Source organism: Atractosteus spatula, chromosome 9 (genome assembly GCF_055471065.1).
Source record: "Atractosteus spatula isolate fAtrSpa1 chromosome 9, fAtrSpa1.hap1, whole genome shotgun sequence".
NCBI classification, from domain to species: Eukaryota; Metazoa; Chordata; class Actinopteri; order Semionotiformes; family Lepisosteidae; genus Atractosteus; species Atractosteus spatula.
The window spans coordinates 13413828-13702185 of NC_142714.1; the positions used below are offsets into that span (position 1 = coordinate 13413828).

General features: G+C 39.5%; 8 protein-coding genes across 17 annotated transcripts; 3 read left to right on the forward strand and 5 right to left on the reverse strand.

The window, feature by feature from the left end:
* Positions 1-526: 526 nt before the first annotated feature.
* On the reverse strand, positions 527-60071 carry map4k5 (mitogen-activated protein kinase kinase kinase kinase 5). 2 transcript variants are annotated; one of them, XM_088924525.1, is made up of 33 exons: positions 59891-60071; positions 58976-59264; positions 47850-47907; positions 37682-37772; positions 34782-34846; positions 34253-34308; positions 33871-33918; positions 31636-31678; positions 30811-30883; positions 29954-30085; positions 29563-29625; positions 27681-27762; positions 26839-26961; positions 24369-24447; positions 20778-20836; positions 20523-20590; positions 17384-17428; positions 17246-17288; positions 16157-16367; positions 15578-15666; positions 15145-15186; positions 14060-14144; positions 13444-13523; positions 13140-13200; positions 11282-11396; positions 10133-10191; positions 9426-9529; positions 8889-9066; positions 8056-8124; positions 7287-7379; positions 7057-7127; positions 5089-5144; positions 527-2025 (listed from the first exon to the last, which is right to left on the reverse strand). In XM_088924525.1, the coding sequence occupies exons 2-33, from the start codon at positions 59081-59083 to the stop codon at positions 1938-1940; spliced, it is 2637 nt and encodes an 878-aa protein (XP_088780651.1). In that variant the 5' UTR covers positions 59084-59264; positions 59891-60071; the 3' UTR covers positions 527-1937. The 2 variants fall into 2 exon arrangements, with proteins under 2 accessions (XP_088780651.1, XP_088780652.1); XM_088924526.1 differs by having other exon boundaries at positions 58976-59261; positions 59891-60052.
* Positions 60072-60127: 56 nt separating this feature from the next.
* Positions 60128-77756, forward strand: atl1 (atlastin GTPase 1). 4 transcript variants are annotated; one of them, XM_088924530.1, is made up of 15 exons: positions 60232-60369; positions 61927-61995; positions 66284-66537; positions 66710-66844; positions 67563-67667; positions 68047-68097; positions 68813-68869; positions 69022-69114; positions 69688-69826; positions 70376-70503; positions 71409-71465; positions 71744-71815; positions 73178-73609; positions 74914-74928; positions 75464-77756. In XM_088924530.1, exons 2-15 carry the CDS (start codon positions 61962-61964, stop codon positions 75572-75574), a joined length of 1683 nt encoding a protein of 560 aa, XP_088780656.1. In that variant the 5' UTR covers positions 60232-60369; positions 61927-61961; the 3' UTR covers positions 75575-77756. The 4 variants fall into 4 exon arrangements, with proteins under 4 accessions (XP_088780657.1, XP_088780656.1, XP_088780654.1 ...); XM_088924531.1 differs by lacking the exon at positions 74914-74928 and having other exon boundaries at positions 60128-60369; XM_088924528.1 differs by lacking the exon at positions 60232-60369 and having other exon boundaries at positions 61782-61995.
* Positions 77757-78544: 788 nt separating this feature from the next.
* On the reverse strand, positions 78545-94462 carry sav1 (salvador family WW domain containing protein 1). The gene is made up of 5 exons (XM_088924532.1): positions 93959-94462; positions 91336-91800; positions 83055-83325; positions 82467-82622; positions 78545-81194 (listed from the first exon to the last, which is right to left on the reverse strand). Exons 1-5 carry the CDS (start codon positions 94050-94052, stop codon positions 80981-80983), a joined length of 1200 nt encoding a protein of 399 aa, XP_088780658.1. The 5' UTR covers positions 94053-94462; the 3' UTR covers positions 78545-80980.
* An 8762-nt stretch (positions 94463-103224) lies between these two features.
* nin (ninein (GSK3B interacting protein)) lies at positions 103225-148519 on the reverse strand. The gene is made up of 30 exons (XM_088925690.1): positions 148296-148519; positions 141398-141617; positions 137867-137960; positions 135109-135278; positions 130155-130200; positions 129274-129449; positions 128759-128905; positions 128088-128255; positions 127591-127727; positions 126851-126991; positions 126410-126584; positions 126009-126119; positions 125573-125662; positions 124965-125103; positions 124578-124699; positions 123633-124243; positions 121304-123112; positions 120097-120222; positions 119677-119746; positions 119163-119387; positions 118498-118614; positions 117541-117654; positions 116557-116670; positions 115926-116072; positions 115437-115616; positions 114994-115143; positions 114502-114603; positions 114233-114364; positions 105853-105966; positions 103225-105314 (listed from the first exon to the last, which is right to left on the reverse strand). Exons 2-30 carry the CDS (start codon positions 141584-141586, stop codon positions 105099-105101), a joined length of 6132 nt encoding a protein of 2043 aa, XP_088781816.1. The 5' UTR covers positions 141587-141617; positions 148296-148519; the 3' UTR covers positions 103225-105098.
* A 1228-nt stretch (positions 148520-149747) lies between these two features.
* Positions 149748-159252, forward strand: LOC148828236 (lysophosphatidylserine lipase ABHD12-like). 3 transcript variants are annotated; one of them, XM_088924613.1, is made up of 13 exons: positions 149748-149941; positions 150735-150862; positions 151812-151917; positions 152550-152672; positions 153061-153091; positions 153186-153231; positions 153722-153851; positions 154507-154544; positions 155499-155578; positions 156327-156409; positions 157823-157901; positions 158338-158462; positions 158894-159252. In XM_088924613.1, exons 1-13 carry the CDS (start codon positions 149820-149822, stop codon positions 158928-158930), a joined length of 1128 nt encoding a protein of 375 aa, XP_088780739.1. In that variant the 5' UTR covers positions 149748-149819; the 3' UTR covers positions 158931-159252. The 3 variants fall into 3 exon arrangements, with proteins under 3 accessions (XP_088780739.1, XP_088780741.1, XP_088780740.1); XM_088924615.1 differs by having other exon boundaries at positions 153740-153851; XM_088924614.1 differs by having other exon boundaries at positions 152550-152669.
* A 7-nt stretch (positions 159253-159259) lies between these two features.
* On the reverse strand, positions 159260-168845 carry pygl (phosphorylase, glycogen, liver). Its single transcript, XM_088924612.1, has 20 exons — positions 168476-168845; positions 166989-167090; positions 166393-166471; positions 165987-166090; positions 165276-165407; positions 165086-165197; positions 164156-164238; positions 163847-163987; positions 163676-163768; positions 163449-163595; positions 162199-162362; positions 161977-162091; positions 161691-161792; positions 161371-161518; positions 161066-161124; positions 160842-160983; positions 160526-160733; positions 160263-160397; positions 160100-160166; positions 159260-159970 (listed from the first exon to the last, which is right to left on the reverse strand). Exons 1-20 carry the CDS (start codon positions 168716-168718, stop codon positions 159776-159778), a joined length of 2571 nt encoding a protein of 856 aa, XP_088780738.1. The 5' UTR covers positions 168719-168845; the 3' UTR covers positions 159260-159775.
* An 876-nt stretch (positions 168846-169721) lies between these two features.
* On the reverse strand, positions 169722-215268 carry trim9 (tripartite motif containing 9). 3 transcript variants are annotated; one of them, XM_088925540.1, is made up of 12 exons: positions 214289-215268; positions 199608-199703; positions 197821-197874; positions 196502-196624; positions 184045-184155; positions 183349-183502; positions 182819-182976; positions 180132-180270; positions 178465-178503; positions 176193-176496; positions 175526-175688; positions 169722-174544 (listed from the first exon to the last, which is right to left on the reverse strand). In XM_088925540.1, the coding sequence occupies exons 1-12, from the start codon at positions 215123-215125 to the stop codon at positions 174467-174469; spliced, it is 2256 nt and encodes a 751-aa protein (XP_088781666.1). In that variant the 5' UTR covers positions 215126-215268; the 3' UTR covers positions 169722-174466. The 3 variants fall into 3 exon arrangements, with proteins under 3 accessions (XP_088781666.1, XP_088781665.1, XP_088781667.1); XM_088925539.1 differs by lacking the exons at positions 178465-178503; positions 197821-197874 and having other exon boundaries at positions 176193-176556; positions 182819-182964; XM_088925541.1 differs by lacking the exons at positions 178465-178503; positions 197821-197874 and having other exon boundaries at positions 169725-174544; positions 176247-176496; positions 182819-182964.
* Positions 215269-254028: 38760 nt separating this feature from the next.
* On the forward strand, positions 254029-262982 carry tmx1 (thioredoxin-related transmembrane protein 1). 2 transcript variants are annotated; one of them, XM_088924944.1, is made up of 8 exons: positions 254029-254343; positions 255388-255503; positions 256015-256060; positions 258350-258478; positions 259279-259324; positions 259894-259995; positions 260478-260544; positions 261117-262982. In XM_088924944.1, the coding sequence occupies exons 1-8, from the start codon at positions 254153-254155 to the stop codon at positions 261389-261391; spliced, it is 972 nt and encodes a 323-aa protein (XP_088781070.1). In that variant the 5' UTR covers positions 254029-254152; the 3' UTR covers positions 261392-262982. The 2 variants fall into 2 exon arrangements, with proteins under 2 accessions (XP_088781070.1, XP_088781071.1); XM_088924945.1 differs by lacking the exon at positions 259894-259995 and having other exon boundaries at positions 254051-254343; positions 261117-262719.
* Positions 262983-288358: the final 25376 nt, after the last annotated feature.

Sequence of the window (288358 nt, forward strand, 5' to 3'; positions counted from 1 at the left end):
TTCCACAGTAGACATTTTTTTTTTGCACTACTGAAAGGCACTAAAGGAGCAAAGGTCACACACAACAAAAACGAGTCCTTGATTAAAGTTTCCATGGTCACATTCGCTGTTATTATCTTACACCTCAGTCCAACACACCTCTGAGCCCATGCCCATGAAAGCTTATTATCCTCCATGCATTATCCAATAGGAATGAAGGAACATAGCTGGTATGCTTGTTCAGTGCCATGCAGTAGCAGAACGTGCCTCAACCCATAGATCTGTGACAGTTCATTTTTTAGCTGAGCATGCAGGCCACAGAAAAGGAAGCAGCAAAAAGGAAGAGCAGGCTAAGGAACTGAATTGTGAGCTTTATACACTGGCAAGTAGGGAGGCTGAGTGAAACACGTGGAGAAGTACTAGGGTTTAGCAGAGTAGTTACTCCCTACATTAAAAACAATAAGAGAGTTAGCAAGAATAAGACAGTCTATACTGTAGTTCTTACACAGTAATATTTTGGTGACCAGAATAATCACAATGGACAAACTGAGTAGCAAAAAAGCCACTGGGCATTTATTTAAAATCAGAACTGCAAATCTGTATTTTCTGGGAGGCTTGGTAAGTGATAAAAGTCTCATTTTTAAAAACACTATTCTCAGCAGCTCTGGGCAGTGCCATGTTGTATCTTATCTTGTGTTTAAATTGTTTTGGATGCTGACAGTGAAATTTAAGACAGAACTCCTGATAATATGCACTTTACATAAAAAGTACCTTACAGGACATCATTTCAGTGCCCTTGAGAAATGCAAGATTAGCTGGAAAAATACATTATCATAATTTTATTAACAGAATACCATTTTTATACAAAAAAAACTACCTCTAAATTTTGAAAGGGAATACCAATGTTATGAAAATCCAAGCTTAATTTCTTTTTAAATACAAAACACAACAAATGGATGTACAAAAGTGCTTACATGGTGCAAATAAGGAGTAAAAGTAACAGTTAAAAAAGTTAAATGTTTTACATAGAATACTCAAAAAACTAAAAAAAGCAGAAAGAAGCATTTCTATTTTATACAGCTGTAAAATAATCCCAAGATGCTCAGCAACCTTTTCTTCGTTAACACAAGGGCTTAAGGCCCTGCAAATCAGCAGGACTGGACCCGCCAATGGTTACAACTACTACTACTGGCAGATTAATAAATAAGATTTAAATATGCCATTTTACAAAACCCTATGGTATTTATCTTTTATATTCAACTTCAGTCTGGTAATCTAAACTACACAATGAAATTCCCTCCAACGTAGCCATTTGCATTATGTTCTGCTACAGAAATGTTTGTCTGCTAAAATTTTACAATGGCATTTTACAATGTATGGAGGAAACAGTCAAACATAGTTAATTTTTATGGCACTCAATCAAGAACATGAATGCACATATGCGTTTACAGCAACACAAAGATGTTTTTATTGCCACTGTGACTTTCAATGATCTCTAACTGCTACATCTTATCAGCTCTGTGTGATAAAGTTGGCCAACTACATGCCGACACAGGGCTGGTGTATTTAACCACAGCGATCTCCTGGATCCAAAGACTTCGCCAGTGTGAGCCTCCTGGCTGAGGGCTTCCCTTAGCTCCAGAATGCTCCGAGCTGTGACATCAAGCTGATGCTGTGGAGCACTATTTTTAGAGGCTTTGCTGGGGTGCAGGAGACTGAACGCTTCAGCAAAACCGCTTTGTTCTGTGACATCTTTTGTGAGTTCTTCAGTTCATGTTATCTCTGATGCCATCCTCTTTGCATTCTCAGTAAGCGAACACTTAAATAAAAAAGCAACAGGAATTAGCTGGCTGCCTCCTCATGCCATTTCCTCCTGCAATAGAGTACGTCAGAGCTGGAAGTCTGATCAGCATTTTTCCGCGGCTACAGCCATCTTGTTACGTGACGCCAGTGCAATTCTAGTAACTGTTCTCATGGCCGGCCAAGATGTAGAGGTTGCTCAGGGCTGTGGGGTTATCTGTTGGCCGGCTCTCCAGCACCACCACCCTGTAATTGAAATAGGGAAAAGATTAATTGAAGTGAAACCAAGAATTGCATGAATACCATAATTCAATCTTATGGTAGAAAATCAAGTACAATATCTAGACCAATACACTGTTATACAGGAAGGAATATTTTTGTGCAAATCACAAACACAACCTCTTAAAACAATTTAATTTCTTGGCCAATAATGTACTTCTTGACTTGAGTGCCAACCTTCTCTGTTCTACACTGCATGACAAAGACATGAACATTTTTGTAACCTTACTGGTAGAGATGTTACATTTTACAAACACAAAAGGGAAGAGTACATTAACAGGTATTTAAGTATGATTTTACGCCATGCCTAGTTATTAAAAGATGTGAAAAACATCTGACAAAAAATGTGCTTTCCTTCACAATTCAAAATTGTCCCCTAACATAACCTTAAATTCCACACCTGACGAACCAACTCCAAAAAACATCCTGTCCAGTTAAGGTGAATTCAATTTCAAAGCATCAAGGGGTGGCAGGAACAGGCAGGTGAGAAATGGTGCAGTCTATTGTTCTTGAGCATCTGTGAGATGTAATTTCAGAAGCACACACACAGATACCTAAGCCAGACTGGCACTGCCAAAAATGCCCATAAATAAAACATGGGAACAGGCAGAATTTGCGTCTTTCGAGGTGTTTCGGCCATGATGGGCTTGTCCAAATCAGAGGCTTGTTGCCTGTGAGAACTTTTGCAAACAACACTGTTAAGGTATTTTGAGGCCGAGATGTATAATGTATAAGGACTGAGTCAAGAAGTCTTCAGGGTCATTAAAGATGTTCTGCCTAGCAGCTTGACAACCACAGCTAATACAGCAGCACTAATTACAGCCCAAAGCTGCTGATGAGCTTGACAAGCATTTCAATGTTTATACTACCAAATGAGAAATATGAACAATTTCCATAACAGGAGTCGGTCACAAAAAGCATCTCTGTAATGAAGATACGCACTAGAATATGAAATTGTATTCCAGAGTATGAATTATTACACTAGTATGAACTAGTATAAATTGTATTAAACAATATCAGCCACCTTTTCTTTCTGGGAACAAAAACTTCTATTTAGGTGTGAATATTTGTTTTCAAAGCACATCAAGTAAATGTAACTGAAGAATGGATATGTTTTTTGTAAACTGTAATCACAATAGGATTGTGCAAGACTTTTAATAAATGCGTTCATAACTCACAAAACAGGTCAGTTTTTTTAAAGCAATGCTACAAATGAATTGATGATACAAATCAAAATGCAAGATACTTTGGAGAATTCAAACTTGTTTGCTACTTTTATCAGCAAAGTCAGTTTGTAATGAGAGTTCTAATGACTTTAAAGAAGTTAATGTGTAAAGTTTTGACTTATGAGAGCAGCTATGGAAAGCTTTTGAGATGATGATGATAACACAGAAGCACATGACTGAGAAGAGGTACAGTACATTAACAAATGGATTGTCTACAGTCTGAAAAGAAGTCCGTAATGTTGTTACAATAACATTGTCAGTAATGAAGGAGTTTCACAAGCTTAAGGAACTGACCCATTTAGGAATTTGATCGTAGAAATCTATTCTGTCAATAAGATATGGTATAATAACAGGGGCTTCTAGTAATGATAGTGACCAAAATATGCCACATTGTTGTCATAATTTAGTAGTGATGCTGGTCTATAGCATATAGTACTTCTGATTAAATAAGGATAAAAATTTATAGCTACCATACTCTTGAGTAATTACTCAATTGAGTAATACTGTTTTCCATGTTAGAGTATTGTAGTGGTGATTCAGACACTGTATTGTAGATGTATTTTACCAATAAAAAAGAAGGCAAAGGTATAATTGAAAAGTTTTGAAAGATGTAACCAGAATATGCATGTTAAAGATCTTTAGTAAAGGCATTAAAAATCAAAAAAGTTTACAATGATTGGTGTGGTTATTATATGGCGTATATTTCATAAACCATAGTTTAATGTAGTTTTAGAACAAGGTACTAACTGCCAATTAAGTTGATTTCAAGCAGTAAATACTTTAGATAATAACATGCACTGCATTTTTGTTTATGGGTTAACTCATACACATCTTAACAGAGCTTTGATGACATCAATGCCCAGGGGACACAGCTGCATTACTGACTGACTTATAGCACAGTGTATTTCCCCCGTGCCTTCATTAAGATTGCTGCTGCATGGAAAACACTCCTAATTTACCTGGCATAATCAAACTTCAAAATACACATATGAAATCACAGTTGGTCAATATGCAATCCAAAATCAGTAGCATTTTTTAAGAAAAAAAAAGAAAAAAATATCTGGCACATACTATTTAGCAGGGTCATAACTATGAATTCTACTATATTTCAGTAGTTCTATCAAAAATCAATAAAACACAAAAATAACTGTGCTACTGATGGCTTTCTGCGTTTGTTTTTCAGTTACATATTGGGGTCATTTTGCGAAAGAGTAAGAAAACACTCTAGAAATAAATCAGAAACACATAAAAGAATTAGCATCTATAAACTGCTCCTTCTTATTTTCTCTGTTAATTTCCATTGAAGGTTATTATTTCTACTATGACCGAACACAGTTCACAGTTCAAAGAATTGAATTTAAAATCTTTTGCCATGGAAAACACTATTATACAGAATACAGGCTAATTTAATAACTTGCGTAACTCAGGCTTGGACCTGACTTCCTTCTCTCATGATCTTTATGGAAACATTGGTCCAGAGGGAGCACATGTCTGATGCAACTGTTGCCAAGCAATGTGTTAAGCAAGAGATAAATGCTGTCACGTGGAAACACACTCCAAAATAATTAAAAAATACATATGCAGGCAGTGTTTATAGGAAACATGGAAGGTCTCCAGATACCGATGATTATAATCTCCTGGATGAAAAGATTCAATCCATTTAAATTAATGAATGCTGAAATGTCTATGATTTTACGACAGTACGTCATTCATACTTGATGGTGATTCACTTGATTCACACTTAATGAATTTCCCAGGCTCAAAACCATGAGTCCTAACAGAAATAATCCTTTTCATTGCCTACCTGTCAGATCCGAGCAAACGGAAGACCCGGCTTTGATCTGAAATCTCCTGGGTAACCTGTCAATGAAAAAAGCTGCTTAGTGAGCTGTCATTAGCAAGTGCAATAGAATGACTTGTTGCTAGAGTGAACAGAAAGGCTTGAAATAAAGAATCAAATGAGGTAATTAAGACATAGGCAAAGCCATGTGGTTGGTGATCTGTCGTGAAATAAAACCACTCCTGCACAGCAAGCAACACATTCCTGACACTTGTGCTGGAAAGAATGACTGAATGACATTTCATCCTTACAGTTGCTGTCTTGGTTTTGTGTAGGACTAAATGACTCAGCACTAGTGAAGAATTGCATGGTGACCCAACGCAAACACTCTCCCAATGTTCCTGTGACAACAGATGGTAAATGTGGAGACCATTAGAGATGAGCTCAGCCAACGCAATCTGTCACTTTAGCATCTCAATGTGCAATGCATCACGAACTATAAGACAGTTTGAATAAAAAATGAAAAATGAAGGATTTAGTTGTGTTTTCAGGAAGTGCAAATAAAACAAAAGCTGAGTGTTGATGGTTCTGGGCAAAAGCCGACTTCTGCGACTCAGCCTTGCAAGAGAGCCACATTCACTCTCTAAAATTAAGCTTGTATGGGCTAAAACAACATAATTTCATTCACATGAAGGTAAAGCTTTTGTTATTTCAGAGCTTTAAATTGAGAAATTGTTTTTCTCTATTCTTTTAAAACCTTCTGTGATAAATCAAGCACTGTGTCATTTGCTGTTTACAGTATCCAAGGCACTCCCACAGCGCTGTGTGATCGGTCATCCTAATTGATCACATTCTTTTCCCACACAAGATAACGCTCTCGGCTCAATCAACAAGACCTTAGCCTTGGCACATTTGTGACTTTTTATCTTGTGCTCAACAAATGCCATTTGCATTGCAAGTAAACAAATGGCAAAGGCACTTTGTTTCGAGCAGGGTTGGATACTTTCAAAGCAAAGCAAGACATCAGGCCTCCGATTGAGCAGACACATGTGAATGAGTTTCCTCATCAAGCAGCAGCCTTCAAAAGAATCATATAAAAAAATCAATGAATAATTTACAAGCAGGCCCTCTGTGCAGCTGTTTTATTTTCGATTGGACATGAATTTTGCATGGAGGTTGACATTTGTGGATCAGGAGCACATCCCCATTTTATCTTTCATACTGAGCCAGCCAAGAACCGGAGCCAAACGACTTTTCTTTCACATCTCTCTGGGGCTTTATTTGATGTCTTCATTTGTTACTGTAATAACTTTAAAATGCAGCAAGCATAATGGACCATTGTACATTGATCTCAACAGTGCCAAGCCCCACTACACACAACGAAGAAGGTTTACAAATAACTGGAAAGCCATTGTACATCAGTGTCAAAAAAGAAAGGTTTCAATTGTTTATGCTGATTAGGTTATCATTACATTAAGGTCAAATACACAGGCAGCTCTCCCTAGGTTTGATATGGCCTGGGGCACTTTCTGTATAGTCTGAATGTTCTCCTGCTGCACCTCCCAAAGACAAGGCGGTTAAGTTAGTGTCTCTCAAGTGAGTGTGTCCGTCTCTTGCAATTAAGTTACATTCCAACCAGGGCATAGTCCTGACTTTTTCCCTACACTACCTGGACTCTGGGCTGCCATGATCCTTACCAGGAATTAGTAGCTAATTCTGCTAAATCATGAATGTGATGAGGGGATAGATAAAATATATCTAAGGCACAAAAACAGATATGCGATTACTTGCATCATCTGTTTGTCTGCTGTTTGTTGTGTCAGAGAGAAGGATGGGAAATAGTAAGCACTGAGCTGGAGATAAAGCAACTGATGGGAGTTTCAAAACCAACAAAGAAAGCTATTGCATGGAGCCCAGTTGGTCGATGGACAGGGGGCCAGCCTATCAGTATGGCGACAGAAAGCAAAGCACCCACAGGTTTTCATACTGTACCTCATTTGACTTGAAGCTCTTGCCCTGCATACCATGTTTCCAGAAAGCCAACACACTGTCCTGAAGGCACACTAACAGAGAAGATACCTGCATTAGATGTGAATATCATTCACCACAAAAGACACACTAAAGACTTATCATACATTCATCCTTAGAAACAATCTAATTTTGGGATTTACATACGTCAAACACCACTTTTGATTTTTTTGTCCATTCAGGTGTTAACTTACCAACAGACTCGATGCAGAAGTCAAAGCTGAGTTCAGACGCCAGCTTTTTGTTGGACTTTAACCTGCCTTGGAGATTGACAATTTTCAAATTTTCTGCAAAAAAAAGAAAAATAACTAGCAAAAGTGCAAAAACATTTTAAAACTAAAACAGCTATCCGACCAGTGTTACAGTGAATCCAGGCAATATAGAAAACACTAACAAAATCTATAAATTAAAAGATTATGGTTACAGAAAATTCATACTAGATAACCCCAATCTCTCAATGCTCAAACTGGGTTATATAAATAACCAGAACGTTTATCACCATAGAATCACCTACTGTAAATGCACACAAGTAACAACACAATTTTTGTTTCTTTTCTGAATACAGACCCAGCTTTGATAAGCCTAGCAGCTAAATGGACAAATGAGCTATTCAAGATATCAGTGTCTCATTTATTTGAGTGTTTACCTCTTTTATCAGTCAATGCTACTGGTAGAAAAATAAAAGCTCTTTCATTCTGAGAAACATCCAGCTGACTGTTCCTTCATGAAAGTCAGGTCCTTAACCTCTTTAGTTAGATTACACATAGCCTTCAAAGAGTGTTTTCAGAACCAAGATATTACCGTGCACGTCCTTTTCTGAACAGGAAAACACAACTGGGTTTGTGGGTGATTGTTATGTAAAAGTGAAATCTGTAATCTGTTCTGCCAGTATGATGTGGCAGGTCTGCTCTGTGTTCTGCTTTATTAAAGACAGAAGGCTGAATGTGAACTGCTCATACTCACTGTCCAGACACACCAGAACCGTGTCCCTCTCCAACTGGGTCACATGGATGGCATCAACCTGGTGACCTCCTATGGGACACAAGTTCAGAATGAATTCAGAACATCTCACTATACTTTCCAAATAACTCATCTACAGTCCCTCTGATTTTCACAATAGAAATACATTTCATATTATTTAGCTTGTCACTGAAAAACACCTATTTTTTGACAGGACTATTGCTTGGGTTGTTAAACAAATACATTCTATTCAGTGTAACCCTAATGCCTTCCTCTTTATAATCCCACATTATTTACATAACAGGCGAATGCACACACACTGTACAGAAGTTTCGATTGGATTTAAAAGTTTCTGTGTGTGGACACAGTAGAGTACATCAAATCTGTTAATTATATAAAGCTTCATACAAGGTATTTCTACAATAATAGCCAAATAAGAAAACTTAATACTCAATATATTCATGTATTTGTTATATGATGAGGACCAGGCCACCCGTTTTTGAAGTCAGTGAGTTGAGTCACTCAGTGATAACATGCTGTTCTCTAAAAGCGAGTCAGTGTGAAGCTGTAATCACAAAGACTTGTGGAGATACAGATATTTTCCACTCAAACCAATTCGAGTGATGCCAATTTGTATGCCCCCCAGCCTTTTCCAAAGCTCTACCAGCAATTATAGTCTATTTTCTGGGTTTCAAAGCTGGCTCACAAAAGCACAATGTCCGAAACACCCAACACAGGACACAACCGTTGTCAAATCTGCACTAATGAACTGTCCAGTGCTTGGCTTTGTTGTCAATCGAGAATGTGGTGGCCGGCACTGGGCTCTGGGTTCTCACCAGAGCCGATTTCGGTGAACCAGGAGGAGGAGGAGTTGAGGTTGATGGTCTCGAAGCGCACCACCTGGCTGGGTTCGCTGCCCTGGCTGATGGCCACACACACCATGGGGTACTCCTGCTCAGGCACCACCAGCATCTCAAACACCTTCAGAGGGCTGGGCAGGGGGAAGTCGAAGTGCTGCAGGGAACACAATGTCAACCAAAGCCTCGCTGCCGCCGCGACACTGTGGCGCTGTGTAAATGTGCTCATTTCCCGATGCCTGTGCCACTATGACATGTGCACGAGTTCACAAACATCCCCTGCCAAAGGATGCCGCACTCTTGTGTCTATATACAGCGTGGTTGCAAAATAATTCACAAATACAATTAAGCTGAAATTCCCAACACCATCAAGTCAAATCTCCATGGGCCACAACTCCAAATGCTAGGATTAATCACATTTTGCTTTGAGGTTTCAGGACTAAATGGGCTGAGAGAATCTGGGACTTGTGTCATGATTCTTTCCTTCTTCATATTTTAAGGGAAGTGGATACTGACCTTTATCAGCATGAACTTCTGCATTGGCTCGTACCACTGGAGTAGGACTATCCCAGACTGCAGTGCTCCACAGAGGTACTTGTGCCCGGTGTACGGATTTCTCACTAGGATTAGAACATTGTTAACTATCCCTTCACAAAACTCAAACCACTCGAAATATTCAACACAGCAGTAGCACAACAACAGTTCGTAGAGACACAACAAAAACAAGTAGTTTGTCAATTAATGCACCTCCGGTCTTAGTTTTAACACTTACAGTGTAATATATTACATTTTTACATTGTGGTTCAAATTACTAAAACTGTTTATCAATAGAAATATTTTCTCAGTTAGTATACAATTAAGAAACTGTATTGGAATAATAGGAATACTGTATTGCTCTTTGCAGATTTTTTTTTCGAGCCAATAGGTTCATACATAAGATAGTGTTATGGCTCTTCCTATGTTGATATAGATCTTCTTGCTTTGATAGTCTTGGAGTATATACACTCATTAACTGAACATGATTTTACAACACCATTCAGTCTTACAATGTCAAATGATAAAATAGGAAAGGGTGTTTTTGGTAAGCAGCAAATACTCTTAGTGCCCAGGCCACCCTGAAGTTCTACATCCCGAGTCCTGAGTTATATCATGAATCACCAGACAAACGTAGGGATGAAATGACTAATTCGATTGCCTACAATGGAAAGACCGTCAGTACTCACCAATACAGCACTTGTGGCAGCCTTTTGTATCGGGGATCTTTGTTGTTAAGGCAAATCTCCTGTAACAAAACATGCCGTCATTTCTTAACTCTTCCACCTCATTTTGCTTTCTCGCATGAGTACAAATACATATTTTAACGGGAATCTGACCCACACAAGAAGATATGCTAGAATAGGAAAAAGAAAGTCTATGACACCTTGTTTTTTGTACTATGCCTGGTTACAGAAGTTTTAAGGTGTTACTCTGAACTTTAATCACAATTGATGAGGAGCAGACTATAGCATATCACTAAAAATGTATTACAATTCATACTTGTGAAAGGCTCCTTCTTATTAAAGCTCTCTGTGAGGAAAGGTATGAAATGAGATCAAATGAATTTGTCTTTGTTGGAGAAGTTTTCTGAGCCCTTCGTGCTGTGTATGACTTGTGTCAAAGCTCTGATCTGGCACCTCGGTGTCAGACTGTCCATGTGCCGGGCCTGCATGACGCTTTTCCCCCTCCTGGGACTTGATCCTGCTCACCCCCTGGGGCTTTGCCTTCTACCGCTGCAGAGCTCTCCAGGTTTCGAGCGGGTGACGTCACCTCAGTGACGCATTCACAGGGTCGTCTCAATGGGAGACCATACACTCAGGTTCAGAACCCCAACACACCTCACTACAGCTCCATCAGAGTGGAAACGTTTCAAGAAACGTGTCGGCCTAACAGGGTATGATTATGGGATCAATTTGAAATTCAAGATATTTTTTTAAGTTACCGTGTTAGCACGTCCTTGACAGTGGAAAGTGTGTTATGATGTTATGAGTAATTCACATGTCTGAGTGAAGCGCACTGTACTCTCTATTGCCCTGTTCTTACTCCCCTCCTCACATCGAGCTCTGACAGCTCTCGATTTACAAATCAAGCTCTGCCTTTATCTATTGTGACTCCTAGGCTGAAGAGTTCAGCTATAATCACCATCAGTACTGTGCACCTCATTACAGAATATTTAACACCCCATCAGGTTTATCACAGCATGGAGCCTGGGACAGGCCTGCTGCAGAGCTGGGGTATGTTATTATCAAAGTAATAGGAGAGATTCTGAGGACAGGTGGTGAGGAGTGACTTGTCAATCCTGGCAGTAGCAGTATGATAAAAATGTTGTCACCCACCTGGGTAATATCTTATCAGGAAACCTGTGGGTCTGAAACTGAGCTGCCAGTCCTGGCTTCTTAAGCTGCTCGAAAAGTCCAATGAGGTTGTGAGAATACAACTGGAAGGATTTTCCTGAAATAACAATGAAACAAGGGATTTAGTGCCTGTCTGTCAAACAACACCGCCACAGGCAGACTTTCCAGTTGAAAAAGCTGGAAACATAAGGTAAAACAGCGGAAATATAAGGCACCTCTAAATATGTTTTTAAAAAGTGTAGCTATTAAACCATATATCATTAATATGCTGTTACCAACCTGTCTCCATCTTATGGGAGATAGCACTAATACATAGGAAACAAATGAAGTTGGAATATGGGTGGCCAGTTTCACTGACTAGATTATTTTTCAGTAGCCATTCAATTCAAATGTAATACCCTTTCAGACACTGTGGAGGCTGAACTTCTTCACCTGGCCCACTGTGAGAATCTCTTTTCAGAGTACTGTATTCTTGAGTGTTTGTGTGCAGACAATGTGTGACAGAAGGTAATATCTCTAGATTTTTGTTCCACAGTTCTGTCTACAATGCTCCTGACCAGTGCACAGAGTTTAAGTTCCCAACCTCTACCACATTTAAAGAAGCCACACTAAAAAAGGGTAAAACCTGAAACATGATAGCACAACCCCTTAAGGTCTTCAGAGAATTACACTAAAATAAGTAAAAGCTTGCAACCGAATGCAAATGGAGGAAAGTTATTACTCTTCTCAGGATGATTTTGAATGGTGAAGAACACATGAACCAATCAACAATAGCAGTGGCAAGAGATTCTGATGTAGTGCTAACAATCACAGAGATACACAAGGGCAAAAATGAAGCACTTTTACCTTCTAGACAAGGCGTAGACAAGGTTACCAGGACATTAAGCCAAGCCAGATTGGGGAAGGAGTGAAAAAAGCCGCAAGAAAAAACACGAAAGAAAAACAGACATTAAATTACTTTACACCACAACACAAGCTGTGTTACAATGAAGAGCTGTGAAAGTGCGATTTCATAATGTTAGTTTCCAGAGGGGAAAATGGCAGCAAAAGGAAACTGTCAGGCTTCAGTAATGGAGAGCAACAAAAAGTACCCTGGGGATAAATTCATCTTTGACACTTAATAATGCTTAGTGAGAATTATGATCTTCTGCTATGTGAACTAAAGGTAGTTTTAGCAACAAAACAATGTATAAACCTCTAAATTTAGAATGTAGTGGAAACATGTCAAACATATCTCAAAATCCTTCATTTCTGTTTTTCTGCACTTGCCCTTTCATTTAGAAATCAAATGAAAAATGTTGTCCTTTGAAGCAACTTCAACAAAGAGTACTCTGTACTGAGCATAGTACAGGGTTTAACTGGAATCTTCTGTCACGAATAGCCACCAAGTCTCAGGACATTGCCACCTAGTGACTACCAATCTTCACTACATCCACACATAATGTTCTTAACAACTGTACGATTTTTAAGAGTTGAATTTCAATTTTGATTTTTTAAAACAGAGAATATATTACATGTTTTAAATGTGTTTTTAAGGATAGTGGTCTTTCACAGCAAAGGCATCTGTTCTAAATGGACAGAAATCAGTTCTTCATATTGCTACTGCATTTGTCTTTCTACAAACATTAAGTCAGAATTTCTAATGGCACCTTACAAATAGTGATAATACCCCTTATATATTGCTAACCATATAAGACAGCAAATTCTTCTTCTTCATTTTTATGAAGTTTGTCGAAGCTTTCCTCTTTGCCAAAATTAGGACCACGATCTTACTCACTGGTGCTGTGGGTGAACATTACAATAAACAAGAAAAACTCCTCAGAAGAAGCTTCCTACATACCTGATAAAGACATTAAGTTATTGTTGATAACGTACAGCCATGTGCATCTCCTTGGAAACAGCTACAAAAAAAGATAACTTAGAGTGTGAAACTCAAACTCAATAGAGATATTTTGCTCTAAAACACCTAATTTTTCTTTGACAAAGCTCAAAACTGAGAATTTACTGTATGTGACTGCAAAGGCTTATTTACTATATTTCCCCTTAAGCATAATAAGCTACCATTTGCAGCTTATTATCTTTTAAGATACAGTACTATCCGTCCAGTTTTCTAATACATAAGTCACAAGAAGATAATCCCTCACCTGCTCCATAGTGGCTTCATGTAACTCATTCAAATTCAAAGTATAAATCCCATCTTCTGTCCCAAAGATTAGATACTGGTCTGAAAGTGGAAATATGATTTTTACTCCTTGAGAACTGTGACTAACTGATACCAGGCGGCTCACAAATTAAGCATTCATAAAAAAACAATATTCTGTATATATTACAACTAAGAATACATAATGATGGCTTGTTTTTGTATGGAAATTGTTTCTATAAGAGTTCTTTGGAAGACTGACAAACCTATATTTGATGGTACAGCAGTTATAAAAAAACATTACAACAAATCATTTCTTCAAAGAGACAATATTAAACAATATATTATATAAACTATCATATATACATAGCTTGCTGTACTCTGTTAAACCACTGAAATATGATTACAACATATAATGCCATTTACTGTATATTTAGTATGATGCTTTTTTCTATTCTAAATAAGTTTTACATTTCAAAGCAACTTGTTTGGCTCAGCTTATTGTTCAGCTTATTCTTAATGTCAACATCACTGATTTTCAACAACTAAAACATCTTTGCATTATATTCCATTACTGCTTTACGAAAAACTGCGATTGTACATCTGTCTTAGGATGTTACCTTTGGTATCAGGGTGAATCCATGACGTGGCACAATTAATCTTCAATGGACAGCCATCAAACACTTTGGAAAAACAGGCGCCCATCTACACCACATACACAGCACATTGTCAGCACTTTCATGAACAGCAACAATTTGAAATAACACACTAGGATTTTGACATTTGCAAGGGTTTGGTGCAGAGAACTGTCACAAATAGCCAATTTCTTATATAACCAAGTCCACATCTTATACCGTCGCTTAATGTACTAAAGTATGTACAGTAGTACATATGTGGTTAAAACACATAAGCAACTTTTCCTTACATGATAATTAAAGCATTAATGCACTGGCTTTACGTTAATTTAAATAACATTGATCGAGTAAAGAAAACAGTAATCACAAACTTATAGTACACCTGTACCTGTTTTCCCAGAAGCCCTTTCATTTAGCAAAAATGTATAAAAAGAAAAACCTAGTTTGAATTAAGCACAAAATCGTGAACTTTGGGAAAGTATGTCACCATGTTGTTGAAAACCGCTGGTCTCGCCACGGGCGAGAGCGAGTTTGCATGAATTGTGACATAAAACCAGCCCTTCCTGCTCACTAGTCACCATAATGACTAATGTAATGTGATGTATGAGTAAAGAAGTACAGATTTTGCAGCAGATATTTGCAACGTGATCTGCATGCAGAGTTAACAAGTACTATTTGTCAGCAAAACTGTCTCGAAGTCAAGAGCAATATTGCTATTGGGATAAAAGAGATGTATTCACAAGCCTGCTTGTTTACAATGTAATAAGGCCACTTCACATCACCGGACATTTTGTTGCCTCATTCTGAATTGCAGAATACGACACTGCACAGACCTGAAGATTTAGTCTATTTTGGAGATTGAAATTTGAGATTTTACAAGTTACAGTTTACCGTTTACTAGTATTGTGGTTTGAAATGAACTCATCAATGCCAATTCTTTCTACCCTGAAATATTTAAATAGATTTGTATTTGTGATTTGTGTCACAGGTGAAAAGTGATAGCAGACCAACTTTAATTGTCTTAAAAGGAAAAGAAAAAAAAGGGATAAGAGAACAACATCAACACTTACTAAAACCTTTGGTGTGGGGGGAAGCCCGTTGATTGCTGGTTTCTATGGAGAGAAACAGGTTATTTACTACTTTAGTCCCAATGTCAAACCCCAGTCAGGGAAAAATAGTAATATTTGCAATTGTAAAATTGTCTGACTAAGACAAATTACATCAGAAAGATGTAAAGTCTGTTCGGGAGTTTGGATTAATGCCCCCATGTTAATTATTTTGAGAGCACATTTACATGTATAGCTGGATGTTTTTAAATGCTTTCTTTCTGATTAAGACATTCTTAAATAAAAGTAAATACCTTATCGTACGGGTACAGTATATTTCCTTCCTATTGCTTTCTCTGCCACAAATGACGCCTTTTTTAATTCAGAACCCAAATCAAATCACTCCTATGGGCTTATGCCTCGGCTCTAAGAGATGAAGGAAAAAAATGAAACTCACAGGAAACTCCTTCTTCTCCCTTCTCTGAGGTGGAGCTGGGGGCTGCCTACAACTGTCCCCATTAACATCTGTGTTGGGCCCCTCGTTGTCTAGGAGAAGAAGAACAATTTCTCAATTCAATGAATCATATTAAATAGCCTTTTCCAATATAAAATGCACCACCTGGCATCAGAAACTGAGGTAGTGCTCTCCTTTGCTCCAAGAACAAATGACAACAGCTCAGCCTTTTCATACTAGTGGTAAATACTATGGAACACCAGGAAACAGCAGAGTATCTAAAAAATTCATTCGCTCATACATTCTGTTACTTTCACATTTTTTCTGTTAAACACAAAATTCTCACTTCACTAAATACAAACATCTTGCTCTCATTTTCTACAAATATTCTGGCACCTCAAGAAACACACACTTGCTATTGGTAGCAGAATGAATGAATTTCTCATTCAGTATGTGATGGCTGCGTCTGTCTGAATGAGTAAGTGTGAAGTAAATGCTGAAGCTGTTTTTACGGTTGGTACTGGCAGAAGACACTCCAGGAGACGAGGGGAGGATGTGCTCTGTGTCTGTGCATTGCCTTACGCAGCTCAGAAGAGTGAGCCAGCAGGCCCGGGCTGCTCACGCTGGCCGACAGGAAGCCCGGGGGAGAGTGCTCGGGGTGACTGCCGCGCACTGGGGTGCTCTGGCGGCGCAGGCCCGGCTCCGCCCCGTTCTCGGAGCTGGGAAAACGCCGCACCGTCAGGCCGTTGTCTTCATCCAGACCGCCTTCTTCCGAGCTGCTGTTTAAGCGCGGCTGGGAGACAAACAACAACACTGCGGAAGTGGTCCCAAGGTCTCTTCGTTCCTTGACTCAAGTCGATGAATCGACGTGATACTATTGAGTTGACTGAGAAAACTACGTTAATATTTTGACATTCCTCCTTAAGAGATAGCACACCTACTCTCATGCACTCCAGAAATACTGCTTGTCCAAGAGGAAAACAATAGAAAAAATAAAGCATACTATATACTGTTTTGAACACTAGAGAGACCTCTAACATTGCTGTTATAATACCATATAAAATATAGTAAGCTTTCTGCAATAAACTTGATCAACAACTCTAGTCACCAAAAGTCTTAATCATTTACAGACTGTAACACAAACGAAGGAGACAACAGTGACATCTCAATTTCTTTTTTCTGCTTTACTTAAGTTTTTTTGCTAAAAAAAACAATTAAACTGTCCCATTCTGTGCATTCATGTTTTTTTCTCTAGAAATGTAACTGACACTGAAATGCTGAAACTACGGCCTACAGCAGAAGACTTTGCTGTGCTTGTTTGTTCCAGTTGAACAGCAGTCAACCAACACAAAAAGTAAAAAACAGGATCTGAATGCTTAGTACACTAGAATTGGGATCTCAGTAGTTTTAAATCTAACATTTTAACTTATGAATGTAGTGTCCAGCAACTTTTATAATCTTCTGGAAAGTCTGAATAATTGTTCCATCACCCCACCCAAATGGAGACATAAAAATAATGTCTGCGCTCCCTCAATACAGCATGCAGAACAATTCAGAAAGGATCAGAGTTCAGGGAGATGTAAAAAACCCAGTTTGTTCATAGGAATTGATTCAAGTCTGGAGTAAGAAGAGAGCTGAACACAGTGGAAGGAAAGATGATAGATCTGCTACCTTTGGTGGCAGAGGGGGAGGAACTCCTTGCTTCAAGGTTGACCTGTAAAAGTTAAGATACAGAATAAGTTACATAAGAACAAAGAAACATGGAACTGTTCAAAGGAGTTCTGAGTTTCACAATTAATGCACACTTACAATTCTACATCTTCAAAGGAGTCATCTAGATGTGTCATGTGTCCCCTGTTGAGCAGAACACAGTTTTTAATGGCCTGCAGGGCTGTGGGTTAATGAAAGCAGAGTGCAAGCCGAGCTCACATGCACAAGAGAAGCCAGCTCCCCGTGAGAGTGAAATGAAAGTGTGAAAAAGGGATTTTAATGTTTAACCAAAAATGACATGTGACCCAAGTGATGCACCTTCACAGCCACACCTTCACATCAGAAAAAAGGAACCAACCCAGAGTGCAGCTGTGTTCATTTTTAAAATTAATCTTTTTGAATCCTTGCTCACAAATGCAAAAAGGTTTAGAAACCCTGTGCCGCTCACTAGATAGGAATTCTCCACAGAAAGCACAAACCCCTTTGCAAGCCAAATATGATCTGAATATTATACTTGCTGAATATTTCTGACAGGAATTAAGAAAAGAATTCATGAACTGAAATAAAAAAAATCAATCAATTCAATTTTTCAGTCTATATTTTCAGTTTTTTTCCTGTTAAAACACGAAGAAATCTTAATTGATAAATGCACTAAGCTGTACTTCAGCTATAAATAATATAACACACTTCATCTTATTCAATATTTCATAAAGTACATTTACACAGGTAAAAAATCAATGTGCCACCTAATCGATCCCACAAGGGGATCAGGAATTTACAGTGCAGCCCATTCACAGAGCTTGTCAAACTAGGAGTTGGAGTTGTCCAGACATTCTTTGGTGTAAGGGAGTGGTATCCCACAAACCAGAAATGCATCACCAGCTAACTGTCCTGTACAGGCAGTGTCCATTATAAGAAGAATGCAACACTGTTCTGTAAGTTTCATGTTACAACCGTTCCCCATTCCTCCCTACCAAACTACATCCAAGGTCAGAATTCAGAACTCTTCCAAAGAATTTTGAAAATGCCTCACGCTCTGAAATCGCGCCTAAAACAACATCCTGTTACATATGGTCTGATTCAATACTTTCTTTCATAGTACTCCTAAATATGCACAACCTAAACATGCCTCTAAAATCCATTTTCAGGCATTTCTGAAGCATATGCTTGGTCTAGGTGTTGTAAAATGGTGCTTGGATATATTTGGGGATATCAATACATATCTGATGCTGTGCTGAACTGCGGAGAACAAAATAAAAAATCCCCAAATAGGCAGTGATGCAAGAAAATTAATTCTGTTTGATCATGCGCTTACAGACAACTAGGGAACACAAATTTACAAACTGGTGAAAAAAATGTGAATATTCAAAAACATTAATGCGAATCTGAACACAGAGCTGACAATACAAGAACTCAAGCTACTTTCCATACCTCTTAAACACTAACATTTTCAGAATGATAATTAGGAACTTCAATCCAAACATGAAAAAGTAATATTTTTCACTTAATCAACTATCTATGGAGTGACCAATTTCTTGATGGCTTGCGACAGAAAAACTAAAGACACTACAATGCCTTTTTGAGCAACACAGGTTAAAGTTCTTATCAGACAATTAAATTAGAAGCAGCACAAGTATTTGGCTTTTCCCCTTCTTATTACTTTTGACTTCATGGCGATAATGCAATCTTGAACACAGGAGTATTCAAGATACAGCAGCTGTTTCCATTAATTGAGCCAGTCGCATGGGAGGGATATGAAGCTGCACTATAACAGGCACATCACATGTTACTCCACAAGCACTGGGACCACGACCACCACAGAACCATTAGTGGGAATGAGGTGAATGGGAGTCACAGGAAAAACCACAGTGTTACCGTTGAAACAACTCCTCCTCAACGCTTTTGAGAAGGCTCCTTGGGGAGGGGGAGAAAGAAGAGGGAAAGACTGTGAAAGTACAGGGACACCGCTTTCCGAGCTCTGACGTGATGACATCCAGCATTCCGAACTGCAAACAGGGGGAAGTGGACATGCCCATAGACTCGGTCACCAAGAAAAAACAACAACAGCAATCGACAGCCGCAGGTTGAGAAAGGTCACTCCAGAAATGTTAAACGCATAGCTGCCATTTTGAACTATCAAGTTGCTTTCTTACGATTAAGTGAGTACTAATACACTCATATAGAATTCTGCTCACATCTACCCTTTCGCAGTTCACATATAACCCCTTCTGCATGAACCTTCTACCCACAGGGTGTGTAGACTTCATAACTCTCATCAGCTGTTTATGCATGAAATCACAGGTTAATACAGGGAACCTCTGGCCACAACACGCCACAAACTCAGTAACCAAAACATTACAATAAGTTATTGATTTACTTCTTTTTTATATCCTCTCCCACCGGTGTGGAGTCACTGTCCTCCCAGTTGTGGACTTGTGAGAACCACCCGCTATTTTTCATGCTGCAAGTCCAACTGTGCTTAAACAGCAGATAACATCAGACGGAGGAATGGTGTAACGGTCACTGCCGACACTGCAGGGGCAGTGAACATAACATGGCTGAAGCCGCAGATAGTTTAGCCGAATCAACCCAAGAGGCACTCAGCTAACTGTGCTTTGGGGAACTTAAGATGCAGAGAATCCAACTGGAAATGTTTAGACTATAGAGTGGAAGTCTACAATCCTGGTTTTGGAGAACAATGATCTAGGCCACCTGTTTCTGAAGATTAGCAACACTTGTTATTGAGTAAAAAGCAATTTTTTACTGATCCTTCCTTGAGGACTAATGGGTGTTCATATTTTTACTCCAAATTAACTGACATATCACCTGCTTAATTGGTCATTAATAACTGTTCCTAGTCCTTAGGAACAGGCGATTTTGTAATGACCTGTGAAACCTCCTGATTGGGGCTCTACAGGAGCAGGGTTGGAGATCCCTGTTAGAGAGCTGCAGCTAAACAATTTCTCATCTCCGGAGAATAATTTAGATTATTTGCTACTGTGAAGGCTGCAGATAGCAGAGATGATGAAATAGGATGCAAAATAAAAATGGAAGACATACTGGCAGGCTTTGCCAGTTGCTCCTTGTCCTTAGCAGTGATGAAATCTCAAACATCACAGCTGATGAGCCTTCCAGGCTCCAGAATTTGCAATGGAGAGGGGTGTGTGTGTGTGTGTGTGTGTGTGGAGTGGTGGTCTCATCAGCAGAATGTGGACGGATTTTTGCCAACAGAACATACTTGCTACTGATTCCTCCCTCTGAAAAAGGACTCCATGGTGATGGAAAGTCGTTCTCTTTCGTCAAGTCCTGCAGAAGTCAGATAGCAGTGTGACAAATAATAGGAAGGAACATTAGAACCTTCCTTGTAAATCCCACTTGTTCTTTTACAGATACCATATTAGCTTGTGTGATCTAAGAGGAAGAGAAAGAGGCGCAAACAACTTATAGTACATGACTAAACTTCAGAGCAGCTTTAAAAAAATCTCTACATTACCAGTTCTGTGTGAGCTTCCGTTTCTTTCCGCAGAGGAGGTTCAAACTGCACCTTGTCAACTGATAAAAGCAGAAAGTGAAAGTACAGTAAGAACGCGTTCTCATTCGAATACTAGAGCTTATGTCATAGCATACTCTAAACACTAGATGGCCGCAAAACACCACATGAATCGCGACAGACTTTTATTTACTCTTCAGGCCAAAAGCTACAGTTGCTATAGAAAAGCTGTGAAAACTAAAGACCACAATGTAATTGTTGATTTTTGTAGTGAAAGCTATATACATATTTTTCTACAATATTTTATGCACTCCTATTTCTTGAGAAATAGCCTGTGGTGACAAAGGTAGCAGTTTGAAAATCTAAAGGCTGATTTTGTATTAATCGGTCACTTTCTCATGGAAATGTTTAAGTAGGTTAAGCGTCAGAAAATGACGCAGTAAAACATGTTAATTGGAATGCATTAAGATTAAGTAGCTGTTTGCCATAGGGGCCTCTTGCCTCTCCTTGTACAAATTTACTGGAACAAGAGATGGTGTGCATAGACCAACAAAACTCTACCCCTTCTGACTGAAGGATTGATCTAGCATTCATCTATAAAAAGGGTACAAAACAGAATCAAGTAACTGCAGAACAATTAGTTGTACTTCCATTATGTATGAAGGAAATGTCATATTGAATTAGATGATAATCTGTAAGGCAACAGGATCCTTGAGGATTTATGAACCACAGGTCTTGCTTAAACGCCTTAGTAGAGTTCTTTGAACAAGCAACAACTGTAATGCATATAAAACAAGGCATATCCAAATTCTTCAGATAACATTAATTTTTTAATTGTAGGAAGTAAGCATTTTTAGGGAATGCACATAATTACATTGAGATCTAGTTACTACATTGAAAAAAAGTGTACAAGCACAGGGTGAATGCTCAAACTGGAGTGATGTAACTAATGGAGTACCAGAGGGATCTGTATTAGGATGACTGTTCTTTCTAATTTACATCAATAGTTTGGATTTTGATACAGTTCGTAAACTAGTCACGTGCACAGATAATACCAGAATAGGTGAATTGGCAAACACCACAGTAGCAGAACATGAAATCTTGAAACTCTAGCCACGTTTATTCTAAAAATGTTATTTTAAAAATTGAACAATGCACTAATACTCAGACCTTATGATATTGCGGTTCTGTCATTAATTCAGAGAAGAGAGACCCGATACATTCCCAGGCTACATGGAATATTCTATAGTGCCATGCTAAAAGAACTGAAAGTTTTCAGTGAACAGAAAAGACTAGGCGATTCAAGTATGCAGAATATCTTAAGAACAAAGTAAGCCCAGTGTACTTCTTCAGAATCAAATGTGGAAACATGAAGCCATGGATACAAGGAGAAACTAGGAGAAGCACCTTTAAATTTGGAAACAAGAGGCATTTCCTCAGGTTTGTGGGAATCCAGCCTGCTTTTCAACGGTGAAATAGTACATTCTTTCAAGATACAGCTGGATAAGATCCTGCAATCAATTAGCTGAGAGCAACAGCAAGTTAGCCAGGCAAAATGGCCTCCTCTTGACTCTAATTTTTATGTTCTTATGTTTAAGACAAGCCCTCGAATATATTGACGTTGAAAAACAGTACTGCAAAAAGTTGACATAACCCAATATGTTAAAAAAAAAACAAAAAGAGGCAGTTAAAAAGGGAGTTTCTAACTGGCACAACCAGTAAAGTCTCAAATTTAAAGCACAGCTTGACCCTTGTTGTTCTGACATTCCTGGTTAAACTCTGGGCAATTAGGACAGCAGTTACATTTACACAAATGCACATTGTTTTCTTAAAAACATTTTTCTCAAGTGAACAGAGATAGCTTATTTCCAAAGGCTTAGTGTCCATTTCGGAACCTAAACATGGCATATCAGTCACTGTACACCAGAAAACATACTAGAATACGTAGTGAAAAGCAATAATTCTCAATCACTTTCATTCAGTCTATTATACAAGGAAAAAAAGGAGCCAGAAGGCAATTTTTCACACCACTGTTCTAACAGATACAGTAGATCTGTCATAACACAAATGAGTCCTAGCAGAATCCACAAACTTGTCCTAGCAGACACCCTTTTGAAACCTTTTCTGTCTCTAAGGACGTCTGTCACGATACCTTTACCTACTAACTACCAAGGCTGCATACTTGACAACTTTTCAATAGTGTGGCAGCCTACTGCACAGCTCACAAAAGCCTCTGAACAAAATGTTAAATCGGCATGCTTTCTACTGATTTTATAGTTCAATACTTCCTGAGAATTAGAGAGTAAAATAAATTCAGAGCCCCTGAATTTTATTTTACTATAAAATTCAGGGGCTCTGAATTTTAGCGGTGGCTAAAATTCTAGTGGTGGCGGAGCGGTGGCTCTGTGGCTAAGGATCTGTGCCTGTGACTGGAAGTTTGCCGGTTCAAATCCCGCAGCCGGCAGAGAAATCCTACTCTGTTGGGCCCCTGAGCAAGGCCCTTAACCCCAACTGCTCCAGGAGCGCTGTACATTGGCTGACCCTGCGCTCTGACCCCAAGCTTCTCTCTCCCTGTCTGTGTGTCTGTGTCTCATGGAGAGCAGGCTGGGGTATGTGAAAAGACTAATTCCTAATGCAAGAAATTGTATAGGGCTACTAAAGCAACATTAAAAACATTATTACACATTAAATTCAGCATTCTAAAATAAACCCAAAGTTCTGACATAAAACTGAAGTCCTCAATTTGTCTCAAGCCTACAAGTGATTAAACCAAGATTTACACAAAAATTAGAGAAACAAACCAACAATTAGAAAATGTGCTTCAGTCAATTCTAGGGCACCTTTAATGCAGAGATTAAACTTTCTGTGAACTTTTAAAAGTTGACAAAGCTGTTATGCCGGATCTTCAAGAATGAGATCAGGCTCTAATGACCTGCCTCAGACCTCCTTGAGCCAAAGGCCCTGCTTTGATACTTCATACGCAGTAGATAAAAGGACTGCCAGAAATAGCACTGCTAAAACTAGTCAATGACTTCAGCTCATTTTTCTACTTTCGAGCAGTTTTCTTTTTTCCCCTTGAGTGTATTAAAATTCAATATACCTAACAGTAAAATTAAGTCATTAAATGACAACCTGAGAGACTGTAAGAATAGAGACTGTAGAATATGGAGCAGAATGGCATCTACACTGGTCTGAAACTGCAGCTCCCCTCATCCACTACCCACTGGATCATGTCTATTTTTAACAACCCAGCCACGCTGGGTACTGGAACACAGCCAGTCCTGCAGGATTAGTGGAATGATCTGCTTTGGAAGTGGGCCATGATGGAGCTGTCTGATCTCTACGTATCTGGTATACGGTATACAGATGTATACATTCCAACATATCACAAATCTGTAATTATGGAGTGCAGCAAACCAACCTAAAATCTGAAAACCTTTGGACTTGTTCTTGTTTAGTGTAGTGGATGTTCTCATTAGGCAGCAAAGGGCAGATCCCGAGACCAAGACATCAGACTAACTGCTGCAAACCACAGTCTCATCATTAAGACTCTCCTGTCAGCAGAGGCACCCGTATGGAAGCCTGCACACTTACAGTTAATTTCCGAGCGCGTCCTCTCTGCTCGGCAGTTCTTGTTTGTAGAGCGAATGGTGTGGCGAACAGCTGACAGGGGCTGCAGACGGAGAAAACAGAAATCTGTTAATGTGCAACACATTGTATACCACTGGGAACAAAACGGAAAGGAATCAGCCAAACTTCTCTGAGCAGGGACATAAACACCAGTATGTTCCAAAGAACAGGATTTGTACCAGATTCATTTTGTGGAAATGGGCCATGTGACAAAACAGTAGACAGTCTTAACAACATCTACTAAGCTGTGTTGGGGTCACTCAAAGAGACTACCTAACTCTTTGATGTTACTATTGTCAAATTAAGTGGGGCCCTAAGAAAAATCCCTGGCTGTCCTCAGGGTAGGAAATTAAAGAACAATATTTATGTTTTATTTGCTGTATTGTAATGACCTCAAGAGGAAATTAGGTTTTAAAGAAATTCCCTGGACAAAAGAGGTCAAAGCATCCTAAAATCATCTCAAATAATGATTCTGAACATTTTTTCCTTGCAGTAGCTAAAAGGAAATGACCATATTATACAGCAGATAAAATCTGCTGCCCATACCATTTCACTTTATTACAAACAATAGAGCACAAGACTCACATTTATTCAAGGGCTTTCTTATTAGATGATACAAAGCTCAAACCAAAACCTCAAAATGCATCTTCCTCATCACATCAAGTGATGCAATGACCCATGAATATACAAAGTTTAAATAATTATGAATAATATTTATGAAACATTTCCTATAAAATGAGCAGCGTAAGAATCAGATACGCTGGAACAATGTGTGACACAGCAGGTCATAAAATCTGGAAAATCGTTTAAGCACTGAACATGTACACTTCTGCACTCTGTCACCCTTATAGTAAAATTTTAAATCCTTTTCCACAAGGTTATGGTGTATGTTTTGACACAAAACAAAGAAAACGGAAGAGACCCCAATTACAACAAGGTACATATACACACCCAAAATTAGCAACAGTCATGAGGGTGGAGTTTATTTCTACTTGCAATATCAAGAATGGTTAAAAGTACCAGGAAAAGCAGGAGGGGGTTTCTTTTCAGTCATGTTTCAGTGATTATTTCACATCAACATGCTGTTTGCATACAAATAAAAAAACGCAAATCTAACTGTTTTCTTGCCGCCCCTACCAGGGGAGAGCAGAGCGCTACACAATACTCCCTTCACAGCCTGAGTCGGGGCTTGCACACAGACACCAGCCACGGCAAGTAACACAGTCAGGGAGGTCAACAATGGACAAAGGGATTTTCAGGGACAGTGCGGTCACCCAAAGGCATGCTGACATGGAATAAAGAGCTGGGGAGACCAAGAATAACATCTCGCTTTCTAGCTAGGCGTGGCCATCACAACGGACAGCTAAGGAACAGAGGAGGGAGAAGCCCGATAAAGTGTGACACGATACTGCAGGAGAAAGCACACAGATTTTCTGCACCTCCGGACAGAACAAAGGCAGCAGCATCAAGACAGAACCGGGCACTTTTAGAAACACAGTTTTGCTGAATTTCTTACAAACTGTTTTGAGCCAAATAACTATTGTTGGAGTAGTGTTAATAAAGTTGTCAACCACAAAATCCACTTTTTAAAATGAACGTACAATTGTTTTTTTTTAAATAAAAACTCCAAATTATTATTAGAAGAATCCAAACAATGGAAAACATTTTCTATTTGCTTTTTAGTCTGTTGGTGTCACAGTAACAGTTTATTAAAAGCATCAACTAAAAACCAAGGCCTGTCGACTGTTGAATTACTTTAACACTTAGCTGCTGAGACAACCTTTTAAAATATAACACTGTAATTGGACCTCAAGTCCACAATCAAAGCACAATCTTTCAATGTATTTAACTTGTGCTGGAAAAAAGTGTCATTTAAATAGCATGTGGTTGTGCAGAAATAACCCTGAACTTTACAAACCTTTGAAAATGTTACTGGCACTTAACTAAAAATGACTTTATATTTCTATATATTGCTATATTTTTTCCTAAAAGCTTCAACACAGAAAAAAATGAAAACCTGATACCAGAAACCCAAAGCTTTCAAATTTATGATTTTGCAATATATGAACTGTAGCATTTTAAATGTATTTTTAAGTTGTAAAATTAAGACAATAAGACCAATGGCAAATACATATCTTCAAGTTAATAATCACTAAACAACTGTTTTAAATTTGCTGCTTCTGACTCATTGCATCATTGTATATGTTCAATGTTTAATTGTTAACAGGTAAAGAAGTGAAAAATGGCTAGGCATAGGACAAAACAGGGACAAAAAGAAATGCGTATAACTGAAAAACTGAATTTGCCATAGATTGAGCTGAACCGATGGAAGACACCAATGTTAATATAGAAATATAGGGAAAAAGAATTCTACAGGTGACAAGCTCACACACATGCTAGACCCAATATCAAAAAGTGAAGAGCTTTCTCGTACCTCAATATCATCGTCATCCAGATCTCCCCCTGGGTAGTGGGAATGGTGGTCTGGGTTGTTCATTTTGTCTAAGAGCTCAGCAGCGAGGCTCTTGGTCAGGCCACTCTGAGCTACAAAGCTATGCTGCAAGAATGAAGGAAAAACAAAATGGACATCACATTAAGCCCTGTATATTATTGGCACTGTTATTGACTTTACTTAAGGACAGTTCTTTAACAACGAAAAGTTTTGCATTGATGCTAATTCACAGATGTAACAAAGATACAAAGATTTGCACTATTTGAGGATATTTGCCTTATTGGACTTAATTTTCTACATTTTGAATATACTACAAATTCTGCATTCTGTGTATTATGAATAAAATGTTCTTATTTGCCCATGTTTATTTCAAACATGTTTATTATTTTAAACACTCCTCTTTCATGGCAGATGGTAGAATATCGAAGTGACATTAAACAGCAGGTCCTGATTGAAAAGCAAAGTGATAATATAGTAGGCTTTCAGCCATGAGAGAAAGTAGTTTATGGATGTCATATTTTAAGCTCGATCAGTTGCTCCAAGTCATCTAATGTGCCGTTTGAAAGGTAAAGGCTAATTTTAACACTCCATATTAATAGCAGAACTACGGGCATTACTCAACAAGTTAATAATTAAAAGGCTCTTGATCATTAAATTAAATCAGATTGCCTTAGGCAGTGGTGTGAGTGTTAATGACACCAGAAGATCATCCATTGTCCTAATGCTGGATCAGTGTAATTCATCAATTCCTATAATTACAGTAACTTGCAAAAGCTAGAAAAAGTAATCCCTCTGACTGAAAAGTGGAATTTGTGATTTATTACCGAGAGTAACTTTTCTGCTGTAGGCCTCTTCTTTGGATTTTTTGTCAGCGAGACTTTTACAAAGCTATGGAAAGCTGTTGACCTGAAAAAAAGAAAACTTGGGTCACAGTCTCACAGGTGCCGGGGAGAAACAATGTTTGCTGCTACCAGATTTCCAAACCAAACATCCTTCACTCAATCCCACACTGCCAAGACACAACAGTGCCCTGTGACAAGACTCCAAGCCATGGCTAAGTACACAAGAGGCAGACCTTGCCTTCTTACCATGTGTTCACCATGTCCTGCTAATGTAACAATAATATAATTATGTAGTGTCTTTTAGAATCTAGATAGGATGGGTAACACCTGGCTAGTGTCAACATTTCCAGGGGCTTCAAAGAAAGGAGATGTTTGCTGAGATGTAGGGGTTTGGTCAAAGCAATTGAACAAACAGGAGGACAGAAGATGAGAGATCTTTGTCTAGATTATTCAGGAAGACCAGATTGGAGATAAGTGTTTGAACTTTGTGAAGAGAGTTTGCTATTCTGTTGTTGACATCTTTGACATCCGGTGTAAAGAATCCCTTGGTTAAAACTGCCTCTCCTGGCTAGTGGATGCATTTTTAGAACAGGGAGATACAGTAGGTTCCCATACATTTGTTCCCATACATTAGCAAGTGTAGAGAGGTTTAACTGTAGGTCGCATTCGGTTTAGTTTCTCTTCCTCTGGCCTTTGTAGGCATTATATAAGCGTTTGAATGCTTGTTAACAGTCTGGGGTTTTTCTGGGTGGTTAGGACATTAGGCCTCTGGGACGCCTTATTTGAACGTTCGTACAAAGTGTAACTTGTGTGATGTTTGTTAATAAATAAATAAGTATTTAACCCTGTGTGCTTGAATTATTAATCTTTTCACCAAAGCTGTGCCAGAGAACAAAGAACTCATGTGCCTCTAATTATACCCTCCTTTCAGGTATTTTCTTGGCAAAATCTTTGCTAGTTGGGAGTTATGATTATTTAACTAACTTATTAATTAATCTGCTCTGTCAATTTCTGATATTTCTCTATTTGTAATTCCTATTTGTAAAAATATTTTCAAATTAACAAAGTACTTCCCTTCATACTGTTGCCAAGGGGCTGTGCCTCTGGTAATGACATTATTTACAGCATCTACAACATTCATGAACATGGAGCACCAAATTACATTTTTTCCTTCATGACTTATCATTACATGTTTACAAGCTTCATGGTGAAGTTTTCAAGTCTGCCTTTGAAACCAGAAGTTAAATTAAGTACAGATACCGGAGTTTGTCTCTGTTTCTTGTTGGGCTGGTTTTCAAATTACAAAAGTATTCATTTCTAAAACACAGGAAACACTGTATACATCTCCCATTCAGTTTGCTCAATATTAGCAAGCGTTCCTGTGCACATTTTCAGATCAAATTTCAATTACGACTAGAATTTCATTTTAATAGGTCATTTAACAATAAATAGACTGAATCATGGTCCCGGACAACATAATCGAGGACAAGACACAATAGTTATGTAGCACTGTGTATGACCCTATAGAGATTTTTCAAACACAAATTTGGGGGAAAAATCTATAAATATATTCACCCAACTTTAACAGTAATAGGATCAAAATAATTGACGGTGCTTGTGAGCACACAGGACCCACAAAGCTGACAGAGTTCACCCTGAACTTTGAGCAGTATCCTTTGCAGAAAGAGACCCTAACATGTATTCTCCCAACGACAAAATGCTTGTTCACGTTTTGCACTGATCAAAAACGAAAACTTTTAGTGTAGTGAAAACCACCTAAGTAAAACTATTTAACACTTCCTGTAGAACCAACAGAGGGTTCGAACAGAATCCTATTGCGTGCAAAATGAAAAGACACACTTACCACTTAATCTTGTCTTTAAGCTTTGGTGGCTGAAAGCTGCTCTTTGACATTAAAAACAAGGCCCTGAAATGTAACACAACACAATGCAGCTTTAGAGGCTCGGGAATTAAAAAAGTGGAAATGCAACAGGTTTACAGAATTCAACTTTGAAATTATAACATTCATTTTAAAGGATCAAAGTATGACGATGACAGTTCTTTACATGGCATCATATATGTATGTACAAAAGATGTACGTGAGAGATATCGCATTCCATCTGACGCAAAATGTCACCAGCTTCAACAGGAAGAGGTCAGCTGTGACCGCTAGAAAGATATGGTAATATTAGACACCGACAAAAGAACAGAACAACAGAAATGAACAAGGGGGAACTTGTCACACGGCAGGCTACCTCATGGGGTGGAGATCAAACATGGGGGGCTGCAGTTCTGCCAGTTCGATGGCCGTGATGCCCACTGCCCAGATGTCACACAGCTGGTTGTAGCCCCCGTTTTTCTCCACTGCCGCTACCTCGGGGGCCATCCTTCAAACGAGAACAACGCAGAGGTCAGTCAAAACAGCGCCTCAACAAGTCTCTTTGCCACTCGCTCGATTGATCCTTCGGCAAAACTGTACTGATACCAGTCAAAAGGACGTACAAATGAAACAAATGACACTTCAGAGAGCAAATTACACATTTTTAAACAAATTACTGTAACTTGGCCCTGGCCTTTATTTAACCATGTAACTTACATTTGTTTCAGCTTAACTGACAGCTTTGCGTCATAAATTTAAATCTGCGTGTTAAAAACAGGGCCCTGTGGAAATTCAAAGTTACCCTTAAAGGTATTTGTATTTTGTACTTGTATTTGCTGTAAATACTTGTACTTTTATAACTTTGAAATAAGGTTAAAGAGAATTAACACCAGAAATATTTTACTGAAGTCTTTTTATTTTTATATAGATTAACTTCAAAGTAACTGAATATTTGAATATCCATCGAATATTTCCTATTTTGTGCACAACTACAATCAACTTGTTGTATACATTCTACTTCTGCAGCAAAGGTCATGCAAATTATTTAGCTGAAAGACATAAAAGATTAAACTGTCCACTGAATTAGACTCCACTGTACTAAGTCAGACCACTGTCCACTTTACAGAACGCGTAGAGCTCTGTTTCATTTTAGATGACAATAAACCCAAACGTAATAAGACGATCAATTTAAGAAAAAAAAAATCGATTAAAAACTGTTGCAAAGGAATTTACCAGTAAGGTGTACCAATGAAGGACTTCCTCTTGGCAATGGTCGCTGTTATTTTGGCTGCAACTCCAAAATCAGCTGCAACAAATAAGGGCCTGCTTTAATTTCACTCATTCGCACAAATACTTGACAAACAAAAATACAATCTTAAACATTTCCTTTTCTCCCCCCCAACGTTAAATGCCCTAGCTCTGGAATAACGAAGAAAACCAAGTCCACCGACGCTTCACTGCGATGTTGTTACCCATTACTTCAGGGCTGTTACACCTCACGAATGAGCAGGAGGCAAAGCAGTCGGGCCTGTGTGTCGAGCAGAGGATACCTGACAGCTATGCACTGCCTGCTGGATAACCCCGGGCATCTTTTTCTAAATAAAAGTCCAGGCTCAGAGAAACAATGTCTGAGTCAGGAGGCGCAACCTGCTGTCCAACTGAGCATCCTTCCAGCTGAAGCCACAGGGAAGCCCCAATCCCATAGTGAGCAGCCCTGATCCCGGAGTGCCAGCACCTAGCAGGCCTTACAGCTGTCCTTCTCATCATTCATGTAAAGACGTGGAACACGGACGAGGTTTGATTAATTTAGTATGCTTGTTGCGTCAGTTAAGTCAGTATCATCTAACTGGTCCTAAAAGCTAGAGGGTGTTGGTATTTACATTTTAACTCATCTCTTACATACTTAGTCAAATATGTACCTGTGTACGTGGTGAATAAAATGTTCAAAGTGGTTAGAAAATGAGGTTGTAAAGGTAACCTACAGAATATGTGGATTGTGGCTCTCCTGGACCAGGGCTGACCTGTCCTGTCAAATTTCTCAAAAGAGCAGATACTTACCCAGCTTTACATCTCCACTGTCTGTCAGCAGAATGTTTGCACCCTATATGAGCATACAGAAACACAGGGCTATAAAATCACAACCTTCCTAAACAGCAGTACTGAAACAATTACAACATTAACAGCCTATATGAACACACAAAACTGGGTAAAATTGGAAATTCAACTGTTATACAACTTTGAAAATCCTTCTAAGATATAATAGTGCTTCTTAAGGTAGCATTGCTATTTTAAATTGAGATCCCTTGCTGGACTGTGTAGAATTGGAATGATTTCAAGCTTGTCTGAAGACTCACCCACACTCTTAATGCCATTCCCACTTTCACGCTGCCACTCAAAGACATTATTCATCTGTGGCTTTAAACTTCATACGTGTGGTAGCCTGTCTATAATCCTGATTAAGTACAATTAAAAGTTTGTACATAAAGACACAATGCTCAAATTTATGCTTACCCTGTAATAATAGCTATGCAATTAATATTCTTATGTTTTCAAGTCATATAATTGTTTCACATAGTCTCAGCAAATTATAGATGTTATTGAAAGTCAGCGGCCTACACTGACAGCCAGAAAAAAACTCAACGTTTTTATCTTGAACAAAGAAGACTACAAGTGGATCTGGAATCTGAAAATCCTCATAGGCACTGACAAAGTCTACCTAGAATGAACTGTGAAACATGAACCAGTGTGGAGAACAGGAAGCACTTCTTTACCCAAACGTTTGGAGGAGTGTGGAACAAGCTACCGGGCCATGTTACTGAAGCTGATACTCTGCCTTCCCTCTAGAAAGGGCTGGACGTAATCCTTGGATAAACAAGCTACTAATGAATAAATGTGCCAGATGGGCCAAAAGGCCTCCTCTTGCTTGTAAAACTTCGCATAAATGTTCGGCGTGGAGGAGTAGTCAAAATCCCCTCATGAGTTTAAGAATGTATAAAAGGGTACAGGAAGTTGCTCCTTTAGGTTGTTTAAACCACAGGTGAGTTCACAAAATATTTATTACAGAACGTATTTAGAAACATTTGCAAAGATGTTCTCACGGTCCTACTATATACAGTATATATAAAGTACGCTCAACAATTTTTGTGTTAAAAAGTATTGAACACCAAGATTTTCATGTTACAACAACTTTCTGTTCCAGGTCATCAGGTAAAAAATTACATTTAAAATTAAATTTGAATTAAAATTTGGAGAAAAATCAAGAATTTCAGTCAGGGCCAGACTGTATAATTTTGCTCAGAGATTACCTCACTGACCTTTCGACTTTCATAATTGTCTCATCTACACCAATTGCTGATGCTCCTTCTCTTTGCAACACAAAACAAACAAAAAAATCAATCTGCTGGAGCCACATTCATTTGGTTCTTAAAACTCTTTATACCAGCTTTTAAGAACACCAAGACAATGAAAACATGCTACTGTATGTTTGTGGCTTCTAAAACATGCAGTGTCTGGTCTAGACAGCACACAAGCCAAGCCTAAGACTGTGCTTGGCAAATACTAATACAAGATACAACAGAGTTAACTGAGCCCATCACAATCATGGTAAACAATATGATTCAATGTCAACAGAGTCATCTAGAAAGGGAACACAATTTCCAGTTTCCAGGACTGTACAGCGGCTCAGAAGATATCCAAACAAGTGTGAAGTTGTTCTTAATCTACTGAGTCAAGATATGGTGTAGTAAGTGCAAATTAGCTCTAGGCAAAACAGGCTCAAGTGTTACAGATACGCAGCAGTGTTGAGTGACAAGTCTTATGTGTGTGCATCCTGTAGCCACTGAAAGAAAACAGGATGTACACCAGCCATGGCATGCACAGTGAGTACAAGCCCGAAGTCATCTGTCACACACCGACAAACGCTGCAAGACCACGATAAGTGCCAATGATAGCTGGGATAGGAAGCTTTCGAAAACAAGCATAATGAGAACCGTGTCAGATTGACATCACTCCCCCAGCGTGGCTATCCTTCATTGCTCACACCATTCAACTCTGGTTTCCTGTGGCTTCACCTCACATTTCTGCAGCAACGGAATCGAAATTTATCACAATACCAGCGGTTCGCAATTTCTTAAAAAAATGTAACAAATGAGAGCAGCAGTTGTCTTTGAAAAACATTAATCTGCATGACTGGTATTCCAACAAGCTTTGCAGTCTTCTGCACTCTCTGTGTCTTGAGCGGACCCTTCACTCGTTTTTAGTACAAGTACACCTGAAAACTCACAGCGCACGTACCTTGATGTCACGATGCATTTTGTTCTTACTATGAAGATAACCGAGGCCCTGTAAAGGGGAAAAACAATTAAAAAAAACATTCCACAGCTCAACACCCAACCATGACAGAAAATGAGACTCTGGCTCTTCAATGTACTCAAATACAGAAGTAACCTTTGTGCATTACAAATTAATTGTTATGCAAACGTATGACAAGTGTTAATTTAAAACTAATAGGATATGTACTGCATTAAAAAACCATGGAAACATACATATCTAAGTATCAAAAATTGATATTCAAGCATTTTAAACAAACCAGTTTAACAGATTAATTTATACCATCTTCCAAATTCCTCTTTCTTTAACATCGTACAGTTCGCTTTCATCAAAGTTATTTTCTTACCTGCAAAGTTTCTCTGCAGACATAGGCAATTTGTAGTTCTGAAAGAGGCCCAGTCACTATTAAACACAAACATAAAAAGGTCTAAGATATCTGTCATGGCCTATATTTCAGCTACACTGGTTGCAGCTTAAAAAAGCACACATACCGGAGTATGGTATACCAGAGCACATTGAAGGAAACATTAAGGCCTTGTGTATTTTTAAATGTTATTTTTAAGCGGGAATTTATAAATTAGTAATTAAAAATGAGCACATGTATGAACAGTATATCTGAAATAGAACAGTAGGGAACATTCATCTACACTAGGGAAAAGTCAGGAGTTATACTGATACCAGAATGTCTCTGAAAATCAGATGATATGGACCATTCTATTGCAATCAACTGATCAGGTCACCCTTAAACCATGAATATATATGTCCCCTGAGAAACAGCGTTAGTGCAGTGGGTAGCAGCACTGAGCCACAGAAACCTCACCAACCCCTGTTCAGTTTCTATTATCTGAACACACTACGAAAGGAGGCTGCATTACCATGGTAGATATCCTGCAGAGATCCGCCACCACAGTATTCCATGCAGATCCACAGTTTCTCCCGGCTGTTGTGTGGGGAACAAAGAACAACAACATTGATTCAGGTGAGCAGAGAACCTTCAGTGTCATGTGTTTAAGACTCAAACAAAAAAGAGAAATATCAATGGATTTGAAAACAGAGCTACTGGATAATAGTAACAACTATATGAAAACTTCTGCAGAAAAAATATTCTATGAGTCAATACACTCTATAGAAAATTCAGGTGTTTCTTGACTACAGTACGTACAGTAGTTATAAAGAGAAAGACATCCATCGGACTCAATTCAATCACCCATGCTTTGTTATCTTCTGTAAGGGCAATTTTCCCCAGAAAGAAAGGTATTAAATCTCTAAGGCTATACACATGATACAACATTTTTTTTCTGGAATTCTGTGTAGTGCAAACTTCAAAAGCAAAGGAACGTTTGCAATATTTCAATAAGTTATTTGCAGATTTATTAAACAGTACAGACTGTCTTGAGAAAGCAGTGCTGAATTATCTGATTAAGTTCTTTTTTCTCCAGTGCCCAAAATGTCCAGAGACTCAGCTATTTAAAGACTTTAGGAGACTTTAGAAATTATCATCATCCCAGGACCGATAAGATAGAATCCTTTTTAAGTTACTCAGTTATGTTTAATCAGTTGCCAAACATTTTTGAAAAAAGGGAAGCACTTTAGAGCAGAGTATGAATCGTTTTTATTCATATTTTTTCCCTGGCCATCCACAAATTCTATACGTTATGAATTCCTTATCACCTGCACAACCATGCCAGTAGGGATGCTCATATACGTATATGTAAAATTACACACATTTAAGGAAAAAAATCTTTGGTAAGAGGAACCAACATTTGTCAGCAATCTCTGTGTAGAATCATTTTCATACTTTGCAAACACTGCTGTATGACCTGATTAGGTCAAAGAAGCACAAGAAATGAACTAGGCTGTAATGTGACTCTTTGTTTAACCTGAACTTCTGCTCACTGATGAACAGAACTGTACCAAAATTTCAAAGATCAAGTTAAATATCAAAGTCTGCACTCGCAGGAACTAAAACAATTTCATAGTGTTCTCTTTGCATTCCAATTAAGCTGTTGCTTGCTATGATAAAGTTTGGAGAAAATACGTTCTTATTCATACAACAATGTAAAATGGATTTAAATTTGTTCAATAATATCCAGAGACACTACCAAAACATACAGTTGTGCTGATACTTAAGAGACCCTTTTTATGTTACTGTTTGCAATAGAAGATCCAGTAATAATAATCCTACAAGACATAACGGATACATTGGATTTAAGTCCGGACTGTTTCACAGTTCTTGGTATCATATGTATAAATGCTTAATCACTCTGAAAAGGGAAGAGCTTGCAACTCGATAAATCTGTAATGCAGCATTAAAATGATGAGCCAGAGATTTGAAGTTTCAAACAAGCACAACTATTCAACTATCTGATTAAAAATAATAATTGTCAATCTACAGTTTGCACACCAATAAAGAATGATAAACAACTGCATACGAACTGTGTGGTTCGTGTTTGTCCTGTCTAGGACTCAGAACGAATGCCCTTTTTCAGAATGATCCATGAGGATGGATTGGTCTCTAAGCTGCATGCAACAGCAAGATGTAACCAGATCACTAAATAGTTTGATGACTTATACCTACTGTATACTATGGCCATTGATGCTTTTAAACTTGCAACTTTCATGTCAATCACAGAAATTGTTGAAATCATTTACACAGTATGGTGTACATAAGAAACCTGAATCTGTGAAATAATGAATCCAGGACAGCTAGTTCTATCTTTATTGAGCATTGTGGCTATAAATATCAAATTGCACTTCTAAAACATAGTGTTAAGTTATGAAGATGTGCCACAATAGTTACCTTCAATCAAGTCCTCATTTTAGAGGAAGCTGTTCCAAACTCACAGAAGTGAAACTGACAGTATACAGTCTGTGAACTTCCCATGACTTCAATGTTTGATACACCTAGATCCGTTAGCCTATGAAGCACTCATACTACTAAAATTAAAAATGGCATCGCCATTTTCAGACTGCAATCTAAAACCATTCACACGACTACATTTAAAAAACATTAAGGATTTTCCCAAGTTAAAATGATTAAAATGCAAACATAAAAAAATGAAATCATAAACTACTTGTTATTGTATAATCAACAGCAGTTAATGTGAAAGAATGTAGAAATGGCCCTTCAAAGCAACTTTGCCAGCATTCAAGACATGTTACTATGTACAAGCACTAATAGCTAAATTACATGGTACTGTCTGTATGCGTGCATGCATCCCCCCTGAGTCACAGACACATAAAAAGACCATTGGGTTCCAGTTCCAGTAAGAGGAGCTAGACAAACTTTTTAGGTGGGGGTGGGACATAGTACTTTAGAGGGAATTAGGCACTGCACTATTCTTCAGAAGTAACAAAACCAGGTTTTCTAACACTGAGAAGCAACCACTGCCACAGTGCCAGTAGAGCAGCAGGTGTCTGGCTTCAGGGTCCGACTCATCTTTTGTTCATATTTATGGGTTTTAAAATCCAGCAAATTGTTCATCTTAAAGCTCTATGTGGAGTGATAGTACACAAACACTAGTCCAAAAACTACAATTTGTACACTTCAGAATATATAAATGTATCTTTAGCATTCCTGAAAACTTCCAAGGCTACAAAACCAGTATTTGCTTTGTGCCCTTTAGTCCTGAAATACTGCTCAATAACTCAGAAAAGTTTAATTGGAGACAATGTGCACATACTGGACAATCCATCAGGCAAACATACATAGAATGGAAATGGTGTATAAAACCAATTTGTCTATTTCAGTTCTTCAAAGGTAATTCAGCCTTACCATAAGTAGCTTCCAAAGTAGGCCACAATATTTTGGTGTGTGCATTCTTTCACCATAAAGATTTCCTGCTGGATGATGGAAAAGTCATCCCCTGGAATGAAAAACAGTAAGTTAATGTAAGAGTTTGAATTATTTTACAATATTCCCTACATGACGGGGATACAGGCTTAAAAGGATTTAAAGAGCACTAACACAAAGGCTAGTTCATTCAAATTTTTACATGAATTAGAAAAAGATCTAGTCTTAATGGGTAAGAGGGATATTAATGAGGATTTCTTTCATCAAAAAATGGTCCACATTATTATCTGCCAAAAATCATTGTCTCATGATTTAAATACAATACTTCATAGCAGGAGCTCTCCTGTAACGTTCACTGTCACATTGCTATTTTTTCAAAGACGTTTTTTTCCATAAACATTAATACAGTATGTATTGGGAAAGAAATGTAAAGTCCTCTACACACTGCAAATGAATGTTGATTACTGGTTCAATACAGAAGTTTAATGCAGTGTATATATGTTTTCCAGATAGAACGTTTCAAGTTAAAAGGAGGACTTTTAATGACGGAAAAACCGTGAGCTTTTACTGCTCTGAGTTTTTGTTTTTCACTTGCAGGCCCACTTCATATTTCAGGAATTAGAACTCTAATATCACCACTAAGATTAATTTTCTGTGGGCCTGGTGTTTTATTTTGCAGTGCTTTCCCGTGTCCAACAAACTAAAAAATAATTTTTCAGAACTTCATGGACTACAAATGGAAATTAGAAAATGGACTCATTAGAAATATACACGTATAATACATATATATATATAAATATATGTGTCTTGCATTTAAATCTCATCTCGCCTGTTGACTTTTCATCTAGGCTGATGTACAGATACTGATTATTGACATATTGTTTCCCTTTTGTATTATTTTTCCATGTCTCAGTATGTAGTGTCTTTTTAATTCTGTATAATCTTTCAATCTGGCAGTAAAATGTTGTTTCACCACAGTTCCCTGCAGAAATATTTATAAACAGAAATTCAGACATTAGGCTATCAACCTTCACACGTTAAAACGATAAGAAAAATATTTGTAACTCAAAAGCCACAAACCAGATGTCATAATCTTTATAATGGTGTAGATTAAATAACCCAGTCTTTAATCGACAGAAGATTTACTACAAAACATTCTATCAACACCTTAATTTTTTAATCATCATTTCTGTATGTCAGCTTTTCATGTGAAATATACCATACTGACAAATATCACTTTCAAACATTTGTATTACTAATTTGCCCCCATCAACTCACTACTTTTACTGTAACAAAGACTCTTTAATCTCTGGACTGTAATCTCTAATCTCTGGACTCCTTGTTCAGAACATCTAAGTAATTTTTCTTACAAATATTTTGACCAGAATATGTATAAAGATATCTATTATTAGTTATGAATTCTACCAAGAATTAAAACCTCAGATAATTTCTGTATGAATACAACAATAACTGCAAATCACAAGTAGTAATGAAGGGCAGAGCACATCTACAGTACTTAAATAAACTGAAGCACGTTGCTCTTTGGTAATTTTTAGCGATCACAAAGTATTTCCTTTCACTATGCCAGACCTAGAGCTTTCTACCAAGTAAACCACAGAAACACAATCCGATGGATGGGAGTTTTAATTATGAGTCCATCCAAAGTGAATGGTTTTTATCCATTAATACATGAAAGACATTTTATCAATTGTACAGACATCTGTATACAGTATTTCAGAATATTGATGCATACAAACTCAACTTACACACTAATGAACACAAAGCAAAAAATGCAAGGCCATCTGTTGTTAATTCAACAGCAACACTGCAGCCCTGGAACCTATTAGTGAAAGAATGAGATTCGTGTTTTTCTGTTGTGATCTCGCTGTACTAGTGGATTTTCTTACATTAATGATCTTAAATGGTGAAGTAGATCTCAAGACTATTCAAGCTACTAAATTACAGAATGCATGTAACCAACTCTATTGTAGACACCTGCAACGTGTTGCAAAGTGTCTTTCTCCCAATTGTTCCAATATTATTACCAATGTACTGTATTTGGCTGACACTTTTATTCAAAGCAGCCAACATTTGTAACTACAGTATTTGGTGGGCATTTGACTAGAGGAAAGTACACTGCTCAGGGGTATTACAGAAGAATGTCTATCTGGGATGTGAACACACAACAAGTCCAGAGTCCTAATCTCTACACCTCACAATCACCATCAGGGACTTTTACAGGGAGAGAGGATACTTTACAGAAGTTTTAGAACTTGCTATTCAATTTAATTCTTCTCTCTGATTTGCAGCAAGTTTCCAAGGAACCAAAGAACCGAACAATTCTGCTTAACACTGGTGTAATCCAGAAGGTAATACCCTTGCCTACTAATGACCCATGGGCCCACAGTGTACTCTGCTAAACAGAACAACTCATTTACTGACAGCATCTACGGGATTGTTTCCTTAAATAACCCCTGAATTTCCCTGAATACTAGTTTGCTTTTCGTTTCTTAGGTCATTAAGACAGTGTTTTCACAATACAGAATGAAAACACAATACTGATATTTGGTCTTAAGTAGTATTGTAAAAATAAAAAAGAACATTGTATAGAGTCCTTCAGGTTTGTAAAATAAAAAGTAAATTCAGCAGATTTAACACCAAGAACAGTACTCATGTGCAGCTGTCTAACCTGCTCATTTACCAGGAAAGAACCCCACTGTTTTAAGACTGAGGAGAGTCTGATTTCCAGTAACAGAGGAAAAGAGGCTCTTGGTTCAAGTCTCAGCTCTATCAATAACACAAGTACCTTAACCTGCCTGAGTTGTGTCCTCTAGATGAGGCCCCAGTTAAGGGACTGGGCTGCAGCTCAGACTCACGCCTTGCCTCTGTCATCCATGCCACCTAATTGTCTTTTCCAATTAACCCCCTATCGTACTGCCCTCTATAATAATTAATGGACGTGTGATGGGAACACAAAAATAATGTCTGTTTTATACATTGATTCAAGTACACAAATACATTCTGTAGAAATATACATATTTAGAACCTTGCCAAAGTACTTAGAAAACAGTAAAATTCCAGTCAAGAGATAATACAGCTGTGGATCTATGCAATCTAAGTTTTCCATGGGTTATTTCTTCCGTGCATAAACAAACTTCAGCCAACAGGTGCTCCGAAAGGTTAAGAGACTTTGCTGGTTTCTTTTAAACACAGTATTTTTTGGGCATCAGCAATTACTCACCCAGCATGCTTGCTTCAAAAACTAAAGCTAGTCAAAAGGGAACGATTTGAAAAGAAAATGCCCAATCAATGGCTGTATCTAGAATCACAAGGAGTCATAATAAAAAAAATAAATCAGACAGAGGTTTGATTACTGAATCACTAGGATTTAGTGGGAACCAATCACACATTGCCAGTAACAGTTTATTTATGGTTTGGGGTAAAAAAAACAAAAAAGGTCAATGAAACACACAACACAATGAGAAGTTTAAGGCCCAGTTTTATTGCAGTCATCGGTTTTATTACTAGCCTTTTAAGTTTGGTATGAAAGACAGCCTTGGAATGTGTATTTTTATACAAGATTTGGGAAATCAGAGCAATGGCTCTTACTGTTGGAGCAAGAAATCTTGTTAACACTAACCACTGCATCAGAAATGGAAATACTCCAGCAATGAAGCTATAAAAATAGATTTAGGCCAATAATAATAATATTAGGCCAGATTACGGCAGGTACAATTGTAGTCCTGCTGCCTCTGTTCAGATGAAACTGCACACAGCAGTATTGTGTGTCGCAGCACTTCTGTATGCAGGAACCTGCTTCGTTCCTGTAAAGCTCTGCAGTGAAATGGCTGCTCCTGCCTTTCAATGTACAAATATCTGAATGTCCATGACGCCCCAGTTAGCTGCAGTATTTCAGGGAAAGATACAGTGATTCCTTCCAAATGGAAACCTCAAGACATAACCTCTGCCTGGAGCGCAGTATTTGAAACAAATTAAATAGAACAATTTTAACACTCCACCTTAAGATGTAGCGTGCGCCAGTTTATTCTTTGACGTTTTATATTTGCAATATCATAAGGCAAACATAGTCTATGACAGCTTTGCACCACACTTATAATGGCGACATTTAGAAATACTCAACATTTCATTATGTTCCAGTATGAGATTTGCTTTCATAGGTCATACATGACGTCACTTCAATAACATTTTAATACATTAATGTCAAAGTGTGGCAAAGGGCAGCCATACTTCGGAAACCAGAATCCTGACCAGGTCTAGTACAAGTGATTACATTACTCCTATCCTGGAGTCACTGCACTGGCTTCCTGTCAGGTTTCGTGTCGACTTCAAAATCCTCCTGCTCACCTATAAGGCTCTGTATGGCTTGGCACCTCAGTACCTGTCTGAGCTACTATTGTCCTACTCCCCACTTTGCAACCTTTGCTCTTCTAAATCTGGTCTATCTGTTCCCCAAGCCCACCTACACTCTATGGGTGACGGGGCCTTCTCATGCTGTGTCCCAAACCTCAGGAACTCCATCCCTAAGGATATCAGAGTCACCTTCCTTTCAAATCAAGACTCAAAACCTTCTTCTTTAGAAGAACCTTTACTTAACTGGCTCTGTTATTTATCCCTCTGCTCCTACTGTATTCAGTACCTACTGTCTCCTCTCATTGTGTATTCTCATTGTGCATATCCTGGTATTTTTTTTTCTTGTCATTCTTTAAAGCGCTTTGAGAAGCCAACTTTAAATGCACTATATAAAATGAAGTTTATTATAATTACTAGGGCAAATAAAACTGTTTGGAAAAAAAAACAAATGCTGAATTAATGGCAAGTCAATGAGTGAAATACAAAACCAGTACTGTACATTTATTTTGTGTCATAAACAGAGTGGGTGAAATCTCTTATGTTTTGTCACAGAATTTCGTGATTAACATGTTCCCAAATAAAAACCAATCATTCGATAAACAGATAATCTGGTTAGGAAATAACTTTTGTTGACAGGAATGGGGAATCCCCTTGATAAACACTGCTCACTACCTGGGTTCCTGACACTGCATTAAAAAATGAATTAAACTGGTCTGCTTTGGCTTCAGGTTGAATAAATCTGTTAGACAGGAATTAACCTGCTGGACTTCATCCACATCAACACAATGCCTCACTTATTAACTAAGAACTAGGTAGTGAAATTTAAATTTGTATTCAAGTGTCAAAAGCTACAATAATGCCCCTGTTGTATCGCCATAAAAATACACTCTTCAGTCATCAATGTTATGATCACAGAGTTGTTTTCTCAGAAAATACACCAGCATTACACATCTCTATGAATAAGTGATTTTGCAATCACACATTGCACTACCAATATACTGTACATTATGTAAAATAATGCTTTATCATGGCTCTTTCTATACTTTAGAAAAGATTTAAAGGTAAAGAGTTTTTTTACATATGACTACAACTCATACAGAATTAATTTAACCTTAAAACAGCTTGAGTCTAATACAGCATGATTATTAAGAGTCAAGGACTAGCAGAGCCCCTGAAAGCTACCGTGTCTGTAGTCTGTAGGGTTTCTTTCCAAGTCAGCCCATTAAGACACATAGCAGCTTGTTATCGACTTCACTGTATCTACAAAGGAGGCTGACTGTAATGTAGGTTACACCTAGTCTAAAGACAAGCCACTCTACCTCAAAGAAATGCACAAAAATCTAGTAAAGAGCTTGGGTGGCAAACTGATTATGCATTACTTATATAAAATAATACAGCAAAAAACATTTTAAATTTAAGTTATTGTATTGATCTAGTTACAATCTTGTGAACAGTACCGCTTTGTATCTTTATCAAGGCTCAGAAGCCACCCAAAGATGAGCCTGATGACTTCAGGGATGGAGAACAATAATAAATGTGGTGTAGTAAGTGGTGCTGGAGGGCCAGTAAGTGGTTATCCAGAATTTCAGACCAATGCCCTAGTATAGTGACCAGGGAGAGTTATCTGTTGTTAAGATGAGATGCCAGATTGAGATCTAGACTATATGGTCACAAGTGATCCAGCGGTAATGTTCAAAGTCACCAGAAGACTGCCTCTTAGTACACCCCTATAAATCCTACCTGCTGCTACACTGCACTGGCTATCCACAATTTCTGATCAATAATTTCATTGCATCGCTGTTCGGTTTATTGTCGCTGCAACATGCAAGCCATGGACTATAGTTAGATCTTCCACATATAACTATTCATTTTAGTTCATCGCAGAATTATGCAGAAAACATTCAGTGCCTCCAGTTCATGCTCAATAAAGAGAACCCTGTTTTTAAAGCTGAAGATTAAAGATTAAAGCTGAATTCATATTAGCTCACAAAATTTGCAGATCTTCACTTTTATATTTAGAGTGTGTTCTGTTACTAAATAAAATAATGCTTGTGTACCACAAACCTTATAGAATTGCAAGATTTACAAAATCATTAATTAGGTTTATAGATGGCTGATCCAGTGTACTTTCTAAGGATCTTTCTGGAAGTTGTTGTAACTGGCAACCACCCAGACATCAATTAACTTAGTCAGCATGTCTCTGGGAGGTGGGAGGACACCAGAACATCTGGAAATAAACTCATGTGCAGACTGGTAGGGACAGAAAATGCTCCAGCCAGGAATCCCACAATTAGCCCTGCTAGGGAGGACATTTAGAATAAAATTAAGCTCTAGGATTAGGACAACCACGTGATTGCTGCTGTGCTGCAAACAACATTCATTTGAATGTTCTGAATCTGAGCACAATGCTCTTCGTGAAGACAATAATTCAATACTCCCCGTCTTTACCCAGGCATAAAGAAGCCCCCGTACTGGAGTTAATGGTCAACCTTTCGCGTCCAAAATATTGCAAAAGTGGTAAGGTTCATTTACAGTATTTCACTGGCTCATGCTTTTATCCAGAGTACTTTCCTAGAACAATTTGGGTGAAATATCTTGCTCAAAGGCACAACGGAAGTGTCTGACTTGGGACTTGAACCCGCAGCCTTCCGGTCAAGAGTCTGGAACCCTAGCCACTGCTCCATACTGCTGCCCTGAGTTTAAGGTCTCACTCATAGGGCAGCACTGTCTTCCCTCGTTACCTTACTGAGATACTTTCGAAACTTCAGGTACAGAGGAAGTAACGTCACCTACTGTTCCACCAACACCAAGCATCAACCTGGATTTCCTTAGGTTTCCCATTGCAGGTTGAGGCTGTATCCTAAGTTAATCAGGTTCATGACTGGGAACGAAGACACCACAAATACTGTTTACCAGTATGTTACTTTCTGAAACAGCAACTGAAGTCCCAGAAATCAAATCAACAGTGTTTAACATATCTCCTCAATCTTTGAAATGAAAAAGATGACACCCATTTTATATTAGTTTCATAATATTCTAGTACATAGCACTTTCACTGAAAGACAAACATTTTTACACTATTAATTTTCCAACACAAATGTTGTACCTGAAAAACCTTTTTGTTAAAATGGTATATTATTTAGTTTTACTTTTTATAACTGAAATGATGATCCATATAAATCATTATTAGCTGCTAAGGATGAAGAAAAAGATTCATACACATTGCTATCAACGTTAGAAGCCGATGTCTTTCATAGCAACGTGCATATTGCTTTATTATAAAAACATTGTCAGGGGAAAAAAGTTTAGAAATTCTTCAGATTCAATAAAGTAAGTGTTGGTGTGAAAAAGCCCTTTATTTGATAGCAGCCTCAAAAGAACTGGGCTTCAAGGAACAGCTGTAAATAGCCACTCAGCCACTTCAGAAGTCACCTGAAGAAATTTGTTTCAACAGTGTCAAATCAGCTTAGTGTTATGTCTCCCTTCTGGGAACGATCAAAGGTCTGCCAAATCCTCATACTACAGTAGGTTTCACCCACAGGTTGGATGGCCTGCAGAGGCTCAGTAAAAACACCTATAGTCCTTCAGTGCTCACAGCCTAGCCTGACAAACCACCAATAGCCCACAGGCCTCCTCCCCTCAATAATAGCTGCATACTGCACCTGTCTTTCAGGAAACTCATCAAGATAATATAATAAACACATGAGCTCCTGTGAAACTTCCTCCTTTGTCCACATTAACTTGTGACCCATTTATAAATTCTATTAAAAGTTCTCAGTGCAGTTTTTTTCAGGCTCAAAAATATATAGTTTACACTGCTCACTAAGTGGTCCTTTGAATGTTTTAATTACCCCCTCAAGAATTCTTTGGTCTCATCACAAGTTAAATCAAACAAATCATGCGGTCCACAGTCATCTTGCGTCTGCCGGATGCTGCAAAAACAACTGCGGCAGATTTCAACTGGACTGCTTTTTCTAACGTCAATCAACTCCAGAAAAAGTCCAGACAAGCTCCCCTGCAGAAAAATGATTGTTTTTAAAGCTTTGTGTCACCTGTTTAGAAAGAGGTGAAACTTTTTTTTTTTCCAGCTACACACCTTCACTAGTGCACACATACTGCCAGGGTAGGGCTGGCTTTGCACCAGCGAAAAACCAAGCCAAGGCACAAGAGCTGAGACACTGGAGCTCTGCATCGCACCCGAGTCCAGCTCCGAGCTGAAGCTGGCTTCACACGTGTGGTTGTTGCTGCTGAAGAAAACGCACTGGCAGCAGGGAGAGGTTTCGCAATCTTGCCACCAATGCCAAATTAAAAAACTATGTTGTTGGGTTTTCCTGGTGCAAAAAACCCGACCCAAGATTAACAATAACTTATTCTAATTTTCTTAAGATTCACATTATTATATAGTAACCATCACCGTCACTGCACATAGGGTGTGCTGTTTAAAAATAGTTGGGGTGTCACATGTCAGTGTGAAATATTCTATAAACTGGAGTCACTAAAACATTTCTAAAGGTATTAGCTACTGCACTAGTAATGCAGAAAAATGAGACATTTAATTTACGGACGAAAAATTCTCATTACAAGAATAAACCTCATAACCAAGCCACTTCCTTTCCAAAGTCAACACAAACCACAGTATGCAAAGATTTTGTTTTCTCAAGTGAACAGCAACTGCACAGCACAAAAACCCAATCAAGCTAATCTTAGTTAAACACTTCTGGCTCTAACTCATACAATCAGCCCTTGTTTTAGGATCTGAGTAATACCTGAAGCTAGCATCACAAACTGGTCTCAAAATATTAGAGGTTTAAGCCATTCTATGTTAAAAATGTTCAAAGTACAGTAAACACTTGGATTGAAACCCAGGTTTTTCTTGGGTGTCTCAAGCCTCACTAATAACTGTAAAAATATGAATAATTTAGCCCCTTGTGCGACTATTTAGGACTATCCCAAGTAACACATAATACAGGAATGCAAATAGATAATGATTTTTGGCTTTTTAGAAACTCTCTTCATGGAACTCCTTGGCAAGTATGATCTCTTAACATGTAAATAATAGTTGGGTTAATAAAGGGTTTCAATTTATAGTTATTGTTGTTTTTTATGAATAAGGCCATATTTTCATTTTAAAAAGAAAAGTCTGACTTGTAACTTCTTGTATTTTTGCTTTCAGCTTAGGCCCGCCATTACACATTTTTAGGACAATAGAAGGCAGAACTGGTCAGACCAGGAAGAAAAACATACATCTTTCAGGGATCAACCAAAAACCAGGTGTAATTTATTTCACAGGCAGCCACGCCATAGCAACTCTCGAATAGTTTTAGTCAGTGCAACAGACAAAGCCAGTCTCCGTGCCAAAGCTGAAACCTTCTCTCCCAAACCAGATTAATTTTAAGCTTCTTTCTTGGTTTTCATTAAAGTAAAATTAATTTAAAAAAAACAACTCTGCTAAACAGAAAATAAACTGCCATAACTTCAGGTCAACATAATTTAAAATCAAAAACTCTTTTTCCCAATTCTTTTAAAAATTTCCTTAACAGTAAAGTTTGAAAGTAATGTGTTAACTTTAGAAGTGTTTAACTGATAAGTCTATTCATAAAGCTCTTTGAAAGCCAGAGGTGATGCACATTTGTGTACATTGTCCACAATTCTTAATTTCCTTAAATCTTTACTAGGAATGCTATCATCACAAAAGGTAGAGTGTCTACCACCTTATTATTACTGTACCCTTTTAAACAAAAACAAAAATTTATTTTGAAGAGGAAAGAAAAGCACTCACCTGGTTCTAGTTTGATTATTTTGACTGCTGCCAGCTCTCCAGTCTGTATGTTTCGTGCCTGCAAGAACAGATACAGACACATTCATGAACTGGTATTCTCAGTAACAGTTTTTTTGCCATGTGTGTTTTGCTTGACTATGAACTTGGCTTCACATACAGTATGTACTTATCTTTTTACAAATTCAGAGTGAGGGACTGTGCCAGCGTGTGAGCTGCAAAGGAACAAGTAAAAAACTGCTTTGGCTTTGTAGCCTGTTTCAGATGTGTGGGGCAAAGAGACAGAGGGTAAAGATGACAAAGAGAAATAGGAGAATGAGTAAGAGAAGGTGAGGTAGGGAGTCCAAAGAGACTGAAATATGAGGAGATGAAAGCAAACACAGTTTAAAGTGCAAATCAAGACAGCAAAGAGTTCAGGTCTGAAATCTACAAAAACAACACTGTTTTAACATAATTGCACAAAGAGGACTGTATTCCTAAAACACCAAAAACTATTTTCCCATACTGTATGACTACCCATACAAATACTTGGACCTTGGTCAAAATCATTAAAGAGTAACAATTCCTACATTCACCATCTCAAAATCCCAGAAAGCAAACCTAAAATTCAAGGTCCTTACACCCTCAAAAAGGAACCGACAATAATGTGTTTCAAAATACGTTAAATCTGTCCAGCGCTCATCTGCCCATACAAAAATTAAACCATCAAAGATCTACCTCAAACTACCTCATAAGAACTTGTGATTCCATTTCACCTTTTATGCTGACCACACCATATACTGTATCTCCACATGTTACATTACTCCACTCAAACACATGCCCTCCCCCGTCCAAGTTCTTTAAAACTAGCCTGGCATGAAACTGCAAGCAAACAGGAAGTCCAGCGAAAGGTTAGTAGTCAAGTCCTCTTTCTGCATTTTTAGTTATAGACAGTGCTTCTTGTCAGTTCCACTATTCTATTCAATACTATAAAAATGCAGTATTTTTTTTTTATCTCCTCACCACTTCACACTGCCATTTCAGACATTTTAATGTTACAAAAAGTACAAAAAAAAGTACAAAAGTCAAAAGAAAGGGAAAAAAGAGAGGGTCATTCAGCCCTTCTAGCATCTTCAGCTGTAATAATTAATTGATCAGAGGATTTCTTGAAAGGGGCCAAAGTATCATCTTCAACAACACAGCTGGGTTCCTTGTTCCAGTCACCCACATCTATTTGCGTAGTGTCCTGTTTTTAATGGTTTCCATCTAATGTGCATAAAAATAAGAAATGATTTCCTGCTTTATACATCAACATATAGAATATAAATCGGCTAAATGCATATCTTAACAAAGTTTGCCTTTCTATTACTGCCCCAAGGTTGTCCAGAGATCCCTCATCATAAACATCTCAGTCTTTGTAACAGCCTCTTCACGGTCAATGTTTCCCTGCAGCCAATCCCTTTATCTACATGATAAGATGTTAACTGCCACATCTGTGCTTTATGATTCTGCTACCTGCTCGTAAAACTCTGCATACCCCTACTTTAAAAGTCATCTGCCAGGTGTTTGCCCAGTATTTTTGAAAGAATTTGCTGAACTTTCTTGGCAGCTTCTACAGTGTTCGCAAATCTTCCTAATTTGGTATGAGCTGCAAACTTGACTAGTTTGCTTACCACACCAGCATTTAAGACCAGTCGTTTCCAACATTTTTTGGTATACAGACGCCTTTTCAATTTCTTTTTTTTATTCTCCTCCATATATGGAAATTTAAGAAAATGAAGTAACCTGCGGCTGCACCCAGTAGAATGTTTGTATAGTACAGAAATTATGTGAATATCTTAATATCTCAACAAATATATTTGTCAAGCACAGCACTCTGTGTATGTGAGTAACAATGAGATGGTTGGTTTCACTGATGGGAAGTCAGGTTGGAACGATAACAGTTTTAGCTGTAACTCTGATTCCAAATCACATTTTATTTTTCCACAGACTCCCTCTAGTAGTTTTGCAGGCCACCAGGGGACCATTAACAGAATTTAAGAAAAACCTGTGGTACTCCACTACCTTCATCATCATAATCCGAGCATTCATCCTTTATCTGTACTCTTTAATTTTATCTATCACCCAGCTTTGAATCTAAACACATGCATATCCTGAATGCCCCACTCCCTGAAATTTGAGTATTCCTCTTTTAAGAAGAACCTTCTGAAAGTCTACCTGAATCACACCATCAGCTTTGTTTTTATTCACTACGCATGTTGCTTATTCAAATTTGCTCATTTAAAATGCTAATTTAACATAGAACAAGTCGGTTAAACAGGATCTGCCTTTCCCAAATGTTTGTTTTCCCCCCAACAGTCAGTGTATGCCAGTTACAAAGAATGTGAACACCAGAACAGCAGGCACACCTTGTCAAAAAGCCTCCCTTATCCTGAAAATGCCACAATTCAAATTGTCCACTTTCCAACACACCTGTCCTTAGATAGGGGATTACTAGAAAAATGAAATTTCAAATTTAATCAATTGTGTATCGGGACTTTAGGCCACTGTGTGAACATGGACGTTAGTAGTTGAGTGTGGGGTTTCATCAGTGTGTGTTGGCTGCAAAGGAAAAAAAAACAGGTTCGTTCCAAGCAGTAAAGTATAAAGAAATAAGAACACAAGGGTTTTGGCTGTGGATTGACTAATTTCTCTTGAAAGCTCTCCATTCATTCACAGATTTCAGCCTTTCACTGCTCTCCCGATTACCATCTCTTAGGTCCTCCTTTCCCAACTCCTGTGCCCATTCTCACACTTTCTTTGCTTTCCTCACCCACCCCTCCTACACAGATACAGAAGGCTCCACAGCTGAAACGCGTTTTCGTCTTTCTTTCAGCTTTTCAACGTCCCCTATTTAGAGAGCTCTGCTTACAGCAGCCATGCAAACAGCATGCTGAACCCAATGACAAGACTGTTGCACCAATAGGCGAGGAGAACAAAACTCAAAACTGGCCTTGTGCCACAAACACACATGGAGTACCAGGATAGTACCACCTAAAAACTCATAGGCAATGTGTGTACTTCATCCAGGACAGAATGTGAAATGTAACTAATAATCCGCTGTTAATTAGTGTGTCAAATTTAGAGGCAACACGGGGCGGTTCTGTTCAATATGAAGTGTTCAGTTCTGCAAATCCAGTATGTGGTGAACTCCCCAAGAGTCTCCTCTATTTGGCACTACACTACCAGCGCGTACGAGCAGACTAAAAATTTACTTGACCCTCATACTCCGCAGGGAAGACATTCTGTACATTTAACAAAGTCTGGAGAGACTACAGCTGGCAATTTGGGGCTGGTTAAGGTGAGCTAACTACGTACATAAAAAAAGTCTACACACCCTTATTGAAATTGCAGGTTTTTGTGATTTTAAGCAAGAAATCAAGATAAATCATATCAGACATTTTTCCATCTTTAATGTGACCTTGCAACCAACACAATTCAAGAGAAAAACAGATAATTATTAGGAAAAATAACTGAAATTAAAAAACCTACAACACCCTGGTTGCATAAGTGTGCACACCCTTTTATGTCCAGAGGCTGGCTTTTGTAGGTACCAGTAGTGGGTAATTTAAGTAACAAGAAATTGTCTCCGCCCAGTTCCCAGAGCAACCAGAAACATCCTGCTAATCAAACCAATGTACTGTAAATCTGTATAGTGTATGATCACTAATAAACATGGTTGCAAGAAAAACAATGCAAACTGCATTCATTCCGAGTATGACTAATGATATAACATCTTCCCCTATAACAAGTTTTTTCAGAAACAGCCATGGATGTTTACTCCCAGTTCCCTGATCAGTATGTAAGGATTTCTCATAAAGGCAATATTTAAAATGTTTTAAAGGTCTCCTTGTTGATGTTCCAGCTGAACTCGTGATTATTTAATTGAAGCGCACATATAGCCAATCATTTACTAATTAGACATTTGAATTGTTTTATATTAACCTCTAAATATTCCCAAATTACTGTAAAAACTATCTTGAGAATAGGTGCAATCAATGACGTTATTAGTTCAATAAAGTGTTCATTTACGCAGCCAAGAGCCAAGCTAGAATAAAAAGCAACAGATGCTAAACATCACCAGCATCATTACTACTAGTACTACTACTCATAATGTAAGCAATCTAATGAGTACTGTCTCATTAAAATAAAATTCTACAACTGTTTAAATATAACCTAAAATTTAAAATAGGATCTTTAAAATAACCTCTTCCTCATTACAATACAAGACTGCTTCCTGTTACAAACATTACACAAATAAAACTGAAAGTGCTTTCATAACACGGTATGGATCCATATAGCACCAAAAGACTGTACTATATACAGTATAGTTATACTATGCCAATGATACATAATAAAAGCCCATGCACTTACACCAGGGCTGCTCAGTCCTAGTCCTGGGGGCCTATGTGCCTGAAAGGTGTTCCTTGTAAGATATAAACTGTTCTTTCACTGGTCAAAGTCAGCAACAAGTAAAGGCAAAACGGCTGTCATTGGCCACCAACTTTGACTTTATTTATGTAAAAGGCAGCATTAGAAGTCTCTTTGGAAGGTTCACTGTTGTGAAATAGCAATATCTAATTAATATTAAATTCTGAAACTCATAGATTGCATGCTTCTAAGATCTTAAAACTTTTTATTTGTAAGATACTAGATATAAAATATACTTGGCTTTCTGAGACATTTAAAGCAATAATGAAGCTCTCTTTGGCTGAATCACATTACTTCATCTGTATGGGATGACTAATTTGCTGACAACCCACTTAAAAAAAGACTTTTTCTGAATCATACTATACTTGGGTGAAATTTTAACCTTCATAATATAAATAAGTCAGCAATACTTTTCCTCTTGCTCCTGATCTCTTTTGCAGCCAATCTTACTGTACTGTAAAACCGAGCGCACTGACGTCAGCCTATCGGGCCAATACAAGCAGTCTGTCTCAAACCAGCCTAACAGAGAGGTACTTTACAGGACAATACAAACATGTGTTTTTAAGCCCCAGTTAGCTTGATAAAATAGCTAAAAAGCCACAAGATTTATGTTAAACAAGCCATAGGATGATCATCGGGGAAAATGCTTGATTACTTGAGTGCATATTTGATATTTTTTGATAAAATATGGATGATCACTCTAACAGTTCTTTTTGATTACCTTAATCAAAGTATTGTGCCAGGCAAGTATAAGCAACAAAAGAGCATAGTAGTTATGGGGAAGACCACACTGGGCTCAAGTTTGCTTTTTAACCAACAATGTTTTGTTTTTTTAAAGAACATAAGAAAGGTTAAAGACCATTCAGCACATCTCAGTTCATTTGGTTGCTAGGAGTTAAATGATCGAAGAATCGCATCCAGCTATTCCTAAGAAACACACTTTTCCTTCTTTGAAAGAGGCCAGCATGCCATCTTCAACAATACAGCTGGACAGCTTGTTCCAGATCGTCGTAGCTTTGGGTATAAAAAAGTACATTCTGTTCCGAGTTATAAATATTCATCCAGGTAGTTTCCGTTTAGAAATAAATGAGAAAAATCAAAGAGGCTAATTTATGATAGTTAATGATTTTTTATTTATGATATTATGAAGAATTTATGAGTGGTGGTCTTCAAAAACCTCCTAAACAAAACCCTTACTGTGTCTTAATGAATAATGGTTGTTCTAGCATTCAAACAAGCAAATAAAGCATGTATTCTTAAAAGCTTTTCCTTCACATACTGTAGCTGTAACTGTAGGTCATACAGCTTACAGACATCAGTGAAAAGATATAAAAGAATCCCTTCCAACGCAGAAAAAATCCCAAATATTTCCTATGTCATTTAAAGTGAGAACCTTCACGTACCAAGTGCGTGTTCAGACAGCAGTCTGCTCGTATTTCAGTTCAGCGCGGCCGTGAACTTCTGTGCTGAGGGAGAATACCACACACAGCTATCTGCTTGTTGTCTGTTTCAACACAGGAGATTCACTTCTATTTCAAAAGGCAAAGCTAGAGCGATACAAAAATTTCAAAATTGCCCATCCCCTCCTGACATAAAATGTGATAGCAAATCACACATGATCTTATCAATAACATAAAAAAATTCTGGACCTTTTCATTTCACACAGATCTTAACTGTAGACTGTACTATAGCACAATTAATAAACTGAATCTAAAATATAACTAGAGAAGGCTTTTCTTCCTTCAATTAACCGTCTTTACCAAAGAAATAATCTAGATAAAACTGTCACAGACTGCGCCCTTAATTCATTTCTTAAATGCTGATTAAGCAGAAGGTCGTCATTTTCAGATCAATTTTTTTCCATATACAGTATACACTTCCATATACAGTATACACTTCGTTCACAAAATGCAGTCAAGCACAAAATTAAAGCCGATTGGAAATGGTATATAGGGAACTGTCAATGATTCATTACATCTGCTCATTTACAGAATAAAAGCTTCTTTGTAGAGTCCACTAACTTAAAAAAAATAAAGTATTGTTTTGCTTCTCGGAAGCAGACAGTCGGGCAAATACAGTATAAGTAGAAAGGAGGAGAGAATTACACACAGCTTCTGCAAAATAAACAACCAACACAACCAGGAGAATGCAGAAACTGCAACCACATTTTAAAGAATCAGTTTTAAAATACGTTACACCATTCTGTAACATCAAATATTGCAAAGCTTTAATTTCTTAATGTTTTAAACCTTCCAAATTTTAGAAAATGGTAGTTTCAACACTAAAGAATGATCGCTTTATCTTCAATGCTGCACAAAACACAAATACAGCTGGCAACAATGAGGAAGAATACTAGTTCTCCTCATGTCACACAAAGGGCTACAAGTTAGCTCTATGTCCTCCGAGCAGAAACAGATTTTGGCTAGCAAAGAAAACCTGCCTTCAAAGCTAAAATCGGGGTTTTTTTTTCATTTGCATGAAAAATTAATCACTAAACCTGGCTGCTTTTTTCTGCTACTTAAAAAAAGATTGTCTACAAAACTGAAGCAGCAGCTGGGAGAGCCAAGGGCACAATCATTTTGAGTAAGCAACAAATGTCAAGAAATCTTTCTCTAAAAACAAAATGTATGGAACATCTTCTATAAACGCCTCCTTCTGAATTCAGAATGCAATATGAATTCTTTTCCAAAACCACAAACATTTCATCAGAATATTTTTAATCCTGTTGGTATTACACTGCAAAATTACAACATGATTATGGAGAACTCTGGAAAGTCTTTCTGGTCAGGGCTGAGGATGTGGTCCAGTATACAGTAAGATATTTACAAGTGGACTGCAGTGCCTGCCTCAGAATTCACAATCTAACCTAGGCCTCACCTACACACTGGCTTTGCAATAGATGAACACAAAACAATCTATTTATAGTACAGTACGGTAGATTATTAAACACACAGTAATATGGTCATTTCCATGACTTATTGCAGATCATTAACATTTTGTTTTATGCACCGTGAAGCATGCAGTATCAGTAAGAGTATTTTAGTAAAATAAGCAACCATTTCTTACTGATGGATTACATTACTAGTAAATTCGTAATGACTGATTTATTTGGCTTCTGCTTTAATCCAATGACGTATGTGAAGGCCGCACCAATGGCTGTAATCACAGCAAGTCTTTCTGGTAAGTTGGTACCAACGCTGCATACTGCTTGGTCCAGTTTCTACCCATTCTTCTCGGCAGATTTGCTCAAGCACTCCCAGGTTGCCAGGGCATCACTTATAGATAGCCCTTTTAAAGTCTCTCAGAAATAATATAATATACTTATTTATTTCTGTTTTTTGCATTGAATGTGTGGAGTGGGTTGCGTAAGTAACATATATGATGGTACTTCAAAAGCATCTTAAGCTTTAAGCTTCAAAGCAAAAAGAAATGTAAACTAAAAGGTATGCAAGCATCTGAATACTTCGCAAGGCACTGTGTATTTGTACTCACTGAGACAGCTCGATAGTAAACACTTGCCTTTAACTAGGCCAAAGAAAACGTAATTGTCCCAAAATTGCAGTCATTTCTCAGTGCTTCCTATCGACTTCTGAAACTGCACCATGCAAGTCTTGTACCAGCATAAAAAAACACCCTATCAAATGATTTCTTAATACACAGGCAGCTTAATGCTAATCATCTTCATATGTGTCACAAGGCAAACTTCCAGATTAAAATGTCTCTTTGCCAATTTAATGCAGACAGTAAGCTACTCAACCCAGGGAACCAGGAATTAAATCAGACTTGTATCAATCTCCTCTTCTGTGATCGCCTTATCCAGGCTGGTTTCCTTTTTACTTTCTTCGCCCTACCAGGGAAATGGAAAAAATGAGCTGGAATTTTTTTTTTAGCTTCCAGTAGGATCCACTGCAATTCACTATTTCAGAGTACCAGAAATCAACGAGAGGCTCTGTCCCTTAGAAAAGTGTCTGAACATTTTCACTGTTCCAGAGAAGATAAAGGTGGAGGCCACTGAACCACTCAGAGAATGTTACAGCACTGACCACACTGAGGCATCAAAAAACCACAAATGACGTAAATTAACCTACAATATAATCTCATTCAAGGAGACTTTATAAACAGAATGCAGATAGCTTTAAGTTATCAGTAAGGAAGCAAATATTTTAAACAAAGAAAACCAAATGTTTAGCTACGGGTGATATTTAACAATGCCAAATCTGCTAACGCTTTCTAAGAAACATTTTAAAAGTACTTGACAGTTATGCCTTCTTTTCCCTATTAGGGGCATAAACTTCACTTTTCTGCCAATTTATAGTTACCATGGCTGAACCTGCCAAAGAGATGTGGTATAAACAGGTGTACAAGCCTGAACTTCTAACTAATACACTGGAAAACATGCTGACTTACCTGAAACTCAAAGGGACAACAATGCATTATTATTCCTTTAAAATACCACAGAAAAAAAACTTTCTGTAGTTCGCCGCCAATGAATACATGGACTGAGGGCAGTAGCCAGAGCAAACAGTAGGGGTTTGCCCTATTTAACTGAGATTAAGTAGCATTCAAAAGGAAAACCAGACCAGTGTGCATTTACAGTAGAAAGAGAAGGATGAATTCAATGTCTCTCCGCTGGCTATTTCAGCCGAGATGAGCCCTTCCATATGATTTGTCTAGATGACATCAGGGGGCAGACATGAGCATTCTGACCTCTTTGTTTTGACTTGCACCACTGTGGTGAGGAGAATTACAGCCTCTGCTTTATCAAGTGATGTTCGTGACATCTCAAGTCACTCTTCAATAAAACAAAACAAGGCACAACAGACATGTCAGTACAGTAGAGAAAAACAGAATTAAAAGTTAGAAGATAAAAGCAAGTTAGAAGACAGGAGATAAAAGTGCTGACTGTCTTTAAAGCACTGATAAGTGCTGGGAGATCATTCCACATTCCATTGTGCAACAGAACAGAAAGCACATTCTCCAAAAGGTAACCTAGTCTTGAAAATCTGTATTGACAGACATACAGTGATCAGGAGAAAATGAACGGGCCTTCCAGAAAAGATCAATAATAAAGCTCAGCACATACATTGCTGGAAACATAGAAATCTGATAGAGTAAGGGACTGACGGATCAATCTACAACTCGGGTGCACAGAGTCGCCTGCCTAGGAAGCACTGATGGCAGTGCACAGGCTAAACAAGATCAAAAGAAGAACAAACACTGTATCTGCAGAACAAATATCTACAGTCAGGGAACAAACCATGACAACTCGTTATTACATTCTGATTTTGATATGCCATGCTTTTTGCCAAACATAGTTGACCATTTTAGCAACACTTTGGTTTTCAAACATACAATGCTGACAGGTCACTATAATAATTGCTTACACTTATATAGCGCTTTTCCGGACACTCCACTCAAAGAGCTTAACAGGTAATGGGGACTCCCCTCCACCATCACTACTATTACACCAGTGTGTGTTCCGTTTATGTATTTCATGATGTACAATTCAACATGAAAAAGGAAACCAAACACTGTATCAGGAGAATACCAGGACATTACCCATGCACAATATAATAAGCAGTTTTGCTTCAATCATAATTCTACAAACTGCAAATTCAATTACGCTAATTCCTGTAGGAAAAAACAAACACCTAAATACCACCACCTAATACTAGAGACATCCACATTATGAAATGCTTGAGTTCATCATTCACAAATGATGTAATGTTTATATCAGGACTAAAGTTCCTTCACTTCTTCAAGCAGAGAGTGATGCTGCACCATAAATAACCCATAGGAAAAAAATAAACTAATATAGAACCCAATGTGCGGCTTAAGCAGTCCAAACCAGACATTGGAAAAAGTCTTTAGCCACAGAAACACTGGCATGAAGGCCTCTTCTGTTGACTGCGGCTTAGCTGAACCAGCTCAATACACAGAAACTCTGAAAGTTTACAGTCGTTATCAGCCACCGCTTTTATAAGTACAATTCCCACCAATCATGCAGGGATGTCTCTTCATTTTACAAGTCTGAAAGTCCTGAATTACTTTGGAAACGGCACCCTTGCATCTCAGAGCGATGTCAATCTCTGATGTCTGCGTGGAGGACTCAAAACACAAACTCACTCCACGCCGTTTATCGTTGCAGATGACTCCAGTTCATGGCGGAGAGCACTAACACACTTTCTGTATACGATTTACATTATTGTACCTTAAAACTATGGCGGTAGCTGTTGCACACACCACAGAAGAGTCACATTAAAAGCAAGAGGTTTCATCACATCACAAGGAATGCTCTCTTCTTAACATTCCGGTATAAAACCTTGGGCACTTGTGTAAGCAACACGCAGTGCATGTGATGCAGGACAGCTCACCGGACCGCAGACGGCTCCAAACCTTGCGCCACGCTTTAGAGGCGACACAATACCGACAACTGTTTGTGTTGTCTTGAAGCAACAGTATAAAAACAATTTTGTTCTTCACATACCGATGCATATAGCCTGAAGATAAAGAAATTCAAAACGCCAGTAGTTTGTCTGTAGCTCACGTAAACGTTCTGTTCGCACGCCCCTGTTGTGACAATTGCCCGTACACGGATGTATTGACGTGAAACTACCTCTTTCGCTTCATAGCAACAAGGATGAATGTCTTTACTCTTTTTAAGTCGATGAGGAAAATACCTTATATACGTCCCCATAAGTTCCGCTCCCAACTCGCTGAATGAGCTCGAAATCCTGTTGTGGGTTTCTCCTCAGGATCTCCCCGCTGGGCCGGGAAAAGGCATCCATGGTAGTTACTTTTCTCCTCTTACATTAAATAAAAATCCGTTAAAAAGGGGGGAAAGGGAACGCGAATGGAATCCTGTTTAATTCAAAACAATATCCAAACTGTGTGCGATTTCCTTCGGGATTTTTTTTCTTAAAGAAGGAAAGTTCTTATTTCCAAATATGGCTTCTGGTCCATTTCCTGCTGCGAAGAGAGAAAAGTGTGAAACACTGGCACACACATCAGGACACTATAAACAGATAAAAGCGGGACCCACGGCTAAAATATGTGAGCAAAACTACTGCGCAACGGAAAAGCTCAAAAGCACAGAATCGCACGTCTACCCCATAGTGCTACTAGCTGCAAGTCTTTTTGTTTTTAGCATAATTGAGAATGAATACCCACGCTACTACAACTCCATTTTAAATTCAGCACTATACACAAACACTGGGCAATTTAGCTGTAGGTTTCTGCTGACATTAAGTAGGTTCTCTGCAATGTTACAACTCCATATATTTTTTTAAAGTAGCGGTATAAACAAACTTGTATACTACACGTACTCTATATATACCATATACAGTATAGCTCTAGCTAAATTACATACTGTAGAAACACACATTAAATGTAGTTACAATTTACCACGAACAGGCTGTATTAAAAAGCAAGTGAACGTGAGCTGGCTTAAATTGCTCGACAGGGTTAATCGTCATATAAGGATATGTATATACTAATGAACAGTTTCTCTAGTAGTACTTGTAGTAGCTAGATGCTTGCACACCGTCCGTGCACGAAACGCACGCATCCAGAAACACAGCTAAACTCTTAAATACCTTGTTTAGGGATGATCGACGCCAAGGGCTTCGGTTCGGACACTTCCTCGAGTCTTTGAAAACGATCAGTCGTCGAATTGAGAAGGTTTTTTTTTTGTCCTCAAAAAATGTATATCTCTCCCCTAAGCGAGCAGCTCCACTGGCACCTCAGTCCTCCACTCCGCCTCACTTTCGACGTTGACATCCAATGTCACTTCCTCCCGATGACAACACGGCCAGCCTGATGTCTGACCCCTCAGCGACAGCCACCAAAACAAGCAGGCAGCCGGCGATCGTTTCGCGCCCCGCGTAATTCGAAAACAACAAGGACAACAACAAAAACACTGAAATTTTCTGAAATATGTTCTTCCTCTATTTCCCGATGCTTCCAGCGCCGCCGAAAACTGCTGCTGGAGACCTCATAAAAAAGTGAAGATCGTGGAAAGAGACGTGGCAGTGAAAAAAACAAACAAAAAAAGACAATCCATCAGATAAAAAAGGTGTTTTCTTCGCCGTCCTGGGTCAGAATGGTCTCATAAGTAAAACAATTAAAACAGCAGGCTGCATTCCAGTTGAAGGAGCGTCATTTGATGCTCCAGGCTATGGATTGCGACAGATTATATTGGGAATGGGCACATACCGCCATCTACCGGTGAATATGCTTCAAACCAATCCAGATTTTTAAAAATGCGGAGTAGTTAGGTTTACAACTCCATGTATAAAACTTCAGAGTTTATATTTTTCTCTTGAACGTGGATATATACACCATGAAGTTTTTATACTTGCAAAGCAAATGAACTCTCAGTAAGATGAATTGCATTTAGTTAATTCACCGTTTCTGTCTCAAGGAAGTAATGGGTAGCGACGTTTATTCAAGAAGATCATACATCTATCTTAAACGTTTGGTAGATTGTATTTTAAACATTTTTAAATTACAGTTTAAAACGCTTCCAATGTACTTGTTACGTAATTCTCCGTGCATGAAAATTACCTACATTAAAGTGGGGAGCTAGGTCTGGGGGTATAGGTGTTGTTAATATCATTGTGATTTTCATCAACGCATTTTTTCAAAATTACATTAAAGTCACGTTTGCTATATAGTAAAACAGATATCAAATATGTAAAAAATATTCCTATTGTAAAAAAGTCTTTAACATTCAAAGGTGGCCTGCTCTTATCGCCGAGTAGGTAAATCCTGACGGCTATCATTTTGAAAGGCAAAGTGCGTTAAAATCGTAGTCTGTCAGGAAAGTTATCCATATTTGTGCGCACATCAGAAATTTAATGAATGCCAGTGAAATCAGTGAAACACTTTTCTTCCCTCGAAAGCCAGGTCTTTTACCTTTGTAAAGAAAACGTCTTCACAAACGATTGTTACCTGTATGAGACTGCAGGTTAATACTACAAAAATAAGAAAAATAATAATACTCGTCCACAAATAACAATTGATAGTTTATATCCAGTATGTGTGTTTATTGTAGTTTCAGCTGAACTTGATGCTGCTTCGACTTCAAATACCCCAGTGACGGAGTGTGATTTATGTTGTGAGTCACATTTCAAAACAGGCGCAGGTTACATACCTGGACACGCGTGTTAGAATACAAGCTTATACATGTTCCAGGCCTTCTTGGTAAAAGTCATTTACCGAATCAAATATGACCGAAATGTCAAGGAAATAAACCTCTATGGTCACCTTCACCGTTGTTGTTGATGCAAAAATTATTCTGTTTCATTAGGTAAATCATCAACCACTAATATAGTGTTAAGTGTGTGCTTAAAAGCTAGATAAAAACGCCCAGGGAAAGCGGTAGTTTTCCATCGCAAAGGTAATTAATCTATCCAGCGGGATTCTCCGATGTTAGCCGAAAGGTTTCGTGTCCGTACGCCTCCCCCCCCCCCTGCCGACACTTCCCTGCTAATGCAGCTGCGAGTTGAAAATGAGGCTCCATCACCCTCCCGCTGCCGAGAGCATCTTCAGAGCAGATCGCGAAGGGAACCTCCTACGTCTACATGCACACTGACGGATTTTTTTTTCCCATTCACCACAAATAACACAGGCACACAGAGGGCTGAAAACAGCACCTACAGGACCATGGCCAGGAACCGTAAGGAAAGGAACAGCTGGGGTGAGCTCTTCTTTCTTATTTATCCGTGTTTTTGACAAAACAACACATTTGAAATGCAAGGGGTGGGAACTGGAGCAGTTCTGGTGAGTACCAGTGATGCCCGTGTGTACTGTATGTGTTTTTGCATGAGGCATCATGCACATTAATAATGGAGGAGATGCTTGGTGTCTGCAATTCCAGATTGTCTGCTTTGTGCAGACCCATCATCAGTATTCACCCTTGTACCATGTTCATCTTGCTTGAGATACACTGCTGGCCCTGTTCAGCACTGCACCGTCAGCTCCTGTAATAATAATAAGCCTCGCCTGGACCCAGAGTAGTGTAGGCCTATCCCCGGCTGCTTTTCTGCTCACAAATGCAGTGCTACAAGGTGCAACAGCCACAAAATGCATCGTATACTTTCTATACGGCCAGCAGCGTGAGGCAGAATCCGAAATTCAACCCAGCTCGATTGTATGCTGCACAGGAAACAAATGGGAGTTTGAGAAACAGGCTTGGGAGCAGAGTGTTGTTAAGTCACGCCTTGTCTTCTGATAGAATGAATTTACAACCGTATAGTCCAATAATACACCAATAACATCCCACTAAACATTTGTATGCTGTGAGCTTGCATCAGAGGGTTTACGTATGTCTGTTTCAGAATTAGAAATATTTATCTTAGTTGAAAATAACATTGGTATTAAAAATCAATGACAAGAGACGTATCGAGCAATTGTTTAATTGTATTAAAATACATACATAAAACATTAAACATTATGCAGCCGTTTTGACATTTGGTATAGTACTGTGTTTTGGGCCTTAAATTGAGGTATCTAGTATGCTTGACTATTTAAAGATCACCTGTAGACGGAGCTGCTGACAGACACATGATCCATTAGCAGCCTGGTTCCTCTGCACAGATTCGTAAAAGATTATTGAGAGCAGGCTCTGCATGCATTTTGCTTTCATTTCACTATCTAGTACTTTTTAATGCAGGGAGGGTAGATATGCATTTTCTGTCTGCAAGCTAAATAATATCAATACCCTCAAACCCCAAATAATGTAATTAAGTGGGTTTGTTTTTTAGGACTACCACAATATAGACACAACAAATAAGACAAGTGGGCTGTAGGGATCATCGTCAATATTTGCAAGACATCTTATCACATCATCTTTGAAACCTGCTCCTACATACATGGCAGATGGGAGTTTTCTGTCTGCAATTGTTTGATGAAATGACTGCACATCTAATTGTGAAGAACATCTAAAAAATCTAAATAACTAGAAATAAAACATGGTGAAGAGGCCTCTGTGCCAGAATCGGATCAGTGTGAGGAAGCTGACAAGTTTCCATAGTTTGATTAGCTCTTGGCTTGGTCAGTTGCCTCTAAACTATTTTAATGTAAAGACGGTACTTTAAAAAATGTGTTTTTCCCCAGAAATTCAGTAGTTCAGTTCTGTTTTATGTTTTTCTCTTTATTGTAGCTTATGTGCCACAACAATGACAAAACATCTTGTTAATATAAAGCACCATGTGGCAAAGCATTCTAAATCACAACTTGAGTTAATTTGAAATAGTCTGCTTTTCTGTTTACAAACTTAATTTGCAGATTAAAGCAATCAAGAGCCGTGTCAGCCCATACAAACTTCCACTCCAGTAATAATCTGTGCCCCTGGGTTTTAATCAGATTTAGCATCTGGAGTGTCTGCTTGCTCCATACACAGTTGTCACTGGGATGTGTCTAGTTCTTTGGTCAGATGACAGATTGATGGGATAGTTTTCTTCTACCTGACTGGATCAACTGTAGATTGTAGTGTATACTAAAAAGCTGAATACGTCAAGCTGGGATTTGATTTCTGTGTTAAGACCACATACTGTATAGTCAGTTTGATAAACTAATCAGACAAAGAGAAAGATTCTGGCACATCAATTATTATTCTGTATCTTTAATTCTGCAATAATAGTCCAGTTTGTTATTCATCCTTTCTACTACCTGTCTGGCTTCAAAACCACATTCCAGATGTTTGGCCCACTATGCTGTTTCTTCTGGGAGCAGTTTCAGTGTCATGGGTTGCCTTTAGCTTGCTGTTTGTCTGCATTGTTCTCGTCAGCAGGCCAAAGATTTCTTACATTTTTTCCCATTTTTTTAGTACCACAGCCTTCCCACATCCCAAAAAAGGAATTTTTGACAAAATAATTTTTCTCAAGACACATTCCCTTGCTGTTATGACTCGTTCATCTCTTTGGCCTATTTGCTTGTGCTGTGCAGCCTACGTGTTGGCCAGTAAGTACATGCAGTAAGGGCATTTATACTGAGTCATTGCCTGGAAAGCCTACCTATTGCACCACCCACTTAGCAATCTGAATCAGACGATAAACATTTATCACTAATGGCTTTAACATGCTACTCTGCTGGTGATGGAATCTATTGATTTTTAACTGCTTGTCAATTATACTGCAGTTCATAGGTTCTGCTTCTAATGAGGCAGGAATTACACATTTTCCAAAAACTGGGAGTAGCTTTCAATTGGATGGTAGAAAGATTGGGAGCACTCCTTGGTGGGAAAGTATTTACATTCCTGATAAGGAACTGTGGGTCTCACACATCTTCACAAATTATTTTTTTGTTCTTAATATAAATTAATATATAAAATATATAAAATAAATTTCCACCTCTATGCTGCACTGACAATTTTCTCAGTTTCCCATACTGTCTCTTGAGCTGGGTAAAGCTAATCAGGATGTATTATTTTTGGAACAAATAAAAACCAGGAAAATGAGCAGTCCTCATACTCATTCAATAATGAATGTGGCAAGATGTAAACGTTTATTAATTCCAATGTGTATCTTTTAACGTACTGGATTAGTTTAGATTCAAACTTCATGTCATGTGAGTTGTATATGTGAACCTAAAAGTTGGAAAGCATAGATATGTACTGTATATACAGTACACACCCAAGTGAGACTTAAACACCAATGTCTGCAGTATATTACATAACTGGAAACCATTATTTGTTCAGGGTTACAAAAATAGTTGTGAAAGTAGGGATAACAGTGAATAAGAACAAGCAATATGTCTCCCCCACCACCTTCTCTGTACCTAGTGTTGCATATTTTTGAATAATGCAATAATGCATAAATACATAGATAAATAGGGGTACATGTATGTACCCCTACCAAAACTTTCCATATACTGTAATGTACCTATTAGTGGATTAGTCCACTTTCAGCAGCGAAGTGGACGCATGGTATCGGCATTTGTCTATCAAGACATGGGTCTTCTCAAAAGTTGTGAAATCTTCCACCTGTCCCTTTGATTGCGGTATTTACTCTGGCCAGAATTTGCATCTGCCAACCACTGCTTGTAAACTCAGAGGCTGCAGAAATGTGACACATTAGGTAGGTCTGATGTTGCCTTTGAGTATACACCACACAACCATGTGCACTAAAACCATACCACTTGTGAAGTCACATACATCAGTCTTCTTCTGTGTGGCAGAGCATGAAAGAAGAAAAAGGGCTAGTTTGCTACTGCTTTATAGTACTTTGGAATCATGGGTCATTACATACAGTATGCTGGGCTACCGAACTACAGTAATTTGGATATTCTAGTTTGGCTAAATCCTGTGGAATCTTAAAGTCTCATATTTTGATAGGGCAGGATATATACAGTATATAAGATCAAGTATGTAGCCGAGTCAGCTGTAGGTGTAGGCTGCAAAGGAACAAGTAAAAGTTTATTCCATGCAGAAAAGAAAGGAAACGAAACACCACATTTAGGCTGTGGAGCCTTCTTCAGGAGTACGTCTTCAGTTTAAACATCTTTATACTGGCGTACATATGTAGCATTCTATATACAAAGAATGATCTGTGAATTCATTGCAAACAGTATTTTTTCCTCTGACAAGCACCATAAGCCCTCAGAATATGCCATACTGAGCCAAAAAAATCTCTATGTCAATATGCAACACAGCCACTAGCGACATACCATGATATATTGTTGTGACATATCAGTCAGTTCACCATCATATCCTTTGGTGACCTAATGTTTGCGGATCTTACAGTGCTTCATCATTCTTTACACAATAAGATAGGTTAGATCACAATTTGTCAGAAGGGATGCTAGCTAAATCACATCTCATTTGATGGCCTCCTTGATCACCAAACCCAGTTTATTTCTGGTGGCTCCGTTACTGTGGTGTTCCTAACGCAAATGTGCTGAAAGCTATGCTCGTATGTTTGTGCGGCGTGAGTCTGAGCCCACTCTTTGTGGGCTAACCCAGCTGCATGCCGCTGTGCTCTTCCTAGCGGGAGGCTTCTCTGACAAGGGGGCCTACGACTGGAGCTCGGAGGAGGAGGAGCCCGTGGGCGGGGCGGAGCCGGTGCAGGTGCTGGTGGTGAAAGACGACCACTCCTTCGAGCTCGACGAAGCAGCCCTGAGCCGGATTCTGCTGAACGAGGCCGTGAGGGAGCGGGAGGTGGTGGCCATCTCTGTGGCGGGCGCCTTTCGCAAAGGCAAGTCTTTCCTCATGGACTTCATGCTGCGCTACATGTACAACCAGGTAAGAGCCTCCAGCCAGCGAGTTGAGTTGACTTCTAAATTGGGCGGTCACGAACTTGCTGTTTCTTGCCATGATGGACAACAATCTACAAGGTCCATTTCTTAATCTGTTACACAAAGAAGGAGAGAATATTTGTTAGTGGAAGTGACTGCTGGCCTGTTTGTTTGCGCAGGGCTCAGAGGACTGGCTAGGAGCACTGGACGAGCCTCTGACTGGCTTCTCTTGGAGAGGGGGGTCTGAGCGGGAGACCACTGGCATTCAGATCTGGAGTGAAGTCTTCCTGGTGGACAAGCCAGATGGCAGGAAGGTGGGAACCCAAATGCCACGATGCCCAAGTGCCATCATCTATAAACTGGCATTTAGCGGGTATTGAATGGTATTTCTGCATTCGAGAAAAGACGTCACCACCCAAGCTTAAAAGGGGAACTGCAGTCCCAATTTCTCAGACCGGTTATTAAATCTCGGTAACAAAATAAATTCATTGACAGTACAGAAAAATTGTACACATTTTGAATTAAGCACAAAATCGTGAACTTTGTCATAGTCCTGTAAATCGCCATGTTGTCGCAAACTCTTGGTCTTGCCACTGCCGAAAGCAAGGGCTCTTGCAAATTGCAGCCCTTCCTGCTCACTAGTTACTGTACTGACTAATGTGATGCAGAGTACTAGCGAATAAGTAATGATTGTGCAGCAGATATTTCACAATGTGATCTGCATGCAGAGCTAACAAGTCAAAACAGTACAACTGAGAGCAATATTTCTATTGGATTAAAAGAGATGTCTTCACAAGCCTGCTGGTTTACAATGAAATAAGGTCACTTCACCTCACCAGAAGTTTTGTTGCCTCGTTTTACAAGTTACTCTGTACATTTTACTTTCATTATGGTTTGAAATGCACTCATCAATTCTGATTCTTTCTAACCCCGAAATATGAAACCAGCGTTGCAGTTCCCCTTTAATCTGGGGATGCTTAGTGCAGATATATTTAACAGAACCTTACTTGTGGTTTCTAATTTGGCCTGTAGGTGGCAGTACTCCTGATGGACACCCAGGGTACCTTTGACAGCCAGTCAACACTGAGGGACTCTGCTACTGTGTTTGCACTTAGTACCATGATCAGCTCCATGCAGGTACAGTACCACCCCCATCTATCATTAACATTTTTTAGTTCTTTTGAGACGCAGGCAAAAATATTAGATGCACTTTGTAATGACCGTCAGAATTGCAGCCATTCTGTGGAGTTCTCTAGATGGTACTGGATTAAGCCTGGAATAAGAAAAGAGGGAAAGTATCATTTTTCCATATTTTATCATTCCGTACTAAAAAGGTTAATGGAAATCTTGTTTTAAATTTAGAAATTAAATGTAAATTTAGATGCAGTTATTATTGTGGGATTATATTTTTAAATTAGCTTTAATAAGGCTTGTGGTAAGAGATCACTAAGCATTTATAATGCTGTTTAATGCTCTACTCATTAGTGGATTGGTGACTCTGTTTTGTGTTACCCAGGTGTACAACATATCTCAGAACGTACAGGAGGATGATCTGCAGCACTTACAGGTATTAGCTTCTATTTTATGTCTCTTCTCTGAATGCCAGGAGGAGAGTATTATGCAGACAGGCACGCAATGAGAAAGTTACTTGATCTGCATCAGTGCTTCATCAGGACTACTGAGAATAGATTACACTTTTTTACACAAAAGGTTGTGGGAGTCTGGCACAAATTACCCAAGCATGTTCGAACCAATATCCTGGCTTCTTTTAAGAAAAAGGCTGAATGAGATCCATGGATCGATTACCTACTAACAACCACATAAGCTTGACGGGCCAGATGGCTTCTTCTCATTTGTAACCTTTCTTAACGTTTGTATAAATGTCTTTTGTTATGTATATATTTTAAGTATGTAATGGTTTTTCTTTTCATAAATCTCTGTTTTACTACATGTATCTAATAATATTTCAACTGTGGAGCCTGTTTCTGTAAAAACCCTATATCTGTGCTTAGTATAATAAGATTACTGGGAGTTAACATCGTTTTAGAGTGGGTAGGATGCCAGAAAAGAGGAAGAGATTGTGTTGAGTTAGAAGGTTTCCTTCATCAGACTCGAGGTTGTCTCATTACTCGTATACAATTTGTATATATCACAGCGCCATTTTCATTATCAGTTAATATCCATCATTACAGGACAGTACAAAATGCCTCAGAACTTGACATTGCTCTCATTTCTATGAGCTGTAGAAACTAAACTACTTCAAAAACTATTTTATTTCAAAGCTCTTCACTGAGTATGGCAGACTAGCCATGGAGGAGACATTTCTGAAGCCTTTTCAGGTAGGCCACCTGCAACTCTATTTAAAAACATTTTGTTCTGTTATTAAGACTGTGTTTTTGTCTTGTTCATAAAAGATATTTGCGCTCCTTTGTACTTTGGGCCCTGGACTGGTGGAACGGGACTGACAAGCCCCTGTGTTTCCCTCTTGCAGTCAATGATATTCCTGGTTCGGGACTGGAGCTTCCCTTATGAGTTTTCTTATGGGCAGGAAGGGGGCATGAAGTTCCTGGAGAAGAGGCTTAAGGTCAGAAGCCAATGGTGTTGTAGTGTTATAGTTCACTCCCTGTATCTACTTATGTTTCTGATCTGAGCAACATCTCGACAGGCAAAATATCTCAGACAAAATAAATTAAACCAAATTCAGGACCTAATTGTACATCCATGAATTAAAACAAAAATTGAGTGTTGATGCATTTAATCACAAATCAAATCAAATGATCACATGTATATGTATTCTCTTGTTAGATATTTTTAAACTGAATTTGTTCCTAGATTTTACCTTGAGATGTTTGAACGTGTGGTCAGCTCTACAACCAAACCACAACAACGGTGGACATGTTTTGCAATTTCCCCAAATTACATGACTAAATTTAATGAATCAGCTGCTGCAATGATCACAATGAAATTACTCCCAAGTCTTTAGCAACTAGTTATTAATTGGTTATCTATAAAACCCACTGGCTTGGAGTTCTCCATTACAGGGCCTGGAGACCCCTGGCCTAGCCTTTCAGGCCCAAACTCTCCTCTTGTATTTTCCTACTACATGCCCCAAGGACTAAAATAGAGGAGGAGTGATACGGTTGTGTTATGCGCACAGATCTCTGAGAACCAGCACGAGGAGCTGCAGAACGTGCGGAAACACATCCACTCCTGCTTCACCAACATCTCCTGTTTCCTCCTGCCACATCCCGGCCTCAAAGTTGCTACCAACCCACACTTCGACGGCAGACTCAAAGGTACTTACCCTGGAATCTCTCCGGCCTCAAGGGTACTGACAGCACTATTAAACCCTGGAAATGACACTGAAAATATGATCTCAAACAGAAGAATTCAAAGCACAGAGTTTTGTAAGGGATTTAATAATATTTATTGTGACTAATAATTATTTATTGTAATTTGATGTACATACCTATAAAATCTAAAATATTTAATTACAGGTATGTTGTATGATGCAGTAATACAGTCCCTTTTCATATTCTTAATAAGAGTGACTATGATTGGCAAAAACAGCAAGTGTCACATTTTAATGATAGCAAGTCATATTATTCATTTAGTACTCTAAATTACAACCACAGACATTTCTCTTGCATCATCTTTCTAGTCACTGGCATTATTATAATGATGTGTGTAGATTACAGTGCCCCCTATTGGCTATGTATACATTTATCCTGGATATTTATTTTACTATGAAGTATTATTCATTTAAATCATGCAAATACTCTCCTGGCAGTGTTTCGGGTGCTTACTAGGGTCTGCACTAATAACCTCTTTTCCTGTGTGCTCAGAGATCGATGGGGAATTCATTAATAACTTAAAGGTCCTGGTTCCCTGGCTCCTCAGCCCAGAGAACCTGGATGTTAAGGAGATAAATGGCAACAACATCACCTGCCGAGGCCTTCTGGAGTACTTTAAGGTGAACAGCGGGGGCTGTGTCTGGCGCAGGGTGCTCTGTGCAGAATGTGTTCTTTCAATTCTCATCCACTGCACTTTCCCAGCAGTGGCACGACAAAGGAGCAGCACACCACTGTCACCCCTCTTCTGTCCTTCTGTCTGCGGGGAGATCCCATTCTTCTGCTCTTCCCACTGAGCTTGTGGCCGTGTTGGAAATAGGTCCAGAATTCTTCCAAAGAAAGGAAGAAGGAAACTTTTATGGGATTCCTTAACACAGGGGTTATTAAAACAGGGGTTCGTAACCCTGTAAAATCGTCTTGACTTTGTCCAGGGAATTCTTAGTACTGAGGGGGAAAAATCAAGTCTTAAGATGAGATCTCTGCACTGACATTACTGGTGGGTCTGTTGACTGCGCTTCCCCCCCCCCCGATATTTTAGAATAAATCGAAACCTTGTCTAGATTCAGAATTCTTAGATTCTGATTTACTTGTATGTTCACATTTTGGGTCGTTATTGAGAAGATATTCTTCAAAAAGCAGGCTACCAAGCAGACAGTTAAAAACCTCTTTCTTAGAAAACATTTAGGATAACTGCCACACACTTCCACCAAAATTCGCTTACTGAGTTTAGACGGGGATGGATCTTCACGAAAATCCACAGCAAAAATCTTATCAGAAATTCAGTGCATATTTGCATATGCAATTAGATGCAGATATTAAATTATATTATATACAATTATTTAGGCCTGCTTGTCCTATACTGTATATATACTTTATGTATTTCCTAATACCTGAAACACATATCCTCACCTTTGTTCTGCATGTCTTTTACTATTAAAAGGTACCATGCCATTAGTACCACTTTATGAAAAGATGATAAAAAGAAATGCTTGAAAGGCTTGATTCTCCTGTACTCTATTTGCTTTAGGCTTACATAAAGATCTACCAAGGGGAAGAACTGCCGCACCCAAAGTCTATGCTGCAGGTAATCTTTTAAATTTCACCATCACAGAAAACAGGTGGATATTGAATGGTTTTGAACAGACCGAGGGTGCTACAGCACTGATAAATTGAGTAAAGGGAAATTTAGCAGGGAGTAGAACCCCCATTTTACATTACAGACTACAAAAATGTATATGGCAAATTTACTTTTGTGCACTGATAACTGATAGTATGGCATGGGCTCTAACTTTTACTCTCGCCACCCTTTTTAAGACGGATTAAGCGCTTGTGACCTTCCCTCTCCTCTCTCTTCTGCTTCAGGCGACAGCAGAAGCCAACAACTTGGCAGCAGTAGCAGCAGCCAAGGACCTGTACAACAAAAAGATGGAGGAGGTGAGAGCGTGAGGGAACAACACACCCCACACGCTGGGCTGTTCGGCTGTGGGCACTCCTGCTCACACGTCCACTCTGCGACTACCTGTATCTGCTGCCGTAGTACTGGCCACGCCATACAGTAAATCAAACACTAACAGCTGCTGCCAGCAAAATACTTTCCCTCAACTGTGCCTCCCACTAGGGCATTATTAAGTGAAGTAAATTAAGGCAAAAACCTTCAAGCCGATTTCAAGCCAAGACATTAAATTCCATACACCAGCACAATACTTGCCTCATAATAATCTTGCCAAAAAAGATTTAAACTTGAATTACTTGGTATGCATAGTATTTATGTTCCTCTTATTTCCGTAATAGGTCTGTCTGTAAGCACTGTATTAACACTTAATAAAATAAAGGAGAGGGGTTTGTAAAAGGAATTCCTAAGAATTAGATAGCATTGCTCTTCTGTGTGAAACTTCAGACCAGTTTTAAAGTATAACTGTACTGAGATTACAAAAAAGGAATGTACCAGCAATCCAGGTGCCCTGGTCCTCTCTTTCTTGTACATGGCATATCAAGATAGGGACATAAAAATCCCATCTCATGTGGTCTCCCTAAGATGTTCTGTACTACCTTCTGACCTACCAGCACTTAAAGGTCTTATGGACGAAATGAAACGGCTAGTGAAAGATCACGTCCGCCTCAGGAGTGAAGAAAAGAAGGCTTCCTCTATGACATGGCTAAGGCTAACTAAGTCTCATGTCAAGATCTCTGGCTCTTACAGGCAAAGTGGCACTTGCCACATGAATTCTTCTCCTCCTCCATTTGGATCAAAAGCAGAGCCAGGAATGTCATTAGGTTCTCACAAACTGTAAGCCATTAGCTATTTTGCAGGCCCTCATGTAAGACTCATATTTTTATTTTTATAAGGTTTTGGAATGTGGAAACATGCATAAGACCCTAACCTCTGACATCCTGCACGAGCACCTCTGGCACAGTCAAGCTGAGCTCCTTCCATCAGGTGGTTGATTTAGGCTACCCAGAATCCAGCCTAATAGAACTAAGCGATCTTTTCCCCCACAGCTGTTATCCTGCTTAATTTGGACAATTGATTGTATATTTTAACTTTATTTTTTCTTTCTCATCATACTATACATGTATGTCTGTTACTTCTGTTAAGTGTACTGTGTAGTGTGTTATGTCTTGTAGCTGAAATTTCCCATGTGGGACAACAAAAGGCAGTGATCCCCCGAGATGCACAGTAAAGGCGTTTAACATGGCTTGACAAGGAGCTGGCCACACCTCTAACCGCGCAGCGCATACTGTGCCTCCCAGGAGGTGCAGGAGTCCTCTGAGCCTGCGTGCTGCTTGTTCCTCCAGGTGTGTGGGGGCGACAAGCCCTTCCTGGCCCCCAGCGAGCTGCAGGCGCGGCACGCGGACCTGCGGGAGGAGGCGCTGCGCCTGTTCCGGGGCGTGAAGAAGATGGGGGGCGAGGAGTTCAGCCGGCGCTACCTGCAGCAGCTGGAGGCCGAGATCGACGAGGTCTTCGTGCAATACATCAAGCACAACGACTCCAAGAACATCTTCCACGCCGCGCGCACCCCGGCCACCCTCTTCGTCGTCATCTTCGTTATGTACGTGGTGGCGGGCGTGACGGGCTTCGTGGGCGTCGACGTCATCGCCAGCCTGTGCAACATGATCCTGGGCCTGGCGCTCATCACCCTCTGCACGTGGGCCTACATCCGCTACTCCGGGGAGTACCGGGAGCTGGGTGCCGTCATCGACCAGGTGGCAGGAGCACTCTGGGACCAGGTACTGCAGATCACCCATCCCCTCTCTTTTCAGAGTGCACTGTTGGAATAGCCAGTTCTCCATCTACCCAACCTCACTACTAGGACCCTAGCACGGAGGAAATAAAGACAAACATGCTCACAGATACACAGACCATCTCCTTCTCAATTTGCATGCCCACAGCACCAACCTCTGAAAGCATCGGGGGGGAATGCAGTTCTTAGCAATAGCCTGGAAAGGTCACAGGCACCTGACAAGCCACAGGGATCACTACTGCACTTGGATAACCCCATCCAACTCCAATCCCCAGTTAACTTCAGCAGTGTTCATCTTTTTGAGGATGTCTGCTCAGGGAATCCTGGTCACAGCTGGCCAATTACATGGCCCAGACTAGTCTAAAAAAATTTCTGGTCTATAGAGCCAGCCGGTGTGCAGAATACACTTTGTGCGTTTCTTGTTTAATATATTCAGAAGCCTGTGGGTACTTCTAGTTTGCCAATCACCACATCCTAAAAACCTGCCTTCTTCACTTCTATGAGTGAAGTGATTTTCTGTTATTTTATAGATTAAAAAAGCCTGTTTGTAAAGTACAGTATGTGTTCAGGCATAAAACTCTGAGAGTCCAATTATCCCTTAATCAAAATAAAAGCCTTACATTATTTTTTAGTTCTTATTTATTCCAATATTAACCAATGCCTTCAGCATTCCTTTGCAAGCACAGAACTAATCAGATTAATTTAAAGTATCTCCTGGCTTTCATGTCTGTCTGTATGGGAAAAAACATGCTACTGTAGGACATGATCCACATTTTTACTAAATGTTTCTAAGGCCTGCTTACAATGTAGAAATACGACTCAGTTTAAAAAATATGAACATAAAAGCAAAGTTGTACAGCATTATCCCTTCCAATCCAAGCAGGTCTTTACATTTTGTTTGCTGTTTTATGACATGAAGAGCAACAGGATATAATAAATGTGTTACCACATCAGACCACTAGAGTGCGACCTTGTCATTCTTCTGTTTGTTCCTTTCTGGAAACCGCGGACTGTTAAAATTTAATACATCACTGTTACTGACTCACACTAGTTCATAAAAGAAGAACTGTTTCAAATGGTAGTAAAGCCCTTCTTCCTTTTGGTCTTTCTTTTTTTTTTTTACTTTCATCCGGTTGCTTCAGGGAAATATGCCATATGAAATGCGACGAGTTTAACAACTTTCTGTAACAGGAATGCACAAGTTCCTTTTTTCACGAGCTGCCACACTTGCTCTCTGCATGGTTGTTTTAAGATGCTCTCTCTTTCTGTTTCTTTTCTGCCTTCATTTAGGGAAGCACTAACGAGGTAAGTAGCTGAGGTTTGTGGCACATTTTTGTCCCGTTCCTTAGTAGGGATCTTGATATCACTATCGCCTGTAGATTTTCACCGTTTCATACCTCAGATCCCTGGGCGCACATCAGGGTTTATGGTGGAAACGGCTTTAACTCAGAAGTCTCTGACCCTGTTTGATTACCTATATTTCTCCTATTTAGTCATTTTTAAGTTCCTTGACTTCTCTTTTAGTTATATCACTTAAATGTCTTATTATTAGTCACCTTGAATTACCCGTTTTAAAAGATGAGATTGTGAAGAAAGATTTTGAAGACCAATTAGGCTGGTAATTTGTTCAGTTCAGGGAAGCTGATAGCTACCAGCACAGAGTCACCAAGTGGTCAAAAGCTGCAACCACACCAAGGAATCTAAACAAAAACAGCAAAAAGAGCATATGCCCACCTTCATTTTCAAAATAACACTTTCTTTTTAAGCGTCTGACTGGTTTTTAAGACTGTAGCTTGGCATGCTGTTTTTCAGCCTGACTTGCGCTCTCCTTTGTCCGCAGGCTCTATACAAGCTGTACAATGCTGCGGCCAGTCACAGGCACTTGTACCACCACGCTTTTCCCAGCCCACAAGCAGAGACCCAGGAAGAGCCAGAGAGGAAGAAGAACTGACTCTGTAAAAGTCTCTGCACTGGCAGTGCGGGATCCTCTGGGCCACTGAGGAGCATGACAGACAGAAAGAAAGCATAGAATTGTCAGCTTTGGGCACTTGTACTAAAATTTGACTGACGGGATCTGTCATTTGGCACAGACACCACTAGATAGCTAAAGGGAGAAATCTGAGATTATTCTCTGTAGCTAAATCCTACTCCACAGGTGCAGAAAAAAGTACGGAAACCACTTAATCTATGTGCTAATTTGATCTTTTATTTATAAGACCTTTTGGTTTCTAAAAGTGAAACATCTGTATATATTCATAAAACAAAACCAGTTGTAATGCAGCAGATGTATATGGAATTAGGGGGAAATTCCAGAGCTTAGTTTACTGTGGCTTGATGTCAAATGATTCACAAGCCAGGTATAGAGAAAATATGCCATCACTAGTAGGCAATGCACATTTCAGCAGCAATTGTAGAGGTATAAAAAGTCAGTTTATCTTTTCACTCTTCAAAAACTGAAGACTTCTGATATATTAGTTATGTACCACATTACTATTACAATTAACAGATTAGGGACTGGAAATTCACATTGTTGAAGCCAACATACTTTTCAAATCATCAAAGTGTGCTTCTACTGTCTGTTAGGTTTAGGTTACTTTTTTAGGAATATAAATATGATGAGCACATATTTTCTTCATTAATATTCCCACTTAACTCTGGGAGAAACTGTATTGATCTTTACATTTCTACAGTTTCAAGTGAATGAACTGAAAGCACCTGGAAATATCTTTGGAATTAGAGAGCAGTTTGGTACCTGGAAAGTTCAGATTTTTCTCCAATTTAATGTGAGCTGCACTTCAACTTCAGTTATTTTCTCCCATGCAGGGATGTCTTTGGTAAAGGTGGCAGGTCCCTGTTCTATAAAAATATCTGCATTACCCAACAAAGGGCATCAATGGATGCTGAAACTACATGAATTTGTTTATCACATCAGTGCTTATCCAACAAGCATGCAAGAAAAGATTGGTAAAATTCATACATTTTGAAATAGAGGTACAATAGTGAAGCTTGAGAAGGTGTCAGAGTATTATTGTAAAATGTCAAGGTGGGGTAAATGGTGTGGAGGAAAGGGAATAGTTGAAAACAGCAAATAGGGCTTCAACACAGTAAACCTTTCATATTTCCATTAGGAGATAAATGCAATGTAAAGCACAGGAGGTCTGAATCAAAAGAGGATGCAAGACTCAGGCAAATGCACAGTGAAGATTATAAGTAGAAAAAACCTGATGAAACCTAAGTGGCAAAACCACTAAATGCATTCAGCCTAGCCTAAAAGCACCCAGACCTTTAAGAGACCACTTTACATGTTCATCTTTGCTCTCAATCTAAGCAAAATGGCACTACTAATTATTCTGATAATGTGTAAAAAACCTAAAAGGCATAAAACATTGCTTGGGTTTTCAGTAATATTCTCAGAAAAGGTTCTTTTGGAAAGGCTGAGTACATTTCATACACACGACAGAAGAAGTACAGTTAGTTTTATTGGACCAAACATTTTGGTATACGCTGCAGTTGCAAGACAGCTGACCAACTATTAGATATTGTTCAGTCCCTTTTTATGTGTCAGGGATTCAAGTGAAAGGTTTTGCTGTTGACAGTAAAAACTGAGTCAGGAGTGGCTTTTGCATCTGCATACTTTGATGGAGCAGAGGCCTATCCATAATAGCTTCTACTTGTAAAACAGTTGCTTGTGATGTGAGATAGCTTATGTAATTGCAAACGTGTTAATTTGGTGGAGTTATTCTATTTCTTGAACAATGATACATTTTGGGATCTCCGTCACCATTTCTTTTGCAAACTTGATGATTTGGAAAGAAGTAAACTATTAACTTTGTTGTACAACCTATCCAGTGAAGATAATACTTTTTTTTCTTGCCTTTGAATCACTTCACAAAATGGTAAGCTTTTTATTCAGTGATAACATAACATGAGTTTTCAGAACTACGGAGAGAACAGTTGGTCCCAGCTGGGTCTTACCAAAGAGGTTTACTCTAATTTTTCATCACGCTTTTTAAGGAAAGATAATGCACAGCAACATGCTTTCCAGTGTGCACGGATTGTCTTCCATGTTGTGTAACGTCAGTCCATGAGACATTATCATCAATTTTTATTAAACTGTAATAAGTTTGAGTTCCTATTGTGTTATAACCTGGAATTTGTCTCTACACTACTGGATTTGATTCATTCACAAAAATATGGATTAAACTACTGACCCTATACATTTCAGTATAAATACTATTGTAATTGTGTTGGCCCATCTCAAAATATGCTGGGCGGAGTGGTGGCTCTGTGGCTGGAGGGTTGCCGGTTCATATCCCGCAGCTGGCAGAGGAATCCTACTCTGTTGGGCCCCTGAGCAAGGCCCTTAACCCCAACTGCTCCAGGGGCGCTGTACAATGGCTGACCTTGCGCTCTGACCCCAAGCTTCTCTCTCTTGTCTGTGTCTCATGAAGAGCAAGCTGGGGTATGCGAAAAAAGATTAATTCCTAATGCAAAAATTGTATATGGCTAATAAAGTGATCTTAACTTATCTTAAAACCACCCATTAAATCTTCTAGTTGAATTATCTACAAAATCAGATCACATTTGCCAAGTCTAACCTGTTACATGTTTTGGTATATGCCTAATGTTAAGGCTAAATTACTATACTCTTTTGCTCCTGGTATCTGGTCATACTGTAGTTCCAGAAGTCGGTATTGACTCATGGGTCAGCAGATGCAGGTAAATTAATCCAAGTCACCAAGTACAGCCAAGGCTGTATATTTAAACAAAACTAATATTTTCTACCAACCCATGAAGAGAAGTGACAGCTAATCTGCATTGTTAACATAAATTCAGCCTTTCCCCAACATGGCATAGGTGGTACAATATTTTGAGCAAGCTATCATCTGTGTAGGATCATGTTAGTAAGACTTGAGGCATGTTTTGTTTCATAAAGAGATGTTTATTATATAGTAAGGTCACAGGTTGTTGATATTGCAAGATTTATTGTGTTTATACACATGTATATTGCACTAGAAGTATATAATTCATAAATAAAGGCAGGTACAACAGAATCCCCACCCCTTTTTGCTTAAGGTTTTAATTCCAAAATGTGTGATTTGTAGCAGTGGGGAAAAAAAAACTATTTACAAAGGAAATCTGTACAAAAAGTATCAGTTATTTGGCAATATAAAAGGCCTCTACAAAATGCCCCAAATTAAGAAAAATATTGCTGACTTGCAGAATTTAGACACTGTGTGTCCTCCCATGGAAGGCAATGCATCATCATATTGTTCTGTTTCTGTTGAAAGAAAGGTCTTTTCTGTTCTAATAGTGGTTCAATTAGTAATTTTCCCAACACGGACATAGCAGCTTATGAGAATACAAGATAATACATTAAATATTCTTTACTGCTGGAGAGTTCAATATTAATGTCCGGATAATGATCTGTTTTTCAGCTTGAAAATGAGATAACAAAGACTTTACTTACACAATGTGCTCCCAGTTGTTTTTTTAAAGATACTGTGAATAGAACACAATTAAACAAGCATTCATTTCTGTGAATCTTTAAAACTTTCTAACAATTACTGTACCTTGCAAATAAACTGTCTCTATATTAAACACCCAGGAGGCAGACAGAACAAACAATAAATAGACTTCAAATGTTTAAAGAAAGCTTTGAATTTCATGACAGCCAATTTTTAAAAACCAGAACTGTCCCATGACTCTCAGTTGATGCAACACACCATCAAATAAAAATGAAAGGATGTTAAAACATTATATTTAGGATCAACACCCACGCCTTCAACTGAAAAAAATAAACCATGTTTTTTAAACAAGAAATACCCTGGCAATTAAAAAAAAAACATTCCAATGAAATCACAATGTCCATTTTTTCTTAAAATGAACAAGGCTCATTAGCAAATATATAATATGTATTCCTCCTCTCAGTCATGGAGGGTAATATGTTTAAAAGAAGAGAATCAACACTTCAAAAGAGTGAAAAACAAAGCCTTAACTCCCCCCTGGAAGGCAGTATAAAAGCTTGGGGTCCAGGTGATTAGAAATGATTATAGAGGATCATAAAATGATAACATCTTTACATTCAGGATTGGTTTATTGCCTATTTTTTTAATAAACAGCTTTTTAGCACTAAAGAGTAACCAAAAATAGTTATTTGAAAATTCTGAAAGCAAAAACGGTTTCAGTACTTCGTAATCCCTTAAAGTGAGATTATATAATTGGTTACAAAAAGGTCAGCATTTTCAATTTTTGATCTCTGAAGAACTGACAATAATGCAGAGAGCTCCTTAATTCAATTACTGTTTAGGCTTTGGAGACCTCACACTCCAAATTCCTGGAGTTACTGGTAAAACTCAGAATGGCTCACATTGCAATGCAATGCTTTTTGCCAGTCCATTTAAAAGTCCTCTAAATAAATTCAAAGTTAGCCATCATGTCATCTACCAGGATCACAAGCACTTCTTAAAAGGGGTTAAAATCATTTGGTAGTGACAGGAAAAGAATATTTAATGGTAATATAAAAATACCTTATATTTCAAAGTGTATGCATACATATGTAACAGAGGGGGAAAATAATATGATAGTCATTATGAAATTATTTTAAAAAAACACAGGACCACAGCAGAAGTGATTCCCATTTTAAAATTAAGCTGCCCACCTTGCTCTGCTTAATACAGAGTGACTGAACATCCAGGACTCCCAAACACTTTCCTGTTATAGAGAGATCCTGGTCTAGCTTATCTGTGATTGGTACAGGTACAAGTCTGTTCACTTTGTGAGAAGGCTGAATTATAAGACTAGAGACCCTCTATGGATTGGCACACAGTGCAACGTTTAGAAGACTCCTGTCTCCATGCTTGCTTTTATTTTCCAACAGTTGATCCATAGATGTAACAGAAGCCTACTTCATAACTCCCAAACCCAAACAAGGAATATTTGAGCGCCAACAAAAACTTTGTCTTTATCACCCCTCACTTCAGATATAAAAAAAATCTCCTGATTTTTTTCTGGGGAGAGGTGGCAGGCTTCTTTGTAAAATTCACCAAGCTATCAATATTTTTTCATCCCCTTAGGATTTCGAAGTCTTAATGATTTACACTATCCTCTTTTACTTTTGAACTGTTTTAATGATGTGAACTTAGTAATTTAACAGATAAAAGCAATCTTGATCATTATATGCCACAGAGACATGCAACCTATGTTTGCAGACACCACCAATTTTGTTTCACACTGCAAAGGCGTGTCAGCAGACGCCCAGAAAAATAATCCAAAGTCTTGGGATGTCTGACCCCAGGAGAATGAAGCATAAGAGTCCATAACCCATTTCTGGTGAGGCGAACCATGACTGTCCTCCTTACATATTTCCGGTGAAGTTCTTACTGTGCTGCTGGGCATACCACTGCTGTCGCTGCTTGCGTGTGTCCAGTTCGGTGAGCAGGGCCTGCCGGTACGCCTCATACGACTTGACAATTCTCTCAAGCTCCTTCATGAACAGCAGCTTCAGCATGCCCTGATAGGTGTCCAGATCTACTAGCTGGAACAGCTCCCACTTCAGAATGTGATCATATCTGCCAAGTCAAAAAACACCGCACAGGCAGCCTGAGACTCATATACCTGTTGAACACGTATGCTTTTTGTAAATCTCCATCAAAGACTTACTGAACACTAAAGTGAGCTTAATTCATATTTTGCATAGGAATTTTGAAGTGACATATCAGTTCCTGAGAACAGCAGATACTTCACATTCCAGGTTCTTGCACAATTTACAATTTGGCCTAAATTAACTTCTTTGGACTACTAAATCTGAAAAATTAAAAAAATAATTTTGATTAAGAACTATCTGCTGCACTACCTTTGTATATGTAATAATAATTATCTTAAATTCAAAACACAAAAATCATTTCAGACAGTTTTAAGTAACAATAGACCACTTTATTTGCAAAAACAGGGGCTTTGTTCTATAAAACAGCGTTACAGGGGGCAAAGGGGCTCTGGAAATATTGATGGGAAAAAACCCTAATGTACTGAAGACAGTACATAAGTCATGTCTTTAGCAGTTGTAGGGCACAATGGCTGCTATCCTTTAGGCTATCCTAATAGCCATTTCCCACCCCCAGGTCAACCACCTTTTTTGTCATCAGGTTAGTTTAACTGACATTGCTAATATGCAATGAATTTCACACATGGTTTAAAGCCATGCTATACTTGTTTAACACAAATTACAGATTATGTTCTCTATAAAAGTGTTAAGATACATTCATCTCAGGCTCAAAACCAATTTAAAATGGACATTCAGAATTTCAACAAACCTTAGGAACATCCTTCAAATCAGTGTAGGCCCCAATAAATTAAACCTCTGGAGGAAAAGCCAACTGCATCATGCAAATGGCATTTAAATACCTAATTCACGATAGCAAGTGAAACCTGGAAACATGTTGCATTGTAACAAGAATTTTGCTAGTATCTGCCAGCAACTGTTATAATTCAGTTAATCCACCACTAAACCCTTTCACAGTTACAATCCATACAGAAGCACAAAGGGAAACGCACACAGGAATGGTGCAGAACTCTGACCCCAAAGCTTTAAAACTGCATGGTTTGCAATTTACCTATTAACTGAACAACTAGATAACTAGCTTTTATTCATTCAAGGTATGAAACTAATGGTTATTTGAAGCTGTACATAAAGCATTCAGTGATAGTTGCATATGAAAAAATATCACACTAATTCGCTAAAGTGTCATCCAAGAGTGACATGCTCATTAGATACATTAAGCTGAATTTACCACACCACATGCAATCATTAAAGTTAGTATTCTGCTGCTGGATACAGAACTCACTTGAGAGGTGCCCTGGCATAGACCTGCAGCCAGTCAGGGATTTCCGCAGTGTGGTAGGGGTTGGCTGGCACCAGCACTGGCTGGTTGCGATCTGCCTGGCGAGGCTGGTAAGTGACCGGAGGAGGGAGAGGAGGAGGCTGATCATAGCGAGGAACACTGAAGGAAGAGACAGACGACATTATGAGCAAAACGCCACACATAAACCAATAGTAACAGGTGACTTATTAATATTGCTTAAAACAATTAAGACCACATTATGAGAAGTCTAAGTATTTTTTATTATCCCATTATATTTCTCATATTAAAATCAAGAACAGTGTTCACGTACTATGTATGCTGCTCTAAAGACAAATAATCCCGGAATGGGTGCCATCCCAGTCATCCCTGTACATGATAACTCAGTGTCATTAGGTAATAGTACCCATTACATTTTTGATAACTGACCTATAAAGATACCAGTGGGACTAGGTGACTTTAACAAAATGGTGATCAGAACAATTCGATCACAAATCACATGCATAAACTGACATGGAACATACTGTAGAGGTCTGACTGGTCTGCTCATAAAAAGGAATGTACCATGCATACCTTGGAGCACAAGGGTGCCTGTACTGTGCCCTCTTATTGATGTGATCAACGTAATACACCCCAAATTCTGCAGACTCCACCTTCTCCCAGCCTGGAGGTAACCCCTCTCTCTCTAGGGGGTGGCTCCAGTGGGTGGTGTTAGTGTTGTGGTCAATGTAGTACTTCCTGCCACGAATGGTCCAGTCAACTGTCCAGCCAGCAGGTAGGGGCAAGTCCTCTCCACTGGGAGTTGCCAAGTTCCCCAGAGACTTTGCCTGTATTCTTCCAATAGCTAGGAGAGTGAAAAACCACTGGAGTAAGGAAACCTTTAAGGTCACAAAAGGCATCTGTTTTATTGTGCAACACCTCAGAATGTTTCATTTGCTGTATACACCTCATCACATTTTAACTGAAATAAACTACTGATTGTTTTGCAAACATTAGATTCACTAGCAATAAACTTTCATTTGAAATAAAAAACATCCCCTTTGCATTCAATGCATTATTAGTCAAAACCCCTGTTTAAACCTCTAACTACTCTAGACAACATTAATAAACCACACTGGATTCCACCCATAACCAGTGAAGAGAAGCTCAGTTAGCATTGTGCATGCTTTGAAATTCAAATTTAAAGATCATTTTAGAAGAGAAACAAGCTTATAATGTTTCTCAATCACCCTTTTGAGAACTGAAAGAACCTACCAGAAATCCTGTACCTTTTTTCCAGGTATAAAACACACTGAATTACTTTTTTCATATAAATACAGATCTGCTTAGTTACGTCACTACTGCATTGCCATCAGGAGGCATCATCATTAACCTCAGGTTATTCAGTCTGATTCCAAATTAAGATCATTAACACCATAATGGGTTCACATACCTCTATCAATGCTTTATTAAACACCTTTTCTTATTTGTAAGGGTTCCCATATGATTTAATATATAATTTTCTTAAAATGTGCATTCCAGAGGACAGTATTAAGTGATTTATAACTGTAAACATCTCAGAAATTAAATGCACACGCTTCTGCTCAAAAAAAATTGCATCACAGGTCACAAAACTTTGGGAATTCTAGCACATGCCTAATCAAAGAAAATAACAGATTCTCAAAAAAATACAAGCAAAAACAGAGTATTCATTTGTAAACATAATGAGATGTATTACAATAAAGACTTGTTAGCTTTTTTATGTTTGCTGAAAGGCTATCAACAAAGTCATGCTATATGACGCAATTTGATATTTTAGGAAGAGCAAAGGTGTCTCACCTCCGATATGACCAGTGCATGTTTAAATTTCTAAATGTTTTAAAACTGTTCTCCAGATGCAAATATTTGGAAAACAACCAAAACATATTAAATCATTTGGGATCATGAGGGGGTATTTATATGAGTATGCAGCACGTAGACACAGTGTTTAGCATTTCTGCCTCACAGAGCTGGGACCATGGTTCCATTCTGGATTTGGGGTGTTATCTGTGTGGAGTTTGTATGTTCTCCCCTTGTACGTGTGGGTTTTCTCTGGGTGATCCGGTTTCCTCCCACAGTCTAAAGACATACTTGCCAGCAGCCAAATTACCCAGCAACTCACAACTGGCAGCCCACTGAAGCTGTACAGGTGTGATCCTGGTCAGTACCTGGATGGGAGACCTGGGAAAAGCTAAGGTTGCTTCTGGAAGCGGTGTTAGTGGACCAGCAGGGGGCACTCACCCTGTGGTCTGTGTGGGTCCTAATGCCCCAATATAGTGCCGGGGACACTACACTGTAAAAAGGTGCCGTCCTTCGGATGAGACGTAAAACCGAGGTCCTGACTCTTGTGGTCATTAAAAATCCCAGGGCGTTCCTCAAAAAGAGTAGGGGTGTTACTCCAGCATCCTGGCCAAATTCCCCCTGGCCTTTACCAATGGTGGTCTCCTAATTAATCCCCATCTACAAATTGGCTTCATCACTCTGTTCTTCTCCCCACTGATAGCTGGTGTGCAGGGAGTGTACTGGAGCCCTATAGCTGCTACTGCATCATCCAGGTGGGGCTGCACATTGGTGTTGGTGATGCAAGGGAGTCCTCATTACCTGTAAAGTGCTTTGAGTGGAGTGTCCAGAAAAGCGCTATATAAGTGTAAGGAATTATTAATTGTTATTATTAATTATACTGGTAGGTTAATTGGCTTCCGGAAAAATTGTCCCTGCAATGGCCTGGTGTCCTGTCCAGGGCGTATCCCACCTTGCACCCATTAATTGCTGGGATAGCTTTGGCTCCCCTGTGACACTGTATTGGATAAAGTAGTTAGAAAATGGATGGAAAGATGGACATGTTTATGAATGTTTTAACCATAGGACCTGGCTTTATAATCTAGATTCTGGGATAGCAGAAGAACAAAGTTCTACTGTATCAAGATTAAAATGAGCTTAAAACAACATGCAAAAAACGGCACATAGGTAATTTACCTGTCCACTAGCTGTACGTGAAAATATACAGTACCACGCTTTCCCAGTACACAGCCTTATCAAAATCTACAAGAAAAACAGCTGTTTTAGCATTCACCTAATAATCCTTAAGGAAGAGAAGTTAGGGCAAATACTGCAGTGGGGAATTCATAAAGAAAGATGCAAATAATTTGCAGGTGGTCTTGAATGAAACACATACTATTCACAATTAGCCAACTCATTCAGCCTGCTGCCAAGTTCCTCCTCAGGGACAAGACAATGTTTGGGAAAATGCGATCTTTCCAATGGGACTGGAAGGTCGCCAAAACACAAGCTCATCAGTGTAAGACTACAGCATGTGATCTTTTAAACCATCTAAGTAAATATGTGACCCACTTCACAGCGGATCGATCTTTTTGAGATAAAGGGGGAAAATTCACTACAGAAGTGCACAAACAAGTCAGCAATCGGTCTCGAATGCAATGTGCGACTATCTTAAGGAATCATAAAACTATCTGAAAACTCATGTGCAACCTTCACCCTGTCCACTGTAAGAATGTTTAAAATACAATCTTTGGCATTAACAACAGTACTTTTAAAACTGGGCGATATGAAAAGATTTCAAACAAGTTTTTATACACGAGTAAACTTCAACACCAATGAAAAAGGAGGACGGTTGAAATTGGTATACATTCTGCAGCCTTAACCATCCAATAAACAAATGTCTCCCTACACATAAATATTCCACTTTTGAAGGTTTGTTTCAATGTTTACTTTCTCCACAAAGAAATCAGATGTATGGTATTTTTAAGTGCGTTTTAGAACTGAAATGAAAATCATACCACTTTAGCTCAGCAGTGGGCATTAGTGAAACTTTAGAAAATAAGTAGAAACAAGGATACAAGTTCACCAAACTGTAGCAAGGTTTGATAGAGAATCTTCCATCTTCCATCAGAAGAGGAAGGAAAATCTACAATCTGTAGTGAGCAGTAATAAAATAACTCTTGGCATTCACATAGCATTATTTAACCCAAAAGATCTCCAAGATTTTTAACATATAGGAAGATGCCAACAATCTGCACTGAAGTGCAACCATAATGTAGCCCCACTGCAGCAGCAGATGACAGACAAAACAGAAACTAATTTGCCAGTTGTTTCTGTTTATTTTCACCATAAATAGTGAATAAGCACAGTTCAGTTAAAACCGTTAAGAGGCTGAGTAAACAGAAATAGGTCCAGACCTATTACTGTGACATTTGTATCAAAACGTGTTACTGTGACCTGGGTGCCAATCAGACAGAGAACACCACATCACTGGGAAACTGCTTGCATTACCCTTGGCTAGTTCTTCTTATTTGTATTAAAAAAAATAGACAAGAGTCAGCAGAATATGAATAAGCAACTGAGTAGAGTTTTACATTTAGGGAAAATGGTGGGAAGCATAAATCTCCTCCCAGGAGACAGGAAGGCACAAAACCCAGCCCTCTGATTAAAACGGAACAAGTCCAAGAAACTCCAGGGGAGTTTACACTAACACCCACACACACAGCAGCCTGGCTACAACAGAGGAACTGCACGGTCACGGCCTCATGATGAACAGGACCAAATTTCAGAGTATGTTCTGTTTGGGTTTTTCTTCTAGAGAAATAGCAGAAGTGGTCGTTAAAACCAACTGAACATTCATTAGAATTAGGTGGGTAGCTGCGTCAGCATGCGCAGGCTGCAAAGGAACATGTAATAGGTTTATTCCATGCTGAAAAAAAGAAGACAGAAAACACAACGTTTCGGCCGTGGAGCCTTCTTCAATTGTGTGAACACGCACCTTCTTTTTTTCAGCATGGAATAAACCTATTACTTATTCATTAGAATTAGTTGTGTTGAGCTTATTTCATCCTAATACACTATGTTTTGAAATGATGTGATGCACTTATACATTTTTTTCTGCTCACAACCTCAGTGTGTCAATTGCTGAGAAGATGTATCTAGATTCTCACCCCACGCTCATTCTGAAAGACTCAAGCCCTTCAAAATGATAAATGTAAACGACTGATGTTTCAGCTTTCTGTTTTGCATCAAAATATATGAGCGGAATTATGTTGCGTAAACTGCCAAGTGTAACCAGGAATTCAAATGATTTGCATCAGCTGCTGGAAATTATATAAACATTTATAGTTTAAAAGAACCATTTTCCCACAACTTCGGAGGAGATTCAGTATCTCCTTAATATGTTATGTTCTGGACGTTGGTTTACTTAAAAAATTGACTACAATTTACTGCTCTCTCTCTCAATTTTATTATCCCCTAATTTGGAACACAAATTCCAACATGCTGAGAGAAACCATCAAACTGAATATGAAAGAGGGGCAATTTCAAAATTAGCCAACCCATATTAGCCCAAATGTCTATTTTTTGTTTCAAATTATAATAACAATTTTGGCAAAATTTCAAAATAGTTTTTAGCTGTAAATAAACCTTTCTGGGTGGAGCACAAGGCTGAACTGAATTGCCCTAAACCATAAACCAAACATTAATAGTGAGCAATAGGTCACATTTAGCATTTTCCCCTCTGCAATTCCCGTCTTCATTGTGTTACAAGGAAGGCATGTTGTGATTTACCTTATGGCCATGCTAGATTAGCAAAGGCTGATCTACATAAAAGTTCAATAAATTACATAAAATACATGGATATTTCACAGCCTTGATGAGTTTTCCAGAAACATTGGCATCATATCTTAAACTACAAACTTCCAACACATTGGCAGCACCAGACTTGTAAATTCTGCATCTGAATGAAAACTCCCAGCTCCAGCTGATAAACACCTGAAATGTTAGATAAATCCACTGAAAAGTGTCCTCCTCAACATTAATTTTGTACATTAAATATAAAGGGGGAGAATTTCTTAAAGGCATTTCATAATCTTAAGTGACTCATTAAGATTATACAAATTTATACTAAACTAATTCTATAGCTACAGATTACTACAATTCTGAAGTAGTAATGAATGGATTAAATTTATGATAGTACTGAAATCCAGCATTTTTCAATAACAGGAAAAGATTCTATCTATTGTATAAAGTTTCACAACCTTCTAAGGAAATGTTTTCAAAAGAGATTCTATAATAAAGAATAAGGAGCAAAAAATGAAAATCTTTGGGATAAAAGATGAGCTTCTTGAGAACATATAACATTTGTTCTAATAGCTTTATTAGTTTTCTTCCTAATTAGTGAAATTTCCAAACCAGATGACTACAATAAAGTAAAAACAACTTCACTGTCGCCATATAGAAGTTATTGAAGTGTTACTGAAAATCGCTTACATAAATCTAGTTCAAAGTCTGAATACTGGCAGAAACTCCTTCAAAACTTAGTGCCGGCCACACATGAAAAGAGGACAACAAAATTCAGCAGAACTGTGGTCAAAGGTAACACTGCACACAGCAAAGCACACCCTTTAATCACAATAATGTATTCCTAAGGTATTCCCCATCCCCACCTACATCTGCTTTAATCAACCACATCATCTACTAATCCATTCATATACTGCTACTCGGAAGGTAACAATATACTTGCAGGTTATTCTCACAGTGTTCTCAACTTTAACTCCTTAAATCTTTCTTAATTTTATAACACATTAAAACACATTCTTAATTTTATAGTTAAGGAAAGGAAAATACAGGCCTAGGTCTACATGTTTTTAGAGAAACTGTGAATACTCTGTGATATTCACCAACAAAACTGTCACTGCTATTTAGCTTTATGTAAATTCTTAGTTTGTCACAATATCCCCTTTCTTTTTATTTTTTATGATCATGCAATCTTCCTTGTGATCCTGTAACTGTTGTTTCCACAGCAGACCTCTGTATGCAGTAAATCGTAAGAATTAATTAATGGATATTAATTTTAGGGTATAATATAAAGTCACTGCTTGACATTCTTGGCCTCCCCAGTTGATACAGGAACATTAAGGAATCAGAAAAATACTTATTTCCTCCCAACAAGGCCAACGATGATTCCTGAGGATAATTTGTGAATAATGTGGGCTTCATCAATTTATCGTCTACTTGCTTGGAGCTAATCCAAGGCTCAAAATTATAAGACAAGTTGTAAATTTCCTGAGAAAAGTAATCTAATAGTTAAAACACATCAAACAGCTCATGAAATGGAAACTCTTGCTTTTCTTTTCAGTAACATTTCATAATGTATCAAGAACTTACTTGAATTTCTGTTGGATGACTGAATACAGTAACTTCAAGTAAGCTGAACATCAGAGAAATCTGTTTCAAAGTCTCCAGACATTGGACTGTTTAAGCTAATTATATTGTGAGACTCAAAGGGAGTTTAAAATGGGATACTCCAGTCTAGAGTCATGATGAGTCTTGTTAAAATAAACATGCAAGTTTATAAAAATGGTAACACCGCCTTCCATCACCATCTTGGAAATAACCTGTATTTAAATATTGTTGTAAACTCCCAGTAAACACTCTAGAAATACAGGAAAGGCGGCACCATTGTGTACAACATCTTGTATTGTTAGGAATGTAAGCAATACTACCTGCCACTAAGTGGTAATTACTGTAATAAAAATCTGATACTTAGAACACCACGGACATTGTGAGATTATCAGAGGTTACACTCAACCTGTGTACAAAGATTAAATAAAAGTCTAGACAGGTAATGAGGCATAAAGAAGACCAAGAAACAAACAAACAGCACACAAGGCTTACATTTTCTGCATTATATTGTAATTTAAAATAAAAAAACAGCTCCATGACTGCTGGATGCCAAAGCTGGTTCATTATGTATCAAAATACATCTCTGCTTAAAAAATGGAAACTAAAAGGTTAAAAAAGCCCCCTCTAGAGTGGCAGAAGAAAACCACAGTCTTCATGGCTGGAATAACCAGCATTCCAACAGCCTTCAAAGCCGCCTATATCATCCCCTTCTCTTACAGTAAATTGAATGTCTCAGTGTTCTGGAGAACCAAATTACATGTGTAGAGTTAAGTTTCAAAAACAAAGTTCAAGTGCATCACAGCTGAAAACTGTGTCGATAAAAAGATGTGATACAGTGCACCCTTACTGAATAGACCTACACATGGCTTATAAGAAACATGGCTATTATTCCATTATTTGTACAAGTTTGAATTAGTCAGTATAACTACTATGCTTTTCGTATCTGTCTAGTGGATATTGCTGGGTGCTTAGACATCTCAGTGTATACACTCCTGTAAGCACAGTATCCAACCTAAATGTATTTTAGAAACACAGATCTAATTTGCATTACTATGTAAAATAAATATTTACACTAAGAAGCTGTCAATTTTTAAAATCCAGCTCCACCTTTCTAAAACCAGGTAGGAAGTAAAACCTATACTTTAATAATCGTACATATATACAGTGTGCTATACATAAAATAGAAAATAACACTAATACGACAACATGTTCCATGTCTATTGGAACTTAGGTTTCTAGACATTGAATGCCTGATAAAACTTAATCTAAAATGAGATTTAGCACTACTTTTTTACATTTTTGAGTGCATCTACATTATTTGCACAATTAAGAACATAAATTGAGGCTGGATTGAGATCTAGCCTTGACTAGTAACAGTCTTGACTCCCAACAGCCACAGTGAGAACCTTAGCTCCAACTTTCTCCTCACGTGAGCAAACCACTTCTGGCCCTGATTTGCCAAATTCAACCCATATTCTTCACAGTGAAAAAGGAAACAATGTAAAAACATGCATTAAGTGCAACACAAGACCATACTGTTACACCTCTGTGGCGTTATGGATTTTACACAACAAGCAACACTGACCATGTCTGACCATGTCTCGGAGCCAAGGACAGAACAGGAAAGAGGGAACGCTATTGAACTCACCAGCATGTCTGCCTTGGGGCTGCGAGGGTGGCAGTACTCTTTGGAAGTGGTCGCTATTGTGTTCATAGTATCTATAGTCCTCGTGAAACCGGTCTGGCAAGTGTCGCCGCCGCTGGCCATCGTAATAGGGGTCAGGAGAATAGTAATAGCGGGCACCGCCACCGGCGTCGCCGTTCTCCGCCATCGGGGTGGCCTCGGTGAGGAAGGACTGCGAGGACCCGCCGTACTCCCGTGGAAGGTCTCCCAGGCTGCGGGGAAGGTAGGGCGGCGCCGACAGGCGGTTGCTCTCGCGCCTCGCGATCTCGTGGGGCGGCCGCTGCACCGGCCCGCGCAGGAAGCTCTTGTTCCGGGAGACGACTGGCTCGCCCGGCCCCACGGGATACCCTGCAGGACCCTGCTCCGGCAGAGGGATCTCGGCACGTCTGGGAATGGTAGGCCCATGTCTTATAAATGAGGGCATCAAATCTGGAGGAGTAAAGAGGAGAAGGACCCTGCTGGTCAATGGCAACAAACCACATGACAGGCTCAGACTGGACTATACGAAGTGCCATCAGGCCTTTTGCGTGATTGTCAAACAGTTGAGTTCCTATGGTTTTCTTTCAGGAGCAAGTGCAGTGCCGGACTTGCTCAGCTGACTCGAAGAGAAAGCACAAACACACAGGGACAACTCCCTGAGACAATATCTCACAGCAACGACTTCACAAACCAGGGCATACCCGGAGCTGGTAATAAAGTCGGACGGTTATTTTTTAGTCTCCATCAGAGAGCGTTTCTAAAAAACACATGCTTCTTAAAATACAATTTATTCAAACACTGACGTAAAACCGCATTTCTGAAGAACAACTGAGCTCAACCAAGTCTTGTTTTGTGTTCCACTTTTGCTAAAAAACACAAATCATACAAGACTGTAACACACGGTAATCAGCGATGGGACAGTTTCAAATTATACATTTAATGCATTTACTTCACCGCCTCTATTATCAGACTCAAAATGCTTAAGCTGGCCCTTATAAAAAAACACCAAACAAACAAGGTAAGAATTCCAGCTGGTCGAGTAAAGCAATTTCCTAGTCAAATTGTTTTGCTCATCTTTCGCCAACAGTGCATATTTTGCAAAACAAATCACCTGCCACTGGCTCAACAAACCAGTTACATAAATATAGCGGAATTTCCCGGAAAACAGTTTCTTTTTTAAGCCTGACTATTCCTCTTGTTCAGCAAGTCGAATGTAGTTTTTTCAAGAAAGCATTCAGCTAATGTAAAAATAAATTAATTTCACAGATATTAAAGGGAGACTGTAAAGAAACTAGCATTAATATAATCTGACATCTGAAGAAGTGTACAAAAAACATGTCTTGTGAAAGCCACTTATGATTATTATTATAATAAGGGTTATTACTGAGTATGTACTTCAAACATTCATTTTTACACTTTTAACAAAGGCACAGGTAGGTAATTAAAAAATACACATGTGAAGCACCAACATGCTAATGGACAGTTCGATAAGAAAAAATCTTTTAAGAAGAACTCATCCAGTTCATTGAATACAGAAAACTATTATGACTGTGCACTATTATCTGCTACAGGAAGTCAAAACTTTTACTGATCTCTAGGTAAGAAATACTGAGACATTTTAGACTAATAGGCTATGTGAGCTCACCTTTTTATATCCTTGGATTGCTCTGTGCAATGTGTAAGAAAGAAAAGTTGTTGGTAATTTACTGAAATGCAGGAAAAAAAAATTGTAACATGCTGCTTCTCACTGTGTGTGAAGTGTTTGTAGCCTTCACAGTCATTAGAGTAAAAGTTACTTTGATATGCTACAACATTAAAAGAAAACTCAAAGAATGTTCACAGCTTTCATCTCCCAGCTGGTTCTACCCACTAAGCAAGATCATGTAACCCGAGAGTGGAGCTGAAGTGTAAGCAATCTTTAATCTTTAACACTGACCCTAAGCAGTACAAACAAAAAATGACACCTTAAATCATTATTTTAAAACAAAACGAATAGCCTATTTAAAAAAAAGTCAATGCATTTTTTTCCACAAATCCTAAAAAGTGACCATTTAAATGGAGATTGGGTGGGGGGGAGTTACCCTTAACGACCTGCGAAGTGCAGCAAATAAAATAAATCTGAAGATTTTAATCCTGGCAACAATTAAAATATTAAATTAAATTAAAAATATCTGATAAACTGAAATACGTTAAAAAAAGTGTCTATTCGCAGCACTGTAACTGCACCTAAATCTTCAAATTAAAGGAATGTATAAAGTGAATGAGAAAATAGCAAACTGTGACGGGGTTTGAATAGTTTCGGCAGGGCACAGTGGGGACCTTGTGTTTTTTTTTAAACCGTGAACTGTGGCTCTCGCATCCAAACGCAACCACTCCCATCCCATCTTTTATAACATCGGGAATGCACAACGTTAATACTGTTCAATACATTAGACTCGTAAAAAGAGCAGGGACATTTCTAATTAAGAATAACATAAGCAGTGCATATTGGTATATGCAAGTTAGATCACTTTTTTAGCAATGTAAACACTTGCATCTGAGGACTATAGGAAAACGAGAGAATTTAATGTTTTTTTTTTCCCCCCCATCATTTTGAAGCTCAACTTACTTCTCAAGAGGGGGGACGTCTCCTTTTTTACGTATTTTCCGTGTACCTCGGCTGGTTTCGACGCTTCGTTTTTACTTTTCTTTCGGGAAAGCATAACTCGAACTGCGAGGGAGACATCAATGCGACAAAACAACTTCGGTGCGCCTCAGGAAATCGAGAAGACCGCGGCACAGGAGCTGGAGCAGAGGAAGAGGCATTTTCAGTTTTCACTCGGGGCAAAGGCAGCCTGGGCTTCGACGTAAATCCATTTGTTAGTGCCAAAACAAATCGGCAGACTAAACGGGCTTATGAAAAGTTTGAGTCCGCGGGGAAAAAAAAAACGCAGTTGTTTTTTCAAACCAGAAAAAACATATCGCGTTGCGTTTCAGCTTCCTACCATATTCATAACTTGCCCCCGAAAAGCCACTTTTACTCGGTTTCCCCTCAGCCTGTTGCTCCTATCCTATTCCCACTCCTCTCCACTCAACATATAAACTTCCCTGCTTCTCAGGGCTTTTTTTTTCCAACGCGCAAAGGGTTCTGGGATAGGTGACGCATTCGCCTGAGCCCTGTGGTTAAGGTGATGGACTGCCTGAGCTCTGAGGCGTTGTGAGGCTGGTGGAGCTGGTTCCTATGGAAACTCCACCGCACGGAGTCAAGAGTTGCTGGAACCGTGCAGGACATAGCTGATGCTCCCTTTGATTTAAAACTATTTCTTGATTAATAATTCGTTGAGAATTTGCAACCGTTACTTGACAGCTTATTGGTTTCTTACCCAAAACTCGGTATGCTAAGCCTGCTATTAGGAACCTTATGGAGGTCCTTTGGCACATACAGTATAAAGTCAAAAAGACAGCCGTGCTTTCGGAATATTTCTAATTATTAGGATAGCCACTTCCACAGTGAAAAACTGTGGTATACCTACAAATTATTGTCAGATCAGAAACGCAATTCAAATCAAAATATGAAATGGCACACATCATTCCTTGTTCAACGATTGGGTGTTTATGGCAGCACATTTTAGAACTTTCATAGTGGAAATTAATTTTTTCCATTACCGCTTCAGTTGGAATTTATGTTATTCCTCTGAAATCAATAGATTTCTGTAAAGTTAAATATATAAGTAACAGAAAACACAATGTTTTGGCTGTGGAGCCTTCTTCAGGTGTCACAACGAAATGTTGCGTTTCATTTCTTTTCTTTTCAGGATGGAATAAACCCGTTATGTGTTCCTTTGCAGCCTACACATGTTGACGCAGCTACCTACTTGAACTATATATATAAGTAGTTCAACTATTTCCTTTCTTTTCTTTTCAGTATGGAATAAACTCGTTACCTGTTCCTATATATATATGTGTTTACCCTGCCTTGTGCCTGCTGCTTGCTGAGACAGATTCCAGCCCCCTGAAACCCTGAATTGGAAGAAGTGGTTAAAAATTGGGTGGATATATACTTTTAAAAACATTAATGTAATTGTGTTCTGTGGTTCTATCATCCTTTGCCCCCGGAGCCCAGCTAAACAGTATTAGAAGAGCCAGCTTTTGGGAAGGATGATTCAAAATTGGTAGCAACTGTGTAATTCTATAAGGACAGAATCTTGGAGTTGGGGACTTCATTCCACAGTGGATCAATAAAAACAGATGATCACATGTGACCAATATGTTAGGAATCAATACCTGCCTATAAAAAATAAAGTGGTTCTGATGAATACTCTGTTTCTTAGTGCAAGATAATTATGATATTGCTGTTGAAGCATCAATTAGTGACAGTGCTTCCATCATACGGTGCTACAGTCCTTGATAATACATTGCTTTTTTTTCAGGTGATTTTTTCAAGTTTAAAGTCTTACCCCAGGCTGGTGTGATTTCAATACATGAAACGGTAGGATTTAGTAAGGCTAAAGAATTAAGCTGATTCTGACATATAGTATCTGGAAGAGGAGTAGTGGAGGTATTTAGAATATGCAAGTGATCCCACAATATGTGCTAGCTTCCAGTTATTTCCTGGTATGTTGTATGCTCATAAATTGTACAGATATCAATGGCAAAGTGTGTTTTTCTTACTATTTTTATTCTTCTTTGTTTTTTAGATTAAAATATTTGCCAGTGACACAAGCAGGGAAGAATTTATCAAGGTATTTTTCAGAAATGTGTCCAAGATCTGGGGTGCTATTGAACATATTTTCTGTAGCAAACTTTATAGAGTCAACCAATGCTTGATGCATATGATCCCTTTTTTATATTTCAGTGTGTCTGATAGATTTAATTTCAAAACTGGTAGAAACTCTTTTCTCATGGCTTACCTCACAATATTGTTTTGAGACCACTGTATTTTATGAATGGTACTTGCCATCTCAGTGTATGTGGGTTTGGGTGGTAGCTGATGATGAAAATAAAAATAATAAATGTGCATAACTGTAGCAGCTCTGCCCAGAGTGTAGCATGCCTACATTTCAAGAGCCAGGGAAAATCAGACTTCATTCCAAGCTGAAACAAATTCCACTTTTTCAGATGATGAATGTATGAAGACTTGTTGCAAAATACGTATAGCTACTAAGTCTTTTACATTAACAAAAATCAAACACTGTACATTAGTTATATTTATTTTTTTTATTTTTGGCAAGCTAGTACTAATTCTGTTATATATTATCCAGATGTGCTCTGTATCCAGACATTGAGATGGAACATCTGGTTTGATTATATGTTGTGTGGCAAAAGAAAAGCTTGTTAATTTTGAACATTCTTTTCTTTCCAATGACTCATAGCATTAAGTTGTGGATTCATGGTAAATCCTGTTTTAAATGTTGTCTCTGTGACCATAGAGATGAATCAGTCTTGCATGAGATCCAAATTTCACAACTGGATTCTTAAATGGGGTACTACATTCCTCTCTTTTATGAAATAAATCTTTTTGGCCCTTAGTTTAATATACAATGAACTTCCCCCAGTTTATAGAGCATATCTAAGTATTTGTTCCGATGTGTGAGCTTGACCTATTCACAGCATGCACTCATCATATTTGGTGAAGTAAACTAAATGATCAAAACACAAAGTTAGAACTGTTTACAGTGTCATCATAAGTAATCTTTTAATTACCTGCAGGGCTTATTTACATAGGACAATAACATGGAGTCACATTTGTAATTTTTTCTTTTTCCAATAGTTACCTGTCTCTGGACCTGACTGTTTTATGCAGCTAGAATGAGCCATTTAGAAGGTGGATTGATTTTGCTTTGTTTGGATTGGTTTTGCTTTTTAGCATCCCGCCAAATCAACATGAACTAATGATTTGCTCTAGTGGTTGAATCAGTATCAATAAAACATTCTGTGACATCTCTAGGATTTTCCCAATTATACTGCATTCATCTAACTTGCTTGGAATAGCCAATATCTTTACAGCACGTTTTTTTCATAGATTATATATAAATGCTGTCCAGAGCTTGTTTTAAAGGAGAACTGCAGTCCCAATTTCTCAGACCATTTATTACATCTCGGTAACAAAATTAATTAATTAATGGTATTGCAAAATTTGACAAATTCCAAATTAATCACAAATTCCAGAAACGTACTGTATGCTCACCTTGTGCAAACCACTGGTCTCGCCGCCGGCGGGAGTGAGAGTTCTTGTGAATTGTGATGTGAAGCAGCCCCTTCCTGCTCGCTAGTCACTGTACTGACTAATGTAATGTGATGTTTAAGTGAATAAGAACAGTTTGTGCAGCAGACATTTTACAGTAGAAATGTTCCAATGTGGCCTCTGTGCAGAGTTAACAAGTACTGTAAGTAGTATTCGTCGGCAAAACTGACTCGGAGTTGAGAGCAATATTTTTCATGTATTAAGTATTCACAAGCCTGCTTTTTTAGAATGTAACAAGACCGCTTCACATTAGCAGAAGTTTTTGCCTTGTTCTGAATTGCAGGATATGACCCTGTGCAATCCTGGAAATCTAATTTACGTTGTGTTGGAAATTGGAGGTTTTTACAAGTTACTGTGTACATTTTACTTTCACTGCGGCTTGAAATGCACTCATCCACGCCGATTTTTTCTTAACATAATAATAGCATTGCAGTTCCTCTTCAAGCAGTACTGCATCCAAATACAAGGTAAAAAGCAAACCATTGCACCTTGAAGCTTAAGTTTCTATGTGAACTGTATGACATTGCTACTAGAGGTTGAATCGATCCACACAGATCAACAGCTGTTGATACCGGTCTGTACAAAACGTCTGAGTGAACTGAGGACACAGAGCAAAGATAAAAAGCCGTCGCGGAAGGACTCAGGGGACACACGGCACATTGTTTTGGGCTTGGGAACAGAGACCCTCCCCTCTGCTGTGCTACACCCATTCCTCCCCACCATCCGCCCACATCCAGATAACGAGACGAGCGCACTTGCCTCTGAGCACAGAGGATGCAGGGATGACAGATGGGGACTCAAATTCTTGTTTTCCCTAAAGATCACGCTCCGAACTGCACATTTCCTTCAGCGGGACAAGACAAACCCTGCCAGAGGAACAGCATGAATCCAGTTTTGCTACCAGGCCTCTTAGACATTAAAGCAGAGGCGTAGCCACGGGTCATGCTCAAGTCCACTGAATATTTAAAGGCACGGTAAAAGCTACGTGAAGTTCGCCCCCTACAGACAGCACAAACGATGAAACCCACCTCATTCGTTAGTGCTACGTTTCTGCCAGTTTGTGCCGTTGAAAGTAGCGTTTGTGCTGTTTTCGTTCCCGAGATACAGCGCCTCGTTTTTCCGGGGATCATGTGACCTTGCACGGTGACTTTGACCTCCAGTGACCCCGTCTGCCGAGTTCAAGCGCTGTTACAGTTTAGTACCCTTAACATTTTATAGACAATAAAACATCCATAAACATATCCATAAACATATGAGCCTCCTTAGATATGAATAATACTAAGACATGACACATGCCAACAAGTTAACCATCTATGACACAAACCTGTGGTTGTAATGTATGTAAAATCACCGTGATTGTAAGATCCATGGTTTTTATTTTCTATGGCACGTTTTCCTTTTCTTTCCCTACCGTGACACGCTGTTGCCAAACGCGTAACTGTGGGATACCATCGCGACAAGACCTCCGCAGTATGTCATGATAGGGACCCTATGTATATCGCATGTATATCGCGGCAGTGTATATCACGACTGGTGCCTTGCTTCCATGCTTCCATTCCTTGCTTCCATGCCACCCTGGACCATATCAGGACATGATATAGCCAGATTCTACATCCCGAGATATATGGACTTTGTGTCACAACATGGGGTCAGCATATCCTGTCAGGGTATGTCCTATCGCAACATATAGATTTCATGTCGCGATATGGGAGTGGGGCATTTTGTTGGGGTATGTCATATCGCGATATACTTGCTTCATGTCACGACATGGGCGTGGTAAATTTTTGTCATATCGCGATATATGGACTCCATGTCGCGACATGGGGGCGGGGCACTTTTGCCGGGGTATGACATATCGCGATATGCGGGCTTCATGTCGCGACATGGGGGCGGGGCGTTTTGTCGGTATATGTCATATTGCGATATATGGACTTAATGTCGCAACAGTGGCGCCTTGACAGTGATCCGCCAGTCGCAAGGGGTATCGCGATGTGACTGTGGTGCGCGCACTCCTATCGTGACATGCTATCGGAGTTGTGAACGCGCTGTGGATGCCATGACATTCTTTGTCTGCTATTCAGTTTTGACCTCAGTGCGACTTCTCTTAGATTGATCAGTAATTGGAAACCAATGGATGTTACTGTATATCCAGCGTGCTCATACAGCACACACGGTACACACAGAACTTCCGCTGTGGCGCTTTACCCAATCAGAGTGTCGATTCTCACTCTTCACCCAATCGGAGCCCGAGCTGTTCGGGGGTTTAGCCAATCACGGGTCTGAGAGCTGTTCAAGCTAGCAGCGCCGGGTGGATCGGCTTGTTCACTGTCAATGAGAAGCTATTTTTAAAATGCTTTACTTATCGGCTTTTTTTTAACGTCTTTATTGATTCACAATGTCCCGTACTCTTCGAAATAAATACATTTTTATTTGCAATATAACTGTCTCCGCTGCTTTCTGTAATGAATACATGGTGTTTGAACAATTTTAATCGTATATTTAAGGTAGGGGAAACACCTTCCGCTTTGTTCTTCAAAAATGAATAGAAATGTAAAGTATATGATAATTATATTATTATGCTCGTGCTTTCAATTTTGTTTTTTATTGTTAAATTATATCGATCTTGAAACTAATACCTAAAAATGTAAATATGGGCTCTCGTGTTATAGCAGCGGTATTTAGGAAATTAGTGTCTCTTCACCAATGAAAGGAGTACGCAAGCAATACATTTTCGAGAACCCAATGAACTAACATAGTAACTCCTCCCTAAATGTAAAACTGTTTATTCGTGTAAAGGATGCAAAGTCTGGGGTCAACTGATCAAAAGATCACAACTGAAAGATCTGGTGGTCGTGACTTTGCTATTTTGTACGTCACATAGTGACGTCACAGGCAGGAAAAGAAGGCGCTATATTGAAATATATTGAAACGTTCACCCCACCCGACCAGACTGACTCGGAAAACATTTTTTTTTGTTGCCCCCATTGTTTTCATCACAATCAGGAACAAAGTACCGAGTTTGTTAGTACCTGTAAACTTTCTTGTAGATAGCCAAGTGATTACCCGAAGGCGCTGTATCTCGGAAACGAAAGCAGCACAAACGTTACTTTCAACTGCACGAACGCAACACCGATTGAGACCGGTCCGGTTTCCCTACGACGTTGTAGGGGGGCTGAGTGACGCCACAACCCCCCCCCCCCCCCAAAAAAGAAGGTGCTATATCTCGGGGGAAAAAGCAGCACAAACACTTCTTTCAACTGCACAAACCGGCACAAACGTAGCACTAACGAACAAGGTGGGTTTCATCGTTGGTGCTGTCTGCAGGGGTTGCAACTTCACGGAGCTCTAGGTAAACCCTGCATGGTATTTTAAATACAGTATTTCGGACGGATTTTTTAATCTTGCATTCTGCGTTATGTTCATTGTGTTTTGCAATAAAATATTAACTACAGAGTAACTCGTAAAACTACTGAACAATTTAAAAATAGACATTCGAAATACTTAGAACTGTTACTTGCAACAAGTGAAAATGAGCTCTTGCAGCTTTTCTTTAGCTAAAGACAAAGTCCTCATATGAGAGGCCTTTGCAAATTAGCTGTCGTTTGAACGGGAGTTTGCCGACTCTCTAGACAGTAACGAGATTTTCGCCATATTCAATTCCAAGCCCCGACGCTGGTGTCACATGTGGTCCTCCGTTCAAGGAAAGGAAACTCAACCACCCTACAGTACATGCTCAGAAATATTTTAATGTACTGCAGGTGAAACAGGAGGTGCTATACTTTTCTCTTTCTTTTCTCTTTCTCTTTTCATGTGGTCCCATTCTCAGTAGGTTTCATATAGCCTTACATGTACAGAAGCACTTGGATATAGTACATTTTTTAGAAATTCTTCAATAATTTTATGCAATAGTTTACTCAAAAATTAAATATGAAAATAAAGGCCTAAAGGCTGCAGTGCACCTTTTCTGTGCGACATGTAGTGCGACTAAAATAATACCAATTACTTCAGTTAGCAACAATACACCCTTCATTCAATTTGTTTTCAGCTTCACTTTAAATGGCCAACTGACAGCCATCTAAATATAATACTATATAACATTCCCTCCTTCTGTTCTTTACTCAGCAGCAACACTCACTTCACCAGGAAAACTGTTCCCAGATCATTCTTACATCCACGTAACCAACTGACAGATCAATAGGGAGACGCTGGAGATGATCAAGTCTTTCCCATCCTCTTTAAACGCATGTGAAGATCGCAATACCAGATCCGAAACCAAGCTAATTGTGTATGAAACAGTCATGATCACTACCATACTCCATGGATCTCAGATGTTCAGAAGACACTTTAAAATGTTGAAGAAGTTTCATCAACACAGCCTGGCGAAAATCTTTAAAAACAGATGACAGATGAACTAACGCTCCTGTTCTCTTACAAACTCAACAAGCAAGAGGTGGTGGTTATCCAACATTAGCTTCACTGAGCCGGCCACACTGTCTCCTTACTCCCCAAACAAGCCTCCTCTTTTTTGGTCAGTCATGGAACATGCTCAAGAGGAGGAGAGAAAAAGCATTTTAAAAGATGTCTTCAAGGCCAACATGAAGAAGAGCAACGTTAACACCAACTCATGGGAGACTACCGCACATGACCACCTGAGCTGGAGGACGTCTTCTGCCATGATCTCAGCCTTATGATGACAACAGGAGATGAATAGGCATGAATCGCACAAACAGCAGGCGAATGCCTAAATGTCAATGGAGCCTGGCCTCATCCTGAGAAGCACAGATAAAACAATCATGGATTACAATCATCCGTAACAGTGAGGAATGCAAAGAGCTGTTTTTATTACAGCTAGATGAAGACCTTATCAAAGTGTGTACTTCATCAGTATTTCTTCAGCATGACTCTTTTCATTGTAGATACTGAATTCAAGAGGTATATCAAAACATTGCTGAAGCATTGCCATTGCAAAAAATTATTAAGGTCTTTCAGAGTTATGTAACTGTAAAAAAGAATGTTTGCAAATATTTCAATAAATCTTTATAAGGTATCAGGCTATCTGGAAACTTAATTTGGCTTTGGAGGAATAGGTTTTGAAACAGAAATTCTTTCACACAAGAAGATGACTATTTGGAGAAAGATGCTGGATACAGCTCATCAGAAACTGCAGGCATTGGATTCAAGTTAGAAACAGAGCTGAGGAAGAGATTCAGACTGACTATAGGTATCAGTTCCTCTTCACCTCACTCTTTCAACCCCTTATAACTGAGTTACTCTGGTCAAATCAGCTCTTACAGCAATAACCATAAATCCTCAATTTAAAGTGACTGTCAAATAGCAGCTATTATCAACACTTACAGTACATCCTAATACCTTTTAAGGCAAGTCCACAAATCTAGGTGATTTTGATGGTGGGTTGGTTACACATAGTAAATATATAAGAACAGGATCTCCTGTTTGTTCTTATTGACTGTGTTGAATTATATACTGTATTTTATACACATTGTCTGAAATCATTATTCTAGGACTGATGTTTCTGCCTTATCACTGAGAGCAGTAAATAGCAGATACAGTACGGAATGCTAACAAATTCTACACCTTCTTATGCATTGGTGCTAACTTCCTTTTTATGTCTGAAGATGGTCATATAAAACTTTGTTTTGCTGACATTACTTACAGATTTTAATTTATAGCAGCTTAAAAGACCTTACTGTACATAGGTTATACATTACGTTAAGAAAACAGAACTACACAGACCACAGTGTTGTACAAAAATATATTTAAGTGGCAATGGGAAGCCCAGAATTAGCAGCTTCAGTTAGTGTATTTTTTTTCTTATCGCCGGGTGCAATAACATTTTCAGTTTACACGTAGTATACAAAATTTTCACTTCATAGAGAAACTCTCGCATGCTTCTCATTTCATCTCGTGTGTTTCAGTTTTCCCGGAGAATCGACAGTTGGATTAATAAATCCATGCCAAAAAAAGCTTTACTTTTTTACTAATGATTACTGTACCCTTAAAATGAGAGGCAGTGTGTAACGAACAGTTCTTTCCGGACCCTATGCGGACGACACAGTCCGACTGAGTGGGGAAACACTGGGGAAACGTCATGCAGGAAAACGGGGCTGAAGACAGGGGGGCGTGTCCAAGGTGCGCTGGTGCACGGGGGAGGTGTGGCCGAGGCGAACAATCCAAAAGAGTAGTCCGTAGGGAAAATCCAAAACACACGAGTAAGTCCAAAACCAGGAGATCCATCAGAAGAAGGATTAAAAACCACGAAGGCCGGGTCGGAACCGGCGGACGGGGAACAGGAACGGGAACAGAGGTTAAAACCTTAACGGGACCAGGCGCTTCCTGGTCCCGGACTCGCATGATATGGAAATCAGATGCAGAGCCCGGATGAGCGTCAGCGCCTGGCTTTTAAGGTGGGCTGGGAATAGGGAACAGGTGCAGAGAATAAAGTCTTAGTGAAAGGGCTGGAGCACCCTTAAGGAGGGGGGACTATAGTCGTGACACAGTGTTTAGTCCCCGGAAGTTTCAAACACATTTGAGAACACTGATTTAATTGTACAGTATAATTTGCACCTCTGAATAAGGTAACATCTCTTACTGTTATAAGTCCTGTAATGAGAATATGCTAAATGATTCGCTTTCTATCAGGGTAGACTATTATTATTTTTCGTTCACAGGCCCAAATTAAAAATATGGATGGTCTTTTACTTGTTGAGTAGGTTACTTGGCCCTGGGCAATACTGACACATCAACCTAGCCTCGAAGTAAATTTCACTGTTACTGAGAGGCATTTTCTTTCAATTCTGTAGCATCATCAGTCTTTAAATTAAATCACAGGTAGAAACTCAGCAACATTGCCTTGGAGTGTCCCACATACTTTGAATCTCTTTTCCACACACACACGTCCTGGCTGAGCTTTTTTTCCTTCTAACAAATGCATTTAAATTTTCTTTGACGTTGCTTTCTCAAAGTACCCGCAGCCTCAAACACAGGGATGAAGCAGAACGATGTCTAGTTCAGACACACAGATTGTGCTGCTCCAGGCTTCGAAGGCTGTGGAGCTACAACTGTGAAAGTACTTCATATATCACAGCTTGTGGGAGTTATGAACAAGCGACCCAGCCGTGCTGACGAAGCTGACACCTTGACGACCTTCAAGAAATGGCTGCACAAGATTTTTAACTGCTAACTACCAAAGGGTCTAGATGGGCCACACGGCCTCCTCTCAGTGGTGGATGTTCTTGTGCTCTACAGTGACTAACATCCAGATTCGGACCCCTGGACTTGACTCAGTACTGAAGGTGGTACTTCTAGGCATGACTTGGTCAAGCAGTTTCATCAAGATCCACAAGAGAAAGCATGTGCAAGGTGTGGATGATGGCAATGATGGGATGAGGGACAGGGAAATCATCCGTGGGTTGGGCAGTGATGGAGGGGAGCTTGGGCAATAAGCAGGGATGGCAGAGAAAGGCTGGGGCAGTGGAACATTCAGAGCAGGAATGGCCAGGTGACGTTAGGATCGCGCAAAGTGGTAGGGCACCGCAGTCAGCGGCGATGGGCTCAGGTCCCTCACAATCTTGTTCAGGCTGGAGATCTTCTCCTCCAGTAGGTAGTTTTTCTTCTCTGCCACCTTCTGCCGTTGCTCTGTCAGCTCCAGAGCCTTGAGGAGCTGGGAGTTCTCCACATACAGGTCCTTGATCAACTCATCCGCCTTGGCGTTTTTCTGGAGCTGCGGAGGCAGGTAGAGAACAGACCGCTTACACATCAGCTGAGTGGCTGTGGATTTCACATTGATGCTGAGGGGCACACTGGGACTACAACAACCCCAAAATATTATTCTTTTTTTGTAATCCTACAAATAGGACTTACTTCTTTAAGTGCACTACTGCAGATCTGGTCCATAAAATCTTCAAAGATAATAATTAAAAAAGGAGAAACGATCAAATTACGATTTGATCCGAGCAAAGCAGCATTCCTGGACATTTAGAAAGAATGCATAATTTCCACAACTAAGCTGGAAGTCAGACCAGAAAGAAAGTTAACTATTACATAGTCGGAGAATTGGGGCGAGTAAACTCAGGTTTATCTTCTAATAGTACTATAAAGGTATCAATTTTGTTCTGAATTTTTTATATTCAATTCTGATCTGAAATGCTCCACAATTCAGTATATAGCACTCATGAGCGACAGAAAGAATGGTACGCTGCTACAATGTCTTGTTTGCTCCCCAGGTCTTTTAGATCTCTATTCCAAGGGCAGCCACATACCTGATCCTTTAACTGGGTGACTTTCTCCTGCAGCAGCAGCTTGACATTCCGAAGTTTCTGCTCAACGTCTCTCATGCGCTCCTCCATCTTAAGCAGCACCACCTCCTGTCCCTCCTGCAACACCCACAGTACACAAGCTATCAGATCAAGATGAGAGAATCTGATCACAGCACCTGTACTGTACTGCACTATGGCAAAGTTTTGATTTTATGGGAGTTTTTTTTTTATTGTAAGTGGAAAGCTAGCTTCCAGTCACCCTTGTGATACAGCAGGTTGTGTTAAGACGCTACAGGGAAGAGTCCTTGGGTCCACTGCCATGTGTGTCACATTGTAATACAGGAAAATATCAGCAAAAGCATAGCTGATTGTGAGCATTAGAACACAGGATAACACAGTTTTGCTGGGTGATCTTTTCACCACGCTGATTTAAAAACCCTGCCGTGCAATTTATGTATCTCATCCCTTTGGATTGAGACTGCAGGGCAGCACAGGCTGCCAACTTCACAGCTGGTTTGCACCTGGTGTCTTTGCTGTAGGAGGTGGCAGCTCAACACCCGCATGTTGTGCCCTGCCTAATCCTAATGGAGCAGTTCCAATTCATTATTTCACACGCCACAGTGTATTACTCACAGTGCACTGGTGTCTACCAGGTGAAGACTGGACAGCTGATCCAAGTCTTTTCTCAAGGGGTGTTATTGGCAGACAACATACAGACTATACAGACACAAACAGTTTTTTGCACTCAAGCCTGTAACTTCTGGTTCTGATCGACACTTTGATTCCATTACCAATTACGTAACAGGAAAAGAAAAATAAGTGGTTATTTCTGAATCAATTGTTGCCATTTTTTTAAAAAAGCAAACTTTTGTGTTAACATAGTGTAGTAATCCCAGAGAGGATAAAAGGGTCTAAAATGAATCTGTTTTATAATTATTATACTGACTGATCGTCTTTCAGGTTAAATGAATATAATAATTCCATTCTTAAACAATGTTAAATCATCACTCTTTTCTTTTGTGCCACATGTGTGTTCTTATCGATAAACAAAGGCTTCTTGCAAATGACCAATCCAGGTCCATTGCAGATAAAGGAAAATGACATCGTGTCGAATTGCAAACATAAGTGTACACCTTTAATTATCAAACCTGAAGAAGCCTCCACGGCTGAAACATTGTCTTTTCTTTCTTTTCTTTTCAGCATGGAATAAACCTATCACTTGTTCCTTTGCAGCCTACACATGCTGACGCAGCTACCCACCTGATCTAATAAAGTAGCTCATTCAAGCTGTCACAGAAAATAATTAAAGGTTTACACTTATGTCTGCAATTTATGTCTACAAAACTTTATTAGATGTCAATACCAGCTAGTTTTGTTGACATCTGTCAACATACCAAAATCAAATGTGCCGTACTCAGTTTTCATGTGGCTGGCATGAAGTGATTGAAACAAAACAATACAAAACTCTCTTAAGTCGTGAATATGATCTGAAACTCTACCAAGTATAGTGAGAATCAAATGCAAAACTACACAGGCTTAAACCCAACAGTTTATTTATATCTGACTTCCTTACAAAACTCATCCTTCTTTTTCATCAAACTAATGCAGTTGACATCTGAAAACAGGAAAACTAAATAAATATAATAAATAAATACAAGATATTTTTTTCCAATTCAGTGATATTGCTATCAGTGAAATTTAAAAAAATAAAATATGCATACATGGCTACATAAACAAAAAAGTAAATCACATTTTACATTAATAAATAAGAATAACGAGGGGAAAAAAACATTACAAAACAGCACTTGAGAATCAATCGTACAAAAACAACAAATGCACACACAAACAATAACAAACCCATCACAACAATAATAGCCTTCAGAGAGATGCAGCTTAGGGACTTTCAAAAGTTCACAGCAGGCCCGTTCTTTTTCTGTGTCTGTGGCATGCACTGAGTTGGGGTTGTAAGTTGTGAATTCGGTCCTTCAGAGACCAGACTGTGAGTTATTCTAAGGTTTCGGAGAACACTACTGGTGGAGCCCCCCTGCGTAAGGATGACTTAATCAGACATGAGAGTCCAGCCCATTACTCTTGCACCGATCGGAAACACTCCCTCTGTTCCAGAAGAGCTTCAGCGTCTCACTGGCAACTCAGCCCACTGGCACATTCCTAGAGGGGGCCTTCTGTTATTGCTGGGAGAGGATTCTGGGAGTGAATCCAGAATAGAAATACAGTATATTCCCATTTTTTTTTACACTGTTTAATTGTATGATATTATTTTTGAATTGCCAGTTTTTGTTTTGCTCCACATTCAGGAGCTTGCCTTTTAAAACTGCCTTTGCAATACAGGCAAACACTGACAGGAAGTGCTAAGAACAAACCAGCCTTTACTGTTTTTAGTGTTTTGTTTTTTCCAAGTTTGTTTTGCATTACTGATAAAAATGAATTAATTCCTGTAACTAAGCAGAAAAGAACATAAATATTATAGAGGTAAAAACAGAAGAAGTTTACATAATTGCAATTAAATACCCATTTCTTGTAAAATATGAGACCTTGAATAACACTGAAATCTCAAACCTTTCAAAAACCAAACGACAGTCATAAATATGACAAATACATGATTTCTGTAATTCATCACATTTGTTTTGTTTAGAGGCATGGGCATATCAACATTGAACAGATAACAAAAACAAGCATAAAACCAAAAATAAAGTATACTTTTGTCATGACCAGTACATCATGTTTTAGTATTGCTAGCTTTGGTGAGTAGTGCAAATTTGTGAATTCTGATTAAAGCACAAAAATAGTCCATAAATAAATGAAAGTAACACAAAATATCCTATTTCTCCTCTTTTGTAAAAAAGTAGTCCACAAAGAAAGGAGCTTCAAATCCTGACAGAGGATAACACCAAAACATAAGCTACCTTAATTGAAAACAATTAAAAGATTTAGGTATTTTGCTTTTGTACTTGGAATAAGTTTCATCATAACGCCAAAAGTGAAATTTGGATGCAGTTTAAAAGCTCACAGGATTAAACATTTTCTGCTGTATTTTTTTAATAAATATTTCTTTGGTCTGTTTAGAAATGAGTGCAAAAAACCCCCAAATAAATCAAACAAATTTCCAAACGATAAGGCTGATGTCATTACTTCGGGTTACTTTGCAGCCCAGCTCAGGATGATGCAAGGATGTTGTAAGAGGGCAGTAGGTTCCGACGATGATCTCCATTTTGCCTGAACCTAATGCCCTCTTACAATACGGGAGGGGATAGTGTAGGTGGGCAGACATTCCTCTTCTGCAGTAGTGTTGGCTGTGCTTTATTTCTAACATGCTACATACATCTTAATGTGTCTGTTTCTACTCAGTCGTAAGTGCCAAACAATATAAAAACCTATGAATAGAGTGCTTTCCATAATATTTCCAACAATTTTTAACTCCACGACACGTGATCATGAAGTATTCCGCTGTGCAACAGAGCGAGCAAGCCGAGATTGGAATCCCAGCGAGGCAAGAGAAAGCCAGCGCAGCGCCACCTACTGGTGGCATGTTGCTAAATTCAGAAGCACACTCTCAGTAGCCCAACTCGTTTTCCATATGAACTATGAATGTTTGACAGGGCCAGGGGAGCTCAGAATTGTTAGATTTTTAAACTCCACAGTTTGTAATTTCATCTGTCAGCATCTGTAGCTGTTACTCTTCTCTTGTGTGTTCTTAGACTTCTTCCATGCAATTACTGGGCCACGTTGTTTAATTCTGAGTGACTGGCTTCATTTATTATCGGCCCCATCCAGAGCAAGGTCTAATCCCTTCATTATTACAGTGATCTACAGCAGCACAGTCAAATCAGCAATCAATAATCAATTAAGTACTAAGGTAAAGAGCAGCTGTGTCAAACTTCCTGAAGGACCTGATGTCTGCTGTTTTTATTCCAACCTGAGTAGTCAACAAGTCAACAAATTGGAACAATTTACCTTATTATTTTCTTAGACATATTCATGATGTTACTTAGAGTACTGTACCATTAATTAGACAAAACACTCAAATTGTCAAAGGTACAGTTACTTATAAAACACCCCAGAGCCAAATTACAAGTATATTACAAGTAATTAATTAAAAGAGCACCCATCAGGCTGGAACAAAAACCAGAGAAAACACTAGTTTCACCGTGTTTTACCAACTGAGTCTAACAGCCCTGGTCTAGATGGTTCAGACAAAAAGGAAGCCTGCACCCTTGACAAGACAAAGCTGTCCAGAATTTGATCATAGACGGTATATATCTTACAGGTCTTTAGATATGGTGCATGTTCATGCTTTCTCACAGTATGCTGGTTATTCCTTCAAATGTTTCCACCTGTCTTGCTCAATACTGTAGGTAAGTAGCTTCAGATAGATGGCACTAGAGGTTGGTGAAATAAAAAAGTCATGAGCAAAGAACTGATCTTTAAAAGCAGATTCGACAGAAGAAGTCAGTAAAGCTTATAACGGTTAAATGGCACAACAGCAGAGCTAGGTCCAGCCCATTCAAGGCATCTGTTTTTTTTTAGAAATCTAGCAAAATATTTTCAAAGAAAAATAAAATCAGCTTGCTGCATATAAAACAAAATGCTGTACCAAACTAAAGTACTGTAGCTCCATTTGGATATGCATTGTAATGAGAATGTATACAGACATACACATGAAGATCCCTTCATGTATTAATAATCAGTTTATCCAGGGCGGTCAAACCCTGGTCCTGGAGGACCGGTGTCTGTGGGTTTTCTAGGTCTCTTTAAATCAGCAGCTCCAGAAGAAACTGGTTTTATTCAGCCAGTAAGTAGCAGAGTGTTAAGAGCTCGGTTGCAATGAAAACCTGAAGACACACTGGTTCACTGGGACCAGATCTGGAGGAATTAGGTTTACACTGAAAACAGGAATACCCTATACTTCATCCTTTCTGGCCAAATATCACACTGTTGACCTTTTTTCAGTCCTTCAGTTTCTAAATCAGGAGTTCCCAGGTCCCCGGTTAGGTTGAACTAACGTGCTGCGTGATTAGAACCTCTGCAAGCTTTTTTTCATTGACTCAAATCGTGGAGATTTTAATTCGCTTGTGAAGTGCATGAAAGCACGGTAGTTAAAAGACCAGCTTCCAACACATTTAAAAACTGCAAACAAAGAGTTCAAATTACTGCTTTACTTTGTCAGTTAGGGGCTCAATAATATAACCCAGCTGGAATAAAACCTAGCAGGTGTGTTGGCCTCCAGCACCAGGATGTAGACCCTCCTCTAAATCAATGACATGCCGTACGTGTCAGTGCAGCAGGCTGTACCTGATGTTCTATGCCAAGACTGTGCCTCATGAAGTTTAATACAGTGGACCACTAGAGCTACCCCTGCCTCAGCCTTCACTCCCATCAGTGCTGTGGGACGGCTTCTCTCTTGCCACGCACGCTGAGATTTCAGCCTGCTCCCCAGAGTCTCAGCTGACCCTGTCTGGAGGTTAACGAGCTTATGCCAGTAGGAGGAGGTGACGGGGGGGGGGGGGGGGGGGGGACTGGGAGGGAGAGAGAATTGGCAGTTAGCTGCCAGGCCTTCACAGTCTGCCGATCCTCCGGTAGGTTTCTGCGTGTGCTGCCCGCGGCTCCGGTAACGCGCCCTGGAGAGAGAAGGCAGGTACACTTCACCCGAGCACAACCTTCCGCCAGCCACCACCCCGACACCAAGGCAGACCCCAGCAGGCAACACCAGGCATGACGCACAAGGCAAGTGCCTTTGATCCCTACAGGCTAGTGTGCTCCCAAGGTCTAATGGCTTGCTGCTCAGTTCTGGATTAGGTTTGGCTCCTACCAATCCACTATAACAAGGCCGGTTAGTTAATTATGGGTGGTGGCCTCACACAATTTCAGAAATGCTGGCAATCGCCGAACGCTACTATTGCTACTTCTCCTTTACAACCATTTCTCTTCTTTTTTCCTCCTTAAAAAAATCAAAGAAAGCTCCCAAAAAATCTGTGATGCTGCATTTACAGGAGGAACAGGAATGCATCCGTGACATTATCTTCTTTAAAGCTGAACCAGCCAGAAAAAGAACAGCGATATCTGACCAGTGGAGAATAAGAACTTGACTTAGTCGTCAGTGAAACTGGTCCACTTGGAGCTCTGGCAATCTGGTAATATTTCTACAACTGTTTTATGTGTTTAACAAAGCCACTTTAAAAAGAACCTCTACCTACAAACACCCCTAAATCAGATGAAAGAAGGTGACAGCAATGATGTTTCATTTCCCTACTGCTGCCCAGTGAGGACTATTAAACCTTAGTCATTGCCATAGAACAACAGCACAGCCCAGCCCAACAGAACAAGCACACAGAACTACCACACACTGGAAGCACAGTGGAACCACACCGCTCCCAGGACACCAGTAACGGGAGATAGGTCTTGCAGTAGCCTCCTAGCCCAGTGTCAGTAAAGGAACTCAGTCCCTATGTAACCCCAAATATTTACAAGTTACTACTTAACCCTAACTCTATCCTGAGACTACCTGTGCATGTCCACTGTGCTTGAGGTGCAGCAGCTGAATGAGAAAACGAAATGTGTCTCAGGATTTGACTTTTCAGACAGGTGAGGGAACTACAGTAGGCAAGTGGCAGCCGTGAAGACACTTCTCCACGGCGCCGCCTCTCACAGGGAATGGAGTTCGAGAACAGCGGAGGGATATGAGATGGGTGAAAAGGACACCACACCGAACATGAACATGGAACCTTTCCCAGAACTACACCAAGTACAGGAAACACGACCAGTATAATATAACGGAGGGAAAAGTTAGAATTGAATCAGCGTAGGGTAAAAAAAGGTTTGAACATCCACAACTGCAATTTTCTTTTAAAAGAAACCATTTAATTAACCATTTGTGCATGTCCAATAATAACCATCACACTCACTTGACAATATAATGTAAAGCCATTCCTCTCTTTTCAATGTTAAAGGCCAAGTATTGGATGTAACAGTTCTGTTTTTAAATCCTGCTTTAGCCAGAGAAAACACGTTGCTACATTTTCTGTAATTATACAGTGCATATACTGTATACCTTTAATGAACTTGCAATATTTAAGGATATCGTGGAAACTACTGTTAAACATACAGTCATAACAGGTCTGACCAGCCTAATAAAATGAGCCAGGAATGCAGTGTTGAAGGCTTAGAACATAAGAAAGGTTATAGATGAGAAGAGACCATATAACCCCACCTAGCTCATTTGGCTGCCTGTTTAGTCCATCAGACACAAGGAATAATGTTATTTCTTCCTAGCAAACTGATTACCACTTTACCAGTCCTACACCTAGAAAGATCTTCTGAAGTCCTCTTTTCTTGAGACAAACATCCACACATCACAGTCCATCCCATCCTTAATAACTTGTTTACCTGTAACAATGTCGTTTGAAAGCATACATTTTTGGGGCAATCTGAGGTTCTCTCTGGCCTAACCAAAACTATGAATACATTGCTATTTTCATCAGTGGTGTGTACTTGATTAGTGTGGACTTTGATGTTTGCAAGAACTGCTTTGAACCGCTAAAGCAAAAAGCCCATAATTGCCTAAATGCAACGCAGAGTGACATTTATAGATTAACTACATATTAAGTCCCAGAATAAAGCAGAACAGGGGAAGAAATCAAGACAAAGTATTTTCTAATGTGAAAAGAAATATTTCAAATCAGGCTTGCCTAAATTGACCCTGATAAAACATCTACCAAGTAGATTCAGATACTTTCTAATAATTTCATCCTTCTCCTTTAGTGTATAATGGGCTTACAGGGAACCACTCTGAGCAATTACTGTAACTGCGGAGCTTTCTTGTGGCAGATTGTCAATCTCAAGGAAAAGACTGGTGCAATGAAGGACAATGAGAATCTACATGAAGTGAAATGAGATCGAATAAAGATCAAGACTTGATTTCAGCTCAAGATGGCTTGAAGACACAAAAGGCAGAATCACTAGGTATGTACCAACACTGTTAAATATTTTAAAAACTCGTATAACCACAATAAAGACAAAAAATATTTCAGCATTTTGAGCAAATTCCCTTATTTAGAAGGAAGAACGCAGTAATCCCATAAAAATTCAGCTAGTAGACTACTGTTTTACAAGGCAGTCTAGTAAGCATGGTAGTGGTGGTACTCTCTGGTAACTTTGCCTCCTAGTGTCTGTACATAGTGCTGTGCAGTCTTACCTCTTGGAAAGGAACAACTGGAGATTCACCTCACTTTTCTCCAAGAATAAACATGCCTACAGCAGGCTCCACAGCCAAAACAATGTGTTTTTCTTTTTCCATTTTCAGTCTGGAATGAACCTCTACTTGTCCCTTTGCCAGAGCTCGCGCTCAGATGCAGCTCCCCGCTCCTACCTGCTGTAGGCTGAAGTCAGGGCCTCTCCCTCCCAGCTCCTCCCCCCGGTGCTGTCCCTCGCGCTCCAGCTGCAGCAGCCGGTGCTGGGCCTGGATCAGCTGCTCCCGTGGCAACACCCCTCCCAGCTGGACCTGCAGAGCCCGGGCCAACACAGGGCAGAGGTGGGGGGGAGAGGAGCATCACTGTCAGTGAGGGGGCAGGGGCTGGAAGGGCCTTACAATGAGTACAGGTGACCCACCCCGTCAGAGGTGATGCCGGAGACACTGACCTCCAGTAGCTGAGTCTCCAGCCTGGCTTGCCGGGCCTTGAGGTTCTCGTTCTCCTGCCTCAGGTTCTCCATCTCTCTTTGACTCTCGCTCTGCTCGCTCACCTACAGGAAGGGACAAAGCCGGGGAAAAGGGTTTCACCACTGGAGCTCTCAGTTAAATAGTGCCGTTTCTGACACAAAAGCCCTCGATTTGAATAAACACAAGTGCGATACAGCAGTTAACACAGAGGGACCCAGCTGACAGAGACTTTATTTACCTGTACTTTAATCAGCCCAAATTAGTTTTTAAAGGAGAAGAGGCAAACTGCTTTACCTAAGCTCTCAGCTCAAGGTGAAATTTCAAGAGAAGTCGATGTCACGTCTTGCGATTCAAAGCAGACTTCTCGTGAAATTGGTCGTTATTCATCGTTTGTGTAGTTCTGTGCACCTCTGAAGGGATCGAGATTGAGAATGATAAGCAAAACTTCCCGTGTGTGTCCCCTTGTCTCTCACCTTCCTGTTGGCGATGAGCAGTTCTTTGCGCACGGAGTCCAGCTCACGCTTCACGCCGAGTTTCTCCTGCTCCACGGCCTTCACCAGGCTGGACTGCCCTTGCTGCTTCTGCTGCTTCAGGGACAGTATGGTGGACTCCAGCTGTCGAGTCTGAAGGCAGGTAACAGAGGACTAACATGAGGGGGTGAGGCTACTCCAACAGCCGGATACCTGCTTCACAGTCTACAGCAAACCCAACCCCGCAGGATTATCCGGTCGCCATTTCCCCAAACTCTGCAGAGCAGCTTTTGTTGTACATTTAAACTCTTTCCACATCATAACCCAGTGTTTGGTCATGTCTCTGAAAGATGGATCTGTACCTTTGTAATTTTTTTAAGAAGTAGATAAGCAATGAAGACTAAGCTGTCACTGAGGCTCCTTGTGGTGCAGCCCAGCCCACTCACCTTGTCCCGGGAGAGGATGAGGTCACCCTTGGTGTTCTGCACCTCCTTCTGCAGCCTCTCGTTCTCCTGCCGCAGAAGCTGCTGCTCCTGGTCCACCAGCCGGGACAGCTCCTCCCAGTACAGCTTCTTCTGGTGGCTCTGGTACCCGCTGGAATGCAGAGCCAGCTCCAGGAACTGGTTCTGGTCCGAGACAGAGAACGTCAAAGACCAAGCACACCGTAAAGGATGGCTTTTGCTTTTTTTATTTCTAGCGCAGTTGCTCGCATAGTGACTGAAGCTGTACATCTCCAGTAAAAAATCACACTGGAGAACATGCAAGTACTGAGCTTCATTGTCTTTCTGACGTGCAATAGGAAAGGATTACACATGGTCTCGTCTTCCTTTCAGTAAGCCACGTCTTATGATAACTGTGCACTTTAAAAGACTAGATTGATTTTGGCTAAAAAATAAAGTCATGTTATGAAAAACTCTCCTTCATCTCAGTCTTACCTTATTGTTGGCATTCTGCAGCTGCTTATGCAGAGACATCACTTCCTGTTTGAGGGCTTCTTTTTCTTGCTGGGTGACCCTCAGGTCTGACTTCAGTCGGGCTGTCTGGAGATTGACAGTCTGAAGGGCTTCATCCAGAGCATGGACCTGACCCAAAACATCCAAGAACACCGTCACACCCCTAGAAATCATCTACAGATTTGATCACAGTATGCTTGCATCGCACAAAACTCTGACACACAAAAACGTGATGTGTTCAGATCGCTAGAAAAGATCTACTTAATAGCTATTGACCGTAGAACTCTTAGTCATAACACCAACACTGCCCCCTAGTGGACATTCAGGGAAGTAATATGACAACATCAACTCGATCGCAGACGCACACCAGGTCCCTGGACTTAAGGGCATGTCCTACACTGACAGGGTGATAACACTGGGCCCTTTTATTCTTCAAAAGACAAGCCAGGACACTTCTTCAGAATGAACAGAAAAGCACAAACCAGAGGCGGAAACTATGTGAAAGTGCAAGCTAAAGCAAGAATGCTTTTTTACCCAAAGAGTGGTAGAACAAGCTACACAGCCATGTTGTTGAAGTCGACACCCAGTCTCCTTTCTAGAAATGTCGCAATACCTTGTCCAGGGAGGCAGAGAGCTGAGTCTTGAGGTTCTGGGCCTGCTGCTCTGCTGCTTGACGTTCCTGTCTGAGATGAGACAGCTGGTTCTCCACTGCCCCTAATTTTGCAACCTGCACACAGTGAAGACCAAACCTGAGTGACCAGGAGCAGCGCTTGGGAACTGACTACAATACAGGGTTTGCCTTAGAAACCACTACGTTTATAAACCAGTTCTGCACAATATTTAATCTGAACAGTAAAATATTCAAATGAGTAGTGTAGAAATTGAAAGGACAGGTAGAGAGCAAAGAGTGTGTGTTATTGAGTACTACAATCGTCTTTCTACAGGAGATGCGTACAGTTCAAACAAGGCTTAATGCTTTAATGAAGGGAAGGAATTTTAGTCATGTTCCAAATATTGATGCAGAAGCTCCCATAGCTCCTGTTTGATTTTCACCTATGTGTTGCTGCAGAAATAATACTTGGGTAACTACTAAAAGTTCAACCCAATACAGGATGTAGGAATTCGGAATTTCATATTGCTTATGTGTTTCCAATTATGGCATAGTTTAAGCTTACACTTGTATAGCTATTTTCTGGACACTCCACTCAAAGTGCTTTACAGGTAATGGGGACTCTCCTCCACCACCAATGTGCAGCCCCACCTGGATGATGTGACGGCAGCCATAGTGTGCCAGTATGCTCCCCACACATCAGTGGGGAGAAGAACAGAGTGATGAAGCCAATTCAAAGATGGGGAAGCCATGATTGGTGAAGGACAGGGGGAAATTTGTCCAGGACACTGAGGTTACACCCCTATTATTTTCGAAAATCACCCTGGGATGAGAATCAGGACCTCAATTTTACATCTCGGTGACGAATTGTGTCCCCATCGCTATGGAGCATGAGGACCCACACGGACTGCAGGGTGAGCACTCTTCAAATTGTAGTCACAAGAGCTGAAGATACTACAGCACACCCCACGATGCCCGGCTCTGCACCTTGTCCACGCAGCGGCTCAGCTCCTCACTCAGAGTCTCCTTCTCCCTCTGGAGTTTCTCGCTCCTCGACACGGCACTGGCCAGATCAGAGCGCAGGTCCCGGCTGCTGCACAGCTGCGCATCAAAGAGGAGTCACCGCTTTGCCACCAAACCTCCTCCACAGGCTTTGTCATAGTAGGCTAAATTCTACATTTACACCTGAAGGCTCCACAGCTGAACCATTGTGTTTCCTTTCTTTTCTTTTCAGCATGGAATACACCTTTACTTGTTCACTTTGCAGCCTACGCGTGCTGACACAGCTACCCACCTGAACTATATTCTCAGCAGATGATTCAATGGGATATACACTGTCCTGCTGCAGAATCTAGGACCGTGGATACCTCTGTGATAAAGCTGCCAACCATAGTTAGGACAGCAGAAGAGATAAGGATGTTTTTTTTTAAGAAAGACTAAAATCTTCTCCTTTTTTCTATTTCAGAACATATTTCAAACCTAGAGAAATAAATTATCCACGGTCCATTTTAAAACAATGCAGTAAAGCCTCCATGCTTTATGTAGACAGAATTAAGCAGTTTTTTCAGGTTACTTAAGAAGTTATAACAAAGTGTGGAACAAACCCCTTAATTGTGGTTCAAAAAGACACAATATTTGTATTAATGATACTTTGCATTAAAGTGTTCATTTGTTAAAGTGCATATTACATTATGAGGGGTTGAGTTAGTATTAATTTTAGAATTAGGATCAGTGTGTGGGCCATTATGAAACTTTATGTGCCCGTTATGTCTTTTAAAGAATGATTTTAAAGAGTTATGATGGCTATTGTAATATCCTGTGTAACCTGTAAGGAGATATTATGAAATTATTATGCTTGCTACATAAGCCCTTCAAAGGAAACTGCACTGACACTGTGGGATAGCAAGGTCTCTGTGTAAAGTATTCAGTTTGTGTTCCAGTCACCTGCTCCTTCAGGGTGGAGAGTTCCTGGCTCATCAGCGCCCTCTCCTGCTCCAGCTGGGCACTCCTCTCCTGGGATGTGGCCATCTCTTTCTCTAGGCCTGACAGGCGAGCTGCCATCTGCCAAGAACAAATCTGACTGAGTGAGATGTGCTCATATGGCTAAAACCTAACTAGAAAGAAGGATTATATCTGAACACATCTGGGTTCTGGGCGCCCCCAGGTAAAACACGTCACATTGCAAACAAACGTCATGTTTATTTTTTCAGAATATATCATACATAATGACTACCAAAAAAACATTTTCTTTCCTGCATTCTTACAAATCAAAACAAAGGGTGGACTAATTGCAGTTACCTTCTGATCACATCACGTGACCCTCTGGGAGCCTATTGATCTTAAACAGTAGATCTATTTAGCTAATAATCTCCTCCCATTCTTCTTTACCTATGATGCCCCATTATCAATAAAGTTGTTGTGAGTTGAAAGCATCCTGAATTGAATTGAATTGAAAGCTCTGAAGACCAATGTCTTCTCTGTTTGGGGTGAAAGTGGAACAACCCCTATCGGGTACCAGTTAAGGGATATAATCAGAGACTGAAATCCAGGGCTTCCTGATGTCCCTGCTGTTTGGGTACATAAGGTGCCTTCCTACACTCGAGGCCCACCTGGCTCCTCTCCTGTGCGAACTCGGCAGCCAGCGCCGCTCTCTCCCTCTCTAGCTCCCCCTGGTGGTGCTGGCGCCGGCTGCTCGCTTTCTTCTCCCGCTGCTTCAGCAGCTCGCTGAGCCGGCGGTTCAGCTCCAGCACGTCGGCTGCGTTCTGCGCGCTCTTGTGCGAGAGCAGCCCGTTCTCGTCCTCCAGCTGCTGCCCTCGGCTCCTCAACTCCAACACCTGGCCAGAAGAAAGAGAGCCCACCGTCAGTAAGGCCACACCACAATTCAGTCTAAATATATACAGTAGATTCACAGTTCGATCACGTCCTCCTCGAATCAATGCAATTAAGGTTATAAACTTATTTGCGTTTAAATGGGAAAACGAGACTGAGAAGGTTTCACTGTAAAAACTATAAAAGTCTTTTCAGTGTATTCCCATAAAAAGCAAGTTTTGCACCTTACTTATTTAAATGAAAAGGCCGTTGCTTAAATAAAAGTAAATCACATTTTTGCCGACAGCTTATCACCTGGTTCTTTAAGCTCTCGTTCATCGTCAGAGCTGCAGTCTTTTCCTTCTTCAATTGATCAATTTTGCGTCTGTGAAATAAGGCAGACACGTACTTCATTAAAAAAAAGTATCATGCCAAGGGAGAGGTTTAGAAATGCACAGCCACATATTTTAGCTTTAGTTTGTAATAAGTATCAAAATGTATCACTTCAAGACTTCCAAGTTAAAAAATAACAATTTTTATATTGCAGGGAAAACAACAAACTACATAAACCTGCTCTTTAAGGTGCTAACTGTGTGTTATTAACTACTAAATATTCCATCAGGAGTGGATAGAGAGGAAATAAATAATCTATAATTGATTATCTTTTATTTGAGCCATCAATAATAACCAGATTGATTAATCTACTTTCAACTTTTTATCTTTTAAGTTCCTTACAGCATTTCCTCTTGGATCTTATTGAGGTCTTTCAGTTTCTGCTGTGAGATGTTGCCCTCTTCCTTGAATTTGGAGATCTCCCATTTCAAAATGAGGTTTTCTTCTGCCAGACGGCCAGCCTCCCCTCTACATTGGAGACAGACAGGATAGGAGAATTAGAACAAGTTACTGTTCCTTGTTCCCAGACTTCAACTGTTTGGTGAAGCGTGTTTGAGAAAGTGTACAGAATTGAGGGTTAGATCTAGTAAAAACCACTAAAATAACATTTGCTCTATTAAGAAAACACTTTTTAGCACCTTAGGTTCACAATGAGCAAATTATTCAGATGGATACAACAATTAAGAGCATAGAATGTAGATCCAACAGACTTTCCTGAATTTTAGTTTATTATTTCCCTTCATAAGAGGGCTCTATCAAGAAGAGGATTATATCTCTGAATAGACATTCAAGAACTACACATATTCTATGTGATAATTCCCAAGAATATTGTGCTATAAAAGTGTTTCCTAAACAAGCCTGCAAACATTTCTCCTAAGATTACCCATAAGACTGACATTAATCTAATTTATTAAATGTAAATATCTTAACAATAATTACAAGACGATAGAGTTAAAGAATTGGGTCTAGAGCTATGTTACATCATTGTATTTTTTATATGAATGAAATGACATAGTTAGAAGATGTTTCAGGCAGAGCTGCCAGTTGTATACTGTTTGTAACATCTGTATGAACATTTTTCTCAGCTACTGTTCAGTTTACATTTCACCCTCTTATGTAGCCTTTTTATAGACTAGTTTATTTGTACACACACAGACATACTACATACATGCACAGCCATTACACAATGTACACCTTTTATTTCAGAAAGAAATGAAATCTTACAGTGGACTCTAGATCAATCTTCAATGCTGGACAGGGTTTTTTCCACAATCTACATAGTCTTGATTCAGTCATGCCATGAAAACACAAGCCTGTCAGATTGTTACATCATCTACATGAAGGTTTTCTTTTTTCTAAGGGGTTAAGACAGCAACAGAGACAGCAAGAGCTCCATATCTATGTGGGATTAAAAGCACTATTCTAGGTCACGCGTTACAAATGTGAGTTGCGCTAAGTAGCCAAGCAGGAATGCAGGGTTAGTTTAGTTCGACAGGGCACACAAGGAATTTGGATGCTCCATATCCGACGATGGCTGCTGGTACATTACCTGTGGGCCTGCATCTTTTCTTGTAACGTTTGACATTTCTCTTGAAGTTCAGCAACAGTTTCCTGCAGTTTTGCCTTTTCCCTCTCCAGCTCGGTGCAGCTATCTTCAAGTTCTGACACAGCCTGAATCTTCGCTTCCAACTGAGAATTTAGGTCCTGAAAGGTCTCCTCCTTGTGAATGTTCATTTCTGCCACCTCCTTGGTCCCTTTCGTGTCCTGACAGAGGTTTTTAAGCTCTTCTTGTTTCTTTAATTCTTGGATCTCTGCACAGAGTTTTGAATTTTCTTCCACCATCTGGACCACTTGTTTTTGCAATTTGGAATGCCTGCCTTGGATGTGCCCGACACCTTGCATTTTTTCCTCAAGCTCGTGAACTTTGTTTTCCAAATTCATCTTTTCCTCCTGGAGCTTTCTCTTTTCTCTAGTGCATTCCTCATACCTACTTTGAATGTCAATCAACTGCTTAGTCTTGCCCTCCAGGTCTTTGGTCCGTTCAATCATTCTAGAGATGTCTTGCCGGAGTTCTTTGTTCTCCTTCTGTGACTGCTCTCCAGCAGCAATCTTTTGGGCATCATCTTCCAAAAGAACTTCAAGTTCACTTGTCCTTTTCTCAAGACGACAAACCTCTTGCTGGAGCTGCAGGTTTCGGTCATGAGCATTTTCTAAATGGGCCTGCACCCCAGCATGAAGATACACTTGGTCCTGAAGCTGCTTCAGTTTTTCATGTAAGTTCTCCATCTCACTATGGCAGAGCTTTCGCTCTTTCACAGCCTGTTCAACTTCATCCTGAAGCTGATGAATCCCTTCATTCGGTTTTTCCAGCTTTCTGATATTTTCTTTAAGTAAATCAGAATCAGAATCACAACCTTGTTCTTTCTCTTCAGATACCTGGGGTTCTGTACCTATGCTGCTTTCTGAGGTGGGTGTCTTCTCATCAGGAGATCTAATTTTGACTGTTACACTGTACTCATCTTGGTCAAGCTTCCTTTGCAGGTCAGTGAGGCTCTCTTTTTTAGCATCCAGTTCCTCGGTCCTTTTTTTAAGATGTGAAATCATGCAGAGTGCTTCTTTGTTTTCCTTCTGCACCTCTTCAAATCTCTCCTGCAGCTTTGACATCTTGGTCACTTCAGTTCCCAGCTCTTGAATTCTGATTTGGAGCTGGCTGTTTTCAGCCACCAAGCTCTGTATCTCCGCCCATTGTTTTTCTAACAGATTCAGATTCTCTTTGTTCTTCTCCTCTAAGTCAGTCAATTGGCCCTGGATCTCTGCCTTCTCCTGCTCAAAATCTTCAACTGCCTGTTTCAGCAGAAGTTCCAGATCGTCAGCTTTCTTCTGTGCCTGAATCAGGAGCTCATCTTTGGCATTCAAGTTTTGTTGAAGATCTTTATGCAGATCAGACAATTGCTTGGTAAGTTCACTCTCTTTTACCTTTGCAGTGTGAATGAAGGCTTCTAATTCATGTTGCAGTTGCTCGTTTTTAGCTATCAAGCCATTTAACTGCTCCTTGTAACTCTTCTCCATCATTTCCCTTTCTCTTTCAAACTCCTGTGACACACACTCCTTCTCACGCTTTAGGGAATCTCGGAGACGCTCCATTTCTTCTCCACTTTCTCGGAGAAACTCCTCCTTCTCAAACTCCCACTGCACCTTCTCCTCTGTATGTCGCATTGTCAGATCCTGGAGCTCGTTCTGGTGACGTTCCTCTAGCTTCGATATGTCCTTCTGCAATCTTTCTGAAACAGCTTCCTGGTCTGAGAAGCGGGATTCTAATTCACTGATCTTCTGGGAATAGTGTCTTTCCAGTTCCTTCCTGCACATGTCAACCATCAACAAACAGTTATCATCAAAACCGCCACTGGGGAGAAATCTGAATCCATCTGGCTTAGCAAACCACCAAAACCATTTCATTTTTTAGAGGACCAATTTTCCTTACCTACAGTTTAACTCCATCTCTCAGGAGAGAAATATGCAATGCTGTAGATTTACATTTTCTTTCATGTGAAAAAGTACTTACATTTTGATAACTTTTTGATAACGAATAACCGAGATATATCAAAAGCATTCCCGAGTGTGAACAAAACATTAAAATGTTTGAAATAAAAATATATATAAAACAATAATGTTCAGTTGTAAATGGCTGGAAATCAGTAGGCATGTTCACCTGTACTGCTAAAAGGATGTAATGTAATTTCTTGTGTGATCATTTACACTGAATAGCAAAAGAGACTTCAAACCTCTAAAACAAAAATACATTTAGTCATCCAAGTTCAGCCTTAGTTAAATTATTCTCTGTTACTGCCACAGCATAAATAGCCCCTATCCCCTCTCACCTCTCCTCCAGGAAATCCTGCGTGAGCTTCTCCACCAAGCTGTTGAGCCTCTCCTTCTCCTCGCTGTGTCTCGCACTCAGCTCCTGCACTGCTTCCCGGTGGCTCTCCTCCATCAGGGACCGCTGTCTCTCCCACTCTTCCGCAAGCTGCCTTTCCCGTTCCTCCAGGGCCCCCGACAGCCTCTGCTGCTGCTCTTCCAGCCTGCCTTGCAGGGCAGCCTCGTGCTGCTGCTCCAGTCTCGCCCGTTCTTCCGAGTGCAGCCTGTCCCGTTCCGCCACATCGGCGGCGTGGGCCCGCGCTGCGCTCTCGCGCTCGCGCCCCGCGGCTCCCAGCTGCTCCTCCAGCTCACGAGCGCGGGTCCGGACCCCGATCACCTCGTCCCTCGCCAGACTGACCTCCTCCCCGTGGCGGCGCTCCAGTTCTGCCCTCTCCTCCGCGTGGCTCCGCTCCAGCCTCTCCTGAGCGGTCTGGGCAGCATTCAACAGGTTCTGGAGCTCCTCCGCTCTCCTCTGGACTTGATCCTTCTCCTCCTGGCACTGCTGGGCCAGCTTCCTTCGCTGCTGCTCATGAGTATCCTTCAGCTCCTCCAGCTGCTGTTCGTACTGACTGACCTGCAATGGCAAATCAAACCTTTGTTCAAGTGGGCTACAAGGAGCTTCCCATCACAAACACTGTGCGTGTTCAATAGTCCAGCAGCTTTTTGGGAATCTGTGCAAAACTTCCCAAACTCAAGATCAAGAGAACAAAAAACTTTCAAGCTCCATTTAAGGAATGAACTAGTTATATGACTTATGACTTGAGCAGAAAAAGAGGATAAATTCCTCAGCATTCTGAGTGCATATTTAAATTAGATCAGCATTAAGTGAGTTTTCACAAAGATAACTGTTTGACTGGTAATGTGTTTCTATTTTTTTTGGACGGAGCAGGCTGTCCTTCCCTGCTCACCTTGCCGTCTAGTTCGCCTCTGAGGGTTTCCAAATCCCGAACGTGCTGGTCCTTTAGCTGCTCGATTAGCATCTCGGCCTCCAGGCTCATGTTGAAGGGCGGACAGTCCTCTGAGCCAAGACCTGGGGAACAGCATATGGGAAACATGCCTGCTCTTAAGGAGGAGAATTCTGGGATCGAGAGGAATAGGGGAAGTGCTGAAGTTCTTTCACAGGTTTGACAGATAGTAACTGATGGGATAAGCAGGGCCCTGGCAACACCATTTGGTGGATAGGCGACAGAAAAATGTATAACTTTATAACTAATTTATAACTACGCGCAGCAGAATGCTACACACAGTAAGGATAGGACCTGCTTTTTCAACTGCAATGGCCGAGTGAAGGGTACCTGGGTCTGATTCAATGCCCGGGCTCTTGCTGTCAAACTCCTCAGAAAGAGAGGGCTTGAAGAAGGGGCGGGACGTCCTGCCCAGGGTGCGATACTCTTCTAGCTCTTCCTGCAGCTCATCAATGCGGTCCTGCAGCTCCTGTGTACATGCAGACACACTGGGATCACATACACTGCGCTGGGCGCAAGCTGCCGTGGGTCAGGCAAGCTAGACTCAACCACGAGGAGGAAACGTAGCGGCCTGATGGGGAAGTCTCCGGACAGAAACCTGTTGTGTCTTAGTGAGACCGGGGAGACACCCTCTATTGTATGAATTGCCTTGATACAGATCTAATGATTCCAACCAGAAATGATGTCAAAGGAACGGGGATCCCAGTAAATTTACATGTAAAGAAAAAAGTATTGAGTCGCTAAGCGTAAAGTTAGTTTAATCCCACTCTGTTTTGCTAAATATGTTTAAAAAAGACAAAAATAAAACTCTTGTTAAGTCAATCTGTCGGATCTACAGGCCTGCAGGACTGGAGAAAACCTCCTCCATGGCCCTCTCCTTCTCAGGCACGGCCAGTGAGAGACAAAGTGCGCACGGACGTGATTCTCATTCTCCTTACCCTGCACTGCTCCTCATACTTGCTGCGTAGGTGTCTGAGCCTCTCCTCCTGCAGGAAGAACTCTGCGCTGCCTGGGTCCAGATCACCGAACTGGTGACACAAACGAACAAGAGGCACTTCGGATGTCAGGTACATAGATGGATGAAGAGCCACGTAGTACAACATAGAAGATAAATACAAATCTGGCACTTTCAACTGACTTCAATGTGTTTTATAAGGAACACTTAGTAGTTTGTTCATGTGATATTAATCTTCATATTATCTTCTATGACAATACTCCATGAGGCCGACAGATTACTCATCACACTACAGTTACTGTACGTGTTCAGATACCTGAACAGTCTTCTAATATGTCTAAATGAAGTGTGAATTTCTTCCCCTCTGATTAACTGTGCCTGATTCTGTCTATGTCTGAGCGCTGTCTGTGGGAATTCACCTTTTCTTTGAGAATGTTCTCCAGGTTCTTCTGCAGTTTGCCGACCAGATTCTCACTCTCCACCAGCTTCTCTGTGTTCTCCAGCAGTTCAGCCTCTAGACGTCCATTCTCCTGCAGAACAGGCCAGGGTGAGACCTAGCTGCACTGGAGCTCAGGAGCTCACGATTGTACAATTTATGACTCTGTTCTGTTCAACATCTGGGCTCATTCCACGGTAACCAAGCCAGTGTTTTCTTTTAAGTGGGGTTTCTGATTTTTTTTTGGCTAAAAGGTCAATATTAAAGGTCATTTAACCATCCAGACCAACTTCAGTGTTATGAATTACTAAAGGAGTGCTGTTTGACCCGTCACTCTGGCCCCGCTCGGTGTGCCTGCAGAACGGTTGCTCTAACACTAGCTACCTTGAGCGTCAGAGAGAGGCGATCACGCAGGAAGGCCTCCTCCTCCTTCACTTTCTCGACCTCCCTCTCCAGTTGTGCGCGCTGGCGGCTGGCCTGCTGCTGGATGTGGTCCAGCTCTCTGGTCAGCTCTGACTTCACGGCAGCCAGTTTGTCCCTGTGCTCCATTTCCAACTTCCTACAGACAGAGAGACAGAACCGACTTACTCTCGCCAACCTCCGCCCTCCGAGACCTGATTATGAGAACAGCGGCAGTAGAAAACAATGTACGTGAGATGCTTGTCTCAAGGTTCTGAAAATGAATTTTCAGCTTATTTGTAATATTCAAATTAATTTTGTTTAGGATTGATATTTTACCAGTAAAAGCTGCCTGCATCCCTCAACCAGTGTCCTCTTTTAAAAAGATATTGCCAGTCATGCAAACCAGTGAACAAGGTGAGTTACCGGAGGTTGTAGTCATTCAGGCGCTCGATGGCTGAGTGGTGCTCGTCCACCTCTGTGGCCATCTGAGTCTTCAGCTTATCGGCCTTTTCTAGATCTGCCTGGACCTTCCTTTTCTCCCGCAGTTCACGGTCCACGCACTCACTGGCAAAACACACAGCAGTCAGAATCGGAAGAAACCTTAGGAAGGCCTCAGATGCAATCAGGCCTACTAATAAGAGTTAAAGTGTATTTTCACATCTAGCCTCATAGATCCTCGTAGCCTACCACAAAGGAGAATAAAAATGTAGACAGACTCCTCTGAGCCACTCAACTTTTTAACACAACACAGGCACCACAAACTCGTATTGGACGTCCAGCGCTGATTGGAGCAGGGGAGCGTCTCTCATCCAGGAGACTGCTGGGAGCTGAGAGACCCCTGGCTTACTAGTCCCACACTACCCTCAGTGGGGGAAGCCTGGTTACACTCACATAATGATGTGACCCAATATAAAACAAGCAACATAGGGCTTAACCTGTGCAGAGGCCAGCATCTTTACCAGTAGTTGAGGTACTTTGGGAGTTTTCAGCCAGTTCTATAGTATCACCTCATTCCTCTCAGAATATGACCGAGTCCCAGTGTTAAAGCAAAGCTCTGCTACTATGGATATTCTAACTCTGTCAGTGTGCTGTATGCATGTCTCAGATTTTGTCAGCATATATGCATGTACAAACAGTTCTCTGCCTTTCTGAGCAGCACTCACAGCAGGTAGCGGATCTCTGCCTTGAAGCTGGCCAGCACAGCCTGATGAATGCCATTCTTGGTAATAAGGAGCTCGTTCTCAAGTGCGATGGTCAGCTCACTCAGATTCACCTTACTCTCCAGACCGAAATCCAGAGCCTGCAACAAGGACAGCCCCCCAAAAAACATGTCACACCACAACCGCAGGACAGCAAGTATTCATTATTCGTTACCTTTCATCTCTGACAATATTCCACCACATTCATATGTGAGCAGGCGTGTATGAGATCGTATAGTGCACTGTTCTGACGCAAGGTGTGTGAAAGATATTCTGTGCTGGACATCACAGCAGTCTGAATTAAAGTATTAACAATTATCTATTCAAAATATGGGCACAAAGGCAAAGATGTTATTTCCATACTTTGGAAGATTCTGCTTTTGTGCACTGAAATAACCAGTAGATTTAATAAAACGCCAGTTCAACAGGCTTTCATTGCATTATGAAACTGAAGCCCACACCTGCAGGATCTCCGGGCCATTCTCAATGCCCTCCTCCTGCCAGGCGTCCAGCAGTTGCTCAGCAGACGCGTAGCCTGATCCGTCATCCAGAGTGGAGAACAGACGCAGGCCGATGGTGCTGGTCATCGCCGAGGGTGTAGTTGTCCGCCGTCCGCTCTCATCAAAAGGCTGTGCAGAGAGAACAGGCTCAGACTGGTTGTGCCCCTCCACAAGCTAGAGAACCAGTGGTCTTCTTCACCTCCAGTTCCCACTGCACTCCAGTGCAGGTCTATGTGCTAACCTCTAATGTACTAAATTTACCGGAACTCAGTTGTAATAATAATTCCTTATACTTATATGGTGCTTTTGTGGACACTCCACTCAAAGTGACCAGACTCGCAGCTGCTTAGCTTTAGCAGACGTCCACTTGTGAACTGCAGGGTGATATAGCTGCCGGCAAGTGTGTAAGAGGATTTAGGAAAATGATCTCATCATGTATGGGCTTCCTCTGCTAAATGCAAACGTTTCTTCCAAACTATTTACCCAAACACCGCCTCCCATAAATTGAAGCTTATTTGACAGCAGATCATCAAGCCTAGCAAGCATCATGGGTAATCTAAGCCGTAAGACAGAAGAATGGTGGGAGTAGGGTATGGGAGATATGAGAGGGGCCGGAGAGCAGCGAGCCTAACCTGAGTGGAGTGGTGTCTCTTGAGCTGTCGGTACGGGGTGGAGGCAGAAGGGGTGGGAGGATTGTTGCTCCTCACAATCCCAGAGACAAAATCCTGCACTCTCATGACTCCATCGCTGTCCAGCTTCTGAAAAACATCTTCCACCGCCTGCAAGACAGGGTTGAAATAGACTGCATTAACTTCATTAAAAAATCCAGACCATTTATTGAACAAAGCCATTTTCCTCAAAGCATAGGGTCACTGAATATTATTTGGCCATAACATTTTTACTCTAAATCTAGAAAATTTGCTGGGAATCTTCAAGTCATGCTACACCACTGTGTTCAACACACTAAAGTTACAAAGACAATGTAATGCACAGTACCGTGAAATGGTAAGAGGGTATCGCACACAGACGAAGGTAATACATGTTTAACAAGAGATGAAAATGATTCTCTAAACTACAGACAGGGCCTGGTGTAACCTCGAAATGTAGAGAACGACCCGAGCTTCCGTCAGCGGGGCCTCGCCCTCACCTCCAGGCCCAGCCGCGCGCACACGGAGAGCAGCTCCTGGCGGCTGGCGAAGCCGTCTCGGCACAGCCCCAGCTCCTCACACGCCCCCTGCAGGCACTCCTCCAGCCCGTCGGGGGAAGGGGCGAACCCCCCACGAGGCGTGCCCGGGTCGTCGGGGTTCCAAAAGTGGAGCTGACCTGCACCGAGAAAATGGGCGTCGGGGAGGGACATAAGTAAAATAGAGCAGCCGGACGAAAGGTGCACAGCTACTGTGTCAGTGCTACAGCTCCTGTACTGTTCCCGGGGAAGAGAAGAAGACAAAGAGCTGCTCAAGTCTCATGTGAGTCTCACAGGTTGCCTGTTTAATACAGGAACAAGTCTTGACTTCAGTGTCCTCCCCCTCTGCTGCAGTTTGATAACTGTGGCAGGATTAAGGTTAGTGACTGAAGACTACAGATGTTGAAGGAAAATTCAACCTGACAAAATGAAAAAAAAGCACTTCTTAGAAAAAGAAAATCTGTGTATGAAAGCTGATTTGAACACACCTCCGCCTATAAAAAAAATTAGTTTTAGATTTTATGTCTTTTGGCTGACAGTATACAGCAAATGCACATTATTTTCAGGGGGAGAAACTCGCTGCTGAGAAATATTACAAGCTATTATTAATGGGCATCTCAATGTGAAGACGTTCGGCAGGTTCACCTGCAGAAAGTTCCACAGCCGAAACATTCAGTTTCTTTTCTTTTCCTGTCAGCATGAAATAAACCTTTACCTGTTCCATCTCCATATGAATATGTATCAGGGGTTGTGAACTTGGAGCTGGTTGAGTGAGTTTTATGTTTTTACACATAAAACATGAAATGATATTCAATTCAGCTCATCTGAACTGTTTCCAGTCTTACCTTCAGCCTCATACTCCTCACTGTTGTGAATGGAGGTGCTGCAGTGCTGGGGAGAAGGAAAGCACAGTCCATTACTGGAAAACCAGAATACAGCGATAACATATCCAAAAACTGCATAATATGCTCCATGATCATTAAATGCATCTCAACATGATTTATACCTCATCTGTTTCTAAGTAGAAAACAAAACAGCGAAGATGAAAGTAATTACAGAAATCCTTCCAATTTAAGAATCCCCACAGGCATCAGAATTGATTTTTTTAGTGAAATCAGGAGTTTCTTTAACCATTTTCAAAACAGGACACATAGCATGGTAGGCAAAGCACTAAAAACAGAAACATGTTCAGATTTATTTTTGGATGCTTAACCAGTAGAGGGCTTTGGAGCAGAAAGAACACACTGTGTCATGTTATGGTCCCAAGAGTCACATGTGCAAGACAGGTAGACCTTCACTGTAGGACTGGTAGTTAATACAGTATTTGGAATCTAATGATCACAACAGAGCTTTGCCCAGACACTTCTATGCTTTTTATACTGCTCCCAGCATACAAGATTGCAACACATCTCAAGTGGTCTCTGCTAATACCTCTAATTGCAAGCAGTAGCCTTCCAACTACACCAGCTTGTTGGTGTGGTTGTAGACGACCACTTCAGAATCAAGCATTTAAACCAACTGCTAATCTCTTTCATTTCCATGGAAACAGATTAAACCTAACCCTGAACAAAGCACTGGGCACAGCACAACCTGGTTAAAAAACAAAAACAATAACAACAGACTAAAAATACAGGAATCATGCAGCTACTTTGTTTAATGGATTTTCTGATTCGTTTTTTTTTATTTTTAAGCACAGCATTTTTGCCATTTGTAAACAGGACACTATTTTAGGACGCTAATTAGTAAACACAGCAGGAGACCTCAGTTTTGTTCTAAATTTACTGTCTGGGTTGTGAACCTTCTCATTCATAGAAAAACAACCAGGAGGAAAGGTAGTGCACACTTATTTTCATAAAATCTTCATACACCCATAAACAACAGTTCAGCAGAGGAAGATCTGTGAAAAGCGGTTTTTTGTTTTTCTTCAGGGAAGCATGTTTATTTGGTATGAGAATCTAAATGTGTGTCAGTATCAGCCCTGCAGACTTAGTAAAAAGTGGTTTTGAAGGAGACAAAAAGTGTTCATTCTTATAGTGTTTGATAAAGTCCCCATTTAGATTGAAATGATGGCAACACGCGACTCCCCCCGCCACCCCCCCTGTTCTCCCTCCCCCAGGCAGCCCTCTGGCATCAGCTGAGCAGAGGAGCGGGGGACACTGCCACACTGAACGCACTCAGAACAACAGGGCCTTGTGGCAGCACAGGGCCTGCACTGGTTAAAGGTCATGGAGAGGCAGCCTTGAAGTGGCCAACCAAACTCTGCAGGTCGTGTGCTGAAGTCGAGTGTGATCACACCAGGAGTCCCCCCAAAATGATAATACTTATACAACCCCCCCCATCCCAGCGCACGCTCACTTCTCCTTCACCATGACCACCGATCGAAAAGCAGGAGGGAATAAGGAGCCCCAGCTCCATTGAAGGGAAAGGCAAACAGAAACAGAGGGAGATACAAGCCAGTAAAGGCTCGCTCCTTTTTACACAGCCTGTGGTTCTAAACAATACCGTGTTGCTGTCAGGTCACAGACGCCAGCTAGAATAAATACAGCTTCTGTGGACCCAAAACACCCAGAGAAAAATAGTGCTTATAAGCAAGACATCTTAAGAATGCAGAAGCATGTTTATTTTAAATTCCATCACATACCTCTGTTCAGCATATGATCATGCATATTACATATGAAGGGATATGAGAGCTGTATCTGAACAGCAAAATGGCAAATCTTTTTTTTCCAGAAAGGAAAAAGGTGTAAATGAATGTAGCCTACAAAAAGGAAATTATTTTTCTCTAAAAATGTCAAAATACAGCATAAAGCTATTGTGATTCCAAGAACAATTTTACTAATGCCTTTAATGGCCTAAGCATTTGCAAGAACTATAACCCACTGTTGGTTGAAATATATAAGTGGGCCAGTGAAGTCATCTGTGTCTTGTTTTGCCAAGTTCTTTTTCTGCAGGGGGGGTGGGTGACCCCTGGGAGAATCCGGAGCGAGCCCATTGTGCTGCGCCAGACGTCAGTAGGGATTGCCCCACTTTAGTTCAGTGCTGCAGCTGCACAGATGGCACTTGGTCCCCTCTGACCCCCCAGCTATGTACAGGCATCTGCAGAGGGGCTCTTTGTTAATCTGTCAGACCCCCTTACACCCACTCCCTGTGCAACTATCCCCAGCCCCTGTCTCCATCTGCTCCTCACAGCCCAGCCCATTGTTTGCCAGAGCACTAATTAGAATTATTTCAAGACATGTTCCATTGTCTGATAGGAATGTTTGTCTTGGGATCTACCTGGACTTGACATTATCCACAGTCCCATTCTTCCATACAAAATCACTACCCCTCATCCCCGTTAAGGGAAGACAAAGAAAAAGACTGGTCTTCCACCCTGTATAGCCACCTGTTCCTTTTTGAAAGGCTACTAAACCATATTTTGAAAGATATTTTTTGCGCAATCAATATTGGCGTTGTTACTTATGCAGCTTAATAAATTGTGCTTTTTTGAAGTGGGGGAGTTTGAACATAGGCCTGAGATAAACCAAAAATGTACCTGACGACTTGTTGTAAACCATCAGCAGGAAATTCTGCAACCCTGCAACATTTCTGAAATGCACAACACCCCGACTGGTGGACGGGGTTGCTTCAAGCAGGGCTCGAATCCCAGTCATGCTAGAGACAAGGATCAGGTTTGAACCTTGGATCACAGAGTTGAACTTGCACTTGGGTCGGTGACTTTAAAGGTTGCGTCACTCAGAAGTGACCATGAAGGGAGATTTTAAACCATTTCTACATTCTCCTCTCTATGTGCTGAATTTCTTTGTCAGCCAAGTGGTTTTGTAATAGATTTTGAAAAGACAGCACAGGGTTGGTCACAGTCTCACATCCCGCATCTCATCTCAACATCTCTTTTTCTGGGTGGGGGTTCCTGGGGGGGGGGTGTGGATCATCCAATACTGTACAATACCTCTCCACTCCAGGATATAGGGTTCACACCAGCAGGACGCCTAATCATGACAGGAAGTTCATACTTAGGATGCCATGACAACGAAATCACTAATGGTTCCAGACATCAAGGCCAAAGTACAGCCTTGATTCCACAGATAAGTGGAGCACCTTGAGAGCTGGCAAAGTCCTCACTTGCTGAACGGCTCATGAACCACAGTAAAGCAACCACAGCAAACAAAAATTATCATGCACGACTAGGAAAAGACATGGATTATGTCAGAGCCAAAGACAACAGATTTAAAGCAACACTCTCTTTGACAAGGATCGCGAAAGATTGCAAAATGTTGCATTCAAGTAAACTTTAACATTAAAAATACTGTTATAATCCTGCTCTGTTCTGCCCTCAAATAAACATAGCTAAAACACTTGTCATGCAGGCAAATGCATAATATTTTGTTCTTAATTTTGTATTCTACCTGTAGAATGTTATGTTTAAATAAAAAACGCAAATAATGATTAGATCAGTGAGCATCCTAAAATAGCTAAATGTTTTCAATAATAATTTCAAATCAAAGCACAGTAGCATCAGAATCAATAATATCTGATTATAACACCCAAATTGCCTGTTTTAGAAATGTGGGGCTGTAATGGCTGCGGATTAGAAAGAATTTGTTTTTCCATTTAAAAGCAGACATCATTCACCGCATTTAACCGTCCGTGTTGTTGGTATAAATAGACAAAGACGGCATGACAAGGTTATGCAATGAATGCAGCCTTCTGTGAGCGGCAATGGTTCTGCGAATGCACTGCGTTTCCAGACCTGGCTTGCATACTTCTAAGCTGATTAGCTAAGAATAACAGCTTCTTAGCCTTCGCTTACCTAGAAACAGGGAATAGCTAAGGACAATGAAAGATATGAAATGTAGTCTTGTCAGTGATCGGGGGGCATCAGTTACAGAAAAGCTAATGCAGGATAAAAGACTCATCATGTCCAGGTGTCATCAGCTTCTTCGCCTAGAGAATGATTCTATGAGTGTATGGGACATTCTTCTGGATACTATTTTGCTATTTCTTTCCCAGTATTGAGAAAAGCCACACAATACTGAACAAAGCCCTCAAAAGGTTGAAGAGAAGTCAGACGCTCGAGTTTGTAGGCTACAAGCAGGAGATGTCCACTAAAAACTCCAAGCAATACAGGCAGGGTTTTCGGTTGTTTCACATTATGGTATTTGTTCACATTATGGTAAAGAAAAATAAAAAACATCATGACTTAAGGAAAAAGAAATAGCAGTTTGTGACATCATTCTGGGATTTATGATTGTACAATACTAGCAAACCCAATCACAATTGCCAGAAATTGACTCATGGGGTTTCTACATTGTTGCATCAAATTTCCCACGTTCCCACTGCATCACATGACTGTACAGACCACAAAACTACATAGAGTATTACACCAGCATCATCTTTCTGAGAGTCACACTGACAAGCACAGTAACTGTTTGTGCATGGTAACAGACATTGAGACTCTGTGTTAGTACTGGAATTTCAATCATCTAAGCTTATCATTTAGCGACAGTAACTTGTTTGATGTTCTCAATAATACTTTTCAGGAGCAAGGCCAAAGAGACATTTTCTAAACTAACTTCTTCTCCACATTAAAACGTTTCCATTTCTTTCTGATATATAAGGCAATAAAAAGTACTGAAAATAAACTCTCAGGGAAATACGTAGCTTTCCTCTCATTTAAGGGTAAAACAAGAAGAAAATACAAAAAATGCCATTAAAAGACACCACACAACACATAAATTCCAGTGTTCAGATTCCACTCACTCAGCTATTGCTGTGAGTGTTACAGTGGCACTGAGTTACCTCCGAGTCGTTCTGCACAGAGGTGTTGGTGGGATCCTCAGGCTCGTTTAGAGCTGTCACTGTCCCGATCACCTCACAGGTCCCTGGTGTAGGGTCCCCACCTTCTGGGGTCGACCGTCGGCCATAACGTTTTCCGTCCTTCACGAACTTTGGGACTACTTCTGTGGAATCTGAAGAACGGAGAACAGGAGATCAGCAGGCCACAGTGGAACTCTGACCAAATGGTTCCTGACCACAGGTCCAAGAAGTGATCTAAAGACCTCCATCTTACTAATTTTGGCTATGTTTCACCTTTGTTTTATTATTGTTTTTCATTTGTCTTTCTTTTTCAGCATCATTATGTCCCATTTTTATTAATGACAGCCATACTGAAGAGACTCCTCCAGGTCAGCTGTGTGACAATGAACAGGGGAACTATTTCAGTGTTGCCATCTTCGGTGCGCGACGTTTCACCATGACGCTTTGACTTCAAGTAACTCTGCAGACTCAACTGGTCTGCCTTCTGCTTTTAGTGAACATACCCCTGGTAGAAATGTTATATAGCATAGCTGAGAGCAGAAATATTATACAGCCAGGTGAAAAACAATCAATCAAACAACAGAGAATTATACACAGACATGACACAGCATGCAATGTCCAGGATCATTTGCAACTGCAAAATTTCAGAAAATGAAATAAAAATGTCTAAAAGATACATATAAACTTAAACACTTGTGTCAAAACATAATTTTTTTAACATAATCTTTTAGACTAATGATGAACTGGAACGGCCCACTAATATATTACTGACAATAAGGAAGTCAGCTAAATACCGTTTACTTAAACCCTTACAGTTCATGGCTTTTGAATCCAGTATTGAAGAGAGAATAATCCTTCTTAATCCCTTCTCTTCCGCCCAGTCCCTCCCTGTAATTCCAAGGCATCATATCCGTTCCTTAGACTGATCTGCTCCACTCTCCACTCCACTATAAATTACCTCAGTGACCTACGGGTGCCCTACAAATATGCATGTCAACAACCCTGTCTTGGGCCGAGCGGCTCAATATGCCTGCATATGCCTTGTTCCTTCAAGGTCCATCCCAGAACTGCACACGGCTAACAGGAAAAAGGTAATAAGAAGAAACACTCACACAGGAAAACCAAGAGCTGGTCAAGGCTTTCTACACAGATTGAAAAATAATGAAAGCAGACACTGACCTGACTAAAGTGAATTTAATACAATTATCAGGTAATTTCATATAATAAATTGCAAAAAAAAACAACATTCATATTTCAAAATGAACCTCATGGCAATTTCAAACCTGGATAAAGAACACCTGTAATCCAACTCCCTTCCTACAAGCTACAGGCTGTGGACACAAAAAAGGAAACAGCAATGTGTTAACTGCATTACTGTTCCTTCTTTTTGCTCTCTCTTGTTATCACCAACTGCGATGGGTGGCTTTTTAATTACATGTGGATATCACTGTCCACTTCATCTGCATTTTAGTTTATAGCTAACTACAGAAGGTCCGGGATTAGGTTCATAGTAACTCTCTTATCAATTCTATCATCATTGGGAGGGGCAATGGAGAGACTGAGGGGGGAGGAGTCTGGTGGTATGGGGGGGGGATTTGCTCCACTCAGTGTGATTTGCCCTGTGGCCTGCACTACCCAGCCAGGGTAGGGGATGATGGAAGATCCAAGTGCTAAAGCTGGGTAGAAGCCGATCACCCACCTGAAGAGGACAGGGGCCTGTCACAGTTAACAAAGGGAAAGCCAGCACTGCTGTCTGTTAATTATTCAAGAAGTGGCGCTGTTGCTGAAACAGCATCATAGTAGTTAAGCTTCATACTATTAATCCACCAGCAAAGAAGTTTCTTTGGCCTTAAGTCTATTCGTTATTTTAAGACCCCCATGAAGGTGTGTTTGAAAGCACGGGGAAATGGGACTCTTGCTTATAATGGTGCCCTGGAAGACTCCAATTCCAATTGGCAAATCACTCTTTGTTTAGTCAATATTTAAGTCCTGTGTTAATGAACAGAAGGGAAATAATAAAGGTTTATTGGCTCCTGTCAAATGTGCACAGCTGTGATATGTTTTAGCATTGCAAAAAATGAATCTTATTAGTTTCTTTATTTCCAAGACCCAGACATAAAACCGATACTGTAAGGATATAAAAAATCTGCCTGCAAGGCCATCAAAGAGTACACCAGCTTCAAAAGGCTTGAGATCTATTCAATTAAGTCTCTTTCCGAAAAAGATACAGACACAGGTATTTCTTCATGAAAATTAGATATAAAAAGATAGAACAATAAACAAACCTTTTCCTTATTTTCCCCCGACTTTACAATGCTGCGTCAATACCGCAAAGCAAATCAGGGCTCAAAACATGGGAGTGTGTTTCCCTTATAAAAACAAATAAAAAAAAACCCTGTCCCAACACACCTTCAGTTTATACTGAAGGTGCAGGAACCAGATTACTACAAACTGTAAATGAGCTTAATTAATAAGTTAGTTAAGTCCTCTCCAAAGTGAGAAGAAAACTGCAAAGAATTTCATCGGAAAGTGGCTGGCACGGTTGCTGCACAGACGCACAAGAGTAAACGCAGTAAAGGGTGGAGTGTGTACAGTGGGGCAGTCTGAGCAAGCCTCAACAGGTCACGGCAGGGGTGGCTGGGAGGGCAGCACTAGGAATGCTTGTGGACCCTGGCCATTAAAATGCACAATTACACATTAACTACTGTTCAGAAGATTTCACCTTATTTCTGTTGCTTACCTGGCTCAGGATGGTTCCCTGGGTTGGATAAAGGCCCACCCAAAGTTGCTGATAACACAAGAATCAGTGCATCCTTGAACTGCTCAAAATGAACCTAGAAGACAAAGGTTACCAGTCAGAAAGTAGCCCGGTTGTCTCAGTTGAACATGCTTAAAGAACCTGAAATTAAATATGAAGTTTAAAACAACTATGCTGTTTGACAAAAGACCTATTATACTATGTATCATTACTAAGTATAAAAGGCCTGTTGTTATTATTAGCAAGCAAGTATTCATAGTTAGGTCCCTCTTATCTTGTTTGCATTCTATGCGGTCCATTTGCAACCCATATATAAACAGTTCATTTAAAACAAATTCTATGACAGACACTGTTATCTTGGGATTTTTTTACATGTAGCACTGTTGCAAGAACGTTTCTTGGCAACTGTTGCCATTGGATGAGCCCCCACATACATGGAGGTGCAGCTCAGCAGGGCTAAGAGCAGTGGGTAGAAGCTCAGTAGTGAGCCTACTTCAGAGTTGACCTTTAACCTTCAGTTCTACACCCATTTCCCCATCATGAGGCCCATCACTGGGGATGGGTGTGGCCTCTGGCGAGGGTTTCATTCTCTTCCATGAAACGCGCAGAGCTGTCGCAGGAAGAAAAAGCAACAGCTGTCAGCTTTGTCCGTCATGCATATGCATATTTCCTTTGTTAACTGTGACGCTGTGGCTCCTCGGGTTAGAGAGCGTGCTGAATGACTGCTGCCACTATGGATGAACCTTTTTTCGCCCAAACGTAAAAGCTATTCTATTGTTAAACAGGCGGCTGGGTCACTGCTGTTGTGCTGCAGGAAAACAGATGTTTTCTCTGGCCTCCCCTTGACAAACGCATGGTTATTAAAAGACAGAAGCTGTCATCGCCTGATGTAGAGAGAAGGGTGCTCACTGGATATATTGCCCTCCAGCAGGGGACAGACTGTGTGCATAGAAAACAGCACATGTGCATGGTCCAGCTAAAGTTGAAAGATGATGGATTAGATAAAGAAAATGAATTAAAATTACATTCCTGTCCACAACATAAGAATAACGTAGAGACGATGTGTTAATTTCACATCAAGTCTACCCACATAAAGATGACTGAAAATGATTCCATCCTAATCATTCCATGGCGAAAAGGCACAAAAAAATTAAACAGCAGTGACCAAAATGGTAGTGCTTGCTGTAGTATTAATACAGAGGGACAACAGAACCCTGCAGTGAACTGGAGTTTTCTCATGTCTACACAAGCTTATCAATATTCATTCTAGACACAGTGTCAAGGTGCCGCAGTGATCCTTTCATCCTAACATCCTCACACCAACTGCAGCTAGCAGCACTGTCTGAGGTACTTGTGCATTAAAATTAGACTGGTTACCCTAGTTACCCACACCTAGGATGGAGTCATAAAGCCCCAATTAATCTCAGACAAGAGGCTCTCTCTGCATTCAGCAGACAGTATTCAAGCTGTTGTGTGCACGGCAGAGCTCGCCAATCAAGAGGGGCTGCAGTTCAAAGCAGACGTGTCCACACAGCTGTGACAATGAAAAGCACCATAAAGTGGTCCTGAAATTCACTTCTTCACAGCCCAGTATTCCGGTTACAAAGGGACAAGTAAAGGTTATATTCCATTCCACAAAGCAGAAAGAGGAACCAGGTGTCACACCTGAAAAAGGCCCAACGGCTGAGACAGGGTGTTTCTTCTTTTGACTTTATCGTGCAGAATTAACCTGTGCTTGTTCCTTTGCGATCAATGCAGACTGAAGCAGCTCCCCACTGAGGCAGAATGCTGGTTTACTGACAGAGCTATAGGAGAACAAAGATGAAAGTGCAAATTCTAAAATGCTTACAATGGCTAAATGGAAAAACGGAAGAGAAGTGCCACTGGAATTCTCTTGGCTCACAGACTATACTATACAGACTATGTTTGAGGTCTCTAGCTGTGTTGTCTCCTCAGGGCCAGATGGCTCTCCCTCCACACAGACTCTCCACACTCTCTCCCTTCCTACAGCTGCTGAGTATAGGAACTGGGGCCACTAGCAAGATTAAAACAAGCCATCAAATGGGCAATAAGTAGTCCGATGGGAGCAAGGCATGTGGAAGAGGGAGGGGTTCCTGCGTGGCTGACAAAATGTGAGAGAGTTTCATGTGTGTTTCTTCTACGCAGATGTGTGTGGTGCCACAGAAACGTACAGTAATTGAGATCATAAAGTAACTGATTACCTAACTCATAAAGCAGGACCATTTCCAGATAGGGCAAAATGACAAAATGACTCAATTCTTTTTCAAAGTGTCTTAATATATAATTGAGTGTACGGGGCAAAATAATAATATTAATGCTGTAACCAACAAGACCTTGGGAACTGTAAATAAAGTAAATAAAATGAGCACAGCCTGTGCTCAAATATTTTATTTTAAAAAATATTTTTAATAAAATAAAGTTTAGTTTATTTCAATGTAAGATAGAAAGGGAGTCCTTTACAGAGGTACTTCAGAAATGATTGGTGACTACCAGGCTCAATCCTGAACAGGTTCCAGACTAAGGAGCTGTGGTTTCATCTATACTACGATTGTTTGCTTGTGTACACAACAGTTCTGTACATTGGGCCACTTTCATAAGCCTTAAATAAACCTTTTGAATACTGAAGTGCCTAGTTTGTTACTATAGCTTAACACACGGCATGCTGCCTGTGGATTGGGAATAGAGAATACAGCTGCTTTCACACTCCACCCAACACAAAGGTCACAGAACAGGCCTGAAATGTGCCACACACTCCCACAATGATTTATAAACATAGGAATCCAGGTCTCAGAGTTTGGACTGGTTTCCACAGAGACCTCCATAGGAACCACAGAAAGATGTTGATTTTCAATGCATGGCAGCCCCAAAAACTCTTGTTCAGAAAGCACAGCGTCTGTCGCTAATATGGGCTTCATTCCTGCAGTAATATCAGGAAGAATAATTACATGACCATTATTTCAAAAGATACAGTTTTTATTGTGGTATTTAAGGACAAAACAGCAAATTCCTCACTGTGCACTGTGGAATTCCACTGTGTCTCAAATTGAGGAATGGTCACAGAGTCCATATTAATTTCCACTGCTCTCTGAGGGAGGCCTGTAGGAGTAAGGTCCAGAACACTCTGCCAACACCTTAAGCCATCGATGCCACCTGCACCTTAGATGTGTAATACCTTCTAACCAACTGAGATGCCCCCAGGCTTCTAACTACCACTTACTATTAGTAACTAGTACTACTAGCTAATTAGTGTATTACTAAGTCCCTTTAGTTGTTGTACAGCCTTTAAATATGTAGCTTCTCTTCTCATTCTCCACAAACAATGGCCTTGTTCCGAGCTGTAAAAGAATGCTGCCTCACCCCAGAACCCATTCCACACCACATACTGTACATGAGCCAGTTCTCACTTAGATCTGGAAACAGACACACAGACACACAGGACTGAGCACACAAGCTGATGCCTCCAACCCTATCCCAGCAGTCGCTGTCCCGTACCCTGTCAGTGTGAAGTCCCTCTTCTGGCAGGAGGGTGTGCAGTAGTGTTGGGGCGACCTCTTCAAGATGCAGGGCCCTGCACAGCTCCGAGAGCTCCTCCTGACCCAGGGACCCCGAGCCGCTGGTGTCGAAACTGTCGAAGACTTCCTTCAGCTGAGCCTCGTACTGGTCCTGCTGGGCTTCATCCATCCCATAGCAGAGAACCACCTGCCCGCTCACCCTGGGAGCAAGAATGACAGGGAAAAAGGGAGAGAGTTAGGAAACCCTAACTCACCATTGCTGAGATATTATATTGAGGAGAATTTCCTACACTCAGCAAGTGAGGGAAATTCTCCACAATGCTTTCTTGTCGTCTTGTCTTGCTGGGACTATGGATCAAGCTGCCCAGCTATGGTTTTGAAGCTGATACCCTGGATCTTCTCAAGAAATGGCTGGATGGGATTCTTGGAATAATTAACAGTCAAACAGGCCAGATGGGCTAAAATGTTTTTAGGTTTTTAAGTTATTTTTAACAGACCTCTTCACTTTGAGCAAAATAGAAGTGTTTTTGCCTTCTAACACTTTTAAACAGTTCTGTTCATGCCCACTATCTCCTTCTTTATAAGACCACTGAAAATCTCAAAATTAGCTTTCAAAAGCAAACAAGTAGATTCAGTGCAATGCCAATGAAAACTGGGTTGAGAAATTTTCTAAGATTGATTCTTTTCTTAAACTGACATACCAAATTTAAAGATTTTTAAACAGAAATGTAAACCCATAGATACCTGTATGCTTCAAGTTCAGGTCTTCTAGGACATTAATTAAGTTTAATGTTCTTGTAAGCCTGTTATTCTTCCAATGAACCATATTGATTTTAAACTTCAATCACTTAGGCATGAAAGCAGACACCACTGTGAAGTTAAATTCCACAGATGCATTAAAAGCAAAATCAACTGAACAACCAGAGACATCTTAGTTTTACCTGTTGAAATTCCAATGAAGAACTTCGTTACTAAGCAGGGAGAGGAACAGGGTATGGGATAATAGAAACAAGCAAATTAAAAACACAAGGTGAGTCACTTGCCTGTAGGGACAGAAACACCCAGTACAGCAGGAAGGGATTGAGAATGTACACTATTAAAATTATTCTAAAGCAGGTGTCATGGACTAAAAGTGGAAGAAACAGCTGCTTAACTTCTTTTTAGAACTACTTCGAAAAAGATCATAAGCTAACAGCCATTGTAAATTTTGCATGTATGCAATTTAGTGCTATAAATAGTTGATTAAGAGAGAACTGTGGGTCAGCTGAAATATCTTTTTAATCTATCTGTAATAAATCTGGATTGGCCATGCCTATCACTGAATTGGTGTCACAGCAGTATATTTAGAATTGTTTCAATCCAGAAAAAATGTTAGACTTTCTGCACAAATAAGAGATTTTTTTGTGTATAAAAATGTTTACTTTAACAGTATCACTGAGTCAAATCCAACACAGTAAGATCGAGCTTATCTTGTGTTTTCAAAGGTTTCGAAAACAATCACACTATTCCGCTCTTTACTGTTTTTACTAATCTTTACGTAAATATTTTCTCAAATGGATGTCAACAATTTCATGTTTTGAAGGACAATGTTTTTTTATTTTAATGAGCAGCAAAATATTGGCATCTGTGGTCTTAATTGTGTCCCATGCTACAGCTTTGGATGTTGATGGGTCAGAATAGTATATTTTTATTGTTGTAAATATTTTTCAAAATTCAGAAAACTTGCACCATAGATCATAGTCCTAGGTTCCTCATGTTTTTTTTTAATCAGAATAACATGATTTGTTTAGAATATACTGGCTTGGCTTGCATCATCCCCAAAGCAATCATACTGATTCAGAGGTCTTGCATGTAACTGACTGCGTCCTGAATTCTTGTTCACATCATTGGCAAACCCCTTATTCAGTCTTATGATCGAGCCCCACTACTTCAAAACATATGAAGGTGGCCTCTGTGAGCAATTGCAAAAGTCTGCTTTTGTGGGTTACTCTAAAAGCTAAAATGGGGAAAAAAATATGAACACTGCAGGAGAGAGGATGAAAGGGAAGTGGCATTTCTTGATGTTTCTGTTTACATTCAGTCCAAGACTCTGTCCCTGTCCGGACAACAATCAGGCTACTGTGTACAGTATGTTTGCTGAATGTACAAGGTGAGAAAGATAATTTTACCTTTAACCTAAGACATCTCGCTGGCCAGCACACAGTCCCAAAATCCTGTTGTGAGCAGTCAGATGGATTACCAATGTTGCTAAGACAGGAGTTCATGGAAGGGCAAAACTACTTCCATTCCTTCACCTGGGCAGTCAAGGCCAACTGATCTATTAGATAAGCAGTATTAGTACCTTAGTGTCTGGACGGATAATGACATACCAGGGTGGTGTAGAGATCCTACACACATTAACCTCCTGTTATAAGGTACCCACACCCTATTTGGTATAACTTGAAATAGAAACCTGTGGGGAATTGTGAAATTGGGGCTGAGGAAAGACAAACCCTGTTGTAAAACCCTCCCCTCTCTGACTTGGTTTGTAACCTGTTTTGTCTCACTAGATTCCCCTGTAAAGCTAACTTCACAGTACAGGAGAGCTACTGTACACTATGGTTCTTCCTTCTAACTTTAATCTCATTGAAAAGACAAGCATACTCTTTCCTGTTTAACCTACAAGAGAGCAAAACGTTTCCCTGGTGCCTTCAAAACTCCAAAACTAGGCAAGGTTCACAACTAGTCAATTCAACACCTTCTCCGGTGTTCTGAACATTTTTATAGAGAGGAATGATTGCACACAGATGTAGCTGATCTTTACCCTCTCTACCTCATGCGAAGGTCTGGACTTCTTTTCTCTCTGATTGGTCTCAGAATTCACACACCCACAGTGCAAACCATCTCGGAGATACAGTTGTTTCCCTTCACGTACCCTGTCACAAATTCCCCAGTGTCAAAATAGCTGAAATCTTGGGTTTTGATCATTTCACAGCTGTGTTCTTTTTACCTGCATAATTAAAATAAAATAACTAATAGATAAAAAGCTGATTTTGCCAATTTCCTTTTAAAAATCGGCCCTTCAGAGAAATACATGACTGGGGGTGAAGAGAAAAAGGGATTTGTATTGTCTAATGCAATTTACATCAATGAAACACAACACATTTCGACTTACACATCCAAAAGGCTGAACAGATGATCAGTGATGATAAACAGGCTGATTCCACAGCCACAGGAGTATGTTAGAGTAGGAAATAAATAGATGTAAAAGAAAAAAGCAGATAAAAGATAAAGATATGAAATAAGCAAATTCATAAACAGACTACTGATTTCCTAGATAGAATCATCAGTTTCCAAATTAATAAAAGCACATTATGTCAACATTATCACACACAGCAATTCAGCATGTGATATAATTCAATTCATTAATGTAAAGCTTAATCTGACATAACTACAAGATTTGGTCATTTAAGAGCCTATAACCCACAATTAAGTGATAAAAAGACAATATCAAAAACCTAATTAAAATGTATCTATGCATGCATTATATTATAAGAAAAAAGTGTGTTTTAGTTACAGAATAAATTCTGTTGCTTCTGGGAAAACTGTCCCAGGTGTGAGTGCCTGTGTGTTTGTGTCTGTGTTTGCCCTGCAGTGGACAGGCATCCCACCCAGAGTGTATCCTGCCTAGTGGCTGTTGCTTGCCAGGCTAGGCTCCGGCTCTCCCACGATCTTGTACTGGATAAAGAGGTTAGAAAATAGATGGTGTATAATTTCTGCTGGTGATCAACTTGGATATCCCTTGGTAATCATATGTTGATGCTCCTCAATGCTAATTTTGAAATAACTAAATGTAGGGTCACACACTGATCTTTTCAACCTGATTCTCCTAGCAGGATTTCCCCAAAAACAAAACGGAAGCATTGCGCTGGGGACTGAGAGAAGAACACAACAAGAGAGAAAAGCCAAAAACAAAAAGGAAAAGGAAGCCCTCTTCACTAGCAGCTAATATGGCAGACCAAAATGGACTGAGGCAGACTGTCTACAGAGTGCACCAAGCTGTGACTGTGCAGGGAGGAGACTGTGTTACAGAACCCACTCACAGCTGCAGTGCACTAGTCCTTCAAAAGGACCATCACCGGCCAGGTGTCCTTGAGCAGGCCCAGGGAGCTCCATTCAGCGCAGACAATGGACTTTTTAAATGCAATCACTGCACTGCACTCTAGTGTGTCAGATGAAATACAAGTGAATTAGCACTCTCCAATACATTAGTACTGATGATTGCAAGGTTGCTACAGTAGTTAAACATCATCTCCCTACTTATTACCTCAGCAAATAACTCATGCTTTCAGAGCAATTAAGAACATTAGCACATGAAACCAAAATATAGGATACAAAGGAAAGGATGTTTAATGATGTGGTTCATAAAACACACAATGAAACAATTTACTGTCTCTATATCAGAACAGGCAATGCAGGTGCAATACCACCTAATATTGTTCTCAGAATGTATATATTGGCAAAAAGTATATTTGTACTGTAAATGTTTGAATTAAAAATATATATTTTTTAATTAAATACTGTATATTTTCAACATCCACATGTAAGATATTTGAACAGTTATGGCCTTTACTTTGCTCCTAATTACCTTCATCATATACTGTAGAAGAGCTCAGGTGTTTAATTACCTCTTGGCAAGCTCCAGGTCTCCTTATGAGACCAGGAATCAACATAATGACCTTGATTCCATTCTCTCCTGTAAGCGGACTGATCATATTCTGCACCAAAAGGATGTCAACTACATGACAGTAAACCAGCGAGAAGCCTGCATTTGTGGTGTTAATATATACTGTAAATGCACTTAAAGTCTTAATTGTGAATGACATTTCTGCAGCTAGCACTGTACTCGCTCACAATACTTGGGATCTCTAAGTATCCTGAAAAGCTGGGAATATAAACTCAGCAGAAGAAAAGGTTATTTGGAGGCACACTGTATGACTTTTTATCAAGGTGCTTCAGCTGTCTAATAGATCCAGACCTAAATGCATAAGGCTCTACTATCAACTAGACACAGAATCCTTCCCCATGTGTTATATATGTAGTAAACAATGCATGGACTAATTCTCTCAGCTAAGCTAATGGAAAGGGAGTGTTTCTTCAGCTAAGCAGAGAGTGTTTAGGCCTCAAGGTCATCTGTTACCAAAACTGTTTATCCAATAAATGATAAGAAACTGTTTTTACTATGACTGATGAGACTGTACTGTTTCTGAGAAAGAAACCACACAACATTTTATGTTAGCTATCGTACATGATGACTTGAACCATGATGGCCTCATTACAACAGACAAAAGCCCATTTTTAATACTACATATTTTTTCTTTTGATAATCAATAAGTATTTCCATAGGTACATAACGCTATTTGCCTTTAATACACTGGCAAATAACAATACACCCTAATGCATGGATACTGGAGACGTACAGATTGCGCCTCTACTAATTGAGTATTACCAAAGTAATATATAAAAAGGGCAGACTTGAAAATAAATACTTCATTAGTGTTATACGTCATTGTTGAAATACAGGACGGATATAGGGAGACGGTGTGTACATAAACTAATGCTGCAAACCGAAAAAAAAGTCAAATATTATTTTCAAACTAATACAAACAAGATAGTAACACGCGAACACTTAAATGACACAGAATTGATGTGTTCTACGTAAAGAAACCGTCAGGAGACATGTTTTGGAGCATCCGGCGGAATGAATAAGTTTGTGTCAAAATACATTTGCATTTGTAGTCCGCCTCCCAGTCGACTTTTTCAAAGCACAACAGCAGAGATCTGTACTGCTTCCTTGAATCAACAGGCTACCAGCCACCGGTCTGCGCTTAGCAACGGCAAAGCAAGTTGCCAGTCAAGCCAATCAACATGGCACTGAAGCACAACAATTATGAAAAATGCAAAAACGTATAAATATTTATTCTTAATATTATGATTTATATGACGCGTGTCACCGAATGGCTTTATTCCTGTATAAACAATATTGATTATGACGAGAAATCAGACTTTTGGTATATGAAAACATTTTGTACAATTCATGATTTCTGCGTAATTCATATTGGAATCTAGATTAGGCACCAACAAAAGTGAAAGTTAATGTAAATCATTCCCTTATTTATATTTAAATCTTTAAGTGACCCAAACAGGTAAATTTAATCATGAATTAACCCTTTGAAAATCACGGTATTTTCCACATTGCACTTTTCTACAGCCACTAGCTGCCCGTAGTAGGATATTTGCATTTGTAAAGCGTCCTTTTCACAAAGGAATTAGCAGGCAGAACGAATCGGATTAGAATAATGTCAGTCGCCAGTGGTCAACGAACACAAGGACCGGGGCTAGGATGCAGCCGGCTTCGCAGACAAAGTTTACAAAATAACAGGGATGAGATACTAAACAACTGGAGAATAAGTTTTTTTTTTTACCGTAGAGCACGTAGTATTAGGTTTCTTTAGAATTCGTGTTGTGGCGCTTATGTATTTGATCTGGTGCAAAAATATCTAAGTGCCTTTCCGTTTACAAACATCTCAGGAGTCCGTGTCAATGTTAGAAAAAATAAACACCGAATAACATGTGACCTTTTGTGGTAACGACATTAATAGCAACGGCAATAATCAATAATGCCATAGATATTCATACAACGGCATCACAATGTTTCTCATTCGCATTCCATATTTTTGCAAATCTCTGAGAACTGACTTTTCTCTAAATAAAGCAACATTTTCAACAACAACAAAAAAAACATTATCTATGCAGGGCTTCAGTTCGATCGAAGGATGTAGAGCAAGAGCACACAATTAACTTAAAAAAATTCAAAAAGGATTAGGTCAGCAACTTACCCACAACGCTCCCAACTTTAAAGATGCGCCCTTCCTCTTACCACTGGCAGGATACCAAGTCAATGATACTGCACCGATTTTACGAAAACAAAAAAAAAGAGGACGCTTTTCTTTCCTTCTCCGGGAATATTTGGTAAAAAATATTTTGAGGACTAAGCGGCTCTATTCAGGACCCCGGCGATCCGTTCTTGAGCTTCTGGTCGGGTGATACTGCAGACGAGCCGCTGTCGCGATCTGCTCTGCTCGGCTTCATGGTACAGTGTCAGATTTTGAAAAGCTTCTCTGGAAGGAGGGGGGCGTCTGACGCCTTCAGACGTAACAGCCCTTCTCCATTTGAATGAGGCAGGGTAGTCGCACAGCTATGACTGCTTGCGAGGAGAAACTGTGGGGCACTTTCACCCACTGAGAAAGCAGTATATTCCTGTGTAAAACGTGCAACGTAATATGTATAGGCCTATCTGTATCGTTTGTTAGACTGTTGTATTGTGCATTTAGATGGTCTTATCTTATCAACAGAGAAGGAAAGGAAAACTGTAGCACTGAACCCAGATCATTTTTAGGCTCAGTAAATGTTTCCGTTGCTTTCAGAATGTCTTATAACGATAGACTCTCTTGAACAAAGAAAAGCTGTTTTAATTCATGTCCCTACCCATCTTTAAGACGGCAGTTGCCTGAATTCTATATATAAAACATTAATAAGGTGAACGAAAACACAAATATTCGGAAATTGAACACACTAAACGCAAGAACTGAATGTGCATGTTCAACAGTCATCGTTGACACTTTTTATGCAGCTAAAATCTGCTTCTTGCATATCTTGGTACCACGAAACAGATGGGATTATTCCCCCCAATATACGTATGGCTATTGATTCTAGCATGGTGAGATTTTCGTTCTCGAATGAAAAAAATGATATTAGCTCTAAAACTAATCAATTTGTTTATTAAATAGTAAGTATTATATAATAAAGAGTTCTATGAAGCACTAAATATTACCGGATGAAAAAGTTTCGGATAAATTGCTTCCAGGTCGTGTAGCTGTTGGATGGAGAATGTACTACTTATTGTCAAAAACATGAACGAAAAATTGTTATAAAGTTCGGCAAATCGTCATACCCAAATGTATTGTTAAATTTTATAACATCGGTTTGAGATAACGTTTTATTTGAATTTAAATAACTCGACTACGAAGAAATCCATATGGAGAGCCGGTAGAAGGTACTGTAAAGAATTTGTAAGGTAGTTAAACAATACTGCCCCCTGGTGTAATATTGGTTACTTTCCTGCCCTGTGTGTTTTAATTTGGACTCTTTTCTAATTCTAATTCGTATTACAAAACAGTGCACTGTATTACATGCACTCACGGTGTCTGTTATCAAAGAATGTCTATGTAACAGTATTTTGTTCTCAGTTTTGTGTGGGGCTTTAGATCACAACAGTTGTAACCTTTAATTTTAACATTGTAACCTTTCACCACAATTCCAATGTGACGTGTGCATAGGCTTTCTTTTCCTGTAAGAATCGCATGTGTAAGGAATCAGAAGCTTCCTGCAAAACTCTGAGGATGAGGAAAAGAAAGAGACACGGATTTGAGTCCAAACCAGTCGCTAGGAAAACAGAGAAGGGTACCGAAACTGACCGATTGATGTAAGTTGAGGTTCGCTTGTCGTACGCAACAACACGCTGTACATAGATCTACAGACCTATTTTCAGATACAATTAAATACGGCGTGGTCGTACAATAAGGTTTGCTTTGGATAATGATGATAAAAATCGGAATAACCTTTCCATTTATATTAACTGCCTAAAAATGACTCGAGTCATTTAGAAGTGTTAACGTGAATTCCGGGTTGAGTGTAGATATGCATTGTTGCCAACGGAATGCCCGGCAATTATTCTGACACAGGGTTCGAGGAGGAACTCAAAAAAGAACAGGGAAAACAAAATGTTGCATTTTCATTACTAAGAAGCATAGGTAGAATTAAACGCGAAGGGAATCGAGGGGGAAAGGACCAATACATATTCAGTAAAAATCATTTAAACGCCACAACAATTTTAAGGGGGACTTTGAGCAATGTAGTCTGTCCCATCACCCCCCTTGACTGGCTTAGTAGAAGGGGTATCCAGGCTGAGGTTCATCTGCGCTACAGTGTACTGTGTTGAGATTTTCATAGCTCCTCCCTATTAACACTTTATAGTAAACAACAAAAGTAACAAGTAATTTATAACCGCAACGAATCAATGAAATTACCCAGAAAACGGCAAAACTTTTTTTTTATAGCAGAGGAACTGACATTTTATTGAACAGACGTAGCACAGGTGAATTCATCATACTCATTAATATGTCATCAAGGGGTGTCTACTGAGCAGGTCACAGGTTACTAGTAGGTGAGTCTTTATCTTAATTTGATTTCTAGAAAATATATTTTTGTCTGGCCAGGTCTGGGGGCAGCTGGTCGGTGAGGGTTAAGACACTGTTCATCGCTTTGCTTGTCGTCTACATTTCTGTACCAGTCACACTCCGCCTGTTCCCGGGACTTCTGGCACAGATAGTCTTCTTTCATTTCTGTAAGTTGTGTCTCAGGCCTGAAATAACTTATTTTTGATCTCCCTGGGTGCTCCCCCTTTTAATCTTGTAAAGTGTCTTTACTGTTCCAGTGACAGACTTCGACCTCCTGCACCAGAAAAGTGTCTTTTATCTGAAGTAAAAGTTCTGATCTAGTTAGGAGCAATCGAGCTAATTGATAGTGGCAGTGAGCAGATAAAACAGAATGAAAACTCACACTTAAGCCGGCGTCACACTACCCGACTTTTCCTAGGATTTTCAGTCGTAGCCTTCATTTACATAATCGTATGTAGAGCTGCTTATTCCTGTTCTTCTGAAGCAGAGGTGTGAAACTCAGTTCCAACCTGAGCAGTCATTTAAACATTTAAACCAATTATTTTCTCAATTATATAGTAATAATTAAATATATAGTAGTAATACAAATCTGTAATATAATATTTTTCTTAAGGTCTTTTACTGTTGATTATTCAAGTGTGTTTCAGTAATTCTGGAGTTACCTATAAGATGCCTCCAAGCCTGGTCAGAAGTATTGACAATTACACTGTTAATTGAAGAATTAGCTAATTACTAATTTAGCTAATAAATTAGATAACACAATTAACGTTTAACTGTATGGAACAAAACACACAGAAGACGTCCAGGAATAGTTTGTTACCCCTGATCTAGATTATAAAACTAATAAATGTCCATAGAAGATGCATTTTGACTGTCATTAATAGAATGATTTTGCTTCATCACATGCAGTTGTCAAACTGAATCAGAATGAAAATATGGAGAAATCAGGTTATATGTTATACAATGTTTGAATGCACTAGGGAATGTGAAAATATAGATTTACAGAGAGGAAGGGATAATGGAATCAGCTGGATTCCCTGAAAGACAGATTGAAAGCAGACTGAAAGCTCTGATCTGGTACTTGTTTGATGTGTTCATTTCTTTCCCTGCCTGCAGTCAAAGTTCCATTTTTTGTGGATCTTGAGTGTCCTGCTGACCTCTCTCTGAATCACACTGTTAATTTCTACCTCACACCTGAAGATGGAGTCACAGTGGGGGTCTGGTAAGCAAGGCATGGCTTAGTTTTGTTAAAGGGATGTAGACTTGAGAAGCAGACTTTAGTAACACCCTGCTTCACTGCTGGCTGTGAACACACTGATCTGTGCAATGTCTGCTTGATTGTTGGATTAAGGAAACCCACTGATTTGGGAATCAGTATCAGTGTATTTTTTAAGTTGCCAGATCTATGCACCAAATAAATGGGAACCAAAATAAAAAGACACCAAATAAATGGAAACAAATACTAGTCTTGTTTTAATTTATTTATGCAACTAATACTGAATGTGCAGTTATATTGGTTTTTTTCCAGAAACCAACTTTCACTTACTTTGTTTCAAGATTATTAAGATATTTGGAGCCCACTGTTTGTGTCCATTATAAAAAACCGATTTATATATCACATGCATAAGGATGCATACTTTATCACACTGTGATAATTGATGAAACTTGCTGTAAAAATCCACATTTTCAAGAGTCTGAATGACATCTATAGGCTACTGTGCATTGATTAAGGAGAAGATGTTTACCTTGTGGAACAAGAGGAACCTTGTGTTGCTGGTTTACTGAGATTGTCCCTAGAACTCCTCAGTCTGGAGTTTTCCTGCTCACCTGTGTGTTTATCTAATCTCTTGCCAGGCACACAGTGCCCGACAGCCAATGGCAACAGGCCCAGGGGAAAGGCCTGGCGTGGTACGAGGCTTCACTAGGAGACGATGCCCCTGTTATCATCTATCTCCATGGCAATGGGGGCACCAGGTGGTAAATCACTTAACAGACAGTTGCTGTGAAGTAAATGATTAGGCAGACAGGAAGCTTCTATTCTACTTTAGAGCCTCTGACTTAGTCTTGTATGCAATGTGTCCACTTGCATTTAATTCCAGTTTAAGTAATGCTGAAAATAGTAGCAGTAAGTAAACAGGATAAGATGCTATAGTGTTCCAATATGCAGGAGGCTGTACTTGTTTAGTTGAGTTTTGTGTCTCTGCATCAGGAGGCATTTGAATGACAGATGTTCTGAACATACATGCCATACTGTACATCCATTCCAAAACCGACTCAAGAATTTCTGCTGATAAATACAGACATAGGAGTTGGTGACTCTCATTCTCTGATTTTAATATGTATGACTGTTAATTCATTCCCACAGGGCTGTATCTCACCGGGTTGGGCTCATAAAAGTAGGTTCTTAAATTCTGAATTCCTTAAATAATCACATCCACTTAATGTGCCATGTTTACCCTGTGCCTCACAGTGTCCCTTGTGTTTTTATAGATGCTTAGTGCAGCTGGATTTCACGTTCTAGTTCTGGAATACAGAGGTACACCTTCGTTATACACCCACCTCATCTGTGTCTGATATTGCCCTTTCTTTAGCACGGAGGTGTCAGACTGAATTCCTGGAGGGCCACGAGTCATCTGGGTTTTGTTCCACCCACTTTCCCAGTTACATAATTAATCTAATCATTTAATTCAACTAATTCTGCTTAGTTGTAATATTGTAACTTGGCTCTGAGGTGATTTATAGGTACAGTAGTGCTACCTTTAATAATGTGAATGTCTGGTGTGACAACTGTAAAACACCAACGAAATATTCTATAATTATAAATAAATAAATTTACTACTCAATTTGGAACAAAAAACAGAAGACACTAGTCTCTCTGGGAACTTAGTTGAGACCCCTGCTTTAAATGCAAAAGAGAGATCTAAGGGACTATTGAAATACAGAGTGGCACATACGCAAGTCAGTGCAGTATCCTCTTTAAAACAGTCTGTTCTGCTCCCTGAGGAATCCTTCGTGTCTGCTCACAGGGTTTGGTGACTCTACAGGGCAGCCCAGTGAGGATGGCTTAACCACAGATGCCCTTCAGCTGTACCACTGGGTAAAAGCACACAGTAGGGGCAGCCCTGTCTGTCTGTGGGGGCATTCCCTTGGCACAGGGTGAGTTATGCAGCTATTTTTTTTGCTCAAAGTAAATGTTGTGAAAAGCACTTTCAAGCGGTGATGTGATACTTGGATTACATACATATGTGTGCACCCCTGGTCAAATTGCTGTTTTGTTTTTTCAATCTGCTAAAATCAGCAAGTAAATAGTAACTGTGCATTAAAATGCATAGAAGCATGTCATGTTTAAGTTTGCACCCTACAGACGTTGTGTTAACTTATTTTCACTTAGAGATTCAGTGAAATATGCAATTTTACCAGGGGTGGCCAAACTTGTGCATACAACTGTATGCATACATATACAGTACATTACACAGAGCACTGGAACTGATGAGTTTGTAAATTATTTTCCCCAAACGTCTTGTTCATTTTATAATGTTATACCTTGCACAAGTAACTTGTAATTGTAAAGGATTAGTTTTAAAAGTACTTTCCTTAAGACTGCACACACACAAGGTTTTGCAGTCTATGATTTGTTTAATAAAAAAAAAATCCAAATTATCTGCTAGTGACTTATAGTGCAACTCTAGCACTAATCTTAATTCCAGCATCGTGCAATTCTATTTTTGTAGAATTGAGTGATGCACACATTGCATTTATAGTAACAAAAGAGATCTACAAAGTTATGCAGAATTATAATGTTTCCTTACAGAGTGGCTACCAATGTTGCACGAAAATTACAAGAGCAAGGTAAGTTCTTTTTCTGGAGACAGAACAAGTGCACGTATCTTGTTATATAGTCAAAATGAGTTTTTAAATAATATCTAAAATTATCATGGTCAAAGTTAAAGGTTGTATATTATCAGCAAAACTTTAAGCACAGTGGCTTGTATAAGTCTTTGGCTCCCTCTTTTGTTCACAGGCTTAACATTGCCTTGTAGGGGTGAAAGAAAACTAATTGCTTTCATTTGTACAATACTTTTCATCTTAAAGGATCCCAGCGTGCCTCACATATAGATGATGCACTCCATTCATCTACCTGCATGGCACATGGCAGTTATTATGCGCCAGCAGCACATTAGGTGGAGAAGTGAGAGAGAGAGAGTCTTTTTAATCCCCAAGGGGCAATTTGTTGTACAGCAGCAGACAATAAAGAAAACAAACCCACAAACAATACACGTTTATACACAAAATAATTATTTGTTAAGTAAGGTTAAAGCCACCATGTATAACTAGGTATAAATGAGAACTTCAACCTGTTTGTTTTTAAATTAGGATTGTATTTTTTCTCAGGGGAGTAAGCAGGAATCATTTAAAAAGGGTGTGAAGGGTCGTCTAGATTGGAATTCGCTTTACATAAAACTCATAGCTGACAGACTAACTGATAAAACTAACTAGCTGACAGTGAGAAAGGGCCTAAAGATACAGTAAGCATCAGTGACTACTGCATCTGACTTTCCCAATCCAGGTGACCAGGCCCAGCCTAAACTCCTGAGATCTACGATCAGAAAGCTACTTATCCTGGTGGGGGTGAGGCCAGTTCAGGCCTGTGCCAGAAGCATGGGGTACAAGGTGGAAAAAGAAATACCTGTTTAAGTTAATTATTCCTGGTATAAAAAAAAATAAATGAGTGCAGAGCATTTGCAGTGCTCTTAGAGGACAATATTGTTCTTCATGATGTTGACTCTGAGATTCCTGTCTCAGGAAATCCGGCTGATGGTGTGATTCTTGAAGCTCCGTATACAAACATACGAGAAGAGGTAGCCTACCATCCCTTGGGCCTGGTGAGAATCCCGTACTTATTCAACTCCAACCACAGGTTTCAGAACTGCTCCTGTATTGCGATCAGCTGTGTTTTATATCCAGAAACACATATGTTTCTTCATTGCCCCCAGCTGCACGGCCAGCTCTGCCGCAGACCTGCTAAATGGAAAAATAGCAGGAAACAATTTTACATAAATAAACAAAACCGTTATTGCTATACCTGTGGGCTGTTCTGTTGAATAGCTGGCTTTTTCATTCTAATGAAAAAGTTTAAGTTTCTTTTATCTGCAGGGATTTTGCTGAGGTTGGTTTCTTACAGTATGTGAATGTTGCAACATTTTGGAAAGGCCACAAGCGTCGACCGATTTTTTCATTATTGGCAGCCATGGGTAATAGTGTCAGATTCTGCCAGTGGACATTGGACACGCTTGTGCATTTTAGAATACATAACTATGTAATCATTATTTTCAGACATCATTGGCATAGATTATTTAGTTACAGATAATTTAGCAGTAATTAGACAGTAGCGAGTGATTGGAATACAAGTACAGCCAATCCACTCCAGCGCCAAAGCAAAAGTCATAACCACAAACCGACACTTCAAATGTGGAAATGACACCTTTTTTTGTTAGTAATGAGAACTAAAGTGCAGGGCATTATTTCTGAACTGATCTGCATACAATATAAAAATGTCTAGATTGCCCTGTATTGGTTTAATGAAGTTCACAATCCTTTATATGTTTTCCTGTGATCTTCTGCGTCTTTTAGATTTATTGGCTGTTTCCAGGTTTTGAGTACTTTTTCCTGGACACCATGGCACTGAACAACTTAGTCTTCCCAAATGATGAAAAGTAAGTTAGCTAAACATTTATAAGTATATATTATTAGAATGAGTATTAATTTGTTTGCAACCTAAAGAGACATCCAATTCTGCTGTTGTGACTATTAAGTTAAAGGCACCAGCCAAAGACAGCTGCTTTACCTTTATTAGGGCTCATCAATGTGACATTTTGACAGTGAACAAGACATATACTGTATATGTATATTTCATGGAACAGCTTTCTGGTTTATGGTTTATTAAGAGCTACTAGTCTCTGTGAATTATGAACAACTCTTGCTGTTCTACAGTGCTGAAAAGGAAGGAACTGTCTTAAGAGACTTCTGATTCTGCTTTCGTGATATATTGTGTTATACATATTCACGGGTGTTTATGGCTCTTTTTCCCTTTGTAGAGGTTATTGAATGTACACGTTGGTAAAATGCTTACCAGTTGGTAAAATAAATACAATACCATGTCCATCTGCCAAGTTAATATTGTGGAGATTATGGTCTTTACATGGAAGGAAGCAGAAAACTGGAGATGGATTTCAGACATGCACTAGGCAGCTGCTGTGAGACACAGGAAGGAAGCAGAACTGTACAAAGTTATTGTATTTCCTGTGGTTTACAGCTGGAATTTTTGCAGTATTGGCTAGTAACAACTGAGAAAGCACATCACACTGTTTTGCCTTTGGTAATGTACCAAATCCAAGTCTTTATTTCCTGGAGCAAATGCAAAGGAAACAAAGCATCATGCAATTGTGCCACGAATAATAATCTTAGTCATGTTTCGTTCAAAGTGGTACTGTCCTGTCTAGATCGCATGACTATTAAGAATATTTGGAAGAAAACAGAACTATTGAAGTACTTTTCAATAATAAAACAGACTTTACGTTAAATCCTTGACATTGTTTTGAGAGATATAGCCCAAACCTGACCAGTAAAGTCAACTCTTTAGAATAGGGATTTCTAACACTTTCCCTCCAAATCCCCAGTCCAGTTAGTCTTATGGGTTTCAGATTTGTAAAATTGGCGGTACCTGTGTGTAATTGATGAAGTTAGTAATTTTAACCTGTTCAATTTGCAGAATGTTTTGCGGTTTGAGTGGTAAGCAGAGATTGGTACCTAATGAGCTTTAAATGACTTAATTTAACAAGTCACCTGCTTAACTGGGCAAATGAAAGTGTTGCAAGCTGTTAAAATGGATTTATTGGCGACTTAAGACTGGGACTGTTTGGAGACCCCTGGCTTAGACTGTAGGGATAAAGGTACACTCACCAAACACCTGTATTTGGGTGACCAACTTGGGAACCCCCATTTTGAAGGCTTTCTACATCAAATACACCCCCAAAAATATGTGCAGTCTCCCATGACAGTATTTCAATGGGAAATTGTTCCTAAAGTCCTGCTGAAGAATGATAGCGATCCTGTGCTTCTCTGTCTAGCCTGAAAACCATCAGCAGTCCGATTATGATCCTGCATGCTGAAGATGACCAGGTTGTTCCTTTTCACATGAGCCAGAAGGTATGAGCCCACACCATTCAGTAAGGCTGTGCTCCACCTCTTCCCCTATCCTGCCATTTCTACTTCACTACATACTCTGTACCTTCTAAAGCACAAAAATGTACAAAGTTTTGTTAAGGGGTTTCTATCAATATAGAGTAAGCAAACAGATTTAGCACTCTGTGTGCTCACTGCACAATCTCATCGAGGTATATTTCCACAACATTCAATTCCAGTATGATTATTGAATCTCATTACACCACATGTAGGGCCTGTAAGTGTTATTGAGGGCATTGCTTACTTTCTGGGGAGGGGTACTTTTTCCTGTTATACTTAAGTCTTTTGCACATCTAAAAAGAACAATTCATGAATATGTAATCCTTACATTCTTCACAGAGAAATCAATTTGACTACCGTCTCAGATGCACTTTCTTACTGTATGTTTGTTTTCCCAAAGCTGCACAAGATAGCATTGCAGTCCCGCAGCTCCAAGGACGAAGTCAGGATGTGTTCCTTCAGTGGGTCCTTGGGTTACGGGCACAATAAAATCTTCAAAGATCCCAACCTGCCAAGTGTACTGTGGTGAGCTGTTACTCTGAAATTAACATTGATGAAAACACCATTGCCAGTCACTGATCTGAGTGCGTGTCCTTTAAACAGTGGTTAGGACTTGACTCCTGACCTGAAGGTAATGCATTTAAACTCCACAAGGGGACACTGCTGCTGCAAAATGCAACAGCAAACCCAGTGTTGCAAACTGGAACCTTTGCAAGTTGCTTTATAAAAGAGGTAGCCAAACAAATGAATACTCCAAAGGTTGTCATTTTAATACTGCAGAACATTGCACACTTTACATGACTAAGCTGTCTGTATGCACAGCCTTTGCAACTTGCAAAGGTGGACTTCCAGTAAATATTTCAGCAATCACAATTTCAGTTAAAGTTATGCAAAAAAGGTCATTTCTAGCTCACAATCCAAGGAGTTTCTCATGCTGGGATTTCTTTGCATTTCAGGGAGTTTCTACAACCTTTGGCACAGAGACAAGCATAATCAAGAGGAGGCAAACTCCATTACTACAAGGGGCAAATGTGTTCCATGTTCTACACAAGCAGGGATTTAACAGTTTCTAAGGAACTTGTATGACCATAACAGTACTGATGTTTTTCCCCCCTAAGGTAATGTTTTTTGCACCAGTTGCACTCCATCTTTCTTTGGGAGGTGGATTCTCACATAAGTTAGATAAATTAAGTATATATGAATAGATATTAAAAATTGAAAGTCCTAAAACTAGGCCATTTTTGACAAGCATGAATGTTAATTGATTCCACCCTGAAACTGTAAACTGTGACGTATAAAGCACCAGTTGAAAAGAGAGGTTGCAGATAAACATTTATTGAAGTAACAGTACAGAATGTCAAGGAGAGAGAAGACAATGCTCTCAAACTATCCCCTTAAATACATCACTGGTATCATTGTGAAAATAAGCCATGTTTGAACGTGATTCATACTTGCAAAACGGTCAGATTATCAGGCAAATCTGTATAGGTTTATTAGATTACAGCCCCAAGACAAAAGGTGAAGGTTACAGCAACAAATTAATCTGGATAACTTCGGACAGTCCAGGTGTCTAAACATTGGAGTTTGCGTTACTAAGTGCTAAGATGATGCATTTACACAAGGCAACACTGACAAAGGGAAGATTGTATAACAAGGCTTTCAGGATCAAGACCCAATTGCCAATTTCCTTGTAAAGATTGCACAATTAACAGCTCTAGAAATGGCCCTCATGCCAAAACCTTATCTGAAAAGCCTGGCCAAAAGCTTACATAAGAATGGCACTACTGATTAAGTTTTGCGAGCACATCCTTGCCTGCTTTAGCTCTGCCCAAGAGACATTACACCTTTTTTGGCTTTACCGCCTTGGCCGTCTCCTCGATAGCCTCTCGTGGCTCGTTTGGTGGTGGGATCTTCAAGTCTGTGGGCGCCACTCCCCAGATCTCCTGGGCATACTCCTTGATTGTCCTGTCGCTGGAGAACTTCCCAGAGGCAGCAATGTTTTTGATCACCATCTTAGTCCATTCCTTTGGGTTCTAGGAGGTGGCAGCATCAATAGAAATCAGTGTATAAAATGTTGGGAGTAATTCAGCATTAGTTTGATCACTTTAACCATCAAACAAGAGGTTTTCAATTGAAATTCCATAAGAATTAGGTTTACTTACTTTGTACAGCTTGCTGACCCTCTCTTGGCATTTTACATAAGCTTCATAGTCTGCAAAGACCTTAAACCTGTAGGGGATTGATTGTACAAGGATTCAACAGTTAAAGAACTGGCAGCTTGGTCAACCTCCATGGTCAAGACAACTACCCTTGTAGACTGCTCACCTGTCATGGTTGAAAAGCATGTTGATGACATCATTGAAGAGTTCTGGCTGCTTGGGGGAGAAGAATCCACTCTTGATCTGGTCTATAACTTGCTTCAGTTCAGGCAACTCATTATAGTATTCTCTGGCATCATAGCTGAGGGAGAAGAAATAAATAGTTGCTCCACCATAAGTGTAGCCACGCAAGAGGCTCCTATCACACTCTTTAGATATGAGGGAAAAGTAGGCCTCCCCCAGCTAAACCATTTCTGTGAGAGCTCATACCCCTTCTTATCAAGCTCGGCGACATCCTCCACCCGCATCCCGAAAATGAAAAGGTTCTCTTCGCCAGCTTCCTCTGCCATTTCCACATTGGCTCCGTCCATGGTCCCGATGGTCAAAGCCCCATTCAGCATGAACTTCATGTTTCCTGTGCCAGAAGCCTCTGTGCCTGCGGTGGAGATCTGCTCAGACAGATCTGTAGCAGGGATCACTGCAAAAAGAACAGATTGCACTATGCGGAATCGTTCGCTTGGCAAGCCTCACAGAGCTTGTAAGTGTTCGTGAGGGAGGAAGCTGTCCCCATAAGGTGGGCGTTTACCTTTTTCGGCAAGAGAAACTCTGTAGTTCTCCAGAAAGATGACTTTCAGCTTGTTTCCGACCACTGGGTCATTGTTCACAACCTCTCCTACAGAAGTGATGAGTTTGATAATCGTTTTCGCCATGTGGTATCCTGGAGCTGCCTGTGGGAGAGGTGAATGGAAAGGTCAAAGACTGCCAACTGGATAGCATTTCCTTACTTTTGTAAAAAAAAAAGTAACTTACTTTACCACCAATAATCACTGTTCGTGGTACAAATGGAGCGGTTGGGTCCTTCTTTATTCCTATAGGGTAGGAAAAATGCATGAAACCTCTTGCATCCAACCGCTGTGAAAGGAGATGTTATATTAGCCAGCACTAGGAGCTGGATATTTTAGTGTTGCTTTATGTAAATTTAAATTACATGGGAAGTATACATTTTAACCTCTAAGAATCATTAATATAATGTGTGCAGCACCCTACATTAATGATTAGAATGTGTAAGAATTCCATTGCACAATCTGAACGTTTACAATAGCCAGGAAACTTACGGTTGTACATGGTGATAATGTGCAGGCAGTTGAGGAGCTGCCGCTTGTACTCATGGATTCTCTTCACATGGACATCGAACATGGAAGAAGCATTTATCTTCACCTTGTATTCCTTCTCCAGATACTGGGCAAACTTTACCTTGTTGTCCTGGGGAAGCATCAAGACCACACAGAAACAGGGGTCCATGATTATGAAATCAGTGCTTAATGTACTTAAAATGCAGCACTGCTGTATGAGCCACACCCTGGGCTCATTTTGCACAAGTGGAATCTGAACATGGGGAATCATGCTTGTATTGGGCATTCTGCAGTGATCCTACCTGCTTGACTTTGGCAACATTTCGAATAAAATTATCATTGTCCACAAAGTTAATGAGCTTCTTTAACTGGCTGAGGTCTTTCACATAATCCTCACCAATAGTCTGCAAAAGAATGAGAAGGTTATCAATTACAGATGTTAACGTAAGACTGTTCCCAGTACAGCTGTAATAGTGACAGTTTAAAACTCATTGAAGATCTAGGCAAATAAACTATATACAGATTTTGTACATAGTTTGACTAGATGCATTTTCTCCATGCCTTGTAAAGGGCACTTGATTAGAGTACCTCGGCAATGAGCTCTGCCAGCCCGGCATTGCAGAGCAGTAGCCAGCGTCTTGGAGTTATTCCATTAGTTTTGTTCTGGAACTTATCAGGCTCCAGCTCGCTGAAGTCACGGAACCTAAATTGAGACAATAAATATGGATGGCTCCTCTTTCAATAGATAGGAAGGCAAAGCATCCTTCTTCATAAGCATGGCCAAAAACCATAGTAGTGTTTAACTCTTACACATCCTTCTTAATTATGTTGGAATGGATTTGGGCAACTCCATTGACTGCATGAGACCCAACAATGCACAAGTGGGCCATGTTGATTTTCTTCCCTCCGTCTTCTTCAATCAGAGACATCCTGCGGATCCGGTCCAGGTCACCAGGAAACAGCGCCGCCATTTTCTGTGTGCAAGAACCAAAGAGACAAGTCAGAGCTCCCTATGCACCAAGTCATTCAAGTCCCCATTTTCAAAGTTAGGATAGAAGCTTTGGGAAACCAGTTCAGCAGGGAATCTAAAAATTAAAGACTCCTGCAGAAATGGAGTCCTCTATACTCGTCTTATCACTCTATAAAACTACACTTCAGTCATTTGATAGCTGAAAGCAATGGGTTCTGCAGTTTGACCTTAAAGGGTACCTATAAATAGGCTAATACTTTATTTATGTCTCAGGGTCTGTAAATCATTTAAGCACTTTTCCAAACACTTGCATCCAGCTGGGGAATTTTAAACTATTCAGAAATGAAACATACCATTTCAGAGGTCTAGATTCTTGTAGTGTGGTCCTTTAAGGAAACACCATGATCATGGCCATGACACTATAGTTGGTTCAGTGGTTGAGCAAACAGTGTGAAAGGAAAAACATCTACTACAGTCCATCTAGTTAGATGTACATTTTGGTACTCCATTATCACTACTTTCTATTTTTTGAAAATGAGAAAGTTATTTTTCTACTTTCTTAATATCAAAGTGTGCACGTTTGCATTTCAAAATAGTTTAAAATTGCATGTAGAATTCACATTTCCAAACTGCACTTTTTTGAGCATCCTAATAAATACAAAAAGGTACTTAATATTCTTTAGTTGGGTGTATATGAATCTCAAATCAGCAGACAGTGTCAAAATCACCATCAGGCTGTGTATACTTGGCTTGTGGACCTACAAACTTGAATCACCTTCCCTGATCAAAACAATCCCTATTTAGTCCTGAACTCGTGGAATGTGCAATTTAATAATGTATGAGATTAAACATCACAACTTCAGATATCATTTTTTTCCCCCATTTATGTATATATTACATTAAGTATCATTAAAATATTTACAGGAGTTACACTCAATTGATAAACAAACTTGTCTAAGGTGCTGCAAAAAAGTTTTCACAAGCACTGCAAATTTCTTTTTATATGCAAACACTTCACGGCTTTCCTGAAAGCTTGACAGCAAGCATTAATGAAGACTACAGCTGCACCATGTGAGCAGCCAATACTCACATCCAGGTGCTTCTGGTTAATTTCATAGATGATCTGCAGGTGCCGAGGGAGTAGGTTCTCCATCAGGTGCACTGGCCAGCGTTCTAGAGCTTCAGGCAGCACTGTGTGGTTGGTGTAGGCAAAGGTCTTCTTGGTGATGTCCCAGGCCTGGAGATGGGCATGCAAAGTTAATCAAATGTGACTGGATTAGAGAACATTGGACATCTTGAATTAAATGGTCCTCCAACCTTATCCCAAGGCAATTTTTCAATGTCCACCAGGATCCTCATGAGCTCAGGGATAGCCATTGCTGGATGCGTGTCGTTCAGCTGGATTGCCACCTGATGGAGTAGAGTAGTCAGGAGCAGAGCTTTCCATGACCTTTACAATAAATGCATTCGAATGGGTGGGGGACATACCTTATCGGGAAAGGTGTCAAAGGAGGTGGATGCTCCCGGTGACACCTTCTTACAGGCCTTAAAACGACGAATGATGTCCTGCAGGGTTGCAGCAACCACAAAATACTCCTGCTTCAAACGTAGCTCCTTCCCTTCAAAGAACTAAGAGAGACAGGTCTCAAGATTGGAGCTTGCCTAGGAATTCCAGCGATAACCCACATTAGGCTCACCTCTTACAACTTGGATTTTGTTGTAAAAAAAAAAACTTTCCCGAGAAAGGAAACGAAAATCAGAGCACCCTTTAATAATCTAAAACCAGGAAAGACTTACATTATCATTAGGATAGAGCACTCTGGTGATGTTTTCAGCCAGATTCCTGTTCAGTACAGCCTGAATGTAGTCTCCAATATTAACTGCACAAAGAAGAGTTATTTATAAATTATAATCTTAAATCCCTCTATCTGGCTCCAAGCATTGCTTATAAATCAAAATGACATTGAAGTAAGAGCAACCCATAGCCCATGAACACAGTAGTGGGCACCGACATATCTCAGACAAGTAGAGGTGCTTATACAGGCTGGCCCTTGTAGTGAAGACAATGCTGGTCAGAGGCTGGGCTAGGTCATGAGTCAGCTGTGTCCAGCATTCCCCAAGCAGCAGTGGAACACTGTCAGGGTATCCAGCTTGTCACTCAGTTACCCAGGCACTGCAAAGTTGGATATAGGCAGTGAGGGACGCATCATTCATCAAACCAAACACATCCTAGCGGCCACCTCTTCTGGGCCCGGAGCTCACAGCATGCCACAGCACACAGGCAGTGGCTGAGGTGGAGGAGTGTATGCACGAGTCCTTATCCCCATCATCAGAAACTGACATTCCAGTGAGCCAAGCTCAATGGAGTTAAGCAACATTCAGGTACCCACAGTACCTGTGTATCATCTCTTCTGCTCACCAACGCAAAACAGTCTCATACCCAGGTCTTCCCTTCACCCCCCCCACATCTACACTCTTGCAGCAAACTCCCTCATTTAATCCTCATGATAGTATGTGTGTTTTGGGAGGGTTGCCATTCAGCTAGGCGAGTTACACTAAATACTCTACATATTTAATTTCTCGTATTCATTAGGACGTAACTGAACCAGTGAATTAATTGTAGACTATTCCAAATTGAAAGTGTATTATGCAAAATATGGCCAACCAAATATTAACAATGGAAGAGTAATCACGTAGAGCCAAATCTAATCAGGAGAGGCAACTTACAGTCCCGCAGGTTGAAGTCATTGGGTGCACGAGCAGACCACAGCCTCATGGTGTTGACAGTGTTGTTCATGTACCCCGGAATCGGGGTGTCATAAGGCATTGCCAGGACCACCTAGGGGGTTACACATCAGGTGTAATTACACCAAACATCCCAAAGAGCCTCGTACAAAGCTCTCGCTACCTACAGTACCTGTGTATCAACCCATTTGGAGCCTTCCCTGGTTTGTTCCACACGGCCATAAAAATGAACAGGCAGCATGTACTCCGGGCGGGCTTTCTCCCAGGGGTTGCCATGTCTCAGCCAGTCGTCGGCCTCCTCCACCTGCACAAGTATTCAATAAGCAGCCTCAGCTTAACTTGAGGAACACAGGCATGTGAGAAATAAGAGCACAGCCCAAAGTGTGGGTACTCTAGCCCACCAGTGACTTTCTCTTCTTTATCAACACTTTATACAGGCAGGGTGCAAGAGCTCCACCTGCACAGGACTAAGGACAAACCTTAGATTGGAAGTTTTGGCTGTGAAGTAAATGAGTAATCTGCAGAGCAATTCTGTTCAAAAGTACAAGTTTACATTGCAAACACACAACTGTTTAAGCACATGAAATCAGAGTGCCAGTGCTTATCTGGCAAGAGACCACAGTGTTTGTTTCACTGCTGTTCACGTTCAGGGGAAGCCAGTGGTGCAACCCAGCCTGGCAAATCTCTTTGGCGGACTGTAGGTCTTTCCCATTAATAATTCCCCATACACAGCAGCCCACTGACCCACATTTTGCCCCTTTCTCAATGTAGCCTCGAGTCCTCACTTGTGTGAAAGCACTTCTAAAGCCGCTATTTGGGGAAATGTCAAGAGGCACAACCGAGAGAACCAGCAAGTCAGGAAACATCCCGGCCGTACGTTTACCTGCCAGCCCTCACGGATTTTCTGATTGAAGATGCCGTACTCGTATCGAATGCCATATCCATATGCGGCAAGGCCAAGGGTAGCCATCGAGTCAAGGAAGCATGCTGGGGGAAAAAAAAAGACATGGTTTATGACTGCAAGTGAAAGCAAAGTCTCCTGCATGGCACAGATTCACAAGAAGAGTTACACAACCTGAAACCCATATTATAGTAGTGTTCCAGTTCAGACATGCAGGGGGGAAACTTAAACCTCTGACATTTTTCCCCTAACAGCAATAATCTACATTCGCTTCACAATACACAACATTTCCTCTAGCAACCTGGGAGGAGTCAGACAAAAGTGTGTGCTTATGAATTCCTTTCAAAAACACAAACTCCTGCAGGTGTCTTCCTTAGTCAACAATTACCTGCAAGTCTGCCCAAGCCTCCATTCCCAAGCCCAGCATCTTCTTCCATCTCCTCCAGGTCTTCTATATCCAAACCCAGCTAAGAACCAAGAAAAGGCCAAGAAACACTATTGGCCAGTTGTTTTTTCATACTGGATCAAGTCCATCAACATAACCACTCAGTGAAGAGATTTTTCCCAAACCGTCATGCTACTATTTAAAACACTTGACCTGATTTGAACTTGGATACAGGAGTAGGGTTTTCTGTTTATTTCTGTTATTAGAAATGCAAGACTAATTGTTCCCCAGTAAAAAGAGTAACCACTCCAGAAAGTTGATTTTAGGTTTCAACAGTTAACTGTAAACCCGCCACTGTTTGTTTTGCTTGCATGTGAGTTATCAATGCCTAAACAGACCTTGTACAAGAAGAAAGGCTTTTGAACCCAGGCAACAGATTAAAGTTGAGTTTATATAGGGGAGTGTCTATAATGGAAAGGTGACATGGAAATAAAAAAGTTATTTCCATGGACTGAAGTGTAACACACAGGACTTGACAAAGCAACATCAAACAAGGGACAACCACAGTGCAGAACTGTTGTAGCCAGAAACTACCTCACCTGGTAGATGGCCTCATCGCAGGCATTCTGCAGCCCCAGGTTGATCATGGTGTTCTCCAGGGTTCGACCCATATAGAACTCCAGGGACAGATAGTACACCCTCTGGCAGAAGAGATGCAGTAAATTCCCCAGTTAGAAATTACGACCTTCCACAGCAAAAAGATACCAGATGAATAGTCCTGTTGCAGAGCACTTACTAGTGGAGGTTGGGGAACAGACTTTACCATTTAAATTTGAGAAAGGACAGAACGTACAGTAAGTAGACAACTTTGTATGTTTCCATTTCATTGAGCAACTGTTGCCCAGCCCGTCAGAATGCGCCTGTTTAAACCAGGCTGTTAACACACATGTTCTGAACATACAGGAAGAAAATATTTTACATGTACATCACATCCAAGACGGAAAGCGGACACTTTGAACAATAATTAGGGTTATAACTAAAAATGCAAGAAAAGCTTTATTGTGGCTCCAGAGCTCACAGGTGACCAGTACGGAAGTAGTATTATAATGCAAGTTTGTTCCAACAAATGAAGCTAGCTAGGAGTTCACATGTTCACAGCGCTCGAGAAGAAAGCTTGATACAAAACCTACATTTCATTTCTTGAGTTACCGAACCAGGAAACAACTACACAGTATTCGGCCCAAGACCAGGCCTTGAGACACCCTCAGTCTGCGTAATATATGGAGGCCGTATGTGTTACAATATATTTATATTTCTTATAAACGTTTAAAAAGGCGGAACTCTATGAAAAGGAAGTGAACATTGAGAAAGCACGAAGGACTGACGGACACAAACGATTTCACGCAACCGTAAAATGCTCGCCTTTACAACACTCCCACTCCTCAATTGCAGCAGTGTTGCACTCACATTCTCAACTTTCAGATGAAAGTGAATCTGCTGAAACTCGGTGCAAGCCGACACAATCAAACAGATAAAGCGTGTGCTGAACGGCTTCACGGAGTAAAAAAGTTAGCGGGACAATCGCTTTCATGACGAGTCCTGATCGCAGCAAATCGTTTACATGAATACTGCAAGAAAGTTTTAATGTTTATGTAGTCTTAGTACTTACTGTTTTATACTAATAACTCAAATACTATTTTAGGAGTTCCAATTATTTCCTCTATGAAGGATTTTAAAGAGTTGACAACCATTTATGCAGGACTGCAAATGCACAGACCGCAATCCGAAGATGCATTAACTTTCTGGCAACGTTTTGCAATAGCGTACAATTGTGCAATTTCGCCTCTAAAATCCAAACTATCGATAGTTTTTGTATCTCCAGCCCTGCACACTTTCGCAGTGAATCTACGTGTCGAGTAACCTCCTACAGAGTGGGGTTGAGGAGGAGGAAAATGGAAAGTTAATAGGCGTGCCCAGCGGTATAAACCCATCTGCATGAACATATTTTCACGCACTTATTTTTAGGGTGTGCAACACTGTAAACAAACATGATTAGCGGAAAGCGGAGTAGCCCCGCAACATTCACCTTTGGGTCGGCTTCATAGTAGAACTGCTGTGTTCGGATCCATCTCCCAACCAGATGATCTCGGACCGTGTGTGCAAGAGCAAAAAAGTAATCACGCTGCGTCGCCACATTCCTATCTTTCACTAAGGTGAAGTGCAGGTGACGGTTAAAGCCTTTTTTCACCTCAGAAACATTTTCTACGCCAACTATCCCCCTAATACTAATCTGCTTTCTCTTCTCTTGGTCTGTCAACGGTGTCGCCATTCTAACCGTCTTCCGCACTTCCCTGCTTGCCTGCTAAACAAACTAAACAAAAAATGAACTTTATATAGATGTACTTAGACGCCCAACAAGTCTCCTCCTCTTCCCTCCATTGGCGACTGAAGATACTGTAGGTGGAGCAGCTCCGGTCCGCAAGAGGGAGTGTTCAACAAACAGTCGCAACTAACACAGCGGGCTGTTCATTTAAAGTGAAGAAGACCTGGTCAGTTATTCATCATGAGTAAACTTCTCCTTCCATTAGCAAAGGTTACTACAACTTAGATTACACATTAGGTATTTATATTAGTGTAACAAAAATTGAGATTCCTTAGATTTCGTACCGTTTAAAAATCCTTCTGCTAAAGCAGATAACGATCATTTGAACACATACTAGAGTGATTTCAGCTCTCAAAAATATCGTCAATGATCATCATCAGGCAGATCAGCGTCAGACAGGTTTCACAACTCCCTACATATACATTAAACCATATATAGAGAGATTCACAAGCAAATTCGTGATTACTGTAGACTACAGTAAATCCAATCACTTGGATTCTACCTAAATCACTTATACTGTAGCTACAATAAGAGGTGCAGACCCAAGGAAGAATCATATTTGCCAACAGCTCTGCCACAACAACAGATTTGTGAGACAGATGTACAGTACCTTGAAAGCACCTGCCCAATGGGGAGGGGCTGTTTGTACAGGTGGGCCATTGTTGTGTTCACAGGTTGATACCCATTTCAACAGAAGCCGATTCACGTGTCTCCTGGATGGCGCAAACCATCGGGGTGGACATTCAGTGTGGCAAAGAGAAATCTGCCTGCAAATGTGGGCGAACACAGTCAAGTGTTCACACAAACCAGCGGCCCCTGTCTCTATAGCACCTATTGTAGAGGCACCTACAAATATTCCGTGGCGTTCACTCCAATTTGTGTCAAGGTAGGTTTCTATCGCAGGCCAGACAACACAAACAACAAAGGACACCAAGGAAACTTAGAGCATTTGTAATTAATTTATTAAATATTCATTGGAACAGAAAAAATGGCCTTTCAACAGCAACAATAATAATCAGATAGCAATAATAACAACATTGACAATAATAACCACAGTAATAGGCAAATAAAAAAACAAACAGTGGTACGAGGTGGCAAAGAGTTACAGTACATTCTATTAACATCACCAGCGGGACAGTAGGCTTAACTAGAACACATGGTCATTGTCACTGTGAAAATAACACTAATGGCAGGAACGTGGGCACTGCCACACACATCCCACAAATAAGGAACCACATCTTACTGTCCAGCAATAACACTGGTTCCCCTTTTAAAACTAGAAATGAGATCGCAGAAGAAAAAATTGTGGGATTTGATAATCAAGTTGGCATAGCACCCATCTAGTTAATCAAAATCCATTTAAAAATGGAGTCAGTAAGTACTATGGCAGCCACATAATCCTTCCCTATTCATTGCATTAAATGGTTATAAGCATCTTTTAGGTATCAAGTCCCTTGTAAGCTATTCACCATGCTTGACTGATTGTGTTTGTCTTCTAAGGACAATCTTGAATATAGTGTATAAAGTAAGCTGAAAATATGACTAACTGCTTTCCAGATCTGATGAACATGTTAATTCGGCATAAGCCTTAAGACACACATTACATATTTGGTGTGTGACAGGTAATCAGAAGCATTAAAAAGTCACAATAGGGATCAAGATAAGAGTTATTGTACAAAGATGAAAACCTGCTATATAAGCATCTACAAAGCAAGATTGTTAACTAAAAAGTAGTTTCCAATTAAATTTTTCAGACCCCTCAAAAAAGAACAGAGGACTTCCATGTTAGTTCTGTTAATGAACCTAGCATAGGGGACATGTCTGTGGAAAATGAAGATATGGCACCAGTATATGAGGGCAAATGCTAGCTATGTTAAATACAAGCTGCACAACATATGCTTATCAGTTAGAACTAAATGTTACTGATACTTCTAAAGAGTAATGTAATAACGTACCAACAGAGCATTTAATAATCATGAACTGGGATGGTAATGTAGATTCCGTCTTCCAATAAGTAAATATGCAATTTACCATGCATATACTGTGCTTTGTCATGCTTTACTATGCTTTAATCATTTTACTGTGCTTCACTAAACTTTACTCTGCCTTAACCATGTTATACCTCTGTAAAAATTTATAAGGATATTGTATTAACTTGGAAAACGCATAAGTAGAATTCATGTTTCTAAATATATGTTTTTTCTAGGGGGAGAAATGACAGGATGCGCTCTGCAGTGGCTTGTTTAAAAGCTCCTGGCATCAACTAATCCTTGTTTTTGAGCTCCTGGCATACTTCCCCATTTTTCCGTTTCCATCTGTGCCAGAAAGCATTCATTATGGTACAGTCATGAGTCATCCTTGCAGTGTGTAATTCCTGGCTTGCACATAAAGCACAGTGAAACCCTCCTGTCACAATTAATGTCATCCATCCATTGAACCATAACATCTTGCTTTTGTTGATATTTCCACTTAGTTTTCAGAGGGATAATAATGTAGATTGTTCAAGCCCAATCATACTTTTCATTGCAGCTTGTACAAGCAGTTGCTGGAGCAATAAAGACTTGAAAATTTCATTCGTGCTGTGACCAGCTGCATTAGATTCAGTCTATCCATACAGAAACCTCAAGAAGGACTGCACACAAACAGAATATGGTTCCACTCTTATGAATGTTAAGATGGTGTTTCACCAATTTGTCTAACAGATTTCCATTGGAGACTAGCAACAGAGAGGAAAATGAATCCTCTTTTGTAATTATAAAGATATTTGAGGGTAGTTCTGCACTAGTTCAATGTTCTTCATTATGTTGTTCATTTTCTAGCAAATGTTTGACCTCAGGTGTGAAAGTACTATGTGATTGGCCAAATACTGTAGGGAGAACAATGTTCAACTAATGCTTCTTACCAAAAAAACAAAAAAGCTACGTTCCTTTCTGATTTGTCAGCACTATTTGTGCTTTGAGAATTTTCAGGGATGTCAGGAGTGCTTATTTTCATGCACTCCTGCCTTTTGCCCAATGAGTAATTACATGAATGACATTTCCAATCAGCAATAGGATCTCATTTATATAAAACATATTAGCCGTCTTTCATTCCAATAGCTTGCTAAATTACTTATTTAATCCTTCCTTCACAATGATAATACAACACATACAGGATTGTTGTCCTTGAAATAACTATGGCTGATTTATGCCAATGTCATGGTCTGAAGAACACAGAAAACTATACATACATTTTCATTCTCTGACTATTTTCCATTAAGCTCTACCAGCAGATTAGGGATGGCACATTGGTTTGCATTATAACAACTGGGTATAGCAAAATCGACTTTTCCTTCAACCCCAACTGAACACAATCTACTGAGACCTGTGCTACCGAGGAATGACTAAGCAATCTGGAATGAAAGCCCAGTTCCTCCTCAGTGTCAAGGACCAGCAGTAAATAGGTTTCTCAGTCTAAATGGTAAGCAACCAATGCTGAATCCTGTCACACTGGCATGTCCGGCGAACATTGTGTTTTGCAAAAAATATTTGCACGGCACCAGCAGACAACTGCCAACAGATTTAAAGAATCATTAGAAAGGCACTCCCAGTAAGTATTTTTTTTTGTACAGCACCTTCATAAATACAGTATTATAAGCTGTTGAAACCCATCGTGCTGAATTTGTCCAGTTAGGCATACTTTCATTCCCTCCAGGGAAATAAAAACCAAATATCTGAGTATTCATAAGCACCCTTGCACATTGTGAGCAGACTCATTTCCTGAGGTGAGGAATTTTGGTCGCTACAAGTAAATCATTGCGAATTGTGAAGGCTAGACTTTTGGAATTGATTCTTAGTGCTGGCTGATGAGATCTGAAGAATCTTGGCAACGTCCTCATCCAGTGGCTGGTACCACTGATGTCCATTCTTACCTCCTACTCAGGAGCACAAGCAATATATTTATGATTCATTACTTCTACTGAAAGAAGTCTGAGTAATTTTCAGAGAACTAAAACCTAATGTGAAAACCTAAACCCAGATATATGAAATGTGCAAACTCATACACACTCTTAGCCTTCAGAATTTATTCCCTAGACCTGACTACAGGCCAATGACTTACAAATTGCTATAGCAATTCGAGTTAATATAATAATAGTCTAGGATGACATCCACTGAATTCTTACCACAAGATGTTAACACAATCAGACCTTCCTGTATATGCCCATTATGTAAATTTGGCTTTAGTTAAGGTATGAAGAAATCTAGTAGAATCTAGTAGAAAACAACAACCATGATGATCAAGACACTAAGAGGTATATATACAGTATATAATGATAAGCAATACAAAACTGAGAGACTACCAAAACTCAATCACCTAGATAACTGTTGTTTTTTAGCCAGCTGCCGTAGCACCTTATGAACCTTGTGCAAAAGCTGCACAGCAGTTAAAGAAATTGATGGATCCTGTGCGTTACGGAGATGCTGCAATATCAATGCAATATTTCCTCATCACGAGTAAAGGCTGTTGTGTTGTAGTAAAGACTGAAGGCTGGTTTCTGGCTGAATTGCACCTTTGCAGTAGTAGACATTAAAAGGTAACAAGCTACCAACAGAAAACACCTGGCATGCCAAAAATGCCCCCCACAATTTGACTGTTTGCTCCAGGGATCATCACACACTAATGTCAGCTAGCCTCAGACATACCACAGTGCCATGCTTTTGTCCAAGAGCACACCGTTTTGCCATTTGGTCACTGTATTTTCTGGACCAATGCAGGTGTCGTGCTCTTTGCTTAGTGCATTCCCCCTGGCTGTAGGTCAATGATAAGCTATCTCAGACTGATAGGAGACGGCAGGATTTTGAGTTCTGAAGTTGAAAGAGAGACAGAGTGAGAAGATAAAGGTTTGGTCATCAAAGGGCTGTAAGTTTAGGCCACTCCGGAGCATAAAACATTAAGGGATGATAAGCTTGCAGAGAACAAAATAAGAAACAATTGACTTAAAATCTGTCCATCTATAGTGTTAAAAAAAGAGTGATGTCAAATAGAGATGTGCAAATACTCAATTCTTTCACTTCCGGTGACAATATGCACATTTTATCCCACCTCCATATTTAAATTTTGAATTCTTGCTCCACCTAGAGGACTATTATTGTAACTCATAGAAGCAAGCTGTGCAAAGCTGTACACCCCTATTAGCCCACATACAGAGATAGTAAGGATAGCAGGGTTTTGGCTTGTCAGCAGAAAGCCAATTTCAACAACAGAGGGGGAAAAAAACAGCTGGTCACCTGACTTGAGCAGAGAATGCCACCCGCAGATCTTAGGTTTACTTGCTGCAATTTTAAACAAAAAATCCTAAACAGCTGTTATACATTACAGTTCTGTATGCAAAAATGAAACATTTCCAGTTGAAAAACAGGCTCTTTACAGATGTTGCTGGAACAGCATGCCTTCAGCCTGGAGATGACATAAAACTATATATCTGGCTTTGCAGAAAGCAGCAGCAAACATGTCCCATGATCAGCTGTAATTTAAGACCTCTTTCTTTCCGGGGGATGCTCTGTGTTGTGTCTTCCCTTGGGACTGACTCCAGGGTGCTCACAGGCGTGAGATCGGACCAACCTCCAAGTGTACCGGAGGACAAGCGTGGAGTAGGGATGCAGCCGAAGAGAACACAGAGACCAGTCCCCGGTCCACACTGGTGCCGCTCTTCCATTAACAAACTGAGCTGGGATGCTCTGGTTGCCCTGGGGTGTAGAAATCTGGGATAGCTAATCCAGTGTGTAGACTCACCTGAGAAAAAGAGGTAAACTGGGCTAAAACAAAACAAAGTAACACAGTCGTCTTTCTTAGATAAGCAAAGCCTTAGCCTTTTCCTGTACTTTATCTGTAATGGGGTTTCTCATACAGGAGGGGGAGCTGTGAACCTGCAGTATAAAACAGACCTCTGAAACCTGATGTATGCAGACATTGTTTTAAATTAAAATAGAAATAAAATTGCATTGATATAGTGGTTTTCATCCCATAGGATCCCCACTTAATCCATCACTGAAGTGCAGCTCCACCTGGGCGACACATGACAGCCGTTATGAACCAGCAGCCCCACTCCCACAGCTGATCAGGGGAGAAGTGAGGAACAGCTCCAAGAGATGAATTAAGGGGGAGCTTTAGGAAAGCCAGATTGCAATTCAGACAGACAACACCCCTACTCTTCTCAACATTTAACATATTGATAGTTATATCAGTGCTGTCAAAAGTACAGTATTTTTATTAATTCCACCTCGGTTTTCAGGAACAATGAATACTAATAATACCAAAACTTCAATTTTTCACATTTGTAAATCTTCATAATCATTCCTTGAATTGACCAATCACTTTCCATCATAACCTTAGGCAGGCCGGTTGTTCCATTCGAGCCGCATACAGCAGCTCATCAGACTAGAGCTTATTCTGGTTCCTAGGTGTGATGCGATCAGAGAGAACATGACACTCCCCCCCCATAATGGGACACTGGCCATCACAAGACCAATAATGCTGGTCCCCATTCATACAGCTGGGTGGCCTGGAGAAACAGAGCTAACATACCTCACTCAAGGAACAATCTCACTGTCTGCAACTTGGACTTGAACCAACAACCCATTAGTTATTGATCCAGTATGCTATGATATGTCTGTCATTACCTAGAAGACAAGCCTACAACGGCTCACAAGTCATCTAAACATGTAAAAGCACTAGTGTATTTCTGAGAGCAGCACATGTAGCGCAGAAGGTCACCTGCACGTTTCTGTTGAGGCTTATTGCTGGGAAGTAGAGGCCCTCCATTGCTTCGAAGGCAATGGGTCCCTGCTGCTCATCATTCACCAGGAAGATTAGGATTCCACGGGTCAGGTCCAGCAGCACCCCCACCGTCGCCCCTTTACTGATCCCCCCGTCCGTCCTGACAAAACACACACAGAGCCACTCAGAGAGGACTAGACAACCAGCTCCCCGGGCTGCATGGAGGCAGAGAGAGCTCTGTTCTGTGAGATGCGTTCCAAAAGTCATTATTCCTTCATCATATGAATAGCACGTCTCCTCCTGTGAAGTGCATTTTCATATTTTAAAGAACCATGTGGGAGGCTGTGCATAGTTCAGCCATATACAGCTGGCACACTGGCAATGTGCTTTTCTCCAGAGGCAGAACAGAAGGAGCAAAGACAGTACTGTGGAAACAGGCTGCAAGGACAACAAATATTGCAATAAGCAGACACTGGGGTGCCTCAGGGTACTGTATATCTTATGATGTTCTTTCAGTTTTAAACTGAAGAGAAGTCATAGCATTTTAACAAAGTGGCAGAGGGGAAAGTGTTCATGGCAAGTAAAAGTTACTCAACAAGACAACACATCAGCAAAACAGAAGAAGGCCCTGAGAGCGGAGGAGTCCTTCTCTGGATTTCCTCACCTGCTGGTGTGCGAATTGTTGTGCATGAACCATGAGCGGTTGTTGTCAACATACATGGCCCAGGCCTTGTCGTCCTTGCCCAGCATGACGTCCTTCAGCACGTCCACCCGGGCCACCCCGAAGGCAGGGTCGGGGTGGTTGTCATAGCGATCGACGCTCAGCTCCCAGTAGTGTATGCCGCGCGAGAAGCCAGTGTTGCCCAGCACCACCCGATCATCGTAGCTGTTACATGTCACAGTCAGGTTGTCATTAGAGAAGATGATGTCTGGGTGGGCGGAAGTGGGGTCAAAGGTAAACCAGGCAACTGCAACACACCAACAAACAAACGTGCAAAAGAAATACATTGGTATTGTTATGTCCTTTACTTCACTTCACTTACAGTAAAATGCTATGGGACTCAAAATCAATGTTTAATTTTATTTTTTAATTTCACTTCACTAGTACCACAATTCGTATCAGCAGGTTTGAGTCTCCAATGTTCTCCTGTCATTATCCAGTGGAACAGGAGGCACAGAGAGTCCACAGAAGCTCCAGGTCACATGGCTCTTTATAAAAGGAAAACCAGAGCTCAGCTATGGGTTAGAGGACAGGAGATGTTCATGATGCAAAGCCAGATAATGATCCCAAATTCTGGCAATACTCATGTCAGTTTTGGAACTGCAGCAAAGCCTGGATTCAAAACCAGTATTGACAGCCTCTTCCTGGTTTCCAGACCGTTTTTACAATGGCCATTCAGTAAAATTGCCATTCAGTACCCTGAAATATTTGTGTAAACAAGCAGACTACTGATTAATAAACAACATGAAAAAGTGCAAGACAAATAAACAGGCCCTAAACATTCAAATTGTACAGAGAAAAAGAATAATTGAGACAGTAGTAATAAAAGACAGTTACAAAGGCATTTGTTTTTTAAAATGTTCTTTACAGATAGAGAACAAGCATGGGTGGGGCTTCAGCGAGTCCTGGACTGTAAGGTAAGGGTGTAAATAATGGTGATGATGTTGAAATCTGAAATGGATTAAACATAAATACAGGCAAACGGGGGATGGGCAAGAATCCCACTGGTTAGTGTGATCAGTCAGCCTCCCTGATTTTTATTTCCAAATCTTACTGACATGGTCACCAAATTGTCCTATGTATATTTTCTAGGGAAATTGAATACAGAAACTATTGTAGAATATAGAATGAATTCCAAGAAGCCATCTCTCATGAGGAATATAAACAAAGTGACGAAGGTGATTGCAATCTCTGCCTGTTATTGTAGCTGAAATTCTCATCATGCAGCAGAGAGCAGAGTATTTCTGGGTTGCGGCTGTAGATAAATGATCATTTTAATTAAAGACATTTTAGCTTAGACCCTTTTAACTTTTCAAATGTCTAATTCTGTTATCCAATGGGAGTCTTGCTTGTCTAACCATGAAATAAAAGGTCAAGAATAGTGCAAAAATGTATACAACATTTATTAATACAGAAATATCTAAAGCAAATGACATGGCACAGTTCTATTTTTAAGTTACAAAAAACACTTCAAAATAATTGCATTGAGAGAAATAAAATTCATACCAGTGAAGACTATAAGACATTTAAAAGTCATACAGGCTCTGCTCACAGATTTCATTCTCCCTCTTTATTGTTGTGACTGAAAAAAGGTCAGTTATTACAGTTTTCGATAAGTCCAACAAAACTGGGTAGCTGCCACTCACTCATTTTGACATTAATTCATGCCATTTCATCTGAACTTGAAACAGCAGAAGATATTACAAAATTGTTTGCATTGAAAGGTTTGCTTTAGATTTTCTGGTTTGTGTAAAACAGCTGTGCATAAAGCAATTAAATAAAAACAACCTAAAGGGCTTTTCCAAGTGCATTCATTTACTGCTCAGATTGAAGGAGGCAAGATTTAAAAAACAGAGACAAGATGAGATGGACAGCATTCCTGTTTTTAAGTGTGAAAAGAGTATGAAGGCCTCAGACATGCATTCTTCTTAGCAGAGCTGGCCTAACCAATCACACTCAAGAGCAGGAAGAGGTCAGCAGGTGCTGTTTAGAGTCTCACACAAGAGACATCTGAGATCGCACCCTCAGTCGTGAAGTAAAAAAAACACATTGATGTACAGTACACACTGTAGTTAAACACATCTATGATGATATATGCCATGTAGACTGCATATAAAGTAAAGTATGACTATAGCACTTGTACCACTCACAATGACACGTTATCATTGGCACTGTGCCCGAGGTGTTGCGGACAGGAAATGTAACTCATCCATACCTGCTGCTAGATTTTTTAAATCGCATGGAGTGTATCCGGCTGAAATGCATGGGGGAAGAGAAAAGGAGAGAAAAGCTGACAGCACAGAGAGAAGGAAATGCAAGACAATGCAACCTGGGAAGCCTGTCCTTCCCAGCACCCATTGCCTGAAAGCAAGCTGGAGTTGCTACAGCACTATTGTTTTCTGAACTTCAGACAGTGCCAGAGGGTTAAACTGGAGCACTGTGACTCTCATCAGCATTCACCAGGAAATGAAACAGCTCTGGTATGCGTGAGTGAAGTGCATACTAACCCGGTCCCTTCCTTCACCAAGACCTAAGATTTGATCTTTATTCTTTCTTTCCCTGATACCATATGGTCACAATCCCTGCAGTACTCTCATTGCCATAAACCTGCTAGTCAATAATGTAATTAGAAATGTGAAATAGTTGTATTATTGCATAACGCTACTTGAGTGTGGCCCATGTTTCAGTATAACTTGTTCTAATTGGGACCCCATCATTACATCTGTCACTTGAGATCTTACAGCGAGCGGCAATGGGAATGCCTTGTCCGAAACAGATCACACCATGGCAAGAGGTGCTAACAAAGGTATGTAGCAGTTTGTGTCATATTGGCATGCTACACCTGAATGCTTGCATTTAATATTGGATAGAAAACTAGTGGGTCTAAAATCCTAGACATGGCAGCTCAGTAATGAGAGCTTTGAGGTGGCAGTGAGAGCTGTAGACAACAGAAAAGGCTTAGATGGTGACTAAATTTAAATGTTATTATAGAGAAACAGTACAGGACAGAGAAAGCCATAGACAATTGATCTGAAATTGGTGCTACTGCTTTACATCCATCTATCCCTTATCAGAAAGCCCGTTGTTCCTAGTAAGGGTTGTTCCCTTATATTGACCTTTTGCTGCCTTTTTTGCAGACAGAGGACTCAGGCAGGGCTACAACCTGGACAGGATGCACAGTGACATCCTGGCAGAGTGGACACACACACAGGGACAATTGCAAGACACCAATTAGCCAAGCTGGTCTTTGGAAGTTGAGAAGAAAGAGTAGCTGCTGGTAAAAAGACATGTGAACACAGAAAATACCCTGGTCCGGAACCGAATCCGAGACGCAGGAGCATGAGACAGCAGTGCTAAGTGCCACACCTCTTTACCACTAGTCAATAATGAGATACTATTGTTTAGCGGAGGGAGGGTGTTTTGTAACTTTTAGAAAAATAGACCAATTATACTGAGTCTATTTTGGGATTTTTATTGATCTGGGAGAAGGGGATGGAGGATGAAGAAACATAGAATTTAAGTTGCTCTTGTAACAGCTTATTTGTATGGTTATTATTTTCTTTTGTGAGCTATGACACATATGCTAATGGACAAGAGCTTTTCAAACCTGCATGGTAGTTACTGTGCAAGATGCAGGGAAAGGTGGGGCATTTAATCCAGTATCTGCACATCACAAGCAACGCCTGTGTTTATAACGAAACCAAAGAACATAGCAGGCTTAGAGAGTGTCCACTTGGACTACATTAGGGATTTCATACCACTAGCATCCACTGAGTAATGGGCCCTTTTCCTGTCCTGTTTTTGAGAAGTCATTAAAATCAGATGGGTATGCAAGGGTCAATATGTGTTATTCAGAGAAACACTGTAAGTTAAGAGACTTACTCTCAGAGGTCTGCATGACCAGTGTCTTGCTGTACTGCCCCACTCCGCTGACATTGAAGGCCTTCACACGGCACTTGTAAGTACTGTTGAAGTGCAGCCCGTCCACTGTGCACATGGTTTCCTTCCCTACATACACCTCCTGCAGGAGGAAACGGGACAGGAGAACTGAGTTTCCACCCCTCTGTGAAGCGCCTGTCAGAGGGAAGCACTGCATTGATCGGTCAGTGGAGGCTGCTTCTCCAGTTTCAAGGGATTCATGCAAAAGACCCCTTTTGGCTTTTCAGAAGAAGAATTTTATAGGAGTATAAAAGTTGTAAGGTGAATTTCAATTCTATAGAAATCTCTATTAAAATATAATTTCTAAACAGTGTAATTATAATGCATTCTTAATCAGAAAAGATAAAAGTGTATCATCACCAACATCTTAATCTCCAATAATACACAAACTGGTCCTTCCATGCATGCTTTGACTTATGTTTCTAATCCTGAGAAATGACCAGATGGATTTACATGCTTGAGGCACTAAGGAAAGCTGAACAGTCTGTCCCACGTCTGAAGAAATGCAGTCCGAGAAACGTTTTCCTGTCATTTCTTATGAGGGCCTTTAGTAAGGTTTGTCAGGTCCTGACTGATAAAAAGTGTTATAATCCGAATGCATTCATGATTATCTGTATACTGTAAATACAGATAATCGTGTTTTGTGTAAATACAAAACATGGGACTTTGAACGGCAATTTTATTTTCATCATATTTATTTAGTTATCTTGCGTTAACATGATCATTCTTAGGAACATTGCAAGAACATGAAAGGACCTGTTTTTACACTTGGCCAAGATGGGAAGGATGCCCATTGCAGCCTAAGCCATCTACACAAGAACAAGAACCATCAAGGTAAAGTCCCTGTTCAAATACAGTATCTGCGAATGGGATATTAAGTTCACAACACTCTGGTAATGGATCCACGGTATTGGAAGACCCCATGCCTTTCAGATTCTTTCACAGAGATTTTGAAACCAGCCACTGGCTGAGCTCTAAATACCCTAGAACAAATAAGCAGAACCCATACAATGAAACTGCTTCAGAAGTTTGAGAGTAAGCCAAACTAATGAATACACTTCCACAGAAGCGACCTTTACTTGTATTTTAGAATTAAGACAGAACCTTAAATATAGAAAAAAACAACCTCAAAAGGAAAAAAAAAATCTGTAAAATGAATGTTTAGCATTGCAAAAACATCAGCGACGCTCGAAGCCAATTCAAATTGTGCTAAGCTGTGTGGCATTTTGGCAGAGCAGCACGTCAATTAGAACTTAATTAGGTCTTTTCTGAATCTGTCTTTGATTGTAAATAAATGAGCTGTTCAGCAGTCTGGTTGATAATTAGTGATGGGAGGCTGCTGCTGAATGCAGGGGGGTGAAGTATCAGGGAGTTGGGAGAGGAGTTAGTTGAAGGGCAGGTAACAGAAACAAGACCTGCTTCCTCTGTACTGAACAGCACTGATGGTGTTCAGCCTGTGCCCTTTTTATGTGTTGAGCTAACAGAAGAGATATTCAGAAAACCTGTGGTTTTTACAAAGACATTTGGAAAGGTTTTCATCCCCTGTAGGGGTGTATTCAAAATAGGATTGCAAGGAACAAAACATAAAAAAATAAGACTTGCAGGTGTTATTAAAAGAATTTAAAAATCAGAACAGTATTGTTGCATGTAGTAAACCTTACTTTTAGAGCCTCATAAGATTTTAAAGAAAAGCATGTTCTTACTGCAAAGTGAACAGTGTTTTTTAAAACAACAGGGTTGATTACTAAGGTCCCATTCAGTGCAGTTCATAAGGATTGCTCTGATTCTAGGAGGTAGAAAAGCCCACTTTTCTCAAGCCCATGGTTACATGCAGTATAACCGTATGTAGAAAATGTGTAGAAAACTTTTTCATTCCCCTTCCCACCATCAATTTGTAAATGTTAGCTTCTTTCCCAGGTTTGACAGTGGCCTGCCAAACTGACCATTATCACTGGGCCCACATCCTTAAAACTGTTACACTGCTAGTAGAAAGACCCTTCTCATGTTATAGAAGTATAATTTAACAGAAAAAAGCCTTTCAATTAAAAAAAATGAATTCAAGGGCTCAAATTCTTCCATTGCAGGAAGGTAATTTGAGAGGCATGCATTAGCACAGACAGGGATGGCTGAAACTCCGATGGCTTCTTTGTACTTTGATCAATGGCTTTTAAAAGGCCGGTTGAGATCATCTGCAGTTTATATGCAGTCACTTTCACTTCTCATGAGCTGCTCAAATCATTTGAGCACAGAGAATTAAGGTCCTCTTGGTCACATGACCTTTGCCATTCGTATGACTCACTGAGGTCACGTCAACTCGACTCTGTGTCACAGCAATCAGAAAAGAACTTTGGGAAATTCAACAATAGCACTGCAACCTTCAAGACATATTCCAGATGTAAAGCAGTAAGAGCTTCATACTTTCCTAATGGGGCACAGGTCTTTCTGATTAAACTATCTAAATAAATGCTCTTAGAAGCAGCTTTTAAATTAGTGCGACATGATGGTGGTGATGGGGCGGGAGTCTTATTACCTACGTATCAAGCGCTTTGAGTGGAGTATCCAAATATAAGTGTGAGTATTAGTAAAGGACACAATCAAGCAAGCACAGATGTGAACATTCAAGAACCTACCCTGAATTGACCTCCGTTCCCATCATCAAGTTCCAGGATGTAGCCGTCCACCTGCACTGTGGAGAGGGGGGGCTGTTTCCATGACAGTGTGGCACTGTTATTTTGCGTGCAGCATTCCTCCAGCTGCAGGATAGGGGAAGCTGGGACTGCAGAGGGAACTGAGCCACAATTACTACAATGTCTCCGATCAATCATATTCACTCACAAAATGAGTGCCACTTCATCACAATAACTTTAGAAACACCCGCCGACACCTGTGAAAATTAAATGGCAAGGCAATTAATAACACTCTCACAGTGAGTGCAAACTATTGACATTCTTTTAACGAAGCTTTACTTAATGAAAGCCAGAACTGTGAGTGACGATTATGGAAACTCTCGCCCAAAGTCAAAAAGAGGAATCTAGATTCTAATCTAGTAGAATAGGAATCTATTCTAATCTAGACATTTAGATTCTAATCTAAATGTCTTTGTCAAGACATATGACAAAAAAATACACATCTTCACCACAGTCACTGCTCTCAGCTCTACCTTTCATCTGAACGAAGTCCAGCTGTTGGATGGTCTGCAGGAGTGGCCCACTGTCCAGAGTAAGGTCGAAGTCACTGGTCATCCTTGGAGTCAGTGTGCCTTTCCCCCACTGGCTTTCTGTCATGTGTACCCTTCGGATCAGAGCATCTGAGATCTGAGGTATGGGGGAGAATATACACCATTCACTTCATCACACTGAGCTCACATGATGTATACTTCTTTTAGTGACCTATGAAATATAACATGCCAATCAGATATTTTGTCACAAACCAGCACAAGGTGTCGTGTATGGTAAAGAGACTTTCACTCTGGAAAAACATTGGAGTATATTTACTAAAAATCCCTTAGGTCCACACTGGTCCACACTGGTCCCAAAACTGAGTTTTCACATGAGAAGGCTCATATTTATGGCCATATTACAACTATTGTTAAAAATATAGGGGGAGTAGTTTTATTCAAAAGAGGGATTTGTATTAAAATATATCTGCACAATTAAACCAATGTATTTTGATACATTTGATACCAGAAAGCAAGGGAACTATATGAAAATGCAAAACTGAGAATCAAAATAAAGATGTTCACAAACATGGATGATGTAAATGAACAGAGGATGGCAACTCTAGAGTTCCTGGACGCAGGCATGACTGACCGAGCGCTTTGTGTGTTTGTGTAAAGAGAGGTGTGTTCGGTGCTGACCTGTAGGAAGCCACTAGGGTCATTCTCCTTGATGACCTCCAAGCAATACTCCATCAGTCCAGTGGTCTGGCGCAATTTGACCGTACAATGAGCGATCTGATCACGCACCACCTGTGAGGGGACAGAGAAACAGTGAGATCAGACATCAACCCTGCCGAAAGAGAAGTTCAGCTTTGTGAGTTGCTTAACATCTGCTTTTGAGAGACAAATTCAGATAACTTGAGTCATAAAAAACAGTTCTAGGTTAACATAACAGTTACAAATGAGAGGAGGCCATTCAGCCCATCCGGCTTATTAAAAATAGAAACTGTTGGTTTACACAAAATAAAATCATGCTCTCCTTGTGACCCAATACAATGGATTTCTAATTGTTAAACTGCCACATTATAAGAAAATGGTCATGCTGAACCACTGTTGCTAGGTAACAGTAAAAAAAATGAAATGTTATTTCCAGACACAAAATTGCCAACCTGGCTCTCAACTATGAAGAGATGCAGCTCCAGCAGCTGAGAATTACATGCAGTTAACTTCCCACACTGTGCACTGGCCCAGCTTCTGGAGATTACCTGCAATGTTTCTGAAGTGCATTAATTTCAGTTTAAGCCCTGAACCAGGCCCCTACTCTCTATACTTACAAACTTATTACAAAATGTTTAAGGCATATATAGAGCATATAAAGCATATATAGATTTACAATGGATCTATTATTTGTTATATTTTAAATATACAGATAAAATTTCACACTACTGATTCTCATAATGGACCAGTAGATGATGATGTGGCATATGGTTTTGATAGACCTGCTTTCTCTACAGAGAAAGCCTGCACATCTGGACCAAGGGAAAGGGATAGATAAAAACCTGCAAAGGTTTAGAGGCCTGTATTCCCTGCAGCTGCTTTTAGACAGATTGTAGGTGTTTGTCAGACATTCAACTTGTTCTTCCTTAAAGGGCTGGGCTGGGCTAGAGGGGCTCATCAGACTCAAACACCCTCACTGCCTGCCAGGCAACACTGGCCAAACTCCAGCACTGCGCATAGTTGCCTGTGGTGATTTCATGAGTAATCGGACCATCCATCTGATAAAAAGCTGTTTATTGTGCCTGTCCTCCACACACACTGAACTGCCTTGTTCTAGAATTACCAAAAATTCAAGATAAGATGTACAGTATCTGACTACTTTGCTTCTCAGTATATTGTCAATACTTCTAATACTGCTTGTATATTTTGCTAAATACGTTTAATGGCTTAACAAATATTAACTCTTTGTTGTGGCAAATCCCACTTGAACAGGTGTTTTAAAATGAACTGAAGGCTAAAATCACTGAAATCCAATTGCCTTTATGGTATTTATTCCCTTAACAATGGAAATAAAGTTAAAATGCAGAAATATCCATATTTGCACAGCATATCCACAGGTCCAAGCTGAAAATTTCCAGCTGAAGTCAGTCTGGATGCTAGTCTGGTTGTCAGTGCTCTATCATGGGAGCACTGTCTTCACCCCTGCACTGGCCTGGCAGTATTCCAGTGGCACTGCTTGTCACTGCTGCATATGAATAATAAAATACAGACCCACTCTCCCTGCCACAAGCTACTGTGCTGTTTCTTTGGACCTGTTGCAGCAAGTAACTAATTTTCTTTGATGATGCACTCACAACTAAAAAGGTTGTCACAAGAATTAACATCATTCTTCTCCAGACGTGAGTAAATAAATAGATTTAGTTAGCGCATTATTTTTCCCTTATTTCTATTAGAGGGTAAAAATGCTTGCACTGTAATGATTTATTGAAAATTACTCCTAGTAAATCTGAGAAAAATGTAGTAAAGCTTGACCCTTTCTCCCTGAGTGTAGGTTTCTATGGAAATGGAATTGTCAACATCCAGATTTACACATCTCTGCGGAGCCACCTGTTGCAGTGAGCTTTCCTGACGAGCTTCACATCCCTGTCACAGTGCTGTCCTGTAATACTGAATGTCTGTGTTGAATAGGAACATATTTTGATGCCTTTTCATTGCCATCTGCAGTTGTGCTAATGTGCACAAGATTACATAATCATGCCCTCTGGGTACACAGTAAATGTGAGCTGCCATATCTTTAATAATGACTTGTAAGCTATCAGCAGGAAGAGAACATTTTGTTCCACCTTAAAACATTTAATGAACAGTGGCTTCCAGGCTCTACCAGTAAAGTTATCCCTGGTGGGGGGATGACCAATTAAGAGAACTGGAAAGACAGGGAAATGGGGAAATACAGCAATCAGAGAAGGCCTGTCCCCCTCTCAAAGGAAATCACACTGTTTAAGATGGAATATACACACACCATGTAGGCTGAGCATCGTGCTAACTGTAAAAAAATCTGTAAAAAGAGTCTTTAATGCAATCATCAGGGATCTGATCTTCTCCAAGGGGACTTGTCTTGGTAGTTAAGCACAATAAAACATTTTGTCAATTAATGCTCAGGCTTCCAGGCATTAAAGCATAACAGGGTCAAAATGTGTGAAGCTGTATTGTCACATTGTACAAATAGTTCTAGAACCACTAGCTTCTATTAAAAGTTCTACTTGAATGGTGTCTTTAGAAAACAAACCTTTAAAAACAAATTAAAATTAAATTAGTTAAAAACACATTAGTATACAAAGGAGTTATAGGTTTATTAAAATATTCAAATCAATACCTTATATCAATTATCAATCAATATCAATATCAATATATTGATATATCAATATTATATATTATATATGTTTCCCATTGGCCCTTACCAATCATGGCCTCCTAATAATCCCCATCTATGAATTGGCTTCATTACTCTGCTCTCCTCCCCACTGATAGCTGATGTGTGGTGAGGGTTCTGGTGCACTATGGCTGCCATCGCATCATCTAGTTGATGCTGCACATTGGTGGTGGTGGAGGGGAGTCCCCAATACCTGTAAAGTGCTTTGAGTGGTTCCAGAAAAAACGCTATATAAGTGTAAGCAATTATTATTATTAATACCTGAGAACTGTTTTTCAGAGTGTGAACAGCTCTTGTCTGAACTACATATCCCAGAGAGCTATGGGGCATGACTGCCATTTTTATTCACCTGACAAACTGGTGCGCCTTCTTTTCCTGCCTGTGACGTCACTCTGTGACGTACAAAACAGCAAAGTCACGACCACCAGATCTTTCAGTTGTGATCTTTTGATCAGTTGACCTCAGACTTTGCAGCCTTTACACGAATAAACAGTCTTACATTTAGGGAGGAGTTACTATGTTAGTTCATTGGGTTAGGTGTTTTCTTTTAATTTTTAACCATGTTCTCGAAAATGTATTGCTTGTGTACTCCTTTCATTGCTGAAGAGACACCAGTTTCCAAATTACCGCTGGTACAACACGAGAGCCCATATTTACATTTTTAGGTATTAGTTTCAAGATCGATATAATTTAACAATAAAAAACAAAATTTAAAGCACGAACATAATAATATAATGATCATAGACTTTACATTTCTAATCATTTTTGAAGTACAAAGCGGAAGGTGTTTCCCCTACCTGAAATATACGATTAAAATTGTTCTAACACCATGTATTCATTACAGAAACCAGCGGAGACAGTTATATTGCAAATAAAAAATGTATTTATTTCAAAGAGTACGGGACATTGTGAATCAATAAAGACGTTAAAAAAGCCGATAAGTAAAGCATTTTAAAAATAGCTTCTCATTGACAGTAAACAAGCCGATCACCCGGCGCTGCTAGCTTGAACAGCTCTCAGACCCGTGATTGGCTAAACCCCCGAACAGCTCGGGCTCCGATTGGGTGAAGAGTGAGAATCGATACTCTGATTGGGTAAAGCGCCACAGCGGAAGTTCTGTGTGTACCATGTGTGCTGTATGAGCACGTTGGATATACAGTAACACATCCATTGGTTTCCAATTACTGATCAATCTAAGACAAGTCGCACTGAGGTCAAAACTGAATAGCAGACAAAGAATGTCATGGCATCCACAGCGCGTTCACGACTCCGACAGCATGTCACGATAGGAGTGCGCGCACCACAGTCACATCGCGATACCCATTACGACTGGCAGATCACTGTCAAGGCGCCACTGTTGCGACATTAAGTCCATATATCGCGAAATGACATACACTGACAAAACGCCCCCGCCCCATATCACGATATGGCGTACCCCCGACAAAACGCCACCCCCCCCCCATGTCGTGACACGGAGTCCACATATCGCGATATGGCATTCCCCGGCAAAAGTGCCCCGCCCCCATGTCCCGACATGAAGCCCGCATATCGCGATATGACATACTCTGGCAAAAGTGCCCCGCCCCCATGTCACGACATGAAGCCCTCATATCGCGATATGACATACCCCGGCAAAAGTGCCCCGCCCCCATGTCGCGACATGAAAGGCTCTATATCGCGATATGACATGCCCAGCCAAAACTCCCACCCACCATGTCGCGATATGGAGTTAATATATCGCGATATGACAACAACTGTCATGCCCATGTTATGACATTAAGCCCATATATCCCGATATGACATACGCCGACAAAATGCCCTGCCCCCATGTCGCGACATGGAATCCATATGTTGCAATAGGACATACTCTGGACAGGATATGCTGACCCCATGTTGCAACACAAAGTCCATATATCGCGGCACCTCCTATCTGGCTATATCATGTCCTGATATGAGACCTTTGTTGCGACAGCAGTGCCAGGATGGCATGGAAGCAAGGCACCAGTCCTGATATACACTGCCGCGATATACATGGGGTCCCTATCATGACATGCTGCGGAGCTCTTGTCGCGATGGTATCCAACAGTTACGCGTTTGGCAACAGCGTGTCACGGTAGGGAAAGAAAAGGAAAACGTGCCATAAAAAATAAAAACCATGGATCTTACAATCGCGGTGATTTAACATACATTACAACCACAGGTTTGTGTCATAGATGGTTAACTTGTTGGCATGCGTCATGTCTTAGTATTATTCACATCAAAGGAGGCTCATATGTTTATGGATATTGATTGTCTTTAAAATGGTAAGGGTGCGAGCTAAACTGTAACAGAGCGCTTGAACTCGGCAGATGGGGTCACTGGAGGTCAAAGTCACCGAGCATGGTCAAGTGATCACTGGAAAAACAAGGCGCTATATCTCTGTAACGAAAGCAGCAAACGTAGCGCTAACGAATAAGACCGGATTGGTTTCCTTACGACATTGTAGGGGAGCTGAGTGACGTCACGACCCCGAAAAAAACAAGGCGCTATATCTCGGAAACGAAAGCAGCACAAACGCTACTTTCAACGGCACAAACAAACGAAAACGTAGCACTTACGAATAAGTTGGGTTTCATCTCTTGTGCTGTCTGTAGGGGGGCAACTTCACGGAGCTGCCTTATCGATACCTCTTCCGAGTCAATTTAAACAGTACATCATGTACACTGACAACTGAAGTATCCAATTGTGTCTCCGCACAGTTTACAGCGTCCAATCAGTTTTGTGTAGAGGTTGTCCTGTGCAAGGTAGCTGGGCTTAACAGCCTGAGATTAACGTCTTTGTTGTAAATGTCTGTAGATTTTATTTTACTTTTATTTTTTGTTTTGTTTCATGTAAATTTCATTATTTTTATTTGCTTTGGCAACACTGATTGTACCCATCGGTCATGCTAATAATGCACCTTGAATTGAATTGAATTGAATTGAATTGGTCCGGTCTTATACCTCAGGCTTGCTACAGCGGATGTAGTAGCTGCTGTGGTAAGAGCCAGTCATTAAATTGAATGCTCCCTGATTTTGGTTTATTCCTGTGCAGAGTGCAAAATATCTGCCTGGCTTGCGCTCGGAATATTTTAGTGCAGACCCCAGACGCCAAATCACCGCAGAGTACTCGGGCTTCTGGCTCGGGGGTTTCCGACTATGACTACCTAGATTTGGATAAAATGAGCTTGTACAGTGAGGCGGACAGCGGCTATGGCTCGTACGGAGGCTTCGCTAGTGCCCCGACCACCCCTTGCCAGAAATCCCCGAACGGGGTGCGGGTTTTCCCCCCTGCCGTCCCTCCTCCTCCTCCCCAGCACCACCTGCTGCAGCACCCCGGCTCTCTGCCTCCCATCCCTCGCAACTCCTGCATCACCTGCCCGCAGTGCCATCAAAGCCTAATCCTGGACGACCGGGGGCTCCGCGGTTTCCCCAAGAACAGGGTGCTGGAAGGGGTGGTCGACAGGTACCAGCAGAGCAAAGCGGCTGCACTGAAGTGTCAGCTTTGCGAAAAGAGCCCCAAAGAAGCTACTGTTAAGCTGCTCTCTCTTAGTTTCCTGCCAATATCACACTGATAATAGTTTGTTTTACTAGTGATTTGTCTAAAACTTTAAGAACCTTATATTATATTACACTGATTTTATGTAAGAGCATTTCAGAGAGATTAAGTATGGTAATCCAAATGAAAACAGTAAGTACAGTAATGGTTTTATTAGAAACAGACTTGATCAAGTAAGACCTCAACCGAAAAGGAAATTGTCTTCAGTTTTTCTCTCTCTTGGTTTCCTGCCAATGAAGAATATAAAGATGATCTGGAACACAGATTCTTTTGAGAGAATGTTTGAAATAATGTTATTTATTAAAGAATGATTTTTCACAGTTTCTGAATCCTCGGTATGACGGGTGAGGTATTTATTTGCGAGATCTATCGGCAGACATCTCAGAGTGAAGCAGCCCAAACCAGGGAGGTTTGCAGAACGGAAAAGTGACGGGAAGTGTTTATGTTGAAGGCAAATTGGAAATCTGCGTATGGGCTGGTGAGTGCCAGGTTGGCCATCTGTCGCCAGCATTAAAAAAAAGCAGAATTAATTGAACTTTTCCATAATATCGACATATGACTTTGGTTCATTTTTTGCTACCTAGGGTAGAAATGAATTTGAATGTAGAGCGAGGCACTGCAGATATTTTCCCCAATGAAAAAGACATGACCACAGCCAACATTTTCCATTTTAAAAATTATATTATGTAATTTAATGTATCTGAATAACTTTAATGTCAGTGTGAATAATAAAATGTAACCAGGCCTAGATATGTGAATGGTGTCCCTATTCTATATAAAATGCCAAATAAAGATAAATACCTATCAAACCTACAGTATCTTAAAGGAACCCAATCACTTCCTACTGAATAATTAGGATTTATCTCTAATTGGAAACTATTGTACAAGACAAACTTGATTTCAGCCCAACACTTTGGACAACTCATTGCTGTTGTTTCAAAGTCTTTTTATATTTTCATAACATGCTATGTTTAGCATGTACAGTCCTTTTTTTCTTCATTTGGACTTCTGTCAGGGTAAAATCATGATGATTTAGCCCCTTTAAATGCAATGTATGGTGACATAATTCAGCCCTGAACTATTTCTTCTCTCTGTTCAAGATGTGAGGAGGGAGGAGAGGGGAGCAGGCACAAAGGGGAAGAGGTCAGAAGGGATGAGACAAAAGGAAGGCACGTCAGGGGTGAACGATGACAACACTGGGGGGAGAAGCAAACACAGAACTGAGCTCTACCTTCCGTTTCCCCCTTGTCCTGAGGGTGTGTGAAAAGAGTCAGGGGACAGACAGGGACAAGGAAGAGGGATAGACGGAAAAAGAGCAAAAACGGGGCAAAATTAGAAGAGCTTGGAGAGGGAAATATTGGTAAAAGTAAATGTATTAAGAAGTCCTGCTGGTAATCTATTCAGTGCATTCTAGACACAGGGGTCGACACTCTTGTAACACAGAAGACAGAGCTCAGCAAGACGCTCTGTGGTCCGCAACTCAGAACACTACGCCTTACTCTCTCTTTCCCCTGGCGTTCCACTTGGCACGAAACAGGGCCTGACTCCTCCTTTCAGGGCCCAGTGCACAGACTCCGCATCTACTACCAGGTCTGGTCCCGTGGCACGTGACGCATGCCTCTAGCACTGAAGCAACGAAGGCACTTTGATTTACGCTTTAATTTAAGATTCAGTAGAAATAACCCGTCAAGCCATTTTGCTGATCACTGCTGTCTCTGATGATTCATACACTCCCCACCATACTGAGCGAGGTGAAGCCAGGAAGGAAGGAAAGAAAAGCCCTTTTCAGATCCCGTTTCTATGAAAATGAGAACAAAATGCTTGGCAATGGATTGCTTGTGTTGTGCTAAGGGAACAAGCTAGACCTTGAGGTCTCGATAACTAGCGTACTAGAGACTTTTTGGATGCCTCTCTCATTTGTGTATTCAGGGAGCCACATATTTTCCAAGATTTGAGAGGGGAAAAAAGAACTAGCACAATTGGTTCTGCCAGTCACTTTGCTTCACATTATTATTTTGCAGAAATACTGGTGCCCATTACTTAGGCTAGTATATTAAATATTATAGGAATTATGGGAGTCATGCTCTTATTCATCTTGACAACAATATAATTCTAAATGTTTTAATTGTATATATTCTGCAGGCCAAATTTAACAAGTCCAAAGTGGAATATAGTCATATAGGAGCCTGGGGTGCACTATCGTTACTCTGAAAAGTTCCACGGGATCTCTAATGATCAAATAATCAGGACCACGGTTAAACATCTCATCCAAAGGATGACACCCCCTACAGCACAGTGTCCCCAGTCAATGTAGTGGATAACTAGTTCAAAGTTTTTTTTCCCAGTGGGAAGAGCACCACCTACTGGTCCACCAAACCTGGTTTCACTTGGAGGTCTCCCATCCTCCAGCTTTACTTCCAGTTTTACTTCACTTCCAACCTTGTTGAACGGCATTCCTTAAAACCTCTTTAAACGAATGAAAGTGAATATACTTAACAGTTGCTCAGGGATCATAAGCACCTTAAATGAGCTACCCTGACCCGTCAATGTCATGATGAACCTGTACATGAATTTATAAAGTGCCCATTATGTTTTGAGATTTATGACCATGTCACAGTTTTTTTCTATGCTATGCCTTGCTACAGCACTTTTAGAATACTTACCATTTGAGAAAAAACTACTGAGCTGAAAAATTTCCCTCAAGTTTTGTGTTCATTGACTAATAAGAACTGAAATGCGATACAATTGCTGAGAATCATAGTTTCCATTTTCATCCCAGTGCTGCCCTGTGAGAGGAAATCAACCCAAAAGCCGCAGTGAATATTTCTACTCATGCTTTTAAGTCTAATAAGGCATCCTGGAGCACACTTTCTCTGGCCCACTAAGGAAGACTAATTGAAATGCGGTGGGTGTGCACCACAATGTGCGTCAGGGGAAAGAGGAGAGGAGCTGAGACTTGAGCAGAGCTAAGCATCAGGCTGAATGGAGAGGTGGGAGGTGGGTCTTTTTATGATAAAAGCAAGTGGCCAAGGGAGGGCCAAATAATTCAGTGAGTTATTGCCAAGAAACACCAGCAATGAACGCACACACTGCACTGTTTAAATATAGTTCTCTAAGGTCTTCATTAGGAAACATGAACAGGCCTCAAATATTTATCAAAAATATCCTACATGTATTAACATGTGAAAGCCTGCTACTATTCACTTAAAAACTCTCCTAAAGCATCAACTCCCCTTATGGATAATCAAGATCCCCACTAAAACACGAGCTGCCTTATGATGATTAAAAATACCCATTTAAAAATGAACTGTTTTACACGTCACAGAAATCCTAGTTTATTTTGCTCCAGCTTACAACATTAATGGTAGCCATGGAGACGGTCTCTTAACGTCACTTTTCTCATTTGAGAAATCAGAGTGGAGGTGCAGTTTAAGAACATAACATAGCCATTTTGCTGTGCGCTTGCAAATTTTAAAGTATAACATTCAGATTGCATATCAACAAAAAAGGATTTAGCAAATATCCCAATATTAAGAGATCACTCTCAATTACAGAATCATTTTATAACGCTGGGAATAAGAGGTCCTACAGTAATTTTGGCATTACGAACACATTAATCTTTTTATTACTGTTACACGGAAGCTCAGAAGGTGATTGAAAATGTAGGATTTGGTTTAAAACAATTTAAATTGACCGTCTTATGTGGCATTAGATGTCAAACATTAGAATGAACGAGACAAACATAAGAACAAACAGAGGAGGACAGCTGACTCCTAAAGAAAGTGGTCAGCTTTCTTCACAATAGCTGGAGTCCTCCTTTTGAACTTGGGTGTTGGGGAAACAGTGGCTATGCAAGGAAATATAGAAAAAAAACCCTTTCATCTGCCTTTTCTCCCTTACTGTACAGGTCTATTGCCATTATAAAAGTCCTGTACACATCAGAATTCTCACAGATATTTAAATATTCAAGTTCAACATTGCTGAACTGAAAGCTTTTATGTTTCAATTCAATAATTCCCAGAGCACATGTATGTCCCCTTCATGTGCACATTTTTCTGTGTGTCTTTGAAATGTCTTTCTTGGGGGATCTTAAAGCAGAGGGAAGAGCACTAATGGTCCCTTCAGGGAATTGTTGAAATAGATGTGGAATGGCTGCTAGGACTGAACTGGAGATAAAAAGATTTTCTAATTAAAGACAGAGAGGTCATTTACCCTGCTTGGCTTTTTCAAAGCACAATAGATGCTAGATAGAGGTAGAGTATTATTTTTTCAAATGGCAATTATCTAACAGGAAGCAGAGAGAGATAAATCACAATACTTACGAGTCCTGTAGAGGCTGGCACTGAGGATTTATTTTTGTGAGGTTGTAAACAGTGTTATGTCATATTTAAGTCAGCCTTTCCTATATGTAAACATTTAGTGTAACCGTGACATCCCAACTTAATATTTGCAAAAATATACACCCCATTACAGACATGCCTAATTAAAATGCACAGACATACCTAAAATGGTTATGGGTATAGGGGCCACTCAAAACAGAACCAACTGTAATCAACACAAAGCTTTAAATATCAATAAATATAACATGTGGGAAACAAATAGAAATGAAGGCTACAGGTATAGTTGTTGTAAGAATGTGAAGGTTCTGACTGATCAGAAACAGTTCATTCATGTTTTGATAACAACAACGCAATTTGTCAACACAGGTTCAGAAGGGATCCTCATTGAAAGTATAGATGCTTGGGAAAAATGGCTGGGATCTATCCAGCTGATACTATACATGCGCACTGAAATGCATGAAGATTCCACACAGAGACTGAAACATGATATCCTAATGGGAGTTTTAGTGATAGCGTTGTTTCCAGGCTATCCCACAAATTATTCATCTGTGCTCGTTTGTCTTCTGTTTTATTTAGCACGATGCTTGCAGCAATGAAAAAGATAAATAAATGATATCAATAGCAGGGAGACCATCAGAAATGCATATCCATGCCCAATTCCATTAGCCCCCTTTTCTGCACTTTTCCAGCCAACCGTCACTCACTGCATCTGCGTTTATCTCCCCAGGGTACGAGGAAACGGCCTCAGCATTTTCTTACATCAACTCGCGCAAAACTTTAATTCCAGCGACTGGCAAGGCGTGAAATTAGAGGCAGAATGCTACTGGTGTATTTTATTTCTTTCTCTTTGTGCTTGACTTCTAATTTCTATTTCTTTTTGTAATTTTGTAAATTAAAAAAAAAACTAAACGCAGAGCCCAGAAGACTCAGAGAGTATTTTAAGAATCTCAACACATGTGATGTCTTTTTTTTCCTAAAATGTGAAAGAGGTTTTTTTAATGGTATCAAACAACTACGTCTGCTGATGCTGCCTCGGGTTACCACTCTGTGCAGAACACTGATAGAAATCTCCACATGCTGCTACTGTACCTTATTTTAAGATATTGGTCAGACGATTACATCTATTATTTGTTAACCAGATATAGGTTTTAATGCAATGTCTAGATTTATTTTCTAAAGACAAAACTGAATAAAAGGAAAAGTAACCCTTACATTATCATAATGCCTTCATCAGACTACTTTTAAAGGAAAAAAATATATGTCAAATGAATTTTTCCTCATTTCAGTGACTTCATGGTTCAGTTGTTCAAGTTTGGTCAAACCCATTTTGAAAGCAAATTCTTCATTTGGGCACCACAGCTGTCTCTGATTGACACTGGGGGACAGCAACTTTCAATGTATTAAAGATACAGAACCAACAGCCTAAAATAGAAATTTGGTGAAATATATTTTCTTGCTTTGCAGTTAAGTATAAATAACTGAATGGATTATGGATTATGACTCAGATCATGACAATTGTACCTACTGTATATTCCTTCTTTGTAAAAGGGTACAATTGTTGTTTTCATTTGATTCTTCACAAGTAACAAAGCAGAAACATCTTGAGGTGGAAGTGTACAGATATAGACTAAGCACTTGCTAATAATCACACTTCATACCGTGAAACAAGTAAGAGTGTTATAAGAGGAACAGTCATGGGATGGGTATGGTACTGGTACTACCGCATTCTGGCTGCCCCACTGTCCAGATCAGACTTACACCACACAGCACGAGCACAAGTGGCTAAAAAGCTGTTCTTTCTCAGGTTCCTGACCTTGAGTTTGTGCTCGTGTTCCTTGTTGACCCGAGACAGCAGCTGTGCTTTCCTCCTGTTCAGTGCATCGATGAGAGCATCACACTGTGCCACCAGGCAGGCCTCAAACTCCACCCCGTTCTCCTGTGGATACACAAGATATAACTATAACACTCCAGAACAATGCCAGCTCTGAGCCAAATAGTGCAGGCCCCAAGGCTTGAGAGAACCACCACAGACAAACACAGAGACGTACTTCCTGAGAACAGCCTGTTGATCTGCAGTGATGTTGTATGAGAAGCCCAAGGCCTGCTATTGTGAATTGGGCTAAATGAAGAGCAACACCAGGGCTACAGACAGTGCAGGAAGGACTGCCTGAAATGGTCTTCTTTCCCTTAATAGAATCCTAGCTTCATTTCAATCTTATCTTATCAAATCTTTTATTAAGAAGCCCTGCAAATGCAATCTATAAAGTCTATTTTTAGAGGGTTGTGAATTTTATTACCAGCAGCTACTGCTGTAAATTGCAGATTCTATGCTCATGTGTACAGCCTCTCAGGGGTACTGCAAAATGGTTTGCTGCAAGTGCCGGATCAGCAGTGTGATAGGACTGTGTTTCAGGGGAGTTGAAGGGGTTTTCTTGAATGCACAAAGACTGGATACATGTTAAAGAGAGAAACTATTGTAGTTGGTGGAGGACACAGGGTACATTTATTACAGAGTACAGACACTAGACTAATTTGGAAAGGGCAGAAAACACCTTGCTTTCATGAGAATCCCAAGAAATCAAAGAAAACAGAAAAACAGAATTCACTTAAAACATTCAGTCTCTAGGGCCTGTAGCGACCATAAATCCAACCTTGCCAATCTTCAGTCTAATGACGCTAGAGTCTAGTGATGTTTAGAATCACAAACAAATCTATTAAGGTAGCTAAATGTATCCAAAATGTTCAAGATGGACATGAGGATAAAATTCCTATTAATTATGTACATACTAATGTATAAACATGCCTTCAAATACCTAAATAGGATTTTAAAATTGTTTTAGACAGACTTCAGGATTGTTCTGAGTTTTTCAGCTATCTCTATGTACAGGATGGCACACAACTGTTCTTGTTTTTATTTAATTTATATATCTTTGCTTTAAGAAGTCTTCACAAAAATGTGTTGTATCTCATGAAAACAATACCATGGTACCAGTATTTCTGCTTTTGGATAGTATATGTTTGCAGTATTCAACGGCATGGAGGGCATCCTTATTCTGAGAAGTAGGAAATGCTGTGAAAGTGAGCGAGTCTGTGGTGCTTCTCCCTCTGTTCTCCTCACTCTCAGGGCCTCACCTGCAATGCTCCCCAACCTGATGTCACTAAGGGCGTCTCTGGGGCATCTGCAGGCTGCACGACAAGAACACCATGGCAACACAATCACATGTGGCGGCCTGCACCCTGGTGGGTGTAACTGTGTACACATCTCTGCGTGTTAGCGTGGTGGAAAACAAAACGAACGCTCTTCTGCTAAAATGTGAAATACCCTGCCCACAGGGTCGACTAGCTCTCGTCTAATAAATCGCTAGGGCTGAAGCTTGTGCACCTAACTGGACCACTGAACAATTCCTTTATCCGTCTGGTCAAAGTTCAGTCACCCGGGAAAAACAGAGCAGTTACATGGGCCAGCTGGAAACATTATCAGATATAATCAACTATATATAGTTCTAATCTAAATATATTTAGAACAGCAAGCCTTGCTTTGTAAAAGACAGAATCATTTTGCCTATTAAAAGATTAAAGACTAGCTGGTTATCAGTGGCATGTATAAGTGAAAGCAGACACTAATAATGTTTCTGTTTTATTGTGGATCTCTGCACCAGACTCACTCATTCAAGGAAACAGCAAGTCTGCAAAAATTTCTGCCGTATGTATCAGTACCAAATGGTTAGAAAATAACACACAACATTTACCAACAGATTTATTGGCTTCTACAGTGCAGACCTGTCTAAAATGGGGGAGGGGGAATTCACTGTACATGTAAATAACCCCCCATTACATCAATGAAAATGATACAGGCCTCTGCTTCAGATGTCACATCCATTAAGGGATGTTTCTTTGCTATAAGTATAGAACTAAATCATTTTAGGTTTCTTTATAAAAATGATTGAAGTTTTAGATATGACCATCTTATGCCATAATAATTTTCTGTAATTCGTGTGCTTCATGATTTCTCTCTGGAAATCTTGATGTTTTACATGAGTGTTATGGCAGCATCATGATGTTTTATATGACATTAACAAATCCAAGCAGGCCGACATACTGTATGAAGGTCCTGTCATGATTAACATCAAAATGCTTGTCTCTTCCTTCTGCCCCCATTTTATTTCAGGCCACTTGACTGTCCATTAGCAAGACTTGGGCTACTTAAAAATGTAAAACCTTTCTGAACAAATGCCTGAGCATTCCAAAAACAGATGTGGAGTAACAAGAAACTTTTGAGTTAGGACGTAGTTCTCACAAAAACATAATGATAAATTGGATGATTAGTTAAGTAACTCAAATTAAAGCTCCAAAATACGGAAAAAAAACAATTGTAATAGAAATTTTAAAAATTAAACAAATATCATAAAAAGACATTTTATTAAAAGGAAGATAATTTTCAATTCTTTTAAAATTTAGAATCAGCAATCATTTTGTTATAACCTAACCAATTTGGAATTGCCAATTGTTTGTCACGTCTCAACACACAGCTATGAACACCACGACCGCACACAGGGGAGACTGAAGAAGTGTAGGCTGTCTCCTCTGACCTGCCCCCTTCGTCTTTTATGGCCTCTGAGGAACACAGGACCTAGTAGCGGAGGTTCAGCCCCAACTAGAAAAGAGGCACATCCCTCACCGACAACACAGTATGTCCCCAAGCACCCAGGGGGCCACAGGGGTCGCTGCCTCATCCAGCCAACTGAGCATAGCCATTGCTTTTACTACTGTATGCCTTTACCATGACTTCCGTACCCTTTGACAAATTCCCTTGCCTTCTTCACGGCAGACCACACTAATGCAAGGGCTAGTCTGTGTGGTGCAGAGACATGGCAGGCTGCAGCGGGGGAACGGTGGGCAGTCCTCTGACAGTGCAATACCTGGATGTGCTGAACCATGTTCCTCAGATGCACCAGGAACTCCTTCGCCTCCTTGGCTCTGTCCGACAGGATGTTCAGAGCCTGAGACAGCTGGCCCTGTGAGAAGAAGATAGGCGTTATATCTTTAATTACATCCTACTTAGATGAAACACAGTGCCATAAGCATAAACCAGAAACAGTTATACTTGTCAGACAGAATATATAGGTTTTTGTCCCCATTAAGTATAAATTCTGAAATTCAACTGTATTTATCAGGTGCCAATGATCTTATTAGGTAAAATCATATTGAAAGGTGAAAATGATGGTTCTTTCTTGGCCTTTGCCTAGTTTATTATATAACAGTCATCTCTGACTATACGGTACACTGATTGCACTGCTTTGCCACAAATCAAATACCGTTCAATCTCATCAGCTTAGTGAAGTGATTGAAATGTATCCAGCAATGGAAAATTCACTGTGACGTGCTACATTGAGAACTGACAGGACCATGGAGCCTGGCCTCTATGCTTAGTGCTTAAATATTTACCTTGTAAAATACATTTCCAACCCTGGGAAAGAAATTACAACCCGTAAAACAGCAACAAAATAAAAACCTGGAGTAATCCTACGTTGTGTGTGTTCATGTGATAACATTACAAAGCTTCTAATTTGGCAAGGGAGGATGAGGTTTTAGCTGTGTGTGAACAGATGAACTGTGTGACTGAGAGATTAACACTGACCATATAAGGCTGTTGAAAGCTGGCTTGGTTCATTGGGTCAGACACAATGAAGAAGTAAATGTATTAACATTTGGGAGAATGAAGCATAAAGAAAGCATCAGCTTAACAGTCTTGAAAATGACTTTAGTGTTACTGTGGTGTAAAATGGCCAGTGCTATAGTAATGAGGACCAACAAAGGCATTTATGTCAGCAACAGTTTCTCTGTTGGGAAAAGATCATTTTAGTCCCATATTTTCCTAAAAGGACATTCCAGCTAAAATAGTCTCTGGATTGAACACAAATGTTACAGATAAATGTTAAATGATGATAAAGACATGGGAATAACTTAATGAAATAAACTTTGATCCTACACACAAATACCCTCCACTACCTTCTTCTTCAGTTATTTCATTTTAATTGAACTAATCTACAACAGTTACAGCACTGGGTTCTCAAATCAAATGTAATTGCATTCCAGTATGAACAGAATTACTTCACGTCTCACCAAACAATTATACTGTGTTTCTATCTTGTTATTCCTGAATGAAAAATGTAATCATCCGTCATTAGCCTGGACTTATATGATAAGCTTATATGATTAACTGATAAGCCGGGTTGAAACATTTTGAAAAAAAAACTGAAGTTTCTAGGTACGTGTCAATGGATTTCTTCATCATCATAATTTTCCTCTTTAAACCTACAGGGAGAATTCTGAATGGAATCAACAACGCAGGAAATACTGTGTAGGCAACTGCAGACTGCGATTGTTCTCGGTCCTCTGCTGTTTTTGGGACTGTGACGTGCTAAAGCCCACTCAGGGGGAGGGAGTGGGAGGAGAGGGACGGCGATACTGGCTGTTGCCTGGGTTACAGCATGGGCCATCTCCAGCCTACCACTGTGCTGGATTACGCCTCGATGGTAATCACTGTTCTGACACTCACAGCCCTGTCTTCCCTTCCACCTCCCCTTCTGTCAACCCCCACTAAGGCCCACAAACTGCCTCCAATTACTGTCGTCCCCTCTCTCCTCTGTCAGCTCCACTCTTGTCAGAGCTCTGTCACCCAGTAGTGCACAATCACCTCTCCCTGAATCAGACACGTCCAACATATTCGGTGGTTGGAACCATTATCTGGATGTTTCTGTGTGCACGTTTATATCACCCATCCTGCTGCAAAGTAAATAACGTTTGTCACTGAAAGAGGTAACCAAATGTCTAGTCCTTAGAATCAGATCCATTATTTAACTAACCATGTTGGAGTATTGAACACTGTTTCTTGTTTTGGGTGAAGAGGGCTATTCTGCCCTGTCTGTGGCAATACAGAATAAAAGATCAGGTAGAGATAACCATCTTACTAACTGGCAGCCCTTAAAAACTCATTTTATCGAATTACAGTGCTGATGATGATCATGCCATAAAAGTAGAATACAAAAACCATTATGACACCATCACGCCGCTTGCTTCCTAATCATATCCATTATTACTCACTTGGGCTGCAGACAACTGCAAAGCAATAATGTGGTAGCATGCCTCCAGTTGAGTATGATGAAACACTGAATCTATCTATTGGACGATTCACATTTCAAGCCAGTGAGGTCTCTACACAAAGTAGATTTCCCACTGGACTAAGCTGATCATCATAGCAAGTCTTCTTAAAATCACCCGGGTCATTATTTTCTTGATACATACTGCAAGTTATATTATATATAACAATTAACTTACATTTACAATCAAACAACCATGTAATAGGATGGCTTAAGTATATCCTTCTGAATACTCTGTGAGCAATAATTACAAAATGTGGAAGCAGATGTAAAAAATGATATTTATCAAGGTTATGACCATTTTGCTTCAGATTCTTTTCCCACATAAGTGAATAAGCCAATGTGCAGGAGAATGTAACAATGCCCCAGTAAGCACCATTAGCTCTCAGAGACTCACATTTCTGACAGGGATTAGGTAAGAGATTCCGATTCTGAGTATTGGACTAAAACCGCAAATTCATCATTACAAGAATGTTTCAATGAGGGAACAGACAGAACAGAATACATATACATTCAGAATACTAGGAAAACACTTAAAAAATCATGTATACTGTATGGATGTGTGATTTTATTTATTTTATTAATGTAGAATTGCCAGGCATTTTTATCTGATACCTATCCAATTGTGTCTTGATATCTCAGCTCCCAGTAAGTCATGGGGAGAATGGGGAAGTACAAACCTGCCCACCACTGAGTTTTTAACTTTTTGGCACATTACAGACTTCAGTTTCATATAGCAGACTCTGTGCTGAGAAGTGTGTATCTTGCTTTGAGCCTAGCTGCTTTTCTGTAAACCAAGAGAGCCTGGCTGCCTAATCCCATCTTTCTATTCCTGGCAGAGCCAACCAATGTGTTTTTCTTAGCCATGTTAAGAAACAACTGTGTTCTTGTATATTACCTCAAAAAAAGAAATGTGGGTAAAATAGGAAGGCAAAGTACCAAGAGTGCTCATATTTTAAAGAATAAAGGTACAAATAAAAGCTAACACATTAAAGCTGAAAAACTAAGTGACAAAATCCAATCCCTTCTTTCTGCTTTTCTTATTTCCTCAGCAGTCGGCTCACAACAATTGTCTCCATGTCCCTCTCTCATCCTCTGTCTTCACCGGGGACCCTGTATCTGACACTCTGCTGTGTTCTGTGTGCAAAACCCCAGAGAACACAGCTCTTCCATTGCACGACATGGATTCCACAGAAGGTCAAATGGGGAGCTCTGTGTGTAAGAACATGCAGCTGGTTACACAAGAGCATGGATTTCTCTGCTCTTCGCAGCTCTGAAACAGATAGCACTGCATGGGGTTAAATCACTGAATCACAGCATGTCTTCACAAAAGCATTCTCCTGCCCCAGAGGACTGTATTACTCGACAGAGTACGTGTGGACAGAATGCTGAAAATGCCCTTTTCTGCTCTTGTGGTAAACAAACCACATCGCTCCGGACAGCAAGGTTCAGTTATTCTTCAGGGTCTGTGCACCTATCTTTTAACTTACTCTCAAATCTGTTTCATGCTTTTGTTTCCTAAGAATTAAAATAAAAGGCAGAGATCAACACTGTATTTTTCAGGAATATCACCTTTGCTGCTCTGTTCTTTCACGCCTTTCTTTGGGATTCCCATGATATGTGATCAGATTAGTTGTTTGTTTTTAATATGTCATTTTCCCAGATAAGCAACTGATGCCTAGCAAAATCTTGAGTGAGGAGCCATTTTATAGCTGCGCAAGAGCTTTTTATATACATATATAATACTGGTTTATCATTGCTTCATGATGCTTTGAATACTGATCGTACTTATTAAAAAATAAAATACAGGAAGTATCAATTCAATTTGATAAATTAAACTAATCATGCAGAATATATATATAACAACACATCACATTACACATTCTTTGACTGGGGTTTCGCTATTGCATGGTCATGTATGAAATATGACACTATAATGTGTATTTAAATACACACAATAACGCCTTATTTATATGCTGCTAAATAAGAAAACCTTTTCCTGATTTACAGGTAAGTGTCCTTTTTAACAATCGACACGGAAAAACATCATAAATACAGAACAACTTATCGGTTTCCCATTTTGAAAAAGAAACGTATCTTTTTCATATTTATTTAAATCCTTTCCTCCGGACAGTGATATTTAGTTAATTCCATTTTCAGCAATAAGAACGTATGACATGTAATTAAACAGAAAACTGCTGTATGAACACTTCTAACTTACAGAAACTATAACAAGACTCTGATGATCCCCAGAGGTGCAGCAGAGATATGACACATCTCGGTTAGAGCGCTGAAAAGAGGAGTGACTGAGACAGGGGACAAGAAGGACACAAGAAATGCTAAATCAAGGTTGACAGACTGAACTGGAAACAAAGTCTAAGCTTCGCTGAGACCACTTCTAGGGAAGCAGTAATTATTTAATTGCGGTTTAAAAAGCGCCGTTCACAAACTGCCCTGTGACATCCGTGAAGACGAAGATTAAATGCACTGTGCCAACACATACCCCCAGAGCACCTGCACTGGCTTTTCTTTCTGACAGGTTTCTGCATGTATTCAGCTCAACTGCCTTCTTGAATTAGCATCTATTAAAACACCAATCAGACCTTGCTAAACCCAACGTTTCATTGTATACATGATGTAATGAGAAGTGGAGGCTCTCAAGCTATTAATAAAAACGAAACACATTCACGCTGAGGATAATCACGCCTCTTCCTGAGGACATGCAGAAATATTCAAAGAACCCTGGTGCGGCACTGTCAAAGCTCACTGTAACATACTGTATGTTTGTAAGGTATTCCAGAAATGGTGCCTTGAATAGTTATACATTCTAGATGTCATCATTTCTTACTGTAACAGCCAAAGTATATTAGTGAGGATCAGCATGCATTACACACAACAGCCATTTAAAGCTAGAAGTCTATGAGGCGGATTTTATTATTTCATTCTTAGCTGTAGTGTTTCTTTAGAATGGGACAGTTATGATTTCTTATGGAAGTCATAGCACAGATAAAGCAGTCAAGTCATCAGTGTTCTCACATGTAATAATTTTCTTTATAAGTGTGCACTTATATGCATGTATGTCTGACTTGTGAAATCATGCTTGACGGGTTCATGCAGAGCAAGCCCTTCTTTAACAGAACACAGCACATACAACCCAATGTTATGATCATTGTAAGGTTTTCAAATTTGTTGGCAAAATGGTGAGTTTTATGAATGTAAAATTAAACTGCAAATGATGGGCTAAGTCATTGACGCATGACTTTTAAATCTGGCCAATCTACTCAATTTGTAGAGAATTTAACAAACTAACATTTAATTAAAGGGCAGACTAAAGAAAAAAGCAACTTTAAAAAAATGAGAGTAACCAGTTCTTTTATTTATGATGATGATCAGAATAGATCATCAGTATTTAGTATATTATACTATAATGCATGCCATACTATTCTATAGTATACAGAAAAAAAAACTATTGTATGTCAAGTAATTGCAGAGAATTCTATCTTTACAAGACTGTAAATAGTATTTTGATTGATATACAGTACAGTACAACACTACATGATCAGAGCTGGTGAGAGAATACCAACAGCTTGTTTCAAGAGCAGCAATGAAAGTTTTTGCTGAGCACACATTACCTACAGTATAGGTGCCTCAAAAGCACCTGCCTAGGTTATAGGACAGGATAAATGTTAACAGTGTTAGGACCAATTTGCTTTGATTTATCTCCAAGCTCTGATTGAGCCTTTATTTTAATGATCATATTACGCATCTTGTGGCAGTGCCGACAGATTCAGTGATGTGTTATCTAAAACACTAATTAATCACCTTAATTATCTCTATGCAAACAAACAGCTCAGTGACCTCCTTTCATATTCTTGCATTTCCACCTGTTAGTCCTCCAAAGTCTTGCGAGCTGAACTTGTCAAGAATTATAATCCACAATTGTGATGCTGGGCCATATAAATGAGATAGTAAGTTTTATATTATAATTGAATACAAAAGGGAAAATTCCAAAGCAAAAAGAGCACGCAAGCCGGATCAATTCCAGGCTGTGTTTTTTCCTACAGTACCACCCTGTTCACCCCTCAAGCGAAAATGCGTTGCCATGGAAGCATCGTGCCACTGCCCTTCCCTATGGAGAGCTGCTTAGTTTAAAGAGTTTGCGGATGTTAAGAGCCCCAATAGTCACCACCCACAATGAGAAAGGATACAGCACTCTGAGGGGTTTGCCATGAAATTGAGATTGATTTAATTTGGGATTCAAGTGAGAAAGAAATCTATTCATTCCAAGCAAATCCAGGCACATTTAAACCATCTCTTGCAAGTGCTTTCAGTGCCACTGAACAGAAAGTCCAAAGTAATATTTGTTATTAGCTACTGGACACATTCTCCTGCCAAAACACAATTATAATTATAAAAATAAGTTTTTTAAAAATATTGTTACATATTGTACCTCAAAGATGAAAAAAACAAACACTTTTTTCCAGTGCTGTGTTGTTTTTTTTGTCTTCGAGGTACAACATGTAATGTACCATATTTTTTAGAAAAATTATTTTTCTATTCAGACTTAAGTGGCTGTCTGATTTTACAACTTCTCTGACTTAACAATGAGTTCACTTCCAGGTCTGAGGCTTGAAAAGCAACTGGAGAAACAAACACGTCCAACAGAATTCCAGAAACAAAAAAAAACAACAACACCAAATTGGTCAAAATTAGACAACAACTTGACTGTCATGGTACACTATAAATGAGACTTAAGCTTAGAGATAACTATAGGACTCATATTATATAAGCTGTTGCAGCAGGAATAGATGGAGCTACTAGCAGGTGTAGTATACTGTAGATGATTAAAAAATGAAGTCTGATTATGCCTAGATCCTACAGACATTGAAATCCCTAATATTTATCATAGTTGAGCTGACAAGTGCATGAAAATCTTAGATATTGGATTACAGTCTCCCTCCAGTTCAAACAGCACAATACAGTCATGCAAAATGAACATTACAAAGCTGATTAGTGTACAAAAAGCTTATTCTTTGTAACAATATAATCGGTTGTTAAGATGTATTTTCAGGTCAGCCTTAACAGCCCTAACTGTTCTAACATTGGGTCAGTTAACTCACATGTGTTTCACAAACCATTACACTTCCTGTAAAAAGGTGATACATGTTCTGCTCTCTGACTGTGACTGTAAGTACAGCATACATTTTTTTACGGCAGTACAGAGCAGGACCCTGTATTTCCATGCCCATTAAAAGGCCAAGGTCCTGTGAGCTGCAGATCACGGACAGTGGCCTGTGATTGGGCGTGGTAATCAGACCACATGCAGAGTGAATAAGAGGTGCTTGCCATATGCACCATGGCCATGATTCACAAGCATGATGGATTAACAGATGCTCCAGCAGGCCACACACCGCAAAGCTGTCTAAAATGCACAATTCAGGTGCTTTAGCGCAATGAGGGGTTTAATTTCATAATAGGGAATCGCTTTTAATACACAGAGAAGCAATCTTGAATAATTATAATAAACTGTAAATCATACTCTTTAGCCAGTGTTATACTAGCATACCATCCAAATTCTATTAGGACAGCAAGACTGAAAATCCGGTAACCTGTCTTAGCAAGGCATTGATTTACATGACTGTTTGAATGAATTTCCATCCATACTTCGTGGTGAAAACATGTTCACTTTGATTTCCATTATTTTTATTTTATTATTATATGTTATTTAATAATAGGGAAGGAGATTGTACATAATATACTTTTGCGTTTGAATTTAAATTTGAAAAATTGAACTGGCCATTAGATAGATGGTGCGTTTCTCATATCTTGAATAGAGAGAAGAAATAGTTCAGGGCTGAATTGTGTCACCATAAATTGCATTTAAAGGGGCTAAATCATCATGATTTTACCCTGACAGAAGTCCAAATGAAGAAAAAAAGGACAGTACATGCTAAACATAGTATGCTATGAAAATATAAAAAGAATTGAAACAACAGCAATGAGTTGTCCAAAGTATTGGGCTGAAATCAAGTTTGTCTTGAACAACAGTTTCCAATGAAAGATAAATCCTAATTATTCAGTAGGAAGTGATTGGGTTCCTTTAGGATACTGTAGGTTTGATAGGTATTTATCTTTATTTGGCATTTTATATAGAATAGGGACACCATTCACATATCTAGGTCTGGTTCCATTTTATTATTCACACTGACATTAAAGTTATTCAGATACATTAAATTACATAATATAATTTTTAAAATAGAAAATGTTGGTTGTGGTCATGTCTTTTTCATTGGGGAAAATATCTGCAGTGCCTCGCTCTACATTCAAATTCATTTCTACCCTAGGTAGCAAAAACTGAACCAAAGTCATATGTCGATACTATGGAAAAGTTCAATTAATTCTGCTTTTTTTTATGCTGGCGACAGATGGCCAACCTGGCACTCACCAGCCCATACGCAGATTTCCAATTTGCCTTCAACATAAACACTTCCCGTCACTTTTCCATTCTGCAAACCTCCCTGGTTTGGGCTGCTTCACTCTGAGATGTCTGCCGATAGATCTCGCAAATAAATACCTCACCCGTCATACCGAAGATTCAGAAACTGTGAAAAATCATTCTTTAATAAATAACATTGTCACACATTTTCTCTCAAAAGAATCCGTGTTGCAGATCATCTTTATATTCTTCATTGGCAGGAAACCAAGAGAGAGAAAAACTGAAGACAATTTCCTTTTTGGTTGAGGTCTTACTTGATCAGGTCTGTTTCTAATAAAACCATTACTGTACTTACTGTTTTCATTTGGATTACCATACTTAATCTCTCTGAAATGCTCTTACATAAAATCAATGTAATATAATATAAGGTTCTTAAAGTTTTAGACAAATCACTAGTAAACAAACTATTATCAGTGTGATATTTCTGAGCCTACAACCAACATCACATAAATTCTATATATATGAATAACCTCAACATGTTTGTTAAATAAAATAATCCTTGGTAGCTTTTAAATAAGTACATCAAATTTACCTCCACAATATTTTAAGAGCTGCCCCATGAAGATTAATGGAAAGCATTTAATGTACACGGTACACTGCATCCCAGCAACCATGTATTGGTTAAATGGAAACCCAAAGCCAGGATTTAGGGCATTCTGGTAGAATAAGGACAATGGATGATGAATGATAATGGCCAGTTAAAAAGAAAATGGGGTTTCTAACAGCTAATCTGCATAGTTTAAGGGGAGGGGTATTGTGCTGATGGTGCTGGCAGGTACAGCTCAGCAGTGTTCTTGCAGGACCTAGCCTCTCCATTTGTTTAACAGCAGGGAGCCCTAAGGCCAGGCAAAGCCTAAAGCTGTGAGAAACCAAATCCTGCTCACAACGGCCAAGGCACTGTTCACATAATCAGTTAGTCTGATACAGGAGATGGTTTTCACAGCTCTGTTTCTTCTATCCAAGGGGAATGGAAGAATAACCATCTTGTTTTCCTATGTGTTGTATTAAGATGTTATCCTGAAGGAAGTATGGTTTGGAAAAGCATTTCTGCATGGATATTGTAGGTGTGCTGTAGTAAGTACTGCCCAACAGTTTCTTCACATCACAGCTAAACCCACAGGGAATTTTTTGCACGTTTCTGTGGCAACGAATCTCCAAATTTACTCATAGTTACATAATGCAATTCAACACTACGGCATTGCCTGGCTATATCCAACCTTTTCTACAGAGCATGAGGTTTTATCTTAAATATATCAGATACTCTTTCACAGGGCTCAATTCCTAGCTATAACAGGAATTGCGTAGGCAGAAGAGAAGCATATTGGGAAACAACAGAGGCTCAAGTTGAGAATCTGTCAGAAATCAGTCAGATGACCCTCAACATACCAACAGTAAGTGAAAGAAAATATACAATTATTGTTATACATGACCCCCAGTCCGCTTCTGAGGCTATATCACAAGTTATATACCCATATTGCAGAAAGATGAACTGTGCATCTGTACAGAAATAGTAATCCACAAACATATTGAAATATAATAAAGTAGAAAACAGCTGTCTTCATTTTAGGGTCCACTGAACATTTTTAAAGGGCAATTACCAAAAGCCCTATTATAATCATTCAATTACACATCTTTTGGGATTTGTATTTTTTTTGCAAAATAACTGTCTAAAAATGTCAAATAGTAGCCAGAGGTGTCCGCATCTGCAGGACTGTGTGGCAGTGACAGTGAAGTATTGTTCATCTGTCTACAGCTGAGGGCTCTGGAACAATGAGCTGGGGGCCTCTGAAGGCCAGGGGCTCTCAGTATGTGGAAGTGAGTGCCTGTATGCTGGTTACAATGGGCTGAGTCTGTTTCCAGGCAGCACACATCTTCAGGAATGTCACATGAGTTGAGAGCTGCCTGCCTATGTGCTTCACCTCAGTGCAGCCATCTGCTGAGCTTTCAGATACCAGTTCTGAATCAAAGGTCAAAGCAGATCAGGATAATGTATATGAGGAACAGGCGCCATGGAAACGCAGTGGAGAACCACCTGTGACTCACTCGAGACACCCTGATATAAATTATTTATTGATGCTAATGATAAAAGATTAACTTACTATACTAAATAATGACACACACTAATACTGTGTTATTCTGATTAAAATAATATTTTGATACAATGTGATAAGACCATGGTAAGAACATAAGAAACATTATAAACAAGAAAAGACCATTTGGCCAAGTCTAGCTCATTTGGTTTTTAGTAGCTAATTGTCTTCCAGACATTTTTGAAAAAAAAAGATACTGTGTGGCATCATCTTCAACAACATGGCTGGGCAGCTTGTTTCAGACTCTTATAACCTTCAGTGTGAAAGAGCGCCCTTTAAAATACCCTTCCCCAAGTTCTCATTTGTATTTCAGCTTTTTTACTGAATAAGTCCACTGGGTTGGCCTCACCAGTGTCAGATCCTCTTGTACTCTTCTGTGTGTAAAGATATTTTATTCTGGCAGAGTGGGGCAAGCCTTTAAAGGCAGTTCATGTATATGATTGTTTTTCTCTGGTCTCATTCCAGGAAACTTTTTGTATTTTTTTAAAATAGTTTTTACATTTCAGGTCTCAGGTTATGTATCAAGGATTATAAAAGATATCTGTATATAGATTTGCCATTTAATCAGACGTCCATTGTCATGTAGGCTTGGAAGACAATGTGTTGAATTCAAGTATTTTTGGAATACTTTCTTTGAAGAATATGGTGCATGTCTCAATGAATCTTCTTTTTTGTTTCAGCTGCATGCATTTGAAATCCTAAAAGCTAAATAGGTTCTAAATGGAAATAATTGTAAAGAGATACATCAGTTGGTGCTGTAATACAATTTGCTGACCTTCAGAGAGACTAATGCAGGTATATGTTAATCTCTGCTATGTTGTCCTGCCATATACTGCTATCACGAATACAAAGACCCCTAAGTTATGATGAGATCAGCTGTACTCATAACAGTTCAGAAGTGTTCATCTATTGCCCGCAATCTGCTAAAAGAGCAGGCGAGAGGCGAGTGCTCTCAAAATGTTGATTGGTGCAGCTGAATGAGATAAAATTGCCTTTCACTGTAGTTCAGTCATAGGGCCCTTGTGCCACCCTGTAGTACCTACTACAAGAGGTGATGTTGAAAGTGTTACATAAATATTGAGGTTATTTCACTGTATGGGTTGGATCAGAACTTCATTGTATTAAGACTAGTAATATTAAGACCTTTATTCAGGATAGGAATTTGGTTCATCCCTGACAGAAAAAGCACTCAGGAAATCATATTTGCATTGCATGGTCTTCCCAAATTCTTCTTCTTTATGTCTGTTTGAATTTGGCCTGCGGAGGATGACCGGCACAGCTGCGTTGATCTCTAAGGGCAGTTTGTTCTGCCGCTGTGGCTTTTTCAGGCAGACAATGGGTCCCAATCCTTCTGCTCTTTCCTTAGTGACGGTGTTTGCTCAAGGGAAAGTTCACAGGGGTCCCATCAGTTCTCACGCTGATGCTCAAACACTGGCACACATACACATGCCACTGGACTCGCAGCACATCTGCTGTAGATAGCTACCCTCTCTAAACTGCACCTTCGACCAGTCAGCATGTTGCTAACTGTAATACTTTTTTGTTTGGCTATCATTTGGGCGAATATTTAGTCTTCAAAGTCAGGGAATACATCAGTGTTCTTCTCAAGTGTCATAAGAATAGAGAATTCACTATAGATTTCAGAGATATAAATGTTTCTAAGAGCTACCCTCACTTCCCAGAAGGAGCATCTCTCTGTAAATCTCTGAAAGTTAAATATTTTCATTCTTTTCTTTTACAGGTTCTTTTATCTTAATATTTTCTTTTAGTTTGTTTTTTGGGGATGAACAAAGCCTTGTACAAGCTAAGCAGTGCGCTGTGCTCTGCACAGGAAAAAAACAAAATCACTGAGCATTCACTTAATGACTTGCTCTTACCACAACATAGGAGGTGGGAGGGACAGGCTCAATTATACAGACAGCAACCACTGTTTTTGTAATTTGGTCCTTGAAATATACAGTATACCTGCCCCAAAAGACTGCCCCAAAACAATTAAAAGGACAAGCTATGACAATAAAGAACTGCCTTACAAACAACACAGAATTGGATCATTTTTGAAAGACAATTTTGCTAAACTTTACTGTATGTCCATATATTTTAGTACCATAATTCTATGTTATAATTATTACTAAAAATATATGGTTAGAGATTTTCCAGATGTAAAAGAGGGCAGTTATTTTGTTTCTATTTTTTAAATTATGTAAAATTAAGGAAAATAAGAAAATAATTCTCATTGTAATTTAGTGTAAATACATAGGTCTATCTAAATCAATTATCAAGCCTTTATTGCAGATACAGGCAAAAATAGATTATATCAGAAATGGATTTTTAAGAGTTTCTAATACTTTTTTTAGAAAATAGTTAAAAGCAGAGATGAAACAACCATAGACTGAAGCCACACACAGGGTTAGAAGTACAGACTTTGTTTGCCATACAATGACAGAAGATAACAATGAAGACTGGAGACCATCATGCTGATAAGAAAACAATACAGCTGACAATGAAATGTACTAGTATTTAAACATTGGTAAGTAAAAGGTGAACTGGCTAATGTTACTCAGATTTTCTTAAAAACAACAAGTGCACTTTTGTAAATACATACTTCTGTGAAACTACTGTTAATATGTGTAACTTTGGAATGGTATTCATTGAGATAATCTTAATTCCCTGGTTATCTGTGTGAAAGATAGATATTTTAAATATTTTTGGTTCACAAACAAAATAAACTTCAAAAGGGGCAACATTTATAATTTAGCTATTCATATTATTACTAAATGCAATGCCTTTCACACATGTTTACTTACAAATGACTGTGGTAATAACATACAAATATTTAAAAAATAAAACAAAAATACCCTTCAGTAAGAGTAACTGCAGTCTGCTGTAATACTTGAGTTGGGCTTGTGGTGTTAGATGTACTGTTTTTTCCCTTGGCAAAGGTTTTGTCAAGTGTTCTAAGCCTTACTACAATTGTCATGATTCTTTAAAAGAACTTGAAGTTGCTAAATCTGAGATCTATCAGTATAACACTGCTGCTTTCTCAAAGTTTGATAAACTGGCATCAGTAAGTCAGCTGAACCTGGAAAGTTAGCGTTTCAATAGGCTAAAAAAATTAAACTCATTACTAATTCAAAACACACACCCAGCCTGCAGCTTTTGACGATACCACAATGAATGAATCAGTGAATGAAAATGGTAAAGTCGGGTGTCTGTCATACACGTCCGAGCAAGTACGTCATTTTCTGGTAGAATGTATAGTCAATAAATTGAACGCAACAATAAAAATACTTCAACTCATTCTTATGGTACAGGGTATTTTTTAATCAGTAGTTCTTAACGCAGGACTGCAGTGCAGAGACGAAAGCATAGACTTCTCTCCCAGCAAACTGAATCATAACTCGAGCTAACAGCACCCCAAATATGCAGTCCTTGTTCCACACCGTTACTGTGACAACTTATTACGCACAAGTAATGGCTCTTTTGTAACATGTTTTAAGGAAACAGTAACATTTATATTGACGAAATTATCATGTGAATGAAATGTCCATTATATTCGAGCACCCAGACATAAACGAAAGCTTATACAATGCTAGGACCGTGCGAATTATGTGTGCTTTATACTTTGTCCGAATCTTTTTTTACCCGTATTAATAATATCGTCTTGAAAACAAACAGCACAAAAACTATCTCACCTACAGTAAAGTTATCTAAATAACTGCAGTAATCTACATAAACTAGGCGACCTGCAACGGAATGAATGAAAACAGACTTTAAAGATATTTTAAGGAAACTGTGATACAACGTTAAGCACAATCGATCCACTCGTGGAAAGAAGAAAAAACCCAAACTGTTACCTTGTGAAGTTTCCACATGGCTCCCAACGCTTTGACTTCATGCGTGGAGTGCTTGCCCTCTTCCAGACACTGGTAGCACACAGGCATCTTGCACTGGACGCAGTACATGCTGTGGTTCTCCAGTTCGTGCTCGGTACAGGTGGAAATTTTTCGGGGGCTCTGTCTGCGGCTAACCCTCCCCTGAGCCGGCGGTACGAGGCGATGCTTGGCGAGCGGGCCCCGGGGAGGGTGGCATCTCAGACGGCAAGGGTCGCAGTAGAAGACGTCGCACTGCTCACACATCACAGTAGCTTCTTTGGGGCTCTTTTCGCAAAGCTGACACTTCAGTGCAGCCGCTTTGCTCTGCTGGTACCTGTCGACCACCCCTTCCAGCACCCTGTTCTTGGGGAAACCGCGGAGCCCCCGGTCGTCCAGGATTAGGCTTCGATGGCACTGCGGGCAGGTGATGCAGGAGTTGCGAGGGATGGGAGGCAGAGAGCCGGGGTGCTGCAGCAGGTGGTGCTGGGGAGGAGGAGGAGGGACGGCAGGGGGGAAAACCCGCACCCCGTTCGGGGATTTCTGGCAAGGGGTGGTCGGGGCACTAGCGAAGCCTCCGTACGAGCCATAGCCGCTGTCCGCCTCACTGTACAAGCTCATTTTATCCAAATCTAGGTAGTCATAGTCGGAAACCCCCGAGCCAGAAGCCCGAGTACTCTGCGGTGATTCGGCGTCTGGGGTCTGCACTAAAATATTCCGAGCGCAAGCCAGGCAGATATTGTGGGAGCACGGCAATATAATGGGCTCCCGGTAAAACGATCCGCAAACGGGGCATTTTAATTCTTCTTCCATCTCTTCCATAGGTGGCTGTTTTTTGGAGATGAACGAAGCCTCGTACAAGTTAAGCAGTGCGCTGTGCTCTGCACAGGAATAACCCCAAATCAGGGAGCATTCAATTTAATGACTGGCTCTTACCACAGCAGCTACTACCTCCGCTGTAGCAAGCCTGAGGTATGAGACCGGACCAATTTATCTCAGGCTGTTAAGCCCAGCTACCTTGCACAGGACAACCTCTACACAAAACTGATTGGACGCTGTAAACTGTGCGGAGACACAATTGGATACTTCAGTTGTCAGTTTACGTGATGTATTGCTTAGGTTGACTCAGAAGAGGCATCGATAAGGAAGCTCCGTGAAGTTGGCCCCCCTACAGACAGCACAAACGATGAAACCCAACTTATTCGTAAGTGCTACGTTTTCGCCGGTTTGTGCCGTTGAAAGTAGCGTTTGTGCTGCTTTCATTTCCGAGATATAGCGCCTTGTTTTATTCGGGGTCGTGGCGTCACTCAGCTCCCCTACAATGTCGTACGGAAACCAAACCGGTCTCATTCGTTAGCGCTACGTTTGCTGCTTTCGTTACAGAGATATAGCGCCTTGTTTTTCCGGTGATCACTTGACGATGCTCGGTGACTTTGACCTCCAGTGACCCCATCTACCGAGTTCAAGTGCTCTGTTACAGTTTCGCTCGCACCCTTAACATTTTAAAGACAATCAATATCCATTAACATGAGCCTCCTTAGTTGTGAATAATACTAAGATATCACGCATGCCAACAAGTTAACCATCTATGACATAAACCTGTGGTTGTAATGTATGTTAAATCACCGCGATTGTAAGATCCATGGTTTTTATTTTCTATGGTACGTTTTCCTTTTCTTTCCCTACCGTGACACGCTGTTGCCAAACGCGTAACTGTTGGATACCATCGCAACAAAAGCTCCGCAGTATTTCATGATAGGGACCCCATGTATATCGCGGCAGTGTATATCACGACTAGCGCCTTGCTTCCATGCCACCCTGGCATCGCTGTCGCAACAAAAGTCTCATATCAGGACATGATATACCCAGATAGGACGTGCCGCGATATATGGACTTTGTGTCGCAATATAGGGTCAGCATATCCTGTCCAGGGTATGTCGTATTGCAACATATGGATTCCATGTCGCGACATGGGGGCGTGGCACTTTTGTCTGGGTATGTCATATCGCGATATTCGGGCTTCATGTCGCGACCTGGAGGCAGGGCACTTTTGCCGGGGTATGTCATATCGCGATATGCGGGCTTCATGTCGCGACATGAGGGCGGGGCACTTTGCCGGGGTATGTCATGTCGCGACATGGGGGCTGGGGCGTTTTGTCGGTGTATGTCATATCGCGATATATGGACTTAATGTCGCAACAGTGGCGCCTTGACAGTGATCCCCCAGTCGCAATGGGTATCGCAATGTGACTGTGGTGCGCGCACTCCTACTGACATGCTATCGGAGTCGTGAACGCGCTGTGGATGCCATGACATTCTTTGTCTGCTATTCAGTTTTGACCTCAGTGCGACTTCTCTTTGATTGATCAGTAATTGGAAACCAATGGATGTGTTACTGTATATCCAGCGTGCTCATATAGCACACACGGTACACACAGAACTTTCGCTGTGGCGCTTTACCCAATCAGAGTGTCGATTCACACTCTTTACCCAATCACGGCCCGAGCTGTTCGGGGGTTTAGCCAATCACGGGTCTGAGAGCTGTTCAAGCTAGCAGCGCCGGGTGGATCAGCTTGTTTACTGTCAATGAAAAGCTATTTTTAAAATGCTTTATTTATCGGCTTTTTTAACGTCTTTATTGATTCACAATGTCCCGTACTCTTCGAAATAGATGCATTTTTTATTTGCAATATATTTTATTGCAATGTCTCCGCTGGTTTCTGTAATGAATACATGGTGTTTGAACAATTGTAATCACATATTTAAGGTAGGGGAAACACCTTCCGCTTTGTACTTCAAAAATGAATAGAAATGTAAAGTCTATGATCATTATATTATTATGTTCGTGCTTTCAATTTTGTTTTTTATTGTTAAATTATATCGATCTTGAAACTAATACCTAAAAATGTGAATATGGGCTCTCGTGTTGTACCAGCGGTAATTTGGAAACTGGTGTCTCTTCACCAATGAAAGGAGTACACAAGCAATATATTTTCGAGAACGTGGTTAAAAATTAAAAGAAAACACCTAACCCAATGAACTAACATAGTAACTCCTCCCTAAATGTAAGACTGTTTATTCGTGTAAAGGCTGCAAAGTCTGAGGTCAACTAATCAAAAGATCACAACTGAAAGATCTGGTGGTCGTGACTTTGCACAGAGTGACGTCACAGGCAGGAAAAGAAGGCGCTATATTGAAATATATTGAAACATCTTTCCCACCCGACCAGACTGACTCGGAAAACAAAATGCCCCCATTGTTTTCATCACAATCAGGAGTTCAAGTACCGAGTTTGCTGGTACCTGTAAACTTCCTTGTAGATAGTCACGTGATTACCCGAGAAAACAAGGCGCTATATCTCGGAAACGAAAGCAGCACAAACGCTACTTATTGCGACACCTACCGGCACAAACGCAGCAACTTCATGGAGCAGGACAAGCAAACATGTAATGTAATGTAAAACAATGTAATGTCTGGGTCATTACATTGACTTCACCAGAGGATCTAACAGGCACCCATACCTGTGTCTTCAGGGGGCAGGTGTGCCCTCACGCTGTATTCTACACCAAGGACTGGCCGGAAACACAAAGATAAAAGGACTGTGAGCTCATCGCTTCATGTTTGCGCATAAGACCCCTGTAAATACAAACACACGGATAATGACAGTTTATTAAAGAATTCAGATATATGTTCACTTCTGTTATGTGAAAATAATAAAAAAATGTTTCCAATATTGCCGCGGTCCGCAGGTGTGAGACGGTGGACTTTCCAGTGTTGATTCTCGGATGTGTTATTAACTACCCGCGACAACCTTGTACGTAGTGCCCCTTAAAAAACACCCTGGTTCTTTTTTACTTTAACGAATGTGCTTTGCATAAAAAATGCAACAGTGGTCTTGTTCGTAAAGTTGCAGATTCAAGCCTTTTTGAACACGTGGCTCGACTGACGGAGCGAATCTTTACACGTCCCTTGGTGCGCGTGTTTATTTAAGAAGGAGACAGTGAGAAACTGATCACTTCTTCAGATTTAAAAAAGCACACCGCTACAAAGTATTAAGACGTGCTCGTTAAAGCCTCTTGGTAATAGCATGAAATTGTTTGCTAGTGTTCGCTTTTTGGGACTTGATTAGGGTATGTGAGAAATTTAATTTTCCTGCTCACACAAACGCACAGAAGACACTATCAAATGCAAAATCCACCGCCGCCCCCCACCCGGGCAAACAGAGGAACACAATTGCAGAACTGTTACTCTCGCACCGGTAACAGACGCTTGAACTCGGCAGACGGGGTCACTGGAGGTCAAAGGCACCGTGCATGGTCACGTGATCACCGGAAAAACAAGGCGCTATATCTTGGGAACGAAAGCAGCACAAATGCTACTTTCAACTGCACGAACCGGCACAAACGTAGTACTAACGAATGAGGCGGGTTTCATCGTTTGTGCTGTCTGTAGGGGGGCCAACTTCACGGAGCTCGATATGGCTTTTCCTGCACGTACCACGAAAGGGGTTCTTGTTTATTGGAGAAAGCTATGGATTTTATAATGATAAATGATAAATAATACTGTTTTCTGCTGGCTTTTTTCGTATGATATATCCGTTTATTTTCCATTATTCTTGTTTTTTTGTCAGTTAAGTTTGATGTTCTCCTTAACCAAATAGGAAGATAACGCCAGATGGATAAAATAGACAACACTTTTAAAATAGTACCTCATTTTACAGCACACAAAGAAGAACCGATTTGTACAGTAGTAAGATGAATGATAAACATTGTTTTCTAGGTTGTAGATATACTGTGCATAGTTATATACAGTAGAAAAGTAAACTGCCTTCGTTCCTGAATTAATTTGTTAAGAGAAAGAGATGGATTAAGTGAAATTTAGACCCTAAATTAATTGTGGTTTATTCAGCATGTTGATGGTCTGGTTCTAAATTGTACTGTTAGTCAATGTGGCATTTTAGAAAATTTCGCTCATTAGGCTTTAGAAAGCAAAACTATATTGTGTCCTTCAATGTAATTGTATTTGCTTTTGCTGAGGAGAAATATGACAAATTCACATTGAGATGTTCAGGCCATAATGATGTATTGTAGCAATTCTCAATTTAAAGTTGTCAGCATGAAAAATAACTGAAAATAAGCAAAATACAGATAAATACTTTGGTCCAATTTCTAGGATTATTAGATTGTGAATAATTCGTTTTGTTAAACTATAAATCTGCAGCACAGTAAAGAATTGAATTAAATAATCACCCTTATCAGTTGAAGGATTTATAAACACAATTCATTTGTCATATAGAGTACAGTTATAGTTAAGATGCTGTTTATGATATTTTTATTATACACAGTATGTCTGAATGAAGGCTAACTGCATAAAAGTATAATTTATGGTGTTTTTTTACAAGCCTTTTAGAAACCAGTACAAGCAAAAATGTTGGAAATGGGAGATAAAATAAAGACATAGCTCCCTTTTCAAATAAAAATTGAGCCAGGGAAATGTCTAAGGTTTTAACATAATTTTCACCCTTTGCATTTTGTTTAGAAGGACACAGGGGCATAAAACTGTTAATGCAAATCGAAATCCACACACCATATGATTACTGAAGAAAACACATACAGTATACAGTACAGATTGTTTTTGTATATATTGTACAAAACTGGTTTTGTAGAAAATACATCACCATATAGTTCAGATCCCTCAAATATTAATTTCTGCCATCAGCCTAATGAAAGTAGAAAAGTTTATAATAGTGTAACGCAACGGGGGCTCAGGCGGGCGCCCTTGCCGCATCAGGTCGGCCCAAAGTATAGGTGGCTCGAACCCGGGACTTCCGCGTCTCTCTGCAGCGACCCAACCCCGTGAGCTAAAGAGAGATCTCTCTACAGCCCAGTAGCTGTAGTCCTGCTATCACAGGGAAGGGCGGTGACGTCACCTGCTCTGGTACGCCGGCTCTTACACAGTGTCTGTCGGCCGTAAGCGTTACACTCTCCCCCGCTTAAATCGCCGTCCCCGGCGAAGGGCTATCCCACCCCGCTTCTGACACCAATGTAACGCAACGGGGGCTCAGGCGGGCGCCCTTGCCGCATCAGGTCGGCCCCACACCGTCCGGGGCTCGAACCCGAGACTTCCGCGTCTCTCTGCAGCGACCCAACCCCGTGAGCTAAAGAGAGATCTCTCTACAGCCCAGTAGCTGTAGTCCTGCTATCACAGGGAAGGGCGGTGACGTCACCTGCTCTGGTACGCCGGCTCTTACACAGTGTCTGTCGGCCGTAAGCGTTACACTCTCCCCCGCTTAAATCGCCGTCCCCGGCGAAGGGCTATCCCATCCCACTTCTGACACCAATGTAACGCAACGGGGGCTCAGGCGGGCGCCCTTGCCGCATCTGGTCGGCCCCATCCCGACTGAGGCTCGAACCCGGGACTTCCGCGTCTCTCTGCAGCGACCCAGCACCGTGAGCTAAAGAGAGATCTCTTTCCAGCCCAGTAGCTGTAGTCCTGCTATCATAGGGAAGGGCGGTGACGTCACCTGCTCTGGTACGCCGGCTCTTACACAGTACCTGACGGCCGTAAGCGTTACAATAGGTTTTCAGAATAAAATACCCATTATGAACTTATATACTTTCATTCAGCTTTTTTAAATAGATATCTCCAGAACTTATGATACTGACACAGCACACACTGAGAATTACTCACTGAGACATTCTCCATTATTGTATTAAGACCTTATATCTTTCTGACAAAGTATGTTGCACTGATTCAGAAATCTGCCAGCAAGCTTGTTAGTACAGCTCTTTTCCTCATAAAAATGCAACTTTAGCATTGTATCATAATTAAAAAAGACAAATGGCCAAACAATCTCACTATCTTCTTGGTGTTGATGTTGAATTGTCACTTGTTTTGATGACTGAAGTGGTCAAGACAGTATCGGAAGCTTTTGAATTTACTTCATCGATAAAGGAAGAAGTGTCTTCTCCTGTGTTAGGAAAAGCATAGTGAAAATGGATGCATTTGATGATGTGCCTGGCCTTTTTGATGGCCTCCTGTTTTTAGGAATGTGTGCACATTTCCCACAGCGAAAGTGTCATATTCAATGAGAAAGTGATTATGTGTGACTGGGATTGAAGTGTGAACCTTAATCGTTAGCATCTACATTTCTAGTCACACTTGTCTCATGTTTCTGACATCACAACGCTATTTTCTTAATCAGAATAACACCTTCTGAACACACCCGGAGAACCATATTTCTGTTAACATCATGTACTATCAATGTACAAATGGATATTTGTCTGAAGTGTCACATAAAGTACTCTGAAATGGTTAAACTTTGAGTTTTATAGTAACATTATGGCATACGTGTTTAGTATTTGTAAAATGATTATACAAAAAAGTGATGCTATGTACAGTGGCATGTCTTCTATTTAATATTTGGTGTATATACCACTATACAGTATGATATATAGTATACATGTAGTATAAGGTATATAGTAAACATGTACTGTAGATTTACAGTAACTTGTTCCCAAAGCACCAGTGGAAATCACATTCCTGTATTAGTGCAGGCTGCATTTTGTCAAAATCATTTCATACTGGAGTGGCCTGATGGGTTAATGGCAACTATTAAGGTAAATCTAGTGGGAATACAGATAAATACGAGTCTTGGTAAAATGAAATTTTATGAATCAAGGTTAGGTCTAGCAGGACTTACATCACTAGGTCTGCGTTACATATGAAAACGCTGAGACACTTATTTTACTGTAATGGTGTGTAATGGAAGTGGTTTTTTTTCTAGATTTAACTCAATGCAGTCGCATTAAATAAGGATATGTATTTGAGCCTAGTGTAATAAAAGAGAGATAAGGTTGTTTCTTAATTTATGTTTGTTATTAAAAGATGTCTCCACTCTAGTATCTACCAAGCACAGACTAGCTAGACTAAAGCATATACAGTAGGCTTGACTAAGTTCACCTTTTGGTGGTGTTGCTGTAATGAAGTCCCATACACCCCAGTATTTTGTAAAAGCAACAAAGCAGACCAGTAATGGCAGAGACCAGGCTACACTTGTCTTCCACCTTTCAGCACTTTGCCATCATTTATATTGCTTTTAGATCAGGCTTCCATGGCAATAAACTCTCCATCTAGCCAGAGCTTTGCAAAATGAAATGTGACATTTCTTAATATATTTTGATTGAGTTTTTATTAAAGTATATTGTGCTGAAATAGACCTGTATTCAGAAGAGCAGTAGGTGACTGTTTTGGGTTTGTTTCTGAAAGACAAGAGTAGCTACAGTAATGAAATAGATTTAGTCTTGAGATCTAAATAAAAGAAAATAATACTGTAAAATACTGTACATATTTTTCCTGTTTTTATTTCTGCACCATGCTTTTCATTTTCAAAGAGCGTACAAGCAGGCATTAGCACCACAGAGGATGAAATCCCAGATGCTGGATGTGGAGATCTCTCACACATCAATTTATGGTCATATCAGTTCCAGTTAAATCTAAGCTGAGATGGAATCTATTGGTTAAACATCATTGTGAGCCAATTTACAAACCTAGGTGCAAGGGGCAAAACACAATGATGTGTACATTGCACTGAAGTTTCAATGATGAATAATACCATTAGAAAATTAACCAGCACCAAAAAAAAATAAATTCACTTTCTACCCTTGGGCACCACAAACCTCAATGGATCGGTTTATATGAAAAGAGGAAAGGAAGACATTTGGTAAAATGATTCGACAAAATAGGCAGTTACAGCCTGTTTTCTTTCGCGCGCTAAAACTCCAAAGGCAAAGGTACTCCATACAAGAGTAAGCACTTGGCAACACTAGCCATATTTCAGCACATGGGCAGATTTCTCCAGATCTAGAAAGGAAGAAGGAGAATTAGTAAGTGAATGAAATAAGACACGTTATTGCCAAGAAGAACCCTAGAATCCTAAAGGGCTTTAGGGCAGTCACTACAAGCTAGGGAATGGAAACCACTGCGTTAATTTCGGCACAGATTTAATGACCTGCTGATCTACAAGGATCAGAAAGTCTGTTCAAGGACATTAAATGCTTGATTATACCAAGAAGAAACAAAAGTACCTGAAAGCAGAGCAACAACTCAGTTCTTGAGCTCTCTAAAAAGCTATAAGTGAAGTGCTGTTAAGGGTTTAAAGCTCTCCTATTGCAGAGTGTGCCATGTGTTCCCCCAGTCACCTGCCTGGGAGAGCACTTTGACAGTATCCAGGGAAATGTAACATGATTACCATCAACCACAAATTGTCTGTTCGAGTGGGAGCGAATAAGTACAGGTAGCAGTCTGTATGATCTCTTCTTGACAGAGAGTGGGTATGTACAAAGAGTTCCCTATATTTTAGAATCTTTTGTAGTCAAAGAGAGAATGAATTATTTAGAAGTGAAATAATGGAGCGCGTGGGAAGGAAAAGCCCATGTTCCCTGCCATTTAACAGTTTAGTAGCAGTGGTAGAGATCTCATCTAAAAGTGGTAGGTAGTGGGAGCCCAGATTCTTAGAAAAAAAAAAAGATCTGAATTAAAATGCAAAGTGCCGTAACAGATTTTGTTCCAGAATTACCCTTTAGCTGCCTTCATTTGCATTGAAGATAAAGAGTATTATTTTTAGAAGTAAAATTTGCACGACCATTGTAAGGGGTGGTGATTTGAACTGCACATGATATTCACTGTAGGAGTATCACATCATTTGTGCCTGCTTTAGGTCACGCTTGTTACAAGTCCTGTAACAATCCTATTATGTGTGTTGCATCATTGTCTTTTGTTGTGCGTGTCTAGGTCATTAATCCTTTTTGTGATGCACTGTAGTAATGAGGTGCACTCTTTTGGGGAGGGTTGGATAAAACAGCCTTCCCATAATAGGTAAATCCATTTTCCAGATGGTGGCACATCCATTAAAATGCTTCTTGAGATGCAACATTTATACCAGCAGCAAACGGGGAAAGCAGATTTACTACATTACTTGATGACGTGACTTTTTTTCTCAGTCAATGAATTTGAACTAGAGAATCAAAGGATGTTTTTACAGCTGAAAACTTTCCAGTTGGGTTCCTTTGTGTGCCTTGGTGTAGAAGTCTTCTCTGAACTACAACACTGTCTGAAAGAAGACAAAAATCACTAAAACAATGCTATTTTTAATCCTGCCTTTGGAGACAGACCATGCTTGTGCTGGGAAACAGTTCACTGATAGGATACACAGCATTTTGACATGTTTCATTTCATGCTGATATCATTTTGCTGTCTGTAACTCTATGCATGAAATGCACTCTTGTATGCATTTTGCTCAGTAACAAGTGCTTTATTCAAATAGATAGTGTCTCCTTTACAATCAGAATTTCAAAAATAAATGTATTTGATGAAAAGAAGTGTTCATAAATATATCTTTATATAATTTTGGGTACCTCCTTCACATACCAGTGCTGTATGATCACATCCCAAAAGCTTTTTTGTAGAATACTGTATAACTCACTTATTTATATTGGAATCAAATAGGCTTTTAATGCTCTGTGGCACTTCTACTAGGAAAAGTCTTGGAAGTGATTTAATGTATTACAATAAACAATACTGCTGCAATTACTGTGCCTTTATACCATGCAATTATGGTGTTTGTGGAAAATGTATTTTGCACTGACTGGAAACAAGTGCCAATGTGCTAACTGACACCTTGGCAAACGTCCTTTTTAGAAACTGCACTGGATAACCATTGTGTTGCCTCCATCGGCCTGATCAAATTGCTGACAAAAATACCAATAACTTTAAATAGTTTAAAATGCATGATGGCGAATCTTGAAATGGACAGATGCACACAAGCTTGCTGAGGTTTTGTGGGGTTTTTTTGGGTGATTCGACTGAGAAAGAGACAATTGCTGGTTTGTGAATTGAAACTACAGTATATGAATGGAGCAGATAATCACTTGGGGGTACATAGGTCTCAGATTTCACATTTAAGTTTCGCAGACCTTTTTTATTCATTTAAAACCTGACAAGGCAGTGACTGCACCTTTATGTCAGTGCAATTAAAAAAAAAAGCAACTAATGGCAATCAATTTTTAAATTAAGAAACTACTTTCTAGATATTTGGACAATATGTCAATGATCAAATGTTGATTTAATTTGGGGAGTTCTGGTAACTGAACATTTGTATGAAATTGTTTGCTGCTTTATTCCCCACCTTCAAAATTCAGTCCTTCTAGAGCCAGTACTGATTGGGAAATCAGGGTTGGGTTATCTAGCTCTTCTGTCACAGCTGACCAAAATTATCCTGGTCCTCAAGGCCACAATTTCAAGCAGCCAGTGCATCTAACCTGCATGCCTTTGAACTGGAGGGAAAACCCATGCAAACCTGGGGAGGAGATACAGACTCTGCACTCACTGGCACCCAAGGCCAGTATCACAAACGGGCCCCTGGAACGGAGGAGTGGCAATGCGATCCACCACATCCCTGAGCTGCTCAGACTTAGAATTCTTCTGAAAATACTAATTTATAAATCCCGTTATGTTTACGTGCATCAGATGTATCTGAAATTGTCAATCGGAGTGCCCAAAGTAGTTCTTGTGAGAAGTAGACAGCTGTAATGGGAGCAAGTGTCAGTGCCCCACTGGTGCAGCACAGACAGCCATAAGGCCCTGTACCCCAGGCATATGTGCTGTTATGGGTTTTTACTACCCACAGGCCACCAGGAGTGCAGCACTATTGCCCTGAAGCAATAAAGTGTGAAATTTCTTTCAGTCGCAGCTGTGCTAAAGCCACAGAAGCCTTTCATATGTGGAATCATGAAGGACATGTCCAAAACCTTCTTTTACAATGTTTTTGATTATATCAGAATGTACCTTTTCTAATAACACACATAGCCGCCTCGAAATCTATATGCATCCTTGAAAAACTATAACTAAAACTTGATTTAAAAAAGAAAATGCAAGTGTATGTTGAGTTTGTTTAATTTAAATTTCAGTTTCTTCCATCATGAAGACAGTCAGGGCGAGTGGGAAAGCTGCTATGACCCCCCAGGAAGAGAACATACTGTAAGTATGTGTTACCAAAAAAATAGTGTTCTCAATTGGTAGAAAGAATGGCAAAACGTGCAGTAGTTTGAGAGGTTCTAAAAGAAGTGGCTGATTATTCCCTCAGGAGGATTTTACCCAGCAGCCATTTCACCCTGCAGCTCACCACTGACAGCCCACTGAAGCTACTGTACAGTAGGTAGGTGGGAGCCTGAGCAGTACTTGGATGGGAGATCTCCTGGGATAAAGAAAAGCTGGAAGTGGGGCAAGTAGGGAGCGCTTACCCTGCGGTCTGTGTGGGTCCTAATGCCCCAGCATAGTGTCGGGGACGCTATACTGTAGAACGCCGCCATCCTTTGAATGAGATATAAAACCAAGTCATGACTCTCTGTAGTCATTATAAATCCCAGGGCATTTCTCCAAAAGAGTAGGGGTGTTACCCTGGTCTCTCGGCCAAATTTCCCATCAGCCTTTACCAATCATGACCTCCTAATAATCCCCATCTATGAATTGACTTCATTACTGTGTTCTCCCCACTGATAGCTGATGTGTTGGGAGCATACTGTGCGCACTATGGCTACCATCGCATCATCAAGGTGGGGCTACATATTGGTATTGTTGGTGGGGTGTCCCCATTACCTGTAAAGTGCTTTGAGTGGAGTGTCCAGAAAAGGGCTTTATAAGTGTAAGGAGTTATTATTATAATTAAATTATTATAATTAAAATTAAAATTGTCAGTACCCTGGTTTTAAGGTTGGCACTCTGCCATCATTTTTGGGGTATTGGTTGGCTATTTTATTCCAGAGGAAAGAGTGTCATGTACTTGTCCACCAACACCACTTATAGCAAACCAGTCTCTCCTAGTTTCTGAGATCTAACGAATACGGATACAAAGTGAAATGATGTCATCATATCCACACCCATGGCGTAAGGTTTTCCTCAATGGGAGAAATGACCATTACTCATCATACTGACTGGCAGCATAGCTGTTGTTTTTGGGCAGCACTTTTTGTATACCACTGAGGTGCTAACTGTTTAAATTGCAAAGTGAGACAACCACATGAGCAAGTTATCCACAACGCAACGCTAATCTACCAGACCTCTTAAAGCTGGGCTGTCCAGTAAGTCATAAGAGAGAGTGGACGTCACAAGAAAATTAATTTCCTACAAACAGTATTCCTAATTGAGAGATGGGGGTCTTGGCAACAGTGGGTCACTCTGACGTCTTCAGTTGTAGACGAGGATCTTGACAGGGGGAGAAGGTAGCCATGGCAACCCTCTCACCCAAAGTACAGTTTTAAAACTGATGCCATCTGCTTTTCATAATTCTGCAGCATGAGACCTGCTTCTCACAGCTGCATATCTCTCTGTGCTAAATAACACACACCATTCATATTTTAGTGCATTTACTTTCTTTGAGAACAGGGTAAGTTGATGCACATTATTCACATTTCTTCATTGATATTTCTCTGCTTTCAAATAATCTATGCCTGAGATTTGCTATTTAAGAGTGTTCAATATACTGTACAGTACGCTGTGCTCTTGTGTCTTTGGAATAAAGATCATAACAGGAAGCTGTTCATAAAATCAGCAAAAGCTAAAATGTATGAGCTTCCACCGCTATGTTAAAAATATACAACACTACAATTTTTTATCGCATCATCCCTGTTAAGACATTCTAGAGTGCTTTGAAAAGTTAAAAAGTAAAACTGCTATGAATGCTATTCTTTTTGTGAAGAAACTAAATGCACCTGTTTTTCTTTGGGGTTTCTTTGTATCCTCTTGTCTGGTTTTGGTGTCTTAGTTAGAACTAAAGGAAGACATTATAAAGTGTACCAGAATGTTATAGCCTTTTTTCATGAAACTGAAGATTGGCTATTGTAAATAGACTTTTCAATAGGACAGCAACACTAAGCCTGCATTAGGCTTTAATGATCATAAGGTTAAGATAGTTTAAAGAGAGACATTGAAGAGAGCTTATCAAATGTATAGTAGAATATTTATGATATCAGCATAATTGTGGAACCTCCTTCACATACCAGTGGTGTATGATCATATCCTAAACAGAAGCTTTTTTGCAGAACACTAACAGTATCACTCACAGAAAAAAACAGATGATGCAGACTGGGAGAGCTGGAGAGGTTGTACATGGAGGAATGATCAAATATCTCTCATGAGTAGTACAAGAAGCAGGGAATGAAAATCATTAGCAAAGCTTGTAACTGTTTTAAACAGATATTCTCTCCTTATAATTGCTATACAGTTATACAAGTACAGTATTTAGTTGAATATTTGCAACCAAAAAAGAATTAATGTACACCTGTGTTTTCATGCTCAATAGGCTTTGACTTACAGTTCATTAAGGATATGATCACATTTAGAGGGTGCTGTACTAAGGACTCTAAAATTAGAAAATCATTAAATCACTAAAATCAGAAATTCACTGCTAACCCAACCAGGAGACTTCAGCTATCGAATAATATGTTTAGAAAGTTGTGTGTAAGTGGGTAACATAGCTGTTGTATGTTGACTTCACAGAGTTGAATAGAGAAGCTTTATTCTTAGGGAAATTAGCGTTGGATTGTGCATCAGGGTGCACAGTTTAAAACATGAAGGATCCTGTAATGGTGAGTTTAATGGGATTACAACAGTCTCCTGCATTATTTGCTTCTAATCTTTCTCTGTCACTGCTAGACCAACAACACTCCAATGGTCCTTAATCATTTTTGACTTGATCCAGTAATTATTTCTTGGTAGACACTACTCAGAAGTGATTACAGCACTGTTTAACATGCAGGTTTTGCAGAGTATAAGTCATATCTTACAAAAATGCTGTTTGTGTTATTTGACAGCAGCTTTCTGTTTAAAGCTTTTCAAAACCGCATTGCACAGTTTGCACATTAGCCATTGCTATACTATAGTCACAGTGGGCTATAATATGATATGTAGCACAGCAATTTGTACTTGATGCATTTTAAAATATCCGTGGTGTATGGGATTTACTGTTACACATTGGTATGTATGTTGTATGATGCTTTAATCCCACTGGGAACAATTGCAGAATAATGCATCTTGTAAACCTGTCCAATAGGATTAGAGATATAGACTTTGTTAAGCAGTGTTAGAAAATGGCATCTGCTGAAAAGACCATGCAACATGAACTTTGGGTGCCTGCTCTCCTTTGATGTAACTGAATTATAGAACAAATGGAACATGTCACAATGTGAAATATTTGTGAGATTAATGGGACTAAATGATTGTCTCATTAGGTTTGTTTTTAACTTTCAGCGCAAGCCAAGTTGAGCATGTCCTGATCCCGATCAGGCTATTGTTTGGTGATCAGTTATTGGGTGGTCTTGCTCTTCTGATGTATCTCAGGGTCACTGAGATGCAAAGAATGTTGCTATGCTGAAGTGCGTCACAGATTTTCATTGATCATCCCCAGGCCCTTCAGCGGCCTGATGTCATATAAAACACAAGGGCATTTCTCCGAAAGACACTCACTTTCCACAACTGGGGCTACAGTATAGAGTACTCCACAGTACTCCAGATCCTTGAGAAAGCGCTATGTTTTTAAGAAAAAACCTGGGGGATTGTGAGAGAAGGGGGGAGAGCAGATAAGAGTTGTAATATTTTTTTTTCAGATCTCATGAAAATCGCTAAATGTATTTGGACTCGACTCAAGGTATTTACAAACACAGTTATAATTGTGGCTGAGTGTGTGAATGCTTGTATAGAGTCCACTTCACAGGGAACAAACACAAATATGCTTATCCTTGTTTCATTTGCATAACTAGAACACTAAAGTCTTTGGAAGCTCAAGACAGTAGCATAGATTACACAAAGGAGTGGACTCCAACACTCCGTTTAACAGCAGTAATGCAGTACACATTTTAACAAGTCCAGAATAGTGGTACAGAAATAATGTTAATACTAGAGGTACTTGAAATGTAATTTCCACAGCAGGTCGACCAGGTGCACTGAGAAACTAATTTGGAAAAGATAGCCTAAAGATTTCATTTTAATGTGACAATTCAAACGGCTAAACAGCCTTTAAGCTTCCTTTCACTTATCAGGCCCTTTCATGGGACAATGTCTGGGGTAATAAACGATTCTACCTCCAAAAAGAGGCAGACATTATTTTAGAAAGATAGTTTCTAATTCTAATAATTTCTAATAAGGTCTCTTCCTGTCTTTTCATTGTTCTAAATATGGAAATTCTCTGTTCACATTTAGCATGCTTGCTGGACCATGACTCTGGGCCTCTCACAGTGATAGAAACTCATCTAATTGGCTGGTCTGACCACAGCACAGACATTGCTGGAGCCTCTCCATTCTCTTGATATTGTTTATATGGAATATGAACTCTAGGATCCATGGTGCCAACAGAGGGACGGTGAAGCTTGGAGTGCACCTGCTGACACAGTATTGCATTAAATACTGTACATTGTAGGTGTTTGACTTTAGGGTTCCAAAATATGGATAAGTGACAGGCTTTGTGTGAGGCAGGGTATGGTTATTTTAGGATTATATTTTGCTGTGCTAGGAAAAACATAAAGTCTTCAAAAATGTATTTTCAAAATGTAGTAGTGTAAACTATTAAGATGTTTTAGCTAATGGAAGAGATCTACCAATATACATACATATTACAAAATGTAACTAAGGAAATGGGCATATGAATGCATAACAGTGAAGCAAATGAACAAAATTAGCAAAGGGCAATGAAATCTGAGAGATCCATGGAAGAATTGGTCACAGCGAAAAGTAATGCATTCTTTCCTGACTATAACAAAGGACGGTGCTATGGGGGTCTTTCAGAATCCTTATTCACTTACATCTTTCATCAGTTTCATCATTTCATTTTGCATATTCACTTTCATGATTCAGCAATATTTGTATTCACAATACTTTTGTCAATGTGTTGTATATTACCTATTGTGCATCCATTTCCTTACTCTTCTGTTCGTTCCGCCATTTTGTGTCAGTTTATAGATCCTGCCTCTACTCTGGTTGAAATGGGGTCTTGCCTGTCCATCAGGAGAAGCCTCTCAGTCAGCCTTTGTCTCTGTCTCTGAATGAATTCTCTGGAGAAACTGGAGTTTTGTTGAATGTTTCTTTTTCTTTTTTGTTGTAAATATTTTTCTTTGCACTAGAACACAACAAAATAGTCAGTGGATTTGCATTTTATTATTGTGCCTTTTCTCTGTTTTACGAACTTTTATACCAAACCTAGACAGACTGTGTGGCAATTTAGTAACACTGAGTAATGTGCTTGTTTTATGTCTTTTTATTTTAATAGCTTTAGTAATGTTGGTTAATGAAGCATGATCAGTAGCAGGATTCATTCTTTTTTAAATGTATAATAAGTACTTGCAGAGCATCCAGTAGGTACGGTGTTGGACAAAATTAAAGTAACAGAATTGCATCTGATATTAGGAGATACAACAGCAGTGGATAGATGCACACTATTTCAAAGTCTTCGTATGTGTTTAGGGGAGAATATTCAGAGCACGAAGATCTTGGTCATCCAATATTCATTCTCTAAGGGAGCAAACACTCTAAGGCGGGTTTATAACTGATTTTATAGACATAGTAGAGTTAGGTCTCAAATGGATAGTCATCTCTTCTAGATACAGATGTCTTGGCTACAGATTCGCAGGCTCTGCTGTGAGCAGAGGTATGGTTGTGCTCTATGTGCTGCGATTTGAGTGTCAGCTCAGCTCTACTCCACTGCTCTCTGAGGAAGTGGCTCAGGGAATATAAATGGAAATGTCAAGAGAATGAAAACAAATGATGGTGTAAACCCTGAGACTGGCAGAAAGGAACCCTCTGAATGAAAAGAGCTTCATCCATTAATCTGGCACATCTTAACACAGAAACCACTTTTCACTAAAGCCCCCTCTTGAAGAAGAAAAATGCTCTTTGTTTTTCAGGAACTTAGCTTTACAGTCGTTTTAATTTTTAACTATTAACAGTATTAACATTCTGAGGTATCATGTATGTTCAGGATGAGATTTTTTTGTGTCTTTTATTTATATTTTTAACGTGTACTTAGAACATACTGTACGTTCCATGCAAAATATCATTTTAATGAGAACTAAAAGAATCATTGTGCTTTATGCCGGATGAACTGTAACCTCAATCCAGTCATCACAATTTCCTATAAAAAAAGCTCATTAGTTCCAACTCAGATTAAGGACAAGATCAATCTAATGGTGTGATTGTCACATGACCTATCTGTGACACTGCTGTGCATTTCAGTCTCACTGCAAGGCATGGCCAGCTCTGCCCAGCTCCCCACCCCCATCTGTGGATGCTTACATTTTCCTTGGGGAATAAGCTTTGCCTTTAATTAATCGTATTCTGAGAAGCCTAAGATTGCTGTTTTGTCCTTGCATTTAGCCATATACAAACACTTGGTGGCCATAAGCAATATGAAAATAGTCACTTCACATTATATTACAGAATCATCCTAATAGTCAACTGGCATTTGAAACATTTGAGACTCAGTCTTAATCTCTTGTGTTCAAGGCATCAGGTTCTTTGCACTGTTCGTGCACCCTGTTTTCAGGACGGCAGTGCCGTTTCAGGGTGACAATTGTGCTGATGAATATATAGCATCAGCACCGCATCTTTCCTCATCTGCAGACAGTGAACATTCAAAGATTAGCATAGTGTATGTTTTTTTTTCGATAAATTAAGTCTTTAAATGATTGCATGGGATTATTGTCTAATAAATAATCTCCCATTTGCCACATACACCTCCCTCACTCTCCCTGACCTACCCCAGCTCTCTGTTAGCTGCCAGGGATATAATTTCACAAGTTCTCTAAGGCAAAGACACTTTGTTGCCCCAGAGACATTGCTGCTGCCATCAAAATTACATGTTCCCTAAGCCAACAAGGCAAATGCAGTGAAGTCTTGAGTGAGAGGTACTGTAGTTGGTGAGTAACTGATGCAGCTGTAGCACCTCTTGAACCACACACTATTGTATATGCAGGGTCTGATGCAGTACTGCAGGATGAAGATAAAAGGTTTCTTTCTTCAACCTCAAACTTCACCTAAAGGGCTTTCACAAATCCTGTCTGTAGTTTGAAGGCAGAAGGGGATACTAACTCTCTCATCAAGAAGAGCCTGTTAGTTGAAGACATAAACCAATTAGGACTGAAGGAGCTTAGCCTACCCTAAATGTATTATTATCATTGGGTTTAAAATGAAATGGTGCATTCTATTCATAACTATGAAATAGGTAAATTTCATCTTAACCCATTGTGATTTGGTATTTTCTAACCCAGTGCTGTTTAAATCCTTTGTTTTGCATATTCTATTGCACTGTTTTAATGTCACACTGCAAGCCTTTGGCTGCTGTGAGCCAGGATTGGATCACTGTCGTTTGGCTGCTTCAGATTTGGACCACACAGATCTTACAAACAAAGCTAGATTTTGTCATCAAAATCTAGTCTAGGAAATGCACAAAGTGATGTGAGCCCAGTGTAACCGAGTAAAAGGCATCAGAATCAATTTCTCACCTACAGTGCGTTTAGAGAATTTGTAAATGATAAAGGTCCCCCCATAAGCAACAGAAAACCTTTATCACAGCTTTGGTAACAGGAAGCTGATGGAATATACTGTATAAAGCAAGGTGTCAATTTAGATCTATAAAGCAAGCAAGCTTTGTGTAGATATTTAAAGCAGGGTGTCAATATGGAAAATGCCTTCGAAACATACTCAGCTTTCTTCCACTCTCAAAAATCAGTTTGCCAGACAGGAAGACTATTAATACATTAACACAATTCATTGTGCCCTCTGCCCTCTACAGAAACAGTGGGGGCAGTAGGTCTTTGAAGAAGCCCTTGGCTCCACATTCAATCTGAGTGGAAATACCAAATTGACACCACATCACCTCCTATCGATCCTGAATGCATGATAATTAATAGCTTTCTAGAGGAGGATCAACACAGCAGACTAAGCCCCCTGGGGACTATTTCATTGACAAGAGACAATAAAGTTTAGTTTTGACTTTCAATACAAATTTTACTGCCACCCCACACACCTAAAATGTAAAACACACAAAAACACCTGACCCGTTTGGTGAACTCCACCAAATGTCCAGTTCCAATCACACACACAAGTTCAAGACACACACCAGCACTAGCCCCACACCAGTTGCTTGCTGGGATAGGCTCCAGACCCTAGGCTGGGATAGAGCCGGCATTGGATGAAGTAGTTAGAATGAATGTATGGACAACAAAAATGCAACAAATTGTGTATGAGTTGGTCTTGTCTCTTTATGGTTCGCATGTAATAAAATGAACGCTGTTCTCTAAAAAACATTCTTATGAGTAAAATATAGATAAACAAGCAGTCTGGGCACAACAAATCAATTTTTCTAGAAAAAAAGGCTGTTTGGTTTCTCGTTTATACAAAACAGTGTCCTATTTTTTCTACCCTAATAAACAAATTTGTCTGCAAGGCTACAATGCTCCTGTAAACAAAACAGCCCTGAGTGTTATTTCTGAGGAAGGGTTTCTAAAATGTAAAACAGACAAAGTAATCAGCTTCCACTTGTATGTATGAAAATACCTACATAGTAAGCATTATGCAGAGTTAAGTCCTAGCTGTGACATGCTTTGTGTCTCGCCCTTTTCGAAGATGTATTAGATTTCTGCATGGCACAGTGCAGTATTTAATATTTAATAAGTAGCCCATCACTGATTTTTTAAAGAAATAGATGTGCCTGTATCTGTATGATTAAATATGCTAGAACCAGAATATACTGCATCTGCCTTTTTCTATAATGCTGTTGTGAGATGAATTGTAAGTTTAGTCATCTTACCTATGTTGAGCCACCACTGTAAGGAAGACAACTGTTCTAGATAGTGGTGGCCAACACAAAATTGTTAGAACACAAAATGTGTAACTGATCATAATTTGTAATGTACAATGTATAATTAGCCAGAAAGTTACTCTCATCAAGCATAAAGCATGTGATAAAAATTGATCCGTCCATCAGCTAACCACTTTATCCGATATAGGGTTGCAGGGGAGCTGGAGCCTATCCTGGCAAGCTACGGGCACAAGGCAGGATACACCCTAGATGGGAGACCAGTCCATCACATGGCACATGTACAGACTCACAGCAGGGCCAGCTTTCCCACAAGCCAATTAACCTACAGTACCACTATAGCTTTGGAATGTGGGAGGAAACTGGAGCACCCGGAGGAAACCCACACATAGAAAGGGAGGAAAAATTCCATGCAGATGGCACCCCAGGTCCAGAATTGAACCCTGGGCCCTAGAGTTTGCAATGCAGCAATGCCAGCCACTGAACCACTGTTACTTGTTGACTCTTTGTTTGGTTAAGGCTTCTTCCTTCTGCTGAATGGAAACCTACTTCAAGCACTGGGTTCTGGTCACCAGTTTAAAGGAAGGCCATACACCAGGGATTCCCAAACATGGTCCTGGAGGAGCACACACCTGCTGGTGTTTGTCCCGGCACAGCTCTCAGTTACACAATCGAACCCTTAATTGACTTAATAATAGGATTAATTCAAACTGTTTGACTGTATTAATCTCTAATACATGACGCAGATTGCCTATTAAGTATTGCATTTCATTAGTACTGCAAAATACCAGAAGTTCAGGTAATTCGGTTAAGGCTTCAATAAGGTATTTAAGTTCATGTGGAATACAAATTAGCATGTGTGTGGTTTTCCAGAATGAGAATTGCGAAAGTCCAGCCCTGCAATGACACACTGAAAGAATTGGACCTTTTCAGTCTCAAACAAAAAAGACCATGAGGAGACCAGATACTAGTATTCAAAGTTCTCAAAGGCACAGTCAAAATCAACACAATGGACAAAGTGAAACACAATGATACTAGTGAAAAGAGGATACAAGTGAAAACTATGTGGAACATCCTTTAGGAAACATCCTTCATTTAGCTTCTAACTACCAAATGGGCTAGATTAACTCAATAGCTTCCTCTCATTTTTAACCTTGTGTTCTTCTGTGTTTTTACAATTAGATAACCACTGCTGTTAGGGAGAAAACCAAGGAGTTTAGGTCACAAATGAGGAAGGCTTAAAAAGGATTCTTAAGACAGAGGTCAGAACAGGTTCTGTGTAGGAAATTCTAAGCAAGTGTGGAAGGGTATTAATGTAAAGATGGGTAGAGGTGGGAAAACATAGAATGGGAATTGTGCTCATCCTCTGTGAATAATCTTAATTATTTTTATGGAAGATTTGAGACTCTTGATTTTATGGAGAAATGTAACAAGATAATTGAAGGGATTCAAATTATACAGCTGACTGAAACAGAGGTACTGTAGTTAAAGTGTTTCTCCCAGATTAAACCAAACAAGGCACCTGACCCACATGGTTTGCAGGGAAAGGTACTGAAGCTGTGTGCTAATCAATTTAGGAGATTTCTAACTCAGTTATTCCAGGCACTACTTGATTCTTGTACCAACTATGTGGAAAGTTTAAACTATTATACCTGTACATATAGAACCTAAGGCCAAAGTACTAACTAACTTTCAACCGGTGTCACTCACCCCTGTATTGGCTAAGTGCATGGAGAGGGATATTTGTAAACCTCTTTTCCTCTCAATTTCAGATCATCTGGATCCTTTACAATTTGTGTACTGTATCAAGAATATGGGGGACTGAAGATTTAGCTCTGACTTTAGTGAATTTAGTACCTCATCATCTGCAACAGGCAAAGTCATGTATTCGTATTTACTTTATTGGTTTTAGTTTAGAATTTAATATGATCCAGAACATGAAACAATGTACATATGCACACACTGTTGGAATGGCTGCTGGTTTTGTTTGTTAACAGAAGGCTTATAAAATGGATTAAGGATTTTCTACAATGACCTACAACGGATTCTTATGAACAATACATTTTCAAATGAAATTGTTTCAATACTAGTGTTCCCCAGGGCTGTGCTTTGTCACCTTGACTGCTTTCCATCTATACGAATAAAATGAAAATACAGGAAACATCTGTTAATCTACTGTATTAAACTATGCAAAAGTTAAGTCCCTAGTAGGATTGTTTACTGGGGATGACAGAAAAGGGGTGGAGAATTACTTTGAACAGATAAGTAAACTAGAAAAGTGGTAGCATGCTTCATATTAATGTTGATAAAACCAAAATAACTCTCTACCTGTGATAACAACACCTTAAGTTTTCAACAACGCTCCCATAATAATTAGACGGGAGGTTGTTTGGTGTTTCAAATACTTAGGAACAGTAATAAATGAACATTTAAACTTTTCAGAGAATACCAATTGCATTTTTAAGAAGGCTAGGCAGCATATACAGTATATTTGACCAGGAAGCTGAAAAGGTTTGGGGTGAGCAATTTAGAGAGGGTTTATAGAATGTTAGTAGAAAGCACCCTTACTTTTGATATAACGGTATGGTAGCCTGAGCATTAAGAGTGAGGGGCAATTGGCTGGAATTGTTAATATTGCTAATAAAATAATCACAGGAACATCTTAAAGAGCTGTATTACTGTATATTGTCATAAGCTCAGCTTGTTGTTGATGATTCCTCCCACCCTCTTCATTCTCATTTTACACTGCTACCTTCAGGGAGGTGTTTCAGAATGCCTGTAGCCAAGAATAATGTACACAAGAAATCTTTTGTTCCCTATGCAATCAGTATATTAAATGCAGCTGAATGACTGTTTCCTGTCTGGAGCTATCGGATTATGTATAATGGTAGTGTAATATGGGCAGAGTGAGATGTGTGCACATGTATTGTTGCATGTCTAGGACATGCTTGTTTCTAATGAGTATTTGTTTGAGGTCGTGTTATTTGTTTTCTGTACTTTTGTATGGAGGTTCCAAAGACATATTTCCACCCTTCTGGATGGAAAAAAGTTGTATCTTATCTTATTAAATTTCTCCTATTTGTAAGTTACCTGAAGAGGCATACTTTGTCCAGTGTCCTTGGATTTGTCTTTCATGTGGCAATTCTTAGCTGCCAACGGATTGTGATCATATAATACATGAATTATTCCCTAAGGTTATACCAGAAGTCAAAGAGATAATTTTTCCACATTTTATCGTACATCTGCTGAACTGATTAATAGGTGAGATAATGATTTCCTCTGTAGGAATGACAGAGTGAACCCTGAATTATTGATGTGCTGCCAGAATTTGTGCGCTGAAATATACTGAATAATAATTAAAGAGGTTGGGAAGCATTTTTACTAGCTTAAACTCATTATTGGACTGTGTATCTCTGCAGGAACCAGAGATTCTTTTTTTTTATTGAAACCTGTACTGGTGCTTTAAAAATTTAAAAGTTAGAGCATAATGATGCTACCTCCTGAAACATTTGTGAACGTGATTGTGAAACAGGGCAGCAGAGTAGCGAGGCAGTAAGGCGGTTAAAGCCGCTGCCTCACAACTCTTGGCTCCTGGGTTTGAGTCTGGCCTGAGGCACCTTCTGTGTGGAATCTGCATGTTCCTCCCAAATCCTTGTGAGTCTTGTAAAATTCCAAAGACAGTCGGTGAGGTTAATTGGTGCCTTGAAATTGTTTGTGTTTGTGCCTTGCAATGTTCTGGAATCTGACCCAGGGTGTAGTTCTTCCTTTTTCCTGTGCTTCTCCACTAGGAATAAGTTGCTGCCGAATAATGGATGAACACATCTTAAAACAGGGCTTCCTAGTCCTGTGATCCCTGTGTCGGCTCATATTCGCTCCAGCTAAACTCACCCTTAGCTGAGCTAACTGTGCATGCCTTCATTTTCTGTTGCTGAAAGGCTGCTGCGGAAAAAAAATAAATAATGGAATGTCTGGCAGTTTAAGAAAAAAAAATAATGTCACAGATCTCATACATTAAACCATCCTGTCCATGAACTGCGCAGTAAAGTAATGAGGGGTACAAGTGGATTAAAAACCACAGAACATTATCATTGTAACAGCATCGTTAATACAGTACTGTATATACAAGTATGATTCACTTTAATTACCTTATTGAATTGTGTTTGCATTGCGTTTTAGCTCTTTTACATAGGTATTTATCTTCAGAATAGTTGACAGTTGTGTCACACGTCAATACAGATGAGAACTCCCACGGTCAGAAAAGAGATATTATGAGAGTCCTTGTGAGAGCCAAGATGGCATCTGGTTTAGAATCACACTCCAGAGTATTTACTGTAGATGATCTAGAATTGCTTGTAGTTCCCTAATGGGGTTCAGGAAGTCTGGCAGTTATTGAATGTGGAGCTTTGATTTGATGCTCTCACAACAGCTTTACATTATCTTTGCTTTTGAGTCTCTGCACTGAACTGCGCTTTTAAGGGATGACATTAGCACAGACCACAGGAAGGCTTAAACTGGAACAAGCAGGAATTTACTTCATTTTGCTGTGAATCAATGGCACATGTCTAACCTGAATGGTGCTGGAAAGCAGGCCAAGCTCTGTAAGGGAACTGACACCAAGAGCTTGAGGGCAAGCTTGTCTTGAAGCTTTATGTCTGCTTTCATTACTGGAAACAGCTGCACTTGAGTTACCACTGCAGTCCACAGTGACAGAAGCACCAATATTATGCTAAACACTATTTTAAGAATAAAGTGCAAGAATCTTTTGCGTTCTTATTAGTTCATTTATGACACAGAGACGTTTATGACACATTATGAAGCTGCTGGTGTTTTTTATTTCTCTTTAGTTCAATAGGCTATGTTAGTGGACTTAAATGTGGAAACTCACAGAGTTAAGCTGAATGCAAGATTTTTCAAATGCTTCCACTCAGATGTGGTAGCCATTTGGGCCTTTTCTTTAACATAATTTCTTAAATGTTTTTATCAGTCAGTTTGCCTACAGATTAGATTTATACAGATTTATTATACAGTACATGTATTAGGTAAAGATGAAAACCTGTACACTATTATACATATTCATGTTTGATGTGAACTAATGCTGTAGTAGGCTTGTTTACGTCTGGTAACACTGGCAAATATCTGGCAGCATGCCATGACTTAACCATTTTTGACATACAGGTTAACATTGTAGAAGGCAAATGTCTCACATTTAATAAAATATAAGTGTATAAAGACACCATCATTGGTCATAGTTTTGTTGGGTGTATAGGCAGGAAACTGTAAATAGCCTATAAAGAGTTAACGTACCGATGACAAATAAGCTTATTAGATAAAATAGTCAAACTAGGGGCTTCTGAAGAATGCTCATTGTTAAGCAGAAAATAAATAAGACAGTTTTGTTGCCCTTTACAAATAGTTCTCAGGATGGACGCACGCAGATTTATAATGAGCTCCAGAGCTCCACACTGAGTGATGTAGCTGTGCTTTTAGCAATCAAACAGGCCTCCGGGGCCTTGCGGAATTGCATCAGACTGATCCCTAAATAGATGTTTATATTTCCAGTTTAACAAAGATTTATTTTCACAGCCTGGGATCTACTATACACTATTCTTCTTTGAAGATTGATCAAAGGTGGAGAGTGCTCATTGTACATGAGACATGTCTGAGGAGGATTACGGATATATTCAACTGACCACAAACAATACAATATTACCAGAGGACTACATCTTTAATTCTTAAATGTTACAGTTTGAGTTCTATTTACAGATATTGTAAATATTTGCTTTTATTTTATCTGATTTTTAGTGCCTTGTACTCTTTATTTATTTAATGCTATGTTAACATTATGTTCACTGGGGTTAATAACACCCAAGAATAAAGTGTCCTGAAAGGATAATGGGGATATTTAATCAACATTTGGCTTGGCTGAGGGCTGACACACTGGCCAGAGGACGAGGAGGCCAGGATCCCCTGTGATAATGTGTGAGGTTTGACCGTGCTTTTATCCATCGGCGTACACTTTTTTTAACTGCCTTTTGGATACAAGGATACGTATCAGGATACGTGGAATCGATCGGCAGAAAATATGCAAGAGCTGATAGAGAAAAGAGACCAGCTTGAGACAAAGGAGAAAAATTATTCTCTTTTCTGAGAATGATTTAGCGCCTAAGCAGTAAGGCTTTCGGCATGGTTCTGTGACGAACGCCACACCAGCCGCATGAGCATTTAATATAGGGTTCTCAATTAGGGACTCCCATATTGTTGAACAAGAAAATGCATTCCCATGCGGCTGTCAGAATGTCAAGATCCTCGGGTGGTGAACATCGGTATCATGGTGAAAAGTGAATTTTCACTGCTGTGTCACACCCCATGCGAGGAGTGACCAAGGGGTAACTGCAAAGGTGGAGATGGGGTGGAGGCGGGATTCAAAAGATGTGTGTGTGAGAGAGAAGGGGATCACAGACGGTATTTATAGTGTTTTAGGAGATGAAATGACATCAGAAGTTTTACTGACAGCCAACTTGGTTGTTGTCATCCCTCCTGAACGTTCGTTACAAACTCCATTTAATGCTATGTTAAAACTGGACTGGGTCCCATGCAGGGCAAAGTCTTGACGGGAAACCCTTAGCAAGAATAAGCATTTAGGTTTATTTATATGAATTTCAAGGCTAAGATGGAAATCATGTAACAGAACCAGTGAATTATTAAATTGTATTTGTGATGTTTTTTAACTCTTCTGACCTTGATGGTTCCTCCAGTTTCTTCAAACCTTCCAAAGATGTTTTGGTTGTGCTGCCAGTCTGACCTGTCCCCTTGAGTGCTTTCCCCATGAGGAAATTAACAGGGCTCCCTGTCTCATCAACCAATTGCAAGGAGACAGAAATGTGTGCCCCACTCTCCTACCCCCTCTTCACAGGATACTAAATCGAGGATGAATATTCTGTTTTCTCTGCAACATCAAACTCAGCGAAAGGTGGTTTCTAAAGTCAGCCACAGTTACCAGGCAACAAGCACCATAATTTTCAAAAACAGAATTTTTAGTTTGGGATGTTAACAAAAGAGTTTTAGTGTTCACTGAGTAACAACTGATTAAGAACTGAGCAAAGAGAGCCCTGGCAAGGACCTGTAGGACCGCATTGGCAATTTTTAAAAGTTTTTATAAAAAACTCATTTTCAAAACCCTGCCACAAATCTGTTTCATAGTGATTCTGGCAGGATTATGCTTAGTGTGTCATAAAATAAACTGTAACCCAGCCAGCGATGGAACAGAAAGGAACAGTGCTTCCCTGCACAGTTAGGATACAGTAAGTCTTAAAATAAAGATGCATTTTTTGTACTGCTGTCAGTCAAGCATAAGACTGGTATCTTGTATTTTTTTTAACTGGCAGGAATTTACATAATCTGGGATGCATCCACCCACCTCTATTCAAACTCTTGTTGAGGCTTGTGTCATTTTCTTTCACCCACTACAATTTCTAAATTTTCACACTGTTCAATGTAAGCACACAGGACAAGATTATGCACGTCATGGTGCTACGAAATGCCTTAAATGGGCATTGTAAGTGGCTTGTAAAAGGCCATAGCAAATCAAGAAGTTTTTTAACATGCCCTGCAGATACTTAGAAGGAAACTGAGTGGTGTCTGAGAGAAAATGTATTTTCTTAACTTGATCTTTTCCGTACATCTTCAAGTTCTAGCTGTACTTCTAAAATACGTACGGACAGACATTTGTCAATAAACGTTTGTCAAAACATTTCAATAACTAACACTTTGGCTTGCATTCGACTTTTAGACCATCTAAAACTTTCCCAACTTGAAATTGCTGTGCTTTTTGAACTTTTGATATTGAAATTGAATTCAAAGACATACAAAATGTTTTTGGTCCTACAATATTAGGGTGGAATGTTGTAGTAATGATTTAATATCAGTCATATCATTCTCTGTACAGTGCATATACTGTATATAAAATATTTAGTGGATGTTTTAAATATAGGGGAACAATGGTGTTGATGGCCACTGTTATTAATATCATGTAGCGGATGGAGAAATTTAAAGCCCTGAATCAACAAGTCATCAGAAAAATTTTGGCCATGTCGCATATTATTCCACTGAGTCTCAGACAGAAATATGAACTATGGTTTTAGAAATTATGTCTGAACTTTTAGCTTTCCTCCACAAATCTACAAGTCATTCTTTTCTTACCTAGGACAACATGAAATAAACTACAAAAATAGAAACCTGCTTGTGAAATATGTGAGATGACTGTTATTTACTGAGAGATGCTGATTAGGAAGTGAGCAGAAGGAGATCAGAGCTCATTTCATAGTTCTTCAGAGGTCGAAGAAACTGTGAGTTACTGCAGTGGCACAGTGATAATATCAGTTTTGTGACCTGGAGGTGAACGGTTTTTCACCTTATTACCACTCCACAGAGGAAAAAAGCCTTGAAACCAATGCATTACTAGATTTATGGATGAAGGGAGGGAGAATTAATAAAGAATTTACACAATACTGATGCCAAGGAGTCTTTTGTTGTGATTCATAATGTATGCATGTAAGCAGGAAGTAAATAAATGCTAACTACATGCAAAAGGGTGCCTAGTGATCAAAGTCACATGTTGGCAATTGTGAGATTGCATCTTGAGTCAGCAGAATGCATGGCATATCCAACCTTGATGAAAGAAGAGGTTCTCTCTGCATTGATTATACAAAGTCCAGTTAATACAATTCTGTCAGAGTGCAATGCTGTCAGGCCGTTCCAATCAATATAACATACATCTAATGCACAGTCTACAGGCATGATCTGTAAAAAGACAAAAACAAAACACATGAATCAAGATTGACTGATCTATAAAAATATAGCTGATAAATACATACACTGATATATTTATTTCATTTGTCCTGTCCAGTCATCTGACGTTTTGCCTTTGTAAAAATGTGAGTAGAACCCAGTAATATATATGTCTTGTAATGTATATACCGTGAAATTGACCTCTTCAGTTTTGACCGTTAAAAGTCCAATCAATAAAAGGACACTAACGTCTTTTGAATTATTATTACAGAAAGATGTTGAAGGTATTTGAAAAATAACTCTTTAACAGTGACGTTCCATGCTAAATTGCAATGCTAATTGCCAATTTTTCTCAACACAATTTTGCATACAGCATATTCCCTAACCATCAATGAAATTACTATTAATCGCACATTTTCATGAGCCTTCCTTTTTTTAGAATGTGAGAACTATAGTAATGTACAAACTACAAAATTCAGCCCTCAGAAATGTTGATCAGAAAATATGCAAAAACACGCTTCATTTGAAAAATTAATGTGCCAGTTGTGATAATATGCTTGCTATGTTGTGCAATGTCCAGTAATTATCCATATATCTATATTCAATAGCCATATTAACTGCTTAGTCCAGTACTGAGTCACAGTGAACGAGAGCCTACGGTGGCAGACAATGGGCAGCTAACAGATCGCACCCTGGATGAGATGCCAGTCCATCTAAGGGGCAAACAGTAATAAATGAAAGAGAAATAGGGACTGCATAAGAGGAACTTTTCTCACTGAGATTGTGATAGGGTTTATTTTATGTTGGTATTGTACTGTAGGCCCTGGCTCCCTGTACTGCATAAAAAAGGTTAGAAAATGGATAGATGGATGATACTGTTCACCTCCAGGCTGTTAATGTAGGAGAGAAACACCAACAATTGTTTTTCATAGGCTGACAAGCTGGAAAGGTGGAAATTTTGAAAGGTTATGGATTCCTTTGCTGGAAATCTCACATACTGAACACAGAGAAATAGCTCAAGGTGTGAACGGCATGGGCAGTTCATCAGCACACATTTTTATATACATTCTTCGGAGTAACTGCATGCCTTAAAACCCTTTTTAATACCGAATCAAAGAAGCACCAGTTGTTTCTAATCTATTATTAAAATCAATAACATCTAACATCATGCTTGGAGAGCAAATAGCAACATAATCCATTTATTTAAATGCCTTCGACCTACAGTATGTTTTTTACTCTAGAAAATCATAGAAAAAAAGATTTAATTCATATTTAATTCATATTTAATATAAAGAATATTTTATGAGCTGATTATGCAAAAAAAACATGGGAATTGAACCTCCCTAGATGCAAAGTACAGATGAAAGTTGATTTAAATATGTAAAATATGTGTTTTATGTACTTTTATGTACAGCCAGTAGTAGTACAGAAATGTTGTCTGTTTGAACGTGATGTGTTCACCATTCTTGAGCTCACTTAATTTACTTACAATAGTAAATTTTAGATCTCGGGAAGTCACTTTTTTCCTCCTAACATTTCTTCAGACATTCTTCTATTTATTTAAGTTGTTGCTGTCAACAACCCAAATAGAAGAATCTGAATGAGCACTGAAAGGATACATTTAGTCCAGAGAAGGGTCTAACAGGATTTTCGACACACTGCATTTCAAATATGTCTGTACTGGCTGAAAAAAAACCCCAATAAAAATGTGGTATACTGAACTTCATGTACAGTATAAGGCAAACCATAACCCACAACCCAGGTCAAACAGCTAAAGATAATCTGTTCATGAAGACAATGAAATATTAAGCCACTGTATACTGAGTGGCCCTGCAAAGTCTGAAGCCATATGGCAATCCAAATAGGCACACACATGAAATAATCCAGACTGCTTCAGTGAAGCCTCGCAGAGCTCAAGAACTTGTCATTTCAATAAAAAAATAATAGAAAAAAAATAGAAAATCCCTTGTAGGATAAAGGTCATACATATTTGTCCTTGTTCTTTAGTTACATTGAATTGTATCTCAACAAAATTGTAAGGTAGAAAAAACTTCCCACTGTCTTGCACACGCCTGCATCTCTACATGTAGCTTCAGCTCTGATCGCTTGTTTCAGCAGAACACTTCCTAGCCCTCTCTGTGTCCCAGTGCCCCACTGCCCGACTGATCTACTTCTGCTCCTTTGCTGGTGCAGAGACTCAGAGCACTGCGTTTCTCCTCTGCTGTAGTGTTGGGATTTACTGCTTTTGTCTGGCAACTGCAGTGCCTGAGTTGTTTTCAGGAGGGCCTCCTTTCCTTACACAGCGTTTCAGAGAGTCAGAGAGAGAGGTTAACATAGACTTATAGGTGCACTGCAACTGAAGCACAGGCTAGGATTGGCATTTTAATTACTGACATGGGAGGAAAGTAAGAGAGTATTAAATTACATAAAAAGTATTACCATTGGGATTTTAATGTACTCGCAGTGCAGGATTGAATAATTTTCCGATACATGCACGTTTGGTTTTGGAAATTGACAATTGAGGCTTAAAACACATAAATGTGTCAGACTTCCCCTGCCTATTAGACAATTTCTTATTAAGGTATGATGTTATCGGCGGAAGTAGACTTAAACCTGGGTTCTTCTTGCTTTGATCTTTCAGACCCAATAGTGTCTTGAAAATTCCTCAGTGTTTCTGAAAAAGCGAAAGCTGAAAGAAATAATCGTAATGTCTCTTCATAAATGAAATTATCAATGCTAAAACTTCAACTTAAGTAGAATATACTAATTGAGAAGACGTCATCTTCAGTTTCCTGAAGAAGCTTATTACTGAAGCAACTATATATACTGCAGATTCCTTTGTTCCTAGCAAGTCTGTGTTTAACGGTTTCCCCTCAGTAACAGTCCAGATGTATAAGGGAGCTAGGTTCAGGCTTGGATGGGGCACACAGCAGGCCATCTCCAAGTGGTGCTGTGAGAGACTTGCTGATTTATGCTGCTTTGAAATTGCCTTGGGACAGGTACTGCTTTGCGAAGCCAGCAGGACAGGCTGTGGCCAAAATCATTATTGGAAAAGGAACTGGTTGCCATGACACTACAGGGAGAAGGGAGGGAATCCTCAGAATGGCTCTGTGCTCCTGCGTGGTTCAATAGAACCACCTTGCGCACGCACAGTGGTCTGTAGACTTTACAGCCTTCTTTTATTGGCTCGTTATCTTTTGCATCTTCAACCATTCGTCATTTTTAAGGTAGAAACCTTCGCTGACACCAGTCGCTTGTGTTTAGAGTCCTGTAATGAGCAAGGTGCTGCTGTAATCTCTGCAGTGCTGGAGAACATCAGCCTGCGGTAGACACACCGTCCTGCCTATTTGAACTGTGTTTGACACCCTGATCCTGACCCAGGTAAACAAATAATAACGCAACATCTTAACTGTAAAATATATGGAAGCACATCAGACTTACATACAGTATATATGATAGCATATACGTATTACATATGCTACCCGTGTACAACCACTTTGCTCGTGCCTCAAAAAAACCTTTTTGGAAACTGCAGTCTTGATTTAAGTGTCTCTGAGGCAACACCAAATCCTGTGGTGTGACTGCACTAACCCCTCACATCACCACACCTCTTAACAGCCTTTCTTAATTGCATCACCCAGTCCAGTTTTGTCTCACTCTTATTTGGGGATTTGGTTAAACAGCCAAAACGATTATCCAAAAATCGAATCTGTGATTGTTATAACCCCAGTAGGGACAGCCAAGGCTCTTACTGTCTATTGAGAATGAGAACGCAAAAGCACTGCTTTAAAGAAGAAAAGAATTGGGGAAAATGTCAATCTGGGGGTTGAGATTGAAAATGTAACATAGTTCAGATTAAATACATGAGAAAATCTTGCCTTTAACTTAGTCAAGCTTACTAACACAATTAAGATAGATTTGATGTTTCAGAATGTATTGCATGTATTGCATAATTAGATAGCACTATTGAAACTAATGTTCCTAAATGTTATATATTAAATACCTTCTATATTAGTTTTTAATATTTCTTTTCCTTAGCAGGAAAGTCCGACCATTGAACGCAAGCAATTGTGAAAAGAATATCTCATATGTTAAGAATATCTCTGTAAAGAGCCTTATGTAATACTGACAGCAATTCCAGTTTAGCTATTTGACTCATATCTGTAGAAATTAAGCAAATGCGTCAGGCAGAGCCGGAGGGCCTGTTTTAGCGGTGTGTTAGGAAACAGATTGAAGATGTAGGTGGGATTTAGTGCGTTAATCAACACAAGTGCCTGGCAGCTTGGCACCTGTCAGCAGCCCCGACCAAATGAAAAGTTCTGTTCTGCCAGAACCTGCAAATGAGTTGTGAAGTGACAACAGAAAAAAAATGGCACATAGATAGGACACAGTGCTGATGGATCAAGAGACAGAACAGCTTGTCAGCAGCTATATCAGCCATCAAATCCCATCAGATCATACACTCCATGCTTATGAGCTTCTAATTAGAATTAAGTCATGAACTGGACTAAAGCAAGTGCAAAGTCTTCAGTTATATGAAAACAAACTGATCTGAAAATTGATTTCCTTGTGCACTACTGAAACACTGCTCTCAGCTATTGTCTGCCAGATAATTCATTAAGCAGACTGACATGAAGGCAGTGTGGTTAGAATTAGATTTATTGCTATTGGTAGTACAAGTCTAACACCCATGTGCTGTTGGTTTTGTATGGTATTTTACAGAGAGTTATTTGCCTTTCACTACACTGTTCTGGGTAAGATTACAATCCAAGCTATTATGTCCACATTTTTTTAAATGTTGTGTTATGATGCTCTTCCTCCTATTTAGACATGTTTATTGTTTCTGGACTAATATTAGTGTGTTTGCATTATTGTTTAACCTTCAGAGCTAGCTCTGTCTCTGGAACATCATAGTTTTTGTGTACCGATGCAGTGATGTGGTATGTTTTTTATAATTATTTCATATGTTTTATATAAGTTTTCACTGCTCCTTTAATTTTGAGATACTCTCATGGTAAAAACTGAGATTTCTGGGGTAGGCCCCCCTCTACTTAACATATGAAGGACTTGTATTTTCATTACAATGAAAAGAAAGCATGCCTTCCTTTTTAGCAGGTTTAGCAGCTTGCCTAAGGACATCACTAAGTGACTGAGCTTTGAAAAACCACAACCCCTGACCTGGTTGTACAATCAAGGGTCCTTTCAAGTACAATAATTGTGTTAAGATGTGTATTTTAAAAGTTACAGTATTGGAATATCATATTTTGTCAGGCACACATACCCTCTCTTCCTTCACAACTATATTGAGGACAGATATTCTATTAATTAAGTTTCTGTCTTTGTTGTTACTAATGGGACATCTGTTAATTAAACTGCCAGCCATAGTCATCAGGACTTTTCTTCTTATAAACCATCTTCAACACAAATACAAGTAGTCAGCTTCTTGGAAAATTTGTTAAAATTAAGATTATTTGTACTTTACATGAAGCATTACATGTCCATTTAATCCTATACTGTACAAACACTTTCCTCGCAGAGGTAATTATGAAGATATTTTGTAAAACAAGTCCTTACAAGAAACCATACTTCTCACTTACAGATCATTTTGTTTTTCAGGATCATAGAATATGCAATATGTTAAATAACTTATTTGGCAAGTGCTGTTATCTAAACCCACTTGTTTTTGTACCCAGTTAAACCGACAAGCATTTTTCAGAAGCAATCTATGTAAACTGTCCAGAAAAACATTACAACAGCAGGGCTCTACCCGGGGAAAGCTTTCAGTGTCTGAATTGAAAAGAAACTCACCCATCTGCATTCTGCCTACTGAAGTGTTCAAAGTGTAACTGGTCTCCCTGAACACTTCAGGATCTTTTTGTAACCATATTCTTTGATGGACAATATTTTTCATATGCCCCCAAGAGCCTTCAAGAAAATGGGACTTGCTGTCATTCCAATACAGGCCAGTGGGATTGCTGCTCACCAATCAGACAGATGGAGCTGATGCTCACATTTTCATACATCAAACCCTCTTGAAAATTAAGTACATATTTTCAGAAACCTAAGATGCGCACCAGAAGGAGTTTTATAAAACACAGGGACCAGGAGACAGAAAGAGTTCACAAATAATGCTGTAGCCGCACCAAAGACACTACAGATCTTCATCTCATCACACAATAATTAGACATTATTAGATTAATGAGTAAATCTTAAGGAGATTTAAGTGAAGCATTGATTCGGCTCCTGATGTATCTGATTTGTGAAGTTATGGTAGGTACCTTTGCTCTTATCAAGGAGAACAGCACTAATTCTCTGGCATCGGCAGTATTCAACATACTACAGTATCACTAGGCTAGGGTATCGCTTAATTTATCCATGCTGAGTAAATAAGGCATCATTTAATACTGTAAGGTGTTACTGCTTTACCAGTGGAGACTGATGTCTTAGAAAATTCTGACTTGCCTTGACACCGTCATTATAAATAACAATCGTAATTAATGCAAATGGGAAGACTTCACACAAATGTAGTCCAGTACATTCTCTGTCTTAAATACTGTGCATGTTTAAAAAGAATCTTCCAAAACACACAGGTAGAACCCTGTTCTAAAGACATTTTGGCAATAAAAATGAACAATGATGTGTCAGTTTTTGTACATTTCTTTGTAGAATCAAATTTCGATGTGAAACGTCAGGTCAAGGGCTGACTGACGTCAGTGCTGAGGAGAGGATCATTCTGTAATTCTACAATTCATTGTCCTCCACTAAATTCTGCCGATTCTAGGTCAGGGTTTTTTCTCACTGCTTTTTCTTCATAGTGGGCTACGTTTCCCTTGAAGCTATGTACAATTTTTCTTCTACAGTGATAAAGCATGGAAGCTTTTTTTCCCAAAACAATGCTCTGGAGCTTGTTAATAGCATTAAGGACAATGTGTAGAGAGTGGGGGAAGATGGGATACCGAGTGAAGATCAACAGAATCAATGCTCTCACACTGCCACAGGTGCTGCTGTCAGATGAGAACGGAAGTGGGCTGAAAAATCATTTTGTTTTCTAATTGGAGAAATCATCAATAGATGATGGAGGAGGAGAGTGTTAGTCACAGAATTTCAAGCAACACAATCTACAGAAGGTGTGGGGGACTGTTGGTGAAACAGGTGGGCACATTTCTTTAGAAACCTACAGTTTCTGCCCAGAGGCTAATATGTTATCAAAAACCCCACTAAGGAGTAAGACTGCATGGAAATAAAAGATTGAAGATAAAGCTGGGGACCCACAATAAACCATAGCCCCAAGTGCTAGCTTACACTGAGGGAGGCTACTGAAGATACTGAATGCTCTTTTCTGCAATTTGCCAAGCTTTCTCTCTGTGGATTAAAGAAATGTGAGGCCACAATGTGAACACTGCTGACTTATCTTGAAACGTTTTCACAAGTCTCCTGCAAGGCATTTCAGAAGCTAGATTCACAGATGAAATTTAAAAACAACTTTTTAAGACTATTTCTAAACTGAAAAGCCCTGTAAATAAGACCAGTTAATGGGCTACCAAAACATGCAGTAGTTTTACTTCAGCTCAGTTATATTCAAAAGAAGAGCTTTTTCACTGTTTAATAATGAAGATACAATCAAATTAATTAAACTAAAAACCAATTAAATCAAACGCTTCAATTTGATTAATTATAAAATAATTGTTTTTCAGTCTTTATTATTTATAACGGAATGTGTAAGCAAGCATAGCCACATTTAATGTACAAATGGAACTGTCATCTGTGAGCTCTGTGGAAATCTGTATTTGAAAAGTGATGTGTACTGCCCCCCAGAGGTAAAAAATCATAGGATTAACGATAGAAAAGGGCTTTAGATACTGAAGTTGAATTAATAGGGTTTCTGGTTGTCTGTATATGGATAGAAGATACTATAGTTGTCCAGACATATTGGCTCTCCTCAGAAAGAAGAGGGGTACTACAGTCATAAAATTAGTGGTCCCCAGAAATACAGCTTTTGAGCTTTTGAACTCATGTTTCAATATTTTACAATTAATAATAGTGTTACGGGAAATAATTCAAGCTCATTTTAAAATTAAATTGAGGGGTCCTTGAAGCGATTAAAAAAAATATTTACTATAAGTCATTCTTTTACTGTTTATAATTCATTATGAAGACACATCAGCCACAGGAAAAAACCTATTACTCAAGTTTTATTTCTATCCATTCTTTTAATAGCCACAACAGGAATCTTTCATGAAGATATTAAAAAATGTCACTAAACATACTAGTTAAAATTACACTGATTTGGAGGCATTTACTTGTGAAATGCTTTTAAGTATTTATGTATTATGTATTTTGTACCATAAATCAAGGTTCTTATCATGGCGAAGTGCAGAAGCAGTAAAAATTCCAGTGAGATGTTTAGACTTTATGGTGAAAAGTACAGTATGAGAATAATATCTTATATATTTCTTTGGCAAGACATCATTTAGGATAAAAGTGCAAGTTTTTATAAATATAAATGATTTCATAAGTCTGAATGTATTAAAATGAGATTTGATAAATTAAAGAATGTCATTTCTTAGCATATGTCAGATCTGGTATCGTAAAACCACGTTCTAGAGATCCCTGTGGGTACTCAGATTTTGAGAGCACAGCTTTGTTTGCCACCTTTCAACAAAGACATGCACAGATTATAAAAGCACTATTCTAAAACAGTTAATACATATTTTCAGTACACGGAAGTCAAAATAAAAATAACAACTGTAGTAAATTATCATTGTATTTATCATTGTATTGTATTTATTTTCATCCTCGCTGCACAGCAGAACAGAAGTAAGAGAACTGAGAGACGTCTGTGCTGCTGAATTAAGTGGGAAATTCAGGCTGACCTACAGTACTCTCAAAACGCTGCCGTGGGAACTTTAATGGCTTAGTAGCCAGCAGCTCTATTGAACATCTCATCCAGAGTACAAGGACTACAAAGGAGTGTCTTGGTCACCATACCGGGGTGTTTGTTTGGAAATTCTGCAGCTCATGTGAATAATATATCATTAAACTGGTTAGTCCGTGGCAAAGTATTCCTGTTTGTTTATGCAACTTTATTGTTCATCCAAAAGGGTGGAAATTTGTTTTTTGGCATCACCATAAAAAACGATAAAAAACGAGTAACACTCAAAATGAATACACATTAAAAACAAACAATAGTCCAAGCTATCCAACAGTACATATACTTACATCTCACTCTGCCCATATTACACTACCATTATACATAATCAATAGCTCCAGACAGGAAACAATCACTTAGCTGCATTTAATATACTGATTGCATAGGGAGCAAAAGATTTCTTGTGTGCATTATTCTTGGCTACAGGCATTCTGAAACACCTCCCTGAAGCAGTTGAAAGTTGAAAATGGGAAGCAGTTGAAAATGGCAATTGAGAGGGTGTGGGAGGATTTATCGACGATAAACTGAGGTTTCTTTTGAGTTGCAATATTAAGCTTTTTAAGCTGTTTCTATGGTCAACCAATTAATTTACTAGCAATATTAACAATTCTGGATGATTTCCCTTTACCCAGGCCATAAGTAAGGATGCTTTCTAATGTCATTCTCTAAAATCCCTCCTGAAACATGTGGGCTCAAACCCAAACCCTTTCAGCTTACTGATAAAAAATATACTGTTTTTAGTTTTCACAGTTGTTCACAGAAGCATTGTGAAAATGAAGTTCTGGCAGGGCTTTGTAGAAGTACATTGTTGTACATGTTGGAAGGCCCAGCATTTAAACACAGATCTAGGGCCCTCAGACAATATCTTATAATTCAATAAACGTATAAGAATTTCAACATTTTATTACTGTTGCAAAGCAATAATTAATTATCTAGTCATTTGATTTATTACCAATTAATTGTGTCATTCTTCAGGTGAACATAATTTAAATCCACTGAATTAAGAAATGAAATGAAATTATGTAATGAAAACACTTTTTTGATTATTGCTTTTTTCATTTTTTTTAACCTTATTACACATTCTTTGCAGTGGATCAATAAACACGTGCAGGGCAATCTGTGTCCAGTGTGTGGCGCAAGAGAGCCCTTGGAATAGCGGTAAACTGTGTGTGTGAATGTCTCTGGTGCCGCATGTGCGCAGTTGAAGGGACGTGAGGTGCAGAGGGGAAGCTGTAGCTCCAGGATAAACGGAAGCGGGCAGATTGCGATTGTGATGAACATGGCGACTTCGCTAACGTGCAGGAGAAGTACTAACAGAGCCTGTTCTAAAGGCTTCATCGTGGCCGCGTTGCTGCTTATTATTTCTCTGGCACCGCAACCGGCCTTGTGCAAGAAGAGCCATCTCCGAGTTGTCACTGACGGAAACTGGCAGGAAATTCTGGAAGGAGAGTGGATGATAGAATTGTAAGTCGGCGGACTCTTTACAAATACCGCGCCGGGTGTTTATAATCTTGGCGCTCCATTCATTGGAATGCGAACCTTGTAGATTACAGGTAGAATTATTATTGTTGTTGGATGTTACGGAAATGTAACTCGTTCCTGCTTGCACACACTGTAGGCCGAGTGAATGGACGTTACTCAGTTGTCATGTGTTCAAAACAAGGACGCCAGATCAAATATACTATATTTGCGTCTATGTGCAGCTACAGATATTCCACAATTAAAACGCAGAAAACATTAAATTAAACTTGCTGGTGGTGAATGTTAAAAATGCTTGTGAATGCTTTGGAGGTTTTCCTGTTTTATTTTTTTTTGTAGTTTCCTCTGGTCCTTAATAAATCAACTGCGTATCGGAGACCTACCGTACAGTATGTGATTAGAAAGTGCTGTACCCTTTTTTTAATCCTGTACATGGTACATTTCTGAAAAAAATATTTTGCCAAAATTTTAATATTATTAACGTATAATTGAGCTTTTAACAGTGTTATAAAAATAGCATGTTATCATTGAAGCAGCCACTTCCTCTTTAAGGGTCTGGTAATTTGTGAACTACATTTTAAGCATACCGAAGGTGACATTGCACGCATGAAGTTAGCATACACGGCTATTTAAATTATAAATAAATACATTTTAAAACAATTTTAAGATTATGATCTAATTTAAGATACGTGTTTTTTTTAGTTTATTTTATGTCAGGGTAGAAGTACGTGCTATACAGTACGTAAGATGTTTGCTCTGTGATGGGTTATTGAGTGATATTTACAGAAATGTATAATATAAACGACTTTTCTGGAAGTGTCGGATTAAAATCGGCAGTGTATCTCCATCCGGTCTAAAACGACTGAAATTTTGCCTTCTGTTTAAATATTGCTTAGTACTTTTTTTATTACTTGGGGATTAAAAAGGCTCACTGTGCTTAAGAAAAAAAGACTTGTTAGCGAGAGAGAATTTCATTTTTTGTGTGTGCGAGCGAATCCCATGCCCTGGCTTGGTCTTGTGTCCCTGCAGCTTTGCCCCGTGGTGCCCAGCCTGCCAGCAGCTTCAGCCCGTGTGGAATGAGTTTGCGGAATGGGCGGAGGACATGGGGATTAATATTGCCAAGGTGGACGTCACAGAAGAGCCAGGTGTGTCTGACTGCCACCCAGTGCTGTCATCTCGCCGCCGGCGCTGCTGGGACACGCTGCGGGGCTCTGTGCCTCCACTGGAAGACCAGCCGCCCCACCTCCCCCTCCGTTGTCCGGATCACATGGGTGTATTAGCAGAAGCTTGAGTGTGGCTTTCACCGTATGAAGCCAGTGTGGCAGCACAGAGCACAGTTTGTAAATGAATCAGACTTGCCATTGCAGGACTCGTGGATATTTATAGACAACGGAAAGACACTTCCTGAGTCGTGAATTGTGACAAAGCTTGCTTAAGATGTAGAGGCTGGTGGTGGAGATGCTGTCTCAGTTTGCCGCTCCTGTTTGAACCCAAGCTCCATCCAGTTTCTTACGAGAATCCTTCACACACACAGAACTATAGCAGTGAGGTAGTGTAGGTATCAGTGACTATGTTGTTCTGGTCAGATTATTGCCTTGAATGACTAATTGTGCCATGAGAACTTACATTCTGTCACTTACCCTGTGTTTTTTGCAGGTCTGAGTGGTCGCTTCATTATCACAGCTCTTCCAACAATCTACCAGTGAGTTCTCCTGTCTGTTCTTTAATCTGTTCAGTCAACTCTGTAATTATTTATTTATTTTATGCAGAACAGCCTCAGACTGTAGTTCTATACATAGAATACTTTATCTGCAGCATGGTAGTCAGTTGTGTTAGTATCATAATAAATATTTCTTTCAATAATAGTCCTGCTAATTAAAATGGAAAAGGCTTCATGGAGGGCCACTCTTGTCTTATTGCATGTTAATGATTGGGGTACTCTGACTGTAAAATGAACATGTCCTCACTAAATATTAGTCTGTCCTGGTTGCTTGTTGCTGCAGAAGCAATATATTTAGTGTTGTAATGCCAAGTGAGCAGTGAGAGAACAGTGATAGTTCCCCTTGCAGAGGAAAGAAAATTTGATGCATTGCTCATGTGATGTAGATATTTTCTCATGTGGAAGCACTTTGTAAAATGTAGCAGGGAAGCATTCGGTAAGGCAGAGAAATGTCTCCCCTGGCACTGTGATTTGAGCATGTCAGTCCCCAAATGCAAGACTTTATTTCTCTATGAGCTTTTGAATTCTATCAGTAATGCTGAAGAAGCTGTTTCTTATTTGCACAGCCAGGTAGCAAGAAGAAGTGGAACCGTCTTCCTAATGTGTGTTCTCTCAGCGGCTTAAATTAAATGTCCTGCAGAAATTAAATAAAGGACAAAACAACAACCACTAATTAAAATGCTGCTTTGGTAGCCGGTATTGAAGAATTATTTTTGTGAATGAGTGATGTAGACACAAGGTGATTCATGTCTAAATGTTAAATACCAATATATATATGCGGATTGCATTGTAACTGTGCTTTAATGTCCCCAGCCTATGATTTAACGTATTCTTCAGGAAACACCTTCAGTTATAACCTAATTATGCTGTTATTCTTAACCTAATATACTTGGATATTATTCTTAAGACCTAATATACTTGTATTCCAGAAGAATTCAGAAGAGTATTCTAATTCTACTGGTAGAGTATAGTAAAAGCTATATGCTCTTCAATAAAATCAGAAAGTAGAAGTGAGATAATGATGGTTCTTGCACTTTAGATTCCTGACAAGAAAACTACCATGCTGTTGTGATTAATTCAGGGCATGCAGCATCGAGGAAAATTTTGTTTGTAGATGGTTATCTTTCATCCCTATGAGCTTCCTGCAGAATAGTTTTTAAAATGGTTATGCTGCACTGTCCAAGCTGCGTGGAAGCCCTGATCATTCATGGTGCCCTACACTTTTTGTGCTGGAATGGAACATACTATACCACAGACCACTATTTAAAGAAAATGAAAGTGGTATAACTTCCTTTGCTGTCCTAACATGACTGGGCTTTCTATGTTAAAGCAATTGATTTGACATTTAAAGGAAGCTCAGTGTTATTGGTTAGCCCTGTTATGTCAACACACTTATCAGAGGGACAGCTTGACACTCGTGTTCTGATGCATACCGTCTGAAGGCAGCCTCAGCTGGAGTAGCTCATCAGCCCAGTCATCACCGTGATGACGTGAGTGTAAGGGCAGCGGGCATACTGAACCAATTCTAGCAAAAATGCACATAAAGAAGTTCTAAATACATCTTACACTAATTTCTCTATTATAATTATGAATTACTGCATGTAACCTGGTGCCTTTTTACCTTTGCTCTGTAGTATAGATAAATAGGAATGTCTTTTGCTGCAGAAGAATGCTGTTAGAATAAATGCAGTACGAACTGTGCCAGGACTTTGTCTGACATAGTTCTCAGTTTTCTAAAGCCTTCATGCATGAGAGTCCTGAGAGGCTATAATCCAGAGCTGTACATGTAGATATGTTAGTTAAAAATCGGCAATATATATTTATATCTGTTTTAATGGCAGTGTCTTTATAACCTTTCCCCTCCTTGTGAGCCATTTGGTCTTCATTTTATCTTTGCACAATTTCAACTGACACCCCCTGGATAGAAGAGCTGCAGTGAAGGCACCACTCAGTACACTTGCATCCTGGGTCATTTGGCCTGAACAAGAGCTGCAGCAGGTGTGAAGGATAGTTTTCACGTAGTCAGACCTAATGAACCATTAGGAGCAGAATGTTAGGAAATACTGTATAGTTGAAAGGATAAGATTTAAGTCAGGGGCTGCTATGTTAAATTGTGCATTGCACTAGTAAGACCACATGTAGAATAGTTTGTATGGTTTTGGAGGAGATCCTTCTCATGTAGCTGGTAATACCTGAATGAGCTAGGTGGACTGAGTGGCCTTCTTGTGTTTGCAAAAGTAAGAACAGATATGCTAACGTTCCATGCTTCAGCTGTAAAGATGGAGTATTTCGGAGGTACCAAGGTGCCAGGACGAAAGACGACTTCTTGAGCTTCGTTGACGAGAAGAAATGGCAGGACATTGAGCCTGTTTCCTCCTGGTTTGGGCCTTCTTCCTTCCTGTGAGTATGCCTCGTGGAGCTGCTTTCTGTCTGTCAGATTAGCCCGTGTGTTGTGGGTTCGAGTCTTGGGTGCGGCACTGCTGTTGTAGCCTTGAGCCGGGTACTTTCCTCAGATTTTTTCAGTCAGCTGCCCAGTCTTCTTGATTCTGGAATCATTTTGGACAAAACCAGCAACCAACTTCCTAATAATGTTGAAAGCCTCCAGTTCCACGTGTTGACGCAAAAAACTGCGCCATAAACTCAGAATAACTGGGATTGTTAACATTCGTCAGTCGCACTTAGGGTAATGCTCTGAAAATGAGTTGGGAGTTATAGTTTTAAAAGCATTATTCATGTCATCCTTCTTTTACATTTTTTCTTTAGTGTTGTATATTATGTACATTCTGTGTAACTGTTTTCTTTGTATGTGCTTAGATTCTTGTTTCCCCTGCTAGCTTAATATTCCAACTTCAGGAACTTAAGAAAAGGCATCTTGGCAATAACTGAGAGGAAGAAATGGTAGTGTTGTACCACAGTGCTGGTGCAATGGGAAAAACAATCCGGTGTTTCATTTATTTTCTTCCTCTGTGCACATTAAGAACAGTTATTTTTGACAGGATCTGTAAGGAATAGTACAGCAAAAGAAGCTAGATATCCAGAAAAAGACAAATGATTTCATTTTATGTATTTTAATCAATGATTTTCAGGGTTTCTTCTCATCTATCCATTTAAGTTTGGATCAAGACAAATGTTTTGAATTGGCTTACTTTAAGCAAGCTGTTGAATGTTAAATTCTAATATTTAGAATTATTTTTTTACAGGATGAACACAATGTCAGCTCTCTTCAAACTCTCAATGTTCATACGGGTAAGCTGCAATATTATAGCTGACCTTTTCATTTTATTTCTTGCTATATATCTACAGTATTTTTACAGATAAGCTGTCTTATGTCACGTGCAGATAATTTGTATCTTTTTTTAGTTCATTTTCATTAGTATTTCATAGCAACATTGTTGCAAAACAGTGAAAACAGAGAGGCGAATTACAAGTAGTAAAAGAAAGTAGTTTAATTAACCCCTAGCTATAACATAAAAAAATGTGCTTTAAATTAATGAAATTTGTCTCTTCAAATAACTCATTTTTGCCTCCAAGCACATATTTACAACAAACTAAATTATTATAGTTGAACTAGAAAGCTTCAGAATAAATCTTTTCCACAGGCTTAGCATCGCAGTCTGTTTCCTGCCAATACTTTATGTTCCTATTTTTCAGGATTTAAGTACTGTATAAATGGGTGTTTTGTTTTTAATTCACAAAGTTCTGTCATGTTTTTCCAGATACATCTGTAAATTAATTTCTCCCATTTCCACCATTCTGTAAGTTGGGAGTGATTTGTTTCCACTGTTCTCACCTACAGTCTTTTTATTTCTTAACAGCATTGCCATAACTACATTACAGAGCAAATTGGAATTCCAGTATGGGGATCCTACGCAATCTTTGCACTTGCGACACTCTTCTCAGGTCTTGTTTTAGGACTGGTAAGCAGAAATTGATTTGCCTTTTGTATTGCACTTTTGTCTTGATACTGGGAATGGCTTTTATGTTCTTATTCCAGCTAAGTCTTTTTCTAATCTGAATATCACAAAATGTTCTGCTCTAGTATCCCCATGGCTCTTGTATCAATAACTGAGTTTTTAAAAAAATAAAATACGTATGAATGGGAATATGTACATTGTACATGACTTTATAAATCTCCAGATTTTAGACTTGAATTATATAGGTTTGTCCTGGATGAAGCAGGAAACTTGGTGAAGCTGGATTCTTGTGTGTTGTTTTGCAAGTTAAGAGATCAGTTACTCCTGAGCATTGTTACTGTTAGAAAAATAGGTTTGTTTCTCATACAAAGGGAAATAAAAAGCTCACAAGCTGTCACTCTTTGTTTTCCATTTTATTCTTTCAGGTTTCTCCGTTTCTTCATAACGCGTTATTCCGGTTAATCCTGACTTTGTGTTGTTTGTAGATCTTGGTGTTCATCGCTGACTGTGTCTTCCCATCCCGCCGATTTGCCCCACCGGGTCATTACCAAAGTAAGAGCCTCAGGGTACTTGCCAGCTCTGGCGTGAGTCAACAGAGGGAGCAATAATTGTAGTATAACTGCAGTATGCTAGTGGTATGCAGTACAGTACTGTTTGTTCTGACAGTACCTCTGACTATATAGCAGTACAAATCGCCTTTCCCAATCTTTCTCAATTACTGCTTTCATCGAGGTTAGAGAAGCTCTGATTTGTTTTCACTGATGAAATCAAACTATTTAACTCTGCTTTTTTATTGCTTCAAATCTTTTGTATTAATATATCACATAAAAATGGGTTGCTTCAAGAATCATAATTATATGTACTTACTGTGGCATTTATTCTTTGCACTTAAAGGTAGAATTAGCAATATAATATTTTTCTTTGAATCTTTGCGTTTTGCACGCAAAAAGGCAGTCAGGAATCTCTTAATGTTGTGAATATTGTAGGTAATGGAGAGTTGAGGAGCAGCTGGCTTCTTGGGATTTTCCATTTTTGCAGAAGGCAAGGGGACTTAACTCCGCAGTTCATTTAGCCAGAAGCAATGCTGAGTTTGTCTGCGGGGGGGGGTGATATCTGTTTTTCAGAGAAGCAGGCTCTGGAGCAGGCTCGCCTGATAAAGAGGCTGGAGGATGAGCAGGAGGCGGACGGAGAGGAGGAGGATGAAGATGAGTGCGAGGAAGAGCGCGGGCGGGAGGTGTGGAGGAAGAATCACCATGGTGGGCACCAGGAGGTGGAGGACTGGGAGGGGCAGAGCCAGGAGGACCTGCTGCCGAGGAGAGAGAGACTGGAGGCAGAGGAGGAGAGTTCTCCCCAAGCCATTCGCAGGAGAATGCCTGCAGCCCAGGAGGAGGACACCTAAGTGGGAAGAAGGGAACTGCACACACCCCGAGCAGTGGACAGTGCTTCTCACTGTCCCCTGGGTGAGAAGTGGCCCGTGCATCTGAAGACGACACAACCGGCTGCTCCTGACTGCAGCTTGTACATCTCTCTGCTAGGAGTGAGCTGACATTTAAAATTGGAAAGTTTCTTTAATTGAAGCATGGTATGTTACAAGTATTTATAAGCTGTTCATTTTAAAAATGGAGGTTTACGTAGACTTCTATAAGGTATTTGCTTTAGCAATCCTTTAGAATTTGGTTTTGCTCATTTATATTTAAATCTCCACTGTAGTCCCCCTAAGATTCCTTTTCTTCCCTGTCATTGGACTACAGCCTGGTTGTGTCTGTGTCACAGATCCTCTACAAGACCCTTTACAAGGTGGTAAAGGAGATGTTTTTTTTTCCAGGATTTTGAATGGGGGAATTAAGGATGCACTTAAGCTGGCTTTTCTTCAGTTTGACTTTATTTGACTCACCCCCCCCCCCCCCCCCCCATACTTGCACTCCTTAAAAAAGTTCACTAGTGGATTCATTATGAATCATTACGTCTTAGCTTTCCTTGACGTGCTCCTGTTTTTTTTACAGCTGAGTCACAGGTCTTGGTGTTAATAGTCATTCTTAGGATTCGGGTATTTTCATCAATATGTGTCAGGCTGTTTAAAAATGATGCCTTTGAAACGGTGTTGATACCTCTCAAAATACATTCACCACCCCTCAGTTTGTACAGGAGGAAAAGAAGGAATTTCAATCAAGTGCTTGACAATCTAAAGAGAAATGACAAAAGAAAAGGTACACCAGGAGCATTGTAACCGTCAAGGCAAGTTTTGCCCAGTTCCATGCAGTGTAAAATATGGAGGAATATTTAAAACTGCTTGACATAATATTTTTTGCAAACGAATGGTATTACTTGGGTGTATTATCTGATCTGACAGATACATTTCAATGTGGTACTTTATCTGTTGATTTGAAGATGGTATCTAGATTCAATTAGAATTGAGAAACCTTTCTCCTTGTTCTTGTCGAGGTACGCATTTGACTTTTTTTGTTGATACGAGAATGAAAACGGATTAGTAATGAGGGAAATGGCTTTTAGGAAAATTAGCCATATAAAAATGCATAAATGTCTCAAGGGTAAATGTGTTACTTTTGCTGAGACTTACGAGAACGTGTAACAACACTTCGTTCATGAACGAAGACAAGTTCTTCATTATACATACACTCCTGTCTTTCCTGTTTTAATAAGAAACTTTCTGTAATATACAGTACCTGAATTTGAACTCGTAAGTAAAAATGTGAGCAAAAAACAAAATGATTGCAAATGGCAGCTTTGTATTTTTTTTAGGGTTCTGTAATGGAGAAGCAGGTCTAAAACAATTTGCAGAGCAGTAGAATCTTACATTTACATTTTGTGTTGCATTTTGAAGTTTTGAAATTTTAGACTAAATTCAATACGTAAAAGAGAACTGTAAGGAGCGTTTTCATATGTAAAGCATCAGAATTTCCCAGGAAGTAGCAATATGAACTTGTATGTGAAACTGCTGCTATAAATGTAGCTTACATGAACAAGAAAAATTGACTTAAGAACAGTTATTGCTTGTAGTATGAATTAGTTTTCATGCCAGTATGGAATCATCTCTTTTTCTGGTTTGCTTTCATTCCTTAAAAAGGCTCATCTGTACAGTACTTTTCGCTTTTTATTTTATTTGGGTTCAGATTGCAGCATTGTTTTACAGTCAGTACTTGGCCTTGTCTTCTGCTCCCATGTAGAATTCAGTGAGTACAGATCCTGCCTCAGCACCATCTGAACATTCAAATGAATGCTAGGCTTACAAATGACATGCTGCTCCTTCTTCCTCAGCCTGGACACCGTATTTAACACTATACTCTCTTTAACAGTGACAATCTTCCACCTGCTTTATGATGTGACTGTTCTTTAAACCCAGCTGTATTTTATTGGATGCTGTCTCTCTGCCTAAGAAAATGCAGAAGCTGCACAAATTGCTTCTATCTATAGCACGCACAATGCATTCTGGGCCAGGTTCACTGCCAATACTCTGCATTAGCACCACTATTTCTTATGCGTCAAAACAGTTCTGTTTGATTGCAAAACAATCCACAGAGGACTCAGTGTTACGTTTATGCCAAAAGGTATGTTGGGGCTACTTTGCCCAAGTAAAATAATACCCACCAGAGTATGATTTCTAAATACAGTTTGAAATATGCTCCTGGTTAGCAAGGGGAATATTGAACAGAAAACTGAACAAGCCAGGACAGTTCTCAGTTGTGTAATACAGTTTATCTGCACTGGTTGCTCAAATTCTTAGGCAACCAGTGAGGATCTTCAGTGGCACAGACTAGATTATTTAGAATTATTAAAGAAATAGTTATAAAAACTATTACCACTGCCAAAGACAATTGCCCAATATTCTGTTTTAAAGTTTTTTGTAAAACTGACCTATACAATACATTTGTGAGAGCCGTATTGTTTTTTGGATTCACTGAAATGCTCCTAGGCTCAGAAAGTTTGCTTTTACCTCACAGCTGAGGTTTAAAGTAACGAGGAGTAAAAGACTGCTGAATTCGCACCTTACAGTAAGGACAAAAATGTATAAATAAAAAATACAAAGTTTCTTCCAGTAAGCCAAATTATTAAATTTGTTCTAAAACTGCTTTATATGTGTCCTGTAAAATCTGCCCAATATAGATTTTGTATTTTTGCTTTGCATTGGTAGTGTAGTACTTCAACCTTACCAGCAGAGGGTGCAACTCAACTTCTTTATCAGTCATAAATTTATTATTCTATTGATGTCTTGGCAATGGGTTTTAAAAAATCCTAAGCATCCATTATATGGAACATTGAAATATATTTTTCTTGTTAGTTTATACGATTTAGATATAAAATCATTATTATAGTTCTTAACCATAGTGTAAACGGTACACAAAGTGGTTATACAATACTAATAAACAACCCTTTTTTGATTTAGCAGAATATTCTAAAAGGATAATTCTTGTTTTATTTTTTCTCCAAAGGCAATATAAAGTTGATTGTTTTATGAGATTTGTGCAAATAGTATATGCTGTAATACAGCAATGACCCATAACTTCAGCATGTACACAAGTACAAACTTGTGCTGCTTGTACAACCTTAGACCTCTTATTGCTTTCTGGAAAGACCCGTCTTGCATAATAATAAGTAGTGATCCTGTCAACCACAAGTGATGATCCCAAAATAGGATTATCAACCACTGTAGAAGTTGCAGCTGAAGTTCAAAAAGATTTAGACTGGGGAAACACCTGGCATTATATTTGATGTAGAGAAGTACAGAATGTTAGATAAATGTACAAAAACATAATTCAAAATGAGAAACCGAGCTTAAAGATGTTTTACATGGAAAAGATTTGGGTATTTACAGTATGCTGACACATCATTTACATCTTCTAGATGATGTGAACAAGCAAAAAAAAAAAGGAAAACTAAATTAAAACATCTGGTAAAAAGCATGGAAGATGAATTTGAAGGGTGTTGTGTTAAATTGTACAATGCACTGCTAAGACCTCATTTAGAATATTGTTTAGAATTTTGGATGTTCTAAAAAAAGATATTCCTGCTCTGGAATTGATCCATACATGAGTGACCAGATACAGTACATTCCCATATATAAAGGAATGACCTACTGTATGTGGACAAGCACTAACAGTAACTCTTTTGTCTGGAACAGAGAAGAATGCAAGAGGACCTGATAAAACTATTCAATGTTGATGCCAAGATCCAATGGGCTTCTTTTAGAGTCAACAGTGAAACTACTCAAAAGAACATTAAAAAGCATTTGAAACTGAGAACAGAAGGCACATTTTTACACAACGATTTGTGAGAATATGGAACAAGCTCCATAGCTAAGTTGTTGAATATGATCAATTTGTTTTGTTTTTTTCAGGAAAAAGCTGAATGAGTCCCCTCTCCTTAATTAAATAATATCAGCAATAGGGCTACATGGGCTGAATTGCCCCTCTTCTCATTGTGACCTTATGAGTGATTTTTTTGTTCTTATGTTATGACTAGATCTGTAAATAGATGCACTACAGTGTATGCCCACAGAGTGCCCAGGAGGCAGGCAGAAAAGTGTAGCAGCAGAGGAGCTGAAAATCTTGACAAATAACTAATTGCAGTGAGCACAGTTCCTCGCAGGTTGTAATTAAACCTTATTTTTAACTTGTTTAACGAGGAAGGAGGTTGCCCTGTATTTCTAGCTGCTGCTGCTCAACTTAATTTCCAGAGAGAAATCCTTGGAGGCGTTTGGTTCTCTTCAAGAGAAACACATTTCTGCCCTCGACTTGGGTTATGTGTCATCTGTTGTGAAGGAATCCACTTCTACTCAGGTATGATCATTTTCCTTAACACAACTTCATTCTCAAAGCAGAATAATGACATATAATCAGAATATTGGGGAATAAAGCACCCTTGTCTGATGCTCCAAACTTTTGTTCTGGGATGAGCAGGCAGATTAGCTTTAATTATAACCATAACAAAATTCCAAAGCCATGGTAATGTTATTGCATGGATTCAAGCTTACAAATATATTATGCAATATACAATATTCTTGGTAATAATTTTTTTTAACAAAATGTACAAGTCTGTGTGCCAGTAGAATGCTTTGTCATGTGCATAAGCATTTAGTAAGGAAACATGAGCATCACTCTGAGGCTCTGTATGTATTACACTATGTCATGTGAAAAGCTGTCATCACATTTATCTTTAACAATTAACAGTTTATCTTGAAATACCCACTTATTTTAATATTTGTATGCTCAAGTTTGACAACTTTTGATGAGCTTACTGTCTTCCCAGCTTAACATTAGCCCACGAAAAGTAAAGATCCCAGTAATGTATCCAAGGTGTACCTGTCATGCCTGAGCAGGTGGGAGTTCGCAGCCCCTCATCTGCCCCGGAAGCCCGCAACATTCCCACTGGTGACCACATTTTTCCAGGGGCTACCAGAAAACACTCAAGATCTTTATCAGTGTCCCTGTCATCCAATTAACAGGTGATTTTCCAATCTAGTTCTCCCTATTTATACGCTGTTACGCCACTGGATCGGTGCTCTGACATTGAGGTACTCCCAGCAGTGCTAATCACAGTACTGAGCTGAGAGACATATCTGTCCTCAAACTTGAAACCTTAAGCCCGGAGACATCCAATTCAGCCCCGTGCCCGAGAACTCCAAATTCCTGTTCAGTGCAGGACCAGTGGCGTCCGTTCTTTCTTCTATCCATCCGTCTGCAGTGTAGTCTTCCGCCTGTCCCTGCCATACAAACTGTTCACCTCCCACACAATTCGATTCCTGTCTGCCATTAAGCTGTACAACTGTCTCCTGTGAGTTCTACTAGCTGCCGAATATCGTAGATTCCCTGCATATAGATTCCTGCCTGTCAGTAACCCATGGCTGTCAGCTTCAGCTAGCCACACTGTAACATTCCTAGCTCTGTAGATATGCTAGGACCTGGGAGTGAAATCTTTCCAAAAATCACAAGATAATTGTGTTAATTTTTTCCTAAGAAGGTAAGAGAATCACCTACACCCATCTCCACTGTTTCCAAGTTCATTTTAAGGATCTCTAGACTTCCACAGCGTGGAAAACAGTCTCAGGTTAAAAGTTGTAATGATATGGAATGTAGGATTTAATAACTTTAAGACCAAACAATTTGTCTGCCCTCTTGTTTCAAAATGCTCCCCTTCTAGTTTTTATGGAGAAACATTGAAAGTATCAAAATAATCTCAATATATTTCAATGAATAAGATCTTAAATTAAGAGCTCAGAGGCTAGGTTACAAATGTAATCAAGCCAGTTCATCCTTAGTGAAGGTTGCATGTGCTAGTAGACTAATAATCCATTTTGTTTGGTTTTAAGCAACTACGTGTAATAGTTTAGGTCCAATAATAATTATGTATTTTAGGTATATTATGAATTAAAAAGTTAAAAAGTAGGTACAGTATATATGAAAAATGTTTTTTCTTCTGATTTGAGAAGCCAATATACAATCCTCACCATTTGAAACGGACAACTGGAAGGGGAGTGTTTTTTATGTCCAAGAATATATTTTCTGCTTGTCCTACATTGATTCAGCAGGTGAAACATTTCAGTGCCGTTTTTCCCCTCTTCATATTCCTTCTCATGTTTTATTTTCCTTTTCTGAACAGTTAGCCCATTCCAACTTGTCACCGCATAACATATTTCCATGGATTTGTTCTAGAACCCAAAACTCATAAAGACAAACACACATATTCAGAAAGGCCTCTTTCCGTTAATGTCACCTGGCTTGATGCCAAAAGTTTGTCCAAGCCACAGGAATTCAATGGAAAATACTCCTATTTAAGTGAAACACAATTGTTATTGAATTGAAATTATTAACTTTGGGTGTGTTTACTGGAGCTTGTGCCACTAAAAGGAGTTCCCCTTAATAGTTGCATCACATTTAGCAATACCCCTGCACTATTTTCCAGGATCAGAGAAACTCAAGAGAAATTCTTTTCATCAGCAGATTTTATACCCATCCATTCTACATTTGTACATTTAGCATACAGAAGATCCTTTAAAACTATCTTCATCATTCGACTCATTCTTTCCGTCTCCCATGGTAACTGAATCACATTTATTCAGATAACTCAAAGGGGAACTGCAGTCCCCATTTCTCAGACCAGTTATAAAATCTTGGTAACAAATTAATTTACGGTATCGCACAATTTGACAAGTTCTGAATTAAGCACAAAACCATGAGCTTTGTGAAATTACTGTATGGTCGCCATTTTGCCGTGGGCGAGAGCAAGAGATGGCGCAAATTGAGTTGTGAAGCAGTGACGCGGCCTTTCCTGTTCACTAGTCACCATAATGTCAAATGTAATGCGATGTACAGTACAACCGAATAAGTACAGGTTATGCACCAGAAATTTCACCACAGAAATGTTCCAATGTGATCTGCATGAGTTAACAAGTAAACTGTATTTGTCTGCAAAACCGTCAAGAGCAATTTTGCTATTAGATTAAAAGAGATGAATTCACAAGCCTGCTTGTTTACAATGTAATAAGGCCACTTCACCTCACTGGAAGTATCGTTGCTTCATTCTGAATCACAGAATATGTCACTGCACATACCTGTAAATGTCTTCTATTTTGTGATGAAAGTTGGAGGTTTTACACTTTGCCGGGTACATTTTACCCTCATTGTGGTTTGAAATGCACTCATCAATGCAGATTCTTTCTAAACCCAAAATATAAAAATAGCATTGCAGTTCCCCTTTAAAATGCAATGAATTGCTTCTATTATTTTTACTTTTTTAAAAGATGATTTGTTTGATTTGTAACGAACAGGATTGTTTGTTTAAAACAGGGATTCCATGGATTATCCTGCTCTGATAGGGATGTAGAACATATTTTGTTGTAATTATGTCACCGGTTTGTGAGATAAAGGTGGACTGCTGATGAACTACTCTTAAAGAAGCCATTTGATGAGCAATTATTTTTTACACTTGTAGTTGCAAAGCATCACATGATAACTGTAACAAGTTCTCCTATTTACACCATCATTTCTCCCTAGGACTCCATGAAACTATATCTTCAACAAAAGATAAAATTCAAGTACAGTCATTGAGCCCTTCTCAGCAGTATCACATGGTACAAACCATCCTGAGCTCACATTAAATTGAACTTAAGTAATTTAGCCTGGGTGCTGAAAGAAAGCTGGGGTCAAACTAATTGATAATATTCAAAAGTATATTGAAAAGTGCTTCAGCATTGTTGTGTGGGACAAGGTCACTAAGCTTCTTTCATTAGGACTAGATTGAGATCTGGATTGATTGTCTGGGTGTGATTCTTGCTGATATATTGTACACATTAGGAGAGAGAGAAAATGAACTGCTTTCCTTGGGATCTTTCCCCACAGAGCTGCTGTGGGAGTCAGGCATGTCTGAGCCCCAGGACCTGCACAACTTGAACTTCATTTCATTGGCTCAACTACTGTATGTTTAGAGATCTGACCCATGAACATTTTCTCCCATGTGTCAGCTGCTTGTGCAGGAACTGACTTTTAACACAGTAGGATGGCTGAGGGTGTAGAGAGAAACCTTAAAATAGTTGTTCTACCAGACAGAAGGCAAAAAGGCCTGATTGTCAATTTCAAATGTGATAACACTTTATCTGTGCGAAAACCTCTTACTACCTCTGTGGGGTTTCTATACATCCATCCATTGTCCATAGCAGCTTCATCCTCTAGACTAGAGGATCCCAGTAACCTGGAGCCTAGCCTGGCAGACACAGAGCTCAAGAAAGAAAAAACAGATTATAGTATCATTGCCTACAATGTAAAGATTTGGCCTAGACACGAAGCTCAAGAGACTGACGGTCTCTTTCCTCACCTCTGTGAAAGCTTAGAGTTAAGGTCGGAGGTTACAATGTGATTTTAAACATTCATGTTTGTCAATAGAGTAGAAGGGCTGGTCTCGGCACCACACGGTTCTCTGTTGCAGATGTGTAAACTGTAATCGGGGTCCTGGTGAATGGGAACAGTGTGCTGCTTATTTTGTGGACTTCTGTGTACTGTTTGCGTACAGTATAGGCTGGACAGTTTATTGCAAATTATGAGTTTCATTTTACCTCATGATTCCTTGTTGTAACCAAAGAGGAGGAAAGAGGTCATTTTCTAATTTCTGTCAAGAAAACAACAAAAAAGCAAAACTAAACCTTCTATTTAAAGTTATAAAGAAGCCAATGGATGCTGAAGGAGCCTAAACATAGCACAAACACAAAACTATCTAGTCAGACGTCTAAGATCTAATTCGCCTTTAAGTAAGACACCATTTTACTCTTTTAAAGATGTGCGCTCTAGAATAATGTTCTCTCCAGATATTCTTTAACAAATACTACCTTTTTAAATTTGAGTCTAACAGGAGCTGCTATGTTCTTTTAAGCAGTTAAAATGAAAATGTCTGATGCTGAATTGGAAATAATTAAAAAATGAAAAAAACAACAATCTTGCTCAGTTTTCTTTTGCCAGTCAGAAAAACTGGAGCAACGTTTCCACTGAAACAAAAAGCTTGGAAGTTTGTCCTGGACATTTTTGCTTGTAGGCCTTGCTTTCCACCTGCTCATAAATCCTCCTCATGATTCCACAAGGTTTGCAAATAAATAATTACATCATGGCCATGGTAGCTGAATATCAAGTTGAAATGTTTCACACAGCCTGAGCCTCCTTCTGTTCTATATTAACTCTAGGCCTAATGTCCTTTTGGAATATGTTTTCACTATAATTTTAACTCAATATGTTGTTCTACAAACTTGCTATGTTTAATAAAGTAGATTATGTATATCTTCCAATTGATTTATATATAGAATAGTGTTTTAATACATTTTGTTTCCGAATTCACACTGCTGGACCTTTTCTTTCAATCAGAATTTGTGAACAGAAAAGTAAAAGCCTGTTCTGTATAGTAAATGAAAAAACTGTTTTGATATTCATCTGCATTAAAAAATCACAATTTAAATATACCAGTCTAAAACAATGAAGACAAATGTGCTTGAGAAAGCATTCTGTGAAGTCTTGTTATTTCTCTAAGTGCTCTATAGCAAGTGGAGCCAGAATCAGGCTGGATTCTCCCTGGGACGGATGTGCTGGGAGATGTTTATACAGCTCATTTGCTCAGAGCTGGCTCGTTTCCGTAGCCATGGAGACAGATGTTTTGTTGTAGAAACAACAGGGGCGTAGTTTAGTGCAAGTTGACTTTGGTGTACACATCTGGAGCTAGAAGTGCATTGTAAAAAAAGAGAACATGTAAACAATTTAGCTACAGTAGATATGGTGATATAAAGTATGGGAAGTGTCACAGACATGCAGATTGAATTTGATTAAAAGTTACAAAACAAAGTATGAATTGACCAAAACACTTTTTGCATTGCATGTTTTGAACAGTTCTCTTCTGGGTTTATAGAACCCAGTGCATATACAGTACCCTTTTCAGAGAAGCCATCTTAAATAAATGCTTATTAACTTAATTAAACCTAGGGTGTAACAATACCATCATCACAATACAGTACGATTTTGGAAAGCAGAAATGAATGTAGAAAAGAATGAAAGCTGCCTTTGTGATGTTTTGGCTTCCATAGTAGCGAAGACTCATTTTAAAGTTTTGGAACGGGTGTTTCGTGGCTCATATGGGTCTAACTATTTAAGATACTGTTGCACGGCCAAGTTTATTCCTGTCTTGAAAATGAAAAAAAAAAAACACTTGGTAAGAAGAGCAAGTGATGTCCTATGAACCTGGAATCATTTGTTTCTTTTATGCAATGAAAGAGCTTCTTTCACAAGAAACATGGCAAAGTTTTCATTATAATAAAGTCATGCAAAAGGAATATAAAGATCTCTAATTCTATTTCCTGAAAATAGAAAAACGGTTACTTTCAATAGGAAAGAAAAATAGAGGTGCTGTAATGAGACGTGGAATCCTTCAAAGGATGTACTGTACTGAAAAAGACACTTAAAAAAAAGTTCACTTTAGAACATGACATTTACAATTCAGTAAACAGACAGGATTTTGTATTTATAGCAGTGCGATGGTTTGAAGACACAATATCACGCTGATGTGCATGATTTCTGTTTATGGATATATTTTAACTTCTATTATTAGCTATTAATTGAACATTTTAATCCAGATCGGAACTTCATTTTTAATGTAACTTTTTATTGTTAATTCCAGGAAAGCTTTTGAACTAAAAGGAACGTGTTCTAATGTGTTTGTGTTGTGCATTCCTCATACATGCATCTCTTACATTTTATGCCTTGCATTATAGAATACCATGTGGTTGAAGGAATATACAGGTGCAAACCAGTGTGATCAGAGCATTAATATATATTTAAAATCATGGAGAATGGTGTCTAATTCCAGAAGATATTACAAGAACTCAGGGAAACCTATAAGGTTTTTGTGGGCTTTGCATCTATACACCTCCTTCATAAATTAAGACCCTCCTTTTGATTGCTGAAGACGATATGATTGAGTGGTTAAATTAGTAAATTACCACATGAAAGCAACTACATTTCTTGTCTCACTCGTTGCTTGGACTCTACAGGCCAGTCCAGAGCAAGAGGTAAATCGACCTCGGTAGTAAAAGTTAATAAACTTAGTGAAGCCTTTTGTTATATGAAAGAGATTTAGAAACTGCAAGACTCAAAGGAATTCAGACTGTGACTTTGAATATTCCCAATAATAGCAGCACAGACAGAAAAGCTAAAAGAGGCCTGGAATTTTAACCCTCTATAGAACAGCTCTGTGCTTTATCCTCTCAACATAAATCAATCTATTCATGATTTAAAACTCCAGTTCTTTGTTGGTCCTTGGCTGTTACATAAGAAAGATTTTTTTTTAATGAATTAAATGTATTTTGTGAAATCCATTCAATTCCTGTTAGGTCCATTCGTATGTAAGTGCAGTTTGCATAAGTAATGTCAAATTGATAACTTTGATGATTTGAAAGAAGCATTTATAGAAAAGGAACATACACATTATGAAGCAAGTCTTTACAAACTGGGCTTCTAGTAATGCAACCATGCACATCTTTGAAGTGGAAATAATAATGCACATGGATAATTCAAGTTTTCCTCCAATTATGGCCAATTAAACTTAAGTATCAACATTTATAGGGTTGAAGTTGAGTAGAGGATAAAAGAGCAAGGCCAACACAAACAATGCCAAATGACTGAGATTGTACCTGCTGATCACATATGTGAATCAATGTGAGTTTGGTCAGTGACATACCTGTGGTTTTTCCACTGACGGTTTAAATACAGCAGGGACTGCTTGGAGGTCAAGGGAAATGATGCTGGCCAAGCACTTCTCTGTTTGCATTTCTAAATATAAGACAGTACACATCATGCTGGCTTATATTTACATTCTAGTATGGCTAGCCAAGAACTAACCTCACCATAAAAAGTAATTACATCCTTGTTTTTGACTGTGGTTCTATTGTGAAAGTGCTTGGCTTTAAACATTTTTGTCAGCCATCTTTCCAGGGTTTGGGAATAGGACAATCTCAATGCCAAAAGTGTTAGAGGACTGAATTTTACAGGTATTCAATATACTGTAGGTGACTGGTATTGCGATTAGATTCAGACCAAAGTCATAAAATGATGATCCTCCTGTCGTGGGCTTGAGGGGGAGAACTGCCAGGGCTGATTTACCTCACTGCACCACAGTGACTCCTACCGGACTTTGTCCTTGCACGTACCCCAGGAAGATTTGGCTGAAGTTCAGGAGCAGTAAATCAAGGCTAAAATTGTCCTCAGGGACAGGGCATGCAAATAGTTTTTTCATTTAATTGATTTCAAGTTCTAGTTTATTGTCATACGTACTTGAGTACAATGAAATGCTTACTTCACCAACTACCTTCTGCAGTGTTGTATTTTTAACATTTGCAGGAGGTCTTATCAGTTATTATTATTAATCCCTACTGGTCCATAGATGTGTGTCTGATGAAGCTGAAGCCTGGCCATGACCAGCCCCTTGGATGTGACTAATACTGAGCTCTGTGTGTGGCAGCGCCGTGGTTTTGAACACAATCCTGTGTACAGTCTCAGCTGGCAGAGACTACATCTCAAGAGTTATGAAACATTGCGAAATACTCTAAAAACATTGCTTAATGTAGTACCTGTAAAAAATGAAGCATACCTTAATAACTAATTTCTACACATTTTTAAAATTTGGAATTCTCCATTAATTTCAATGGTCTCTATGGTCTTGATACAAGAGTTATGAGATGGAGTCTCTGCCGGCTGAGAAGGTACACAGGATTGTGTTAGGGTTAGATTTTAGCATCTCGGGTTTATGGCGTAAGGTAAGTTTCTTTGGAGTTGAACTTTGTTTCCTGAAGAGGTTCCTCTTGGTGAATTGAGATGGAGAGTCTCCCCTCAGGAAACAGAGAGGCACAATCCATCCACCCCTTCCTGGTGATCCAGAAGTCCCCTGTAAATATACTGACCTTAGTTTTGTGTATACTTGCTCCTTGTTCCTGATGTTTAGTCCTGTTGGGAATGCCGTGTTCAATTTTTGGATCCACTCTCTGTCTTTCAACTTTCTTTGTCCACGCTACAGATTCTCAGTGATCTGAATGAGCTGGATGAAGTGCACATTAGTGGGACTGTACTTCTTAATTATTTCTAATGTTATGTAAGTGCTGTGTTTATCTTGTGCAAATGGAATTTCCGGACTCTCCTATGTTTAAAATGTTGCTGTATAGCATTGTGGGATTAAGTGTTGGGAGTTTGCTTCTTACCAAAATGTCCTGTAGGTTTTTGGTTTTTCTGTAGGATGAGATCACCTTGTGCTGCTGGATGATTGTTCCCCATGGGACTGCATTACAGTTGTGTTTGATTTTTCTGTTCACTGCTGTGCATAAGGTTCCACAGTATCTGCAGCAAGAAAGAGGACTTCCAAGAGGCAAAAAAGGAGGAAACTCTTCACAGCACTTTCCCGCAGGAGTTATGGAAGGTCATTACTAAGAAGAGCAGAAAGCACTTTCTCCTATTTAACGTATTGCTTAATAGGTGGGACTTTATTAGTCTTCTTAATGTGTGCTTTGAGTGAAAGCTATGTTTGTTCAGTAGTGCATGTGTGATTTTATGGTCGAAATAGACTTGTCTTCAATCTGCCCATGTTGTTGAATTGTTTGCCTTTGTAGGCAGTGGTATCTAGAACATTTATCTCTGAGTTAAGTGTGGTCTTCTTTAAACCTAATTGACTAATGGGTTGTGTTAAATGTGTTAAGGAAATTCTTTGAACTGGTCTAAGGTATGTGTCCATGTACCCCAGACATCATCCAGGTATCTAAAGTGTGGTGTTTGGGGTTGTAAGGTTGGCAGTTTGAATCTGCCAGGTACAGTAGATGTTTGTTAATGCTACTGCAAAGCACTAAGCCATTGCTGTTCCCTTCTGTGTCCAGAGAAATACTCATAATATAGATGGAGAATAAAAAGAATAAGGTGCAAGATAGTTACCCTGGGGATTCCCATAGTAACTGGAAGACATTGTGAAACAAATGTATCATATTTTACACAAACTACGCATTTGCTGCAATCTCTGATTGTAATTCTAATTGTAAGCAAAATTCTATTGTCAGAAAAAAAGACATACTAAGCCTACAAATGCTCAAAATTAATATCAGCAATATATACATTTAAAAAAGAAGCATCTATTTACCATTACCATAAAATTAAACCTATAAAATTGCCCAAATGCAATTTTAAAATAGAGACACAGCTGCTACTACTTACATAATCAGAGGCTAACAATAAACCCTGTTGCCTCCTAGCATTGATGGGATGCTGTGTTTGAATTATTGTCTTTTTACTGACAGACTTGGCATCAGTGTAGTTTCTCTTGCAAATGACAGTGCTGAGACGTGCCCTTTAGCCTGGCATAACATTGACCTTTGTCAGAATACCACAGAACTCTATGGATGTTTCCTGATTATTCAGTAAATTGCAGTTTACCTAGTGTTCCTGGACGTGGAAAACATATAAAATATTTTAAACACCTGAAGATTATTTCTGTGGATTTTTAAATTACTTTGATCTGGTTCTCCTCTGACTTAGATTTCCGCTATCTACTGTATATATTTATCAAACCATTATACTTAATTTCCTCAGGGTGCAGATTTACTTCTCAATTAAGCTTTTCTTCGTTTTTTCCATTAAAACCTTTAAATTGCAATGTTCATCTGTCTGCACATTGAAGAAGTGAGATGTAATTAACAGGGAGTTTTTTTACCACTACCACAGGTGTAATTGCTAATGCACTAGACTGTGTGTATTGTTTCAGCGTATTATTTTGAGTTACAGTATGAAAGACCTAGATTGCTGCTGAAACAATTTAAATGAATGTCTGACAAGTTTGAACCTAAACAGGAAAACAGATTTTTGCTTTCATTACTATGGTTTTACAAAATGAGAGGAAGCTGTTTGCTTTTTGGCTGACTTTTAAAAATGAATGAAATGTCATCTTTTTTTAAAAACTCATTCAGAAAAAAAACGTTCACATACTGATGGCTGTACATGATTACATGACTTTGTGGTGCTTCCTGTCTAGTCTAGCTAAAGAAGGTGGATATTAAATCTCGAAGGGCTCCAGACCATGGAATCTAGTGACATTTTTGACTTGATTTGTGTTTTTTCAACTTAACAAATGTGGCACTCACAGCAGAAATAAAATGGAATCTGTATCTGTATTTAAATATAATCTTTGGAATCAAATAGAATAATTACAATCCTTGATTCAGTTGGCCTCTGACTATAAAAAGTACCAGATGGGCTGAATGGATTCTTCTAATTTGTAACCGTTCTTCGATTCTTGTTTTTATTTGCATTACACAGAAAATAAAAAGCATCTGACACTTTTAGAAGATTTGTCATTGATCTTTATAGTTATATTGAAACAAACAAATACATGTTTCTTATTGTTGGATTAACACTTGCCTGCCTTAAATTTCAGAGGAATGCAATATAAAGACACCTTTGCTTTTTAGTTGCAGTGTAAGTATACAGTATATATACAGGGGACTTCTGGCTCACCAGGAAGGGGTGGATGGAATGGTGAATTGAGATCTCCAACTCATTCCGCAGGAGGAACCTCCTCTTCAGGAGACGAACAGGGTTCTGCTCTAAACAACCTAACCCCAACCCTATAACCTGATCCCTTCGCTCTACATTTGTAACTAACCCAACTCTGAACATAAACCTAATCCTCTTTTTAAACCCTAAAATTTAAAATGAGCTTTTATGACTCAAAATTAGTCCAAATAATTAAATTATTTTAAATATATCCTTTGCGATTCTGATCCACAATTTCCCATTTCTAGCTAGATAAACATGAAGTTGTAAATTTGGGCTGAATTTCTTTTTTCCAGGAAACAACCAAAAACACTTTTCCTGCATTTTAAATACATCCTATAGCAGAGAAAAGGCATCACAAAATATCACATCACATATGTTATGGAAAGCCTATCATCAGTTTGGTCATTCCTAGAAAGTCTGTCTAAAACTTTGCCTTTAAAAAAACGAAAACAACCGTAGACTGTACTTGTTGGTACACAATTTAAAAGTTACATTAATCCGGGCGTTTTTTCTTCTCCACTCAATAGTCCAGCTTCTACATTTTCCAAAAAAACACTCTGCATTTGTTCATTTTCCAAATACCAAAGGAACCTCTGACATTTGTGACAAAAATTCACCAACATTTGAGGCCATTGGAAACTTTTCAAGTTATGTAAAGTGTGGCAATGTTATCATCTTGTAGCTTGAACATCTTGTAGTTAAACCTCTCCATTACTGCATGAGTTTAATACTGACTAAAAAGTCTGTTCAGTTTTTTAAATTCAAAGATTTCCTGTGGTAAACTGTGTTGCATGTGTTTTGCAACAGACAAGTGGTTAAACCATTATGGTGCTGCTTTGATATTTCCTTAGAATATGTAATAATACTACTGGTTGTTAATTATAAGGTTTATAGGCTGGCAGTTAGGGCACTTTGTCAAGATTCCCCCTGAGTCACTGACTCTTGTGCTCTTTTAATTGCTGTGTTCTTCGCTTATCAACATGTATTTTTGTTTAGGGTTTTAAAGTAATATGGGGGTGTAAAAAGTAAAGACAGATGCAGTCACACTCTTTCAGTAAGCCACTCTTAGTCCACTGTGTCAGGGCTCTCATTACATTTTACCTTTAGGGGGAAAAACAAAATATTTAAAGATGATGAAACTCTCCAATAAGCTAAAACACAGATCAAGGCAGAAGGAAAGATATGCGATTATGTCCTGTATACAGTATACTGTGGGGCAGTGATGTGTAATGGGTGAGTCTCCGGACTCATAAGAAGGGGGTTGTGGGTTCATGTCCCTGCTGCAGGTATTACTTTTGTATCTTGAGCAAGGTACTTTTACCCCAGTTGCTTCAGTCCATCCAGTTATACAAATGGAAACCAGCATTTGCTGGGGGAAAGCACTACAAAACACAAGTGTCCCAAGGGGAGAGTCACATGTTCTCTGTTTAATACCCTACGTACCAGTTTTAGCCTGATTAGCTGTTGGGACTCCAATGCAAACTGCCTCTTTTTGCCCAGACTGAGCAGGAAACACTTAACAGTTATACAGTAGCAGCAATCAAATTTACATGACTGTAAAAAAACAGGAAAAAAACAATGTAAATTTTTATTAATATTTTACTAGTGATCTAGGTGTAAGTAGGTAGCTGTGTCAGCATGCGTAGGCTGCAAAGGAACAGTTAGTTTATTCCATGCTGAAAGGAAAAGAGACACAATATTTCGGCTGTGGTGTTTCTTCGGGTGTTTCCTAGGAATGATCTTATAATGACGACATCTGCAGAGAGGTAGAAGGTGGTTAACAGATCTCTGTGAAGAGATGGAGTGCTCGTTTAGTGAGTGAAGGGGGCAAGTAGCCCAGGGAGAAGGAATGAAGAAGAGATCTAGAAATAGATTTAGTGGAAGGCATAGTGGGTCACATCAGAAATGGGTTGAAGAAGTTTGAGTAGGTGGCTGCGTCAGCATGCGTAGGCTACAAAGGAACAGGTAAAGGTTTATTCCATGCTGAAAGGAAAAGAGACAAGGTTTCGGCTGTGGCGCCTTCTTCAGGTGTGTGGTAAAGGTAAAGGTTTGTTCCATGCTGAAAGGAAAAGAGACAAGGTTTCGGTTGTGGCGCCTTCTTCATGTGTGTGTCAACGTTGTGTCTTTTCCTTTCAACGTGGGATGATCTAAGAATAGTCTATGCTTCCAAAGTGCAGTAGTGCACTGAGACCGCACATTCTGAGTCCATTGATAGATGCAGTAACTTGGCTTCTTATGCCACCTGGTACCCAAACCTGAAAGGAAGATAGACTTGCTTTGGTTCAATAAAGTGAGAATGCACATTTATTTTTTTGTTGCAAAATACTGTATTGCAGTATCCCTCTTTACAGTACATGCACTCAAAGGTTTGGAACAATTTTCAGCATAAGTCACGCATAAGCATATGCAGGCTTTAAAAGCAGAGAAAATACCATTTCAGGCTCTCCAAAGAACAGGCAGACCTCTTAAGTGATTGAACCCTTTAGTACCAGTTTCTTTTGGCAGGGAGTATGTCTCCTTCCTTGTTCCCTGTGCCTCACCTGGTGATTTCCAAAACACAGCCCTGTCTCATAATGGGAAAGGGAAAGTGTGAATGACACCTGGTGAAGAAAATACTTGCAGCAGGTCTGTCTTTGGCAGGTTGGCTGCTAAGCAGTCCTCTCACTCGAGGTAGTTACGCATCTGTATCACTGTAAATAGACACACTGGGTGTTGATGAGTTAAATACATAATTAGTGAAGGGATTCGTCAGTACATTCTCACATGGCTTTGATAAATGAAAAGTTTTGGATACGTTTTGTTTGGTTGTTAGCAGTTTGGAAATGCTACTTTGTAATGTTTTATTGCGTTAATGGCAAGATGTCAGCATTAAAGCTTCCCTTACTGTCCAGTATTGTCCATTGGGGATTTTTATGTGTTCCTTGAACCACCTTATTTAAGGCTTGAGTCTGTTACAACCTTTATTTAAGCCAACTAGCACTGAGAAGGGGAATGTTAGCTGGAATTCTGCAGCTAACTTTCTGTGGTTTGTGTGGAGAACGGCAAATTCTGAAGCATTTTTACCTCTTTTTTTAATCATGCATGATTGGGTTTGTTCAACCAGATTTATGACCTTGCATGAGCACCCACTGCTAAGAACAAATAACATCTGTCTTTTGCCATGAAGATAAAAGGGCAGTTCTCTGCAAGAAGCTGTAGTGGAACTTTCTGGTGCTTTCCAACCCCACGTAATCTACCCTGCTGTCAAGGTAATTGCTAGCCAGGAGTCAGGCTTTTGTAAATGTGAATCAGTCAAAGTTAGCCAACCATTCGAAAGCTAAAGATTTCATTTGACTTATCCAGCTATCTTAATTCATTTGAATTAGAAACCTTGAATAATGGTAAAAATAAGCATTACATGGAAAGCATTTTAATTCAGTTTGCTTATTAAAGGTTAATAATAATGTTCAGGAATTTGAGGAATACAAGATCAGCTAACTCAGTCCTTGCAGTTATTTTGGGTTAAATACTTATGCGAATAGATTAATCTTTATTTAAACTGAGCTTGATTTCCTTTCCGTAGACTGCCTCAGGCACTTATAGGTATAATTTGAAATATGAGCCTATCCAATAGTTAGCAAACACTCAGGTTCAACGATGTTACACCACTATTAACAGTATGGATGAGCTGTGATATTTTCTCAAGAACTGACTAGAGGGATTACCGTAGATAATCACAAGGTACGCAATCAGCCAATTAGCAAGATACATAACTTGTGAGCTATTCAATGTTATCTAGTGTTGATGTACTGGAGTCAATCTGATAATTCACAGTGCACTTCACCGTGACAGTCCTGGGCCACCTACCAACAGATCTGGAAAATTCCAGATTTTTTCCAGGTTTTAAAGGCTGTCTGGACCTTTCCTTATCACATAGTGAGTGGTGCTGAAGTTTCTGAGCTCAAGTTCACATTATTAAAACTGCTGCTGTGCTCTGAGCAAAGTGCGTTATCTTGAATACTACCATATTACTAATGATACTACCACAAAGCCATACAAATGTCTGTTAGCATTGCTGGGAGTCACTCTTCAATGGATTTGTGTTTTCTACAGAAACTGGGATAAAATCTGACCTGATAGGTTCCTCGGCTATAGTATGGACACACTTAGAATTTTTGGATGTTTATAGAATCTGTGAGATCTTAACATGTAATATTTATATAAAAATATAAATCTAGCAAACTTTCTTGAATGGCTTAGAAGAGCACTGTGATTAAATAAAATCCTCTTGTTTTCCTTAAACTTGTATCAGTTAAAGGGAAACATTAAAATTAAACATTAAAACATTAAACATTAAAATTCTATAGTCAGCTACACCATCAGGACAGCTAGATACAGTAGGTGCTAGGTCGGAGCCAAGCACAAATCTGAATCATAAATCCACTAAGATTGAGAATCAAAACAAGAACAGAAAAACTTTCAGATGAAATGCTTGTAAAACCAGCTTACCTTAATGTGAGCCTAAGGGAGTCATAAAGTGATTCATCTCATCAGAATGCATGGAAGCCACATCATTAAATCACATCTGTATAAACAAATTAAATATTGGATGACCTTTTATCATTGGGAATTGTGTTTTTTGCTACCCTCCCCCAGTCTCCACTTTAGAAATCAGAATAGAATATTTCTTTTTTCCACCTCAGGATAGATGAACATGAGGACATACAAAAAGCTGAAGGAATATGTATTGGGTGGCAACATCATTTTAAGTAAAAATAAGTTTAAAATATTTGTCTAGGAGCTACAAGGTGTTCATGCATATGCTGTTCAGGGCTTCCAATCTGGACAAGAAAGAGGTTTTAACCCAAATGCATTTATAGCTGTGAACTTTGTAGACACTGGACATTAATGGTTTTAGGACCCTATATAATATTTATTTTCCCACCTTTCATGACTTTTTTAACATGAATGATTATGTTCTTACTTTAAACCACATTGTATGCCATTATCTACTGAATAAAGAAGGTAATTGTCCTTCATAAAGCTGTCTTTTTAAATGGGTCTGGATATCTCATTAAAATAAAGTCAATCTGTTATGATTAAAATTACAGACCCAGGGCCATATGAGACACTCTTGTAATGACTGCATACTGATAATCAAGCTACCCATTATAAGGCTTGAAACAAATTACATATAGCCATTCCTAACAGTATTGCCAAAGTGATCACCTGCAGGCGTATGTAAGAACCAGTCTTGGGAAAACAAAATCCAAATTTCAGAAATTAGGCTGTTCCCACAGATTTTTAGTGTTTTACTTTCACCATGGTGACTTTCGTGTTTTATGGTCTAATGATTTTTCTAGATTATTGCGGATTTCTTAAATTATGCTGAATGCATCGTGATTTCTATTTAATTGCAAGTGTGAATCTCTTCTGCAAAACCTGTGACACAGGAGCAAAGACTACCTGGGGTTTTTCTGGTGCTTAATCTCCCTTTTGAGTCACTAAGTCATATGTGGATTCCACATTTTCACTGCCAGTGTGTTATGTAACAATAGTTCTATTAGAAGAACCCTTTCCACAGGCTTGTGTCTGTGTCCATTAATCATCTTGACATGCAGATTGTGCTTTGTGAGCCTCGAAAGTCGGTAGTATGGGCTAAACCACTCTTAAATACGAACATTGTAGGTGAAGCCTGCAGTTACTGTACATACAGTACAGTATGTAGTGTTTTAGTTCAATTTCTCAGAACATTATAGAAGCCACCACTACACTCCAGGCATCAACACTGGACCTGGAAGAAGAGTTGAGAGCACATTTAACTGTGAGTCATTTTCTTGACATACTTTCATGGTGACTAATATTGGTTAGTGCCACAGATGAGCACAAACAAAACACGGTTTATTTTCATGAATGAAATCCCGGCAAAAATGTAGACGTCAGTTGGATGGGGTGTGTCAGGACAAAAGGAACCTCAAGAATAAAGCTTCCTTACTGTGTTTCATAAGAAACTATAGTATATATATGGGCACTGTGACATTCCCATGGGCATGTCATAATGGGACTTTTAAAAATAGGTGGATCCAGGCTAATCACAACCAAACAACAAAACAAAATCTTAAGCTTTTCTTCAAGCTCCTCCCTAAACTCCTTTTCAAAGTTCCTGGCTAGCACAGCCAAGCAACTACACTGCTTACCAGCCTCCAAACAATTCTCAGTCTCAGGCAGTCTCTCTCTCCAACACTCTTCACAAAGTTTCCAAAAAAATCACAGAACTCTTTACATTCTTTCCCAGAAAGTTCCTCTTGTCTGTCCTTCTGTCCTTCTGTCCTTCTGTCTTTCTGTCTTTCTGTCCTTCTGTCTGCCAGACAACAGACATACTTTTTGCTCACTGATTGACCCAGGAAGCTTTGTCTTCTTGCTTTTTGAAGAGTTGCCTGACCAATTGGCTTCCTGCAACTCATTGCCCCAGACGAATCTGGGAATCTGGGAAATGTGGTCCTCGTAAGGTTGTGCTGTCACAGCACTGTAAGAGCTTTCCTTTCTCCATTGCAGAATGTATTTCTATTTCTAGTGCACTGCACAAGAATATGATATACCTGTGAAGCTTTATGACAATAAATTCCTTGTCTCTATTTTTCTCTGATTACTGTGCAACTTCAAAGTTATCAGGACCACTCTGCAATAGGTTTGTTTATTGGTATACAATCTGGAACATTATGTCATGGTAAACATTAAGTCATATACTCCCTGTCTGTATAGCCACTATATAAAAGTAGTTTTTATTTTATGTGGGCCTCCACTAAGGTTTGTTTGGTTGGATTGGATGTCCTAAATATACATCTTCAACCATCTGCTAAATCTGCTAAAAAAGATGTTTATGAGAATGAAAAACTGAAGGATAATTCCACACAAAAAAGTAAAGAAGAAGATATACAATGTTTCAGCTGTTGATCTTTCTTCAGATATGATGCCTATGTTTTGTTTTTCTGCTGGAAGTAACCTTTTCTTGTTCATTTGCAGGCAATTGTGGTAACAATTCCTTAAAGAAAGCACTTAAAATATATATGTCATATGTGCCATTAACAGAAATCTGTATCAGATTAATATGATTTATGAGAACAATGAAACATGCTTTTGATCTTTTCAGTGCAAATAATGATTTGGACTGCAAGGGTTTTGCCTTGGTAAATTCTTCTCATGGAGACACCTAGATGTTAAAGAAATCAAATGAGATTCAAATCTATTTTTATCTCATTTGCATTCGTACTTTTTAGTTCACTTGGTATGGGGGTATTTCATAGGGAACTACTTAAAATTTCATAATGATATTTGTATATGTCAGTGATATTATTAATAGTTGATGGCTGAAAAACACCACCAGAGTTTAGGAGATTTGCAATTTATCAAGCTGTACCGAGTGAAGATTATTCTGCATTTGTTTTGTGTTTGTGCTGTTCAGGTTTAATGAGCACTAGCTTTCAGTTCTGCTCTAAAAGTTTTAAATTAAATGAGCAATGTATGTATTGTGCTACTGTAATGTACTGTATGATAACCACAAATGAACACAGCCTAGTCTGGGCATGGCACAGCTACTGTAGCTCCTTCCACTGCTTCAAAGGGATCAGGCACTGCATTATAAAAGTGGAAACAAAATAACTACTTGAAGTAAGGTGACACACTGTGAGTGCTTCCAGACTGTGACTAATACAGTTGTAGTTTCCTCAAAGAGATAAAAAAACAGTAGTTAGAGTACTGACTCATGTGTGTTACATACAGTACACACAGGTGACACAAGTATTGAATAATTTGATTCTACTGTATGTACTGTAGCTGCATTGCTTCCTTTCTTGCATTAGAGTCACGTTACACTAATGATTAAGTAGTGCATGTGGTATTTTGAATCACAAAACTGAATTTCAGTTTTGAATAAGCACAACTGTGTTTATTTTTCAACTTTAGGTCTCATTTCTGGCCTAAATCTGATCTTCAATAGAACTCTGGTACAGGATTCTCAGAACCCCTAAGGGAGTATTTCTGTGTCTGAACTATGAATTCCACAGTCAGCATGCAGGTTTCATAAAGTCTGACTAAAGGTGCTCACCTCTGACCTCTCTAATCCCAAACTGAATCAGAAACGTCTCTGAATATCCAACCATGTATTGGAGAGGTCATTACTGGGTCATTTGAGGTCAATTTAAACAACATCTTTCTTTTAATTCCCATCCTAGTCCAAAGTGTTCCCAGACAGACAGGACCATTCATCTGAATTTAAGATGAATGACTTACAGTCTGGAGCATAAACAACAGAGATAAAAGCGAAAAGAACATGACCAAAGTTGGACCAAGGTCTGGTAAATACGTACTGTATGGGAACAATTCTTTTTAGGAGAAGAGAAAAGTTGTGATTCTCTGGTGTAACACTGCTGCACATTCTTTTTATATGTGCTTTGTCTTGAGGTTTGAGAACCATCGAACAGCTGGGTTATGGGAAAACTAGAAAAAATGATAGGAGAATGACTATGAACTTTCACTAGATTCTACTTCTTTCATCTCTGACATCTTTCGATCATAGCCTCCTCTGATCCTGCTGGTCATCTGTTTGCAATTGAGCATGCCCTGTATTCAAAAGAATCCTCTACTTGATATTTTCTATATGTCTAACCTTGCTGTTATGCAGTAAAGCTTGAGTATCACGCTGACACGAGTAAACCCATCTGCTTGCACATACATGCCATTCTTTTTCAAAGACCTCAGGTTCCCAGCCAGCCCTGTCATTCTTCAATGTCAGATTTCTGCATTTCTGTGGGATGGGACTCAACATGCTGTCTTTTTTTGAAATTCCAATTTAAAGTGTGTAATCCAATAGTGAGCCCCTTTTCTATCCATCACAATAACTGCTGTGTTCCACAAAATCAATTATGGATGGCAAATACAGAGATGTGAACAGAAAATTAGCATCGGATTCTGACCTCTCCCTGTGAGCTGAACTCATCTGCCCCCCCTATCCACAGTCATGACTGGAGTGTCATTCTACATTATGATGAACTAATAGGCATCTTTCTCTTGCAGAGCTTACCTGGGCAGGTCATAACATGCAATCTTAGCACACATGTTAGGTAAAGCAAGCTTATGAGAGCACAGAAACACAGGAACCGTTCACAAATTTAAAAGTAAGTCAAACCCAGTAATTTTTCAATGAAGACACTGATGGTGTTGAGATCAGAAAAGGTCTCCAGTGATCATTTCAAAAAGAATTGTTGCAATTCCTATCTGTTATTGCCATAACCACATTCTTGGTCAGAAACAAGTGATAGGATTCTGCATTTCCACTGTGAATATACTTGCATTGTGCAAGGCTTGTTGATACAGAGCAACAGTGCCATTTAATGAGGACTATTTTCACAGATATTAAAAACTGATTGCATTCATTGGTATGGTGTACTAGATGGCATATTATTTCCTTTTAAATCTCCTGCATATCTTTTAAAAACTATAATGTCGATACAGGATAACTAATGTCCATTTTGTCCTTGTTTTCATACAATAAAGAGTAAAGAAATTTAAAACATACTGTGAGATATTTTCCGACATACAGCATGTCTACAACTTCCTCATACTTGTAACATTGAGAGCTGTTTCTTTGAAAAGCTGGGAAAAGCAAATAAAATAGGTTAAAGTCCCATCTTCCTAAGAATTCCTCAGCCATCAAAAATGAAAAGAAAAAAAGAAAATCAGGATTACCGACTGTAGGGTGAGATTTATTTCTTTCCTTAGGTTTCCAGTGCACTCATGAAAAGATGCAGGATTTGCCAACAAATGAAAAGATTGGAATATTTTGTTGACTATAAGAAAGCCGCTCCTTCTAAATAACTAAGAATGTACTGTACTTATAAAGAGATTACTTACCAACACCCTCATCATTGCAAAAGTAGTCAGTTCAGGTTGAATATTGCTTAGATTAGGGTGAGGAGCTTCGTCAGCATGTGGCCTGCTAAGGAACAGGGAAAGGTTAATTCCACATTGAGTATTTGAAAGCAAAAACACAGCGTTCCAGCTGATGAACCTTGTCACACCTGGAGAAGGCCCAACAGATGAAATATTGCCAGGATTAGCTTTAAAACTGCATGGAAAATGAACTATCAGTGGCTCATAATCTCATAATCCATTTTAAATGTAACAGCTGCTCTTAAGGTTTATTCTTTTAATGACAGGGCATTAGAATCTTGCAGAGATGTGTTTTAATGACCTGTACTGTACACCAGGTGAATTGACAGACTCTCAGTTGTAGTTGTTGTTGTTGTTTTTTTAAAGGCAAGTCAGCCTAGGGGAGAAAATTCCTTTACTTTACAATATGTGTCCTCCACCTTTCACCTTGACATTTAAATAAGCACCACAACTTTATCCATAGTAAATGCAACTGACTTTTTTTTTCTTTTAAAACTTAAAACTTGTAAAAGTCATGACATAGAGCCGAAAGAACATGTGTTAATTTTGTTCATCTTGGAAGGCCAGAGTGTGAAAAGGGTGACACATGATCAGTTATCAGCATGATCACGCACTGTTACAATTTAGTAAGAATTTTAGCTTTGGCTATTTTTTGTGGTGTAGACAATAAATAATACTAAACCCAGGCAGGAGAACACTGCATATGGTAATGATATTCGATAGCCAAGAGAAATTTAGTTTGATTGGGTATCAGTGGATATTTACAACAGCAAACCCTTTTGAAGCTCCATATGGTCTTGGCAGCAGTGACAAAATGGAGTAAGCCCTTTCTCCTAAGAGAGCTGTTCAGTTCTATCCCCACCCCTAAGCATTTCCTGTTTACACAATGTGATTATTCATTCTTTGTGTTCATGATTTCTTCACCTTTTTTCATTTACGGTCAAGTCCCAGTCTGGCGCTGCAAACGACCACATGACTAAATTCATGCACAGAAGATCTAACATGCTCCTGATTTTACTGAGCACGTTAGATCTTTTTACAAACCCATTCAACAAGCTGCTTCTAAAATTTAAAAAAGGCAGCAGTATCTCCAAGCCATGATCAGAGTTGACTGTGTGTTCTAGCAAAAAATAGCTGGACTCCTGTTATAACTTTTTGATACTTAGATGGACAAATGAGCCATCTGTTCTTATTTTAATTTTTTTCCCTGTGGATTCATAGACAGTGTGTAACAAATTTTACTGTGCATGTCAGTCCATGTATTGACAGTCCAGTACTCATCAGGGGGGCTATGTTACACAACCATTACTGGCAAGAAAGTGCTTTTCATCTTTATGAATCTCTGAAGGCTTCTAGAAATTTTCAACATAGTC

Excerpts from the sequence above, each read along its gene's own strand:
- map4k5 (XM_088924525.1), bottom strand. The coding sequence starts at position 59,083 with ATGGATGCCTTTTCCCGGCCCAGCGGGGAGATCCTGAGGAGAAACCCA. Across the intron at positions 16,368-17,245 it reads CTCCCCCTCTGCCACCAAAG|CCGCGCTTAAACAGCAGCTC; the intron begins GTAGCAGATCTA and ends TTTGTCTCCCAG. Across the intron at positions 14,145-15,144 it reads CCCCCACACCAAAGGTTTTA|ATGGGCGCCTGTTTTTCCAA; the intron begins GTAAGTGTTGAT and ends TATGTGGTGTAG.
- atl1 (XM_088924528.1), top strand. The coding sequence starts at position 61,788 with ATGCAGCTGCGAGTTGAAAATGAGGCTCCATCACCCTCCCGCTGCCGA. Across the intron at positions 61,996-66,283 it reads TAAGGAAAGGAACAGCTGGG|CGGGAGGCTTCTCTGACAAG; the intron begins GTGAGCTCTTCT and ends TGCTCTTCCTAG. Across the intron at positions 70,504-71,408 it reads GCCTTCTGGAGTACTTTAAG|GCTTACATAAAGATCTACCA; the intron begins GTGAACAGCGGG and ends TATTTGCTTTAG.
- sav1 (XM_088924532.1), bottom strand. The coding sequence starts at position 94,052 with ATGCTTTCCCGAAAGAAAAGTAAAAACGAAGCGTCGAAACCAGCCGAG. Across the intron at positions 91,801-93,958 it reads GACGTCCCCCCTCTTGAGAA|ATTTGATGCCCTCATTTATA; the intron begins GTAAGTTGAGCT and ends TTACTCCTCCAG. Across the intron at positions 82,623-83,054 it reads AGGCACCCTTGTGCTCCAAG|TGTTCCTCGCTATGATCAGC; the intron begins GTATGCATGGTA and ends CTCTTCCTTCAG.
- nin (XM_088925690.1), bottom strand. The coding sequence starts at position 141,586 with ATGGATGAAGCCCAGCAGGACCAGTACGAGGCTCAGCTGAAGGAAGTC. Across the intron at positions 128,256-128,758 it reads AGAGACACCACTCCACTCAG|CCTTTTGATGAGAGCGGACG; the intron begins GTTAGGCTCGCT and ends CTCTCTGCACAG. Across the intron at positions 115,144-115,436 it reads TCATCCTCTCCCGGGACAAG|ACTCGACAGCTGGAGTCCAC; the intron begins GTGAGTGGGCTG and ends ACCTGCCTTCAG.
- LOC148828236 (XM_088924613.1), top strand. The coding sequence starts at position 149,820 with ATGTGTAAGGAATCAGAAGCTTCCTGCAAAACTCTGAGGATGAGGAAA. Across the intron at positions 153,232-153,721 it reads TCTAGTTCTGGAATACAGAG|GGTTTGGTGACTCTACAGGG; the intron begins GTACACCTTCGT and ends GTCTGCTCACAG. Across the intron at positions 157,902-158,337 it reads CTTTTCACATGAGCCAGAAG|CTGCACAAGATAGCATTGCA; the intron begins GTATGAGCCCAC and ends GTTTTCCCAAAG.
- pygl (XM_088924612.1), bottom strand. The coding sequence starts at position 168,718 with ATGGCGACACCGTTGACAGACCAAGAGAAGAGAAAGCAGATTAGTATT. Across the intron at positions 167,091-168,475 it reads ACTATGAAGCCGACCCAAAG|AGGGTGTACTATCTGTCCCT; the intron begins GTGAATGTTGCG and ends CTCTTCTGCCAG. Across the intron at positions 162,092-162,198 it reads AACATAATTAAGAAGGATGT|GTTCCGTGACTTCAGCGAGC; the intron begins GTAAGAGTTAAA and ends GTCTCAATTTAG.
- trim9 (XM_088925540.1), bottom strand. The coding sequence starts at position 215,125 with ATGGAAGAGATGGAAGAAGAATTAAAATGCCCCGTTTGCGGATCGTTT. Across the intron at positions 199,704-214,288 it reads CCATGTGGAAACTTCACAAG|GGCCAGCTGTCTCAGGCTCT; the intron begins GTAACAGTTTGG and ends TTCTTCTCACAG. Across the intron at positions 174,545-175,525 it reads GCCTCAACAGAAACGTGCAG|GTGAGTCTACACACTGGATT; the intron begins GTGACCTTCTGC and ends TCTTTTTCTCAG.
- tmx1 (XM_088924944.1), top strand. The coding sequence starts at position 254,153 with ATGAACATGGCGACTTCGCTAACGTGCAGGAGAAGTACTAACAGAGCC. Across the intron at positions 259,996-260,477 it reads CAGGTCTTGTTTTAGGACTG|ATCTTGGTGTTCATCGCTGA; the intron begins GTAAGCAGAAAT and ends TGTTGTTTGTAG. Across the intron at positions 260,545-261,116 it reads CCCACCGGGTCATTACCAAA|AGAAGCAGGCTCTGGAGCAG; the intron begins GTAAGAGCCTCA and ends TCTGTTTTTCAG.